Raw genomic sequence first — 266,941 nt, 5'->3', positions numbered from 1 at the left:
AGTGTTTTCTCTCTAGCCTTTAACATGTCTGTGTGTCTGTGTGTCTGTCTGTCCTCGGTCATTCTCATCTTTGAGAAATATACTACGTTGTCCTGTCCATCCAATATATGGCCACTGGGTTCACTTGGTCAAAAGTCAGAGGCTTGGGAAAGATACGAAGCTGTCGTCATCATCTTGTCCATCCTTTCTCTTCTGAGTTAAGACCCAAACCGAACCATCTAAGGAAATACTTCCAGTGAACCCTTTCCCCCTCCTCCCATCTCCTGGGTTTGACAATTCAAATTTCACCCTCCATTCCACAGCAACCCTTATCCTGCACCACCACCAACATGCCTTCTCCCCAACTCTTTGCACTGCCTCTTAATTTTCAATCTTTTTATGTAATTCTAGATAAAGGCAGTGACTCATCTTGGTGGGGACTGATGTAGACTTTTCACAATTCCCTATGCCACGAACATAGGTTTGTGGCCTCCTGGCACTAAAAGAAACTTCTAGCAATGTTTTGGTCCAACCATTTTGACTTCAGATAGTTCGTATCCAAAAAAAAACAAACCAAAAAAAAAACATGTTCGCTGTGTTATCTGTGAACTTCAGGACATCCAGGATCCATCTGTCAAGCTCAGCAGATGTCAGTTTATACACCATGGGCATCTATACACGTTGACTTGGACACGTTCTCATTCACATTTCAACAATACCTCCTTCCCTCACATCCATCTTACCATCTAGAGGCTTACCATAGAGGAAGGCACTCTTAGGACTCAAAAGAATTGCAATGAAATACGGTTTCTCTTCTTAGTCCATTAGCACATAACAGTATTTACAAAGCACTTTGAAATCTATGTTTTTGTGTGAATATCGCAACTGCACAATTGAGTGTCACCCACAGCCAAGGCCAGGATCAGAGAGTAAGAAAGCCAGCTTTTATTATCCTCACTTTGCAGTTAAAAAAATCAAAGGTAGGGCAGCCGGATGGCTCAGTTGGTTAGAGCCCAGTCTCTGGACAACAGGGTTGCCGGTTCGATTCCCACATGGGCCAGTAAGCTGTGCCCTCCACAACTAGATTGAAAGAACAACCAACAACTTGGAGCTGATGGGCCCCCGAGAAACACTGTTCCCCAATAAAATTAAAAAAAAAAAATCAAAGGTACCGACAGGCTAAGTGACTTTCCATAGGCCAGAGAATTAGTAGGAAGGGCAGACTCCTACCGAGCCCTGTGTCTTTGCCTCCCTGCCTGCCTGTCTCTAGTAAATCACCAAAGAATTCTAAACCAACAACGTTACTGCCTCTGGGTACAATGCGTCTCAGAAACTCTGAAAGTAGAAATGTACAGCGTAGTGAAGAGAGCCTTAGAGGATATTTGGAGACCTGGGTTCTAGTCTAATCTCTCCTATTTGAAAGTGAATTTCCTAAGCATTAATTAATTCCTTTATCTGTAAAATTAGTCCCTTCCATGTAGCTTGGGTTTTTTCATTCACTGATAGATATTCAGACCCATACAGGATTCCAAAGGCTGGAGGGAAATAATGGGCCATGGGCAATTAAATGGACAGGCAATAAGGATGGGAACAGGTTACAAACCCAGGAACAATTCATGCACAGTGGATCTCTGATGGGTAAAAGTTGGTTCTTGGACGTCAGCACCTGGAAAGATTCCTAGATTAGAGGTGGTAGCCACGAGCCAGGCAGAGGTGTGAAGGTCTGAGTGTCAGCGACAATTGAAACGGAAAGAAATGAACTTGGGAAGGAATCTTGGAACATCAGCCTAAAAATATCTAACCTTGTTTTCAGAGATTATGTTTGTAGGATCGGAGGAGATATGATATCAGGGCCCTAAAAGGAACATTTATTTGGTATTTACAGGTAGTTGTCTAGCCAGGATACAAAGAAAGGCAGATGTGAATCAAATATGTTCTAGGGGCCAGGCAGCAAGCTGAGAAGCCCATGCATTTAATCAGCTGTGGTCAAGTGAAGACAGCATTGACCTGAGAAGTGGGTAGACCCGGCTTCTGGGCCAACACTGCTACTAGCTACCTGTGTGACATTGCCTCTCTGTGGGCCCCAGTGTTCTCACATATGAAATGGGAATCATAATATGCACTTCAAATTATTATTCTGAGGATTAAATGAACTGAAATACAGAACTATTGAGTTGACAAATATAATGTAGAAGATGTTAAAATTCCATTGGGTTTCGAGTAGGAGTTGCCATATTCCAGAGTTTGTGCCCTCTCTCTAATACGGACCAGAGCAGGGATCCCCCCTGTACCCCCCAAAACTCCAGCCAGTGCTATGCCCTTTGTACCACAGTGGCCCTCACTTCCCTTGAATAAGCTAGTGAAGGACTCAGACCTTTAGAAGCTGTTGCCTCGCCCTCCATGGACACTGGGTGGCAGCATGATTAATCCCCCCATACCCCCTTCCCCTCCCACCATCAACACCTCAGTATCTTTTGTTATCTTAAACAAGAGGCTACTAAGTGATAAACTTCACTAACTTCCCCAGCTTCACAGGGTCTCAGGAGGCACACCCATCCAGAAGCTCTTCTACTGAAAGTTACCACGGAGACAGCCAGGGCTGGGGCTAGAAAAATGAAGTCCTTGCAGGTTCCACAAACGGAATCCTCTAATTAGCTCCCAAATGAGAGTTCCGGTTAATTTGGTCCACGCGGGGTTGAAGGGAGACTGGGGGTTTGCTGATTGTCTTCTGCGTTTCTGCTAATAAGGCCAGAGGGAAGGGATGCCCAGAAAAAAACTTGCTGTCTTTTGGGTCTTTAGTCAGAAAAGAACTAGACCTTAGAGAGGAGAGTGGAGGATGCCAATTAGTGATGTGTGGTTTCAATAGTGTCCTTCCCAAGACTCATTAGCAAACTTGTGAGTAGAGGGAAAATGTGTACAAAACAGGAATGCCTGGGCATGACTTAGCCTGCCGGAAAAGACTGGCCTCTCATTTCTTCACTTTTTGTCTGGTTTTTGGCATTCCATTCTTCCACCTTTCTTCACACCCCAGAAGTCTCCTGTTCTCCCACTCCTCATCCCATCACAGCCTGTGTTTTTGTTTTGTTTTGTTTTGTTTTGTCAATTCCACATTGAATAAATGCACCTGCTCCATAGTTTGTAATGACTGTATCGTTTTATAACTGCATCAGGATTTCCTTAATTAAACCCCCATCTGGACACTTTAGGTTGTTCCCAGTCTTTCACTCTTAACAGCAAAGCTTTACTAGGTCTTTGCTTAGCTATTTCCTTCAATGGACCATATGCATGTATACTATATTTTCAATTTTATGAATATTGACAAATGATCAGCTAGACAGATCGAACCATTTGACTTTTTTACCAATTCAATGTGAGAGGGCCACTTTCCTAACCCTAACCAAGCTTAGATAATATCATTTAAAAAAATTTTTGCAATGTGATAAGTGAATCACTATTTCCATGCTGTTTTAGTTTGTGTTTCTTCAGTTGTCAGGGAGACGGAGCTTTTCTTCTTTTATTAATACAAGTATTAACTCTTTTTCATATATACTGCAAATACTTCCATATTGATATTTGTCTCTCCTTAATACTAATGGTGTTTTTGACATACAGACTTTTATGTAGTCAAGTACGTAAATATTTTACTTTACGAATTGTCTTTGCTTCCACACTTTAACTGATTTTCTTCATCTCAAGTATATAAACATTCATCTATATTTTCTACTACTTACTTTGTAATTTCATTTTTTATTGTTTTACATTTTTTTACATCCAAAATTCATGTTAGTACCTGATACAGGGATACAACTTTATTTTTATAACCCTATATAGCTTGTGTGCCAAGACCATTCCAAGTAATTTGAAGTACCCCCTTTTGTCAAATAAGAAATGTTTTTATATACTCATGTCTGTTCTGAACTTTATATTCTATTACACTATTCTGTGTCAATTCCACAATGTTTCAACCACTGTAGCTTTAGAATACATATTCACATCTCATTCTGGAAATCTTACATCATCACATTTTCACATTCTCATTACTCGCTTTCCTCCCAAATGTACTTGGTTAGTGTCACATTTTCTCTTCCATTTTAACAATAGAATCATTTTTCTGATTGAGAATGCATTAAATTTTTTGATAATTTGTGGATAATTGACAGCTTTACAATATTGGATCTTTCCAGATAGGAACATGGTATAGTTAGTCCATTTATTCAAATGTTAATTCTAGGGAAGAATTTGAAGTCTTTTAAAAATGAGAGTTTTCACCTTTTTATTAAGTTTATTTCTAAATATGTAATAGTTTTTGTTTGTTTGTTTTTTACTATTACAAAGTGGATATTTTAATATGAGATATGAATATTTTGGGACTCTTAATACTGTTAAAAAACAAACAACACCCCAAGGCGGAGTCACTTGCCCCCAGGACAGCAAACTAAGATTTAATTGCAGTTTCAGCCCCTCCCAGGAATGTAACTTTAAACCAGTCAGTCTGGATGCTAGTAATCTGCTTGGTAGCTACCCTTCCCCCAAAGAAAGGTGACCTTGCCTGAAACAATCCTTTCTTTTCTTTTGCTAATAACTTTCTTGGCCTGCCCAGTTTCTGCCTATAAAAACCTTCTATTTCATAGAATTTCTCCGAGTACCTCTCTATTTCCTAGGGAGTCTGCTTGCGAGATGACAACTCATTCAGTAAAGCCAATTGGATCTTTAAATTTCCTGGGTTGAATCTTTATTCATTAACAATACATATTGCTAAACTATCGACTGTTAACAAAATTCCAGAAGTAATCTAAAGAGAGTTTTATTCATACATGATGTGAGGACAAAGCCCCAAAAAGCAGTTTCTAGGCTCTCGGCCTCACATAGAAAGGTGCTGGCTCAGGTAGTAAATGACCATCAGCTGTGATTGGATGGTCATCAGTTGTGGCTAGTTGGCCATCAGCTGTAACCAGTGAGCCATTGGCCACTAATATAACTGCTGTGGCTATGCTAGCAGGAAAATGGGGGCTAGCAAAAGTGGATTGCAGAGAGGCGGATGCCGCCGGCGAGAATACAGTGATATGACTCCCCTACTTATGGCTCCGTGGGTGTTTCTTTTTGGCCTCTCCATGTCCTGGTTCTTATGTGGGGAGCGGGGACCAGTGACCCTGCCTGCCATCCCGCACAACACATGATTTGCAAATCAGGGACATAGCCCTCCGTATGAACTGAAGACGTGTTCTGAGGTGTAGGGGGGATAGGGCAAGATTTTTAAAGGTAAAAGTTGCAAGGAACTGATGACCAACGAGATGGGTTGCTAGGAGAAACAAGACCATAAATTTACATCATTGGTGGGGGCAACTGGACTTTCAATGTCCTCTGACTTCGTGGTCAAACAAGTGGGGTTGTGAGATGAGAACAGTGGGTAACGTATGATTAAACATCTACCCACATTCTAGTTTGAGCCCAGGCACTTGGAGCAAAAGGGCTTTTTTGATCACACAATTACAATACAGAGAGTGATGTTTATGGAAATCGTGAGCAGGACGTGTCTGTCAAAGTAGCAGTCTCACACGTGTTTGTATCTTTCCACAATGTCAGACTTTATTAGAATAAAGCCGTGGATCTAGGCCTACTGACTAGTTTACCATGGGCATTAACCAAGTCTCCAACCAGAGGAGAGCCCCCAATAGTGGAGGTAGAGCAGTTTCACACAAGAGGGTCACACAGGTTTGCAAGCAATAAGGTTAGGAAAGGCAGAGTCTTACAAAAGAAGGATGAGAGAGAGAGTCCTTGTGGCGCTGGGTTGTAGTGTCAGGCATCAGGCCAGGCTGGTGAGACCGTCAGGAAGCAAGGTTTCAAGCGTTCCATCTGGGACTAGTGTAGATGCGGCTGGCAGCCATGAGCCATCAAAAAGCTCTGATCTTATGCTCAAGACCGTGTGTGATGCACCCATCTGCAGTCCAATAAATCCGTCCAGATGGTCACACTCCACCCTGAGTCTGGAGTTATCCGGTTAGGGCGTTCACTGGATACGCCTTTCACGGGATGTTCTGGCATGACTGTCACTTTGGGACTGACATAGCTATCAGAATATTAGAGTCCATTCTGTGTTCATAATTAATATTCTATACAATGGAGGACGCAAGGAGTACAATTTATCAAACAGTACAATCAGCACAGGGGGGCTGCTTGCTCTGCAAGTAGTGCTGGAGCCCCAAAGGGGCAAACTCATGCCCTCTAAGTCGCTTCCGAGTTCAAGCTGCAAAAATCCAAATGTTGGGCCACCAGTTACGATATTAGAATTCTTGTACATTCTCACTACCAATAAGAAAGTGGAATCTTAGTCTCCATTTAGGAATGAGCCATGTCCATTTCATCATATCATCACACATATTAATTATTTTTATCATTTCTAATTTGAGAGACAAACATATGATAATTTTACTTTGCTTTTTCTGCGTGCTAGTGAAACTGAATATTTTGTCCTGTCTGTTGACTATGTTTGCATTTTTCTCTTTTGTAAATTGCCTTTAATTTTCTTGGCTTATTTACCAACAAGATCTGTGTTTTCACTTCCCTTTTTTCCAGTTTGTTTTGTATATATTTATAATAGGTAATACATACAAGGTAAATGCATTAACCTTTTTATATTTTCTGCAAAATTTTCTCCAAGTTTGTTGTTTGTCTTTTAATTTGGGTAACTTTTTATATAAGTTTTTAAAAAACATTTATGTAATCAAATCTACTGAACTTTTCCTTTGTGCCTTCTTCCATTGTTTGTGTTTCTAGAACTTTTGCCATCATTGAGAGTTATAAATATTCACATATATGTTCCCTTGGTCTTTCTCAATTTTGAGTTTTGTGTTTAACTCTTAAATCTACCCTGTATTTGTTCTGACACATGGTGTCAAATAAACAATCAATTGCCTTAACACTATTTGTTGAATATTCCATTTCCTGCCCCACTGATTTGTAATGCTTAATTTATGCACATATTTAATTTTTTAAATCCAAAAATATGTTTATGATCTGTAAATGGCACATCCATCTGTGTCTTCCATTCCATCAATTGTCTATTTCTAAATAAGTTTCCGTATGTTTTTATTATTGTTAATAATACTAATAACCACCCCTAGTTATTCCCATTTATTTAGCAACTAGCCGGAGACTAGGCTCTACCTATATTATCTCATTTAATCCTTATAATAAAAGTCACAAATGTTAGAATTTTCATTTTACAGATGTAGAAATCCCCAGGGGGCGAAATTCTGACAGAAAATGCATTGCAATGTTGTCTTCATTTTTTTTTCAATTTGTTTAAGGGTAGGCACATCAGCTGGCTTCTTGCAATCTCAAATTATCTTGCTAAGTGCCCTAAAGACTACACACATTGCCTTTCTTGCCACACCTAAATTGGATCAGGGGCCAGGTCAGCCAAAGAGCTGCCCGAGATGCCAACGCGTAACAAATGCTAAAACCTCACTGCTACATTTCCACTCAGATTCCTCATGCAACTACTTCCCAACTGGAAAAATGCAAACTCACTGCCCATCCCTGCTGAAGTACACAGAGCCTTCCAATGCAGTTCCAGTGGAAACTTTTAAAACTCTCCTCACCACTGCTGACCTATCTTTGATTAATAGATTTGCAGTCAATAAGAATTTGACTTATTGACCAAAATAAGCTCAGTATACCCTACCCAATGATTCATTTTGGAGAATGCTGAACTTTTAATATGCTTCTTTTTGCTTTCATGTATTGTCATACATTATAGATAAAAAGAAATAGAAACCATGGCTCCTCTCTGCTGTCCCACTGCATGTTATGAGGAAAACTAAGACTTAAACTCAATAATTCAAGTTCTAGGTGAGGGAAATGGAATAAAGAGTTTGGAGAGAATATTCCAGGAGTTGTCTGCACCGTATTGGACATGCTAGTGTTCATTTGGTCAAAGCTTGCTCAGTGTCCATATTGCCCGTCTCCCTTTCTTAAATAATAGTATAATTTTCATTATGCCTCACCCACCCTAATGTAGCCCATATGCTTTGGCAGAAGATGAATCTAGCCCCACCCAGGCCCCTTGCTTCATGATTGGTTCAGGTAACCAGTCAGCACTTGAAACTGTCCCATCACCACTGGCAACCTACATAATCAAAGGAACAGGAGAGGTTCATGATTCTACTTTGGAAGGCAGCTATGTTCACCACTATACCACCAACGCTATGATTCTACTTTGTCTAAGGAATTTTTCTAATCTGAATCCATGATTTGAAATATATGTTCATGTTCTCCTTGTTTTTTTTTTTTTTATTCCTACTCAACACTATGTAGAAGATTATGCCATATCAGTACATACACAGCTTGATTTGGGGCTGCTTGACATTGCTTCTTCTTTTGGGACAATGAGACAAGTGTGATGCAAATGCGACAAATATGACCTCTCTGTATTGTCCCCTGAGTTGTTTATTTCTTCACTGCAGGCTGCGACCTGTTAGCTCAAAAGCCCACTGACATCAAACTCAGATTTTTACACATCAAATTATTTTTAAAACAAAGATTATTCCCTCCCTTGGGAGTTCCCTTGCCCCTTTACCCTCCTGAGTTCTGGTGCTGGTGCTGTAGACTCTGTCCAGTCTCCTGCAGTGAGGAATGGCCCTGCATGCCAGCCTGCCAAAACGTTGTCCATGAAAGTTGGTGTGTGCGACTGCCACCTCATGGTTGTATCTTTTTCCTTGATCAGTCCCCAGATCCCGCCAAGCTTACACATAACCGCACTCTGATTTCCCTTGGGTTTCCCATGGATTTCTAGTCCATGAGTCTTGGGTGAGACTGCATTCCAGCTCCAGATATGGCCAAACAATATCCTTATCCTCCAAGCTATAGGTTTAGGGAAGGGCATGTGACCCAAGTTGGTCCAGCCAGAGTGAATCCTAGACCTCATGCTGAACCACGTAGAGGGAAAGGTCCTTGCCTCCCAAAAGGCTTTATGGGAAGAGTTGCTGTAGCAGCCATTTTTCCATCATAAGGAGAAAGCCTCTCAGAGGTCCAGGTAATCAAAGTCTCTAGAACTCAGTTTCTATCTCTTAAAACTGCCTTTCTATGTTCTGGCCTCATCTTCAAATGGAGTGAAGAAAAAAAGGTTTTCTCATTCTTCACAAGGAGAGTGAAATATCCCCCAAAAGGCAGGCAAGGAAGGATGGAACCCAGAAGAAAGGTGGAGAGGTAGGTCTAAGGAACGAAGGAAGGAAGGAAAGAAGGAAAAAAGGAAGGAAGGAAAAAGGGGAGGAAGAGAGGGAGGGAGGGTGCCATAGTGTTGATGTTAATAGTGTCAATGAAAAGAACCTGAATCTTTGGAAATATTAGAAAAATTTTTATTTATGGGCCTTCCTGGGGACTATTAGCCTGAGAAGAGCTTCAAGAAGCCGTTAAACAGTGCTGTAACTTTGGAAACGGAGAGCAGATGCTTATATAGGCAGAAGAGTAAGCAAAAAGTACCTCTGGTTGTGTGTTAGAAGTTTCAAGTAGGGTACATACAGTTCAATGATGAACAGTTTTACACCAAATGGAAGGAATGTATAGAAAAGATAAGGTTGAGTTGCCATGCCGCCTGGCATCAGGCTATTTTAATTAGAGTCTGGAAATAATTAAATTACTTCAAAACACTTTGAGGTGATTTTTATCAGGATGTAGAAAAAACAGGTGTAACCGAGGGAAATTCTCCATGTCTCTGACTCCACCTTGTTCAAGCCTGCTTTGTTCCCATGGCCTTCAGCTAATAGCTCCTGCTTATACTCTTGCATAAAGACATGCTAATCATTAGAGGATTTCTGTTTTCGGCTTGAGTAGATAAGAGTGGTGTGTATTGTTTATCAAAAATTTGCAGGAACTTCGTGAGCTGGACTCACATTAACTACTACAGTCTTCCTCTGACCCTTACTGGTGCCCAGATGTCAATCACCTCTTGCCCCTTCCATTTCCCTTCCCTGCTGTAAAAGACGCCTGAACTCTGTACTTTCTTAGATGGGTTTGAGGAACCACTAGGTCTCGCGTCTTCTTGGTTGGTGGCTTCTCAATCAATAAACCTTTCCTTACTCTAAACTCGAGCATTTTGAGTTTCGGCCTTTGGAAGCAATTGGCACACAGACTTTGGGTCAGTTACATAGGCGCTATTATCTGTAATCATTGATCTATACTGTTGAAACTGTAGCAGACATATTTGACTACCCTCATGATTTGTGTCTTAGTAAGAAAATTTAGGAATGCTCATTGTTCTCTCCTGGTCACTGATGAAGTCAGAGAAGCTGAAGCCCCATTTCCTTTCTCAATAGGATGATATATTCAGCGGAAAGATATAGGTACAGGCAAAAAAAAAAAAACAAAAACAAAACATCAGAGGATTTCTTTCTCAGAAAACTAACACAGACAAGTACAATTTAATACATTCATTTGCCAATAGTTAGAGATCAACCAATTAAATAGTCCAGTCACATCTCTTGTTCCTCAAGCCTCACCCTGTTATAAAACTTCCAATCATCTTTTTGGGGGCTTCTCCCTTAAATAAAGAAGACAGCCAAAATCATGTGAGAGAGCAATAATAAGACAGAAAGTGAGAGCAAAAGTGTCTGTGTGGGGGGAGTGCAAAACAAACAAAAAGAAGTAATATAGGAGGGAGAAAAAAAAGAAAATTATGATGAGCATCCTTAGAAAAAACGAAGATTTTCTTTCTTTCTTTCTTTCTTTCTTTCTTTCTTTCTTTCTTTCTTTCTTTCTTTCTTTCTTTCTTTCTTTCTTTCTTTCTTTCTCTTTCTTTCTTATTAGTTTCAGGTGCACAAAACAAAGTAATACTTAGACGTTTGTCATTTATATCCCTCACACTGTGTCAACCCCCTTCCCCCCATCCACTACCCCTCTGACATCCCACACAGCCATTACATTTCCACTGTCTCGATTCCTGATGCTGTACTCTGCTTCTTGTGAATATATATATATACATATATATATATATATATATGTGTGTGTGTATATGTATACGTATACGTATATGTATACGTATACGTATATGTATATGTATATGTATATATAATTGTAGTTGACAGTCATTATTGTTCAGCTTCAGCTTCAGGTGTGCAGTGCAGTGATCAGGCATCTACATCATCCCTGAGGTGGTCTCCCTAATGAGACAAGTGTGCACCAGATACCCTACAAAATCTTTACAACATTACTGATTACATTCCCCAAATTAACTATTGTAACCCTGTGGCAATCTTGTGGTTACCGACTATGCTTTCTAATCCCCTCACCTTTCCCCTTATCCCCACCCTCCCTCCCATCTAGCAACCCTCAGTTTTTCCTCTTTGTCTCCGAAACTGTTTCTGATTAGTTTATTCACTTATTCTTTTCTTTGGATTCCACATATAGGTGAGATCATATGGTATTTGTCTTTCTCTGTCTGACTTATTTCACTTAACATAATGTTCTCTGGGTCCATCCATGTTGTTGCAAATGGTAAGATTTCTTTCTTCTTTATGGTTGCGTAATACTCCATTGTATAAATGTACCACAGTTTCTTAATTCAGTCATCTACTGATGGGCAAGAAGAAAAGGAGATTTTGAATCTACGAAATAAGTACAAGAGACCATAAAAAGAAACCATTAGATACCAGAAAAAAGCTCTTGACAATGTAAAATATGATCACAGCAATTTCTTTTAAATCAACAGAAGAATTGGAAGATAAAGGTGAGGAATTTTCCCAGAAAGTACATAGAGGAAAAATAAAAATTTATGGATAAGAAAAAAGAAAGAAATTTTAAAAGAGAACCAGAAATTTCAAATCTAAATAATAAAAGTTCCCTAGAGTGAAAACCAAGAAAATTGGGGAGGGGGGAAAAATAAAGGTAATAGTTTTAAAAATGTTCTGTAACTGAAAAAAAAAAGCCCAAATTCAAGCACAGTGGATAAAATTGGATCCACCCCAAGGCAATTATTGTGAAATTTCAAGTCACTGGGATCAAAGAGAATATAGTCTATAAGCTTTCAAAGTGAGGATGAGGCAGAAGGGAAGTGTCCGGTCACATGTAAAGAATAAAGATTGAAAAGGACTTCCACTTCTTATAATGTCAGGAGTGGTAATTTGGACTAAGGCTCCCTCTGAGGACAGTTATAAAAACTGAGCAAAATATTTGAAAATATGTTCTTGAAGGCATCACAGAGCCAATAAAAAAAGGGAAGAACTGCAAGGACAGGACCCGGAGGAAGATGGAATCCCAAGGGATGAGCCCATCCAGGCTGTTCCATGGAGCCCTTCATTGATTTCAGAGGGGCAGCACAGAGACTGAGAGGCTAAGAAGTCCAGGGTCACCCCAATTCAACTTTAGGAACTGAGATCATTTGGAGCTGTACTATGTAGTCCCTGTAAAGGCTTGTGTACTTTTAATTCACCATTTATGGTTAAAATACAGACAAATAGTCCTGTCATCTGTTGGTTAAATTTGCCTCCCCTAGAATGAGAGGTGTCCTATACTAGGGCAGTGTCACTTTGTGTACATAATGTGCATACAAAGAGTTTGGGGTTGTTATTTAAATCCTAAATCAGATTCTGGGGTGGGGCCTGAGATTCTGCATTTCTAAGAAGCTCCAGGTTAGGTATACTGCTGGTGTGTGGACCACAATTTGGGTAACACATCTAAACAGCATTTTTCCTTCTCACTGTAACTTGGCATTTCCCTGCCATGGGAATCTTCCAGTTCTCTTTAGTGACCAAAGTTCTACCCAAAGTTTCTCTTTCACTGGATGTCCAATTTTTTTTCTGTACCGATTAATATTTCCAACTACTGATAGAATAAAGACAATGAGAGAGAGAGACAGAGACGGAGAGAGAGAGAGAGAGAGAGAGAGAGAGAGAGAGAGAGAGAGAGAGAGAGAGAGAGAGAGAGACACACACCAGGACATATCCCCCAGAATGGCTAAAGTTAAAGACTGACAATACTGAATGGTGGCAAGGATGTGAAGCAGCAAGGATCTCTCACACGGATGGGAAGAGATGGTGGGAATGTACACTGTACAACATCTTTGGAAAACAGTTTATCAGTATCTAGTAAAGATGAAAATGTACGTACCCTATGACTCAGCAGTGTCACTCCTCAGTTTATGCCCAAGATATGTGCACTAAGGGCAAATACACAAGAATATTCTCAGAAGCATTATTCATAATAGCCCATTGAAAACCCAATGTCCATCATCAGTAGAATAGAAAAATATACTTTGGTATATTAATACAACAGAATGTTATACAGCAATAGATATGAATTAAAGCAACACCTGAATACTTGAAAAGAAACCTCAGAGCATAAAGAGAATATGTATATATATATATATATTATGTGAACTCCATATATATGTGACCCCTAGAATCGGGTGTTCGACTGGCCTGTCTTGGATACTGGGCCCACTCCTTAGCCAGGGGAGAAGCTGGCACTGGGATTCAGACCCATCAAAGGAAGAGAAGAAAATTCCTCAAAAGGAAACCAGGGTAGAGAATTAAGAGAGAATAAAGGTTAAGTAGGGGGAAAAGTGTCCACTATAGTCTTCTCCTTATCTTTTAATACATAATTTCTAATTCTTTTTTGCTTTTTGTTTTTCTGTAATCCTTCCTATACATCTTCTAGAACCTTGCTACTCCAAGTGTGGTCTGCAAACCGGCAACGTGTACATTATGTGAGTTTGTTGGAAATTCAGAATCACGTGCATTCCCCAGACCTACTGAATGAAAATCTGAGTTTAAATAAGATCTCCACATGATGTGCATGCATGGTAAAGTTGGAAAAGTTCTAAAAGTTGGTTTTAGAGTCTTATTCCATTTTCTACAGTGATAACCCTAATTTTTTGTTTTAAAAATTGAGGAGGTGATTTTTCCTAAGAAGTCTTTCTTGTTGAGCACCTTTCTTTGCAAACGACTCTTGGTTTCACAAGACAAGATCTTTCAGGATCTCATTGAGAATATGCCTTAGAACTTTTAAGCACTCTCCTGCGTCCTCCATTAAATCTGTTCCAATGAGAACCATTTATTCAGATTACTCAGCTTGGCTCTCCCTCCTGACTGTCTGCTAACCTTCTTTCATTTGTTGATCCTTGTCTGTAGGAGTCCAAACTTACAGCATAGTGAGAAAGCATGAGTTCCCCGTGCAGCTTCTGTGCAGCTTCAGGAGATCCCAGTTGGGGTGGGGTAGGCCGCACACACCTCCGACGAGCAATATGGGGAAGAATTCTGGGTTCTCAGGATTATCCTCAAGTTAGTATCTCAACTCCTGGCTGTGGGTTTTGCATGACCCAAGGGAGCAAACTATGGAGGATCCTCACAGTCTACTTTATTATTTATTTCTTTATGGTTTGGATATTTTCCAGTGAGAATATATTGTTTTTGTAATCAATACAAAATTTTGAAGAAATAAAGTCAAAGTTGTAATTATTAGGAAAACTTCTTATGAAAGGTGGGGTTTCTTTAAGGTATAAATTCATTTCAAGAAACATGAAAATGCATTCAAATCAAATCAATAGATATTTATTCGACATGCAGAAGATACAAGGTACTGAACTAGGCACTGTAGAGATTAGACAGCACCTGTCTTCAGACACTGGATTAGAAAATAAATAAACAAAGAAAGCATCAAATAATTTTAGCATCATAGGTATTACAGAGGAAAAACATCTATGTGGGAATCATAAATAGATTTAAATATTTCTGTCATTATTTATGTTACCTTAACCTACATATGGGCTACAATTTACTGTCTATAAATTAAATAATTCATGACAAAACTTTATGGTCCATTCCATATCATTTGATTTTAATTCAAAAGAGGAGTTCTGATCCAAAATATAGATATTATCAAAAGAAGAAACTTGTCATTAACTGACAAATGATTAGTGCAGTTAAAGAAAAAAGATAATTTTAGAATGTGATTATTAAATAGGAAAACCAATCAACTCGTGAAAATACTATTAAGAACTGAATAAATTAGCAAGAGGAGAAATGGTGATCTGGGAGAGTAAAAGTTACAAGAGCGTGCACATAATAAATTGAAAAATATTCTTCATGGAATGGATATGCTTGGCAGAAACAAAGTACTGAAGTGGCTGAGCAATTTGGATTTATTAGAGAATTAGAAACTACTGTACATTCTTTCAGTACAATAAATACTAAGGTTGAGAGATATTTATTCAACATTGAATAGTAATCATTGAGCGTCCACTACATGTCAAGCCTTGTGCTACATCCAAGATACAGTAATAAACCCAAAAGGCACAATGACCTGCTCATAGTGACATGTGGGAAAAATCCCCTTGGAAATGCTGTGAGGGCTGCATTAGCAGTGCCGAGCTTGGGTGCTACTAGACTTTCCAGAATACTACCGACTCATTGTCAATATTGCACCTACTGTTTGAAAATATGCTTCAATCTTCAAAGTCACTGTCCCCCCCAAAACTGAATTGTCCACTTTAAAAAGATTTTTCGCAAAGCTCCCCTTATGTCCTGATTCCTCAGGCTGTAGATGAAGGGGTTCAGCATGGGCGTCACCACAGTGTACATAACAGCCAGAGTCATCTCCTTAATGGTAGAATTATTAGTTGAAGGGCACAGGTAGAGGCCAATGATTGTCCCATAGAACAATGACACCACGGAGAGGTGGGAACCACAAGTGGAGAAGGCCTTGCGGATGCCCCTTGCAGAAGGGACCTTGAGGATGGAGGACACAATTCTTGCATAGGACAAAAAGATCAGCAGGGATGGAACAATAATGACAAGCCCTCCCAAGATAAATATTATCATTTCATTTATCTGAATGTCAGAACAGGCCAACTTTAGCAGAGCTGACATGTCACAGAAAAAGTGAGGAATCACATTATCATCACAGAAAGACAGCCGAGCAGTGAGCAGGGTGTGCAACAAAGAGATGAAAGTGGTCAGCACCCAGGACAGCGCCACCAGGGAGAAGCAGAGCTTGGGGCTCATGATGGTGGTGTAGTGCAGGGGGAAGCAGATGGCCACATAGCGGTCATAGGCCATGGCCACTAGGAGGAAGCTCTCTAGGTCTGCAAAAAACAGGAAGAAGTACATTTGGGTCAGACAGCCTGCGTAGGGGATGGACGGGACTTGGCTTTGCATGTTCTGCAGTAACTCGGGCATTGTGACAGAAGAGAAGCAGAGGTCAGAGAAGGACAAATTGCTGAGGAAGAAATACATGGGCGTGTGGAGGTGGGAGTCCAGGTGAATGAGCATGATGATGAGGAGGTTCCCCAGGACGGTGGTAAGATACATGGCCAGGAACAGGGCGTAGAACAGGTCTCGTTGATCTGGTTCAATGGGCAGGCCCAGGAGGAGAAATTCTGAGACAATACTTTGGTTTCCCATTTTCCTGTTGCTATTCTTTTGCCTTTTTAAAATGAAAAATAATTTGTATTAAATTTCTAGTCACAAAATAGTGACGAGGATGTGAAATAATATGGAAAACATAGTCAATAACATTGTAAAAACTCTATATAGTGTCAGATGGGTACTAGGCATTTTGGGGGATCACTTCATAAATTATATAAATGCCTAACCACTACTCTATACACCTGAAACTAATATAACATAATATTGAATATCAATTATAATTTAAAAATAGGTGTACAGTTAGGAATGTAAAGTACAATATAGGAAATATAATAATGGTATTATAACAGCTATGTACGGTATCAGATGGGTAGAAGCTATGGACAGTACCAAATAGGTAGCAGACTTGTTGGGGTTATCACTTTGTGAAGTGTGTAAATGTCTAAACACTATGTTGTTTTGTACATCTGACACTAATCATAAAAAATAATTAATTAATTTTAAATATTTAAAAAAGAATAATTTCCATTAAACTATGAACATATATATCTGCATACACACATATACAGATTGCAGAACTTTCACAAAGATATTTTTTAATAAAATACCCATAAGTTTAGAATTTTATTTGTTCTCTACCAAGTATAAAAATAAATATTTACATAAAGCAACATTCTGAAAGCATGTGAAATTACGCATCCAATTTAACCATCTTCCCGAATTCTATCAGAATGTTTTATAACTGCTTCATGAGGGGAGTCAATCAGCATGACCTGAAAGGAGGAAGTAGTCTAACACTTCTGTATGCCTCTGGATTAGAGATGTGTCAGAGAGAAGAAAAATCTATGCCTAGTTTCTACTAATAAACTAGAAAAAATGAAAATAAATGATGACAGTGTTAAGCTGAAAAGGATCGAAAAGAGTGGCAAATATTCGAACAAATAGAATTATGCAATTGATAAAGCAAAAGCATATATTAACAAATTGGAAAACATAAAAGTAGTAAAATTGATAAAATAATTTCAGAGCTTTAGTTTTCCAAAGATCAACAAAATAGACAAAACTGGCCAATCTAATTTTTAAAAGGACAAAAATAATTATAAGACATTAGGAATAAGAAAAAAGGTATAGGCACAAAAGCAAATTTTTAATTCTTCCTAAAATTTCTCAAATAAATGTAAAAATCTGAATAAGACATTTGTTAAGCAAAGTGCAAAAATTGGCTCAATAATATATATGGTATCTCAATACACTATTAAAATAAATATTAAAGAAGAGCAACAAATATGAAATAAACAGAAAAAAATACAACTATGTGCAATAAAAGTCCTTAGGCCAACAATAAGCATATGAAAAGACACTCGACATTATTATTCATCAGGGAAATGCAAATTAAAATCTGAAGATGCCACTACTAAGCCACTAGAATGGCTAAAATGAAAAAGATTGGGAATTGGGGGAGGGGGTTATCACTTTGTGAGAGGTGTAAATGTCTAACTTATATTGTTTTGTACAACTGACACTAATTTAAAAAAAGATTGAGAATAGCAAATGTCAGCATTGGGAACAATTAAGCACTCTCATACATCACTGGTAAGAAGGTAAAATAGGGCTGGCCCAGTGGCTCCGGTGATGGGAGAGCCATGTTCCCAGCACCGAGGTCACCGGTTCAGTTCCCACATGGGCTAGTGAGCTGTGCCCTTCACAGCTAAGAAAGTGAGCGATGGCTCTCCCTGGAGCAGGGCTGCCATGAGCGGCCGTGGGCTGCCGTGTGCTTCCATGAGTGGCCGGCGGCCAGCAAGAGCTGCTGTGAGCAGCTGACAGACAACTGGCGGCCGGCTGCCTCAGTTGGGGGAGCACAAGGCTCATAACACCAGCATGGGCCAGGGAGCTGTGTCCCATAGAACTAGACTGAGAAACAACGGTTTGAACTGGAGTGGGGGGATTGAGGGGATGGGGAGGCAGAAGAAAGTGGGGGGGGAAGGTAAAATAGTAAAACTACTTACAAACTGTAGTTTCTTAAAATTAACATTCACCTACACTGTGATTCAGAAATTTCACTACTGAAATACCCAAATAAATGAAAACAAATGTCCCCCAAAATTTGTTTAATTGAATTTCCCACAGAACCTTCAGTCATAACAGCTGATACCGAACAACCTAAACGTCCATCATCAGGAGAATGGATAAGCAAGTTCTGGCATATTCATTTCACTGACACACTACAGAGCAATGGAAATAATGAACTATAATGATCCGAACAACAACACGGCTAAAATCTCCAAAATATGAATGTTGAGTAAAAGAATCCAGTTCATGAGCTAGAAAATCTAACCTATGGTGACAGAAACCAGGATAGTGGTTACCTTAGACACTCGTGGATAGTGACTAGGAGAGGGCACGAGGGAGATTTCTGTGGTAATGTAAGTGCTCTGTATCTTGATCTGTGCAGGTGCTTACAGGGAAGTAAAACTCAGTGAGCTGAGCACTTACATTTCTGTGCCATGTGTAAATTATATTGCAATTTTTTAAAACCCTAGGGCCAGGAAGCTTTCTAGTTTTTCAAAGTTTCAAGGAACAAATAATCCCCATAAGGCATTCTAGAACCTAAAGTTCAATACAAAGCTACATAATTTACTGGAGAAAGAAACACAATCAAAGGTGGGGTGTCTCAGGCCCCACTCTCTGAGAATTTCCAAACACATAATAGAAGAACTATCTTATCAAGAGGAAATGGCATCAAATATATGGTAATAGGAGGAGAACTGACTCTGGGTGGTGAACACAATGTATGATATATAGATAATGTATTACAGAATTGTACACTTGAATCCTCAGTGATTTTACTAACCATTCTCACCCCTATATATTTTAATTTCAGAAAAAGAGTCAACATTACACACAGTGGTAAAAAAATTTAAATTATCAAAACTCTGGGGGCAATCAAAATGTAGCATATTGATTAATCTAAGGCATCGCTGTCCACTAGCTATAAAATGCAAGGCACAAATGTAAGCCATATATGTAAGTTTAAATTTTCTATAAACACATTTAATACGAAAAATAAACCAGGTACAATGAATCTTAATAACATTTTACAGAGCCAATATATCCAAGATATACAATCAAGATTGAAAAAATTAATATGTCATGCATCTATTTCCTTCAAATTCCAGTGTCTATTTTATACACACAACACATTTCAATTTGAACTAGGCACGGTCAAGTAATAATCAGCAGCCACATGTAGCTAATGGCTACCAAAATGGAAAGTAGTGAAATAAAGTACAGCTTCTCCATGATATATTCTGTGGCCAACTAAAATCAAATGTTAAAAAAATGCTCAGTGGTAGCAGAGCTGGGAAATGAAACATAGTGCCATTGGCATGCCAGGGTTTTGAGAACTTCTGGATCATATTAACTTCTGGATCAATGGGAATCAGATTGAAGAAAAGTTCAGAGTTACCGGCTCATACAAAGCACAGCAACAGAGAGGCCCACCTAGGAAATTAATGGTCCAATTTCTCCCAGAAGCTAGAAAACTCCCAAATTCAGAGAAATGAAATGAGTCTTGGGGCCACTGAAGGGTGGAAGGGAGTGAAACAGTCAACTCTAAGGAAGAGAGAAGAGTCCCAGGTGTGAAGCACCTGTTCACAGCCCAAACCTAGACATCATCCCTGGCATGACGGGTTAATTAGGTAAACAGGAGACTTGCCTGAGGCAGCATCTAATGAAGCCAGTGGGGCCACAAACAGAGGGCACCCAAACTCTGGTGAAGGTCTGGTCACAACAGTAAACACAGCAGTGACGTCCCCTAATCTGTCCCTCCCCGCAGTGCTTCCTCTTCCACTTGTATAGGTGCTGAGGCCCCTGTGAGTCCATCATTTGAGGCTCAAGAAGGTACAGGCCAGGGAGCGGTGAGCAGTGAGCTGATCCAATGGCTATGAAAATCCATTTTCTAGAGTGCAAAACCAAGTGTGGACAATGCCACCACACATCCACCCACTCCTGCACCCTGCTCGCTGCTCTGCTCCTGGCATTCCTACTCCACAGAAAGCCCATATTTGTCTACCCACTCAGCTTAACACACCCACTGATCCACCAAACTCAGAGGACATAGGGAAGGTGAGGATGAGCCCAAACTGATTGGAGCCCATGTTCCCTGCCTGCCTCCGCCTGCGGACAGTTCAGACCACAGGGGCTGCTCACACTCAGAAAGACATGACGGGCTGACTTGCTGAAGGCAGTGAAGTTCTCTCACCATCTACAGGCACTAAATTCCAGCCTTCCCACAGTTTTGGATCCACTTTGTGACACTGGAACTACTGGGAACATGGCTCTCCCACTTTGATTTCTTTGTTACATAGATTAGCAGTACCTCGACCCATGTAGAAGTCTTCTCTTTTTTCCCTTTGAAGACTATTGATCCAGGGGATATTAGTCAGGGAAGTAAGACTTAGAAGGGAATAGAACTGAGATGAACATTCTGGGAAATGCCAGGGGAGCAGCTGTGAATGGGTGAACCCAAGGTGGCATACACAGTATTTAAGAGCTAGGTCCCTGGAGCCAGTCCTCCTGGGATAAACTTACTGCATCGTACCAGCTTCATGACCTTGGCTGAGGAACTTAACCTCCCCTACAATGAATTCTCTTATCAGCCAAATAGAAATGAAAGTATCTAATTTATCGTGACAACGGAGGGAAGAAAATGGAACAATCTATGTAAAAAACTTGCTATACAGTGAGACAGTATGGCATTAGTAATATTTACTGTTATCATGATTAAGCTCTGTGATGAGGATGCAATATTTTCCCAAGGACACTTACCCTTATCCCCTCCCCTCTCAATGAGGACAGCACCTTGGGGCTGGTAGAGAAGGTATGGAGCATGTGGGAAGGGAGAATCTACTGGCCCAGAAACAACAGACTTGAACCAGAATAGTGAAGATTTCCTTTCACATTACACGTTGAATTTATCCCTAGGTAAAGTCATTATTAATATTAAGAGAGCTCTTGGAGGGAAGGGAAAACTGGCTTCTCAGAAAGGAGCTCTCAGGATGCTCTCGTAGACATTGTTTAACTTGCCCCCAAAGACAACATTCAGGAGCCCAGAGGAATCAGACTCCATTGTTTACTGGCCTGTGACCTTGGCAATAGCTGAACTTTTTTAACATTACACTCCACCATCACTGAATCTTCCATTCCTCACAAAATTGTAGGTTTGGAATGATTGATACTTGCAAAGAGTAAAATATAAAATTTATTGATTCCCAATAACAAGTCTGGCGATTCCCAATTACGTTTAGAGGTAGGAATCACTGTTGAGAGTGAAAACAGTGAGGAAGATGCTTTCTAAATCATCCTGCAGGAGTTGCACTACAGAATTATGGAATCCTAACATCTGTTAAAGGGAATTTTAGTATAACTACTTCTTCTGAACTCCCTCCCCACTCACCTTGCTTGTCTGAATGTGGCTCCAGAGCCAGCTTCCTGTTTGCTGCTTTCACCTCATGCATTTCCAGCTAGAGCCCCTGCCATTGTCCTCTGACTCCTCTCTTCTACAATACCCTGACCCCTGGGATCCCTGGGTCCCATAGAAACTCATTAGTAACAAACCTGGTGCTTGCCCCCACCCCACCTTACTCCTGCACATTTCTGAATAAATCATGTCCAGAGATAGTATTCTGGATTACCCTGTCTGACCTTGAAGGAACGTTTCCCTGACCACCGCAGACCACTCTAATATCACCCTTCTCCATCCTATGCAGTATCTGGCCTTCTACAAGTTAGTATAATCAAATACCGTCAGGTGATCACCACTGTTTTATGTTGTGCAGTGATTGCTCCCTTATATACCAACGATCTCTTCTTAGCTGAAGTTTAAGTTCCGTGATAGCAAGTAATGTGTTAATTGACTCAGCCAGGAAATACTTAGTCCATTATTTCATTAATGCATTCCTTCAAGAAATATTTACTGGTGCCTGATCACTGCACTGTACACCTTAAGCTGAACAATAATGAATGCCAACTATAATTTTATATATATATATACATATACATATACATATATATATGTATATATATATATATATATATATATGTATATACTTACAAGAAGCGAAGTACAGCATTAGGAATAGAGACAGTGAAAATGTAATGGTTCGGTGCAATGTCAGAGGGATAGTGGATGGGGGGTGGGGGTTCCACACAGTGTGAGGGATATAAATGATAGACGCTAAGTATTACTTTGTCTTGTGCACCTGAAACTAATAAAAAAAAAGTGATAAGAAAAAAAAGAAAAATATTTACTGGGAAATTACCATGTGCAAGACAGTGAGCCATGAGCTGTGGGAAAGACTGCGGCTAAGGTAGAAATGGTCCTGTCCTCAGACAGCTTACAGTAGCTGTCAGACACAACTAAATAAGCTACTACCAAGTATTATAAATGTTTCATAGGGGAAATACAGGGTGTGATAAGAGTACATATCAAAGACAACTAACATTATCCAGCAGTTCAGAGAAGACATCTGTTTTTTTAAATAAAGTTTAAAGAATCTAAGGAGTCTTCTAGGAAAAAAGAATGAAAATTGTCCAGAGAGAGAAAAGTACATGGCAAAGCCCAGAGGTGACAGAGCCTTGAGCTGTTTACACAGTAAAGGGGGTTCAGTGTGGACGAGGTGTATGTGGGTGCTGGGAGGAGGGCAGAGGATGGAGGTCTCTGGGAGGGAGGAAAGGTAAAAGATATAATATGGCAATTCTTCAAAAAGTTAAGCATAGAATTAGCATATGACCCAGCAGTTCCACTCCTCGGTGTATGTCTGAAAACACTAAGGTACTGAAACAAGAACTTCTACATGAATGCTCACAGCAGGGCTGCTCACAACAGCCCCAATTGCAAACAGCCATCAACTGATGACTGGAAAATAAATTGTGGTGAATCCACACAATGGAATATTATTCAGCAATAAAAATAAATGAAGTACTGATACAGTCTATGATATGGATGAATTTGAAAACATTACACTGTTGATAGAATTCAGTCACAGAGCCAAATATTATATGAATCTGTTTATATGAAATATCAAAATCAGCATATGCATGGAGACATGAAGTAGATTGGTGATTGCTAGGGGAAATGAGTAGTGATTATTAATGGGCATGGGATTTCTTTGAGGGTAATGAAAATGTTCTAAAGTTGATTATGGTGATGGTTGTGCAACTCTGTAAATATATAAAAATATTTAATTTATATTTTAAATGGTGAGTGGTATGGTATGGATATTATTGTTAACAAGCTCTCATAAAAAGCAAGTCTTTATCATTGGGGAAACTTATGTACAGATTATATATTAAATTTATGTGTGTTAATGGGAAATTTCTTCATTGTGATAATGATATAGTTATCTATAGAATGTTCTTGTTTCTAGAAGATTCTGAAGGCTGGATTTAGTGGCTAAGTGTCTTGATGTCTGAAAATTATCTCAAATGGCTCACCCATTTACAAAAAGAAGGAGAAGGAGAAGAAAGAGAAAGAATAAAAAAGACCGGAAGGAGGCAGTAAGGAAGGGAAAGAGATTGATATATGATGTAAACATGAATAAATGAAATGTGGAAAGATTTGAGCCCTTAATGGAGTGTAAGAAAGATAAACTAATTTGAAATCAAGCTTGGAACTTTTGTCTTGAATATCACAGGTTTAATGACATAAGTTCTATTTGTTTCAATCTATGAGACCAAGTACACATCTTGTCTTGGTACTGAATATTTATGGAATCACAATATTATAAACACTGTTTATTTCTAATTTATACAAGCTGAAGTTATCATTTTTGTGTAGACAAACTGTGGTGCATAAATTTCAAATCTGGTACAAAAATTATTGGTCTTACTAAAGTAGAGAAAAGAAAAAAAAAGGAACAATAATAATGTTCCAATATGTAATAGTAGAAAATTCTCTTGAAATGGAAAAAGATACAGATTTATAAATCAAAAGAGATTTGCTGCGTTATTTAAAAAATTGTAGCAAAAGTCAACTGATACAAAAAACAAAATCTGATGAAGTTATTAAACTTCATGTTTGGAAAATAATACTACAAGTTTCGGGGATAGTGGAGGCTTTTTAAGAAAGCCATAAGAAAGATGGCTTTCTAAGGGGTGGAGAGAAGAGGTAGTCACCCTTACCTCAGATTTTTCCACAGCTGTTTTGGAAAATGGGTTTTCAGTCTGAAAACAGATGTTCACAAAATTCTAAACCTAGCCAAGCTGTCCGTCAGAGGTTAACAAACATACAAATGGAAAATCTAATTTGTGAAAATTCAGTAAATATTGTATTCATATACCTTTTTCCCCCTTTTTTCCACCTCCATTCCTCCATTCTGGTTCAAGCCGTTGTTTCTCAGTCTAGTTGTGTAGGACACAGCTCCCTGGTTCCATGCTGGTATTGTGAGCCTTGTGCTTCCCCGTACTCGGTCGCTGGTCATCGGTAGGCCACTCACAACAGCTCACCGCAGCTCTCGCAGGCTGCCCTGTATTCATGCTGGCCACCTGCTGCTCCTGGCAGCACATGGTAGCCCACAGCAGCTCATGGCAGCCCAGGACAGTTCATACCGACATCCGGCTGCTCACGGTAGCCCAGCTGCAGGGAGAGCCATTGTTCACAAGCTGTGGTGCAGCTCACTGGCCCACGTGGGAATCAAACCAGCGGGGCTCCAACCGCCTGAGCCACCAGGCCAGCCCCCAATCTTAGTTTTAAAATGTCTAGAAGATATAACCCAACAAAGGAATTAATTAAAATAAAGAACTAAAAAGTAAAAACTCATTATAGGAAAATAATGGTGGGAAGAATTCTGTTTTACATAACTAAGAATAAAGTAGGAAAAATAATGATAATAAATACAAACACCATGCTTAATCATTTAATAGAAAGTTGAATTTTAGGCAAATAGCATTAAAGAAATGAAAATTCATTCCCATAATATAGGGTTAAAAATATCTCTTTAGGATCATGCTAGGTTAAAAAAGACACTACTGTATATGAATACATTAGGAAATTTGATGTGATAGAGATAGAATGATGTGAAATTTGAGTATAAATAGGTTGACTAGGAGCCACATAGGCCAATGGAACAGAATAGGGAATGCAGAAATACATGCACCCGTACATGGTCAATTCACTTTACACAAAGCTACCCAGGTAGGTCAGTGGGGAAAAGAATAGCATTTTCAATAATTAATCAACTGCAAAGGCTGGATACAACTCAAATCTCTATCAAAAGGTGAATGAATGAATAAGTTGTGCTATATTTGCACAATGGAATACCACTCATTGAAAACAGAAACAAACTACTGATAACACAGATCTATAGCTAAATCCACAAAACTGTTAGCTGTGCTAAAGACACCAGATACAGAAGAAAACATACTACATGATTCCATTTATATGAAATTCAAAATCAGGCAAATCTAACCTATAGTGATAGAAATCTGGTAGGTAGAAATAAGATCAGTGGTAGCAAATGGGAGATTGATTGCAAGGTTTCACAGTGAATAGTGAGGTGATGGAATTTTCTAGACGTGGATTGGGGTTGAGGTTACATGGATGCTTATAATTGTCAAGACTCATTGAGCTGTGCAGTTAAATGGGTGCATTTGTTTGTATGTAGATTATACTTCAAGGAAATTGACATGTACATCAGTGCTCTTGTTCTCACAACCCTGCTTTACCATAGAATACCATTTATTAATTTGTCTATTATGTACTCATTCACTTACCACTTCTTTTTTCAGCTGTTTATTTTTTTCTGGTTCACATTGAAGTTGAACATCTTTTCATGTTGTTTATTCTTTATGAATTTCCTGTTAATATTCTTTGTACATTTTTCTACTCAGCTGTTTGTTTATTCTTATATCATTTGTAGTTCTTTATGTATTCTGAATTTTAATTTTGTGTCTGTTAGACATGCTGTGGTCTGTCACTCTGTTTCAAATTTGTTTATGACATCTTTTGTCCTGGAAAATTTTCTTATTTTAATGTGGTAAAATATGTCAAATTTACATCACAAAGTAATTCCGTTGAGAAATTGATTTGGATTGCATGCATGTACTTGAGAACTGATGTTGTTAAAATACTGATGTTTCAAAGTTCATCAAAACACACAATTTTAAATGGATTGATTTTATTATGTAAAAATTACTCTTCGAGATGCTGTTTAAAGTGAGGCACCCTTTCCAGCGTCATTGTATTACGTTCACTTTTTTGTGGTATTGTTTTATGTATTTCGGCAAAGTTTTAATGTTATCTTCTTATAGTACTTGCTCCTAATTCAATTCATGGCTATTGAATAACAGATCTATTTTTATTGTTTTTTTAATTGGATTTTTCTAGTATAGAGGAAAGTGATTTACTTTAAACATTTTCCCACTGATATTTTTGTTGTATTATGCCAATGGGATTTCAGAATGTACCTATTATACCAACTAGTGTTACTGACTTATGGACAATAATAAAGTATTTCAGGAAATACAATATTAAATGAAAATGTATATTGCAAGATTATACAAACTATAAACTACTTTGTGAATATATGTACACATACAGAAGTGTTTGCTCGAGCAACTGGGTTGAAGATGACAGCACAAATCAAGAAATAGAAAAAGGACACAGAACAGACTCAGGGGAACATAAAGAGTTCAATGTTGTGTATGTTGAGACTGAGCTGCTCACCTCCTCAAGTGGAGATATCCATTGGGGAGATGAGAATAATAGCTGGGATCTCGGGAAAAATGTCTGGGCTTCATATAGAGATGGGGAGGTCACCAAAATATACAAAAGGATGAAAGTGGTGGGTTTGGATGCCATCTCTTAGAGGGGACAACTAAGTATACAAATGGACCAAGGTTGGAAACCTAATGCATGCCACAAATGCAGCTAAGAGTTTTGTTTGTTTATTTGTTAGTTTTTAATGACTGGTCAACTTCTTGTTGAAGTTAAAGACAGTAAGAAGAACCTGTAAAATTACATAGCCTGGATTCTTATATACACTCAATAATCGACACATTGTGTGACTTGGAATGTAAATGAACACCATATTTTTCAGTCTGTGAAATAGTAATATCTTCTATACTTTCTTAGAATTATCATGAGGCTAGAATAAAAACATTGCTATAAAGTTCTCTTCTGTACTCCAAACTATTATACTAAGAGAAGAGACACAACTTTCAACTATGAACTTCTATACATCCTTCAGATTCTTTCCCTGCTCCAAGAGAATTTAATATTAGGACCCCTGGGTATTTATTATTCTCAGATTAAGACAAAATACACACTTGTAGCAAAAGGGTTTGGGCAGTGAACACAATGCAAAATATAAATGATGTATTATACAACTGTATACTTTTAAACCTATTATGTGATTTATTAACCAATGTCACCCCAGTAAATTTAATGAAAAAAAGAAAAAAGAAGAATCAATTTCAGGTCAGGTCAAGTCAGGAAACACAAAGTAGACAAAAATTTAATCAGAGAAGAAAAGTGGTTAACAGATAAAGTACACGAAACGTGTGGGGAGAGGTAAGTAGGAGCCATTTACAGGAAGCCTGGGAGGTTGAGATATTTGGATCTTATTTAGTACTGACCTAAGGTAGAGAGAATCATTAAAAAGAATGATACTACAATCAAAGCAGAGTTCTGATTTAAAAGAAATATCATGTAATGAATTAGTTAAGAATATAAGGTATGGAGATAATTTAAAATAGTACTTTTTAAACTATGCTTTTCCAGTGTCTCCTGGGGAAGACAAAGAGGAAAGGCAAGTCAGAGGTCACAAAGACTTCTTTCCCTAGTTCAACTATGCAGTTCCAATTCATCCCTTTTACATGTTGAACAATTATATAGTATGTCATCTTAACTGATGTTTCCATGGTGAGGAAAATATCTGGATAATGTTCCCATATTATTAATAATATATCTACTGAATAAAGTAATGTGAAAACCTCAAGTGTTACCATCATATTAACAAAAAAATATTTTTCTACAAAAGACTCTTCCCAGGGCTCCCTTCATGTCTCTGTTCCTCAGGCTGTAGATGAAGGGGTTCAACATAGGCGTCACCACAGTGTACATCATGGACATGACAGTCTCCTTAACAGTAGAATTGTTAGCTGATGGGCATAAATAGAGAGCAATAATTATCCCATAGAATAGTGACACCACAGAGAGGTGGGAGCCACAGGTGGAGAAGGCTTTGCGAATACCCCCAGAGGAAGGAACCTTGAGGATGGAGGACAAAATTCGTGCATAAGACGTGATGATGAGTAGGAATGGGATGACAAGAATGAGGCTTCCCATGAAAAATATCACCAACTCATTAACTCGAGTGTCAGAGCATGACAGCTTCAGCAGAGCAGACATGTCACAGAAAAAGTGCGGAATCACGTTGTCTGCACAAAAACACAACCTGGCCATGAGCAGAGTGTGTAACAAGGCATGGAATGTGGTCAGCACCCAGGACAGCGCCACCAGGGAGAAGCAGAGCTTGGGGCTCATGATGGTGGTGTAGTGCAGGGGGAAGCAGATGGCCACATAGCGGTCATAGGCCATGGCCACTAGGAGGAAGCTCTCTAAGTCTCCAAAAAACAGGAAGAAGTACATTTGGGTCAGACAGCCTGCGTAGGGGATGGATGGGACTTGGCTTTGCATGTTCTGCAGCAACTTGGGCATTGTGACAGAAGAGAAGCAGAGGTCAGAGAAGGACAAATTGCTGAGGAAGAAATACATGGGCGTGTGGAGGTGGGAGTCCAGGTGAATGAGCATGATGATGAGGAGGTTCCCCAGGACGGTGGTAAGATACATGGCCAGGAACAGGGCATAGAACAGGTCTCGTTGATCTGGTTCAATGGGCAGGCCCAGGAGGAGGAATTCTGAGATGGTACTTTGGTTTCCCATTTTCATGTTGCTATTCTGTCACCTTTTTAAAATGAAAAACAACTTGCATTAAATTGCTAGTCACAAAATAGTGATGAGAATGTGAAACAATATGGGAAATATAGTCAATAATGTTGTCATATTTATACATAGTGTCAGATGCGTACTAGGATTTTGGGAGTTCACTTCATAAATCACATAAAAGCCTATTCACTACTCTGTACACTGAAAACTAATGTAGTATAATATTGAAAGCCAAGTATAATTTAAAAAATAGGTACACAATTACAATGTAAACACAAAATAGGGAATATAGTCAATGGTATTGTAACAACTATGTACGGTATCAGATGGGTAGGAAACTTGTTGGAGTGTGAAAATGTCTAATGACGATGTTGTTTTGTACAACTGAAACTAATAATAAAAATTAATTAATTAAAACTTTAAAAATTTTTAAAGGAATGATTTGTATAGAAGTATGAACCTACATATATGCGTACAAATATATACAAATTATAGAACTTTCAAAAGTTATTTTCTAATCAAGCACTCATAATTTCAGTATTTTATTTGTCATCCACCAAATATAAACATAAATATTTATATAAAGCAAACTCTGAAAGCATCTGAGGTTATGTATCAAATTCAACCACCTTTCTGAATTCTATAGAATGTTCCATAATTTCTTCATGAGTGGAGTCAATCACATGACCTGAAAAGAGGGAAGAAGTAGTCTAACACTTCTGTATGCCTCTGGCTTAGAGATGTGTCAGAGAGAAGAAAAATCTATGCCTAATTTCTACTAATAAAGTAGAAAAAATTAAAATAAATGATGACACTGTTAAGCTGAAAGGATTGAAAAAGGGTGGCAAATATTCAAATAAATAGAATTATGCAATTGATAAAGCAAAAACATATATTAACAAATTGGAAAACATAAAAGCAGTAAAATGCATCAAATAATATCAGCGCTTTTGTTTTCAAAGATCAACAAAATAAACAAAACAGGATAATCTAAGTTTTTTAAATTAAAGTTTACTGGGGTTAAACAATTAATACAGTTCCATTAAACAATAAAAAACACAGTAAAGTTGCTGGCCAATCTGATGTTTTAAAAAATATAAATAACTATAAGGCATTAGGAATAAGAAAAACGATATAGTCACAAAGGCAAATTTTAAATCTTCTTAAAATTTCTCAAATACATTTGAAAATCTGAATGAGACATTTTCTAGGCAAAGACAAATCAGAAAATTGGCTCAATAATATATAAGTCACCTAAATAGACCATTAAAATCAATATTAAAGAAGAGCAACAAATATGAAAGAAACAGAAAGAAAACAATATCCTGTAAAAGGCCTTAGGCCAACAGGAAGCATATGAAAATGCACCTGACATTATTATTCACATGGAAATGAAAATTAAAATCTGAAGATACTACTACATATCCACTAGAATGGCTAACATGAGAAACATTTACAATATCAGATGTCAGCCAGGATGTGGAGCAATTCACACTGTCATACATCACTGGTAAGAATGTAAAATAGTAAAACCATTTTACAAACTGTTTGTAGTTTCTTAAAGTTTAACATTCCCCTACACTATGATTAGAAATTTCACTCCTGAAATACCCAAAATAAATGACAGCAAATGTCCCCAAAGAGAAGTGTAATAGAATTTTCCACAGAGCCTTCAGTCATAAAAGCTGAAACCAAACAACCTAAACGTCCATCATCAGAATGGATAAGCAAGTTCTGGCATATTCATTTCACTGACACACTACAGAGCAATGGAAATAATGAACTATAATGATCGAAACAACACGGCTAAAATCTCCAAAATATGAATATTGAGTAAAAGAATCCAGTTCATGAGCTAGAAAATCTAACCTATGGTGACAGAAACCAGGATAGTGGCTACCTTAGACACTCGTGGATAGTGACTAGGAGAGGGCACGAGGGAGATTTCTGTGGTAAGTAAATGCTCTGTATCTTGATCTGTGCAGGTGCTTACAGGGAAGTAAAACGCAGTGAGCTGAGCACTTACATTTCGGTGCCATGTGGAAATTATATTGCAATTTTTTAAAACCCGTGGGCCAGGAAGCTTTCTAGATTTTTCAAACTTACAGAAGAACAAATAATCCCCAGCCTCTACATAAGGCATTCTAGAACCTAAAATTCAATACTAAACTACATAATTTACTCGAAAAGAAACAGAGTCATTAAGTGGGGTGTCTCACACACCGTTTAGGTCATCTTTCTGAGAATATTGAGAAATGCATCAGAGATTGATCTGTTTCATAAAGAGTCAACATTACACATATTGGTAAAGCATTTAAGCTATCAAAACTTTGGGGGCAATCAAAATAAAGCATATTGATTAATCTGAAACATCACTGTCCACTGGCAATAAGATGAAAGCCACATTGTGAGCCTAATATGTAATTTAAAATTTTCAATAACAGATTTAAAAATGCAAAAAGATCAGGTAAAATTAATCTTTTTTTTTAAATTAAATTTATTAGGGTGACAATTGTTAGTAAATTTACATAGATTTCAGGTGTACAATTCTGTATTACATCGTCTATAAATCCCATTGTGTGTTCACCACCCAGAGTCAGTTCTCCTTCCATCACCATATATTTGATCCCCTTTACCCTCATCACACACCCCCCACCCCCTTACCCTCTGGTAACCACTAAATTATTGTCTGTGTCTATGAGTTTTTGTTTCTCATTTGTTTGTCTTGTTCTTTTTGGTTTATATACCACATATCAGTGAAATCATAGGGTTCTCTGCTTTTTCTGTCTGACTTGTTTCACTTAGCATTATTCTCTCGAGATCCATCCATGTTGTCACAAATGGTCCTATTGCATCTTTTCTTACTGCTGAATAGTATTCCATTGTGTATATGTACCACAACTTCTTTATCCATTCGTCTATCGAAGGACATTTTGGTTGTTTCCATGTCTTGGCCACCGTAAACAAAGCTGCAATGAACATTGGCGTACACGTGTCTCTATAGAGAAATGCTTTTATATTTTTGGGGTAGATACCCAGGAGAGCGATTGCTGGGTCATATGGTAATTCTATTCGTAATTTCTTGAGGAACCTCCACACTGCCTTCCACAGCGGCTGCACCAGTCTGCATTCCCACCAACAGTGTATGAGAGTTCCTTTTTCTCCACAGCCTCTCCAACACTTGTTACTATTTGTTTTGTTGATGAAAGCCATTCTGACTGGGGTGAGGTGATATCTCATTGTGGTTTTCATTTGCATTTCTCTGATGATTAGCGATGTTGAGCATTTTTTCATATGTCTATTTGCCATTTGTATGTCCTCTTTGGAGAAATGTCTCTTCAGGTCCTCTGTCCATTTTTCAATTGGGTTGTTTGTTTTTTTGTTGTTGAGTTTCATGAATTTCTTGTATATTTTGGATATTAGCCCCTTATCAGAGGAACTGTTTGCGAAAATCTTCTCCCATTCAGTTGGTTGCCTCATTATTTTGTCAATAGTTTCTTTTGCTGTGCAGAAGCTTTTCAGTTTCATATAATCCCATTTGTTTATTTTAGTTTTTACTTCCATTGTCTTTGGAGTCAGATTCATAAAATGCTCTTTGAACCCAAGGTCCATAAGTTTAGTACCTATGTTTTCTTCAATGCAGTTTATTGTGTCAGGTCTTATGCTTAAGTCTTTGATCCATTTTGAATTAATTTTGGTACATGGTGACAGATAGCAGTCCAGTTTCATTCTTTTGCACGTAGCTATCCAATTCTGCCAGCACCATTTATTGAAGAGGCTGTCTTTCCTCCATTGTATGTTTTTAGCTTCTTTGTCAAAAATTATCTGTCCATATTTATGTGGTTTTATTTCTGGGTTCTCAATTCTATTCCATTGGTCTATGTGTCTGTTTTTCCGCCAATACCAAGCTGTTTTGATTATTGTAGCCCTGTAGTACAAGGAAAAATCAGGGAGTGTGATACCTCCAGTATTGTTCTTTTTTTTTAATATTGCTTTGGCTATTCGGGGTCTTTTTTGGTTCCAAACAAATCTGATGAAGGTAAAATTAATCTTAATAACATTTTACAGAGCCAATATATCCAAGATATCTTCATTTGAATATACAATCAATATTTTAAAAAAAATAATATGTCATGTATCTATTTTCTTCAAATTCCAAAGTCTATATTACATATACAGCATATGTCTTTTTGAACTAGTTACGCTGAAGTAATCAACAGCCACATGTAGCTAATGGCTACCAAATTAGACAGTACTGATTTAAATTATAGCTTCTGCATGATATATTCTGTGGCCAATGAAAATGAAATGGTAAAAGAAATGTTCAGCAGGGCTGGGAAATGAAACATAGTGCCATTGGCATGCCAGAGTTTTGAGAATTTCTGGATCAGATTAAACCAATGGGAATCAGATTGAGGAAAAGTTCAGAGTAACCAGCTCACAAGAAGCACAGCAACAGAGAGGCCCAACTAGGAAATTAATGGCCCATTTCTCCCAGAAGCTAGAAAACTCCCTAATTCAGAGAAATGAAATGGTCTTGGGGCTGCTGAAGGGTGGAAGGGAGTGAAACAATCAACTCTAAAAACTAGAGAAGAGTCCCAGGTGTGAAGCACCCGTTCACAGCCCAAACCTAGACATCATCCCAGGCATGACTGGTGTATTAGGTAAACAGGAGACTTGCCTGAGGCAGCTCCGAATGAAGCCAGTGGGGACACATACAGAGGGAACCCAGACTCTGGTGAGGGTCTGGTCATGACAGTAAACACAGCAGTGAAGTCCCCTATTCTCTCCCTCCGCGCAGTGCTTCGTTTCCCACTTGTATAGGTTCTGAGGCCCCTGTGAGTCCATCATTTGAGGCTGAAGAAGGTACAGGCCAGGGAGCGGTGAGCAGTGAGCTGATCCAATGGCCACCAGAATCCTTTTCTATTGTGCAAAACCAAATGCAGACTCTGCCACCGCACATCCATCCATTCCTGCACCCTTCTCTCTGCTCTTTCTACTCCATAGAAAGCCCATATTGTCCCCCCAGCCTGGGGACAGTTCAGACTACAGGGGCTGCTCAGACTCAGAAAGACATGACGGGCTGACTTGCTGAAGGCAGTGAAGTTCTCTTACCATCTACAGGCACTAACCCCTGTCCACCCATGCTTAGGATCCACTTTGTGACACTGGAACTACTGAGAACATGCTCTCCCACTTTGATTTCTCTGTTACCTAGATTAGCAGTATCTCCACCCACATACAAATCTTGTCTTGTTTCCCTTTGAAGACTTCACTGACCCAGGGGGGACCTTATGCAGGGAAGTAAGACTTAGAAGGGAATAGAACTGAGATGAACATTCTGGGGGATTCCAGGGGAGCAGCTGAGAATGGGTGAACACAGGGTGGCATACACAGTATTTAAGTGCTAGGTCCCTGGAGCCAGTCCTCCTGGGATTACCTTACTGCATCGTACCAGCTTCATGACCTTGGCTGAGGAACTTAACCTCCCCTACAATGAATTCTCTCATCAGCTTAATAGAAATGAAAGTATCTAATTTATCATGCCAAGGGTGGGGGAAAATATTGAACAATCCATGTGGAATGATTGCTATACAGTGAGAGAATGTGGCATTAGTAAGACTTACTATTATCACGATTAAGTTCTGTGATGAGGATGCAATAATTTCCCAAGGACACTTACCCTTATAGCCTCCCCTCCCAATGAGAACAGCACCTTGGAGCTGGTAGAGAAGGTATGGAGCATGTGGGAAGGAAGAAGCTACTGGCCCAAAAAAACAGACTGGGACCAGAATAGTGAGAATTTCTTATGACATTACGCATTGAATTTATCCCTAGGTAATGTCATTATTAATATTAAGACAGCTCAATGGAGGGTACGAAAATCTAGTTTCTCACAAAGGAGCTCTCAGGATGCTCTCTTACACATTGTTTAACTTGCCCCCAAACACAATATTTAGGAGCCCAGAGGAGTCAGACTCCATTGTTTACTGGCCTGTGACCTTGGCAAATAGCTGAACTTTTTCAACATCATACTCCACCATCACTGAATCTTCAATACCTCACAGAATTGTAGGTTTGGAATGATTGATATGAGCAAAGTATAAAATGTACAATTTATCAATTCCCAATAACAAGTCTGGTCATTCCCAGTTAATTTAGAAAGGGAATCACTGTTGAGAGTGGAAACAGTGAGGAAGATGCCTTCTAAATCATTCTGCAGGAGTTGTGCTACAGAATTATGGAATCCTAATATCTCTTTAAGGAGATTTAAGCATAACTACTTCTTCTGAACTCCCTCCCCACTCACCTAGCTTGTCTGAATGTGGCTCCGGAGCCAGCTTCCTGTTTGCTTCTTCCACCTCGTGCATTGCCAGCCAGAGTCCCTGCCATTGTCTTCTGACTCTTCTCTTCCAATGCCCTGACCCCTGGGATCCTTGGGTCCCATCGAAACTCATTAGTAACAAACCTGGAGCTTGCTCCCACCTGCCTTACTCCTTCACTTTTCTGAATAAAACATCTCCAGAGACAAAATTTAAGGTTCACCCAAAGTCTGGTCTTCGCATGGAACCTTTCCCTGCCCACTGCAGCCTATTCTAACATCACCCTTCTCCATCTTGTGCAGTATCTGGCCTTCTACAAAGTTACCATAATCAAATACCGTCAGGTGATCACCACTGTTTTATGTTGTGCAATGAGTGCTCCCATGTATACATACTAACGATCTTTTCTTAGCTGAAGTTTAAGGTCCATGATAGTAAGTAATGTGTTGACTGATTCACCCAGGAAATGCTTAGTCTATTAGTTCATTAATGCATTCCTTCAAGAAATATTTACTGGGAAACTACCATGTGAAGGCTCTGAGCCATGTGCTGTGGGAAAGACTGTGGCTGAGGTAGAAATGGTTCCTGCCCTCAGACAGCTTACAGTAGCTGTCAGACACAACTAAATAACTTACTACCAAATATTATAAATGTGTCATAGGAGAAATAAAAGATATGATCAGAGTATGTATCAAAGACACTTAGCCTTATCCAGCAGGTCAGAAAAGACATCTATTTTTTTTTCAATAAAGTTTAAAGAATCTAAGGTGTCTTCTAGGAAAAAGGAATGAAAATTGTCCAGAGAGAGAAAAGTACATGGCAAAGCCCAGAGGTGACAGAGCCTTGAGCTGTTTACACAGTAAAGGGGGTTCAGTGTGGCCGAGGTGTATGTGGGTGCTGGGCGGAGGGCAGAGGATGAGGGTCTTGGTAGAGAGGAAAGGTGAAGTATATATTTTGGCGATTCTTCAAAACGTTAAGCATAGAATTAGCACATGACCCAGCTATTCCACTCCTTGGTGTATGTCTGAAAACACTAAGGTACTGAAACAAGAACTTCTACATGAATGCTCACAGCAGGGCTGCTCACAACAGCCCTAACTGTAAACAGCCATCAACTGATGACTGGATAATAAGTTGTGGTGAATCCACACATGGAATATGATTCAGCAATAAAGATAAATGAAGTACTGACACAGGCTACAATAAGGATGAATTTTGAAAACATTACACCGTTGATAGAATCCAGTCACAGCCAAATAGTATATGAATCTGTTTATATGAAATATCAAAATCAGCAAATCCGTAGAGACATGAAGTAGATGGTGATTTCTAGGGAAATACATAGTGATTATTAATGGGCATCGGATTTCTTTGAGGGTAATGAAAATGTCTAAAGTTGATTATGGTGATGGTTGTGCAACTCTGTAAATATACAAAAATATTTAATTTATAATTTAAATGGGTGAGTGGTACGATATGTGAATTAAATGTTAACAAATCTCTCATAAAAAGCAGTCTTTATCATTGGGGAAATTTATGTATAGATTATATATTAAATATATGAGTATTAATGTGAAATCACTTGGTTATGATAATGGTAGAGTTATGTATGAGAATGTTCTTGTTTCTAGGAGATTCTGAAGGCTGGATATAGTGCCTAAGTGTCTTAATGTCTGAATTTTGTCACAAATGGCTCATCTATTTATAGAAAGAAGGACAAGGAGAAGTAAGAGAAAGAATAAACAAGGGCAGAAGAGAAGCAGTGAGGGAGAGAAAGAGGTTGATATACGATATAACATGAAAAAATGAAATGTGAAAAGATTTGAGTCCTTGATGGAGTATAAGACAGACAAACTAATTTGAAATCAAGCTTGTAACTTTTGTCTTGAATATCACAGGTTTAACGACATAATGTTCCATTTGTTTTAGTCTATGAGAACAAGTATACACCTTGTTTTGCCACTGAATGTTTATGAAACCACAGTATTTTAAATTTTGTTTTTCTTTCTAAATTGTACAAAATAAAGTTATCATTTTTGTGTAGGTAGATTGGAGTGCATAAATTTCATATCTGATACAAAAATTATTGGTCTTACTAAAGTAGAGAACAGAAAAAAATGGAACAATATTAATGTTCCAAGACATAATAGTAGATAACTCTTGAAATGGAAAAAGATACAGATTTATAAATCAAAAGGATTTGCTGTGTTATTAAAAAAATGTAACAAATGTCAGCTGATACCAAAAAAAATCTAATGAAGTTATTAAATTTCATGTTTGAAAAATAATACTACAAGTTTTGGGTGTAGCGGAGAGATGGTTATATAAGGGGTGGAGAGAAGAAGGAGCAGTCACCCTTACCTCAGAGTTTTCCACAGCTGTTTTGGAAAAGACACAAATAGACCAAGGTTGGAAACCTAGTGCATGCCACAAATGGAGCCAAGAGTTTCCTTTGTTTATTTGTTAGTTTTTTAATGGCTGGTCCACTTCTTGTTGAAGTAAAGAAAATAAGAAGAACCTGTAGAATCATATAGTCTGGAATCTTACATACACTCAACAATTCACACACTGTGTAACTTGGCAAGTAATTGAACACCATATGTTTCAGTCAGTAAAATAGTGATAATTTCTTCTATACTTCCTTAGAATTACCGTGAGGCTAGAATAAAAACATAGTTGTGAAGTTCTTTTCTGAAGTCCAAACTATTATACCAAGAAAAGTGAAGCATCGTTCAACTCTGAACTTGTATACCACCTTCTAGCTTCTTTCCCCGTTGCTGGAGAAATAAACTCCTGGGCTCCTGGATATTCATTATTCTCAGTTAAAGAAAAAATACACTCTTGTTTTAAAAGTGTTTGGGCGGTGAACACACAATGCAATATGTAAACGATGTATTATCAAATGGTACACTGGAAACCTATTGTATGACTTAATTACCAATGTCACCCCAATAAATTTAATGAAAAATATCAATTTCAGTCCCAGCCTAGTCAGAAAATACAAAGTAGATGCCAATTTGAATCAGAGAAGAAAAAATGGTTAACAGATAAAAAGAAGTGAATCTTGTGTAGGGAGAGGTAAGTAGGAACCAGTTATAGAAAGCCTGCGAGGTTGAGATGTTGTCTAGACTTTATTTAGTAGTGACCTAGGAGTACAGAGAATCATTTAAAAAATGATACTACAATCAAAGCAGAGTTCTGATTTAAAAAATAATATCCTGTAATGAATTAGTTAAAATGTAAGGTATGGAGATCATTTAAAATAGTACTTCTTCAACTATGCTTTCCAGGATCTACAGGGGAAACCAAACAGGAAAGCCAAGTCAGAGGTCACAAAGATTTCTTTCCCTAGTTCAGCTATGAGTTCCCAGTCATCCCTTTTACATATTGAACAATTATATCGTGTCTCATCTTCCTGAAATTTCTATGGTGAGGAAAAATATCTGGGTAATGTTCCAATATTATTAATAATATACCTACTGAATAAAGTTATGTGAAAACCTCAAGTGTTACCATCATATTAACAAAAAAATATTTTTCTACAAAAGACTCTTCCCAGGGCTCCCTTCATGTCTCTGTTCCTCAGGCTGTAGATGAAGGGATTCAACATGGGCGTCACCACAGTGTACATCATGGACATGACAGTCTCCTTAACAGTAGAATTGTTAGCTGATGGACATAAATAGACAGCAATAACTGTCCCATAGAATAGTGACACCACAGAGAGGTGGGAACCACAGGTGGAGAAGGCTTTGCGAATACCCCCAGTAGAAGGAACCTTGAGGATGGAGGACAAAATTCGCACATAAGACGTGATGATGAGTAAAAATGGGATGATTACAGTGAGCCCTCCCATGAAAAATATCACCAACTCATTAACTCGAGTGTCAGAGCATGACAGCTTCAGCAAAGCAGATATGTCACAGAAAAAGTGGCGGATCACGTTGTCTGAACAAAAACACAACCTGGCCATGAGCAGAGTGTGTAATAAGGAATAGAATGTGGTCAGCACCCAGGACAGCGCCACCAGGGAGAAGCAGAGCTTGGGGCTCATGATGGTGGTGTAGTGCAGGGGGAAGCAAATAGCCACATAGCGGTCATAGGCCATGGCCACTAGAAGGAAGCTCTCTAAGTCTCCAAAAAACAGGAAGAAGTACATTTGGGTCAGACAGCCTGTGTAGGGGATGGACGGGACTTGGCTTTGCATGTTCTGCAGTAACTCGGGCATTGTGACAGAGGAGAAGCAGAGGTCAGAGAACGATAAACTGCTAAGGAAGAAATACATGGGCGTGTGGAGGTGGGAGTCCAGGTGAATGAGCATGATGATGAGGAGGTTCCCCAGGACGGTCATAAGATACATGACCAGGAACAGGACGTAGAACAGGTCTCTTTGATCTGGTTCAATGGGCAGGCCCAGGAGGAGGAATTCTGAGACTATACTTTGGTTTCCCATTTTCATGTTGCTGTTCTGTCACCTTTTTAAAATGAAAAATAATTTGTATTAAATTGCTAGTCACAAAATAGTCATGAGGATGTGAAATACAGTTTGGGAAATATAGTCAATAATGTGTAATATTTGTATATAGTGTCAGATGGGTACTTGGGTTTTGGGGGAATCACTTCATAAATTATATGAATGCCTAATCACTACGCTGTACACTTGAAACTAATATAACATAATATTGATTGTCGATTATAACTTAAAAAATAGGTACACAGTTACAATGTAAATTACAATGTAGGGAATAGGATATGTAATTTGCATTGTCAATGGTATTGTAACAACAATGTACGGTATCAGATGGGTAGGAAATTTGGAGTGTGTAAATGTCTAATCACAATGTTGTTCTGTACACCTGAAAAAAAATAATAAGTTAATTAATTAATTAGTTAAATGTTTTTAAAGCATAATTGCTATTAAAGTATGAACCTATAGATATGCATTCACACATATAGAAACTGCAGAACTTTCAAAAAGATAGTTTCTAATCAAACACTCATAAGTTCAGTATTTTATTTGTCCTCTACCAAATACAAAAATAAGTATATACATACAGCAAAACTCTGAAGGCATCTGAGGTTATACATCCAATTCAAGCATCTTCCTGAATTCTATGAGAACGTTCCATAATTGCTTCATGAGTGGAGTCAATGGGCATGATCTGAAAGGAGGAAGGAAGTAGTCTAGTATTTCTGTATTCCTCTGCCTTATAGATGTGTTGGAGAGAAGAAAAAAATCCATGCCAAGTTTCCACTAATAAAGTAAAAAAACTGAAAATAAATGATGACAGTGTTAAGCTGGAAAGGATTGAAAAAGAGTGGCAAATATTCAAATAAATAGGATTGTGCAATTGATAAAACAAAAGCCTATATTAACAAATTGGAATACATAAAAGCAGTAAAATGGATCAAATAATATCAGTGCTTTTGTTTCCAAAGATCAACGAAATAGACAGAACTGGACAAACTAATTTTTTAATTAAAGTTTACTGGGGTTAAATAATTTAAAATTACATTAAATAATAAAAAAATACAATAAAGTTTCCGGCCAATCTGATATTTTAAAAGATATAAATAACAGTAAGACATTAGGAATAAGAAAAACGATATAGTCACAAAGGCAAATTTTAAATTATCCTAAAATTTCTCAAATATATTTGAAAATCTGAATGAGTTTTTTCTAAGTAAAGATAAATTGCAAAAATTGGCTCAATAATATATCAATATATCAATAATATATCACGTGTCTAAATAGATTATTAAAATATATAATAAAGAGAGCAACAAATATGAAATAAACAGAAAGAAAACAATATCCTATAAAAGTCCTTAGGGCAACAATGACCTATGAAAATGTCATCAGGGAAATGAAAATTAAAATCTGAAGATACTACTACATACCCACCCGAATGGCTAAAATGAGAAACATTTACAATATCAGATGTCAGCCAGGATGTGGAGCAATTCACACTCTCATACATCACTGATAAGAATGTAAAATAGTAAAACCGTTTTCCAAACTGTTTGTAGTTTCTTAAAGTTTAACATTCCCCTACACTATGATTAGAAATTTCACTCCTGAAATACCCAAAATAAATGAAAACAAATGTTTCCAAAGAGAAGTGTAATAGAATTACCAACAGTAGCTCAGTCATAACAGCTAAAACCAAACAACCTAAATGTCCATCATCTGGAAAATAGATAAGCAAGTTCTGGCATATTCATTTCACTGACACACTACAGAGCAATGAAAATAATGAACTTTAATGATTCAAACAACAACATAGATAAAATCTCCAAAATATGAATGTTGAGTAAAAGAATCCAGTTCATGCGCTGGCAAATCTAACCTGCAGTGACAGAAACCAGGATAGTGGTTACCTTAGACACTCATGGATATTGACTAGGAGAGGGCACGAGGGAGATTTCTGTGGTAATGTAAATGCTCTGTATCTTGATTTGTGCAGGTGCTTACAGGGAAATAAAACTCAGTGAGCTGAGCACTTACATTTCTGTGCCATGTGTAAATTATATTGCAATTTTTAAAACCCTTGGGCCAGGAGGCTTTCTAGATTTTTCAAACTTACAAGGAACAAATAATCCCCAGGCTCTGCATAAGGCATTCTAGAACCTAAAATTCAACACAAAGCTACATAATTTACTGGAGCAAAAGCACAATCATTAAGTGGTGTGTTTCACGCCCCATTTAGGTCAACTTTCTGAGAAATTTGTGAAATACATCAGCAAATGATCTGTCTTATCACGAGTTAAAATTACACATATTAGTAAAGCATTTAAACAATCAAAACATTGGGGGGCAATCAAAATGAAGTATACTGATTAAAACAACCACCAGCAATAAAATGCAAGCCCCAAATGTGAGTAATTTAAATTTTCAATAACACATTTAAAAACACAAAAGAAACAGGCAAAATTAATCCTAATAACATTTCTCAGAGCCAATATATCCAGGATATCTTCATTTCAGTACAATCAAGATTTCAAAAATTAAAATGCATCATGCATCTATTTTCATCAAATTTCAAAGTCTATTTTACTCATACGACACATGTCTTTTTGAACTGGCCACAGTCAAGTAAACAACAGCCAGAGGTAGTGAATGGTTACCAAATTGGACAGTACTAATCTAAAGAACAAATTCTCCATGACATATTCTATGACCACCTAAAAGGAAATGTTAAAAAAATGTTCAGTATGTAGCAGGGCTGGGAAATGAGAAATAGTGCCATTGGCATACCAAGATTTTGAGGATTTTTGGATTATATTAAGCCGATGGGAATCAGATTGAGGAAAAGTTCAGTGTAATCAGCTCACAAAAAGCACAGCAACAGAGAGGCCCACCTAGGAAATAAATGGCCCATTTCTCCAAGAAGCTAGAAAACTCCCTAATTCAGAGAAATGAAATGGGTCTTCGGGCCACTGAAGGGTGAAAGGGAGTGAAACAGTCAACTCTAAGGAAGAGAGAAGAGTCCCAGGTGTGAAGCACTAGACATCATCCCAGGCATGACTGGTTTGTTAGATAAACAGGAGACTTGCCTGAGGCAGCATCTAATGAAGCCAATGGGGACACATACAGAGGGCACCCAAACTCTGGTGAGGGTCTGGTCACGACAGTAAACACCTAATCTGATCCTCCCTCAGTGCTTCCTCCTCCACTTGTATAGGTGCTGAGGCCCCTGTGAGTCCACCATTTGAGGCTGAAGAAGGTACAGGCCAGGGAGAGGAGAGCCAATCCAATGGCCACCAGAATACTTTTGTAGTGTGCAAAACCAAGTGGGGACTCTGCAACCCCACATCCACCACTCACTCCTGCACCCTGCTCGCTGCTCCGCTCCTGGCATTGTACTCCACAGAAAGCCCATATTTGTCTACCAACCCAGCTAATTACACCCCCTCATCCACCCATTTCAGAAGATAAGAGGAAGGTGAGGATGAGCCCAAACTGATCGGAGACAATGTTCCCTGCCTGCCCAGCCTGGGGACAGTTCAGACCACAGGGGCTGCTCACACTCAGAAAGACATGACGGGCTGACTTGCTGAAGGCAGTGAAGTTCTCTCACCATCTACAGGCACTAAACCCCAGCCACCACAGCTTAGGATTCACTTTGTGACACTGGAACTACTGGGAACATGGCTCTCCCACTTTGATTTCTTTGTTACCTAGATTAGCAATACCTTGACTCATGTAGAAAATCTGTCTCCCTTTGAAGACTTCACTGACCCAGGGGGGACCTTATGCAGGGAGTAAAACTTAGAAGAGAATAGAACTAAGATGAACATTCTGGGGGATGCCAGGGGAGCAGCTGAGAATGGGTGAACCCACGGTGGCATACACAGTATTTAAGTGCTAGGTCCCTGGAGCCAGTTCTCCTGGGATTACCTTACTGCATAGTACCAGCTTCATGACCTTGGCTGACGAACTTAACTACCCTACAATGAATTCTCCCATCAGCTTAATAGACATGAAAGTATCTAATTTATCATGACAAGAGAGGGAAAAAATGGAACAATCTATGTAAAAAACTTGCTATACAATGAGACATTATGGCATTAGTAAGACTTACTATTATCATAATTAGGTTCTGTGATTAGGACGCAGTATTTTCCCAAGAACCCCTACCATTATTTTCTCCTCTCCCGAAGAGGACAGACACTTGGGTCTAGTAGAGAATGTATGGAGCATGTGGGAAGGAAGAAGCTATTGTCCAGAAACAATACACTGGAACCAGAATAGAGATGATTTCCTGTCACATTATGCGTTGAACTTATCCCTAGGTAAAGGAATTATTAATATGAAGAGCGCGCTTGGAGAGGAAAGAAAACTGGCTTCTCAGAAAGGAGCTCTCAGGATGCTCTCTTACATACTGTTTAACTTGCCCCCAAACACAATATTCTGGAGCCCAGAGGAGTCGAACTCCATTGTTTACTGGCCTGTGACCTTGGCAATAGCTGAACTTTTCCAGCATTACATTCCACCATCACTGAATCTTCCATACTTCACAGAATTGTAGGTTTGGAATGATTGATACTTGCAAAGTATAAAATATACAATTTGTTAATTCCCATTAACAAGTCTGGTGCTTCCCAGTTACACATAGAGATGGAATCACTGTTGAGAGTGGAAAACAGTGAGGAAAATTGCCTTCTAAATCATCCTGCAGGAGTTGTGCTACAGAATTATGGAATCCTAACATTTGTTAAAGGGGATTTTAGTATAACTACTTCTTCTGAACTCCCTCCCCACTCACCTAGCTTGTCTGAATGTGGCTCCAGAACCTGCTTCCTGTTTGCTGCTTCCACCTCGTGCATTGCCAGCCAGAGTCCCTGCCATTGTCTTCTGACTCCTCTCTTCTACAATGCCCTGACCCCTGGGATCCCTGGGTCCCATAGAAGCTCATTAGTAACAAACCTGGTGCTTGTCCCCTCCCCACCTTACTCCTGCACATTTCTGAATAAATCGTGTCCAGAAACAGAATTCTAGATTCACCCCAAGTCTAACCTTCTCATGGAAGCTTTCCCTGACCACCACTGACCACTCTAACATCACCCTTCTCCATCCTGTGCAGTATCTGGCCTTCTACAAAGTTAGCATAATCAAATACGGTCAGGTGATCACCACTGTTTTATGTTGTCAGTGAGTGCTTCCATGTACACCAACCTTCTCTCATCAGCTGGAGTTTAAGCTTCGTGATAGTAAGTAATGTGTTAACTGACTCACCCAGGAAATGCTTAGTGCATCAGTTCATTGATGCATTCCTTTAAGTAACATGGGAAACTACCATGTGCAAAACCGTAAGTCATGTTCTGTGGGAAAGGCTGGAGCCAAGGTACAGATGGTCCTTGCCTTCAGACAGCTTGCAGTTTAGTTGTCAGACACAACTAAATAAGCTACTATGAAGTATTACAAATGTTTCACAGGGAAAATACAAGATGTGATAAGAGTACGTATCAAAGACTTCTAACCTTATTCATGGAAGAAATCTATTTTTTTAAATAAAGTTTAAAGAATCTAAGGAGTTCTAGGAAAAGAGAATTAAAATTGTCCAGAGAGAGAAAAGTACATGGCAAAGCCCAGAAGTGACAGAGCCTTGAGCTGTTTACACAGTAAAGGGGGTTCAGTGTGGACGAGGTGTATGTGGGTGCTGGGCGGAGAGCAGAGGATGAGGGTCTTGGTAGAGAGGAAAGGTGAAGTATATATTTTGGCGATTCTTCAAAACGTTAAGCATAGAATTAGCACATGACCCAGCTATTCCACTCCTTGGTGTATGTCTGAAAACACTAAGGTACTGAAACAAGAACTTCTACATGAATGCTCACAGCAGGGCTGCTCACAACAGCCCCAACTGCAAACAGCCATCAACTGATGACTGGAAAGTAAATTGTGGTGAATCCACACAATGGAATATTATTCAGCAATAAAAATAAAGTACTGGTTCATGTATGAGACGGATGAATTTTGATAACATTATGCCAGTTGATAGGAGCCAGTAACAGAAGCCAAATATTATGTGATTCTATGTACATGAAATATCAAAATTGGCAAATCCACAGAGACATGAAATAGATTGGTGATTGTTAGGGGAAGTGCGTAGTGATTATTAATGGGCATGGGATTTCTTTGAGGGTAATGAAAATGTTCTAAAGTTGATTATCGTGATGGTTGTGCAACTCTGTAAATATACAAAAAATATTTAATTTATAACTTAAATGGAGAGTGATATGGTTTGTAAATTATATGTTAACGATCTCTCATAAAAAGCAAGTATTCATCATTGGGGAAATTTATGTATAGATTATATACTAAATATATGTGTATTAATGTGAAATCACTTGGTTGTGATAATGGTAGATTTATGTATGAGAATGTTCTTGTTTCTAGGATATTCTGAAGGCTGGATATACTGGCTAAATGTCTTGATGTCTGAAAATTATCTCAAATGGTTCATCCATTTACAAAAAGAAGGAGAAAAAGAGAAAGAATAAAAAAGAGCAGAAGTGAGGCAGTGAGGGAGGAAAAGAGGTTGATATAAGATAAAATCATAAACAAATAAAATCTGGAAAGATGTGAGCCCTTGATGGAGTGTAAGAAAGACAAACTAATTTGAAATCAAGCTTGTAACTTTTGTCTTGAATATTACAGGTTTAATAACATCAGGTTCCATTTGTTTCAATGTATGAGATCAAGTACACACCTTGTTTTGGCACTGAATATTTATGGAACCACAATATTGCAAATTCTATTTTTCTTTATAAGATGTGGAAAATAAAATTATCATTTTGTGTAGATAGACTGTAGTGCATAAATTTCAAATCTGGTACAAAAATTATTGGTCTTACTAAAGTAGAGAGCAGAAACAATGTAACAATAATAATGTTCCAAGATATAATACTAGATAACTCCCTTGAATTGGAAAAAGATACAGATTTTATAAATCAAAAAGGATTTGCTGTGTTATTTAAAAATTGTGACAAAAATCAGCTGGTACAAAAACAAAATCTGATGAAGCTATTAAACTTCATTTTTGGAAAATAGTACTACAAGTTCTGGGTTAGGGGAGAAGATGGCTTTATAAGGGGTGGAGAGAAGAAGGTATGGTCAGCCTTACCTCAGATTTTTCCACAGCTGTTTTGGAAAATGGGTTTTCAGTGTGAAAACAGATGTCCACAGAATTCTATACCTAGCCAAGCTGTCCTTCAGAGGTAAACAAACATACAAATGGAAAATCTAATTTGTAAAAATTCAATAATTATTGCATTCATGTACCATTCTTATTTTTTAAATGACTGGAAGGTATAACCCAACAAAGGAATTAACTAAAATAAAGAGCACTCAAACACACACACACACACACACACACACACACACACACACAAACTAATAATGGTAAATAATGGTGGGAAGAATTCTGTTTAACATAACTAATAATGAAGTAAGAAGAATATGATAATGAATGCAAACACCATGCTTAATTATTTAATAGAAAGTTGAATTTTAAGGCAAATAGCATTAAAAAAATAAAATTTTATTCCTAAAATAAAGGGCATAAAAATAGCCCTTTACGATCAGGTCGGGTTAGAAAAGACACTACAGCTATATGAATTCATGAGGAAAAATTGATGTGATACAGATATTTGATGTGAACATGTGAGTAGGGATAGGTGAAGTAGGAACCATATAGGTCAATGGAACAGAATAGGGAATGCAGAAATACATGCACCAATACATGGTCAACTGACTTTACACAAAGGTACCCAGGTAGGTCAGTGGGGATTGGATAATATTTTTCAACAATTCATAAACTTCAAAATCTGGATACAACTCAAATGTCTATCAAAAGTGAAGGAATAAACAGATTGTGCTATACTTGCACAATGGAATACTACTCATAATAAAAAGAAACAAACTACTGATAAACAGTTTTATAGCTAAATCCACAAAACTTTTTGTCGTGCTGAAGACACCAGATACAGAAGAAAACATACTAAATGATTCCATTTATATGAAATTCAAAATCAGGCAAATCTAAACTAAAATAACAGAAATATGGCCAATAGAAATTAGGTCAGTGGTAGGAAATGGGAGATTGATTGCAAGGGGTCACAGTGAACAGTGAGGTGATGGAATTTTTTAGATATTGATTGGGGTTGAGATTACTTGGATGCCTATAATTGTCCCACACTTAAAATGGATGCATTTTCTTGTATATAAATTATATTTCAAGATAATTGAAATGTACATCATTGTTCTTATTCCCATATCCTTGCTTTAGCATAGAATATCATTTATTCATTGGTCCATTATGGTCATTCATTTACTTCTTGTTTTATCATCTTGGTTAACATTGAAGTTGAACATCTTTTCTGTTAATATTATTTGTGCATTTTTCTATCAGTTGTTTGTTTATTCTTATATCATTTGTAGGAGTTCTTTGTAAATTCTGAATTTTAATTCTGTGTCTGTTAGACATGTTATAGTCTGTCTCTTCTCTTTCAAATTTGTTTATGTTATCTTTTGTCCTGGAAAAGTTTCTTATTTTTATATGGCATATTTGTCAAATTTACATCACAAAAATATTCCATTGAGTATTTGATTTGGATTGCATTGCATGTACTTGAGAAGTGATGTTGTTTAAATACTGATGTTTTAAAGTTCATCAAAGTGCACAGTTTTAAACGGATTGATTTTATCATATAAAACTGCTCTTCAATATACTGTTTAAAATGAGGAACGCTTTCTGGCATCATTGTATTATGTCAATTTATTGTGTTATTGTTTTACATATTTCAGTAAAGTTTTCATGTTTTCTTCTTGTAGTTCTTCCTCCAAATTTTCAATTTTACTGAAAATTCAATCTACTTTTCATTGGCTTTTAATTGGATTTTTTAGTACAGAGGAAAGTGATTTCATTTAAATATTTTTTTTCACTGATATCTCTGTTGTATTATGCCACGAGATTTCAGAATGTACCCATTACACAACCTACTGTTACCATCTCATTGAGAATAATAACGTATTTCAGGAAATACAGTATTAAATGAAAATGTGAAATGCAAGATTATATGAACTATAATCTACTTTTGTGAATATATATACATATACGGAGGTGGCTGCTTGGGCAACAAGATGGAAGATAACATCACAAATAAAGGTAGAGAATAAAGACAAAGAACAGACTTGTGGTCATAAGAGTTCAATGTTCTGTATGTTGAGATTGAACTGCTCATAGACCCTCAAGTGGAGATGTCCACTGGGCAGAGAACAACAGCTGGGAACTCGGGAGAAAGGCCTGGGCTTCAGATAGAGATGTGGAGGTCAGCAGAATATACAAAAGGATGAAAGTGGTGGGTTTGGATGCCATCATTTAGAGGAGACAACTTAGGATACAAATGGACCAAGGCTGGATACCTAGCCCTTGCCACAAATGGAGATAAAACTTTTGTTTGTTTGTTTTCTAATGGCTGTTCCCTTTCTTGTTGAAATTGAAGAACTATAGAAAAACGCCCTCCCAAAAAAATCACACAGTCTGGAATCTTACATAAACTCAAAAACTGACACACTTCGTGACTTGGCAAGTAATTGAACACCATATTTTTCAGTTAGTGAAATAGCAATAATATCTTCTATACTTTCTTAGAATTATCATGAGGCCAGAATAAAAACATACTTATAAAGTTCTTTTCTGAAGTCCAAACTCTTATACCAAGAGAAGAGAAGCATCCTTAAACTCTGAACTTGCATACCTGCTACAGATTCTTTTCCCACTCCTGGAGGAATAAATTTCAGGGTCCCTGGGCATTCATTATAGCCATATAAAGACAAAATGCACTCTTGTAGTAAAAGTGTTTGGGTGGTGAACACACAATACAATATATAAATGATGTATATAGAATTGTACACTTGAAACCTATTATATGATTTTATTAACCAATGTCACATCAACATATTTAATTTAAAAAATGAATTCCAGGTCACAGCGCATCAGGAAACACAAAGTTAACACAAATTTAAATCAGAGGTGAGGAAATGATTAACCGATAAAATATGTGAAACTTCTGTAGATATGTAGGAGGCATTTAGAGAGAGGCTGGGAGGTTGAATTGTGTGGATCTTAGTACTACCTAAGAGTACAGAGAATCATTTTTTTTAAAAGATAGCATAAACACAGCAGAGTTCTGATTGAAAAATAATTTCCTGTAATGAATTAGTTAAGAATGTAAGGATTGGAGATCATTTAAAATAGTTCTCCTTAAACCACGCTTTTCCAGAATCTCCAGGGAAAGACAGAGAAAGGCCAAGTCAGAGATCACAAAGACTTCTTTCCCTTGTTGAACCATGCAGTTCCAATTCATCCCTTTTACATATTGAACAATTATATAGTATGTCATCCTAACTGACGTTTCCATGGTGAGGAAATATATCTGGATACAAGTCTAATATTACTCATTAAACATCCACTGAATAAAAGTATGTGAAAACCACAAGTATTACCAACATATTAACAAAAAAATATCTTTTTACAAAAAACTCTTTCCAGGGCTCCCTTCATGTCTCTGTTCCTCAGGCTGTAGATGAAGGGGTTCAGCATGGGCGTCACCACAGTGTACATCATGGACATGACAGTCTCCTTAACAGTAGAATTGTTAGCTGATGGACATAAATAGACAGCAAAAACTGTCCCATAGAATAGTGACACCACAGAGAGGTGGGAACCACAGGTAGAGAAGGCCTTGCAAATACCCCCAGTAGAAGGAACCTTGAGGATGGAGAACAAAATTCGCACATAAGACGTGATGATGAGTAAAAATGGGATGACTCCAATGAGCCCTCCCATGAAAAATATCACCAACTCATTAACTCGAGTGTCAGAGCATGACAGCTTCAGCAGAGCAGATATGTCACAGAAAAAGTGGGGGATCACGTTGTCTGCACAAAAACACAACCTGGCCATGAGCAGAGTGTGTAACAAGGCATGGAATGTGGTCAGCACCCAGGACAGCGCCACCAGGGAGAAGCAGAGCTTGGGGCTCATGATGGTGGTGTAGTGCAGGGGGAAGCAGATGGCCACATAGCGGTCATAGGCCATGATCACTAGGAGGAAGCCCTCTAGGTCTGCAAAAACCAGGAAGAAGTACATTTGGGTCAGACAGCCTGCGTAGGGGATGGACGGGACTTGGCTCTGCATGTTCTGCAGTAACTCGGGCATTGTGACAGAGGAGAAGCAGAGGTCGGAGAAGGACAAATTGCTGAGGAAGAAATACATGGGCGTGTGGAGATGGGAGTCCAGGTGAATGAGCAGGATGATGAGGAGGTTCCCCAGGACGGTGGTAAGATACATGACCAGGAACAGGGCGTAGAACAGGTCTTGTTGATCTGGTTCAATGGGCAGGCCCAGGAGAACGAATTCTGAGATGATACTTTGGTTTCCCATTTTCATGTTGCTATTCTATCACCTTTTTAAAATGAAAAATAATTTGTATTAAATTGCTAGTCACAAAATAGTCACTAGAATGTGAAATACAGTATGGGAAATATAGTCAATGATGTGTAATACTTGTATATAGCGTCAGACGGGTACTAGGCTTTTGGGGGATCACTTCATAAATTATATAAATGCCTAATCACTACTGTGTAGAGCCGAAACTAATATAACATAATATTGAATGTCAACTATAATTTAAAACATAGGTACACCGTTACAATGTTAATTACAATGTAGGGAATAGTATATGTAATTTGCATTGTCAATGGTATTGTAACAGTCATGTACAGTATCAGATGGGTAGGAAATTTGTTGGAGTGTGTAAATGTCTAATCACCATGTTGTTCTGTACACCTGAAACTAATAATAAAAATTAATTGATCAATTATTTAGTTAAGAAAAATTTAAGGCATAATTTATATTAAAGTATGAGCCTATAGATATGCATAGACACGTATACAGATTGCAGAAGTTTCAAAAAGATATTATCTAATCAAACACTCATAAGTTCAGTATTTTATTTGTCCTCTACCAAATACAAAAATAAACATTTACATAAAGCAAAATTCTGAAAGCATCTAAGGTTGTGAAACCATTCAACCATCTTCCAGAATTCTGTCAGAATGTTCCATACTTGCTTCATGAGTGGAGTAAATCAACATGACCTGAAAGGAGGAAGGAATTAGTCTAACACTTCTGTATGCCTCTGGCTTAGAGACGTGTCAGAGAGAAGAAAAATCTATGCCTAATTTCTATTAATAAAGTAGGAAATATGAAAATAAGTCATGACACAATTAAGCCGACAAGGATAGAAAAAAAAGTGGCAAAAGTTCAAATAAGCAGAATTCTGCAATTGATGAATCTAAAAGCACATATAAAAAATTTTCGAAAAAATAAAAGCAGTAAAATTGATTAAATAATTTCAGAGCTTTTGTTTTGCAAAGATCAACAAATAGACAAACTGGTCAATCTAATTTTTTAAATTAAAGTTTATTGGGGTGAAATCTTTAACAAAGTTACATAGAAACAATAAAAGAATACAGTAAAGTTGCCGGGCAATCTAATGTTTTAAAAGATAAAATTAACTATAACACATTAGGAATATTAAAAACGATATAGTCAAAAAGGCAAATTTTTAAATCTTCCCATAATTTCTCAAATATATTTGAAAACCTGACTGAGACATTTTCTAAGCAAAGACAAATTGCAAAAATTGGCTGAATATTGTATAAGGTATCTAAATAGGCCATTAAAATAAATATTAAAGTATAGCAATAAATATGAAATAAACAGAAAGAAAACAATGTCCAGTAAAAGTCCTTAGGACAACAATAAGCATATGAAAATGCATCTAACATTATTATTCATCAGGGAAATGCAACTTATAATCTGAAGATACTACTACATATCCACCTGAATGGCTAAAATAAAAAACATTTACAATATCAGATATCGGCCAGCATGTGGAGCAAATAACTCTCATACATCACTGGTAAGAATGTAAAATAGTAAAACCACTTACAAACTGCAGTTTCTGAAAGTTTAACATTCACCTCTACAGGCATTCATAGATTTCACTCCTGAAATACCCGAAGTAAATGAACGCAAATGTCCCCCAAGATGTGTGTAATTGAATTTCCCACAGAAGCTTCAGTCATAACAGCTAAAACCAACCAACCCAAGGGTCCATCAGCAGGAGAATGGATAAGCAAGTTGTGGGATATTCTTTTCAATCATATATCATATATTACATAGCAATGAAAAGTAATGAACTATAACAATTCAAACAACAACATGGATTATTATACTAAGCGAAATAAGTCAGACAGAAAAAGTCGAAAACAATATGATTTCACTGATATGTGGTATATAAAACTGAAAACAACAAAAGAACGAGACAAACAAATGAAGAAACAAAAACTCATAGACACAAACAATAGTTTAGTGGTTACCAGAGGGTAAGGGGGCAATGAGGTGGGAGATGAGGGTAAAAAGGATCAAACATATGGTGATAAAAGGTGAACTGACTCTGGGTGGTGAACACACTATGTGATGTATAAGTGATGTATTACAGAATTGTACACCTGCAACCTGTGTAACTTTCCTAACCTTTGTCACCCTAATAAACTTTAATTTAAAAAAGGACATGGATAAAATCTGGAAAACATGTATGTTGAGTAAAAGAATCCAGTTCATGAGCTGGCAAAGCTAATCTATGGTGACAGAAACCTGGACACTGGTTATTGCAAGACACTTAGAATACTGACTAGGAGAGGGCACGAGGGAGATTTCTGTGGTAATGTAAATGCTCTGTATCTTAATCTGTGCAGTGCTTACATGGATGTAAAATCAGTGAGCTGTGCACTTAAATTTCTGTGCCATGTGTAAATTATATTCTAATTTTTTTTAAAAACCCTTGGGCCAGAAATCTTTCTAGATTTTTCAAACTTTCATAGAACAAATAATCCCAGACTCTACATAAGACATTCTAGAACCTGAAATTAAATAGAAAGCTACATAATTTACTGAAGAAGGAAATACAATCACTAAGTAGCATGCATCAGGCCCCATGTAGGGCATATTTCTGAGAATTTCTGAAATACACATAATAAAAAGAACTATCTTATCAAGGGTAAATGAGGTCAATTATATGGTGATGGAAAGAGAACTGACTCTGGGTGGTGAACACAATCTATGATATATAGATAATGTATTACAGAATTGTACACTTGAATCCTTAGTAATTTACTAACTATTCTCACCCCAATAAATTTTCATTTAAAAAAAGAGTTAACATAAAAAAAAAAAGAGTTAACATTACACACAGTGGTAAAAAAATTTAAACTATTGAAACTCTGGGGACAATCAAAATGTAGCATATTGATTAATCTAAGGCCTCGCTGTCCAGTAGCAATAAAATGGAAGGCACAAATGTAAGCCATATAAGTAAGTTTAAATTTTCTATAAACACATTTAAAAACGAAAAAAGAATCAGGAAAAAATAATCTTAATAAAATTTTACAGAGCCAATATATCCAAGATATCCTCATTTCAATATATAATCAATATTTTAAAAATGAATATGTCATGCATCTATTTCCTTCAAATTCCAGTGTCTATTTTATACACACAACACATTTCAATTTGAACTAGGCACGTTCAAGTAATCAACAGCCACATGTAGCTAATGGCCACCAAAATGGACAGTAGTGATCTAAAGTACAGCTTCTCCATGATATATTCTGTGGCCAACTAAAATCAAATGTTAAAAAAATGCTCAGTGGTAGCAGGGCTGGGAAATGAAAAATAGTGCCATTGGCATGCCAGAGCATTGAGAATTTCTGGTGCAGAGGAAGCTAATGGGCTTCACATTGAGGAATAAAATGGGTCTTGGGGCCACTCAAGGATGGGAATGAAACAGTCAACACTTAGAACTAGAGAAGAGTCCCAGGTGTGAAGCACCTGTTCACAGCCCAAACCTAGACATCATCCCTGGCATGACTGGTTTGTTAGGTAAAGAGGAGACTTGCCTGAGGCAGCTTGTAATGAAGCCAGTGGGGACACATACAGAGGGCACCCAGACTCTGGTGAAGGTCTGATCAGGACAGTAAACACAGCAGGGAAGTCCCCTAATCTGTCCCTCCCCGCAGTGCTTCCTCTTCCACTTGTATAGGTTCTGAGGCCTGCGTGAGTCCATCAATTGAGGCTGAAGAAGGTACAGGCCAGGGAACGGTGAGCAGTGAGCTGATCCAATGGCCACCAGAATCCTTTTCTATTGTGCAAAACCAAGTGTGGACTCTGCCACCACTCATCCGTTCACTCCTGCACCCTGCTCGCTGCTCTGCTCCTGGCATTCCTACTCCAAAGACAGAACAGACTGGAACCAGAACAGTGAGGATTTCCACTCAAGTTATGGGTTGAATTTATCCCTAGGTAAAGTTATTATTCATATTAGGACAGCTCAATGTAGGAGAAGGAAACCTGGCTCCACAGAAAGGAGCTCTCAGGATGGTCCCTTACACATTGTTTAACTTAACCCCAAGCAAAATATTCAGGAGCCCACAGGAGTCAGACTCCATTGTTTACTGGCCTGTGACCTTGGCAAATAGCTGATCTTTTCCAACACTAACTCCGCCCATCACTGAATCTTCCACACCTCACAGAATTATAGATTTGGCATGATCAATACTTGCAAAGTATAAAGTACTCCACAAATATACAATTTTTTGGTTCCCGTTAGCAGTTCTGGTGATGCCCAATTACATTTAGAGATAGGAATCACTGTTGAGAGTGGAAAACAGTGAGGAAGATGCCTTCTAAATCATCCTGCAGGAGTTGTGCCACAGAATTATGGAATCCTAATATCTGTTAAAGGGGATTTTAGTATAACTACTTCTTCTGAACTCCCTCCCCACTCACCTAGCTTGTCTGAATGTGGCTCCGGAGCCAGCTTCCTGTTTGCTGCTTCCACCTCTTGCATTGCCAGCCAGAATCCCTGCCGTTGTCTTCTGACTTCTCTCTTCTACAATGCCCTGACCCCTGGGATCCCTGGGTCCCATAGAAGCTCATTAGTAACAAACCTGGTGCTTGTCCCCTCCCCACCTTACTCCTGCACATTTCTGAATAAATCGTGTCCAGACACACAATTCTGGATTCACCCCAGGTCTGACCTTCTCAAGGAACCTTTCCCTACCACCACAGACCACTCTAATTAATATCACCCTTCTCCATCCTATGCAGTATCTGGCTTTCTATAAAGTTAGCATAATGAAATACTGTCAGGTGATCCTCACTGTTTTATGTTGTGCAGTGAGTGCTTCCATATATGCCAACCTTCTCTCATCAGCTGGAGTTTAAGCTCTGTGATAGTAAGTAATTTGTTAACTGACTCATCCAGGAAATACTTAATCCAATATTTCATTAATGAATTCCTTTAAGAAATATTTACTGAATAACTACAGTATCGAAAGCTCTGAGCCATGTGCTGTGAGAAAGACTGTGGCCGAGGTAGACATGGTCCTTGCCCTCAGACAACTTACAGTAGCTGTCAGACACAACTAAACAAGTCACTACCAAGTGTTATATATGTTTCATAGGGATAAATACAGGATGTGATGAGTATGTACAAAAGACAGCTAACCTTATCCAGCAGGTCATAGAAGACATCTGTTTTTTTTAATAAAGCTTAAAGAATCTTAGGAGTCTTGTAGGAAAAAAAGAATGAAAATTGTCCAGAGAGAGAAAAGTACATGGCAAAGCCGAGATGTGAGAGAGCCTTGAGCTGTTTACACATTAAAGGCGGTTCAGTGTGGGTGAAATGTATGTGTGCTGGGAGGAGGGCAGAGGATTAGGGTTTCTGGGAGACAGGAAAGGTGAAAGATATAATTTGGTGATTCTTCAAAAAGTTAAGCATAGAATTAGCACATGACACAGTAATTCAACTCCTCGGTGTATGTCTGAAAATACTAAGGTACTAAAACAAATACTTGTACTGAATGTTCACAGCAGCACTGCTCACATCAGCTTCAATCAGCAAACAACCATCAACTGATGACTGGAACATAAATCGTGGTGTATCCACACATTGCAATATTATTCTGCAATAAAAATAAATGAAGTACTGACACAGGCTACGATATGGATGAATTTTGAAAATATTACACTATTGATAGAAGCCAGTCACAGAAGCCCAATATTATATGATTCTATTTATATGAAATATCAAAATCGGCATATCCATAAAGACATGAATTATATTGGTGATTGCTATTGGTAAATAAGTAGTGATTGTCAATGGGCATGGGATTTCTTTGAGGATAATGAAACTGTTCTAAAGTTGAGTATGGTGATGGTTGTGCAACGCTGTAAATATGCAAAAAAATATTCAATTTATAGTTTAAATGGGTTAGTGGTATGATATGTGAATTATATGTTAATAATCTCTCATAGAAAGCAAGTCTTTCTCATTAGGGAAATTTACATATAGAGTATATATTAAATGTATGTCTATTAATGTGAAATCATTTGATTGTGATAATGGTAGAGTAATGTATGAGAATATTCTTGTTTTACAAGATTCTGAAGGTTGGATTTAATGGCTAAGTGTCTTGATGTCTGAAAATTATCTCAAATGGCTCATCCTTTTACAAAAAGAAGAAGAAGAAGAAAGAGAAAGAATAAAAAAGAGTTGGAGGGAGGCAGTGAGGGTGGAAAAGAGGTTGATATATGATATAAACATAAACAAATAAAATTGGAAAGATCTGAGACCTTGATGGAGTGTAAGAAAGACAAACTAATTTGAAATCAAACTTGTAACTTTTGTCTCAAATATCGCAGATTTAATGACATAAGGTTCCATTTGTTTCAATCTGTGAGATCAAGCATACATCTTGTTTTGGTACTCAATATTTATGGAATCAAAATATTATAAATTCTGTTTGTCTCTAATTGATAGGAACTGAAGTTATCATTTTTGTGTAGACTAATTGTGGCACAAAAATTGTTGGTCTTACTAAAGTAGAGAACAGAATAAAATGGAGCAATAATAATGTTCCAATATATAATAGTAGAAAATTATCTTCAAATGAAAAACATACAGATTTATAAATCAAAAGGGACTTCCTGTGTTATTTAAAAAATTGTAACAAGAGTCATCTGATACAAAATCAAAATCTGATACAAAATCAAAACATGAAGTTATTAAAGTATTGGAAAAATAATACTACAAAGCTCAGATATAGGGGAGAATATGGCTAAATAAAGTGTGGAGAGAAGTAGGAGTAGTCAGACTTACCTCAGATTTTTCCACAGCTTTTTGGAAAATGGGTTTTCAGTGTGAAAACAGATGTCCACAGAATTCTATACCTAGCCAAGCTGTCCTTCAGAGGTTAACAAACATACAAGTGGAAAATCTAATATGTGAAAATTCAATAAATATTGTATTCATGTATGAATCCTATTTTTTAAATGACTGGTAGATACAACTCAACAAAGGAATTAATTAAAATAAAGAACTAAAAAGTAAAAACTCATTATGGGGAAATAATGGTGGGAAGAATTCTCTTTAACGTAACTAAGAATGAAATTGGAAAAATATGATAATAAATGCAAACACCATGCTTAATCATTTAATAGAGAGCTGAATTTTAGGCAAATAGCATTTTAAAAATGAAAATTCATTGCTTTAATAAGGGGATAGAAATATCCCTTTAGGATCAGGTCAGGTTAAAAAAAGACACTACGGATACATAAATACATTAGGAAAAGTTGACCTGATAGAGATAGAATGATGTGAAATTTGAGTAGAAATAGGTCAGGTAGGAAACATATAGGCCAATGGAACAGAATAGGGAATGCAGAAATAGATGCACCCATACATGGTCAATTCACTTTACACAAAGGTACCCAGGTAGGTCAGTGGGGGAAAGGATAATATTTTCAATAATTAATCAACTGCAAAGGCTGGATACAATTCAAATCTCTATCAAAAGGTGAATGAATGAATAAGTTGTGCTATATTTGCACAATGGAATACCACTCATTGATAAACAGAAACAAACTACTGATAACACAGATCTATAGCTAAATCCACAAAACTATTTGCTGAGCTAAAGACACCAGATACAGAAGAAAACATACTACATGATTCCATTTATATGAAATTCAAAATCAGGCAAATCTAACCTATAGTGATAGAAATCTGGTAGGTAGAAATCAGATCAGTGGTAGCAAATGGGAGATTGATTGCAAGGTGTCACGGTAAATAGTGGGGTGATGGAATTTTCTAGATATGGATTGGGGTTGAGGTTATATGGATGCTTATAATTGTCAAAACTCATTGAGCTGTGCAGTTAAATGGGTGCATTTGCTCGTATGTAGATTATACTTCAAGGAAATGGAAATGTACATCAGTTTTCTTATTCCCACATCCTTGCTTTACGTAGAATATCATTTATTCATTTTTCTATTATGTGTTGTCATTCATTTACCACTCCTTGTTTTTTCAGCTTTATTTTTTCTGGTTCACACTGAAGTTGTACATCTTTTCATATTGTTTATTCTTTATGAATTTCCTGTTAATATTCTTTGTACATTTTCCTAGTCAGCTGTTTGTTTGTTCTTATATCATTTGTAGTTCTCTGTATATTCTGAATATTAATTTTGTAACTGTTAGACCTGCAATAGTCTGTCACTTTCCATCAAATTTCTTTTTTTTTAAAAGTTTATTGGGGTGACAATTGTTAGTGAAATTACATAGATTTCAGGTGTACAATTCTGTATTACATCATCTATAAATCCCATTGTGTGTTCACCACCCAGAGTCAGTTCTACTTCCATCACCGTATATTTGATCTCCTTTACCCTCATCTCCCTGCCCCGTCCCCTCTTACCCTCTGACAACCACTAGACTATTGTCTGTGGCTATGAGGTTTTGTTTCTCATTTGCTTGTCTTCTTCTTTTGCTGTTTTTGGTTTACACATCACATATCAGTGAAATCGTATGGTTCTCTGCTTTTTCTGTCTGACTTATTTTGCTTAGCATTATAATCTCAAGATCCATCCATGTTGTCACAAATGGTCCTATTTCATCTTTTCTTACCACCGAATAGTATTCCATTGTGTATATATACCACAACTTCTTTATCTGTTCATCTATCGAAGGACATTTTGGTTGTTTCCATGTCTTGGCCACCGTAAACAAGGCTTCAATGAACATTGGAGCCCACATGTCATTATGGAGAAATGTTTTCAGATTTTTTGGGTATATACCCAGGAGAGGGATTGCTGGGTCATATGGTAATTCTATTCATAATTTTTTGAGGAACCTCCACACTGCCTTCCATAGCAGCTGCACCAGTCTGCATTCCCACCAACAGTGTATGAGGGTTCCTTTTTCTCCACAGCCTCTCCAACACTTGTTACTATTTGTCTTGTGGATGGTACCCTTGTTGATGGGGTGAGATGATATCTCATTGTGGTTTTTATTTGCATTTCTTTGATGATTAGTGATGTTGAGCATTTTTCATATATTTTCAAATATTCATATATTTTCTCAAATATTCATATATTTGAGCATCTTTCATATATTTGCCATTTGTATGTCCTCTTTGGAGAAATGTCTCTTCAGGTCCTCTGTCCATTTTTCAATTGGGTTGTTTGTTTCTTTGTTGTTGAGTTTCATGAGTTCCTTGTTTACTTTGCATATTAGCCCTTTATCGGAGGCACTGTTTGCAAAAATCTTCTCCCATTCAGTTGGTTGCCTCTTTATTTTGTCGATGGTTTCTACTGCTGTGCAGAAGCATTTAAGTTTCATATAGTCCCATTCATTTATTTTTTATTTTTATTTATTAGTTTCAGGTGTACAAGACAAAGTAATACTTAGACGTTCATCATTTATATCCCTCACACTGTGAACCCCCCTACCCCCATCCACTATCCTTCCGACCTCGCACCAAGCCATCACATTATATATATAAAATTATAGTTGGCATTCATTTAATGTTTAGCTTCTGGTGTAAAGTGCCATGATCAGGCATCCACAGTATCCCTGAGGTGGTCTCCCAAATAGGACGCATGTCCATTGGATACCCAACAAAATCTTTACAACATTATTGAATATGTTCCCCAAAGTAATTTTCAAAAAACCCTGAGGCCATCTTGTGGTTACCAGCTGCTTCCTAATCCCTTCACCTTTCCCCTTATCCCCCCCCCCCCCCCGCCCATCTAACAACTCTCGTTTTTTTCTTTTTGTCCCCAAAACTGTTTCTGATTAGTTCATTCACTTATTCTTTTCTTTAGATTCCGCATATAAGTGAGATCATACGGTACTTGTCTTTCTCTTTCTGACTTATTTCACTTAACATAATGTTCTCTAGATCCATCCATGTTGTTGCAAATGATAAGATTTCTTTCTTCTTTATGGCTGCGTAATACTCCATTGTATAAATGTACCACAGCTTCTTAATCCAGTCATCTACCGATGGGTATTTTGGTGTTTCCATATCTTGGCTATTGTGTAAAGTGCTGCAGTAAACATAGGAGTGCATACAGATTTTTGAATTGGCGTTTTGGATTTCTCTGGGTAGATGCCTAGGAGTGGAATTACTGGATCATAGGGTAGTTCCATTTTCAGATTCCTGAGGTACCTCCATACTGTTTTCCATAGTGGCTGCACTAATGTGCAATCCCACCAACAGTGCACTAGCGTTCCCTTTTCTCCACATCCGCGCCAGCATTTGTTGTTTGTTGATTTGTTGATGATAGCCATTTTGACTGGAGTGAGGTGGTATCTCAAATGTCCATACTGCCTAAAGCAATATACATATTCAACGCAATTCCTATCAAACTACCAACGACATTTTTCACAGAAATAGAACATATAATCCTAAAATTTATATGGGACCATAAAAGACCCCGGATAGCCTCAGCAATCTTGAGAAATAAGAACAAAGTGGGAGGTATAACTATACCTGACTTCAAACTATACTACAAGGCTACAGTAATCAAAACAGCATGGTACTGGCATAAAAATAGACACATAGATCAATGGAACAGAATAGAGAGTCCAGAAATAAATCCATGCCTATATGGCCATTTAATCTATGACAATGGAAGCAAGAATGTATGGTGGGGTAAAGACAGTCTATTCAATAAATGGTGCTGGGAGACCTGGACAGACACATGCAAAAAAAATGAAGCTGGACCACCTCCTTACACCATATACAAAAATAAATTCAAAATAGCTTAAAGACTTTAATGTAAGATCTGAAACCATAAAATTCCTAGAAGAAAATATAGGAAGAAACTTCACAGACATTACCGGGAGTTAGATTTTTATTGATGTATCTCCTCGCGCAAGGGAAGTAAGAGAAAAAATAAACATGTGGGATTACATCAAACTAAAAAGCTTTTTCACAGCAAAGGAAACCATCAATAAAACATAAAGGGGCCCTACTGTGGTACATTTATACAATGGAGTATTACTCAGCCATAAAGAAGAAAGAAATCTTACCATTTGCAACAACATGGATGGACCTAGAGAACATTATGTTAAGTGAAATAAGTCAGACAGAGAAAGACAAATACCATATAATCTCACTTATATATGGAATCTAAAAAAAAGAACAAGTGTATGAACTAATCAGAAACAATTTTGGAGACATAGAGGAAAAACTGAGGGTTGCTAGATGGGAGAGGGGTGGGGATGAGAGGGAGGGTGAGGGGATTTGGAAACAGTCAATAACCACAAGATGGCCACGGGGTTCTGAAAATTAATTTGGGGAATGTAATCAATAATGTTGTAAAGATTTTGTAGGGTATCTGATGGACACTGTCTCATTAGGGAGACCACCTCAGGGATGATGTAGATGCCTGATCACTGCACTGTACACCTGAAGTTGAACAATAATGATTGTCAACTACAAATTTGTATGTATATGTATGTATATATATGTATATACTTACAAGAAGCAGAGTACTGCATTAGGAACAGAGACAGTGGAAATGTAATGGCTCTGTGTGATGTCAGAGGGATAGTGGATAGGGGGAGGGGGTTCACACAATATGAGGGATATAAATGATAAACGTCTAAGTATTACTTTGTCTTGTGCACCTGAAACTAATAAAAAAAATAGATAACTAACAAAATAAATAAATGATGCAACCATACAGCAAAACACTATGCAGGCGTTAAAAAGAATTAAATGGAAAAATTTTTTTTTAAAAATTACGTATAGAATTACCATATTACCCACAATCCCTCTCCGGGGTATCTACTTAAAAAACCTGAAAACATTTATCCATAAAGACACGTGTGCTCCAATGTTCATTGCAGCTTTATTTACAGTGGCCAAGACATGGAAACAACCAAAATGTCCTTCAATAGATGAATGGATAAAGAAGTTGTGGTATATATACACAATGGAATACTATTCGGCGGTAAGAAAAGATGATATAGGAACATTTGTGACAACATGGATGGATCTTCAGAGTATAATGCTAAGCGAAATAAGTCAGACAGAAAAAGCAGGGAACCATATGATTTCACTGATATGTGGTATATAAACCAAAAACCACAAAAGAACAAGACAAACAAATGAGAAACAAAAACTCATAGACAGAACAATAGTTTAGTGATTACCAGAGGGTAAGGGGGAGGTGGGGGGGTGGAAGATGAGGATAAGGGGGATCAAATATATGGTGATGGAAGTAGAACTGACTCTGGGTGGTGAACACACAATGGGATTTATAGATGATGCAATACAGAATTGTACACCTGAAATCTATGTAACTTTACTAACAATTCTCACCCCAAAAAACTTTAATTAAAAAAAAACACAGAAGAATATGTACGTACTTACAAGAAGCAGAGTACAGCATTAGGAACAAGACAGTGGAAATGTAATGGCTCTGTGTGATGTCAGAGAGATAGTGGACAGGGAGAGGGGGTTCACACAATGTGAGGGATATAAAAGATAAACGTCTAAGTATTACTTTGTCTTGTACACCTGAAACTAATAAAAAGAAAAAAAAGAAAAAAATCTAAAAAAAAAAAAAAGAAGAAGAAGAAGAAAAAAAAAAATTAAAATAGTTCTTCTTAAACTACACCTTTCCAGGATCTCCAGGGAAAGACACAGAGGAAGGCCAAGTCAGAGATCACAAATACTTCTTTCCCTTGTTCAACTATGCAGTTCCAATTCATCCCTTTTACATATTGAACAATTATATAGTATGTCTTCTTAACTGATGTTTCCATGGTGAGGAAAAATATTTAGATAATAGTCTAATATTACTCATGACACATCTACTAAATAAAACTATGTGCAAAGCTCAAGTGTTATCATCATGTTAACCAAAAACTGTCTTTTTATAAAACACTCTTCCCAGGGCTCCCTTCATGTCTCTGTTCCTCAGGCTGTAGATGAAGGGGTTCAACATGGGCGTCACCACAGTGTACATCATGGACATGACAGTCTCCTTAACAGTAGAATTGTTAGCTGATGGGCATAAATAGAGAACAATAACTGTCCCATAGAATAGTGACACCACAGAGAGGTGGGAACCACAGGTGGAGAAAGCCTTGCGGATACCCCCAGAGGAAGGAACCTTAAGGATAGAGGACAAAATTCGTGCATAAGACGTGATGATGAGTAGAAATGGGATGACAAGATTGAGCCCTCCCATTAAATATATCACCAACTCATTAACTCGAGTGTCAGAGCATGACAGTTTCAGCAGAGCAGACATGTCACAGAAAAAGTGGGCGATCACGTTGTCTGCACAAAAACACAACCTGGCCATGAGCAGAGTGTGTAACAAGGCGTTAAACGTGGTCTGCACCCAGGACAGCGCCACCAGGGAGAAGCAGAGCTTGGGGCTCATGATGGTGGTGTAGTGCAGGGGGAAGCAGATGGCTACATAGCGGTCATAGGCCATGTTTACAAGGAGTAAGCTCTCTAGGTCTGCAAAAAACAGGAAGAAGTACATTTGGGTCAGACAGCCTGCATAGGGGATGGACGGGACTTGGCTTTGCATGTTCTGCAGTAACTCGGGCATTGTGACAGAGGAGAAGCAGAGGTCGGAGAAGGACAAATTGCTGAGGAAGAAATACATGGGCGTGTGGAGGTGGGAGTCCAGGTGAATGAGCAGGATGATGAGGAGGTTCCCCAGGACGGTGGTAAGATACATGGCCAGGAACAGGACGTAGAACAGGTCTCGTTGATCTGGTTCAATGGGCAGGCCCAGGAGGAGGAAGTCTGAGACGACGCTTTGGTTTTCCATTTTCATGTTGCTATTCTTTTACCTTTTTAAAATGAAAAATAATTTGTATTAAATTGCTAGTCACAAAAAGTCATGAGGATGTGAAATACAGTATGGGAAGTATAGTCAATAATGTTATAGTATTTATACATAGTGTCAGATGGGTACTAGGCTTTTTGGGGAATCACTTCATAAATTATTTAAAAGCCTAATCACTACTCTGTACACCTGAAACTAAAGTAACATAATATTAAAAGTCAACTTTAATTTAAAAAATGGATACAATCAAAAAACTAAACCCAACCATATGCTGTCTCCAAGAGACACATCTCAGATACAAGGAGATACAAGGACAAGCATAGACTCAAAGTGAAAGGGTGGAAATTGACAATCCAAGCAAATGGTACCTAGAGAAAATCAGGTGTAGCCATAATGATATCAGATGAAACAGACTTCAGGGTGAAAACGATAACAAGAGACAAAGATGGACATTTCATAATGGTAAAGGGGACTATACAACAAGAAGACATAATCGTCATCAATATTTATGCCCCCAATCAGGGAGCACCGAAATACACCAAGCAACTACTAACAGAACTAAAGGGAGAAATTGACCAAAACACAATTATACTAGTGGACTTAAATACATCATTGACAGCTATAGATAGACCATCCAAACAGAAAATAAATAACGAAATAGCAGCCCTAAGTGACACATTAGATGGAATGGACATAATTGACATATACAGAGCACTGCATCCTAAAACATCACACTATACATTCTTTTCTAGGGTACATGAAACATTCTCAAGGAGAGACCATATATTGGGACATAGAATCAGCCTCAGCAAATTTAAGAAGATTGAAATCATACCAAGCATATTCTCTGATCACAAGGCTTTGAAATTGGATATCAACTGCAAAAAGAAAGCAGGAAAAAACACAAATACATAGAGATTAAACAACATACTTTTAAAGAACGACTGGGTCAAAGAAGAAATTAGAGGAGAGATCAAAAGATACATAGAAACAAATGACAATGAAAATACATCCTACCAAAATTTTTGGGATGCAGCAAAAGCAGTTTTAAAAGGGAAATTTATATCATTACAGGCCTATCTCAAGAAACAAGAAAAATCCCAAATAAATAACCTCATGTTACACCTTAAAAAACTAGAAAAAGAAGAACAAGCGAAACCCCAGGTCAGCAGAAGAAAGGAAATAACAAAAATCAGAGCAGAACTAAATGAAATAGAGAACAAAAAGACAATAGAAAAAATTAATGTGACAAAAAGCTGGTTCTTTGAAAAGATTGACAAAATTGACAAACGCTTGACTAGACTCACTAAGATCAAAAGAGAGAAGACACTAATTAACAAAATCAGAAATGAAAAAGGGGAAGTTATCACCGACACCACAGAAATACAAAAGATCATGCAAGAATACTATGAAGGACTATATGCCCCCAAATTCAATAACCTAGGAGAAATGGACAAGTCCTTAGAACCATATAGCCTTCCAAGGCTGAACCATGAAGAACTGGAAAACCTAAACAGACTCATCACCAGCAAGGAAATTGAATCAGTCATCCAAAACCTTCCCAAAAGCAAAAGTCCGGGACCAGATGGCTTCACTAGTGAATTCTACCAAACCTTCAAAGAGGGTCTAATACCAATCCTGCTCAAACTCTTCCAAAAAACTGAAGAAGAGACAATACTCTCTCACTCATTTTATGAGGCCAACATTATTCTGACACCAAAACCTGGTAAGGACAACACAAAAAAAAAAACTACAGACCATTATCTCTGATGAATACAGATGCAAAAATCCTAAACAAAATTTTAGCAAATCGAATACAACAATGCATTAAAAAGATTATTCACCACGACCAAGTGGGGTTCATTCCCGGGGCACAAGGATGGTTCAACATCCACAAATCCATCAATGTGATACATCACATAAACAAAATAAAGGACAAAAATCATATGATTATATCAATTGATGCAGAAAAGGCATTTGACAAGACACAACATCCATTTATGATTAAAACACTTAATAAAATAGGTATAGAATGAAAATACCTTAACATAATAAAGACCATATATGACAAGCCCTCAGCTAAACTCATAATTAATGGAGAAAAACTGAAGTCCTTTGCTCTATGTTCAGGAACACAACAGGGCTGTCCCCTATCACCTCTGCTTTTCAACATAGTGTTGGAAGTCTTTGACAGAGCAATCAGGCAAGAGAAAGAAATAAAAGGCATCCAAATTGGGAATGAAGAAGTTAAATTATCACTCTTTGCAGATGACATGATGCTATATATAGAAAACCCTAAAGACTCCACCAAAAAGCTGTTAGAAACAATCAACGAATATAGTAAAGTTGCTGGCTACAAAATCAACATACAAAAGTCCATTGCATTCCTATATACTAACAATGAAATCTCAGAAAAAGAAATACAGAAAACAATTCCCTTTGCAATTGCAGCAAAAAGAATAAAATACCTAGGAATAAACTTAACCAAGGATTTGAAGAACCTATGTGCTGAAAACTATAAGACATTTTTGAAAGAAATTGAAGAAGACACAAAGAAATGGAAAGACATTCCGTTCTCATGGATTGGAAGAAACAACATAGTTAAAATGGCCATATTACCCAAAGCAATATACAGATTTAATGCATTCCCCATCAAAATCCCAATGGCATTTTTTAAAAAAATAGAACAAAAAATCATCAGATTTGTTTGGAACTACAAAAGACCTTGAATAGCCAAAGCAATCTTAAGAAAAAAGAACAATACGGGAGGTATCACACCCTCTGACTTTAGCTTGTACTACAGGGCTACAATAATCAAAACAGCATGGTATTGGCAGAAAAACAGACACACAGACCAATGGAATAGAATTGAGAACCCAGAAATAAAACCACATAAATATGGACAGATAATTTTTGACAAAGAATTTAAAAGCATACCATTGAGGAAAGACAGCCTCTTCTTTAAATGGTGCTGGGAGAATTGGATAGCCACGTGCAAAAGAATGAAACTGGACTGCTATCTATCACCATGTACCAAAATTAATTCAAAATGGATCAAAGACTTAAGCATAAGACCTGAAACAATAAACTGCATAAAAGAAAACATAGGTACTAAACTTATGGACCTTGGGTTCAAAGAGCATTTTATGAATTTGACTCCAAAGGCAATGGAAGTAAAAGCTAAAATAAACAAATGGGACTATATGAAACTTAAAAACTTCTGAACAGTAAAAGAAACCATCAACAAAATAAAGAGGCAACCAACTGAATGGGAGAAGATTTTTGCAAACAGTGCCTCCGATAAGGGGCTAATATCCAAAATATACAAGGAACTCATGAAACTCAACAACAACAAAACAAACAACCCAATTGAAAAATGGGCAGAGGACCTGAAGAGACATTTCTCCAAAGAGGACATATAAATGGCAAATAGACATATGAAAAAATGCTCAACATCACTAATCATCAGATAAATGCAAATAAAAACCACAATGAGATATCACCTCACCCCAGTCAGAATGGCTATCATCCACAAGACAAATAGTAACAACTGTTGGAGAGGCTGTGGAGAACAAGGAACCCTCATACACTGTTGGTGGGAATGCAGACTGGTGCAGCCGTTATGGAAGGCAGCATGGAGGTTCCTCAAAAATCACAAATTGAATTACCATATGACCCAGCAATTCCTCTCCTGGGTATATACCCAAAAAATTTGAAAATATTTTTACATAAAAACACGTGTGCTCCAATGTTCATTGCATCTTTGTTTACGGTGGCCAAGACATGGAAACAACCAAAATGTCCTTCAATAGATGAATGGATAAAGAAGTTGTGGTATATATACACCATGGAATACTATTCGGCAGTAAGAAAAGATGATATAGGAACATTTGTGACAACATGGATGGATCTGAGATTATAATGCTAAGCAAAATAAGTTAGACAGAAAAAGCAGAGAACCATATGATTTCACTGACATGTGGTATATAAACCAAAAACAGCAAAAGAACAAGACAAACAAATGAGAAACAAAAACTCATAGACACAGACAATAGTTTAGTGGTTACCAGAGGGTAAGGGGTTTGGGGGGTGCGAGATGAGGGTAAGGGGGATCAAATATATGGTGATGGAAGGAGAACTGACTCTGGGTGGTGAACACACAATGGGATTTATAGATGATGTAATACAGAATTGTACACCTGAAATCTATGTAATTTCACTAACAATTGTCACCCCAATAAATTTTTAAAAATTAAAAACTAAAAAATTAAAAAATTAAAGCAGAACAACTCCCAGAAGAGGGAGAAAGTATGGAATGGTGGTGAGCAGGTTAGGGGGTCCAAATCCTTACACATCAAGAGATATTATAGAGTTGATGGAATAAAAATATAGCTTTAAGTATGTATATTTTAAAAAATGGATACATAGTTGCAATGTAAAAAAAACAGGAAATATAGTCAATGGTATTGTAACAGCTATGTATGGTGTCAGATGGGTAGGAAACTTGGAGTGTGCAGATATCTAATCACTATGTTGTTCTGTATACCTGAAATTAATAATACAAAATTAATTAATTAATGACTTTTAAAAGTTTTAAAGGAATAATTTGTATTAAAGTAAGAGGTGTGGGGGGTGGGAGATGAGGGTTAAGGGGGATCAAATATATGGTGATGGAAGGAGAACGGACTCTGGGTGGTGAACACACAATGGGATTTATAGATGATGTAATGCAGAATTGTACACCTAAAATCTATGTAATTTCACTAACAATTGTCACCCCAATAAATTTTTAAAAAGACCACAAAAAAAGTATGAACTTATATATATGTAAATACACATATACGAATTGCAAAACTTTCAAAAAGTTATTTTCTAATCAAGCACTCATAAGTTCAGTATTGTATTTGACTTCTACCAATTATAAACATAAATATTTACATAAAGCAAAACTCTGAAGACATCTAAGGTTATGCATCCAATTCAACCATCTTCCCGAATTCTATAAGAATGTTCCATAATTTCTTCATAAGTGGAGTCAATTACATGACATGAAAAGAGGAAGAAAGTAGTCTAACACTTCTGTATGCCTCTGGCTTAGAGATGTGTCAGAGAAGAGAAATCTATACCTAGAGTTCTACTAATAAACTAGAAAAAATGAAAATAAATGATGACAGTCTTAAGCTGAAAAGGATTGAAAAAGAGTGGCAAATATTCAAATAAATAGGATTATGCAACTAATAAAGCAAAAGCCTATATTAACAAATTGGAAAACATAAAAGCAGTAAAATGGACCAAATAATATCAGCGCTTTTGTTTTCCAAAGATCAACAAAATAAACATAACTGGACAATCTAATTTTCTTTAATTAAAGTTTAGTGGGGTTAAATAATTAATGAAATTACAATAAACAATAAAAGAAATACAGTAAAGTTGCTGGCCAATCTGATGTTTTTAAAGATATAAATTACTGTAAGACAATAGGAATAAGGATATTGATATAGACACAAAGACAAATCTTAAGTCTTCCTAAAATTTCACAAATATGTTTGAAAATTTGAATGAGACAAATTCTAAACAAAGACAAATTGCAAAAATTGGCTCAATAACATAATGTATCTAAATAGACCATTAAAATAAATATTAAAGAAAAGCAAAAATATGAGATTAACAGAAAGAAAACAATGTCCAGTAAAACTCCTTAGGACAACAAGAAGCATATGAAAATGCACCTAACCTTATTATTCATCAGGTAAATGAAAATTAAAATCTGTAGATACTACTACATATCCACTAGAATAGCTAAAATGAAAAATATTTACAATATCAGATGTCAGCCAGGATGTGGAGCAATTCACACTCTCATACATCACTGGTAAGAATGTAAAATAGTAAAACCACTTTGCAAACGGTTTGTAGTTTCTTAAAGTTTAACATTCACCTACACTATGATTAGAAATTTCACTCTTGAAATACCCAAAATAAATGAAAACAAATGTCCCCAAAAACATGTGTAATAGAATTTCCAACAGTAGCTTCAGTCGTAACAGCTAAAACCAAAAAAACATCCATTGGCAAGAGAATGGATAAGCAAGTTCTGGCATATTCATTTCACTGACACACTACAGAGCAATGAAAATAACGAACTATAATGATCCGAACAACAACACGGCTAAAATCTCCAAAATATGAATGTTGAGTAAAAGAATCCAGTTCATGAGCTAGAAAATCTAACCTTCGGGGACAGAAACCAGGATAGTGGTTACCTTAGACACTTGTGGATATTGACTAGGAGAGGGCACGAGGGAGATTTCTGTGGTAAATAAATGCTCTGTATCTTGATCTGTGCAGGTGCTTACAGGGAAGTAAAACTCAGTGAGCTGAGCACTTACATTTCTGTGCCATGTGTAAATTATATTGCAATTTTTAAAAACCTTGGGCCAGGAAGCTTTCCAGATTTTTCAAACTTACAAGGAACAAATAATCCCCAGGCTCTGCATTAGGCATTCTAGAACCTAAAATTCAATACAAAGCTACATAATTTACTGGAGAAACACAATCATTAAGTGGGGTGTCTCACGCCCCATTTAGGTCATCTTTCTGAGAATTTTGAGAAATACATCAGAGAATGATATGTCTTATCAAGAGTCAGCATTGCACATATTGGTAAATCATTTAAACTATCAAAACTATGGGGGCAATCGAAATAAAGCACATTAATCTAAAACATCACTGTCCACTAGCAATAAAATGCAAGCCACATTGTGCGCCTAATGCATAATTTTAAATTATTAATAACATATTTAATACAAAAATAAACAGGTATTAATTAATCTTAATAATCTTTTACAGAGCTAATATTCCAAGATATCTTCATTTCAATACAATCAATATTTTAAAAATTATTGTCATGCATCTATTTTCTTCAAATTCCAAAGTCTATATTACACATACAGCACATGTCTTTTTGAACCAGCCACTTTGAAGTAATCAACAGCCACATGTAGCTAATGGCTACCAAATTAGACAGTACTGATTTAAAGTATAGCTTCTGCATGATATATTCTGTGGCCAACGAAAATGAAATGGTGAAAAAAATGTTCAGCAGGGCTGGGAAATGGAAAATAATGCAATTGACATGCCAGGGTTTTGAGAACTTCTGGATCATATTAAGCCAATGGGAATCACATTGAGGAAAAGTTCAGAGTAACGGGCTCTCACAAAGCACAGCAACAGAGAGGCCCACTTAGGAATTAAATGGCCCATTTCTTCCAGAAGCTGGAAAACTCCCAAATTCAGAGAAATGAAATGGGTCTTGGGGCCACTGAAGGGTGGAAGGGAGTGAAACAGTCAACTCTGAGGACTAGAGAACAGTCCCAGGTGTGAAGCACGTGTTCACAGCCCAAACCTAGACATCATCCCAGGCATGACAGTCTATTAGGTAAACAGGAGACTTGCCTGAGGAAGCTTCTAATGAAGCCAGTGGGGCCACATACAGAGGGCACCCGAACTCTGGTGAGGGTCTGGTCATGACAGTAAACACAGCAGTGAAGTCCCCTAATCTGATCCTCCCTCAGTGCTTCCTCTCCCACTTGTATAGGTGCTGAGGTCCCTGTGAGTCCATCCTTTGAGGCTGAAGAAGGTACAGGCCAGGGAGCGGTGCAGAGCGAGCCGATCCAATGGCCACGAAAATCCTATTTGTACAGTGCAAAACCAAGTGTGGACTCTGCAAACATATATCCATCCACTGCTGCACCCTTCTCTCTGCTCTGCTCCTGTCATTCCTACTCCAAAGAAAGCCCATATTTGTCTACCCACTCAGCTTATTACACCCCCTCATCCACCAATCTCAGAGGATAAGGGGAAGGTGTGGAGGAGCCCAAACTGATCAGAGCCAATGTTCCCTGCCCACCCAGCCTGGGGACAGTTCAGACCACAGGGGCTGCTCAGACTCAGAAAGACATGACGGGCTGACTTGCTGAAGGCAGTAAAGTTCTCTCACCATCTACAGGCACTAAATTCCAGCCTTCCCACAGTTTTGGTTCCACTTTGTGACACTGGAACTACTGGGAAGATGGCTCTCCCACTTTGAATTTTTGGTACCTAGATTAGCAGTATCTCCACCCACATAGAAATTTGTCATGTTTCCTTTTGAAGACTTCATTGACCCAGGGGACCTAAGTCAGGGAAGTAAGACTTAGAAGGGAATAGAACTGAGATGAACATTCTGGGGGATGCCAGGGAAGCAGCTGAGAATGGGTGAACCCAGGGTGGCATACACAGTATTTAAGTCCCTGGAGCCAGTCCTCCTGGGATTACCTTACTGCATCGTACCAGCTTCATGACCTTGGCTGAGGATGTTAACCTCACCTACAATGAATTCTCCCATCAGCTTAATAGAAATGAAAGTATATAATTTATCATGCCAATGTTGGGGGAAAAATGGAACAATCCATGTGGAAAACTTGCTATACAGTGAGACAGTATGGCATTAGCAAGACTTACTGTTATCATGATTAAGCTCTGTGATAAGGATACAATAATTTCCCAAATACCTCTACACTTATTCCCTTCCCTCCCAATGAGAACAGCACCTTGGGGCTGATAGAGAAGGTATGGAGCATTTGGGAAGGAAGAAGCTACTGGCCCAGAAACAATAGACTGGAACCAGAATAGTGAGTATTTCCTATCACATTATGCATTGAATTAATGCTAGGTAAAGTCATTATTAATATTAAGACAGCTCACTGGAGGGGAGGGAAAACTGGCTTCTCAGAAAGGAGCTCTCAGGATGCTCTCTTATACGTTGTTTGACTTGCCCCAAACACAATATTCAGGAGCCCAGAGAAGTGAGACTCCATTGTTTTCTGGCCTGTGACCTTGGCAATAGCTGAACTTTTACAGCATTACATCCACTATCACTGAATCTTCCATACCTCACAGAATTGTACGTTTGCAATGATTGACATTTGCAAAGTATAAAATATACAATTTATCAATTCCCAATAACATGTCTGGCGATTCCCAATTACATTTAGAAAGGGAATCACTGTTGAGAGCGGAAACAGTGAGGAAGATGCCTTCTAAATCATCCTGCAGGAGTTGTGTCACAGAATTATGGAATCCTAATATCTGTTTAAGGGGATTTTAGTATAACTACTTCTTCTGAACTCCCTCCCCACTCACCTCGCTTGTCTGAATGTGGCTCCGGAGCCAGCTTCCTGTTTGCTGCTTCCACCTCGTGCATTGCCAGCCAGAGGCCCTGCCATTGTCTTCTGACTCGTCTCTTCTACTATGCTCTGACCCCTGGGATCCCTGGGTCCCATAGAAACTCATTAGTAACAAACCTGGTGCTTGTCCACCCTCCCACATTACTCCTGCACATTTCTGAATCATGTCCAGACACACAATTCTGGATTCACCCCAAGTCTGACCTTCTAATGGAAACTTTCCCTGACCACCACTGACCACTCTAATATCACCCTTCTCCATCTTGTGCAGTATCTGGCCTTTTACAAAGTTAGCATAATCAAATACCGTCAGGTGATCTCCACTGTTTTATGTTGTGCAATAATTCTTCATATATACCAACCTTCCCTCATCAGATGGAGTTTAATTTACGTGATAGCAAGTAATGTGTTAATTTACTCACCCAGGAAATACTTAGTGCATTAGTTCATTAATGCATTCCTTCAAGAAATATATACTGGGATATAAATGGTGAACGTCTAAGTATTACCTTGTCTTGTGCACCTGAAACTAATAATAAAAAAAAAAGAAATATATACTGGGAAACTGCTATGTGCAAGACAATGAGCCATGTGTTGTGGGAAAGACTGCACCGAGGTAGAAATGGTTCTTGCCCTCAGACAGCTAACAGTAGCTGTCAGACACAACTAAATAAGCTACTACCAAGTATTATAAATGTTTCATAGGGGAAATACAGGATGTGATAAGAGTACATATCAAAGACATATAGCCTTATCCAGTAGGTCAGAGAAGACATCTATGTTTTAGTAAAGTTTAAAGAATCTAAGGAGTCTTCTAGGAAAAGAGAATGAAAACTGTCCAGAGAGAGAAAAGTACATGGCAAAGCCCAGAGATGACAGAGCCTTGAGTTGTTTACACAGTAAAGGGGGTTCAGTGTGGCCGAGGTGTATGTGGGTGCTGGGCAGAGGGCAGAGGATGGGGGTCTCTGGGAGGGACGAAAGATGAACAATATAATTTGGTGATTCTTCAAAAAGTTAAGCATAGAATTAGCACATGAGCCAGCAGTTCCACTCCTCAGTGTATGTCTGAAAACACTAAGGTACTGAAACAAGAACTTCTACATGAATGTTCACAGCAGCGCTGCTCACAACAGCCCCAATTGCAAACAGCCATCAACTGATGACTGGAAAATAAATTGTGGTGAATCCACACATGGAATATTATTCAGCAATAAAAATAAATGAAGTACTGACTGTTTTCTCTTTGTCCCCAGAACTGTTTCTGATTAGTTCATTCACTTATTCTTTTCTTTAGATTCCACATATAAGTGAGATCATATGGTACTTGTCTTTCTCTTTCTGACTTATTTCGCTTAACCATAAAATGGCCTCAGGGTTTTTGAAAAATAATTTGGGGAACGTAATCAATAATGTTGTAAAGGTTTTGTAGGGTATCCGATGGACACGTGTCCGATTTGGGAGACCACCTCAGGGAAGATGTAGATGCTTGATCAATGTACTGTACACCTGAAGCTGAACAATAATAAATGCCAACTATAATTTTATATATATAATGTGATGGCTCTGTGCGATGTCGGAGGGATAGTGGAAGGGGGGATGGGAGGAGGGGTGTCCACAGTATGAGGGATATAAATGATGAATGTCTAAGTAAAAAAAATAAGTAAATAAATAAAAATAATAAATGAAGTACTGATTCATGCTACGAGATAGATGAATTTTAAAACATTATGCCAGGTGATAGAAACCAATCACAGAAGCCAAATATTATATGATTCCATTTATATGAAATATAAAAATTGGCAAATCCATAGAGACATGAAGAGATTGGTGATTGGTAGGGAAATGTGTAGCGATTATTAATGGGCATGGGATTTTTTTGAGGGTTATGAAAATGTTCTAAAGATGATTATGGTGATGGTTGTGCAACTCTGTAAATATACAAAAAAATGTTTAATTTATAATTTAAATGGGTGAATGGTATGGTATGTGAATTTTATGTTAATAATCTCTCATAAAAAGCAAGTCTTTCTCATTGTTAAAGAAATTTCTGTATAGATTATTTATTAAATATATGTGTATTAACGTGAAAGCACTTGGTTGTGATAATGGTGTAGTTATGTATGAGAATGCTTTTGTTTCTAGATTCTGAAGGCTGAATTTATTGGCTAAGTGTCTTGATATATGAAAATTATCTCAAATGGTTCATCCATTTATAAAAAGAAGGAGAAGGAGAAGAAAAAAAGAATAAAAAAGAGTGGGAGGAAGGCAATGAGGGAGGAGAAGAGGTTGATATATGATATAAAAATGAACAAATGAAATGTGGAAAGATTTGAGCACTTGATGGAGTATAAGGAAGACAAAATAATTTGAAATCCAGTTTGTAACTTTTGTCTTGAATATCATAGGTTTAATGACATAAGGCTTCATTTGTTTCGATCTATGAGATCAAGTACACATCTTATTTTGGCACTGAGTATTTATGGAACCACAATATTATAAATTCCGTTTTTATTTCGAAGTTGTAGAAAATAAAGTCATCATTTTTGAGTAGGTAGATTGGAGTGCATAAATTTCATATCTGGTACAAAAATTATTGGTCTTACTAAAGTAGAGAACAGAAAATATGGAACAATAATAATGTTCCAAGATATAATAGTAGATAACTCTCTTGAAATTGAAAAAGATACAGATTTATAAATCAAAAAGGATTTGCTGTGTTATTTAAAAATTGTAACAAAAATCAGTTGATACAAAAACAAAATCTGATGAAGTTATTAAACTTCATGTATGAAAAATAATACTACAAATTTCAGGGGTAGCAGAGAAGATTGTTATGTAAGGGGTGGAGAGAAGAAGGAAGAGTCACCCTTACCTCAGATTTTTCCACAGCTGTTTTGGAAAAGATACAAATAGATCAAGGTTGGAAACAGACTGATTGCACAAATGGAGCCAAGAGTTTCCTTTGTTTATTTGTTAGTTTTTCAATGGCTGGTCCAGTTTTTGTTGAAGTTAAAGAAATAAGAACCTGTAAAATCATATAGTCTGGAATCTTACATACACTCAACAATTGACACACTGTGTGACTTGGCAAGTAACTGAACACCATAATTTTCAGTTAGTTAAATAGTGATAATTTCTTCAATACTTCCTTAGAATTATCATAAGGCTAGAATAAAAACATAGTTGTGAAGTTCTTTTCTGAAGTCCAAACTATTATACCAATAGGAGAGAAGCATCTTCAACTCTGAACTTGTATACCACCTCCTAGCTTCTTTCCCCATTGCTGGAGAAACAAATTTTAGCATCCCTGGGTATTCATTATTCTCAGATAAAGACAAAGTACACTCTTGTAGTAAAAGTGCTTAGGTGGTGAACAGATAATGCAATATATAAATGATGTATTATCAAACTGTACAGTTGAAACCTATTATATGATTTTATTACCAATGTCACCCCAATAAATTTAATTTTAAAAAAATCAATTTCAGGTCCAGCCAAGTCAACAAACACAAAGTAGATGCCAACTTAAATCAGAGAAGAAAAAATGATTAACAGATAAAAAGAGGTGAAACTTGTGTAGGGACAGTTAAGTAGGAAACATTTATAGGAAGCCTGGGAGGTTGAGATGTTTTTTGGATTTTATTCAGTTCTGACCTCATAGTACAGAATATCATTTAAAAAATGATACTACAATCAAAGCTAAGTTCTGATTTAAAAAACTTAGTGTCCTGTAATGAATCAGTTAAGAATGTAAGGTATGGAGATCATTTAAAATAGTACTTCTTCAACTACGCTTTCCACGATCTCCAGGGGAAACCAAAGAGGAAAGCCAAGTCAGAGATCACAGACTTGTTTCCCTAGTTCAGCTATGAGTGCCCAGCCATCCCTTTTACCTATTGAACAATTATATCGTGTCTCATCTTTACTGAAGTTCCATGGTGATGGAAAATATCTGGAGAATGTTCCAATATTATTAATAATATATCCATTGAATTAAGTTATATAAAAACCTCAAGTATTCCCATCCTGTTAACCAAAAAACATCTTTTTACAAAAGACTCTTTCCAGGGCTCCCTTCATGTCTCTGTTCCTCAGGCTGTAGATGAAGGGGTTCAGCATGGGCGTCACCACAGTGTACATCATGGACATGACAGTCTCCTTAACAGTAGAATTGTTAGCTGATGGGCATAAGTAGAGAGCAATAAATGTCCCATAGAATAGTGACACCACAGAGAGGTGGGAGCCACAGGTGGAGAAGGCCTTGCGGATACCCCCGGAGGAAGGAACCTTGAGGATGGAGGACAAAATTCGTGCATAAGACGTGATGATGAGTAGGAATGGGATGACTCCAATGAGCCCTCCCATTGAGAATTTGATTTGGGTTGTATTGCATGTACTTGAGAACTGTTGTTGTTAAAATACTGAGGTTTCAAAGTTCATCAAAGTGCACAATTTTAAATGGATTGATTTTATCACATAAAAATTGCTCTTCAAAATGCTGTTTAAAATGAGGCACCCTTTCCAGCATCATTGTATTATGTCAATTTATTGTGATATTCTTTTATGTATTTCAGTAAGGTTTTCATGTTTTCTTCTTGTAGTTCTTCCTCCTAATTTTCAATTTTATTGAAAACCCAATCTATTTTCATTGGCTTTTAATTGGATTTTTCTAGTATTGAGGAAAGTGATTTCATTTAAATATTTTTTCCACTGATATTTCTGTTGTATTATACCAATGAGATTTCAGAATGTACCCCTTACACCACCTAGTGTTACCATCTCATGGAGAATATAAAATACTTCAGGAAATACAGTATTAAATGAAAATGTGTAATGCAAGATTATATGAAGTATAGTCTACTTTTGTGAATATATGTACATATACAGAAGTGGCTGCTTGGGTAACAGGATGGAAGATAACATCACAAATAAAGGTAGAGAATAAAGACAAAGAACAGACTTGCGGTCATAAGAGTTCAATGCTCTGCATGTTGAGATTGAACTGCTCATAGACCCTCAAGTGGAGATGTCCACTGGGCAGAGGAGAACAACAGCTGGGAACTCGGGAGAAAGGCCTGGGCTTCAGATAGAGATGTGGAGGTCAGCAGAATATACAAAAGGATGAAAGTGGTGGGTTTGGATGCCATCATTTAGAGGGGACAACTAAGGATACAAATGGACCAAGGCTGGATACCTAGTCTATGCCACAAATGGAGCTAAAACTTTTGTTTGTTTTTTTGTTTGTTTTCTAATGGCTGTTCCCTTTCTTGTTGAAGTTGAAGAAAGTCATAAAAACCCATAAAATCACACCGTCTGGAATCTTACATAGACTCAATAATTGACACACTGTGTGACTTGACAAGTAATTGAACAGCATATTTTTCAGTCTGTGAAATAGTGATGATATCTTCTATACTTTCTTAGAATTATCATGAGGCTAGAATAAAAACATAGTTATAAAGTTCTTTTCTGCAGTCCAAACTATTATATCAAGAGAAGAGAAGTGTCCTTCAACTCTGAACTTGTATATCACCTTCTAGCTTCTTTCCTCATTGCTGGAGAAATAAATTTTAGGACCCTCGGTATTCATTATACTCATATAAAGACAAATACAATCCTGTAGTAAAAGGGTTTTGGAGGTGAACACACAAAGCAATATACAGATAATGTATTGTAGAATTGTATACTTGTACCTATTATGTGATTGTATTAACCAAAGTGACCCAAATAAATTTAATGTAAAAAAAATTAATTCCAGGTAATAGCCCATCAGGAAATACAAAGTTAACACAAATATAAATCAGAGGGGGGAAATGATTAAGAGATAAAATATGTGAAACTTCTGTACATAGAAGTCATTTAGAGAGAGCTGGGATGATGAAATGTGTGGATCTTATGTAGTACTGACCTAAGAGTACAGAGAATATTTAAATAAAAAAAAAAAGATAGCACAATCACAGCAGAGTTCTGATTGAAAAAATAATATCCTGTAATGAATTAGTTAAGAATGTAAGGTATGGAAATTTAAATAATACTTCTTAATCTATGCTTTTCCAGGATCTCCAGGGAAAGACATAGAGGAAGGCCAAGTCAGAGGTCACAAAGACTTGTTTCCCTAGTTCAACTATGCAGTTCCAATTCATCCCTTTTACATATTGAACAATTATATAGTGTGTCATCTTGAGTGACTTTCCACGGTGAAGAAGAATATCTAGATAATGTTCCAATATTGTTCATAACATATCTACAGAATAAACTATAGGCAAATCTCAAGTGTTGCCATCATACTAACAAAAAAATATCTTTTTACAAAAGACTCTTCCCAGGGCTCCCTTCATGTCTCTGTTCCTCAGGCTGTAGATGAAGGGGTTCAGCATGGGCGTCACCACAGTGTACATCATGGACATGACAGTCTCCTTAACAGTAGAATTGTTAGCTGATGGGCATAAATAGAGAGCAATAACTGTCCCATAGAATAGTGACACCACAGAGAGGTGGGAACCACAGGTGGAGAAGGCTTTGCGGATACACCCAGAGGAAGGAACCTTGAGGATGGAAGACAAAATTCGTGCATAAGACGTGATGATAAGTAGGAATGGGATGACAAGAATGAGCCCTCCCATGAAAAATATCACCAACTCATTAACTCGAGTGTCAGAGCACGACAGCTTCAGCAGAGCAGACATGTCACAGAAAAAGTGGGGGATCACGTTGTCTGCACAAAAACACAACCCAGCCATGAGCAGAGTGTGTAACAAGGCATGGAATGTGGTCAGCACCCAGGACAGCGCCACCAGGGAGAAGCAGAGCTTGGGGCTCATGATGGTGGTGTAGTGCAGGGGGAAGCAGATGGCCACATAGCGGTCATAGGCCATGGCCACTAGGAGGAAGCTCTCTAGGTCTGCAAAAAACAGGAAGAAGTACATTTGGGTCAGACAGCCTGCGTAGGGGATGGACGGGACTTGGCTTTGCATGTTCTGCAGTAACTCGGGCATTGTGACAGAAGAGAAGCAGAGGTCAGAGAAGGACAAATTGCTGAGGAAGAAATACATGGGCGTGTGGAGGTGGGAGTCCAGGTGAATGAGCAGGATGATGAGGAGGTTCCCCAGGACGGTGGTAAGATACATGGCCAGGAACAGGGCGTAGAACAGGTCTCGTTGATCTGGTTCAATAGGCAGGCCCAGGAGGAGGAATTCTGAGATGATACTTTGGTTCCCCATTTTCATGTTGCTATTCTTTATCTTTTTGAAATGAAAAGTAATTTGTATTAAATTGCTAGTCACAAAATAGTCACTAGGATGTGAAATACAGTATGGGAAATATAGTCAATAATGTGTAATATTTATATATAGCGTCAGATGTGTATTAGGCTTTTGGGGGATCACTTCATAAATCATGTAAAATAACCTAATCACAGCTCTGTACACCTGAAATTAAAGTAATATAATATTGAAAGTCAATTGTAATTTTAAAAAATAGGTACACAGTTACAATGTAAATACAATATAGGAAATATAGTCAATGGATTGTAACAACTATGTACGGCATCAGATGGGTAGGAAACTTGTAGGAGTGTGTACATGTCTAATCACTATGTTGTTCTGTACACCTGAAACTGATAATAAAAAATTAATGACTTTTAAAATTTTTAAATGAATAATTTGTATTAAATTATGAACCTATATATATGTGTACACACATATACGAATTGCAGAACTTTGAAATATTTTTTTAATCATGCACTCATAAGTTCAGTATTTTATTTTTACTCTACCAAATATAAACATAAACATTTTCATAAAGCAAAACTGAAGGCATCTGAGGCTATATATCCAATTCAACCGCCTTCCTGAATTCTATCAGAATGTTCCATAATTGCTTCATGAGTGGAGTCAATGGGCATGATCTGAAAGGAGGAAGGAAGTAGTCTAGTATTTCTGTATGCCTCTGCCTTATAGATGTGTTGGAGAGAAGAAAAAAATCCATGCCAAGTTTCTTCTAATAAAGCAAAAAAACTGAAAATAAATGATGACAGTGTTAAGCTGAAAAGGATTGAAAAAGAGTGGCAAATATTCAAATAAGTAGGATTACGCAATTGATAAAGCAAAAGCCTATATTAACAAATTGGAAAACATAAAAGCAGTAAAATGGATCAAATAATATCAGTGCTTTTGTTTCCAAAGATCAACAAAATAGACAGAACTGGACAAACTAATTTTTTAATTAAAGTTTACTGGGATTAAATAATTTAAAATTACATTAAATAATAAAAAAATACAGTAAAGTTTCCGGCCAATATGATGTTTTAAAAGATATAAATAACAGTAAGACATTAGGAATAAGAAAAACGATATAGTCACAAAGGCAAATTTTAAATCTTCCTAAAATTTCTCAAATATATTTGAAAATCTGAATGAGACATTTTCTAGGCAAAGATAAATTGCAAAAATTGGCTCAATAATATATCACGTGTCTAAATAGGCTATTAAAATAAATAATAAAGAAGAGAAACAAATATGAAATAAACAGAAAGAAAACAATGTCCAGTAAAAGTCCTTAGGCCAACAAGAAGCATATGAAAATGCACCTAACATTATTATTCATCAAGGAAATGAAAATTAAAATCTGAAGATACTACTACATATCCACTAGAAAGGCTAAAATGAAAAACATTTACAATATCAAATGTCAGCCAGGATGTGGAGCAATTCACACTCTCATACATCACTGCTAAGAATGTAAAATAGTAAAACCATTTTACAAACTGTTTGTAGTTTCTTAAAGTTTAACATTCATCTACACTATGATTAAAAATTTCACTCTTGAAATACCCAAAATAAGTGAAAACAAATGTCCCCAAAAACATGTGTAATAGAATTTCCAACAGTAGCTTCAGTCATAACAGCTAAAACCAAAAAAACATCCATTGGCAAGAGAATGGATAAGCAAGTTCTGGCATATTCATTTCACTGACACACTACAGAGCAATGAAAATAATGAACTATAATGATCCAAACAACAACATAGATAAAATCTCAGAAAGATGAATGTTCAGTAAAAGAATCCAGTTCATGAGCTGGCAAATCTAACCTTCGGGGACAGAAACCAGGATAGTGGTTACCTTAGACACTGGTGGATAGTAAGTAGGAGAGGGCACGAGGGAGATTTCTGTGGTAATGTAAATGCTCTGTATCTTGATCTGTGCAGGTGCTTACAGGGAAGTAAAACTCAGTGAGCTGAGCACTTACATTTCTGTGCCATGTGGAAATTATATTGCAATTTTTAAAACCCTTGGGCCAGGAGGCTTTCTAGATTTTTCAAACTTACAAGGAACAAATAATCCCCAGGCTCTGCATAAAGCATTCTAGAACCTAAAATTCAATACAAATCTACATAATTTACTGGGGAAAAAACACAATCATTAAGTGGGGTGTCTCGGGCCCCATTTAGATCATCTTTCTGAGAATCTCGAGAAATACATCAGAGAATGATCTGTCTTATCAAGAGTCAAAATTACACATATTGGTAAAGCATTTAAACTATCAAAATTTGGGGGGGGGCAATCAAAATGAAGTATATTGATTAAAACATCCACTAGCAATAAAAGGCAAGCACCAAATGTGAGCCAAATATGTAATTTAAAATTTCAATAACACATTTAAAAACACAAAAAGAAGCAGGCAAAATTAATCCTGATAACATTTCTCAGAGCCAGTATATCCAAGATATCTTCATTTCAGTACAATTGAAATTAATGAAATTAACACAAATTAATTTCAAAAAAAAATACGTCCTGCATCTATTTTCTTCAAATGCCAAAGTCTATTTCACTCATACAACACATGTCTTTTTGAACTGGCCACAGTCAAGTAAACAACAGCCAGAGGTAGCTAATGGCTACCAAACTGGACAGTACTAATCTAAAGTACAAATTCTCCATGACATATTCTATGGCCAACTAAAAGGAAATGTTAAAGAAATGTTCAGTAAGTAGCAGCACTGGGAAATGGAAAATAGTGCCATTGGTATACCAGGATTTTGAGAATTTCTGGATTATATTAAGCCAGTGGGAATCATATTGAGGAAAAGTTCAGCGTAACCTCTTGACAAAAGCAGAGCAACAGAGAGGCCCACCTAGGAAATAAATGGTCCGTTTCTCCCAGAATCTAGAAAACTCCCAAATTCAGAGAAATGAAATGGGTCTTGGGGCCACTGAAGGGTAGAAGGAAGTGAAACAATCAACTCTAAGGAAGAGAGAAGAGTCCCAGGTGTGAAGCACCTGTTCACAGCCCAAACATAGACATCATCCCAGGCATGACGGGTTTATTAGGTAAACAGGAGACTTGCCTGAGGAAGCTTCTAATGAAGCCAGTGGGGCCACATACAGAGGGCACCCAGACTCTGGTGAGGGTCTGGTCACGACAGTAAACACAGCAGTGAAGTCCCCTAATCTGATCCTGCACGCAGTACTTCCTCCTCCACTTGTATAGGTGCTGAGGCCCCTGTGAGTCCATAATTTGAGGCTGAAGAAGGTACAGGCCAGGGAGCGGTGAGCAGTGAGCTGATCCAATGGCCACCAGAATCCTTTCTAGTGTGCAAAACCAAGTGGGTATTCTGCCACCACTCATCCATCCACTCCTGCACCCTTCTCTCTGCTCTGCTCCTGGCATTCCTACTCCACAGAAAGCCCATATTTGTCTACCTACCCTGCTTATCACACCCCCTCATCCAGCCATCTCAGAGGATAAGGGGAAGGTGAGGAAGAGCCCAAACTAATCCGAGCCCATGTTCCCTGCCTGCCCAGCCTGGGGACATTTTAGACCCACAGGGGCTGCTCAGACTCAGAAAGACATGACGGGCTGACTTGCTGAAGGCAGTAAAGTTCTCTCACCATCTACAGGCACTAACCCCTGTCCACCCATGCTTAGGATCCACTTTGTGACACGGGAACTACTGGGAACATGGCTCTCCCTCTTTGATTTCTTTGTTACCTAGGTTAGCACAACCTCCACCCACATAGAAGTCTTCTCTCTCTTTTCCCTTTGAAGACTTCACTGACCCAGGGGACCTTATGCAGGCAAGTAAGACTTAGATGGGAATAGAACTGAGATGAACATTCTGGGGCATGTCAGGGGAGCAGCTGAGAATGGGTGAACCCAGGGTGACATACACAGTATTTAAGTGCTAGGTCCCTGGAGCCAGTCCTCCTGGGATTACCTTACTGCATCGTACCAGCTTCATGACCTTGGCTGAGAAACTTAACCTCCTCTACAATGAATTCTCTCACCAGCTTACTAGAAATGAAAGTATCTAATTTATCATGACAAGGGAGGGGAAAAATGGAAAAATCTATGTAAAAAACTTGCTATACAGTGAGACAGTGTGGCATTAGCAAGACTTACTGTTATCATGATTAAGCTATGTGATGAGGATGCAACATTTTCCCAAGGACCCCTACCCTTATCTCCTTCCCTCCCAATGAGGACAATGTTGGGATGGTAGAGAAGGTATGGAGCATGTGGGAAGGTAGAAGCTACTGGCCAGAAACAATACACTGGAACCACAATAGTGAGGATTTCCTGTCACATTATGCCTTGAATTTATTCCTATGTAAAGTCATTATTAATATTAAGAGAGCTCGATGGAGGGGAAAGAACACTGGTTTCTCATAGAGGAGCACTCAGGATGGTCCCTTACACATTGTTTAACTTGCCTCCAAACACAATATTCAGGAGCCCATAGGAGTCAGACTCCATTGTTTACTGGCCTGTGACCTTGGCAATAGCTGAACATACACAACATTACATCCACCATCACTGAATCTTCCATACCTCACAGAATTGTAGGTTTGGAATGATTGATACTTGCAGAGTATAAAATATACAATTTATTAGTTCCCACGAACAAGTCTGGTGATTCCCAGTTACATTTAGAGATGGAATCACTGTTGAGAGTGGAAAACAGCAAGGAAGATGCCTTCTAAATCATCCTGCAGGTGTTATGTTACAGAATTATGGAATATTAATATCTGTTTAAGGGAATTTTAGTATAACTACTTCTTCTGAACTCCCTCCCCACTCACCTAGCTTGTCTGAATGTGGCTCCAGAACCTGCTTCCTGTTTGCTGCTTCCACCTCATGCATTGCCAGCCAGAGTCCCTGCCATTGTCTTCTGACTCCTCTCTTCTACAATGCCCTGACCCCTGGGATCCCTGGGTCCCATAGAAGCTCATTAGTAACAAACCTGGTGTTTGTCCCCTCCCGCCCTACTCCTGCACATTTCTGAATAAATCGTGTCCAGACACAGAATTCTGGATTCACCCCAAATAGGACCTTCTCAAGGAACCTTTTCCTACCACCGTAGCACACTCTAGTATCACCCTTCTCCATCTTCTGCAGTATCTGGCCTTCTACAAAGTTAGCATAATCAAATACTGTCAGGCGATCACCACTGTTTTATGTTGTGCAGTGATTGCTCCCTTATATACCAACGATCACTTCTTAGCTGAAGTCTAAGCTCCGTGATAGCAAGTAATGTGTTAATTTACTCACCAAGGAAATACTTAGTCCATTAGTTCATTAATGCATTCCTTCAAGAAATATTTACTGGGAAATTACCATGTGCAAGGCTTTGAGCCATGTGCTGTGGGAAAGACTGCGGTTGAGGTAGAAATGGTTCTTGCCCTCAGACAGCTTACAGTAGCTGTCAGACACAACTAAATAAGCTACTATCAAGTATTATATAGGTTTCATAGGGGAAATACAGGATGTGATAAGGGTACATACAAAAGACAGTTAACCTTATCCAGAAAGTCATGGAAGAAATCTATTTTTTTAAATAAAGTTTAAAGAATCTAAGGAGTTTTCTAGGAAAAGAGAATGAAAATTGTCCAGAGAGAGAAAAGTACATGGCAAAGCCCAGAGGTGACAGAGACTTGAGCTGTTTACACAGTAATGGGGTTCACTGTGGCCAAGGTGTATGTGGGTGATGGGCAGAGGGCAGAGGATGTGGGTCTCTGGGAGAGAGGAAAGGTAAAAGATATAATATGGCAATTCTTCAAAAAGTTAAGCATAGAATTAGCACATGACCCAGCAGTTCCACTCCTGGGTGTATGTCTGAAAACACTAAGGTACTGAAACAAGAACTTCTATATGAGTGCTCACAGCAGCGCTGCTCACAACAGCCCTAACTGCAAACAGCCATCAACTGATGACTGGAAAATAAATTGTGGTGAATCCACACATGGAATATTATTCTGCAATAAAAATAAATGAAATACTGATTCATGTAAGAGATGGATGAATTTTGAAAACGTTATGCCTGTTGATAGAAGCCATTCACAGAAGCCAAATATTGTTTGATTCTCTGTATATGAAACATCCAAATTGGCAAATCCATAGAGACATGAAATATATTGGTGATTGTTAGGGGAAATGCATAGTGATTATTAATGGGCATGGGATTTCTTTGAGGGTAATGAAACTATTCTAAAGTTGATTATGGTGATGGTTGTGCAACTCTGTAAATATACAAAAAATATTTAATTTATAATTGAAATGGTGAGTGATATGGTATGTGAATTGTATGTTAACAATCTCATAAAAAGCAAATCTTTATCATTGGGGAAATTTATGTATAGATTATATATTAAATATATGTGTATTAATGTAAAATCACTTGGTTGTGATAATGGTAGAGTTATGTATGAGAATGTTCTTGTTTCTAAGATATTCTGAAGGCTGGATATACTGGATAAGTGTCCTAAGGTCTGAAAATTATCTCAAATGGCTCATCTATTTACAGAAAGGAGAAGAAAGTGAAAGAATAAACAAGAGCAGAAGAGAGGCAGTGAGGGAGGGAAAGAGGTTGATATAAGATATAAACATAAACAAATAAAATGTGAAAAGATTTGAGCCCTGATGGAGTGTAAGAAATACAAACTAATTTGAAATCAAGCTTGTTACTTTTGTTTAGAATATCACAGGTTTAATGACATAAGCTTCTATTTGTGTCAAATCTATGAGATCAAGTACACACCTTGTTTTGGCATTGAATATTTATGGAACAACAATATTATAAATTCTGTCTTTTATCTAAGTTGTAGAAAATAAAATTATCATTTTGTGTAGATAGATTGTAGTGCATAAATTTCATATCTGGTACTAAAATTATTTGTCTTACAAAAGTAGAGAACAGAAAAAAATGGAATAATAAAAATGTTCCAAGATATAATACTAGATAACACTCTTGAAATGGAAAAAGATACAGATTTACAAATCAAAAGAGATTTGCTGTGTTATTTAAAAATTGTAACAAAAATCAGCCGATACAAAAACAAAATCTGATGAAGTTATTAAACTTCATGTTGGAAAATAATACTACAAGTTTCGGGGTTAGGGTAGAAGATGGCTTTACCCATCGTGGAGAGAAGAAGGAGTAGTCAGTCTTACCTCAGATTTTTCCACAGCTGTTTTGGAAAATGGGTTTTCAGTGTGAAAACAGATGTCCACAAAATTCAATACCTAGCCAAGCTGTCCTTCACAGGTAAACAAACATACAAATGGAAAATCTAATTTATGAAAATTCAACAATTATTGCATTCATGTACCATTCTTATTTTTAAAATGACTGGAAGAGATAACCCAAAAAAGGAATTAACTAAAATAGAGAACACATACACACACAAAACTCATAATGGTAAATTAATGGTGGGAAGAAGTCTCTTTAACGTAACTAATAATAAAATAAGAAAATATGATAATGAATGCTTATACCTTGCTTAATCATTTAATAGAAAATTGAATTTAAAACAAATAGCATTAAAAAATTAAAATTTCATTCATATAATAAAGGGATAAAAATATTCCTTTAGGATCAAGTCGGGTTAGAAAAGACACTACAGCTATATGAATTCTTGAGGAAAAATTGATATGATACAGATATTTGATGTGAACATGTGAGTAGGAATAGGTTAAGTAGGAACCACATAGGTCAATGGAACAGAATAGAGAATGCAGAAATACATGCACCCACACATGGTCAACTGACTTTACACAAAGGTACCTACCCAGGTAGGTCAGTGGGGATTGGATAATATTTTTCAACAATTCATAAACTTCGAAAGCTGGATACAACCCAAATGTCTATCTAAAGGTGAATGAATGAACCAATTGTGCTGTATATGCACAATGGAATACTGCTCATAATAAAAAGAAACAATCTACTGATAAACAGTTTTATAGCTAAATCCACAAAACGTTTTGCTGTGCTGAAGACACCAGATACAGAAGAAAACAAACTCAATCATTCCATTTATATAAATTTCAAAATCAGGCAAATCTAACCTATAGTGATAGAAACCTGGCCAATAAAAATCAGGTCAGTGGTAGGAAATGGGAGATTGATTGCAAGGGGTCACAGTGAATAGTGAGGTTGAGACTTGTGAGGTTGAGAATAGTGAGGTTGAGATTGACTTGGGTTGAGATTACTTGGATGCATATAATTGTCAAGACTCATTGAACTGTGCACTTAAAATGGATGCATTTTCTTGTATGTAAATTATATTTCAAGATAATTGAATGTACATCAGTGCTCTTATTCACACATCCTTGCTTTACCATAAAACTTCATTTATTAATTGGTCCATTATGTAGTCGTTCATTTACCACTTCTTGTTTTTCCAGTTTGGTGTTTTTTTCCTGGTTAACACTGAAGTTGAACATCTTTTCTGTTAATATTCTTTGTACATTTTTGTATCAGTTGTTTGTTTAATTCTTACATCATTTGTAGGAGTTCTTTGTAAATTCTGAATTTTAATTTGGGTCTGTTAGACATGCTATAGTCTGTCTCTTCTCTTTCAAATTTGTTTATGTTATCTTTTGTCCTGGAAAGTTTCTTATTTTTATATGGTATATAAGTCAAGTTTACATCACAAAAATATTCCATTGAGAATTTGGTTTGGATTGCATTGCATGTACTTGAGAACTGATGTTGTTAAAATACTGAGGTTTCAAAGTTCATCAAAGTGCACGATTTTAAATGGATTGATTTTATCATATAAAAATTGCTCTTCAAAATGCTGTTTAAAATGAGGCACCCTTTCCAGCATCATTGTATTATGTCAATTTATTGTGATATTCTTTTATGTATTTCAGTAAGGTTTTCATGTTTTCTTCTTGTAGTTCTTCCTCCTAATTTTCAATTCTATTGAAAAATCCGATCTATTTTTCATTGGTTTTTAATTGGATTTTTCTAGTATAGAGGAAAGTGATTTCATTTAAATATTTTTTCCACTGATATTTCTGTTGTATTATGCCAATCAGATTTCAGAATGTACCCATTATACAACCTAGTGTTACCATCTCATGGAGAATAATAAAATATTTCAGGAAATACAGTATTAAATGAAAATGTGTAATGCAAGATTATGTGAACTATAATCTACTTTTGTGAATATATGTACATATACAGAGGTGGCTGCTTGGGTAACAGGATGGAAGATAACATCACAAATAAAGGTAGAGAATAAAGACAAAGAACAGACTTGCGGTCATAAGAGTTCGATGCTCTGTATGTTGAGATTGAACTGCTCATTGATCCTCAAGTGGAGATGTCCACTGGGCAGAGGAGAACAACAGCTGGGAACTTGGGAGAAAGGCCTGGGCTTCAGATAGAGATGTGGAGGTCAGCAGAATAGACAAAAGGATGAAATTGGTGGGTTTAGATGCCATCATTTAGAGGAGACAACTTAGGATACAAATGGACGAAGGCTGAATACCTAGTTCATGCCACAAATGGAGGTAAAACTTTTGTTTGCTTGTTTGTTTGTTTGTTTGTTTTCTAATGGCTGTTCCCTTTCTTGTTGAAGTTGAAGAAAGCGAGAAAAACCCAAAAAAATCACACCGTCTGGAATCTTACATAAACTCAACAGTTGACACACTGTGTGACTTGGCAAGTAATTGAACACCATGTTTTTCAGTCTGTGAAATAGTGATGATATCTTCTATACTTCCTTAGAATTATCATGACGCCAGAATAAAAACATAGTTATAAAGTTCTTTTCTGCAGTCCAAACTATTATACCAAGAGAAGAAAAGAATCCTTCAACTCTGAAGTTGTATACCTGCTTCAGATTCTCTCCCCACGCCTAGAGAAATAAATTTTAGTGTCCATGGGTATTCATTATACCCATATAAAGACAAATACACTCTTCTAGTAAAAGTGCTTGGGTGGTGAACACACAATACAATATATAGATGACGTATATAGAATTGTACACTTGGAACCTATTATATGATTTTATTAAACAATGTCACCCCAACAAATTTAATTAAAAAAAATAAATTCCAGGCCAGGTCATAACACATCAGGAAATACAAAGTTAACATAAATTTAAATCAGAGGGGGGAAATGATTAACAGATAAAATATGTGAAACTTCTGTAGGTATGTAGGAGGCATTTCGAGAGAGGCTGGGAGGTTGAAATGTGTGAATCTCATTTAGTACTGACCTAAGAGTACAGAGAATCAGTATTTTTTAAAAAGATAGCACAATCAAAGCAGAGTACTGATTGAAAAAATAATACCCTGTAATGAACTAGTTAAGAATGCAAGGTATGAAGATAATGTTAAATAGTTCTCCTTAAACTACGTTTTTCCAGGATCTCCAGGGGAAGACATAGAGAAAAGCCAAGTCAGAGGTCACAAAGACTTCTTTCCCTTGTTGAACTATGCAGTTCCAATTCATCCCTTTTACATGTTGAACAATTATGTAGTATGCCATCCTAACTGACGTTTCCATGGTGAGGAAAAATATCTGGATAATATTCTAATATTACTCATAATACATCTACTGAATAAAAGTATGTGAAAAGCTCATTGTTACCAACATATTAACAAAAAAATATCTTTTTACAAAAGACTCTTCCCAGGGCTCCCTTCATGTCTCTGTTCCTCAGGCTGTAGATGAAGGGGTTCAACATGGGCGTCACCACAGTATACATCATGGACATGACAGTCTCCTTAACAGTAGAATTGTTAGCTGATGGGCATAAATAGACAGTAATAGCTGTCCCATAGAATAGTGACACCACAGAGAGGTGGGAACCACAGGTGGAGAAGGCCTTGCAAATAACCCCAGAGGAAGGAACCTTGAAAATGGAAGACAAAATTCGTGCATAAGACGTGATGATGAGTAGGAATGGGATGACTCCAGTGAGCCCTCCAATGGTAAATATCACCAACTCATTAACTCGAGTGTCAGAGCATGACAGCTTCAGCAGAGCAGATATGTCACAGAAAAAGTGGGGGATCACGTTATCTGCACAAAAACACAACCTGGCCATGAGCAGAGTGTGTAACAAGGCATGAAATGTGGTCAGCACCCAGGACAGCGCCACCAGGGAGAAGCAGAGCTTGGGGCTCATGATGGTGGTGTAGTGCAGGGGGAAGCAGATGGCCACATAGCGGTCATAGGCCATGGCCACTAGGAGGAAGCTCTCTAGGTCTGCAAAAAACAGGAAGAAGTACATTTGGGTCAGACAGCTTGCGTAGGGGATAGACGGGACTTGGCTCTGCATGTTCTGCAGTAACTCGGGCATTGTGACAGAGGAGAAGCAGAGGTCAGAGAAGGACAAATTGCTGAGGAAGAAATACATGGGCGTGTGGAGGTGGGAGTCGAAGTGAATGAGCAGGATGATGAGGAGGTTCCCCAGGACGGTGGTAAGATACATGGCCAGGAACAGGGAGTAGAACAGGTTTTCCTGCTCTGACTCAATGGGCAGTCCCAGCAGAAGGAACTCTGAGATGACAGTCTGATTCCTTCGTTCCATATCTCTCTCCAGTATCATAGGAAGAAATAATAGTATCCATTAAAACCTGAATTTAAAAATGAACAGATTTCTGTGATACACTGCCTTTTAGGCACTCTACAATTACAACCTCTATTCTCCAAATTTCTGTGATCGAAAATAATGTATTATCTTCACTTCTCTTTAAAACATAAAAATGATTCACCTTTTCTAAAAACACTCTCATCCATCAGCTCCTGGGGCACAAAATATGTTGATTTTCCTCATACCTGCCTGGCCAGACAATCTCGGTGACTGTAACTGGCTCCTGCTGTCAGTGTCTTATGTAATGATGCTCCCTGGGGCATTTTCCTAAACACTGTTGTCTTATAATTCTACATATCCCAACCAAGAAAAACTCATCTCCTCCAAAGGCTTCAATTACCACTTACATTCAGACGTCGCTGACTCTCTAACCTATAAAAGAGGATACTCAGTTGTTTAATGAATATCTTCCCTTGGTTGTGTCATGCATTTTAAGCTCAACAAATCCCAAAAGAAAACCACAATCTCACCCTGCTCCTCCCCTAATCTCCTCCTCTAATTTCCCATATCTCAGTAAAAGATCCACGTTCTGCATATACCTGCGAGTTTTCTTTCATTTCCCCCCTTTTCTCTCATCCATGTCCAATCTGTCAACAAGTCCAACAGACACTGCCACTGAATTCTCTTTCGCATTCATGCATTCTTTATCTCCATTTTCACTACCCTGTCTCAATTGACATCATATGTTGTCTACACTATTGAAATAGCCTCTTGATTCATCTCTCTCCTTCCATGCTGGAACCCTATGCCTTTCAACATCTTTCCGTCTCACTGTGGCATTCTAAGATGAAAGTCTCATCATCATTCTCCCTAAAGGCTCCATGGATTCTCAATGTTCTGAAGAGAAAGGCAAAGTTCCTTTCAAAAAGTGCTTCACCTTTTTCACCCATCCAGTGAAGGGGAATATAGCCAGGAATATCATAAGTTTGCGCAGTCAGAGATGAATACTAGACTTGGTGTGGTGACCACATGGTAAAGGATGTAAATGTCAGATCAGTATATTGTACACCTGAAACTAACATAATGTTGTAAACCAACTGTACTTCAATTTTAAAAAGTGCTTCATGACCTGACACTGACCTACAACCACAACTTCATCTAGCTCCACAATTGCATTTAAATTCCTTACCCAGCAATCCTGGACTTCAAAGTCACAACTTCTTGCCTCCAGCTTTTTGCACTTGACGTTCCTCTTGCCCAGCGTCTTCCTCCCTCAGATCCCTCTTGAGCTGGCTTGCCCCTACTTACCCTGCAGGTATATTACACGTCACTTACTCAGCTATAAGCTTCCCCGTCTCCCCAGACCAGGTGAAGACTGCTGCTGTTTCACAGCATCCAGTGCTTGTCCCCACAGCAATCGGTGCCATTGGCATTATTTGCTAATAGCTGTCTTCCCTACTGGATTGTAAACTCCGAGCAGGAAAGGTCATGTCTGTTCATGACTGCAGCCGTGCCAGCACCTGGCAAAGGGCCTGGATGTAGCTGATGTCTCGTAAATATTTATTGGTTGTGCTTCAGGCTGAGACGTGCATTCCTCCAACTTTAAAGGCAGCAAAAGTCCTTTCAAGTTAGAGTCACTACTCTTACAAAATTTTCCCAGAGCAAGAACTCACTAACCTGAACTATTTAGTGCTAAATTTGACACTTTGTTACTAAAAATGTTAAGGCACTTCAGATACACTACTTTTGTCACAATACAGATGATAATAGATATATAGCTATGTATATAGATAGATATAATCTCCTATTGGTTCCACTTCTCTGGAGAACCCTAAGACACCCAGTGTGCCTCAAAGCTGACAAAAATGCAGAGAATCACTGAGAGATGTGGGAAGCTCCTTCAATAAAGACAAAACTGAGTCCGGTTGCTGGGAGCTTCCCCCCTAGATGTGTTTGATCCAGCCACATTAACTATTTATATACTGGGGCATTACGTAGTGGCCTCACAGTGGAAAAAAGATCCAGGGAAAATCATACACCTTGTTTCTCAGACTGTTGTTCACCTGGTAAATGAGTCGGACCCGACTTTTGTGTCAATAGTATGAGTGGAGATGACAGACCAGAGACAGCACCTGCAGATGACCCCACCGATAATGCAGCAAGCTTCTCCTCTTCTTCACCCATTAAGTCAGTAATTCTCAGCCCGGATTGCACATAAGAATCACTGAGGCTGGTGCTTCTAAAATTAATGTCCAGGCAAATCCCCCAGGAGTTCTAGTAAAACACTGATTCTGTGTCAGTAGACAAGCCTCTCCTTTTTAAATTAGCACCGAGTTAATGCCAGTGCTGTTGTCCATGGAGTACACAATGAGTTGCTAGGACATGTGATGCTTTTAAAAAAAGATTCCTGGTCTCCCTCAGATAAATGTAATTACAATCTCTGAGAAGAGGGAGGCAAAGGTTTCTAAAGCTCAAGATGATTCTAAAATAAAGCAACGTCTCAGAACTAGTGTATTAAAGCCTACCTCGAGAGTTGTCATTATGTTAAAATTATACTATATTATGGGAATACATTCCAGAGGAAGTAATACTTACAGATTCTATTATTAATAAGAGGCTTATAACTAATAGTAATAAAAATATTTCTAGATGTTGAGAAGTCTCGGGAGGCAGAGAAGTGGAAGAGGGTCATCGTACCTGAAAAACTCCCCTGCAGGGCGTCACATAACCTGGGAAATTAGGACCCTCAGGTTGGAAGGACCCTACGAGTCCAGCTCTTTCATCCTCTGCCCACCTTAACCAGTGTGTCTGAGGGTGATTCCAGGACTCTGACCTGAGATCCTTCTCCCCTTTATTCACTATGGCATGTGAAGTAACAGCCTCTGTGGTTGTCGCCTGTTTCTGAAACATACTGTCTCACTTCTCCCATTCTACATATCCCTGTGCCAAGTGTTCTGGACCCTGGAGGACTCTAGGTCCTGCAGGAACTCATTAAAAATAGAGTAATTACCCAGGACTTCTCAGAACAAATGCTCTGAGTCATGAAGCAGTGACTGGTTATAGTCATTGGGCACACCTAACTATACTTCAGGGGAAAGAGGAGACGAACAGAAGCTCATGTACTGGTGCTTAAACACTGCCTGTTTGATGTACAGGAGACCTATGGGGCTGGAGCCTACATTTTGGGAGGTGAAATAAGATGGCTGGAGAAGCCATAGAAATAAGCAGGGACCAGATTGAATATCCTAAAATATAGTATCTTCAAGTGTACGAGTTTAGCCTTTATCCTCTGGGCAAGAAGAAGCCATCGGGGTCTTTGAGTAGAGTACCACCATGGAAGACACAAATTTTGGAAAGATTACCAGGGGGCAGAATTTCTCACTACAACCCAATTCCCCATAAACACACCCGAGGAGAGAGATAAACCTACAGCTAACAAGGACTCGACTTCTATAACCCAATCATATGCAGATATATGGAAAGGACAAGAATAAAAGATAAACTCTCCCAGATCATGTTCAATTCTTTGTCAGGCCAAGACAGAAAAGAAACCCAGCTTGGCATCCCACTGAGGTCCATCTAGCTTCTTACCTTTCTAGGAAAACCTTAACACCACCCACCATCACCATTATCTCTACTACGCTCCGAATGTCAGACTACCTCCTGTTTCCGGCTCCTCCTTACCTTGAAATTGATCACAAGGCCATAGCTAACATTATAACCTTCTTCCTTACCTATTCCATGTTCCTGTCACCACTTCAGCTGGATGGGGTTATTTACATGCGACCTTTTCTTTGGGAGTCTGAATCCTCAGTGTTCTGTGAACTTTTAATAAGTGGCACCTCAAAAAACCTCCTGGATATCCGGCATGGTCTTTTCTTTCCTCATTATGTAGAGAAACCCAATTTTCTATTGTTAATTTGGATTGAATTACACCAGACAGTATGGTAACTCCTTTGCCTGCTGGTTCACTGACCTAAAATGGCCCGGTGGCCATTTCAGCTTCCAGTAGAAGAGAACCATTGCAGGAGTCCTGGTAGCATTTCTCCCTTGGGAAAGGTATCAGACACTTCTTGTTCACAACTTCAGAGGTTCTCACACATAATTTTTTATTCCAGCCACAGCTGCAGTAACCGGTTCTGCACAAACTTCAACCAGCTTCTTCACATAGATACAATCTGACAGTATTACTACGGGCCTGCTCTACCTGGGCCTGCTCTACCTGCTTCTCGTGTCCTGCCACGTGGTGTCTCTGATTCCCTGGAGTGAAATACCATGGGAAGCCAGCTTAACACTCACACACACAATCTGATGAATATATGCTTCCCTGTTTTCACTAAGGTGGACGGTCCTGTGATGCATTTCATCAAGCCTTATTCACTCCCAGTGGCAGCCAACTTAATAAGCCACCCCAGTATTGGCTCTCCCATCTTCCTTATCCACCCTCTCTCTCCATTACTTCTCCCTATAACTTTCCCAAATAAGCTACTAGCAAATAAGACTTTCTCTCAGTCTCTGTTTTTTGGACCACTCAGGTTATGACAGAAAGTAAGATCTCTAAACCAGCAGAGCACAAAATTGAGAATGGGAAGCAAAAATTCTGCAAATACATTTGGTCTAATAACAACAGAAGTCAGTCCTGCTACCAGCCCTTGACTTCCAGACTCATAAGTCATGGTTATGTGGGAAATAGCACCATATATAGGTTCCTGGTTCAAAGTATACTGTATTCCGTAAGAGTTTACACCAATCTTTCTGCATGTGATGTCCCGACTGGCACAACTGAATCTTTGCTACAGGCAGTAACTGTAAAGCTAGAGAACTTATCATCATCCTCTGCATGCTCCTTTCATGTACTTTCCACGACATTCCTCCACCTTGTTTTTGAAGTTGGGGGCTATAATCCCACCCCCACCCCTCTCTTCTTGCTTGATTCATAGAATGGTGAGCAAAAGAAATCTAAAGAATGGGGACAGGAAGAGGATGTAGAGAGGAAAGGCCAGAGTGTAATGTGTTTCAAAAAGACAGGTCTGAGGAAATAGAGAATTAAATGGGCATTTTGTGTGTGTGTGTGTGTGTGTGTACACATATATATTGAGAAATAATAGAACATAATATGTGCAAGATTTTTATGAACAAATTTATAAAACTTTACTAAAAGACATAAATGATCTAAATAAACAGACATATTCCTTAACAGGAAGATTTACTGTTAGAAATATGTCCACTCTCCTCAGAGTAATTTATAAATTTGATGCAATGCTAATCAAAACTCCAACAGGATTTAAAATTTTTAAAAAGACAGATTTTGAGGAGATATCTATAAGAATACTTAAGAAATCAATCAAAAAGTTTTAAAAAGAACTCATGCTTCCTTTATTTTATAATAAACATGGTATTTCAGATCAATAGGAAAATGATGTTATTATTCAAGAGATGGTGCTGGAATAATCAGCCATCTATTTGGGAAATAAAAATAAAGTTAAATCCCTTTGCCTTGCAACTTACACAAAATAGTAACTCCCAAATTGATGAAAAAGCTAAATATATAAAGTAGGACTACAAAATTTAAAAAAAGAAACATTAAAATCTTTAGCATAAACCTCTAAGCTTTTTTCTAGATGCTTCCCAGTGGTCCCAATACCACTTATTGAATGATCTCTCTTCCCCAGATTTTAGGTGCTATCTTTAAGTTCTCTATATACTTGAGACTATTTCTATACTTTAAATTCTGTTGTACTGGCCTGTCTATTCATGATCCAGCACAGTATTTTGCATGGATAAATATGTCTTTATAATATGTGCTAGTTTTAAAATATGTCGGCCATTCCTTTCCTTCAAATGGTGGAGCCTAATTCCCCTCTTCCTAAATGTGGTCCACCTTAGTGATTCACTTCTAACAAACAAAATGCATAAGGGGTGTTATATGACTTCCAAGGTGAGGTCATAAAAAGGACAGCTGCCACCTGGATAACTATTAGATTGCTCACTCCAGGGGAAGCCGGCTACTCTGTCCTGAGAACACTCAAGCAGCTCTTTGGAAAGACCCACATAGTAAGAAACCGAGGCCTCCTGCCAACAGGAGGCACCCACTAGGCAGTATGTACATGAGCCACCTGGAAGTGGGTCTTCCTAAGGGACTGCATGCCAGAACTGTCCAGCCAAGCTACTCCTGAAAAGCTGGCCCACTGAAATGTGAGATAATGTTTATTGTGGTAAGCCACTAATTTGGGGAGGGGGCTAACTGGCTATGCCGCAATACATAATATATTTAAGGCTTTATAATATCCAATAAAACTATCCTCTATCATTCTTTTGATCTTGTTTTGCAGTTTTCCTGACTATTCTCATTTATTTTTTTATGTGTAACGTTTGGTATCAGCTTGGTGTGTGTGTGTGTGTACACACAGGGAGCAATTACGTTACAAATTAATTTGAGAAAAATCAACATCTTTGTTTTCCTATCCAACAAAATTATTTTCCATTTGTCCAAGTCTTCTTCTCTATTTCATTAGTATTTTGAAGTTTTGTTCATATACTTTTCATATTTATCATTTAGTCTTGATTAGTCTTGGATATTTTTTCTATCTTAAATGGCATTTTTATCCATTTTACACTCTAATGGTTGTGAGTCATATAAGTACCATCTACTGATGATTTCTGCATATTATTCTAGTGCCTTACAAATTATCTTATTTTTGCAGTACTTTCTCAGTCGATTTTCTTAGGTTTTTCACATATATGATTATATTAAATCCCAATAGCAATAATTCTTACACCTCAATTTTTCTCTTTTATCTAACGTATTTTCTGGGTCCAGAAATATAAACTCCGTAAGTGCAGAGATTTTTGTTACTTCATTAAGTGCTTTAATGAAGCATGTGAAACACTGGTTGGCACAGAGTATGTGCTCACTAAATATTTGAAGGAATTAAATAAACTCCATTTAGAGACTAGCAGCGCCAGTATAATACTTAGTAACAGTGCCAATAGTGGACACCCTTGTCTTTTTTTTTCCTTAAAATATTTTTTTAATTTTTCAATTAGAGTTGACATACAATATTAAATTAGTTTCAGGTGTACAACATAGTGATTAGACATTTCTCTAACTTGCAAAGTGATCACCCCAATAAGTCAACTACCCGTCTGACACTATACATGGTTATGAAAATATTAGTGACTATGTTCCCTTTGCTGTACTTTATATCCCCATGACTGCTTTGTAACAACCAATTTGTACATCTTAATCCCTACCCCCTTCACCCACCCCCACCCCCCGCAAACCCGCTCCCATCTGGCAACAATCTATGTGTTTGTTTCCATTTTGTTTGTTCATTTATTGTTCTTTAGATCCCACATACATGAAGGTGAGACAATTAAGTTCACAAACTTTCCACTGAGCACTTACATGCACCCTTGTCTTCTTGTTCATGACCTTAGTGGGAATGTGTCTATATTTCCCCATTAAGCTTCATGTTGGCTTTTGGGCTGCCTCAAATGTATTATTATGTCATGTTAAATAAGTATCTATTCCTATTGAGCATTTTTATCTGAAATGGCTGTTGAATTTTAGAAAATATACCATTTTTATAAAAACAGTAAAATTATTTTTCAAAAACTCTTTAAACATTGAAAAGGATTCAAATATTTTAATTCAACAAATAAAGTACAGAAAAGCTGTGGCTATAAAACCATGCATATTGTAATTTAAACAATAACAGAAAAATGCTATTTAATAAATGCTATTATACTATTTAAACTTCTTTTATCACTTTAAATTTCATTCATTACATTAGTATAATACCGCATCTCAGTATCTGCAATTTTAACAAATGCTTGAAAACTTTTTTGTTCAGAAACAGACGCTGGTCTGACAGAAACACATTTGAAAATATTATTTTTCTGGTCATAGTTTCCAACACACCTATGAACTCGGCCTCTAATCAGTCTTGGAAGTTCACGATCCTGTTATTTAAAAAATAAATATCAATAAAGTCATTTATTACTTCACCTAAATTTAAACTTTTTGAAACTAATAATATGATCGACTAAATATGAATCACCCCAAAATGCTCGAACTCCCTCACCTGATTTAGGGCCCCACAGCTAACAAGACCATGATAGCTAGGTATATATGGGTGCCCTGTCAGAGGAAAGACCTTCACTTGGGTCAGGCTTCTTACAAGCTAGCAAGCTGCTGCTCCTTAAAAGATTGATCAATTCTCAATGTAATGGCACATGAACTATTCTTCCCTTAGATTGTGAGAGTTCCACTTTCAGTAGAATTGCAGAGAAATGAGATAACACTAAACATCTACTAGAATAGCTAAAATAAAAAAAGACTGACAGTATTAAGCGTTGATAAGCATGCAAAGAAACTACAACTCACCTACACTGATTGTGAGTGTGTAAACTGCTACAACCCTTTGGAAACTTCTTTAGCAATAACTACTGTATTAGAACATACACATGCACTCTGGTGCAGCAATTTTACTTTTAGGTATATACCCAACAAAAACGCACGCATATGCACAGGAGACATATACAAGAATGTTCACAGAGCATTATTCGTAACAGCAAAAAATCTGGAAATAACCCACATGCCCAATAGTAAGACAGAAAATTAACTGTGGTATATTCAGACAACAGAATATTGTATGTAGAAGTATAAATAAATGAACTATAGTTACATGCAACAACATAGATAAATCTTACAAACACTGTGTTGAGTGAAAGAAACCAGACACAGAAGAAGTACCATATCATACTACTTATATAAAGTTCAAAAAGAGGCAGAATTTGACATTGAAAGTCAGGCTAGTGGTTACTTTTAGGCAGGAGACAGGAGGTAGTGAATGGGAGGAGGCACGAGGATGATAGGGTGACAGCACTCCCCTATTTCTTATCCTTGGTATTGTTCACTTTGTGATACTTCATAGAATTGTACAGTTATGATTTGTGCACTTTTCTGTATATGATATACTTTAATAAAAGTGTTTTTAAAAACTTATCAGACGAGAGAAAATAAACATTCAAGGTATTTTAGAAATTACTAACATGACAACTACTATTTCTTGATCATTTACTATGTGTCAGGTGCTATACATCCATGTTTTATCACCTAATCTCCAAAACAATCTCTCAAAATAAGTTAGTCTTCTCATTTTACAGATTAAAAAAAACTGAAGTTCAGAAAGTTTAAGCAGCTTAGTTAAGGTCATAAAGCTAGTAAATGGTGGAGTAAAAACTAGAATCCACATCTGATTTCAGAATTGCAGCCAATTTCAGAATTAATGCCAAACTTTTACAAAATATGTAAGTCTTATAAGGGCTCCAGACAACCTTGTGATCTCCAGCCTTCTTTGTCACCCCCAGCCTTTTCTCTCACCAAGCCTCTTTTTCCCTATATCTCAGTCCACTCTTTGCCTTCCCCTAACTTCAGAACCACTACCCTTGCCCCCACCACTTACTAATGCTACACTCTGGTAATTATACACTACTTGCAGTTTCCTATACAACCCAGGCTCTCTCTTAGCTTCATGTCTTTGAATATGCTGCTCTCTCAATTTAAAACTGTATTCCCCCTTACCTCTTTCCTTCCCCCTAACACACTTTGGCTTAATTTACTAGTCCTTAAATATCTAAAATACAGTAAGTTACTACAGTCTTCGAAAATGTTTCCCTGATCTTCCTATCTACTTCTATAGCACCTGCACATACCTCTCTCATGCCATTTATACCACAGTGTAACATTTATGTAACTGTCTTTCTACCTGAGATTATGAGCTCTTTGAGAGAAAGAGCCATTTACCACTTACATCCCAATTTGTATCCATTGCGTCTAGCATAGCACTTGGCACATAGTAGGCTCTCCATATTAGTTGAACAAATAAACAATTTTATTATCAGAACTAAAACCAAACAAAATGGTGAAAGTACTACTAAAGCGTTAACAGAATTTCTACTGCAATGTAATTACAGCCTGCATTTGTACGTTTGTTGATATATGTTTTGCAAAGAATACTTAGACAAATACTCACTATTTCATAAAATACACACGGCAGAGTATTTTTCCCATCTCTCATAAGAAAAGTCTTGGAATAATGTGGTCCATGTGTAACAGCTGAATCGAGAACAGCTAAGCAACATTGAAACAAGGAGGAAAAAAATCAATGCTGGTAAAATGCAAATAAAATTTAACAAATAGAAGTTGATATTTAAATAACTATGTCCACACCAACCTTTCTCAGTTTTATTTATACAATAATAAAGAAAATATTTAAAGAGGAAAAGATTTTTCTGAAACTGTTTTATACTAAGAGAAACAAAATTTCTGGCCCTCTTCAATTTACGAATAGGCTATATGCTAAAGTTCATACAACTGACAACAGTTGGCCATCTGAAGCTTTCTCCTTAGAATGTATTCTATAGAGTGGTTAAATCCCCAGACTAGTCTACTACATTATAATAATAAAATACACACACATGACAAATAAGCATCATGGTTTAATGAAAAAAACAAAACATTAAATTAGAATCAGAAGGAATGCATTTGAGTCCCAATTCTTCAATATACTAAATTGAGCAAATTATTTAACCTCTTTCAAATCTGTCTCATCTATAAAATGCAAATAAATCATGTTTATCTCAAGAAATTATCAATTAAGCGCAGTATTTATTCCTTTAGTAACCATCTACTGAGTACTAATAGTAATAACATTTGTTATTATTTTGAGGTCAGCCTCTATTTTCTATACCCAGATTTTCCTTTAGGAAACCTCTCCTATGCCATATGATTTGAACGGGATTTGTTCCCATGCACGGAAGCAGGAGTGATCTGAGACTGACTTAAATCAATCAGTGTATCCTATTCCCCAGCTACAGAGTTCAGTGTTTAGGTGATGGGCTTGTTACCCGTCAGAAATGATGATATGCGAGGGGTCATTTGCTAGTTTCTGGGAAAGAGCAACCAGAAGAAACTACTGAAGAACGTGACAGTGTGGTACAAGGATGGGTGGTACAGAGAACTTTGATAATCATCTTAATACCACAAGGAAAGAAGCAGAAGCTGCTAGAGACTACACGTGAGCTTCAGGATGAAGACAATACTGTGACAGAATAGAAAATAGCTAAATCTTAAAAACATTATTGCTGGATGAAGATGGAAGGAGAACTGACTCTGGGTGAACACACAATGTGATATATAGATGATGTTTTACAGAATGGTACACCTGAACTCTATTAACTTTACTAACAATTGTCACCCCAATAAACTTTAATTAAAAAAATGTAAGCTGCATATTTTAAAACACATAAAGCAATAAAAAGTATATATATAAATTTATGAAATCAGATGGACACAGTAAAATTATAAAAGCATGGACAGGAAAGATACCACAGTGATTAGCTCTAAAGAAGAAAAATAGATAGGGGTTTCAAATATATCTGTAACATGGATATGTGGATATTATATTCTCTATATGTTTAGAATGTTTCATAATTTAAATTAAATATTTATATTACTTAAACTATTGAAAGAAATATGTTTTGAATCTTTACGTGTTTATCTCTTCATTCTAGGTAAAATCAAATTACAGAAATATTCTACAAAACTCTCCTCCACTTAAATATTAATTTCGAAAACAGATTAATTGTAGGGTGTCTATTCATATCAGTAAAAGATTCTTTACAAATCAGAGTATTTAAAATATGATTCAATTTATATACAAAATTACTACTGGATTTAGTGTAATATAGGAGAAAGAACTACATTGGTAACACGGAGACTTGGATTCTAGATCCATTTTTGCTGCTACATAGTTTTGTGATTTTAATCAAGTCTATCTTAATTATTTGCCCCATTTCCTCACCTACATCAAGAGTTAAGTTGGATTACTTTAAGAATCCAGTTTTAACATTACGAATCAAAAGAATACTACCATAAATAACCAAGTACATCTTAAGTCACACAAATTAATGACAGACCCAGGTGCTGAACAAAATCCTAATAAACTATAATGTCCTTTTGCAAAATTTTTTCTTTAAGATCACCTATGTATTCCTATTGACATTCAAAACTATTGTCCAAATAGTATTACTGAAGTATTTTTGTTTTTTTGTTTCTTCCTGAGACTTATTTTTTTTTTATTAGTTTCAGGTGTACAAGACAAGGTAATACTTAGACGTTCATCATTTATATCCCTCACACTGTGGGCCCCCCTCCCCCATCCACTATTTTTTGAAGTATTATACTTACCCAATATTTCAAAAAGAAGTACAGTTTTTTGTGCATGGTCACGCCAGTACTTCATGCTTTCAATAACTGCAGATATAATTCTTAAAGAATTATCTTTTTCCTTAAACTTTAACGGATACAATGAGGCATCCTTCTGAAAAAAATAAAATCATAGCATTAGAAAAACCTTTCCTTTTTTTCATTATACTTTTTCACTTCCTTTGTAAAGATTCTATGTCCTTATAATAGGCAAATGGGTAAAATATTTTTAAAAGACTATCAAACATTTTAGTACAGTTACTCCCCTAAATTAATGGCATCATTAGCATTTTATAGGAGAAACTAGGATGTACTTGGAGACAATTAATCAAGAAGAGAATGATTTACATGGGCATTCATTCTTTATTCATTTGTTCATTTGTCAATATTTTTAATGTATCATGTGCCATTCCTCTGATAAACACAGGTGAACAAAATACAATTCCTAATGTGCTCACTCTAGGATAGAAGTCAGACACATTCATTCATTCATTAATTCCAAAAGTACTTATTGGCATCTACTAAGTGCCAAACATAGCTAATGAAGAAATAATAGTGAACAAACAACATAAATCTACCCTCACAGATTTTGTTGTCCAATGGGGAATTCAGAAAATAAACAATATATAATATCAGAAACTGATATATCCTATGCATTGAAAAAAAGCAGGGTAAAAGGTTAAAAAGAGGCAGGGATTATTAAATAAATGACTATTTATTATTAAGTAGTCATATTTCCAGCAAAACAAACAAACAAACCAGAATTTACTCTAGATGGTTCATTGAAAAGACTTCTTACAGGCATACAGGCAGAACCAATACGAGGTACATAAGCACTCAAAGGACTAACAACAATAAGAAACTTCTACCATTCCTAAACTAAAAGGACAAGAGTAAGAAGTAAAATTACCAAACCTGTGAAGACTGGACTCATCGAGTGGCTATATCATGCAAGGACATAGCTATGAGTATTGCCTCTGACACAACATTTAAGCAGGGAGGGAATAGGAAAACCCAACCTCTCTCCCAACCCTTTGATGTCTGGCCAGTGAATCGCACTGGCTGAACAGTAACAGAAGTCAGCTAATGGATCCCAGGTCATAGTTAGTCTGGTCTTATTTTGCCTTTCTAGCCTCATATTCTATATTCCACTAATTCACCAATGCACTTGGCCATTTCAGACTCTTCCCAATTCTCTAAACATGATATACACTCTGCTTTCTGTTTTTGTTAACTTTTATTGGAACATGCCACACTCATCCATTTATGTATTGTCTATGGCTGCTTTTAAGCTACAATGGCAGAGTGGAGTAATATAATTGAGTAGTTACAAGGAAGACAATATGGCCCATAAAGCCAAAAATATTTACTATTTCGCCCTTTACAGAAAGTATGCTGACCCTTGTTACAAAAACTTAGACTGACATATGAAGGGGTTGAAGAATGTCTGTAACCACTGGATAAACTTACATAATCTCAATAATTAGTAAACAGTGAAATTAAGAACCCAGGAGGATACTCTAAAGCAACTATGAAAAGGAGCAGCCATTCACAATCTCTTAGAAAATATTTTGGAAACCAACATTCACTCACTCCAATGGAAATGGATATTTATGCTAATCAAGTAATGCATGCCATGAGATTCATTTCAAATACTCTTATCTCTATAATTTTCTAAATATTTATTTATTTCATATTTTTAAAATGTAAATATAAAAATGTAAATAATTCATATTTAAAAGTTTACCTTAAGAGTGTTTTCTTCTGGAATATCATTCGACATTTTTTTCTTAAATTGATTTTGTTGGAAATTGGGCTTAAATCCCTGTAATGCACTGTTTTTGTCTAGACTTCTCATTGTGGAGCCAGATATTTTTGATGAACGTGTTTGTCTGAGCACTTCAGTTTCTCTTTGGCGAGATAAGTTAGGAGGTTCAGATATTCTTAATTGTTTCTGTTGTTGAGCTCCCAAACTCATACTTGGACAAGAATTTATTCCATCATTTGCTACCAGGTTTGTTCTTTTGCATTGAGGCCTAAATTCATTTCTATCCCAAGTTTTCAAGCTGGTATTTTTGTTTCTATCTCCATAGCTGTAATAGGTTTTATGAAAATGAGTATTAGTTTTTGTTTCTTTATACTTTGTCTTAATTAAAAGGAAATGAAAATTTGCATTTATATAGTACTTTGTGGTTTATAAACTACTTTGTAACTACTAGCAAGTTAGAAATTCTAAATACATCATCACAACAACCCTACAACATATCATATCTCTTTTCAGGTGAGGAAACTAAGACTTAGGAAGAAAGTAACTTGTCCAAAGTCATATAGCAACCCAGAACCTAGAGAACCTTAGTCTCCCAACTCAGAGTCCAATGATATTAAAGTATATTTTTAAACTATACAGCCCTTCATACACATATAACAGTGGTTGTCTCTGAGTGGTAAGATTTTGAGGACTTTTGCTTATTTCTTTACACATTTACGTTTAAATTTTCTATAAAGTAAAATTTTAAGAAGTTAAACTAATGGCTTGCCAGTGATTTTAAATCAAAATAATAAACAGACAGCAATTTTATTTTCAATAGAAACAATTTTGTCTTTTCTCTGTCATGGCTGTAGAAATTACTTCCATTATACATAGTTTAGAAAAGTTTCTTTCAGCCTCACAGCTCCTTATTGGTAACAGCACATCTGCAACTTCCACCAACATTTTTGCTCAGGAGGTGCTCCTAGCCTGGATGAGCCCTGGGAGAACTATGGCGCTTTGACCTCACTGGGCATGCCCACACACAGTGCTGCTTCAGCAGCCAATCCAGCTCAGCCAGGTCTGCAACATCCCAAGCAGACCATGAGGCCTAAGTTGTAGTGGCTCCTCGCAGGGCAAGGAGCAGTGTGTCCCTCAGATCCTTTTCCTTGGGAACAAAGATAGGGTCCAGATTTCACTTAATTCCCCAGGAACAGGCTTTTGTTGGGGGCAGACAGATGTGAAGGTAAAGGCTAGATTCTGAACCTAAGCAGAGAACCAGTCAAAAGATCTTCAGCAGATTACTAATTGCCTACTTGGGTTTTCAATGTTTTCTGTTCCTGGACTTCCTGTTGTTATAGTCCAACTGTCTGATGAATCATCTATTATTTCAAATTAGAATACTGGGTGCCTCTCTAGATTACAATCTGTTTCCTAATTCTCTGATGCCTGTCAGAAGGGACTTTCTTCTTAGCACCTGCAACTGGAACTATGCCTCCCGGGACCATCTCAAATCAAGGATAAGTCTAGTTTTAAGCCCGGAAGAAAATAACTTGACTGATCCTAAAGAAACTAGCATGAGTAATAAAACCAAAACTCAGTTTTTAAAAATAAAAATATTGTTATTAACCACTTTATTAAAAGTTCCCCCCTTTAAAAACAATACAGTATCTTAAATAAAAGTGAAGATAATGTTAACTTCACAGGGTTATTGTAAGGATTAGTAAAATAACATATATGGAAGCACTAAACAGTGACTGATATATGATATCTGTTTGGCACTGTTTTTCCAATACCTTTTTCTCCAAATTATTTCCTTTAGTAGTTGCCACTTATCCAAGAATACTAAAATCCAACCTAAAATATAATCCATGTCATTTTTCCATTCATTGTTTCATAATATTTAGGCATTAAACTTAGATTCTTATGGCAATGACTCAGAAGTACCCTCACCATCTTCCCTGATGGTCCTCTTCAGATGTATACACATTTCAGTCTCCACCTTTCTTTCTTATTCTGTTTTATTTACCTTGAAGCAACCTGTCTTACTAGGGTAAAATTGAGCATTCTATTTGGTTTCCAATTTCTAAATATACCCAACATTAAGAAACAGCTATTCCTGATTCTGTACATATTGTCAATTAGACCATTAACGATCCATAGCAAAATCTTAAATTCATGTGATAAATATTGGCAGAAATTTCATTATAACATGAAGAATTGTTTGGAAACATAATCACTACCAAAATTTACCTATTTTTAAAGTTTTCTTCACTACTTTCATAAAATGTAGCTAATACTGCTATAGTCATTAAGTATAGATAAGTTTCCTAAATGTAATTCTAAGAAAGGGAGAAGAGATGGGGAGAAGAAAAAGGAGGAGAGGAAGAGAGGGGAAGGGGAAGAAGGAATAGAAGAAGAAAGAGAAATCTTAAGTAGACTCACCTCCAACCACTCTTGCTTCTTTCAGTATCTGATTGAATAGACTTAGACACAGAATCTTGACTTCTCAGGGGATGAGAAACTGAATGTGGTATTTGCCTTTTGAAGAAACATATCTTTTTATTAAATATTAAAAATTTATTTCCAAACTGAGAAATGTAAAATATACATAGAAGGATAACATCTAGCAGTAACATACATGCATTCATTGATGTATATTTTTCTACATACCCTGTGTTCATTGTTTTCGTTAAAGGAGGCAACTCTGGATTCATCGCTTCCCAAGCAGAATCTCAAAAGTAGTAAGTAACGGAAAAAAAAGTAAAATAGGTAATGTTTTTCAAAAAATAATTATTTCAAACTTATTGAATCTGGGGGTTGAAAGCTTGAAGACGAACTTAAAGATATGGACTTGTTCTTCAATGGCACTTTATTGGAATTTCTCACAGCCTGCCTTATTAATTCTCATAGATGGCTTTCTTCCCCATTGTATTTTAAGCAAAGGTAATAGTATCTTTTTCCACAATCAATCCTAGTATAGTACCTTGTACTCTGTAACATGAATTCAGTGTAATCAATGATTCTTAAACTTTTTTGATCCCAACCCACTGCAAGAAATACATCATAACCCAGAACATATATAGGTGTGGTGTGCATGTGTGTGGATGTGTGTGTGAGAGAGGAAAAAGAACATAACAAAATTTCACCATCATTTCTTATCCTTACTATGTGTGATACCCTCTGATATTTTCTATTCTACTCTATTCTCTTTTAGTTCTTTTTTTAAAATATTGGTCATTCCAAACCTAATGGATCAAGACAAAATTTTGAAAAACACTTATCTAGTCCTATCTCTTACCTAATATAAGGATCTTACTATATCTCTGGCAGATACTAATCCTAGTTAGAGCTTGTAGAGTTCAGAGTACTTTAGGAGGATAGATGTGCATTTCCCTATGGAGCAGCTCAAATTGTTGTCATTTTTCAAGGTCAGCATTCAAGCTATTTATAAAAATATTTTAAATGGTGGAGAATTTTTAAATGGCGAAGGATGACCAGATAAACATCCAGTTATGCATATCCATATGAATTTTTTATCCATAAAAAATGGGAATGATATAAAATTCTTACTTCAAATTCTTCAAATATGGAAGAAAACAAAATAATTATAGATTTAGAAGTAGATTAAGGTCTATGGTTACACACTGGATGAAATTAACAATACAAGTATTGAGACAGAGAGAGAGAGACAGAGATTTAAAATTCTAGTTGTGTAAGATCCTATTGAAGATTTTTTAAGTGTGCCCCCCCCAAAATGTAAAAGTATATAATCAGCATGTACCAAATATATTTCAGAATGTGTGCCTGTCTGTCCATACCTTCTTCTGGAGAGAAGCAAAAAGTCAGAAAACATTAAGACCTCCCAGCACCCACTACCACAGCTAATTGTTTTAGAGATGAGAGGCCTAAACATAAAACTAAACCAATATTTTAGTGACCTCACTTAAAAATATGAGCCAAACTAGAGGCTCTCTGTCTCTAAAGTTTGAATAAAGAAATATAGAGGACAGTCAATGATGGGCTCTGAGGACTAGAACTAAAAGGTTATGTTAACTCCCCAGCAAGTGCAATTTAGTTCATGTGTTAGTTGAAACTATAAGAAAACCAAGTGGATGAAAGAGTAAAGAGTCAACAAATGAAGAAAGGCAAAAATGTTATAAGAAAAGAAAAAAAGACTACAGCCAAGCACTAGAAATCCTTGAGCTTCTACCCTTGCTAATTTCTTTTTTTTTCTCCATTTTTCCTGTGTTCCCATGCACATTTATCCTTATTCCAAGGCAAACTGAGTTTCTCCATTCTTTAACACCAAATGTCTAAATATCCTTATGTGTTTTGAAAAGAAAATTCTTTGCAATGCAGGTTACTAGTTCATTAGAACAAAGGCTCCAGATCTAAGATACTCCATTTAAATGCTAAGCCATCCTTGTAGACAAGGAAACTCAAACTACTGCACTGGAATGTTCAGAAAGAGCCAAGTAACCCCTATATTTGGATAGTGGAAAGAAGAAAAATATAAACTTTATATTTCCATTATAATAGAATAAAAATGGTAATTTTCTATAATCCTATTTCTTATTTTCTGAAAGTTTTCACCTTATTTTCTTACCTGTTGGTAGAGGAGAGAAATCATAACTGTCAGAAGCAGTACTTATACCTGGATCATTTTTAAGTGGATTGGATGTTAATGGTTGTCTATTCCTCTTTTTCTGATTGAACAATGGTACAGGCAAACAGCCTAAATTTAATATACCAATAAATTAGTACATAATAGGAAAATAGATCTAGTTATAGAATAATTACTAGGACATAATAATGCACAATTTGAATTTGTCTACTTCTATTTGTTAATTTTATATTTATTATAAATACATTTCTACATCTTTGGAATGATTTTGACATTCTTTATAAGATCCTAAATAGCCTCATTTGTTTCTCTAAAAATTCCTTTCTTGTTCTACATTAACACTGCCTTAATTTTTCTTGTTTGGAAGTAATTCTCATCTCCTTCCTCATCCCTCAACCCTTTGAAAATCCACTTTTTGTTTTCCTTATCTCTTCCCTGTGCTTGCCTATCATCACATTAACTCGAGGGGATCCTTCAAATACAAAAGTGGTGAGAGAGAACCAGATTTTGACCCATGCTTTCCAAACCGTAACCATTCTTTGGACTTTGGTAGCACACCCTTTAGAGCCATGGTTCTCAAACTTTACTTTGACTAAGATTTATCTGGAATCATGCTTAACATGCTAGTTCTTAGACCCCACTTTCATGGATTTTATTTTAATAGATTTGATTTGTAAGCCAAAATCTTGTAATTTTAATAAGTACTCCAGGTGTCTGTAATGCATATTTTTTGTGGAACATTTTGAAAATGTCTCAGAACGACAATATCCAATCCAAATGAGAATAAATACTACCTCTAAACCCTTCAGATAAGAGACCTGGGATCTCAAGTCAAGCCAAAAGTCAGAATTTATAAGTAGTAAACCTAGAAGGTATCTCAGAGGGAAAAGAGGTCCTAAAAGCTTGTATATTGCCACAGTGGAAGGACCTAGATAGGACACAAGCTTCCTGTTTCTCCGTTCAGATATCTTGCCATTATACTAGATCAGGGGTGTCCAAACTTTTTTCAACGTTTTTCACCAAGGGCCATATGCGGTAAAATACACAAACAGCCGGACCACTCACTCGAGGTGAAGTACATATTGCCTCACCTGGTTTATTTAAATAAACTAAATGTATTTTTGGAATTTGCTGCAGGCCAATTAACAATGGATTGCAGGCCGCAGTTGGCCCGCGGGCCACAGTTTTGACACCCCTGCTCTAGATGGTCCACCAAAACTTGTACTACCAGAGAATATAGACTTTGTAATAACTATCTCATAGGAAAGGCTGGGAAAATGACGTGGATTCTGGAGTCAGATCTCCTGGGTTTGAATTACAACTTCAAAGTAGGTTTGAATTATGTACGAATCGAAGTATAAACTTGGACAGTCTCCTTAAAGTCTTTGTGCTAATATGACATATACTGAAAGGCAGGATAATAAAGTGATTAAGAGCATGGACTCTAGAGCCAGATTCCTGTGTTCAAATCCTGGTTCTGCCACTTCCCAAGTTACTTATTTAACAACCTCTTTGTACCTTAATTTCTCATCTGGAAAAGAAGGATGATGATAATAATGCCTAGCTCAGAGGGTTGGTGTAATCATTAAATAAACCACTACATATAATTGAACATCTAGAATACAGTACACCCACCCTAAATAGTTATTACTATCTTCCTTGTGCATTATCACCATTACCCTGGTTCTCTTCATGCTTGCCCTCTAACTAATAAATTGAGGAAGCAGAAATGGTAGGGGAAGCTGGTAGGGAGACAGAAGTTCTTCTGGAAATACTTTCAATAAGTCACAAATACAAACGAAAAACAAACCTATTTCTTTGTCTTCAGCCTAAAAGCACAGAAGACTCAAGCACATGGGGTGTGTAGACCGAACACTATAGTAAATCCAGAAAAGTTTGATTTTACTCCTACCTCTGCCACTAACTGTTTTCCCTTGAGTAAGTTATTTTATTTCCTTGGACCTAAAAAGTAAAGAGGCTATACCACATGTTCAATCTTTGTTCAAGTTCCTTTCAAAATGCCCCATCTAGACATTATATGAGCTTTATTGTGACATATACAAAATACAGAAAATTTAGAAAATTTAAAAATAAAAGTTGTTCAATACCGGCTGTACTTCGAGTTGAATTTTCGTTTAAGTTTCTCTTCATTTTCTTCGATACCAAAGTCTGTAACCTTTTTCCTTAGCACTGCAAATTTATAACATGAAGTTATTTGACTAAACCTTCAAAGAACGAAATGCGTAACTCCTACTGTACCAGCAACAACATCAAACTTTTAACCTAGTAGTTACCGAAACTGAGGTTTAAAACTATGGCTTCAGACCCGATCGTGTAAACACCGTACTGAGTCTTTTGCGCCCTGAGGAACAATGAACATAAACCGTTTTTCCAAGTCGGTTTGAAATGTCAGGACTGGGGCGGTTATAACCTGGCTTCCTAAACGGACGCAGGATTCCACACAGTCGACGCGATTGGTTTCAGAACCAATGATGCCCAGGAGAATAATCCTGAACCGGATTTATAAAGAGGCAGCTGGACTCTACCCGACAAACCTACACGGTTCCGAGGCCAGAGAAGAAACACGGACAGTGCAACGCACCACGTGAGCACACGCCGCGTCTCACGGGAAAACACGGTGCGGATCATTTGTTTGGGCCGTTAGTTTGCGATCGCGGGATTAGGGGACACTTAGGGCCCCACTTAGTATCCAGAAGAACTGAAGTCAGTTTCCACTCAGTTTCTACAACTTCAGTGAATGAAACAATTTTTTATTTTTTTTTTACAGAATGTCTGCTGTATTTTTTTCCATTTTTTTCCATAAGATGATTTCCATCCCAATGTACACGTACAACAAACACTCACCTACGGTGTGAAAAGGCCAGATACAAACCTAAGTGAAGACGATGTCTGCTCCCGGGGTCCCGACCCAAGGAGACGGGCGGCCGCGCGCACAACTAAGGAATAACGCGCATCACAGCGAGGCAAGGGGCGATTTCCAAACGCTGTTTATAGAAACGACACTCGGGAAACCTGAGAGCGGTAAATGCCTCTGCTTCCTGCAGGCCGCGCGTGAGGCCGGGCCGCGCGTGGGGCCGGGCCGCGGAGGTCCCTTAGGAAACACTCCTCACGCCGTCCTGGGAGCCACCCCAGCGGTGACTTTTTCTCGGCGCAGAAACTCCCGCACGACCCATATCCTACCCGCGGACGGGACTTACACGGGCTGTGACGTTTCTGAGTATCGGGCAAACCACATCAACGAACAAACGGGTGCCCCTCTCCCTCCGGCCCACGGACCCTGCGGCAGGGACTGCGTGGCACCCGCCGCCCCGACCCAGCTTCCCGTTGGGCCCACAGGGCATTCGTGCGGTGGGCGGACCGAGGCCCGAGGGCCTATTTCGGGCCCTCGTTGGGGGAGAGGGGCGTCCCTGTCAGGGTCACGCTCTCTTCCAACCTTCTCCTCACGCACGGAATGGAGGCAGTTTAGTACCTATTGAAAACACAGTCTTTCCCTTCTTGGCCTTCCTACCAACACGACACGCCACTCCTGCCCCGAGGTTCCTTCCGCTTTCCTCACCTCAACGGCCGCGGTGACCGCCCAGTCAACTATCACACGCCTCCCGCCTCGAGACAGCGCGAGCCGTGCGCAAGCGCACCGAGAGCCCGCGCAGGCGCGCCTCCCCCTGAACCCACCGCTCCGCCCCCACCCCGCGCAGGCGCAGAGGCCCCCGCCTTGGGGCACGTGCGCAATGGTGTCGTCCTCTCTGATCACGAGGAAAAGACACGTGCCCCGTCTCCCAGAAACGACGATGTTAACACTGGGAGATACGAGGCGCACCGATGGCTCTCCCCTCTTTAGAATTTTGCCCAAAGAAGAAAGAGCTTGGTCTAGTCACTGATGAGGCGGTCGGTGGCAGATCTGCCCCGCGGTGTCTGCCCCAGCTTTGTCGGAGAAGTGTGCCCAAGGCGGGTCGCCCAACCCTCTGCCCCGCGGTCATTTCATCAGTCTGTAAGGTCAGGCCGGCAGGGCCGGAGCTGTGCGAGTTCCGGGGGGGAAGGGCACATGCTCCTCGGCGGCCTGGGACCCGGAGGGGACACGCAACGGAGCAGTGACTCCGAGCGCTGGCCTTCTGGCCACTAGGTCGCTGCTTCTTAGCCCTTTGATCTTGGCAAGTTAGTCATCCCGTCTAGACCTACATTTCCCTCCTCAGTAAAAGAGATACGCTATTTATTTAATTGTACTAAAAGTAGTAAAAGGAAAAATGAATCGTACTGGCACACAGTAAATGCTCAATAAATGTTAGCCCTCATGTAATAACACTAGCTGCCATGTATTGAGTACTTACTGCAAGGCCAGGGTTAGTAATTCTAGTTCTGTCTGGGTTCAAAGACCACACTTGGGTGTTACCGTGCTCTCTGACCATCGGAAGACGGGGCTAGGTGAAGGGAAGACGTGCAGAGGGTGCAGAGAGGTAGGCGAAGTTGTTAGGAAAGGCTTTCTAGGACTATGTAACCATGACACGTAAGAGTAGTTTCTTGGAAGATTAAGTCAAATAAAGGAGAGTATTAGGAGACAGGATTAGAGGTAGACTGAGACAAGCTAACATGGGACCTTGAATGCCAAATTTAGGAATAAGCTTAAAGAAATAGGGTCTTCATTTAATTTGGGAAAGAGAAGACTTTAGACAAAATGCCTGAAAAGATTTGTTATTCATCATGGTTCCAGAGAAAAGACTTAAAAAATTAATGAGTAGAGAAGCTTCAGGGAAGCCACTGTTGACCTAATAAATATATATATATATATATATATATATATATATATATATATATATATATGTATATATATATATACATGTATACATACATATACTTACATACACAGATACATACATAGACAACACCCCCAAAAAATAGATTCCTCATTAAAAAGGGAACAATAAACATACTATGAACAACATCCTGTGCTGCATCTGTGAGGAATTCCCATATGAGGAATGTGGAATCTTTGCTAGCAGTTTATAAACTTATCAGTTCTATCCCTATCTTGTTCTGGTTATTGTTTATTTATTTCCACCTAGAAAGTTGGTCAGGATGATGACAGCAATAGGGTGAAGGGGAAGAAGAAAATTAAAATAGTGAGAATAGTTTGATTACATGACTGTTGGACCACATATTATGTATGAGACACCTTATATATAATAGAGGGAAGACTCTCCTTATCTTCCAATCATACTATTTTGGAAACAATCCCGCCTTAAATTTGTCTCCCACAAAATTTCTGGCGTTGGACAGCCATGACTATGAACATTTTACTCTCCCTTTTTAAAAACTACACTACATTATTTTACCAATAAATCAGGCACTACTATGCCCACAAAACATTTGCAGTGGGGGAAGTTATTAGCCTTATTCTTTTAAGTACTTCAGAACATTAAACATTCAACCTAATAGTGAAGTTGTGACAACTAAAAAGGATTTGCTTTGTGTACTATTAGTTCTTTGAACTTTCAAAAAATAACTACACTGTTAGGTTGGTGCGAAAGTAATTGCGGTTTAAAAGGTTAAAAATAACTGCAAAAACTGGAATTACTTTTGCACCAACCTAATAATAAAAAAAAAGTGTCGTTTTTGTGGGGCTCAAAAATTTAGTGTGCATTGGGAAACAGGGAGTTAAAAATCTTTTGGAAGTTAACTTGGTATAAGAGTACGAAAAGCCGCTGTGGCTCTAGTTCTAAAGAAATGCTCTCCTTTTTTCTAATAAAGCTTCCACAGAAGACAATCTCTGTGCACAATAAACAAGGTAAGTATGGGAGAGAATTACTAGAATTCAAAACTCTAAAAAAACTTGTTCATTTTGCATGTAAGGGAAACTGTACTTATGAATGTTAAAAGTGCTTCAAAGTGCTGATCTGTTAAAATTCCATAAAACAAGCTTCAAAATACGAGTCATTGGTGCCAGCTATGAGTAAATAACTGAAGCAGCATTTCCAGAAAGACTGGGGCAAAGGACAGAATTAACCACAAATCAGCAGAAAAACAAAACGAAACCATGATCAAGAGTTAATAATTCACCATAATTACTGCTCTTAAAACCAAAGTAACTAAACAATAACTATCATCTGTTTGCATTTATGCTTGTTTTCACCATCTCTACATTGTGTTCAGTGTACATTGATGTGGGTAGATAATCAAAGGCTACGTGGGACTTTTTCTTAGAACAGTCATTATAATGTGTAAATGTAGATTTTATTATTTTGCTTTCTCTATTTCTGCATTATAATCCTTTAAAGGAAGAACAGAGGAATTGGTTTATTAAACGTTTTGTAGTATTCACATTTTGTATTTCCATCATGTATTTTGTTTGTGTGCTTGTTTTTTCCTGAGCACACTGTAGTGACTGTTTATGAGAATTCCAAATGAGCAAATTAGAACTTTGGGGAAGGCCAAAAATAACAGGCAGCACCCTATTGTTCTGTGAAAAACACTGGTATTAATATTAAAATCAGGCAACCTGGGTCCACGGCCTACTATTCTCTTGGTAGCAGAGGAAACTTCACGTACATTAAACTATCTTTCCTTTACCCCTGCAATGGGGATGTCAACATCTAAACCATCCTATCTTATAAAGTGAATATATGAATGAACTCAGATAACATACGCAGAAAAACATTATAGATTACACTACTCTGCAGTTGCAATGAAGTACTTACTCTTCTTGTACCTCTCAAATAAACTGGCATTACTAGTGTATAGTGTTTCCAGTATGTAAACATATTTGACTTTCTAGATGATTGAGCATGAAATAAAATTGGATTTGGTTCAGAATCATTTCTCCAAAGGAATATAATCACTTTAGTATTCTGGATAATTTCTCCTAACAAGACCCTCTTTTGAGTAACACATTCCAGTGGAGAGTCTCTGCTGCCAGTAAATGAGGCTTACTGTGTATAACTTATGTGTATAAACTCATATAATCTGGTTAGTATATGTAGCATGCCCTATGGCATTTTCAGGCATTACAAAACTTGAAAATTACTAACAGTTTCTTTCTTTTTAGTATCAAGGCAAAAAAGTGAGAAAGATGCCTAAGGAAGTTGATACAGAATTACAAAAACTTAATGAGAAAGAAATTGAAGCATATTTCAAAGAACTTTCTAAGTCCCAGTGATCATTCATTTGGTTCTTGTGTCTCTGATAACAAAAACAAAACAAAACAGCGTTCTGAAAGAAAGGATGCCATTCCAGAGGAGGTCTCTGAGGCTCTGCCTTTGGCTGTTTATAGAGATGAAATTCAAATGCCCTAAGATGGTGAAAAGTACCTGAACTTATTTCAGAGAAGAAATGTTTTTCTTCTCTGGAAATATAAATATTGAATAACATGCATATTATGAGCCACTTTGTTTTTTATTTTTGAGGATTAAAAAAGTATAAACTGTTTTTTATTGCTACAAATAGTCATGAAAGCACCATTAGATGACATCCAGCTGAAGAGAAAACAATTTTTATATTAGTATGAGCTGCTAATTTATTATTGCATTTAGATCTACCAACCATTTGAGGGAGTTAGAAGTTAAGTAAACAGCTGTAACTCTAGTTGATCTCTGCATATTTTAATCCAAATATGGTAAAGGGCAGGGCTAAAGAAGGGAGTGCTCCTATAATAAACAGGGCTCAGAACTTGTAAGAGAAAATTAAAATATACTCCACTCAAAAGAACTCTGCACTTTGTACTTTGGTTAAAGTTTCATTTACACTTAAATTTCTAAATTTTTCTTAAGAAATTAAGCTTTCTTCAGTCTCCTCTCTTCTGAATTGCAGTCTTCAGATAAAACTACTAGATAAAATGACTTCTTGTCACGTTTTTGAAGATCCTATAAAAAAGGTTGCTATCTTTGGAGGAACTCATGGCAATGAGCTAACAGGAGTATTTCTAGTTAAGCACTGGCTAGAGAACGGCGCTGAGATTCAGAGAACAGGGATTGAGGTGAAACCATTTATCACCAACCCAAGAGCAGTGAAGAACTGTACCAGATATATTGACTGTGACCTGAATCGAGTTTTTGACCCTGAAAATCTTGGGTAAGACTATATTTTGTGGTGTGTGTGTGTGTGTGTGTGTGTGTGTGTGTGTGTGTAAAGTAGTATGTGTGGGAGAGAACATGTATATGTAAATGTACATGTTATTTATGTCCATGCATATAGTCGCTGTTGTGAATGAGATCACTTTCATTTTTAATCACATTCCATTATGAATCACTCAGTTCTCTAATTTGGGCATTCATGTGCTCTTTTATAAACCTTTTTAAGCATCGAACTATTCTTAACTGATTTTCTTCTTAAATGTATTCTATACAGACTGAGACAATAAATAACAAAGGTTTTTATTTTTAATCATATCTCTAAAGAAATAAATTTAACAGTCTTTTGCATTAGTGTTTGGCCACTGTACTTGGGTACATTTTTTTTAGCTTTCTGGGTGATTCACTACTATGTTTTTATGCAACAATGTTTATGGTAGGGCATAAAGTTCTAGTTAAGGAAAGTGTAATGTTTTGATTAATATTCATTTAATGAAAGTATGCAACCATAACACTCTAAGTATGTTCTTATGAATTATTTTTGTCTCTGTTTACATCATTATAGTTACTACTATTGGTATATAGGCCTCTAAGTATTTTCTTTATACCAGTTCTTTCTTTCATTTACCTAAAAATATTGTTAAACACCTGTTCTTCATGAGGCACTGTGGGAGTACAACGCTATGTACAAAAAAGATTGCTACCCTCAAGGAGTTGGCAGACTAGTAGCTAAGATTTAAGACGGGGACAGGAACAACTAACAGCACTGTTTTATGTACTCATTTTCTAATAAACTCTAATTTGAGTTTAGAAAGTTACTTAAATTTAAGCTCACCACAGATCAAAAGATGGCTACTACTTTTAGTACAAATATGCCTCACTTGATGGAATAGATTTTTTTCCAGGGCTTTTATACACATTGTATATCAAATCATAGTTTTGCTAGCATACATTTTAATTGCAGAAATGCTTTATCTTCATGACTGAGGTATGTCAACACAATTAAAGTTTGTCTATTCACCTCAAATGGCAATTAACTCATATTACAAGTAAGAACTTGTTGAAGAAAAACTCTTTTCATTGACATGTTAACGTCCAAACAACTCTGAAATGGATTAGGATGAGTTTTCCTATTATGACCACTCAATAGTATGCATTTTAATGACAGCAGTCTTTTAAATTAAATTCATGTTCTATTTCTTACATTTAACACTATTCAGAGGCTAAACAGTTCTCTCTCAGGGTGGTTAATGGAAACTTATAAGATTAATTACCTTCTCCTGTCACTGTCCCAAATTAGCTCCTTTTCCTGTATTCCCCTCTCATTGATAGCACTGTTACCGACCAAATCTCCTATGAAAATCATCTTAGAACCTTCCTTGTTCCTCATGTCCCACGTCTAGTGGGTCACTAGTCTTCCCAAGTATTCAAGTATTGAACAATTGCAAGTATTTTGCAAATTCAATCTTCCTCTCCATTTTCACTACCTAAGTTTGTTTCTTCTGTGAACAGTTGGAGTAGCCCCCTAAAGAATATTTCTGCCTCCAGCCTTACTCCAATCATTCCTGCCATCGATTCTCTGTATGGTAGCAACTATAGGGATCATCCTAACATGGAAATCTTACCGTGTATCTCCCCTGCTGAAAATTCTGCAAAAATCGCCTATCGGGAATAGACTTAAGTAACTTAGTATTGTTGATGTGCCCTTTAGGATCTTGCCCCTGACTATTTTTTCAGCTTCACTCTTGGGACTCTTTTTTGGGATCTGGACTCCAGGCATGCGAACTCAAAGCGTCCATTATCATTTAAGACTGCAAGCATTGACTCTGAGCAACTGGGTGTCTAGTGGTTTCCTCACATGAGGGAGAATTAGAAGCAAATCAGATGGGGATGGGAGGACCTCATGGAGTTGTTTCATGAATTAACTTTTAAAAGACATATGGATCAATTAGGAACTATGATTGCATATAATAGAAACTGAAAACAGTGGCTTAAACAAATAAGGGTTTCTTTTTCACAAAGAGTAGGTTCAATAATGTCATCAATGCCACAGATTCCTTCTCTCTCCCCACTGCACCATCCTTAGCATGCAGCTTATGTCCTCATAGTTTTTGCTTCCTAGTCAAAAAGATGGCTGCTCCACCTTCTTGATTGCATTCCTGGCAGAAATTACCCAGGTGCAAACTGTAGGTCCTTTGAAGATACTAGCAAAAATAGTCAGGAAATAGAAATACATAGATGGAATTATAGAGGTGTAATGATAAAAAATAAATTTAAAGCATCATCATGTATAGAAAAAAATGCATCCTAACCATTGTTGGAGTGGGGAAGGGGACAGGTAGAGGCTTGTTTGAGAATTCAATAAAAATTATTAACCCTTATCCAGAAAAAAAAAATATATATATATATGTATGTATGTGTGTGTGTGTATATATATATATATGTATATATATATATATATATATATATATATATATATGCATATACCTGAAAAAAAATTTCTCTTTTCTCTGGGTTTACAGACTTGTCTGTAAAACTTGTCCCTGGACCACTGGAACACTAGTGGTTCCTGGAATCTCAGTTAAGAATCCCTAATTGGATAAGTGAGCATTATCTAAGTTTGACTATTTTATGCACTAGCATTAGCTAGAGGGCAAAAAAAAAAATTGGTTCATTTGACTGTCTAGCCCCATAATAGCCTAGTGCACATACCTACTAAGAAACTGTTGATTAAACTAATGGATTAGTTTTGTTCGAGGTTGAAGTCAAATGGTAAATTCTGTTTGAAATGTCCTTCCTTTAGCCAGTCACATAAATGAACTGTCATTTGCAAGCACACCAATGTAACATCACATAGAATCAAGTGGAGGAAAAGAAATGTAATTTTTAATTTGTAAAGTTTTCAAATAAGTTTCCACTTCACTCACAGATTTTTCATATTAAAGGTTTGGCAACTGGTTCCTTCTGTACTGTGTTCTTACTGTATGTTTATGTAATCTTACCCACAGATGTTGTTAATCTTTTTCTTTCTGCTAATAACAGCAAAAAAATGTCAGAGGATTTGCCATATGAAGTGAGAAGGGCTCAAGAAATAAATCATTTATTTGGCCCAAAAGATAGTGAAGATTCCTGTGACATTATTTTTGACCTTCACAACACTACTTCTAATATGGGGTGTACTCTTATTCTTGAAGATTCCAGGAATGACTTTTTAATTCAGATGTTTCATTATATTCAGGTAATGTCAATGTTATTAATTTATAAGTTAGCATAAGACCTGTACTTTTAAGTCAATTATAGATGTAAAACAACCAGAAAAGGGTCAGGAGGGAGGGTCCAAGAGAGATGGGGAAGTGAGAAGAGCACCAGAAAAGAGGCAGTGGTGACAGGTAGGAGAAAACGGAGAAGAAATGAGTAAATTAATACCAAAATTTAAAATGGTGGGGTTGAAGTAGTTCAATTACAGTTTTAGGAAGCCTAAGAAATAGTCATTTAATGTTTACTAAAGAACAATGATGAAAAGATTGGCTCTCTTTAGTCCTGCCCTTCTCTCCATTCGATTCAGACATCCCAATAGACAGCTGATTTTTCAGTACTTCATAGAACTAATCATTTTAAGGCCAGAAATCTACAAGATGAAAAATTCAGCAATCCAGTGCCTATAGCTAGAGAAAAATTTGCCAGAAAATAACAACCAAGCAAAAACACAAATGATGATCTGTATGCTTATTTCTGTATAATGGATATTGTTCCTTCTAGAGAGCTAAGATCATTCAGTGGAAAGAGTTTCACCCATGTAACTAGGAGAACCTGGGTTCAAATCCTGACTTTCTCATTCACTAACTGTGGACAAGATACTCAACTCCCCAAACCTTGCTTTCCTCGTTTTTCAAAATTGACATAATAGCATTTACCCCACATGGCTTTTCAAAGCCTTAAATGAGGTAAAGTATTTAAAGCATTTAGCCTGATACCTAGCAGATGGTAAAGATTAACTATTATTTTTGTTTCCTTTGAGTTTTTAACAATAAAACAAAAGTTTTGTTTTAACAACAAAAAAAGTAGTTCTGGCAGGAAATCATATTCTTTGTTACACCTTGAAGGAGAGCTGAATGCTTTAGTTGCCAGGCATGGACGCAGCATGGCTAACAATTATTAAAACTGAGAGGCCTGTCTTGAATTCTCATTCAAATAAGTGGAGGTAGGGGGAGTTACCCAGCCTCTGCAGAGACCTGGACCATGGGGGTAGAAACAGAATTCTTTAAGAGAGCAATACTAAGCTAAATAGTAAGTGTAACCAGTGATGAAAACAAAAATAACCAAATCCATTCAGGAGGAAAATTTATTTCATATTCTTTGACCATGATGCTGGAGAATTTTAATGTGCATTTTACCCAGAAAGCTATGTATAATTCAATTTCGTATGTAATTCATTTACATGTTTTTAAAAGCTATAATAACAACATTGGATTTTAGGGTATGTTTCATAAAGCTGTCTTACTAATCTTAATTAATGTAGTAAAACATATTGAAAGCATTATTGACTCCCTAGCAGCAAAAAGAACAAAGCATATGGTCTTGACATAATAAGAAAGATGTTTCTAATTTTTTTCAGACTTCTTTAGCTCCATTACCCTGCTATGTTTATCTTATTGAGCATCCTTCACTCAAATATGCAACCACTCGTTCTATAGCCAAGTATCCTGTTGGTAAGTCATATTTCTCCTTGTCACAACTCAACAAAATATGTCCTAAATAAAACTCTGAGAAAATGATTTTTTAAGGAGTATTTATAGCTACCTTACTTATCACTGTGACTTATAATTGTCAAGTAATAAGCAAACTAACTCCAGGCAGGCTCGAACTATATCAAATTTCCTGTTTCATTGAGCAGCCTTCTGCATTCCAGGAGAGAAACAATGGGCTGAGGGAACTTGAATTTTTTATCGTGCACAATAAACATGCCTGCTCCAAGGAAGACGTCATCCTTATCTTCCAATACTGTTCACTATACAAACATTCTTCAAAAGTAATTTGGAACCAAGGCAATCAGTGTCTTTCTGAAAAGATGTGCAGAAACAAAAAGACCCGTGGAAAATCTTCTCCCAACATCTCACTCAGACCTACCTTGCAGTAGCCTCCCCGAAACTGTTTGTTATCCATTCACCTGTTTGCCCTGTCAGTTACTGGACTGTGAACTCATCTTTACCTTCTGATAATCTCCAACATGCAAGCTTGCACTCTCACACACCCTCTCAGACGGAAAGTCTCTTTTTTCTATATCCCATTCTCTTTCCTGAGTGACCTATTAGCATACTTGTTTGCAGAGTACATTATAATCATTAAAACTGCTGTCACAACTTAAAATCTTTTAAGTTCGATCTCAGACAATTTCACCAAGAACAATTTAACTTAAAAATGAGTTGTCAAACAACGTAAGCAAATTTAAAGTTATCTTGATTATTCAATTATTGATACTTTTGGTGTGTAATCAAGAGATCAGTTGGAGCAAGCTAAATATACAAGTTTAGGTAATTATTTGAAACAAACCAAATGTTGAATAATAAGGGATAGAGATCCTGTTTCTCTGTGACACCAAGTAAAGCATAAAATGTCCAAACCTTGAAAGGGCAATCTTGGTCTATGTTGTTTGTTGGGCAATGCTGCTGTTAGCTAGAATACTTAAGTATCTACTAATTTGTTTGGCAACTTTTTATTTTGCAGTATATATTTGCCTACTCTTTTACTATATTATGATTTTAAATGTTTTGACAATATTGAAGGAAATTAAAAGGAAAAAATGACCCCAAGATCTTGCAACTGTAAGACAACTCTGATTTTTTTCCATGTTCTTTCCCAGTCTGTATTCATTATGCATATAACTTGTACATGTAAACGTTCTGCTTTATTTTTTTGCCTAACATTATGTCTCAAATATTTTCCATGATGTTAAATGGTCTAACTTTTTACCAATTTTTAATGATAGGATTCTAGATCTTAATATATGAACAAGCTCAATTTTAGGATACATTCTAATACTTATGTATATGTGACTATCTCCCACTCTGTATCTAGGTATAGAAGTTGGTCCCCAGCCTCAAGGGATTCTGAGAGCTGATATTTTGAATCAAATGAGAAAAATAATTAAACATGCTCTTGATTTTATATATAATTTCAATAAAGGTAAGTAGTAGGTGGAGTTGTTACCTTAATTGTTAATGTGTGGCGTGTGTGTGTGTAAATATATCAGAAAAGGGAGATGTGATGAGCACACAAAGTGACTTAACCAGTAAACATTGAAATAACAATTGTAACCTAGGTCAAATTTGCCATGCTCATAACATGAAGTGCTTTTAAAAATTTTCATTCACTTCAGCCGTTCCTCAATGACCAGAATAGACATATTCAAGAAAAGCAGATACCAATTAAAGCTCCCCAAATAAAGTCCTTATTTTCCTATTAATTTCCATTTTAAAATACAAAGAAATACTAAGATACAAATATCCAATTAACATATGAAAAGATGTCCAACATCGTTAGTAAACAGTGAAATGCAAATTAAAATGAGAAACCATTTTCTCTTATTAGAGTAGAAAAATATTAAAATCTGATAATATTAAGTGTTGGTAAGGGTATAGGAAAAGAGGATGATAAAGACATGCTAGAGAATAATTTTATAGTATCCACTTTTGAAAATGCACAAATCCTGTGACCTAGCAATTCCACATCTCAAAGAAACACAAGCACACGCACACCAAATGTGTTATATACAAGGGTGGTTATCACAGCATTGTTTGTGACAACAAAACAATAGAAACAGCCTGAATATCCATAAGTTGGTAAACAGTTAAACTAACATGGAAAGATCTTCAAAACACATTGTTAATTAAAGAAAGCAAGTTGCAGACCAAAACATACAATATACCAATTTCCTTCAAAATAATAATAATTATTATTATAACAATAAATACTTGCTAGAATACATATACATATATATGTTAATGTACAGAAAAAGTTCTAGTAGAAAACACACCAATCCAATAACAGCAATTACTGGGGAAGAAAGGGAAAAACCAGATTAATTTTGTTTTGATTATTTTCAAGAAAAATGATATAGTCATGTATTATTTGTTAATTATGAAATAATTTAATGTGGTAGATATATGAAACTCTATGTACTATCTGCTCGTTTATTTGGTAAATCTAAAACTGCAACAAAAAAATAAAGTTTATTAATTATAAAAAAAGTTTAGTTAAAAATATTTTAAGTTATAATTAAAATAAAATCAAAGAGACATCTTATGTAAATAATTATTCCAAAAGGCTGAATTCAAATTGTTGTTGAGGAATGGGTCATTATAGTGACAAAGCCGGTGAACAGTTCAGTGTCCATGGGAAATAGAACTCCTTAACCTTAAACTATGAACCATACTGCGATCTCAGGAATGTTTTCTGTGCTTGGGAATCTTTTGATTACAAAGGAAAATTGAAAATCAAGTTTTCACCATCTTTATCTGAGGACCGGTTCTATACTGTCTAATGGGCCTGGTATTGGGAAAGTCATACTTATTCACAAGAAACCCGTCAGAGAGTATGAAAGGGACTACAATACGTTAAGACATGGAGCACCCAGTAGAAGACCACAAAACTGAGTGGGAAAACATGGTTTTCAAATCACAGTCCACAGATTCCTGCCATAGGCGTGGGGAATCTAGTCATGGTCCAGTAGCTCCAGGATAGCACCCACACCTTGCTTTAACCAGGCCAGTTCTTCTGTCTGTTTTATTGCTCTTCCATGTTACATTTCATTTAAGCAAAGGATTCTGTAATTCAAAATGTTTAAACCACTATTAATTTAGACTATCCAGCTTGGTGGATTTTTAACTCACATGAAAAGGGCACCATTAACCAAAGAATGCTGATCGTAACCACCTCAAGAAAAGTCTCTAGAAATGCATGGAAGAGTTCCATCCGTGGCTCTGTGCTACTCAAAGTTATTATTAGTAACTTGGATAAGGACATAAGTGACATGCTTTTATATAAGTGATAGGTAGCGGGAAGCCTGCAGGAAAATATCTGGTTCAGAAGGTGGATTCAAAAAGTCCTGACAATCTTAAACAATTGTCTAAACCAAATGTTTTAGGTTAAATACATCGGGAACACAGTTTTGCTTTTACGTTAAAAAAAAAAAAAAATCCCAGAAAGAGGGATGTTATGGTTTCTTTTCTGCCTTAGATAAACAACACTTGAAAAACTGTGAATAAATTCTAAGTTCATATTTCAGAAGGAACATTTATTAAGTAGAGATTAGCCAAGGTGAGAATTGAGAATTTTGAAGAGTTTGGAAGATATAAGAACAATCCCTAAGATGCACACAGAACTTCGGTTTTAAAAGTACCTTCATATATACCCTCATGGATGTGACCACATACGAGTAGTGACTGACGGAACTAAGAATACTTAGAATGGCAAAAAGAAGGCTTAGGGCAATTTTATTTTAGATTTTCAGAAGTGTTATATTGGAAAACAATTAGACATTTTCTGTGACTCAGAGGGCAGAATAGAATCAATAAGACAAAGTTACCTGGAGACAGAAATTTCTAGTAAATAAAGATGATCAACAATGGAATGGACCACACTATGTGTGGCTATTCAAGCTTGAGTAAGATGACCATTCGGCCAGAAAGAGATGGAGAATACTCAAGCATCAAGGAAGTTAGGCATTTGAGGCTCCTTCCAACGCTGAGATTCTAAGTAGCAAAAATATACTCTTATGTTCTACACTTTTTGCTTTCTTCCCAATGGACCTTCTGGTTTAAAGAGATGACATCTGATAAGTTTCCATCTTTACCTTGAAAGGTATAGTAGATTACACAAATACTACAAATTCTTCCCTTCCTTGAATTCATGTCCTTGCAATGTGATGTTTTAGATCCCTCTATCATGATATGGAGTCTATTTCCCCACTCCCTGAATCTGGCTTGGACACGTGACTTGTTTTGTGCCACAGAAGAGGCTTGAAAACGACTTGCACATCAGGGCTTGGTCTCTTGCTGTCCTGGGAACCCTGTACTTCCATTATGTGAATCAACCCTCCCTATCTTGCTTGAGAATGTGAAGCTATGAGGTGGAGAACTCCAACACCCTAGCCAATAGTCCTGCAGCAACAGCTGACAGTCAAATGCCAGACATGAGAGTAAGGCCATCTTAGATCATCCAGCCTCCAGCTGACCTGCCAGCTCACCACAAATGCATGAGCAAGCCAATCAGAAATCACCCAAGTCAACCTAAACCTGAGAAACTGCCCAACAAACCCACAGAATCATGAGCTAAATTAAACGGTCATTGTTCTACACTCCTAAATGCTGGGGTAGTATGTTAGGCAGCAAAAGGTAACTGATACAGACGTGATCGCAATTGTCCACATTCCAACCCTGGCTGCATTTTCTACTCTAAGGGCCAAAGAAGATTTTCCTTTGAGTTGCAAACATAGCACACGATGGGCCCTTCACTGCATGAAAGTTCATCCTGTTTGCTCAGAGATTGCCTGGTATACATGTAAACTACTCCTTTTCCAAGTTTCTGAGCATTTGGGTGTTTAATATAGCTGCATCTCTGGAAGTTAGACTCCACTGTTAGCAAACTGCCTGCATCCCAAGACTCACAGCTCAGCAGCTGTCCAAGTGTTTTATGTACTTAGTTAAGAGAAGGAGCACAATGCTGAAGTCTCCTAACTTGCTGGAAGTCCTCCTGAAGATATGTGCTCATAGAACATCAGAGCTGGAAGGGCCTTCCAGGATAAGCTGATTCAAAACCTTCGTTTGACAGGTAAAGAAAGTGAACCTCGAGAAGTTAAACCTCTTGCTCAAAATTACACAGCTAGGAGATTCAAGCCCAAGTGTCCTGATTCTCAGTCCTAGTGTCTTTTTCTCTCACACCGGCTTTTTAAGTTCTGTTTTCTTCCTGTGTCCTTCAGTGTAGTTGGGGGCAGTGTGTTGATAACAATCACTTGAGAACATCTTCTTTAGTGTTGTTTATGAACATCCTTAACTGAAATAGTGTGTTTGTTCTTTATTGTCTGTCTTCCCTTTTTTTTTTTTCAATTCTAATTGACATTCGATATGTAATTTTCTATCTTCACTTTTTGTTGTTGTTCTTCCCTTAAAGTATGAACTTCCTTTCTTTCAGTTGCTATTTATACATATTGTTTTTGTCATAGGAAAAGAATTTCCTCCTTGTACTATTGAAGTCTATAAAATAATGGAAAAAGTTGATTATCCCAGGAATGAAAATGGAGAAATTGTGGCTATTATCCACCCTGATCTGCAGGTAATATTTGCTGTTTCTTTAAAATATTCAAAATAATGAGGCCCCACTTTTAAGTAGAATTTTACAGTTCATGAAGCATTTTACATACGCATTTGTTGTATTCCCAAGCATACTGCAGTGTAGGTAAGTTGCGCAGAACTTCAGTCAATAAATTTTTATTGTGCTGGCTCTGGATGGTCTATATTCTTGTGGAATTTGTAGTCTAGACATAATGTCATACTAATGTCTAAAGTATGATTTAGAAATGAAGATAACCAGATGCTATAACAGAATAATGAGGTGGGGAGGGGTTGTCAGACTAGGCCTCTTAGAGAAGGTGAAATCCCTGCCCAAGTGCAGTGGATAGGAATTATTATATTTATTTTAACATAAGAAAGCAGGCTCAGAAGTTAAATTCTTCCCATAGCCACATAGAAATCAATGGCAGTTCCAGAGCTAATGTTCCTTGCAGTTGACCACATTGCTGCCATCTCCCTGTGACCACCACTGAATAAGAGCAAAAATGTCAAAATCTCTTTCTTTGGAATCTTTTTTGCTTCCATTCCCTGATTTTTCTCAGAACCCTGATATCTACTCCAGTCTTGTTTGGAGAAGGAAGAAAGTACTCTTGGAGAGTGTAGGAGGTTTGAATCAGGGAAATGCAAAGTTAAAAGCAGGAGGAGCAAAGATTCCAAAAAGCTAAAATATCTATTTCCATTACAAGTACCGTGAGACCTCAGAAGTAGAAGAGACCTGGTGAATTATTTAGTCTGGGGCTACAAATTGCCTAGAGAGCCTTTTGAAAAGGCATTGTCACCTTTTGAAAAGGAATGACGCCAGGACCCCTCTCTGAGATAATCTGACCTTTTGGACTGGGTAATCAGGATGGAAAACTACTGATCCAGTTCAAACTCCTATTTAATGACCCTAATAATAGTCATCCAGACTTACAAGTTAATAAAGTAGCCTGGCCTCAAACGCACACTAGTGGAGCAAATCCTTCTTTGTACTTTAGTGGGATCCAGGTGGAAACATAAAGAAGGAGCCTTAGGCAGTGTTTGAAAGGAAAGAAAGATAAAGATTGGGGGAGAGAAAAGAGGAAAGCACTATACGTAACAAAAATAGCAAGTACAAGGCACAGAGGCCAAGACAATGATATCATAACTGGCAACAACACAGGATTTTTTAAGTTTTATATTCCTCAAGGTGAGGTAAACAAAAATCATCCTGGGGAGGCAGAGAAGTGAGATTAATAAGATCAGTAACAAACAGGGTTAGTGGTAGGTCTTAAAAATCAGAAAGGATAGTTTTTGATAGATAATAAGGAAAGGCTCAGTACTCTACAGGAAAGATTGATTGGTTAATTATTTTCATAAATATCTCTGAGTGACTCCTAAGCCTGTTCTGGGCCCTGAGAATCAAGATAGACAAAGCCCCTCATGGAGCTTCCATACTAACAGAAGGAGAAGAGGTCATGAATAAGTAAACAATACATAAACCATTGGGTTTTGGTCAAGATGGCAGAGTAGGTAAATGCTGTGCTTACCTTCTCTCACAACCACATCAAAATTACAACTAAACTACAAAACAACGATCATAGAGAATCACCTGAAGTCTTGCTGAACAGAAGCCCTACAACTAAGGACATACAGAAGAAGCCACTTTGAGACTGATAGGAGGGACAGAAACATGGAACGTGCTGGTCCCACACCCACGTGTGACCATTAAAAATTGGGAGGGATATCTCAGCTGCAGAGGCCAACCCAGAGAAGCAGTGAGTGCCAGCCCCACACTAGGCTTCCCAGCCCAGGGTTCTTGGGGGAAAAATTCCCAAAATCTGGCTGTGAAAACTAGCAGAGATTGTGGCTGGGTGGGACAGAGGGTTGCTGCAGTCCCAGGCACTCCTCTTGAAGGACCTGCACTCGGACTTACTCACTGACGGTCTCACCTGCTCTGAGCTCCAGCACTAGGGCAGCAGCTCAAAAGGCACCAGGGACATACGGGGAGGAACTGAGTTGCCTGGCTTCAGAATGAGGGATGGAGAGGCAGCTTCTCCCCAGACCGAGGAACTAGCAGAAGCCATTGGTTCTTTGTTGAGCCCTCCCCCTTCCCGGCATGCAGATGCAGGCAGCCACTGTATCTGAATCTCCTTCAGATTGGCTATCACTTTTCATCTGCCTTGCCCTGGTAATTTCTGGAGACCCCACCCTACCCCAACTTTCAGGAATACCTAAGCTACTTCCAGTGACTTTTTCATACAAACTGCCTGCCTTGGGTCATGCTGCGGAGTTTCCTAAAGTCTCTCAAAAGTTCACAAAAGCCAAACAAGCAGCATCTGGCTTCAGCATTTCCCATACCTCTGGTTGAGCAGCCCTAAGCCCAGCACTAGCAGCAACTGACCTTGGTTTGCTGCTTGGCCTCTTAAGGCACCTCAAGCACAGCGTGGGTGGCAGCCATCTGTGGATTGCTTTGTGGTTCATGCCAGGTGGCCACAAGCAGGGCACTGGCTGCAGCTGAACTTGGCCTGCAGTGGGTCCCCTCCCAGGTGGCCCTGGGGCTGGCATGCCCCGTGGCCAGCTTTGAACTTAGCTGGAGCATCACCTGGCTGCCACCAAGGACAACACCCCCAGAGGGCAGACAGGGCAGGCACCAGAGCCCTGCTAAAGTGAATCCTGCTCCATAGGGTCAGCCCCTGCACAGTAGTTCCTCCACTGTAGTCAGGGCCAGTGCTCACAACCAATGAGCCTGAGGGTCAGTCCCTTCCATTGATATGCAAATAGCAACCAAGGCTCAACAGCAGGACACACGCAATCCACACAAGGGACACACCTGCAGCACCCAGCTCTGGTGACTGGGAGACAGTGCCACTGGGCCCCACAGGACACCTACTACATAAGGCCACTCTACTAAGACCAAGAGACATAGCAATTGTACCTAATATGTAGAAACAAACACATGGAGGCAGCCAAAATAGGGATACATCTCCCGAACAAAGCTCCAGAAAAAGAACCAAACAAAATGGAGACAAGCAATCTACCAGATGCGAAGTTCAAAATACTGGTTATAAGAATGCTCAGTGATCTCAGGGAGAACTTCAACAAAGAGACAGGAAACATAAAAATGAAGATAGAAAACATAAAAAAGAACCACTCAGAAATAAAGAATACAATAACGGAAATGAAAAATACATTAGAGAAAATCAACAGTAGATTAGATGAAGCAGAGGATCAAATCAGTTATTTAGAAGATAAGGTAGCAGAAAACATCCAATTGGAACAACAAAAAGAAAACAGAATCCAAGAAAATGAGGACAGTTTAAGGGGTCTCTGGGACAACATCAGTCATACCAACATTCACATCATAGGGGCGCCAGAAGAAGAAGAGAGAGAACAAGGAATCAAAAACCTATTTGAAGAAATAATGATGAAAAACTTCCCTAACCTGGCAAAGGAAATGTATATTCAAGCCCAGGAAGCACAGAGAGTCTCAAAAAAGACGAATCCAAACAGGCCCACAACAAGACATAATTAAAATGTCAAAGGTTAAAGACAAAGAGAGAATCTTAAAAGCATCAAGAGAAAAGCAGTTAGTTACCTACAAGGGAGACTTTCAGCTGATTTCTCAACAGAAACTTTGCAGGCCAGAAGGGACTGGCAAGAAAGCAAGGACCTACAACCAATATTACTCAACCTAGCAAAGCTATCATTTAGAATGGAAGGACAGATAAAGAACTTCCCAGACAAGAAAAAGCTAAAGAAGTTCATCACCACCAAACCAGTATTACAAGGAATCTTAGAGGGACTTCTTTAAGACCAAAAAAAAAAAAAAAAAAAGAAGAAGAAGAAGAAGAAGAAGAAGGAGAAGAAGATATAAAATATGGCAATAACTACGTTATCTGTCAACAATTACTTAAAATGTAAATGGATTAAATGCTCCAATTGAGTGGCTGAATTGATAACAAAACAAGACCCGTACATATGCTGCCTACCAGAGACTCACTTCAGATCAAATGACACACACAAACTGAAAGTAAAGGGATGGAAAAAGTTATTGAAACTGTGGTAATGCAATGCTTGTCAAACTTTATTGTTGAGCATGTGAATCTCTGGGGATCTGTTAACATGAAGATCTTGATTTAGTAGGTCTGCAGTGGAGAGTGAAATTCTGCTTTTCTAACAGACTCCCAGGGCTGCTGCTGCTGGGAAATGTTAGTAATGCAGACTCTGAGGCCTCCACCCCAGACTCATAGAATCAGAATCTGCATTTTAACAAAATCCCTACATGATTTTCAATCACATCAAAGTTTGAGGAAAACTGCTGTAGGTTTCCTATGGATTTACAACATGGCGGTTGAGGGCTCAAAGGTCCAAATTCCTGGTATGGGACTTTTCAGATCACTCAGTTGTTATCATAATGTGGGACACATGTGAAATACATCCACTTCATCTTAGACTCTTCCCTGGCCACCCCACCTTCTCTCACCAATCCCCATCAGAATTGGTCTCCTCATATGCAGGCACAATGTTATTCATTTTTATGTTCCCAAAGTATAACTGTCTTGCACACAGAAGGCTCTTAATGGATAGCTCCTAAATCTCTGAACAGAATTGAACTTCAGCTAGCAAGAGGTGGAATGAACATAAAATAAAGGAGACATATATTTTGTTTTGCCTTTTAATATTACAAATCTCTTTGGCAACATTCAAGGCATACTCAGTATTGAAGCGAACTCTAATTACATGTTATAAAATTGAAAGGGGAGCTCTTAAAACTGCTGCCAAAATTAACTACTCAATCTTGGTTTAGTCAGATCACTCATGTGCTTCTCAATGTATCCTTTTCAAGTCTCTCTTTTAAAAGAATCCAATACTATAGTTTGTTAGTTGTCTAGATAGAGCCTGACATAAAAATTTTAAAGTAGGAGAAAATCAGAATGTAATTTATGTTTTTAATTGCTTCCTAAAAGGATCAAGACTGGAAACCATTGCACCCTGGGGATCCCGTGTTTATAACTCTTGATGGAGAGACCATTCCATTAGGTGGAGACTGGACCGTGTACCCGGTGTTTGTAAATGAGGCCGCATATTATGAAAAGAAAGAAGCTTTTGCAAAGACAACTAAACTAACACTCACTGCAAAAAGGCTTCGCTCCTCTTTACATTAGAAAACACTTCCAGGTCACTTGTTATACGGTATCTTGAAAAACTACCAGTTTGTAAGCCCCCAAAGGGCGGGACAGTGCCTTCTTCAGTGTACGCCTTGTTCAGATCCATACTCCCTGGTCCAGTGCCTTGCGCATAGTAGGCATTCAGGCAAATTCTTTGAATGAATTAACAAATTAATGAGTATATTTTAAAGGTATCATAATGTGTATATAGCTTATTCCAAGACGTGCATCTCTTATTTCTAGATAGCTTTTTTATACATTATACTTTGATAGCTTAACATTCTTAATTAACAGCCTTTAAATGCAAATTTTTTAATTGAAGTAGATACCATATACAAAAAGTGATTAACTTGAGCAGAATTCAATGTATGTTTTCAAGTAATGTATAATGCTCCTAGAAACCAATGGGGTAGACTGGCGACTTTTAAATTTTTCTTATGTGACCGAATGATAATGGATTAAGTATCCAGCCTCTAAACTTTAGCAAGAGTTGTGATATCCATAGGAGGTTTTTAAATGCTCCTTTGAAGATGAAATGTGAACAAGAAATGAGGGCTGATTGTAAAGGTAACATTGCAAATGAATCAAAACCTCTGAATGGTCCTTTGCCCACAGACAGATAGTAACCCACACAAAGCATCGCTGCTCTGGCATGTCACTTGTTCTGCGCCGACCTCAGGAAACTGGGAGCGTCCTCCAGACGTCTCATGTGCTCCTGGAGAAGCTAACGTTCCTTCCCAACTTGGGAAAGTTGGAAGGGGCATAGTCCTCATAGTTGTCACTTCTCCTTTTGAAAGAACACACTTGTCCTCATTCCCAACCAACATGTGAGAAAGTCTTTAGGCCCTCAGCAAAGGTGCTAAGGACAGAAGAAGCAGAGAGCAGTGGACAGCAGTGGAAATGTGACCTAGACCCACGTCTCTGCAAATGCAAATGCATTCTTTCCAGAACTTGTCCATGTCCAATGCCCACATCCCTCAGCTCCCATGATTCTTCTCCTCAAAAGGCCTTAGGCTGAAGTTCTGCCTCCACCCCTTTCTAGCCCCTACAGGAGCCTCCCCGCTCTCCTCCTTTAGGTCACTGTGGTCAAGTAAAGAGCATTTTTGTCACGTGATTTGGGACCCACGTTTATGGTTTCAAATGTCTTTACCAAAATCATAATAACATTATCTGAAATACATATATATGTGTTAATTCTTCCATTAAGTTATATTCAATGTTCTATAAAGCACTAATTTTTTCAGCACTTATTTTTGTACTTTAACAAAATTATTTTCATTGAAATAAACTCTTTTTCTTTTGAATTCTGTGGTAAAAATGCAATTTGTCAATCAGTTTTTGTACCTAAGCTTGACCAAGTTTCCTTCTCCCACTGTGAATGTTCCTTTGTGTTTTATGTCCAAGTCCAATTTTTCTGGGTCAGTTTTTCCCAGGTGTAAATTTTGTCAAGAATACCTTATTCTTCCTTCAAATTTTAGTTACTTACAAAATTTATAATGTGCAATTTAAGCTGCTGTTTTTTCAGATTTCATAGTATTTTGATCAAGTCTAATTTTCTCTGACTCAATACTTAATAGTCTTCAGAATATCTAATTAGACGGATTTTTAAAAATAATCTATAACATATTGCTGTGTGGCTCTAGCCACTTTTAGTTTTATTCTATTTTGGTTATTTCTAACAGTTTACAGACTTGGTTTTCTCATTTATAAAATGGGGCTGATCATAATAAAGTGCCCCTCTCATGAGATCATTGTGAAGAATAAGTAGGCTAATGCATATAATCACTTAGCACAGTGCCTAGCACAGAATAATAAATTATTCAAGTTCAAATTCCTAACACAAAAGGCCCTTTATGATGTACCCCTCCCTCCCCCATCATCTCTCCACACTCATCTCCCTCAGGTTCTCTCTGCTCCAGTCTACATTGTGTTGCTTTATTCCTATATGCCTTACACAGACTGGTCCTTCCACCTAGATTTTCTCCCTTATTCCTCCATCCCTCCCCCACTCAGATTTCGCTCCAGCTAATTCCTATTTTTCCTTCAAAATGTAACTCAGCTCTCATTTCCTCTACAAAGCCTTCTTGGGTTGTTGTCTTGCCCCTCCCCGCTTCCATCCCATCCTGAAGACGTTGCCAATGTCTTTTTTGCAATCTAATAAATGCCCAGTAAAGTTTAGCTGAATAAATAAGTGTGCGCAAACATTCCTTCTCTACTGAAAAGTCTTCATAGTATACCAATGTCCCTGCCTTTTTATTGCCTTCTTTCCCAGTCATTTCCTGAGTATTCCTATCTCCCAAGTGAAATTCATTCCATTCCATACTCTTCAGGCTGTTACTATGTCCCAAAGAATGGAGGTGGGGGGAGAAAATATACCCTTTTAAGACCACAAGCCCATACAAAAACAGAGAAATGTTCACATTCAGTAATCACTCTGCAAAAAACCTTTTAGTCTTCCCCTAACCCAACCCTTGATATGAAATCTCAAAGCATTACCATAGCAGGACAAGTCCTATGTGCCCTGGCCTTCGCCCATCTCTCCAGCCCTGTTTCATGTCACTTGCACCCTTGCTCTCAGCAATTTGACCACACAGACTTCTCCATCCTCAGCTAACCAAGCTCCCTGACTACCTTGGAATCTTTGCCCACATTGTCCCCTCTTCTGGAAATCATATCCCAACCTCCTGGGATGACACTTATTCTTAAATGTGATGACACTTATTTTTAAATGTGACTCGGGCTAGGCTAGACCATTCTGTTATACAAGCCCACTGATTCTACTAGACTAGGACTTACTGGTAAACTTCAGAGAACCTAGATCTTTAGCCCAGGAAAAAGCGTTGTGACCTTTACCTGTCATTTCATCTCTCTCCAAGTCTTAATTTTCCCACTTATTAAATAGTAATACTCATCAAACCTACGAAACTGTGTTATGAAGATAACCAATATGAATGAAAGAGCTTTATAAATGCGAATCATACAATCTCAAAGGCTGAAAAAATTGCAAAATACCTTTTCGAAGGTAATTTTTCACAATATCAAGAGCCATCAAACTGTTCATACTCATTGATCCAGGCATGCCACACCCGGAATTTATTCTGTAAGAGTGGTTTCCACCCTTTTCCTATCAATCTATCCAGAATGCTCCCACGGATGACACATTCCATTCCTAGATTATAGGCTGAAGCCTATTTGAGCTAGGATGTGGATTATGTACAATTCCCATTTCTTGCCACTCAAGAAGCCACATGCCAGTGAAAAATGTTATTCTGAGAATCATTTGAATTAAGCAAATAATTCAACAACTGGAACATATCACTTATTGATAAGTTGTTTGCAAGTTCTGCAACCCATCAAGGCACAGCAGTGTCTTGGCATTTAAGTTGAGAACTGTCATTCTTATGAAATAACTCAAAAGAGTGGAAAAATGCATATACATATGAGTTGGACAATAATGATGGTAATAATATCAGCTCTTTCATATCCATTCCCTCATTGCCTCCTCACAAAGGTCCTGTATGGTAGATGAAGGGATTTACACTTCTGGTCTCCAGGTGGAGCCACGGTTTTATACCCATGCAAAATAATTTGAGCTCCAGTAGACAGAGCACTGCTTGTGGGTCATACATCCTGAATCACTAATATTTTCTGATTGTGATTCCTTGGGCATGTCATTCAATTCCCTGAGGCTCCATTTACTCAAACTGCATCCAGGGTTGTTCAGTAGTTCCATTGGGGTACTAGCTGTGAATGCACTTTGAGATGTAAACATCATGCAAAAATGACATGTCTCAGTGTGCTGGCTCTGTCCCTGAGCCAGGACCAATTAATAACATTTCAGGTCCAAATAGTGGCCTTCCCTTTATCCACTCATGTTAAGTAACATTCTAGGATTTCTAGTAGGCCTTTATATTGGCATACCTAAGACAAGGATAAAACACGATCGTAACATGGCAAAATAAATATTTATTAACAATTATAAAAGCATTTCTTCAATGGCACTAAAACGTTCTTACTCTATTTATGACTTCTTTCATGAACATAAAGTTTCACATACATACAACACTAACAACAAGTATGCAAATTAGAATTTACAAGGATCAGGCACATTCGATAAGAACAAGGTGACAACTCTGTGTTTGGGACCGAGATCACAGTAAAAACATGTAAATCAATGCAGAAATCAAGGATGGCTTATAGGCCGGCATTACAGGCCATCTGCCTGGGCCCCGCTCAGAGCAACAGGACACAGCTGACCAGGCCTTGAGGAAGAAAAGGACCGTCAGTAACACTGGGCTCTATCAGGCAGGGGCCTTCTAAGAGCTTAATGATTTCACAGTACAACCTCAGACACCTTCTCCCACATCTCAGGGAGGAAGGTAAGCACCATTTTTGTTCCAAACAGATACATCACATAATGTCTAGAAAAATGGATTCTTCCAGAGGCAGAGTTTAGCTAAAGGAAAATTTCCAGCCAAAACCATTACCTGAGCATGGGAGAGTCCATCCCTGGAAAAAGCCTTCCCCTTAAATTACTGAAATGTAAATCATGGACTCCTGGTATGCCCATGGATTCAATGTGGCCTGGTGTGTGTGTGGTTTTGTGTACATCTGTGTGCACACTTGAGTTTTAAACCTATCATAGAGACCATAGGGACAATATAGACTGCGGACATGAATCATCTGAACAAAAAAGCCCCAGCCCCTTGACATATGCCAACCACAAAGGCAGACTCAAATGTACTGAATAACTGTGCTAAAAGATATATATCATATATGACACATATATGATATATATGATATATACATATGACATATACATGCCAGAATTCAGGAATTAGAACACTCTAGCTTCAACATCTCTAATATGACTTCCTGCATGACTTTGAATAAGTCCACTTTCCTTTTTGAGCTTCAGTCACTAGGTGTAAAATAAGGGAACTGGTCCTTTTAAACCGACGCTCTTTGACTCATTGCTTCCCTTTGCCTTCATAGACCTACCTAAGTCAGACCATCTAGGCTAAAAGCCTCTGGGGGATGAATATCCAGTACAGAAAATGGTCCTGCCAACAAATTCCATCCAGAGGCACAGAATGCAGCTCTCCACACATGTGATAAGACAAAGATCCCGTTGTTGACTTCTGTTTGCCTAACCTCCCAGCTTTTGTTCAAGCAGAAAATGGAAATGGCTTTATCCCCCCATAGCTGACTCAAAGCAAATCTGGAATTCCCAGCTCTGTAGTGTAGCGCATCGTGCCATAGATCCAAATGGCTGCCCTTCAAACCAGGACATGTATTCTGGATAGATGTGAGCAGGTAACTCCGGATACAGGAAGCTGATCTCCAGACTTAAAGAACCTTAAAGTGTATCGGACTGAAATCTTAAACACTATCTCTAATAAGTGCTTAACGTGCTTCTGTTTAACCATCTGAAATATCTGGAGCAATTGCTGGACTGAATTAAACCAAAATCTTTCTCCCTGAAATTTCCGATCTTTGGCACTAGTTCTGCATATCTGGAACACATCTGCTCCGCCATGACAATACTGCCCCCACCAAAAAACCTTCCCTTTTCCAGAGGACATGCATGGTCCCTATACCCCTGCTCATACCTCAGCTTGGTCAAACCACTGCCGCTTAAAGCACTGGTTGGCTCCTGAATCAGCTGAGAGTGCAGGGGCTGCTACGGAGTGTGCAGTTCTCAGGCTGCGTCCTTGACCCATCCCGTCTCTCCCTGACCCAGCCCATCAAGGGCATGAAGGCCAAGTTTCTACCCACCCAGGTAAGCTGGTCCACAGAACAGCGCAAAGCAGAGAAACGGGCGCAGCATGACTGCTTGGCCGGCACATTTCATTTTGCCTCAAGTCAAATTAAGTAGCCAATTGCCAAGTGTCTAAAGGCCAAATTTATTTTTGTGCTATTTAAAATTGAAATTCATGGTTAACATCTTCATGATTCCACCTTTAAAAATCCCATATGAATCCTTTTACCAGATAACTGAGGCAGAGTGGCTTTTCTGGTTGTTTAGGCTCCAGTAATCTGGGACATTTCTTCCATCTCCACTTCACCTCTGCCCCTAGAACTGACTGTAAAATTTCAGGGGGAGAAAAATCAGAGGATGAGGATCTAAACATAAGCCCCACGTTTTGGCAAGTGTTCCTTTCTCATACACCTTGTCCTCTGCTTCCAAATTCACAGTTAACAAAAATATTTAATACCAGAGCATTCCAGGTATTTTGTTCAATTCCTGAAATGAGAAATACTGACATAGAATAGTAACCTCTGAGACTTAAGACCATATAAATAGAGCAGCTGCTATTTCTGTTTCAGATGAAGCTGCAGTCCTGGCTTGCAGACATGTACGATTGCAGGGCAAGTATAAGGAAAAGGGCCAAGCTCTTTCACCCAGATTACAGCGATTTACACAGGCCCAGCTTGGCACGCCCCATGTGGACTTTTGTGTGTAAAGAAAAGCTTTTTGTCTTTGCTTTGGCCACCCTGAGGCCACGTTCATACTATTAACATCCAGTCTCAAATCCTAAAATCTGTTTTTCAAGTTTTAAAATCATATATTTCATCTGAAGTAATTTTCATTTAAAACTGAAATGTCTTTTCTCTATTGAAAATAAAACCCCGTGTTAATGACACTACTAAACACGTCTCTCACTTTGAGACAATTTGAGCCTTGGGTTGCCAAGGAACACTCATTCCAAGGGTAGTTTCCTATTCCCTGAAGGTTCCGGAAGGGCATTTCTAGAACTCACTTTTCTCTTCCCCCAGGATATCGGACTTAGCCCAGTCCCCAGTATGTGCTGGGATGGGATCAAGAGTGCCTTAAATTCAGGAAATCCAGTCACAGTAAAGGAGACAGTAGAATGTGTGGGCTGGGGCTGAAGGTTATCAAGGAAGCGTTGGCAGGAAGGAAGTCTGCTCCTCGGGCCCTGGCCCCTTCCCTACCACTCCTCTCCCAGCCAAGCTGAGCTGCAGTGGGTAAATCCAGGGACTTCACCCAGGACTTCCTGGATCCCAGGCTCAGGACTGCTGGCCATAGGTATATACAACCTCTTCGCCGGGGTGTTTCACACTCAGACAAAATAACAACTGCTTCTCCATTCAGCCACTGCTCAGCATGAGGATGCTTTCTGCTTCAAGACAGGCAGAGCCAGGCTCCACCAATCTGCAAAGCCTTCTGTACCAAGTCCAGGACCTGTCCTGAAGCTTTAGGTGGCCCATGCTCACACCAGCTCTGGATTCTGCTTCTACACCGAAGTTTCCGGAAATTCATCTATTTCTTCAAATGCATTGAGGGTGGTTTTGCTGTTGCTCCTGGAAGAATCTTGGACTTTGTTGAAATCTACTTTTCAAAAAAAAAAAACACACACTGTTTTAAAAATACGGCATTCTGCACAGTATGCTTCCCTATCTTGGTGCACCACCTGTTTTGTTTTTTGGGTTTTTGGGGTTTTTTTTACCACCTGATTTTTAGAAGTTATTCCAATGAGGATTATAGAACGTTAGAGATGGAAGGGACCTGAGAACCAATTTAATTCAATCCTCCTAATTTACAGATGGGGAAAATCAGGGCCCTCAAATTTGGTTTGCCCAAAGTCACATAGTCAGACAGAAGTGGTCATCATACTTCCTAACAGCAATAGTACCTGTCCGTCTCACGGGCCCCGGATCTTCATTGAGGAAGGAGACGTGAGTTTTCCATTCCGTCCATTTCACCTCGTTGATCCTGCAAGTGTGATAATCATTCTGTTTCGCAACTCCACCTCAGTAAATGCAAACAAATAGCACAGTGTTTGGGGTGACCTAGACAGCTCCCCTCCTGTCTGTCCCAGGAATCAGGAGCACTCCTGCCCCACAAAGTTACATCAGCATTGTTAGGGTTTCAAACCTGCCCAAGTCCGCATTTTCCCAGGCCTCCAGGGATCAGTGTCGTCCCAATATGTGGGACCCAGGAACTCAGAGAGGTATAAAGGGCACAACTTCAGATAGCAGCAGGGGGCCTGACTGGTGAGAGGCAGTCCTTGTGGAAGGGGAGAGAGGAGGAGGAAAGAAGGGCCCCAGCTGAGAAGATGTAAGGGCATGAGGTTTAAATTCATAGACGGTTAACTAGGGTTAAGGTTGCACTAAAAGGTGGTTAAACTTCAAACCCCAAAAGAGTAGGCAGTGTCTATCGAATTGGATTGCAACTGAATATGATGGTTTGGCTAAAGTTCACATTCAGAGAACATTTCTAGAGTGAGGGTGTCAACATTAGAGATATTTGTTAGAATAATAATGATAGTCGGAAGTGATGGTTCCTGGGACAGCATGGGAATTTCAGAGAAGTAGGTTTAGGTACAGTTATATTCAGGTACCTAAAGAAAGTAGCTTGTAGGATTAGGCAGTCAGATGGGGGTAGGAAGAGGTAGGTTCATCAGAAAAGATGGTCATGGCATGTGCAAGTACTTTTTTAAAATCAAAAACTTGATATCTGTCAAAAGTAGCTGCCATTCTCCACTTGCCAGTGACAAAATGTGCCTTGGGTCCCCTGGTGTCACAAGAACCCATACATGGTAGACAAAAGGACAAAGAATTCCAGGCTGAAAAATATTTTCTAAACCAGACGCTGGAGAGGGAGAGGCTGTGAGGCCCCTCTAAAATGACATATAGGGGACCTGCTGCTGGCATAGTCTCCTTTCCTCTCCCTTCCAAACTCAGGAAGCTTCATCCCAGAGCCAGTGACGCCAAAAGAGCAAAATCCACCTTCCAAGGAGTCTAGAATAGACCATGGCTGTGCAAGTGGCAGTACTGTTTCTCTAACATTCACCGACTCGACTCTCTTGGCCCACCCAAAGGCTTCCGCCAAAGGGCCCTGTCTCCCTTTCTTACCGCAGACACAGCCGGAAATCTTCCTCTGCTACTTTACACAGCTCTCCCATCCGGAATCTGCTCCTCAGCCATTCTGGCAACATTTTCTCAAACTCCAAGATTGTCCTGGCTCTCTGAGGACAGAAACGAGCCTAAGCACATCGCTGAGGGGCCAGCCCAGGAGCACAGTTGCGTACGAGTGTGCACACACCTACACACACAGACACACACACATACACACACAAGTGCATACACATATGCACACAAGTGTACCAGCGCACACCACCAAACAGCCCACTCCACCCCTCCTGGATGCTTAACGCATAGATCCTGGGGGTTCAGCTAATCCACAGATTTCAAAAATGAAAAACCAGAAAGTTTAGGAAAGGCGTTCAAATTGCTTTACACATGGCATGAACAATGCTTCTGGAAATCCAGGTGCTTCCTAACTGAAAATTTTAGGATCCTGGGACCCGACGGTACAGGGAAACTCAGACATCAGGTAGTCCTGCCTCCATCCCAGGCTTGGAATGCCCTCGGCAGTTTTAATGGCAATAATTTGTCCAATCACTCCTAAATATTGTCAACAGCCAATTAACAAGGCCCTAATAATTAGAAACTTTCTTGTGTCAAATCAAAGCTTTTCTCCTGTCGTTGCCCCATCTACCTCAGTTCTGCCTCTTGGGGCCACAGAAGGAATTTGCTCCCTCGGTCACAAGTAGCTCTGCAGATAATCTGAAAACAATACCACCTTCTTCAACCCCAGTTCCAACACCATTTCTGGAAAGGCATGGTTTCCCAAGGCAAAGTCCTCTCCCAAGTCTGGTCACCACCTCTGGACATTCCTGTGGATTGGTGTCCTCAGCATGTGAGGCCCACAGTATGTGAGGATAGTCGAGGCCAAGATGGAGGAGAGCAGAATTGTCACGTCCATTGTGCTACACCCTATCCTCCTCGTAATGTGACCTAAGGTCACACTTCAACAGCCATGTATCACACCACTGACTCTGAGAAGAGCACCCCCGTAAGCCTGAGTGCCTCTCACACTCAAGGAACCTAGTCTCACACGTCCTCAAACCTGGCCAAGCACAGGGGTCTTATGCACATTCCCAGGCCCCAGCCCAGACCCACCGGCACTTATAGCTGTGAATACCGTGTGCTGAACTGAGTCCCCATGAAGGCCTCCATATCAAGGGCTCCACCAGGCTCACCTGTAGGCGCCAGATGCGCTCACTCTCCTTGGAGATCTTCTCCACGGTCTCTCCCATGAGCGCAATGAGCATGTTGAGGAGGAGGACGAAGGTGAGGATGACGTAGGTGATGAGCAGGAACAGAAAGAGGATGGGGTACTTGGAGTTCTGCTGGATGTTCAGGTCGCCCAGGCCTATGGTGAGTTTGAAGAGTTCCAGTACGGCATCACTGAAGCTGCCATAGGAGCTGCAGTCCTTGTTGTCATTGGAACACTTCTCAATCAGCGAGGCCAGGGCTGGGAGGACAAAACAGGGTGTTCTCCTTAGCCTCTCTGCCTGGGTAAAGACCCAACAAGCTTGTGCATACTTGCACATACACACATGCCCCCCACACACTGCAGGTCTGCTGCCTCCTTCCCTCTGGTTAGTTAAGTTCCAGCTCCAGGCCCAGCACTTCCGGAAGCTTCATCAAGCTGCTTCTCTTCCTTGAACTCCTACAGAAAGCCTTTCCTGCCTTACAAAGCCCGTACTCTTCTCTCCCTCTTCTACCCCACCATTCGCCTGTCAATCACTCGCAGCCTTGCAGAGTTGCCAATTATAATCTATGTGTGTCTCTGGCTCTCCAGCTAGACTTTGAGCTCCTGACTTCCTGTAGTCTGAGTCATCTCCCCAACACTGTGATGTCCTGAGTGTCCTCCTAATGCTCTCGAGTGTGATCCCTGGTCAAGGCCAAGGTCCTTTCTACTATTCTTTCCAGTTCACTATAGCAGTGGCTCATTGCCGGATGGATGGATGGATGGATGGATGGATGGATGGATGGATGGATGGATGGATTTACTTACTCAGGTTAATGAGTAAGTAAATGAATGGATGAATAAAGCAAGAGAAGGATCAAATAAATAAGCAAATTATGACACAGGAAAAGTACTGGGCAGATGGGAACATCTGCCTAATTTCAAATGCCAATGATCACTGGGGTAAAAAAACTGTCATGGGGGAAAAAAAGAAAAAAACAAAGGAAATGTGTCTCCCATGCAGAAGGTAGAAGTAAAATCAGGTTGTGTAGTTCCCTCTGTTGTAAATGGAGAGGTTTTAAGAGGGGGCTCCCTATCCCTGGTCCCCAGAAGACCAGAGGCTCTCACAGATCTATCGGAGACAAATTGTGAGAGAAACATAATGTGGAGAGCCAAAGAAAGTTACCTCGATGCATTAATTTACTTACAGTTTTCAAAAACCATCAATCAAATTTCTGCGAACTTTAGTTTTCCCATCTGTTGCATGGGGCCAAAAACACACCTGGCCAGCCTGTCTCAGCTGATGAGAGTCACACGGATGGATGTGAAAGGGGGAAGCCTGTCCCACAGTGGGGAAGGATAAGAGTGACAGGCTTGGTTCAAATCCAGGGTTCTAAGCCTCAGTTACATTATGAGCAGGTATGATGTTTCCCACTTGATTGAGATATTGAGAAAAGTAAAAAGATAATGCTTGGAAAATGCTAAGCTCAGCAAAGACTCTGCTGGTAGCTTATATAATTGTTGCTGAGGCTGCCACGTGCTTTGTCATTTTTACATGTGTAGACTCATAACGTACTTTACAAATATGGAAGTTACTAGTATTTATAAATCAATTACCTACTCCGAATCCAAGTAAGAAGACGATATATACAAACAAGAACTTCAGAACATCATGCAAAATGACCTACAAAGAAAGAAGCATCATTGGAGGGTAAGGTCTTTGTACACATTCACGGTATACTGATTTCAGTGCTTCCCACGCTCTCCCAGGCTCCCACCCGAACCATGCCCTCCCACCTCCCTCCACACACTCTGTCTCTGTCCCTTGTCCATGAGCACCGTTCTTCATAGAGTCTCACATCTGGAATTCTCACACTTCCCAGGGGCAGTGATGTGCTAGAGCCAGCTCAAACCAGCTCACGAGAGCTGATTATTGCACGTTCATGAATTTTGTGAACTGGTTGTTAAACACAGCCATTATGAAAAATTAAATATAAACTTAGAAGTCAATAAATTATATTAAAACAGAGATAATAAATATTTAAAACCCATCACTTCTTAGTTATTTTACAATTATCTATGCTCTTAAGGTTATGTATATCTATGGTAGCCATATGGTAGAAATACTATTAATAATGTTACTGTCCATCTCTTCCCAGCTCCGTGTTCAGTGACGTCATATCGGTAGCTTGAAATCAGTTAGAGTGGCGTATTTACACCAGCGATGGAGAAAATGTTAAAGCAGATTAAACTTAAAAATGTGTCATATCTGTAGCTGCTACATTGCGAATAGCATAATAATATTAATGAAATAATCTTCTAATATTTAAAACCTATTATCCAATTCAGCAAACATGTGGCTCACATCATAGACAAACAACTGAAGTTTCAACATAAGTCTTCATTGTCTCACCTTCATCTAACTCCTTAAAAGAAAGAAGAATATCAACGAACATTTATGTCGGAGTAACACTCATTTGTCAGTTGCAACCATAGGTTGGCAACAGATATAAGAGTTCAACAAAAATCAACATTAGTTGATTATTATAATTATAATTATTCTGCAAGACTCAACTAGCTATGTGGAATTTACAATAAAGAGTATTGTATATTTTTTGTTGTAAATTATATGCTACACATCTTTTACATAGTACATTTTATAAAAAACGTGTATGTGTGTGTGTGTGTGTGTGTGTGTGTGTTTCCCAGAGAGCTGGCTGTTAAATACTTAGCAGCACACCACTGCTTGGGGTGAGACTATCCTTTCACAAAGTATGTCCCTCCCCAAATGCCCAACAAGCCCAGACATTTCAAGGTCTGGACACTTAAAGCTGACCAAAGGCAAATGGAGACAGTGGCATTCAGGAGAAAGAGCAGTGGCCTGTCCCTTGGGCAAATTGCTTTTACTCTCCAGACCTGTTTCCCTTTCTGGAAAATGGACATTGTCTGAGGGCCCTCTCGGCCAGCGTGTCTCTGATGCTCAGAGGCCCCCCAACACACCTTCTGGATCATGACGCTGTACATGCCCATGGACTGGAACCCCCGTGTGTAGTAGAGCATGTTCGCCCAGCCCAGGGCCATGGCCAGCACGAGGCAGGCGAGGTACTCTTTGTAGGCAAACAAGTACAAGAAGACAGAGAGTATCACAAGCACAGCTTGGACAAAACTGTTCAGGAGACACAGGAGACAAGGGCCTTACTTACTTCTCAGCATCAGGGCAGGTATTCAAACTCCCAACCTCCCTTAATCCCTGAACCATCACCCTGGTGGAGCTGACTCTGTCCCAGCTGATGCTGGAGAGACAGAGAAGGCTGCCCCAGCCGCACTCGACTACGTCTGAAATACAAATCCCAACGCCAGACGTAAGTTGGGACCAGCAGCAGGCTGGTTGCCGCAGACTTTTTAAAAACACAGATCGCCAGGGCCCCAGGAGATTCTGGTTGACAAGATCTGGAGTATGGCCCAGGAGATTGTGTATTTTTTTAAACCCCCCACATGCTTGCTGATTCTCACATAGATTGTGGAACCGCTGGGGTAGACAGAGAATGCAGTGAATGATTGCATTTTTAACCAAAATGATACTTACAGACCAGACCAATCATATCAAAAGTCCCCAACACCTACTTTTTTACCTTTTAAAAAAAGCATGATACATGCTAAGTGAAATAAGCTAGTCACAAAAAGACAAATACTGCATGACTCCTCTTACACAAGTACGAGATCCTTAGAGTGGTCACATTCATAGAGACAGAAAGTGGAATGGTGTCACCAGGGGTTGGGGGGGAAAGGAATAGGGAGCATTATTTAATGAGGACAGAGTTTCGGTTTTGCCGGATGAAAAGAATTCTAGAGATTGGTTGCATCACAACGTGAATATTCTTAACAGTACTGAACTAACCGTACGCTTCAAAATGGTTAAGATGGTAACTTTTATGTTTTGGATATTTTCCCACAATTGAAAAAATTTTGAGTACAATATATACCAAACACACAAGATCAAAATCTACTCTTAAACAGTATGTACCCCATCAGTTATGCAGACGTCTAGATCCAAACTCTCTCTGGCTTATAACAGCAGGTAGCCCCCACCATTACAAAATATGTAGCTAAAAAAAAAGAATATGTAGCTAGTTAGTGAGGACACAGGCAACCTTGTTGTCTCATGCAGTGAAAAGCAAATGTTGGGGTGCAATTGGGACTAAAGGGAGGAAGCACATCTACACTTTCTTCTACACTAACACAACAACTAAGACGCAGAGGAGCAGGGCAATGCATTGGTGGCTACATAAATAGGTTTTTCTCTGGCATCGTCATACTTTCGCAAAGGTGGCATACTCCCATGTAGTTCGCATCATGGGCAGGGCTGTACCTGGCCTATCCATTCAGTGCAGTCTCTGGTGCCCCACTCACTCACAGGATGAAGAACTCATGCCTCTGGAAGGCAGGTACATACTTAATAAAACACCTAGGTATTTGGAAACATCAGGCCAACATTCAAGATCCTATATACACAGCTTCCCAAATACTCAGAAGAGGGACTTCAGTGGCATCTACAGAGCTATGGAGCCGACATTCTTCAACCGGGGCTGCAGACTCTTCCATTCACATGGCAGCAAAGCTGAATCCGCCTCTGCTCATTTAGAAACAGGTCACGCAGCCTCTGATGTCCAGCGTACATGACCTCACTCAGACAGGACTGAGCTGGGCTTTCTGGCTAGGGCCCTATGGTAACTAAGCCTGCACTGGCGTGGGGAGCAAAAGACTGGGAGGCCGAGTCTGGCTTTGACACCACTGACGCTCCGAGTGACTCATTTCTCTGGTCTGGGCCTCAGTTTTCATGCCTTCAGATGAGACTCAACGGTTTCTCTAGTACCTCCCAGCCCTGATCTGCCAGGGTCCAAGATGGCAACTTCTAGCCCCCATGTAACTTGGAGGAATTGGGCTGGAACCCTTCATAAAAAAAGTAAACAGAACCGTTAAACCTCTTCATGCTGTCTGCCACCCGGGGCTCTGTGGCAGGGGGAAGTCAGCCATCACTGCAGCTAGATGGTGGGTCTTAGGGTTTACTGGACCTCTCCAAGGGCATCTATGTATCTCTCTTAGCAGAAGTTAGAGGGAAGGTCCCTGGCCATGCGACTATGGCGGAATGACTGGGGCACGGTGACAGCTGTTGCAGAAGGACACAGCAGCCACCATACAGGACTTTAGCCCTGCCTGCGAGGTGGTGACCAAGGGGACAGATGTACTTACAATACAAAGTGAAACCAGGCATCTGAGAGTATGGACTGCAGATCTGAGGGTCTCAGCAGGAAGATCGCGATGCCCTGAGGCCAGAAAGGAAGGAAAAGCTGCACCCTCTTTGTGCCCCTCACTGGGAGATCTGACGAAGCAGGTGTTTCCTCAGGACCAAGACTCAGCGTGTGAAGGCCCAACCAGAGCCCAGGTGAGGGGCATAGAGGGGCACCTGTGCCTGGGGGACACAGGAGAAGCCAGAGAAAGAGTGCATGCTCCCCCAAGTCTTCTTATATTTCCCACTCTCACTCTCATCCTCACCCCAGAACCTGCAAAGCAGCACAACCATATAGCTACCTGCCATTCCTCAAATATGGCCGCCTCATTTTCCAGCCTCAGAGCCTTCGTTCATGCTGTTCCCCACACCTGCCCTGTAATGACCTCATGCCCTCCCGTCCTACCAGAGTAACTACCATCTCTGACTTCAAGCCTTCCCTCCCTCCCTATCCCCAGATAAGTCATCTCTCTTCCTCTGAACCCAATGTGGGTTTTCATAGGCTGTCCCAAAGTCTAGATGTTTGTGTCCCTCTGAAATCCCCTACCAGACTGTGAGCTCAAAGAGGACAAACCCTCTACCTCCTTATCACCTCTCCCAGGGCTCCACATATAGAAAGTGTTCAGAATATACCTGTTGATTCATTGATTGAATAGATGGATGGATGGATGGATCGATCGATCAAGTGGTTGACTGATAAACAGATGGAAAGATGAAAGGATGGAAGAATAGTGGGTAAGGATGAGTGGGCATTTGATTGGGTGAATGAGTGGCTGGGTCGATGAGAGAGGGCAGGTGATTGGATGAATAGATGGAGGGGAGAGGCAGACGGGTGACTGTGTGGCTGAGAGGATAGATAAATGGCAGATAGATAGACAGATGGAGGGGTGCATAGATGAAGTAGGTAAGATAGGTCAGCTTATTTATTTATTCCCATTTTGTAACTAAGAAACCTAAAGCTTAGAAAGAAAATGGCTGTCCAGATCCCCCGAGCAGTGATGGCAGAGCAGGGCAGGAGGGAAGCCAGGCTTGCTGTCACCTGCCTGCATCGCACACCAGTCTGGAAGGGTTTAGTGGCCCCCTCACCTCTTTCACAGAAATGCACGTGGCCCAGATGAGTACGAACATCCTTCCTAAGAGCTGCAGCCACCCCATCTTGTGTGTCAGGGCCAAGGGGTGTGGGAGAGCCTGGGAAAAAGAAAAGGGAATGGGTAGTGCTGGATGGGGAGTGAGGAGACCAGGGGTAGTGCCAGCTCTGGAGGAAACATGCACGTACACCTGCCGAACCCTCATGCCAAGCCAGGAGCCAGCAGGAAGCCCCATCTCTGTACAGGGTGGCAGAAGGAATGGCAGCCCCCTACTTTTGCCTTCCCCATCCTTGGTGGAAACCCGGAACTCTACAGTGAGGAACCTGAACCAGTCCACACACTAACAACCCTCACACCTCATGGCATTTGTCTGTTCTAGAACCCATCCAATTCCAGACACTCACAGGGCGTCATGGCACAGTTAATTAAAGCTGAAACTCTGTGCCCCGGTTAATAGATGGGAAACTGAGGCCCAGAGTGCTGTGAAAGCATGTCCAAGTGACCTCCTCCTCCTCCCATTTCCTGTGGTCCTCACAACAGAAACATCCAATCAGCTCCAGATTTAGACATAGCCTGGGTAGGGCCTGGGTTTCCTTACCCTCCAGCTCTCTGCCCAACATGGGCCACCGTGGGACTGAGCACCTAGGGCTTAGCTCAGCTAAGCACTGAGACATGTTTAGTTCCCTAGAAACAGTGAAGGACAACAATTGGGGAAACCCAAGCAGGGCTCTTGGCCTCTCTGTGCCTCAGTTTCCCCATCTGCACATGGGGTGTCTCCAAGCTCCTGCAGCTCTGACTACCCCATACCTCCCATCAAGGGGCCCACATACCTCCTCTTCCCGGGGTCGGTAGTAAGAGACGAGAGTCAGGGTGATGTTGTAGAAGAAATAGAAGCAGAAAGACAGGAAGAACATGTACTTGGCAAACTTCTTCCATTTCTCACGCAACAGCGTGTGAAGGGGCTCCAGGGTGAGCATCTCGTGCCGGTTCTGAGGGTAGATCACCACAGTCACCATGGAGATGAGGGGAGGGCAGACCATCGTCAAAGGCCCTCATTTCAAAGGGAGCCCTGAGTCAACACTGCCCCCGGCAGAGGGGCCACTCATTATGTCCAATGGACTGGTTTGGCTGGAAAGATCAGAAGGGTAATTTCCCGTGGCTCCTTGCCAGTGGGCCCAGATGGCAGCCAAATGCCACAGGAACTGAGCTTCCAGCAGGAGGACCTGATGCTCAGTGAGAAGCGAGGGTAGAGGGGGCAGGGAGTGTGACAGGGGTTCTGGCCTCAACTTCGGCCCACTTCGCTATGTAACCTTAGGAAAGCCCCTGACCCTCTCTGAGCCTCGGTCTCCGACCTATCCAATTGATGTCAATCAAACTGCTCTACCTACCAGGCTGTTATGAGGGTCCACAGAGACCGTGGACAAAGTAGCCTCTGGGAAGCACGACTTGGTAAAATGTGAAGGATGGAGATCCAGTCTGCTGCCTCACTTCCCGCCAAGAGCCAAAAACTTCTCACTGTTGATCCTTTCTTTCCCCCTCCAGTTTCACTAACCTCTACCTCTTGCCTCCTCCAGGAAAACCTCCCTGATTGCTCCAGCTGTGCCTCATTTGGGGCCAGGTTTAGGGGACAAGAGAATTCTGAGCCTGGCTATATAGAACCAGTTAGGTGAGTGGGAGAGACACAAGATGGAGAAGTCAATACCAACGACCCATCCCCACACTGTCCAGGATTCTGGGGCCAGGAGACAGCACTCAAGGACAGCTGGGAACATGTAAGCCCAGCAGAGGTCCCACCCATTCTGTGCTGACTCCACCCACTGAGCCAAAGGAATGGGGGATTGCAGATATGCACGGTTAGTGGCATGGGGTCTTCCCAGGGCCCCTGGAATCCTTAGCCTAAGGCCCAACCCCTGTCCCTTGCCCTTCCCCAGCCCACCCTGGAGACCCACATCAATGTTGGTGTTGTAGACAATGATTTCGAGCACTGAGTTGTCTGTCATGGTGTCCACATTGGTGAGGTCGTAGAGGGAGGATGACACAGGCCCATATGCCCAGTCGGTGAACTTCCTGGACAGGCTCCGGAGTGGTTTCTCCTTTATCTCGCGACTGAGGATGTACTTCAGGATCTGGGGACAAGAAGAGGAACAACCATTAGCCACAGAAAGGGGCTGGAAGCCAACAGGGCCTGGAAGATGCTCCCACCAAGGATGGATTGAGTCTGGCCTCTGTGTCTGATGCCATGACCCCTGGGCCCGGCTTCATCTGGGGAATAGGCTAGAAGCCTGCTGTTCTGCCCATCTCACTGGGGATTATGAATACCAGAGACAAAAGGTGCAAAGGCCCTTTGCACACTGCAGAAAGCTGCACAATCAGTTCATAAAACCCCGTATAGTGAAGAATCCAGAAATCGACAATTCTGAGAAATAATTTCTGTTTGGCCTGGATTTGAGAAGAAGCTACAAGTTTCTCCAGCTTCCCCATCACACCTTCCGTCAACACCCTGCCAGTTGAGGCTCACTGCTCTAGCCAGACATAGGATGATGCAGGACACCAGCCTTACAGAGAAGCCAGGGGACCCACTCTCTAAGTCAGTGATCCTCAAACTGCTGTGCATTGGGTCCCTGGGAACGTTAAAAAATCCCACACCACCAACTAATCCAATCCAACTCTCTGGAAGGGGCCCAGGCATTTGTATCTTGTAAAGCTTCCTACTGGTTCTAAAGTGCAGGCAAGACTGAGAGTCACGGCTGTCCAACTCACTACTCCCTGAAAGCTGAGCCCTGGGGTCTCCTAGGATGGGGACCAGGGCACTAATTCCAGGCCTAAGGAAGGGCCTATTGGGGAGAGCAATGTTAGAGCCCTGATCTCACTTGAACCAGTGGCATTTCCATCTCATCTCACATGGGAGGCTTGTTTCCACAGCCCAGGCAGAGAGCTCCTAGGTCTCCACAGGTCTCCCACCGACAGGGTCTGTGTCTTAAGAACAGAGGTGGGGGGTTGGGAGATGGGGTTGGGGGTGGGGGAGAAATACAATTCCTCATCTGTCAAAGCCGTTCTCCATCCCCTCCTCCCCCGACAAGTGAATGAAAAGGTCCTTTGTGGGTCCCACTGGGACAGGACCTAACCACTGGGACAGGACCCAGTGCCCTAAGGGCACCCGCTCCCCACCCCCACCTTGATCTCAGACCAAGGGTGGTTCCAGCCACCAGTAGAGATTCGAGCTCACTCCAGCACAAGTCTCCACCAAGGCTCCCGGTTGAGCCTTGAGTCAGACACATCACACAGCGCACAAGGGGCCATAAGCAGCCACATGCTCTGCTGAGAACTTGGCTCCGAGTTTCAACCTGATACACAGGCTGGAGGCTCTCCAGAGTTGGGGAGCAGCAGCCCATCGGCTCTGGAGCCAGAGCAGCCATTCTGGGACCCCTGTCCTCATGAGAGGCTGAAGCCCTCGAGGGTCAAACACTCAGCCTCCGCTCAGTGCCTTGCCATACAAGAATCCGCAGCCAGGAGGCATTTGAGATATTATGTCATTATAGCCTGAAGGCTCCCCCATTCTGCCCCCAGTGAGGAGGGTCGCAGGGCAGGAGATGGAAACAGGGAGTGCCAGGGACTGAAATCCACTGGGTGGGCCCACACGCTGCCTCTCAGTGCCTCTGTGTGATCACTCAGAGCAAACCCATCTCAGGCCACCACTGCGCTTCCGAAGCTAAGGCTGAGACCTTCCCCGGGCTGAGATGTGACCTGTGGGGCCCCGGGGCTGGCAGATGGCAGAGTGCCTCCCGCCCTCCCACCGGCCCCCAAGCCCCACCTCAGCCTTGCCCATCTTGGCAGCCAGCTGCAAAGGCGTGAGGCCGTCGTTGTTGCGCATGGTCTCCAGCTCCCAGTTGCCACTCCTCAACAGGATCCTGTCATACATGCGCTTCACGAAGTCATTCTGCTTCTTGAAGTCCTCGGCCACCGTCACCAGCGCGTGTAGGATGTTGTTGCCCCGTGAATCCTGCGAGGTGATGTCTGTCTGCTCATTCTCCATCAGCAGCTGCACAATCTCTGGCTGGTTGGTGCATGCTGCCAGCGCCAGGGGTGTCTCGCCTGGGAGAGGGGGAGCAGGGGGTTCAGCTCACTTGTGGACCAGAGTCCCAGGAGGGAAGGCCATCCCGTGACCATGTCAGCAGAACTGACCCCTGAGATTCCCTGTTCCTTTCCCAGCTCCCCCTTGTGCGGGAAGAGACTGAAACTTGATCATTGCAATAACCCTCCAACTGCCCTCCAACACTCTATCCTCAGCACAGCTGCCAGACTGATCCTTTTAACACATAAGGCTCAATTTACCCAGAATGAAAGCTCAAGAGCTCAAGTTTCAACAAGAGCCTACAAGGCTCTACATCTTCCAACGTTATCTCTTCCTCTCTCCCTCATTCCCTTCCAGCCACAAGGGCATTCTTCCTTTTCCTCAAACACACCAGGAATTTTCCTGCCTCAGGACCTTTGCACTGGCTATGCTCTCTGCTTGCAGTGCTGTTCCTCAGATATCTGCGTCACTCAGCCCCTCACCTCCTTCAAGCCTCTGTTCAAACATCCCATTTTCAATGAGTCACCTTCCTGCCGTATTTAAAATTGAAATCCACCTCTTTCCTGCCCTAGAACTCTTGTTTCCACTTCCCCTGCTTTACTTTTTATTTTTGCAATAGCACTTGTCCTTTTCTAACATATTACATAATGTTAAAATTATTGTTTATTGTGGATGTTCTCTTTCCCATCTAGAATGTTAGTTCCATGAGGGCTTTGTTTTGTTTCCTGATATATTTCAAACACTTAGAACAGTGCCTGATATATATAGTAAGTGCTCAAATATTTGTTAAGAAAAGAGAAGGTAGGTGACTCACACAAGGTCACACAGCAAACCTGAGGCAGAACCAGGATTGGACAGCAGGTCTCTTGCTGCTTCCCTCTCAAATTCTCTCCTGTGCCGTCTCTTCATCCCACCCAACAAATGTTTCCCTACACTGGCTCCAATCAGGTCCGATGCTGGGCAATGGACTGGATAAGACCCTGTCCTCAAGGCCACCCAGACCTATTTAGTCTCACTGATTAAAAAACCACCTGGGGGCCGACCCGGTGTCTCAGGCGGTTGGAGCTCCGTGTTCCTAACTCCGAAGACTGCCAGTTCGATTCCCACATGGGCCAGTGGGCTCTCAACCACAAGGTTGCCAGTTCAATTCCTCGAGTCCCGCAAGGGATGGTGGGTTCCACCCCCTGCAACTAAGATTGAACACGGCACCTTGAGCTGAGCTGCCGCTGAGCTCCGGGATGGCTCAGTTGGTTGGAGCGCATCCTCTCAACCACAAGGTTGCCAGTTCGACTCCCGCAAGGGATGGTAGGCTGTGCCCCCTGCAACTAGCAATGGCAACTGGACCTGGAGCTGAGCTGTGCCCTCCACAACTAAGACTGGAAGGACAACAACTTGAGTTGGAAAAAAAGGCCTGGAAGTACACACTGTTCCCCAATAAAGTCCTGTTCCCCTTACCACACACACACACACACACACACACACACACACAAACACCTGGAAGAGAAAACAGGTCAGGGGTTGTCGGTCACGAAGAGGGGTTGGCTACAAAGTTGTACCAGGAAACTTTCTGGTGTGATGGAGCTGTTGGTTCCCTGTCCTGACCACGATGGTATGCATGTGTGGAAAGGAACAGAACTAGAACTGTACGTTACAATGGGTGAATTTCACTGCATCGAAATTCCACATTAAAAATTTTTTTTCACCTAGAGCAATGTAACCCCAATTGCTTTTGGACTCCCTAAGGTGTCAGTCAGGGAATTTTCACACTCTCATTTTGACTCCTTGTCTGCAGTCCTGAGAAACACTGAGCACTGGGAACAGAGGCCAGAGGTGACAGCCAGGAAGCCTACATCAGCTCCTTACTACACTGGCGCAAGTCCTCTCCCTTCTCAGAACCTCTCACCTCACCTGTGAACTAGGGCTCGCTCTCTCAGGTTTCCGTCCCCTGCAGAGGGCTGCTCAGGTGAAGGCTTGCGTGCCCTCTAAGACCACCAGGTGACACTTCTGGACTGCAGGTTCCAGCTCCCTCGCCACGCCCCAGCCCCTCCCTCTCCCGTACGCCCTGGCGGTCCAGTTCAGATGGACAAGAGCCCTCCCTAGTCCGGGCTCTGTCCTCCCGGACACGGCAGAAATTCTCAGTGGAGTCGCCAGCCACCAGCCCGCCAGCCCTGCGTCTCGTGGGGCGAAGGCCACCGGCTGGAGCGGGGTGGGGCGGCCCCTCCCTCGGCCCACCGCCCGGACCCGGCCCCCGACCCCATGCCGGGCTGGCGACACCCACCGAAGTAGAAGCCTTCGTGCTGGTACTTGGGGTTGAAGAAGACCCCCTTGGCGTGGGCGTTGACGTCGGCGCCAGCTGCGATGAGCAGCGCGGTGATGTCGCCCTGCCGCCGCTCGATGGCGATGTTCAGTGCCGTCTGCCCTGCGGACAGGGTGGCGTGAGTGCGGGGGCAGCGTGGAGGGTGGGGGACTCAACGGCTGGGACACTGGGTGACAGACCCTATCTGGCTTTTTCCCCTTTCTGGCCTCCATACCCTCCACGGAATCCTAGGGAAATAACAGCTGCCTGTCTGGTGTGTGTCGCCAGCTACCAAGAGTCCCAACTCCCTCCTTTGCTTCATTCATTCTTGCATGGAAGCAAGGAATATTTATGGAGTGTCTGCTCTGCTCCGGAGGTGGGATACACTGCACACAGGATGCAGTTTTGACTGGTCCTGAAGAAGCACACAGTCTCACTGAGAATTAGGTGCTGCCATACAGGAAGGTGGACCCCCAGAGCAGGGGGTCAGCGGTCTTCCCAGAAGTGACCTCTAAGCTGCCACCCGGTAAGTTTAACGGGACTGGATGGGGCTAGCTCATGGCCTCACAAGCCAGGTTAAGAGGGTTAGAACTTCATCCTAAAGACTGTGAGAGGTCGGCCACAAGGCATTGAAGCAGGAAAGTAACATGGCCAGAGTTTAGGTTTATGTGCATGTGCATTTTCAGATCATTCTGGCTGCAAAATTGGAAGATGTCTTAGAAGGAGCCCAGACTTATGCAGAACTGTGGTTCCAGTTGAGAGATAATGAAGCCCCAAGACCCTTAGAGAAAGTGTCCTCAGGATGGACTGTGGGGCTTGGGGGAGAAAAGGTATCTCTGGGAAGGTCCTGGTGTCTGGACTCGGAGCTGGGTGGCTGGTGCCTGTGACCGGGGAACAGAACAGGGGACAAGCAGTGGGAAAGGGGAGGAGGGACATTAACTCTGTTAGTGAAGCCTGCAGAACCTCCAGACAGAGGGGAGCAAAAGGCTGGGGCGATAGTCTCAGAATGTCCCACTAGAAACAGCATTTTCCAAAGAGCTGCCATCATACCATAAATAAAAATAAAGTCCTGGTGGATTAAAGAACTAAGCAGTTTTAAAATTGGAAAATTTAGGCGGGCCGGTTGGCTCAGTTGGTTAGAGCACAGTGCTCATTCTGTGTTCCCCCAAAAATAAGACCTAGCCAGACAATCAGCTCTAATGTGTCTTTTGGAGCAAAAATTAATAGAAGACCTGGTTATAGTATAGTATAGTATAGTATAGTATAGTATAGTATAGTATAGTATAAGACCCAGTCTTATATTATAGTAAAATAAGACCAGGTCTTATATTAATTTTTGCTCCAAAAGATGCATTAGAGCTGACTGTCCTGCTAGGTCTTATTTTGGGGGAAACAAGGTAACACCACGGTCACCAGTTCGATTACCACATGGGCCAGTGAGCTGCGCCCTCCACAACTAGATTGCTGACAACGAGCTGCAGCTGAGCTGCCTGGAGGGGCAGCTGGATGACTCAGTTGATTAGAGAGCAAGTTCTCAACAACAAGATTGCCGGTTCAATTCCTGCATGGGATGGTGGGCTGTGCCCCCTGCAACTAAAGATTGAAAACGGACTTGGAGCTGAGCTGCGCCCTCCACAACTAGATTGAAGGATAACTACTTGGAGCTGATGGGCACTGGAGAAACACACTGTCCCCCAATATTCCCCAATAAAATTTATTTTAAAAAAAAAGAAAGAAAGAAAGAAAGAAAAAGAAAACAACAACTTGACTTGGAGCTGAGCTGCGCCCTCCACAACTGCATTGAAAACAACAACTGGACTTGGAGCTGATGGGTCCTGGGAAAATACACTGTTCCCCAATAATTCCCCAAAAAAAATTTTTTTAAAGATTTTTTCATTGGAAAATTTTTTTAATACTACCCTTTCAGTAAGGAAAACCTTCTTAAGCAAGATCCAAAATGCAAAAACTATAAAGAAAAATTTGATGTTTCCTTATATAAAAATTAAAGATATCTTTATTTCAAAAGACAGCTTAAAGAAAGTTAAAAGGCATTGGATAGGCTGGGGAAAATATTTGCGACATGTAAAAAGACAATATGTTTTTAAAAATCCGTAATATGTTAAGAGCCCTACAAATCAATAGAAAGACAATCTGAAAGGAAACTGAGAAAAGAGTATTAAGTACCTCACAGAGAAGCAATTACACATAGCCAATAAAGAAAGTGGAAGAGGTTCGAATCACTGGTAATCAGGAAAATGACTTATTATTTTTCATCCACCAGATGGGCAAAGACCAAAAAAAAAAAGAAAAAAGAAGGTGGAGAAGGAGGAAGAGGAGGAGAAGAAGAAGAAGAAGAATTAGTGAATGGTGGGGGAAGAGTAAAGTAGTAGCCTTTGGAGACAAATTTGGCAATAACCATTATAATTTTAAATGTGCATGCCCTTGAAAACCCAGAAATTCCATAGTACTTTCCTAAAATATGTGTACATTGTGCACAGGGTCATAGATAAGAATGTGCACTGTGATATTGTCATAATGAAAAATTGGAAACCACCTGGATGTCTGTCAACAGAATGGTGAAATTAGCCACAGTACAGCTGTACTCAGACGAAACAGGGAAAAAGGAAGCAGACTTTAACCTCCTGGCATGAGAAGGTGTCTAAGACATATAGTCAATCCAAAAACAAGCAACTTGTAGAACAATGTAAATAGTATAATACTATTCTATATTAAATAAATAGGTAAACAAATAAGGCTATCTATTTCTATGTGCACATACACATATACGTCAAGAGTCTAGGGAAGTCCTCAAAGCATACACACCTCTGGAGAGGAAAGTGGGCAACAGGTGAAGGTGTTTTTTTTTTACTTCGTTAAAATATTTGAATGTTTTATTAAGAAATTCTATTCATATGTCCTTTATGTAATTAAAACTGAATTATGTTAACTTTCAATGATGGATCTCTAGAGGTTCATTATGCTAATGTCTCAAATATATGTTTAAAATTTTTAATAAATTTTTAGTTGAATATATTATTTTTTTGAATATATTATTTTTAAATAAGTAAGTCTCTGAAAGCCTCTGATAAAATGCTAAAAATAATAATATATTTAAAGTTATCGTTAGATACGCTTAGCAGTATAAGAAGGAAATATTAGCCTCTGCCAAATGGGGAAACTGAGGCTCAGAAAGGCAAGGTGACTTGCCCAAAGTAGGAAAAATGCTACTCTGACGGTTTCAGATGGCAAGGAGTATCTAGAACATGGAAGAGAAGGTATCAGCAGGTACCATCAGCGGGGAGAATGGGAGGCTGGTGTTTGGGAAGACAGGAAAAAATGGCTCCTTCCACCATGCAGAGAGAGAAAGGGTGCTCACAGCCCCCGCTAACCCCACTAGCAAGAGGCAGATTTATGAAAGAAGGAAGAGTCAAGGAGGCGCTGAGAAAGGAGAGAGGTAAGGATTTGCAGCCAGGACAGCAAAGCCTTAATAGAGACACTAATCTTCATTTATTCACTGATTCAAAAAGGATTTATTAAGAACCTCTTATGTTTGACCCCAAGGGCACCAGGGAATCCACAATGGGGAAGACAGGCTCCGTCCCTACCCTCAAGGAAAACATGCTGATAGGAGTCTATAAGTCCCTGTAATACTGACAAGAAGAAAGGAGGAGACCGAAGGGGAGATGAGTCAGGACAGAGAAGCTTGAGGCACTGGCCTAAACCTCCCCGGCTACAGGACTAGTGTCAACTTCCTAGTGACAGGCTGAGCACATTATATAGCTCATCCAGTTTCTTTCTTTGCTTTGATTACCAGGGAGCTCAGTGTGCAGTTCAGCCCTCAGTTGTAGCCCTCTTCCCTGGGTTTCCCCTCCTTCACTCCATAGTTGCTAGTTTTTCACCATCCTTGACTTTTTCTTATATATAACAAAAAACGTTTGAAAGTCTGCAGAGCTTAAATAAATAAATAAAAATAAGGCTACCTTCTCCCATGAGAAAATTTAAGGGCCCAAGCTAAATTCTCATTTGCAAAAAGCTGAGTTGTTTAGTGCTCCCTGGCATATCAGCAAAGTGGCATCCAATTATTCTTGAGCCCATCATTTTTGCCACAAGCATCTTATAATATATTAACAGGAGGTTTCCTGACTCCAAAAACCCAAAAGAGGATACACCTTACTGATTATTCACAATGGATTTCCTGGGCAGGAAAACACTATCCCAAATTTGGTCTCCCTGCACACTCTCTGGCCCACCTACGAGAAAAGCCACAGAATTGAGACCCAAATGAGGGGTTAATAATAAGGATGATGGCAATACTAACAGTTGCCATGTGTTGGCCCCGCAGAGCTCTCTAACCTCATCTCCGGCCTTCTTTCTATCACTCAAATGTGCCACATCCATTCGCATCTCAGGCTATTGCCCTTGCCGTGCTCTGGATCCTTCCCATCATACAGGTCTCAGGTTAAAGGTCGCCTCTCTGACCATCCTTCCTAAAGTTGCCCATCCCCAGTTACTTTGGGTCGCATTACCTTCTTTTATTTTCAAAGCATTTCCCATCTAAAATTACCTTATTTAGAGCAGTGGCTTTTATCTGTCTTGATCACCACTGCATCCCGGTGTCAAAAAACAATGCCTGGCATGTGGTCAGTGCTCACAGTTATTTGCAGAATGAAGGAAGGAGGAGAGGAGTGTCTGCGATGTGGCACGCTGTGTTCTTTGGGCTGTCAGTGACAGCAGTTCCTGTGCATGGCCTGACCCCCACCGCCGTCGGCACAGCCGTCCCTTAGGCAGGTACCTTCGTAGGCCTCCTCTGTGTACTCGGCGTTGATAAACCTGTCCAGGATGTCATTCTCCTCCGCGAAGGCGAGCAGGATCCGCACAATCGCCTTGGTGTTGGGGTTGATGTTTAACAAGGCCTTCATCAGACAAGTCTTCCCAGTGTCCGAGGCCGTCAGCTTGTGCATAAGGAAGTCTGCAGGCAGAGTCACAGGGTGAAGCCACAGGAAGGCCCCTTCGCCCTCCCAGCCCCAAGGAGGGGAGGCCAGGGTGTGGGAGCTGCAGCCTCAGACCCTGAGACCCTGCTCCATGCCTACTGCTGGTCTCCCTGAGTCTGCAACGCCCCCCCCCCATCCCTCCTTGCCACCCCCTTCCTCTCCTTTGCTGTCTCCTTCTCCAAGGCCCATGAGAGCCTTATCAGAGGGCTTTCACTCTTCAGCTTCTTCCCCCTCTCCCAGGTAGGAAGTAGTCTCACCCACTGCATGGCTTCTCACTGTCACCTCAGTGCTAACACCCTGACATCTGCAGCCTGCCCCCTCCTGGTAGTCTATAAATAGAACTCATCGCCTCCTCCTAACCTGTGCTCCCCTCGTCCCCAAGACAGCTCAGGCTCCAACATCACCAAGTCTCCCATGGCACCACCTGATTCCTTCCTCTCTCTCACTGCCCTCATCCTCGAGTCCTGCCAGTGCCACTGCCTGAAGTGCTGTGCCCCCTCCCCCAGCCCTGCTGCTGGGGTCCCAACTCTGCCTGGACAATGGCCTTCTCCAGTTTCACCCCCATCCTCCACACAGTAGCCAGACCATGACCTTCACCTGTCTAAGCCCCTCCATGGCTCCCCATTGCCCTCAGCATCAGGTTCAAAGTCCCTAGTCCAGCATTCAAGGCTCCTTACACACCAGCCCCACGAGTTGGTGGGAGGGAAGGTGGACAGTAGGAGCCAAGCAGGGCCCCTAGCCCTGCACCCTGCGCCAGGGCCAGCCACTGACCAGGCACGTCCAGGCCTCGGCGCCGCTTGCAAAGCTCCTGCAGCTCCACTAGCAGATCCAGCAGCTCCTGCACACAGCCTTCCGACACCGCCGCAAAGATGCATTTCTTCAGCCGCTTCTTTTTTCGCCTCTGTTCTTCTTTGGCCAGGTTTGCACTGAGGCCAGGAAATTTGTCCAACACACCGCACAAGCACCACCACCCCACGCTCTGCCCACTTCCCCTGCAGAGCCAGTGTGCCTATAGGGCACTGTACCAGCCTCCAACATCTCTGCGTGCCTGTCACATGCCTAAAATCCCCTCCATTAGTGCCCCAGGCCCCTGGAGCAGCCTCCCCTTCTAACCCAAATGCAATCACATTCCATCAAAATATATATTTGGATACACATAGTAATGATCAGGAAGGATATGTACCTGTTAATAGTGATTACCTTGAAAGTATGGAATTAGGGGAAGGAAAATTTCATTTTCGTATTTTGTGTTGCTTGAATTTTTTTCATCTACCTTTCCCTGCCCTCACTCCAAACAGGCAACCATGATAAGGCACTGATGTGTATCCTTTGTTTGTGTGTGTTCTTACAAAATACACATTGATGTTTGATGGCTTATATACAGGTATTTCTTTTACGAATATGGTATTGCATTAAGTTCTCATTCTGCTGCCTACTGTAATGAATGGATATTTTGCAGTTTGTAAAAGATAATACTCCTTTCCCCCCGAAGTTTCCTACACACAATAGCCATCGTCCAGACATGTGTCCCAGCCCAGAGGAATGGTGGCTTCTTTCTCTTTCCTGCAGGGTCCCTGTGCCTGTCCCTCTGGCAACTGCCTGGTGGGCACTGTGGGAGGAGAGGAAGGGCCAGGCTCACCTGGGACTGTTCGGATTGGATGGAGTCTCTGCCATGTCATCCTGAGGAGATTGTGGGGAGTCCATATCATCACAGTTGCCAGAGAGGCTAGCGGGAATGGGGAAGGGAAGAAAGAGGGACAAGCTTCAAAATGGACAATGGTAGCATGCCACAGCCAGGCCTGGCCATGTGGCCCAGGGCCAGTCACTGCTCACCCACTGGAGCTGAGGGCAGGCCAGGACAGGGGCAGGGGACTGGGGGGCAGGTTGTACTCACCACTGCCGGATATTGGAGTCCATGGGCTTGGAGAAGATGGGGGGAGAGGTCTTGGCGACAGTGGGGTTGGGCTCAAACCCTTCTATCTCCAAGAAGAAGTATGCACTGGGGGGACATCCAAGCCAGGCCGTTAGAGCTGGGGCAAGGCCTGTCCACCTGTGTGTCCAGCAGCCCTGCTGTCAAGGATGCCGACCTACAGCTCCGTGTTGTACTCCATGCCCACCTGCCCTTGCTTAACCTTCACAGCAGCCCTGTGGGGAGGGTGCCATCCTTATCACCCGCATTTCACAGGTGCTCTGAGGTCAAGCAACTTGCCTGAGGTCACACAGAAGTAGGTGGTAGAGTCTGGCATCAAAACTGGGTCTGGGTGACTCATCACTAGAAATATTGGGTAGGTGAACTCAGTGGTCTCTCTTGGGCTGGCCTCCCAGCTGAGGGGGTTTTCCTGTCTGCAGCTGCCTCCAGGTGCAAAGGACTCACCACAGAACTAATTCCTCCATCATCTGCCCCCCCAACAGCCCCTCCTCCCTCAGGTCTGAAGCACAGAACTTCCGGAGAGGTCCCTAGACCCTGAGATCTGCAAGGGCCTTTCGTGGCTTTTGAGGGAGAGGGGAAGGGCTGGAGTTACACTGGCGGCTCAGGTGCACTTCCCACCCCCACCTTCAACCCCCTTCCATCACCACTCCTGCTGGAAATCCCTGTCAGGAAGGGAACCTCAGGAAAGCCCTTTGGACAGCAGAGGTGAGAAGTGGAGGGGCAAGTGAAGGGTCCGCTTTCCCCAGGGACGGGGAGAAGAGAGACGTGGGCCCAGGGCCTGTGACCTGGCTAAGCCTCAGGGAAGAAGAGACACTCACTGTCCCATGAGAGGCAAGACACACACCCAAGATGTGACTCCCCAGGCAGACACAACCCCAGCCAGCCTCAGACACCCACAAATGCGGGCACACATGCTCTCAGAACCCACAATCACACACTCAGAGACACACCTTCTCGTGACAACCAGGGTGGTGAGGATCAGGCTGAGGGTGACCTTGGTTGCAGCAACATCCCCACCCCACAGCTGCTGCAGCACAACTGCTGGCTCTGCGAACTGGCTCTGCGAACTGGCCCGGGCACTGGCCTCCTGACCAGCAGGCCTCTCTCTCCTAAGCACCTTGGCTGCCAGCCGCCTTCCCAGGCCCAGAAGGATCAACGAGTCCCTCCCTTCCTCACAAGACCACAGGAGGGCTCCCAAGTTCAGTCCCAACCATATCAAGTTCAGAAGGGAAGGCAGCAGGAGAGGAATCGTGATCCCATTCTACATATGGGGAAACTAAGGCCTAGTATGAAGAAGCAGCTCGTCCACAGTCACCCCCAAGTTAGTCAGAGAAACTGACTCCTGATGTCCAGGCTCGCAGCTCACACCGCTCTCTGAGCTGCTCTGCTCTCCCCTCAGCCCTCTGGATCTGCTTCCAGCAAACCAGCTCCACAGAGAGAGGCCACTTAACACAGCCACCTCCTGAGGGCAGGCGGACAGTAGGCAGCCGCAGGCCTTGCCAGGGGAATCCCTCTCCTCTCTTCCAGGCACAGACAAGCCTGAAAGGCTCCGCCAATCCAGAAATGGGCCTAAGTGGGGTGGGAGGCAGTGCTGGCTGACACATCGGCCCCCACCTTCCTGCCGCCTGGCCTTCAAGAGGAATTTTCTTACCTGACCTAAAATCAAATCCTTCTCCCAAAAGAGAAGACAAAGGAATAAACTCCTGTCTGGGAGCCTGAGGCCTGAGTTCTAGTCTGCCTCTGCCTCCTGTGTGGCTCCAGGTGGTCACTTGCCATCTCCGGGTCAAATGTCCTCACCTGGATGGAGAATGGCTGGGCCAGATGATCCCTAAGGCCTGGACTCTGGAGCAGGGCAGGCCTGGGATCATGCACTTATGGACCGGCCAGCTGGAAGGGGCATCCGGGGGCATGCAGTCTGATCACCCCTCCCCTGCAACAGTCACCCAGAGCTCCCCTGTCTGGGCTCCTTAGTAGTACATTTACTCAACAAATATTTATTGAGTACCTATAACGTGCCAGACACTGTTCTAGGGGCTGGAGATAGAGTGGTGAACAAGTGGGCAAACTCTATCCTCTCACAGAGCTACTGTTCTAGTGGGTTGGTCAGAACTGGCCCCAAGGATTAGACCACGGCATAGCACAGTGAGGCCATTGCTTTTCTCACTCTAGATAACACTCTACTTCAGCTATACTTATAAGTTCTAGATAACACTCTACTTCAGCTATATTTGTAAGTTCCTCAACGGCAAAAACTACAATTGCATCGTCCTTGATTCACCAGAACACAACACTGGTCCTGACATTCAGAAGACCTAACTAAATGGCTGAGCAGAGGGATGGATAGGTGATGAGTGGAAGGTAAATGAGTGAAAAGAATAATGGCTGGTGGTGTAGATGGATAGATGAGTGGATAGATGAATAGATGGATAGACAATGAATGGAAGGATGGAAGGATGGATGGATGGATGGATGGATGGATGGATGGGCGCAAGGAAGGAAGGAAGGAAGGAAGGAAGGAAGGAAGGAAGGAAGGAAGGAAGGAAGGAGGGAAGGAGGGAGGGAGGGAGGGAGGGAGGGAGGGAGGGAGGGAGGGAGGGAGGGAAGGATGAAAGGAAGGAAGGAATAGGAAAAGGAAGGGAAGGAAAGGAAGAGTGGCTGAGGAATTAGTAGTTGGGTGAGTAAATAGGGGACTAGATGGAAAGACAGGTGGTCTAGACCAATAGGCAAACAGACCAATACAACCTTACACTGTAAATGTTGTTGGGAGGTTGTATCCCTCAAGTGACTCCCACTGGGCTCTCAGTTGCCCAAAGCCCTCACTTCTCACTCCCAGTCTTGCACAAGAAGCTGAGGAGGGGTCCTCTGACTCTCTGCCACAGCCCCTCCTTCTCAGGGCCTCCTGCCAGAGCCCATGGGAGTCTCAAGAATAGTCCTGGAGGGGCGGCAGGATGGCTCAGTTGGTTAGAGCGTGAGCTCTGAACAACAGGGTTGCTGGTTCGATTCCCACATGAGCCGGTGAGCTGCGCCCTCCAAAACTAGATTAAAGACAACGAGCTGCTGCTCAGCTTCCGAAGGGGTGGCTGGATGGCTCAGTTAGTTAGAGTGTAAGCTCTTAACAACAAGGTTGCCAGTTCAATTCCCACAAGGGATGGTGGGCTGCGCCCCCTGCAACTAAAGACTGAAAACAGCAACTGGACTTGGAGCTGAGCTGTGCCCTCCACAACTAGATTGAAGGACAACAACTTGGAACTGATGGGCACTGGAGAAACACACTGTCCCCCAATATTCCCCAATAAAATTTTTTTTAAAAAGATGAATGATTCAGGAAACCAAATGATGAGAGCATCTGTCCACTCTGGGCCTGGAGACTGGAGACTGAGGGCCCGAGGGAGGAGAAGAAGCATGCCCTTATCTCATCGTGAAGTGTCCTCACTCGTGCTGAGGGACTGCTGAGCCACAGGGCTGCTTACTCATCAACTCACCCACTCCTTCTCTCTCTGTCTTGCCTGCTCTCTCACTGACTCACCCACTTACTCAAAAACTACGAATACTCCTATGCTATACTCACATGCTCTGTGTAGGAAATGTGGCGACAAGAAGGGAAGAGATGACCTTTCCAGAGACCCTGTCCTCAGAGATTTCAACCAGAGCTAAGACATCATCCTAATAACTACGCTACCTTTTCAGAGAGGCTATAGGGGCTCAACGAAGGAGACGGTCCTTCCAGCCGAGGAGAGGGGTCAGGCAAGGCTCTGTGCTCTGTCAGGGTGGGATTTGATCTGGGTCTTAAAATGGACCTGCGGTTTGGGAAAAGCCTGGAAGCAGAGAGAGCAACACGAGAGAAGCCTCCCTGGCAGGAAGGTGAGGGCTGTGGCTGAGGAAGGAAGTCTTTGGGAGCTGCGAAGGAGAGTGGTGAGAGCCAGGCCAGAGAAGACCCGACTGTGGGCCAGGACCTAACTCCTGGTGCGAGAGCTGCTGGACCATGAGGGCCTGTCCCATGTCTGCCCTACTTGCAACTGTACATGTCACCTCTTACCTGCCATCAACAGCAGGTGGCAAGCAAGGTCTTGTGACATCCTGGCTCCTGACCTGCCATACATGCTGTTTGTTTAGCCTTACCTTTGGCCCAGACCAAAGGACACCATCTGGGTGTTGTTAACTCAGGTAAACAGACAGGTGTGCACGTTTCTCCTGCATTTCCATCTCTTTGAAGGCAAAGAACTATCCCTGAGCAGCTCCAGGGCTAGGGAGGAGCCTATCTCACCTGCTTTGTCCCAAGAAATGCCCAAGGACTCTTCCACAGCTCTCATGGGGGGCAGGGGGCGTCTCTGTCCCAGGGCATCACCTTTCCTAGGGCCCAATAAGAGGGTCACAGTGACACCTACGCATGGGGAGTTGTATGATAGTTCAGGAAAAATCTCTCCCCAAGATTTCTTGGTGCCTTCAATTCTATCTATTTCTTTAGTGGTCAGAATTGCCTTCCTTATTTACACATAATTTTTTCTTCACTTTTCTTTTCCTTTCTAGACCTGAGTCCTATACTCAGTTCCAAGGGAGATTCCCAAACCTTCAGGGTATTGGGAGGAGTAGGCACATGAAGGCCTTCAAAGAGCCCTTGGGAAGGAGAAGGAGCCACCACTTCCTGAGACAAAAGCCACACCTTACACCAGATCCTTGACTGGTCAAGGTCATAGGCACAGTGAAGCCTGGGGCTAAGTTCATGAACAGGGATAGGCTCAAAAAAGACAACTTGACTGCAGGAAGAACCTGGGATTTTCCTGAAACGTGTCCTCAGTCTTTCCCTGACGTCCAAACTTCCCCTGGTGACATGAGAGGGAGGGAAAGGGGAAGAGAATCAGGAGGACTGTGTTTGGTGGCTTCGCTCAAGCATCTCTCTGCTCATACCCAGACAAGCTCACCCAGAGCCAGGTTGCCCCATGGCCCCACTGAGACCTGTCTGATCTCCGTGTCCAATGAGTTTTCTCTCCTATGCTCCAGGATGGAGCTTCTACCTGGATGTTCCACAGGTACCTCTCAGCCAACATTTCACACCTGAACTTGGCTTGTTTCTCCTGGCTCCTTCTCTGATGTGCCCATGTCGGAGATGGCCCCATTATGATATCAGCCTCTGCTTAGATGCCCTTTCTCTTCCTCTCCACCTGCCATGATCCATTGTAATACCACCTCCTCCAGGAAGTGCCCCGAGATACCCCTGGATCGGAATGACCTGCTTCTCCTCAGACCCTGCCCTCTGCCAAGTGCACCCTCACCGGGGCAATTTTCACATTCTCTATGGTGCCCTTCTCACCAACCAGACTATGAGTAGGGGTGGGAATTCTTTGTCTCTGTGTCTCAGTCTCCCCAGCCTGGACCCAGCCCCAGGCCTGGTGCACAGAAGACCTCAGTGATCATTACTCAGACCAACAGGAGGGAAAGCAACAAGCTCACCTCTGGCCCAAGAGTGGGTCTGGGATGGGGGCAGAAGAAGCAGGGCAAGTGGGCTAACCTAGACCAGGGGGGCCACTCCAGGGCCAAGGGAAGCACAGCTGGCATGGAGGAAGGGCATTCCATCTTGAGGAACACAGAAGAAGCTGAGGGGGTGGAGGGACAGCAGTGGAGGCAGCTCAGGGGCCAGGTGTGACGCTGTAGAAGTACTTTCCCTGCTCCCTCCTCCTCCATGTCCCCAAGTGGGAAATGGTCATAACCATCCCAACGCTGTCCAGTCCCCAGGGATCCTATGGAGTGATGATGACAATGAAGGTGAAGTTCAAGACAACAAAAACACAACCAACGTCAGCGTGGGCTGGGCACTGACTGCAGGCCAGGCCCCATGCTGAGCACTTTGATGGCAGCTCCCATCAACCACCATCCTACGAGCTGGTGCCATCGCTGGTGTCCCCATTACACAGGGGGTGTTAGAGAGGGTGAATAACCTGGCTGGGCACATAGTGGAGGTGTGTGAAAAATGTACCCAGTGCGGGGTCCAGGCCACCTGGAACTTCCGCCCGCCTTTTGCTCCTTATCTCAAGGATGGCTCCAGCAATCCCTTGCCTCCCCCAGGAGCCTCCCTGAATGTTCCTGCCTCAGTGTTTCCTGACCCCTCCAGGGAGCCTCGCTGATGCTGTTATACTGACCTCCCCAGCTCTGAGTTGGCAGTGTTGTTTCCCCACCCATCCCCAGTTATAGGCCGTTGGGCAGACACCAGGCCACCACAGATGAGACGGAGACTCTCAGGTCCACCCAGGCAGGGGCTCCCTGAGGGTGGGCAGCAGGACTCCTCCCGTGCCCCTCACCGTACGGCTCCCAGGCCTGAGCCTGCTCATCCTACCTCTTCTTAGTGGGGGTAATCTCCGCTGGCCTCTTCTCCTGCAGAATGGCAGCGTTCCCACTGGGGACGGTGGCTTTTCTGCCCATGAGGGGCACCATCTCCTTGGGGCGGTCGTTCATGGCTAGAACATAATCACAGCACAGGCATTCAGGTTGAGGGGGCATGGAGATGGTTCAGGGGATTCAGACCCCCTTGTCGCACCACGTGGCCCCTATTCACACCCCCTAGGATGGGGAGCTCACTGTATCTTTCCAGGCCGCCAACCCTTCTCAGGAATAGGGAGACTGTCTCTGCAGTTTCCCCATCTCCCTGCTCCAGCAGCCCTGCTCCTGTGGGTCTTAGGAGAGCCCAGCGGAACTTCCAGGTAGAGACCACCATGCCCTTAGCCTATCTCACAACATCATCTCCAGCCCCACCAATCTCTGGGTGAACACCTGAGAATAAGCTCTGCTTTCTGTGTTCCTCTCAGATTGTGCGCTCAGAACTCTCCCCGACAGAACAGGACTTGCTACCTCCTTTGCACTAGACACTGCTCCTAATAGTACAGCTTCAGCCCTCCGGTTTTTTTATTTCTCAGCTCCCTGGTGGTCTCTGCAGCTAACACAAGGATCCTCTGTCTCTCTTACCCACACAAAGCTGAGTGTACCCAGCCTCGTGTCTGTCTGTCCACCAGGAAGGAGCAGGTGAGCCCACTCCCCCAGAGGCAGAGGAGGCAGCCTCTCGGTCCAGACCTGCTTTATTGATGCTCAGTATGGCTGAATCCCCTGCTGGGACGGAGATGTTGGAAAGAGGGTCTGATGCATCTTCCAAGGAGACTGTGTGGGGAAGGGCAATCCAGGCAGAGGGAACAGCCTGAACAAAGACCAGAGGTCAAGAAAGTTGAACAAGTAGCAAGGAGCTAGTGTGGCTGGAGAGCCAGGGGTGTTCGTGGGCACCATGGCAGTGAGAGGTTCAGGAGCAGGTTGGGCCAAGTTGTGAGGACCTGGAGCACCAGTCAGGAGCCGTGGCAGACCCCCAAGTAATGTGACCTGGGAGGGCTTCAGGTCACATAGGAGACAGCCACCTTAGAGAGAGCAGGCTGTGTGTGGGATGGGGGACACCGGAGGCTAGGGGACCAGGAGAAGACTGCTACGGGGGTCATCAGGATGGGAAAGGGTGGGCTGGCCATACAGGATGAGATGGTCAGGGGAAGGGGTTGTGTGGGCAGGAGGCGACTCTGCAGTCAATGGGGGTCATTCTGAGCTTGAGCAGTCCTCAGTCATGGAGGTGGGGGTGGGGGGGGTATTTCTGTAAGAAGAGCCCCGTTGGGTGGGGTGGAGCTGGGGCCACTCGTGATCCTGCCCCAAATCAGAAAGTTTCCTGGAGGAAGTATCTGGAGCAGGTTGTCATCAGACTGAAGAGAGGTTTAGAAATGGGACAGCCCCCATCACACACACACACACACACACACACACACACACACACACACAGAGTGAGCAGCCTTGGGAGAGGAGGCGCCATTCAGTGGAGGCCTTTGCCCCTGGAGTACCAGCACAGTGAGGCAGGGAGCTCTGAGGACAGGCCTCAAGGCCAGGCGGGTGGAGCAGCCCATTAAGAGAGAATCATAAGCAGCCGGATACACAGAAGTGAAGGCCAAGAGTGAAGGAAAGGGATGAAAGGGATGGCTGCCACCCCTCTCTGGGCCTCTGTTTCCCCTTCTAAGAAACAGGCTGAATTGTCCCCAAGGATCCCTCACCATGACAGCTGGCTGCTCCATCCTCTCTGCCCTGGCCTGTGAGTATGAAGCAGTCCTGGGCAGCTGAGGCAGGAGAGGGTCAGGAAAACTCCGGACTGGGGTTGTGGCAGCTGTAATTAGCTCCCTGAGTCACGCGGTATGCCCCACGTTCTCACCTGTGTTCTCCCTTGCTGCCCCAGCATCTCTCTCTCTCTGTCTCTCTCTGTCTCTCTCTGTCTCTCTCTCTGTCTCTCTCTCTCTCTCTCTCTCTCTCTCTCTCTCTCTCTCTCTCTCTCTCTCTCTCGATCAGGCTTCCTCACCTGGGAAGTGGGAGGTTTTTCTCCCAAGCCCTAACACTGACTGGAATGGCCTTTCCTGGGAGATGGACCAGGCCCACAGCCACAGGGAGCCCCCACGCCTGCTGGCCCAGCACCTGTGGGATGCCTGGGCTGTGTTCCTCTCAAGTTCTGGAGCCACCTCACCCATCCTGAAGTCTTATCACACTCCTGCCCCAGAGAGCCACATCCCTGGACCTTCCCATCCCTGGGAAGACAGAAGCCTCTCCTCTGGCCCCAGGTAGCTGTAAGAGTTGCCCCCAACCCCAGATCCCAAACCTCAGGGAAAGGTTCCTGGGTCCATCAGAACCTGTGCTCTCACATACTCTTTGTGGCCAAGAGCTCATGTATAGCTTTTGTTCCCCTGCTAGAGGCCCACACTCCCTCCCAAGTCCTATCAACAAGGGGCAGACATGGCCTAGAAGATCTCTCAGGCCTCTCGCCGGGCTCACCTGGAGCCTTGAAAGGCACTGGCTACCTGTATGGAGACCCACCTGGTGAGATCTGGGTGGTGGTATCTGCCCTGGCTCTGAGATCACCGCATGTCCTGGGCCCAAGGCCCCCCAGAGGGACTGTGGCTGAGGCGGCAGGAGGCTCTCATCGCAGGCAAAGGGATGGCTGGAATGAGGCTTCAGAGGCAGAACTGGATGGGCCACCTGCCCTCAGCGCCAGGCAGGCCACACCCACCAGCCACAGCTACAGTGCCCGCCCGCCCACGTGCCCTGCCTGAGTCACCCCCACGCCCACAGGTGGACTCGCCCTGAACCTGGAGAACCTGGAGAGGCAGCAGATGCCAAGGCCGAAGTTCTGGTCCTAACTCTTCCCTCTCTGGTATAAGATGCTTCCTATCATGGGCCTCAGTTTCCCCAACTGGGGAATGGAAATCATAATGCCTACTTCCCAAGGCTGCTGTGAGGAATCAAAGAGATCCTGTTGGGGTGGGGAGGCGGGGAGGGAGGGCTAATGAACGGCCAAGTATTCTGCTCTGACCCCTGGGAGGCAAGGCCACAGCCAAGGACTGGCCTGGGTGACCCCAAGACTTGGTATCCATCTCCTTCTAAGGGGATCATGTCCCTTCAGAGACAGAGGTCCCCATTCAGTACTCCCACCAGAAATTACGCACACGGGCCTTGATGTCAGACAGCGTCACCCATTTCTGGTTGCATGACCCTGAGCAAGTCATTCTCCTCAGCCTCAGTTTCTTCATCTATGAGAGGTGCTTTATAAACCCACCTTGCCAAGTTAGCAAGTTCCTGTGGGGATTAAATGGGAGAACACATAGAAAGGGCTAGAACGAGGCCAAGAGGGCAGAAAGAATTCGATCAATGGTGACAGCTATTAGTTATTATTGTTTTTGTCATAACAATTCATTCTCTCAGCAACAGCCCTGGCCACCTGCCTCCAAGGCCAGGGCCTCAGGGAAGACTCTGTGCCCTCCCTCCAGCTCAAGCCACAACTGTGAAGGGGGCGGAGCAAGGCTGGGGTGGCCCTGCCTGTCTCTACGTCACTCAGGAATTGCACACCTGTTCCCGCAGGCAAGATGGGACTGGGATGGAGCAAGAAGTCTCTGCTGACAGGGAAGTCACTGGTGACTGATACGGCAGGGACTGCCCCAGTGGCCGTGGGGCTAGCCCCTTGACCCCTTCTCACCACAACCTGCCAGGCCTGGAGAGAAGTAGGAGGCAGGGGCAGGCTTCTGACCATGGGACAGCAGACCCTGTGACCAGGAAGGGACAGAAAACCTGGCTTCGGGGCCAACAGGCCTCAGGTGTGGGAGATGTAAGGGGCCGCTTTTGCTATTTAAGTCAAGGGGGTCCCAAAACCCCACATTAAAACCCAATCGTGTCTCTTTTTCATGGTGCCTCAGAGACGGTCGGCTGCTTCAGGATGAAACTGAACATCTCTTTCCCAGCCACGGGCCGCCAGAAACTCATTGACATGGACGATGAAAGCAAACTTCATACCTTTTATGAGAAGGATGTGGCCACAGACATTGCTGCTGACACCCTGGATGAAGAATAGAAAGGTTATGTGGTTCCGATCAGTGGTGGGAACGACAAACAAGGGTTCCCTATGAAGCAGGGTATGTCGATCCACGGCTGTGTCCACCTGCTGCTGAGTAGGGGCCACTCCTGTGACAAACCAAGGAGGCCTGGAGAATGAAAGTGCAGATCTGCTCGGGGTTGCCTTGTGGATGCCAGTCTGAGTGTTTGCAAATTGGTCATTGTACAAAAAGGGGAGAAAGATATCCCTGGTCTCGCTGACACTACCCTGCCTCATCACCTTGGGCCCAAAAGAGCGAGCAAAACCCACAAATTTTTCAATCTCTCGAAAGACGATGTCTGCAAATATGTTGTGAGAAAGCCCTAAACAAAGAAGGTCAGAAACTGAGGACCAAAGCACCCAAGATTCAGTATCTTGTTACTCTGCATGTCCTCCAACCCAAACGTGATTGTATTGCTCTAAAGAAACAGCGTACTAAGAAAAATAAGGAAGAGGCCGCACAATATGCTCAACTTTTGACTAAGAGAATGAGGTCGCCAAAGAAAAATGCCAGGAACAGATCACCACGAGATGTGGGCTGTCCTCTCCAAGAGCTCTACCTGTAAGCCTGAGTCCAGTCAAAAAGGAGATTTTCTAAGAGCAACAAATTAATAAGATCAGACATCAAAAAATAATTTAATTAATAAAGCCTAATCTTGGATCAAGCATAATCCTCCCTATTACTCAGTTAATTGCCCCTCCTGACTGAGCCCTTCACCCCTCTTAGCTTGCTTCTGATTCCCTGAGAACCCTGGGGGCAAGGGTGTCCCCAAGTGTTGACATTTTGCCTCGTGTTAGCACATTTTCTCAAAGGCCAGGCTGCAGCAGCTTAAAAAGGCCCCAACTCCCACCCTAAAGTAGATACTGTGACCAGCAAGGAGTAAGAGGGGACCCCTCTGCTGTGCTTGGGAGCGGGGCTACGTCGTCAGGTAGAATCAGAGCCACGGCCCCCCACTCACACCAGATACACATGGAAACAGCAGTTCCAGCTCCACGAACTGTGCGACCCTATCCCCACCAGGCAGGTTGTAAAGACAAAAAGGGTTCAGACTATCAAGGAGGGAGGAAGTCCTTCTACTGGGGGAGAGGGGTGAAGGGAATGGGTTCAGGGAAGACAGAGTGTTTGGGTTGGACTTGGAAGGAGGGAGGAGAGTCTCCACAGGAACAGCGGCAGGAGCAGGGGCTTGGAGGCTGGAGACCACTGATGGTCAAGGAGTGCCCTCACCCATGCGTAACAACTAAAGAGTGACCAGAGGCTCCTAGCCATACGGGGTACTCCACAGGCACACACACAGAACACATACATACACATGTGCACGCATATACACACGCTCACACAACCGCACAGAGCCAATTCGCGACACCCAATGACTGGCACCAAGTTCACACTTGATATAATATATATATACACATATTTATACATTTATGTTATATATGTATATATGTATATATACCCATGTAGATATGTATGTGTATGTATACATTACATATATATGCTTATTTATTTCATGGATGACAGGATGGATGGAGGTGGATGTATGTGCCACAGCTGGGGGGCAGGTCTATGTTCACTACAAATGGAAGATCATTGAAAGATTCTTACCACATGGCTTTGGGACATGGTTCTATACTTTATTTGAAGAGCAATAGAGTTAACATTTTTGGAACTGTGATGTATCATGGTAGGATGAGTCACTCTGAGAAAACCTGATTCTGGCAGAGCTGGGAACGGGACCAGCTTCCCCCAACTTCTCTGAGGCGTAAGTGATATCACCCCCAGACTGCTCTGGACAGGGGAGATAGTAAGTACAATACAGAGAGGGCTCTTGGCATTTTACATCAAAAGAAGCATTGTGTTCTAAGAGGTGTTTTCCTGGGCTTCATTTACATTTACTCCCAGTAACATAAAATTGAAGAAGACAGGGGCATCACATATGTCAAAGAGATTTATCACTCATAGTGTGTAATAAAACCTTGAAAGCAAGATCCTTTCCTGTTGGCAGATCCACTCGGGGACAGTAAGAGTTGGATGAGTATCTCTTCCCACGCACCCAGCAGTGCTTCCCACAGCTTGCCCAGTGCAGTCTGGGCAGGCGCAGCCTGAGCCAGGCTGCTGAGAGAGCACGGGTGTTCCCTACACAGACCCCAGGGACAGTGTGCTTTCCTAAGGCCCACGGTGTCGAGAGCCCCCTGTGGGGTCCCTCATTTCCGCCCGAAAGCAGCAGGATCCTTGAAGACCTCAGCATCTTCTGGCTTGAGGGACCCTGCAAAGTGCTTTAGATGAACTTCCTCAGGCTCGGCAGGATGCCTTTCTCGAGTACTTGCTTCTCTTAAAAGGGGGACCAGGGCAAAGTTCTTCCAGTTTCTCCCTGAAACTGAAGGGTAACACATCATTACTGCCTTGAATGCAGCAAAACAATAATAAACATTGATTTGTTGGACTTCCCAATCTCCAGATAAAAGGAGACCAGGCATGTCAGTGCTTCCAGAGGCACCCACATCAGTTCCATTTCCTCTTCCCTCAGCTGCTCAAGGAGCCTCATCCACTCTGGCAGCTCCTTAAATTCTCTTCCTTCGCCCACCCTGACTTGCTTGTGGCCTCATGAGGGTCCATTGCTGGCCTGTCTTGCCTCCATTTCCTCCGTGGGAGGAAGAACTGGTCTCCACAGAGCAACACTGGGGCCTGCCTCATGAGTGGCTCCACACCAGGTCAGGTGTAGGGTGATGAACCAGCCAAAGAATTAGGATTTGGGGTCCAGGTTCCACCAGAACATAACATATAGGGAACCATGCCGAGGGAACCATGGTGACACTAAGCCTCTAATGGGGACCTCACGTGTGGCCTGTAATTCCAGGAAGCTCCTGAGGTGGATCCAGCTGTCATCCTCATAGCTACCTCCAGCCCCCAGCCACCTCAGAGAAATGACAGGCAGGAGGCAAAGCTGTGTGTCTCTCCTTCCATTTGTCAGAGCCTTGGTCAGTTAAGCCCTCTGGTTGGTCACACCTCCATCCACCCTCAGGTCACAGTTCATGCCCCTCTGCTGGTGTCCACACTGGCCAAATCTTAGGGGTTGGGCTGACCATGACCATTCCAGCTGAATTCTCCAGATCCTAGTATTTACCTCAGGCCCACAGGCTGACACTGGCATGGCCCCCAACCCCAGTCTGACACTAAGCACCAATTGCTGAAGGAGGATCCCTCAGGGAACCCAGGCATAGAAGCAGGAGAGTGCCATTGGGAGACAGGCCAGGTGCTCACTGAGACACTATCTTCTGGCTGGATGAGTGGTGGGGATACCCAGCCTCAGGGATTGCTTGGCCCAGCTCCAGCTCCAGAGTTCTCAAAGGAAGTATGGGGTTCCCAGTGCCCACTTCCCACAGTCCTGATGCAAAGACCCCCTCATGTGCTCTCCCTAGTTCAGCTTCTGACCGCTTTTCTTTCCTGGCCTTTCTTGCATTCCCTCACCCTTTCCCAATTACACATACCATGTGGATGGGGAGAGGTCCTTGTTATCTGAATTATCTGACTATTCATACTGGAGTTTCCACTGTTACAAAGTTGTATAGGAAAGTAAAATCCTCAGGAAATATTTGTTAAGTAAGTATAAGTATGAAATCAGGGAACCTCTCACCATCCCCCATCCCTACCCCAATGAACATGAATGCGTCTATCCCTGCCACCCGGTCAAGGTCTTTGTTAATATCACAGTGAATGTACAATGTCATAAACAGCCAATAATGTCATGCAAACATAATGCAAATAGACTTCAAGGTGAAACAGCATATCTTGTAAAAGATGTGGGATTTCATGAAATCAATAAGAGTAATGTTGGAAAACTGCTCAAATCACATGCAAAGCCATCTTCAAATGTCTCTGTGACAAAGTAGACCAGTTAACAATTGGAGAAGAAATCATCAACAAGTATTATAAAATGACACAGGGAGTGCTTCCAGAGAGACAGTGGGGAAATTAGAGGATTGCCAAAGGCTCTTGGGAAAACTGATGAGGCCCTTGACTAGTTTTCCAAAAGTAAACCTCTTGATAAAAATAGATTTCCACTTCCAGTTCTGATGGAGCTGGGCTAGCCATTCTGCTGTAAACAACCAGAAAATTGGACAAAATACATGCAGCAGATATATGCAAGCCCTATGTTTCCAGGCATAGGGCAACAGGCAGTGAAAACTGCAATTGCTGAAAGAAGTGAAATTCACAAGGTGAGTCCCATGATCATCTTGATGTTTTGTTTAGGGACAGTTCTCTGACTATGGTGCACTGAGCTGGAGTCCAAGAAGAGCGTGCCAGTGCCTCTGAGTTAAGGAAGAAGAGATCAGAGTTCTAGGCAGCTGAAGCAGTTAGAATCTGTAGAATAGGGCACAAAGAAGAGGAAGAAGGGAGCTGGAAGGGGTGGTGGTTCAGAAGTCTTTGGGGTAGTTTTCCCCCAAGTTCTTGGCTGAAAGCTGAGCTGTGATTGTACAGGGTAAGACTGCGTGAGGTTTACCAGAGAGTGGCTGCTATGGGTTTGGAAGTGGGACAGAGATGCTAGAAACTGAGCAGTACTAAGGGATATTGGAGATCCAGTCCAGCCAGAGCAGAGAGACCTTCTTAACACTCTTTCTCTAGTCTGAGGATAAACCTAAAATACCAGAAATGCCCTACTTACTTTACACGCCCTAGAGTAGGATCTACTCAAAACCTACCCAACAAAGCCTAAAACCAAGCCCTGACAAGATCCTCAGTGGAAAGTTTGGAGGCTGAGTCCCACAAGTTTGATGGGATTGGCACATACTTGGACTGTCCACAAAGCTAACATAATAAGGCTTAAAACTAAGACTACACAAGTTCAAGGTGCTTCATCAGTAATGGAACCATCAAGTAGAACAAAAATCCAATCAAATGTCTCTACAATATATTTTCCATAATGCCCAGTATACAATTAAAAGTTACTAAATATGCAAAGAAACAGGGAAATGTGACACACAATCAGAAAAAAAAAATCAATAGAAACTGACCCCAAGATGGCCCAGATGTTGGATTTAGCAGATTTAGCAGACAATTTAAAGCAGCTATTATTAATATGTTCAAAGAACTAGAGGAAAATATGGTCTTAATGAGGGAACACCTAAGGAATCTCAGAAGAGAAATGGAAACTATAAAAAAGAACCAAATAGAAGTTCTAAAACCAAATAGCATAATACTTGAAATGTAATCATCACTGCATGGGCTTAATAGCAGTTTAGAAAAGGTCAATGAACTTGAACACAGATCAATAGAAATAATCAACTTTGAGAAACAGAAAAAAAATGAACAAAACCTCAAACACCTATGGGACAATATCAAATGGTCTAACATACATGTAATTGGAGTCCCAAAAGGAGAAGATGGGGAGACTAAAGCAAAATATATATAGTTCCCCAGTTTGATGAAACATATTGATATGCACATCCAAGAGAGATTCTAAGCAGATTCTAAACCCGAAGCAGGATAAGACCAAAGAAAACTATACTTATGCACATCTTAATCAAACTGCTAAAAAACAAAAATAAAAAGAATATTTTGAAAGCAACCAGAGAAAAAGAGACACAGTACAGACTAGAAAACAACAATGCAAACAATGGGTGATTTTTCATCAGAAACCATGGTGGAAGACAGTATAGAAACATAGTTTAATATTTAAGTGTTCTAATTTTAAAAAGGAAAAAAAAAAACACCTGTTAATCCAGAATTCTATATCCAGTGAAAATATCCTTTAAACATGACTATAAAATTGACATTTTCAGGTTAAAAAAAGCTGATATAAAACTATTCTGTACTCTTAAGTCCTCACTTAACTTCCTGTCAATGGGTTCTGTGAGTTTAAGTGAAACGACGTATAATGAAACCAATTTTACCAAAGGCTAATTGATATAAACAAGAGTTAAGTTCCCATGACATTGGATTTGGCAATGATTTCTTGGCTAAGTCATCAAAAGAACAGGCAACAAAAGAAAAAGATAAATTGGGCTTCATCAAAATTTAAAACTTTCATACATCAAAAGACTCTATTAAGAAAGTAAAAAGACAACTCACGGAATAGGAGAAAATATTTGCAAATCATGTATCTGATAAAAGATTAATATTCTGAATAGATAAAGAATTCCTATAACTCAACAACAACAGAAAACAAATTCTAAAATGGACAAAGGGCTTGAATAGGCATTTCTCCAAAGAATATCTATGAATGGCAAATAAGAACATGAAAAGATGTTCAAAACCATTAGTCATCAGGGAAATGCAAATCAAAATTGCAATGAGATACTACTTCACACCCATTAGGATGGCTACAATAAAAAAAAGAAAGAAAAGAACAAATGTTGGTGAGGACCTAGAACCCTCATGCATTGCTGGTGGAAATGTAAAATGTAGTTGCTTTGGAAAATAGTTTGGCAGTTCCTCAAAAAGGTAAACAGAATTATCATATAATCCAGCAATTCCATTCCTACCCAAAAGAATTGAAAGCAGAGATCCGAACAAAAACTTATACACCAATATTTATAGCATTATTCACAATAGCCAAAAAGGTAGAAACAATCCTAATGTCAATCAACAGATGAATGGATGCATAAAATATGGTGTACCGTATACATACAATGGAGTATTATTCAGCCAGACACAAATGGACAAATATTGTATGATTCCATTTATATGAGGTACCTAGACTAGGCAAATTCACAGAGACAGAAAGTAGAAGAGAGATTACCATGGGTGGGGGGCAGGGCATGTAAATGGGAAGTAATATTTAATGGGTACAGAGTTTCTGTTTGGAGTAATGAAAAAGTTTTGGAAAGAGATAGTGCTGGGCCAGCCCAGTGGCTCAGGTGGTTGGAGCGCCCTGCTCCTAACGCCAAGGTCGCCGGTTCTATTCTCACATGCGCCAGTGAGCTGCACCCTCTACAGCTAAGATTGTGAACAACAGCTCTCCCTGGAGCTGGGCTGCTGTGAGCAGCCAGAGGTCGGCGTGGGCTACCCTGGGCTACCATGTGCTGCCATGAGCTGCTGGTGGCCAGCGTGAGTGGTCGGCAGCCAGTGTGAGTGGCCAACAGCCAACGAGAGCCACTAGGAGCGGCCGACTGACAAATGGCAACCAACTGCTTCAGCCGAGAGGAGCGGGGGGAACCGCAAAGCTCATAACACCAGCATGGGCCAGGCACTGCATCCTACACAACTAGCTCATAACACCAGCATGAGCCAGGCACTGCATCCTACACAACTAGACTGAGAAACAACGGCTTGAACGAGAGTGGGGTGGGGCGGATGAAAGAAAGGGAAAAAAGAAAGAAATAGTGCTGATGGTTGCACAACATTGTGGATATAACTAATAACACTTAATTGTACACTTTAAAAAATAGTTAAAACAGCAAATTTTATGTCGTATATATTTTACCAGTCTTTTAAAAATGAAAAACAAAGAATTCGTGTGGGGTTGTGATCATAACTCAAAATGTGTTCCATATAAGCTAGTTAGCTTCGTTTTTAAGTAAATATCTTCAGTTAGACCTTTAATTTAATGTCTGCTGTTACATGTTTACCATTAACTGGTAAAGTTGTTTTTCTGGTAGTGATTTTCTTCAGGGCTTTTCTGCTCAAGGCGTACCCTTTACTCTTCCCATTCTTCCCTTCTCTGCCTGCCTGGATGACTCCCTGTTTGTGTCCCTAAGCCTCACAGTGCTCAGTGCAGACACTCGGTGTGGGGAATGAGACAGAGAACATAGGACAGCTCACAATAAGGCCAGCGGTCCAGGTGGCTGGATGGAGGCTGAGCTGCTTCCTCTGGGCACTGAGAACAAGTGCCTGGGCCAGGGGTGCTGGCAGAGCCAGCACGCATGGGCACGTGGAGCAGCTAGCTGTGCGGGCGTGCATAAGAGCACACAAGGGTGCCCGTGAGTGAGTGTGTACAGGTGTTGACACTTGGGGCTATTCCATCACCCGGGCTGTGGCGTGAAGAGGGCTTGCAAGGAGTGGGGGACCCCAAGGCTTCCCCTGCCCAGCATGCCACAGCACCCTTCCTCTTACACCTCACCTCGGGCTGACCGCAGGGAGAAGCTCAGGGTGCGCTTGATGCCCTCGCAGTTGCCCGGGTCTTCATTGATGATGCCCACATTGGTGTTCCAGGTGGTCCAGTTCACTTCGTCTACCCTGCAGGGCGAGGACACGGGGGAGCAGGAAGCTGATGGCCCAAGAGCTATGCCCCAACGAGCCCGTAGACCAGGATAGGGAGACACAGCTGGTAGAGGAAGGGCCGAGAGGGGCCTGCTCTTTGGACACCACCCATGAAGATGTGTTCTCTGACCACACCATGGAGCTTCACATACTGGATTCCTGCTTCTGATCCTGATCACCAGGTGATCCTTCTGGACACCTTCTTTTCCAGTATTTAATGTCTGGATCTCACCAGCTAAGATCTAAGGTGGGTCTGCTATGCCCACAGCTGAGCGCCGGGGTAGCCCCTGGCCTTGGGAGAGTCCCCATATCATGACTGGCCCCAAGAGGCCCTGAGGCAGGCTTCTGTATGCACAGCTAGCTCTAGGTGGGTCCCCCATGCTCACACTAAACCCTAGAATGGCCCCTGTACCCACAGCTAGCTCTGGGTGAGTCCCTGTACACACAGGTGAGCCCTGAGGCAGCCTCTGTACCCATAGCGGGTTCTGAGTGGGTCTCCGAACTCCACAGCTGAGCCCCTGAGCTCCCCAGGCTTGTCCATTACCTGAAACACCACCTGTAGTCGTCCTTGCCATCAGGTGTGTACCCCACCTGCAACAGCTTGCCTGAGCGGAAGGCCTTCCTCATACACTTAAGGAAGCTCTTCTCTGTATCCAGGATGGTGATGGCTCTCTGTGGGCAACAGAAAGGACAAAGGGGCAGAGCACCACCCTGGCTGCCGGTGCTGGCTGCCAAGGTCAGCCTCTCCAGAGTCTCTCCCAGGCCCAGCGCCTCCAAGCAGGACCACCAGTGCCCGCTATACCAGGCTTGTTTCTGCAGCCTGGTGGGTGCACACTACATGAAAGGAGCTCAGCCCACCCAGCCCCTGACCTGCCCAGGCACTGCTGGTGAGCGGTGAGCGCCATGCGTGATGTGGAGGGTACCAGCCCCGGACTCTTCCCTCAGGAGCTCATGAAGGGGTAACATAGTGGTTAAGAGCAGAGCCTCGGGCATGAGACTGTTTGGGCTGACTCCTGGCTGGGCTACTTACTAGTTGTCTTGGACGTGAATACCTGATTGCTCTATGCCTCAGTGCCTTCATCCCAAAATGGGGCTAGTGATAATATGACAGCATTGTTGTAAGGATTACATAAAACCATGTAAGAAAGACACTCAGAATAGTGCCTGGCACAGAGTCAGTGCTACTTAATAAGAATGGTACTTTTCTTATTAGTTGGGAAGACAGACGTGGACCAGGTGGCTCAAAAATGCCGCTGTCGTGTCCTGCCCCATATTTGCTGCTTCCCTGAATTTGGTTTCTGGTGCTCACCATAGACCAAGTTCCTCTGTGAAGGGCATGGATGGGGATGGGCCCTCCATCTCCTTCCCTCGGGAGCCACCTAGCCCACAGTAAACACAGTGAGCATGAACACCAGCTGATGACAGTGGGCAGGGAAACCTTGCAGGAGTAGCCAGACGGGTGTTGACAGAGTTAGATGCATGGTCCCCCCAGGCCTGGCTAAGCTTTCTGCCCCCTCCTCAAACCCTGAAGGGGTCCATGCAGCAGCTGTGTTAAGCAACAGACAGAGCAGCCACCACCGTCCTGCTGCGCACACCCCACCCATCGACCCACCTGCAGCTTCCAGATGTTCTTGCTCTCCTGTGCGATCTTGTTGACGGTCTCACCCATGAGGGCGATTAGCATGTTGAGCAGGAGGATGTAGGTGAGAATGACGTAGGCCAGCAGCAGGATGATGAAGACAGCCTTAAAGTCATAGTTCTCGGTGAACTCCAGGTCGCCCATACCGATGGTGAACTTGAACAGTTCCAGACACGTGGAGTACAGGCTGTTATAGGAGCTGTCGAGTGGCCGGCACCCAGGCACCCGACACCTGTGCGATGAGGGCTCGACAGACGCCGAATTGTTCTTTCCATCCTCGATCAGTGTCACCACAGCTATAAAGCATGGGGGAAAAGGGGTACAGCTGGATGGAAGCCAAGACCTTGGGTCCCCCTGACATACACACCCACTACCCCAGATGTGTCTGCAGCAGGAACAGTGATGGCCTATGCAACACTTTTGTGTGAAGTTTTTTTAAGCACCCCGTTCTTCAAAACTATCAGAAAATTGTCATAATACACTGCTTTGTTACAGTAAGAACTTGATCATCTGCTAGGAAAAAAATGTTAAATCTACAAATCTATATGCACAATGTAAATACAGCCAGCTTTGTGCACTACACAACCTGCCTAACCTTACACGGATCCTCATCCATGTTCTCAGTCACACCCTGTCTGCCTTTGCCCCTTAGAGGGTGGCCCAGAGCCAGCCCATTCCAGAACCACGGGGGCTAAGCAGCTCAGAGCAGAATGGCCTCTTGTCGCATTCTGCACTCTTCTGTGGGAAATGTAATCTGGAGCCTAAGAGCTCTGTAGCAGCTGTGCCCGTGGTTATTGCACACCCAGTATCCACTAACCTACTCGGCCTAATCCCTTCCTGTGGCTACTGATCAGCAGGCCTTCAGACCAGGGGCCAGAGCCCACTATGATCAGTCAGTCAAAGCTCCTAGACAAAGTGGCCCATGACTTCCCGACAGAGATGCCACAATAGGCTGTAGGGCAGGGACAGGGAAGACATGCCACGTGGACCATGTTACTGCAGGACTCAGATGAGGATCGAAGCAGAGCCAGGTGCTCAAACAATTATGTGGATGAGTCAAAAGGGCACAGGAGCCAGCTTGAAGGGACTGCCAATGATGACTACTCGGACAATTTGAGCATCAAAATAGAGGATGACAGTAAGGAGTTATGACCCATTTAACAAAGTGAGAATCCAGGAAAAAACAAAAAGGAATCTAGGAGACTATATTTATGTAAATAAACAAATGAGGGAGAATGGAAAGCTCTTCTTTACAACAGAATGCCCGCAAATAAATACAGAAGGAATGATGGAGTTAGAAAATCACCATGTGACCACCATTAGGATTGGGTGATTCAGGAGCAAATAATCAATCAGTGGATGCTAAAATGATTGGGAGACATTTTGATGAGAAATCGGATGTTTACATAGCCTCACAGCATTTCCTCACAAATTATGTATCCATCAGAAAGGGAGAGATAATGACTTGACAGTGGGAAAATCTGGCAGACCCACAGTGGGGACAGAGCCCCAGAGAGCAGTTTCCAGGCTCTCGGCCTCACGTGGGGGGGGGGCTGACTCGGGGAGTCGATGGCCATCGGTTGTGGCTAGTTGGCCGTCAGCTGTAGCCAGTTAGACAATTGGCCCCTGAAATAGCTGCCGCGGCTGTGCTGGTTGGTGAGTCGTGGAGAGTCAAGGAGAGTCGTCGGTCAGTTTGCAGAAAAGCGGACAGCAGGTCACACGTCGTGTGAATCCAGCCTCCCGTGAGACTATAGTGTTATGACTCCCCTACCTATGGCTCCGTGGGTGTTCCTTTTTGGCCTAGCCATGTCCTGCGTTCTTATGTGAGGAGCGAGAGCAGAGACCACACAGGTCACCCCAAGTGACACCCACCAAAACCAAATAATCAAAGTTAACATCTCCAGAAACGAGACAAACAGACATCGTGGAACTCCTGATATAATGCATTGAGGAAGACACACATCACTTCCTCGATATTCTGACCAAAAAGGCATACCTGAAACTAATTGTGAGGAAACATCACACAGACCCAGATTAAGAGACTGTAAAAACTGGCCTTTACTCACTAAAAATGCTGGGGGTCACAAAAAACAATGAAAGATTGTTCCAGATGGAAGAGGCTAAGGAGGCGTGACAACTGAATATAATGCATGATGGGGATTTTCATTTCTATAACAGACATTATTAGGGCAATTGGTGAAATTTTAATAAGGTGGGTACTGTATTGATGTTAGTTTCCCAATTTTGATCATTATACTGTGTTTATGTCCATCTTTTTCAGGAAATACACACTGAAATATTTAGTGGTAAAAGGTTGATCATGTCTGATCATAAAAAACTTATTCTCAGTTTTTTTAAAAGTGTGTGTGTGTGTGTGTGTGTGTGCGCGCGCTCATGTGTTTTGTGTGTAGCAGAGAAAGAAAGTAATAAAAATGTGGTAAAATTTGGGGAACCTAGGCCAAAGAGTGTAGACAGTCATTTGTACTATTCTTGCAACTTTTCTATAAGTCTAAAATAATGTCAAAAAAGTTTTCTTTAAAAAACTTAGCCAAAATGCAGCTATCCTACAGGTGAGCAGCACTTCTTACCCCGAAATTATTTAAAGTACTTTATAAATAACATTTCCAGGTTCTCCTGCTCATTCTGCTGTGCTCTGTGTCCATCCACTGCCATCTGCAGACACACACCCCACTGGGCCCCTTCCCACCCCGCCCCTGCAGAGTCCTCAGGCAGCTGAGGTGAGCAGGTGCCCTTCCCCCCACCAGCCCTGACCAAGCCCATTACCTGTGGAAAACCCGAACAAGAAAACAAGGTAGACAAACATAAAGCGACACAGGTCCCTCAAGATCATCTGCAGGAGAGAGCAGGCTTGTCAGAACCAAGTCCAGGCCCCGGGCAGGGCTGAGGGAAGGGCCAAGGCTTTGTCAGCCTAGGAGTTAAGGTTGAGCCCCAGTGAAATCGGAGAACATGCAGGAAGATTTGATTTGGTGGTTTGCAGCTCAGGTGTTATGAGGGAATCATCCACAGCTCCCCCTATGACCTTTGTTCAGGGGGGCCTGATATGTCGGCGGACTCCAGTTTTAGGGGAGCCCCCAAACTTGAGTCAAGTTCAGATTGCCTGATTCTTGGGGAATTAGCGGGAAAAGTGGGTCTTGAGCTAAACTAGCACTTCCCAAGACAGTACAGAGTGGATAGAGAGTTTGTGGGACAGGGTCCCCCACACCCATGAGGTAAACGGGCTCTGTGGAGGATCCACTCAGGCCCTGGCACCCACCTTCTCGATCATGACAGCATAAATGCCCATCTGCTGGAAGCCGCGGGTATAGTAGAGCATGTTGGTCCAGCCCATGGCCAGGGAGAACACCATGGAAGCCACGTACTCCTTGCGTTGGCAGAAATACAGCACCACGGTCCCCAGCATGAACAGTGACTGCACAAAGCTGAGGGTGGGGGGACAGGAAGCTCTGTCTAAGATCACCTGGGAGGCCTGCACCCCCACAGACAGGAAGACCCCAGCTGCCTGAGCCTCTCAGAGGCAGAGACAGCAGGCCAAGGGGGGAGCTAGGGCTGGCTGCCCTGTCTCCTTTATTCCATGATTCTCAGTGGGAGCAATATTTCCCCCAACGGGGCAAATACTGCTTCTGAGAGGGGGATGCAAAATCTTATTCTCTATATACATAAAGCACAGATATAAATACAGTCCGTAAACAGCTGTACAGTATATTTGTGGTATTAAAATTCATGGGACGGGCAATTGGAAAGAATTGTCTAAAAGGCAATAATGAAAACAAGGCTGAGAAACACTGCCTTAACCCCAACAATCTTCATGCCCAGTCCCCATGAAAACAGCCTCATGGACAACAGAGAATCTAGGAGGGCTTAAGCGTGTGAGAAGGGATAGGTCATGCTCTCCTGGGAAACCACAGGAAGAGTCTGCTGGTCACACCCTCAAATTCAGCAGGAGAGCAAAAAAAATGTCCTTCAGTTCCTTAGTCCAGTGAGGCTGTCCAAGTCGGAGCCCTAGACAGAATGGAGGACATCTGGACGATCCTATAAGAGGATCTGTTCAGTGGTCCTTTCTTCACCTATTTGTTCTAGCGAGACCTCCTTGTTCAGCATGACTCCCTTCTGAGAGTCCCCCCAGCTTCATTAACACAGCAGACCACACTGACCACTTCACCTCCCATTTGCATGAGAGAACCCAGCAAAAATCTGCCACTATGCTGATGTGAGTCCATTAAAAACTGATGTCAATAAACTGGCTCATCAACTGGAGTTCTGCTGCAAAGAAAAACCTCTGCATTTGCAGGACCTTGGCCAAAATAAGAACTGATGGCAGTTGAAATAGGTAAAGGGTTGCCTTGGGTGGGAAATGGAGTACCTACATATGAATTTTGGAAGGTGGGAAGCAGTGGAGAAATGGAAACTGACTTAGCAGATCTAAGAAAACCAAATCTGAATTGCAGAGGGGAAAGGTGAGAACCAACTCTTTTAATCAAGGAGCCTCAAATGGCTCCTCTGGAGGAGAGGTGAAGAGAGACCAAAAATAAGGAAGAGTGGAGATTTTGTCTCTGAAGAGGATAAAACATAAGGTCCAAAAACAGGAGATTATGTGATTTTCATACAATATAGATTACAGAAAGCCCTCTTCTCCACTAGGCTCTCAGAAAGCCAGCAGGCAGACTTCTTCCCTCCAGATAGAAGATTGAAAAGATGCAAAAGACTGAATTTGGATATTCTCCAATAACTGGTTTATCTAGACTAGCCTATAATGAAGCTCAAAATTGATAAGCTCCTGTCAGAGGGGTAGTGGGTGGGGGGAGGGGGGTTGACACAGTGTGAGGAATATAAATGATAAATGTACAACTATTACATTGTTTTGTGCACCTGAAACTTATAAAAAAAATAAAATAAAAAATTGATAAGCCCCATTCACACATTAAGAGCTTCCAACCAGTTTTTCGGTCCTCTACTCTTACTCATGAGCAGACATCAAAGATTTTCAGATAGCCTAAGGATAGCCTCTAGTGTGAAAAAGAGAACAAAACAAGCAAATGAGAAACACCTTGAAGAAAACAAAAACTATGCCAAAGAAGAAAAATTTACCAAAAACTATCTTAATAGTCTTAGAGAGACAAAAGCAGATAGTGCATCCATGAAACAAGAATAGAATGCTATAAATAAGGAACAGACAGAATTTTTTTTAAAAGAGCACTTAGAAATAAAAATATGGTATCAGAAATAATAAACTCAATAGAAGGGTTGGAAATTAAAGTTGATTTGAACCTCCTAGAAAGAAGAGCTAAAGATAAAGAGATATAGCACAAGTGAGAAAATGTAAGAACTAGGTCAGGACTAGGTCAGGAGACCTATACAAATCATAGGAGTTCCAAAAGAGAGATCAAGAAATAATTCAAGAAAATATACCAAAAATAAAGGACATAAATTTCCAGATTGAAGGAGCCCACTAAGTGCCCAGAACATTGGATAAAAACAAACCTAAATCAAGACACAAGTTTCAGAACACTGGGGAGAGGGGAGATGATACTATAGATTTACAAAGGGTAAAACCAAAACAGGTCTCAAAATAAGATCCAGAATTAAAGTGGTTTTAATATATTATACTGAAAGCAAGGAAAAATGGAGAAATATCTTCAAATTTTAGAAATAATTTTATACCCAACCAAACTATATCAATCAAATGTGAAGGTACAGTAGAAATCTTTTCAGATGACCAGATTTATATGAAATTTTACTTCTCCCTTTCCCATTGTGTGGCTTTTTTCTTTGGTTGAGATGTCCTTCCCCCCAAAAAAAGGAAATAAGTCAGGAAAGAAGAATACACAATGTTCAGAAAATAAGAAATACAACTCAGCAGAAAAACAAAAAGGGTGTTCAAAGTTCTAGTAAAGAAGGAATGACACCTTGGAAGAACATATGTGAGCAATGTAACTCAAGAATCAGGCCTGGTAAAAGCTGTCATCACTGTGTCCGCTACTATTAATATTACACCATCTTTTGCACCAGAGTAAAATACTGAAGGATGTACTCAAATAAAACAATGGGGAACATCAAGAAAGAGACAGATCCTCTAACCTGGGAGGAAAGCAATGAAAGGTTGGCAGCAAAAAGAAGTCCCAGGATAAAAGCTAAGCAGCAGACCCAAAGAACAACCAGCCCGGTTAGAAAAAGAGGACAGTGCTCCAGGAGACATCCCTCAAAAAAACAAAAAAATTGGGGGATCTGATCATATAATTTATGTCATTGATTTTGTTGTCGTTCTGGCCTTTTCTTTATTGGGAGGTTTCTTTATATGGAGCTCTTTTTATTTGTTTAATTAATTTTTTTTAGTTACAGTTGATATTCAATATTTTATATTAATTTCAAGTGTACAGCATAAAGAAAGAAAAACACCACATGATCTCGCTTATATGTGGAATCTAAGGAAAAAATAAATAAACAAAACAGAAACAGACTCATAGATACAGAGAACAAACAGATGGTTGCCAGAGGGAAGTAGGGTTGGGGAGCTGGGTGAAAAAAGGTGAAGGCAATAAGAAATACAAATTGGTAGTTCCAAAATAGTCACGGAGATGTAAAGTACAGCATAGAGAATGTAGTCAATAATGTTGCAATAACTATATATAACGCCAGGTGGGTACTAGACTAATCGGGAAGATCACTGCCTAAATTATGTGATTGATTTTTGAGGAAAATTGTACTGAGAGGCTTCAAGATGTGTGGGAAGAATTAACAATGAGTATGAAGAAAACTCAGCAAGAGAAAACAACATAATAATTAACTTTAAGAGAAACGGAAAGAAAAATAATATAGTATATTGTGAAGCTCAACTGCAAATAGTATTTACAGAGACACAAAAATGTAAATACTGAATATTGATGAAAACAAAAATTATTACAAACCATATTGTAAAGCTAGAGGAGGGGAAGCAGAGCGGAAGGCAGTATAAGGATGCGAAATCCTCATCTACCAGATGAATAAATGTTAGAAAAAAGAGCTGCAAGAATGGAAAGTGATTGTCCCTGGGAAGGAGGATTGCAAGGAATGAGAGGAGTAGGGACAGGGAACTCCTACATTGGCTATAAGCTTTTCAGTACTCTTTAAATTTTTACCTATGTGCATGGGTAGCTTTGAGAAATTAAATTTAAAAATTTGTAACATACCGACAATGGGTCGTCCTAGGAATAAAATCAAGTTTATTGGCATAATGCTATGTAGGAAAACACTGCCTCTCTTAATAAAGCAAATCAGCATTGTGCTAATCCTATACACCCCACCCTTGAATTTGCCCTTGGGGGCTAAAGTGTAAGTATCTCAAGATTATGGTAAAAAAAAGATGGGGTTTCTGAGCCCTAAGGACAAGTTAGCTGCAATGGGGTGAGAAATCAACTCCTTGCACTTGCCAGGAATAAAGAGAGAGGCCCCAGGAATGAGGGAAACCTGGGGATCAGGGTAGAGGTCATGAGTTGAGATCCCAGGAGAAGTACCCTTCCCCTTCTGAAAGCCCCTTCTGTATCCTGGGCCCTCCAAGGGAACCTCATAAAGTTCTGGTTTATTTTATGCAAGAAGAGATTTCCTATGACATCCACATTGTTTTTATAACTATGTTTTTATTAATCGTTCTCCCCCTAAAGCAATGATTTTCAATTGGGTGATTTTGTACACTTCCCAAGTGGGGGACATTTGGCAACATCTGGAGACATTTTTTATTGTCAAGACTAGGGGATAGAGAGAGTGCTACTGGCATCCAGTGAGTAGGCCAGGAATACTGCTAAACATTCTACAATGCTCAGGACAGCCCTCCACAACAAAGAATGCACAGGACAGCCCCCCAAATTGTCCATAGTGCCACAGTTGAGAAACTCTGCCCTAAAGATTGGAAATTCTTTAAAGGCAGGAACCATGTCTGTTTTATCTTGGTATTCCAGAGCCAACTCAGTGAATGCCAGACAGATAGACAAAAGGATGGAAAAAGTGAACAAGGATATGTCTAACTTAGACTATAAACCACAAGAGCCCGTAAAACAGGGCTGGCATTCCCTAGTACTTGGTTCATACCTGGCACAGAGTGGACCCTCATTTACCCACCAAACATTTATTGAGTCCCTTCCATCATTTATTCAACATGTTTGTGAGGTCCTACTACATTCCAGACCTGGTGTATGCAAGAGAATGAGAGCTGATTGCTGTAACCTCAGAACTAAGGCAAAAGATGCTGTCTGTTACAGAGGCAGAATAGTCAAAGGGTCACTTACAAAAGCATCTCACTGTAGCTGTCCACAAACAAAGTCTTCAGTGATGGCCGCCTCTGCAGGAAATACTGAATCTGCAGGTAAATAGACAGAGTAAGATCCCAGGAAAGGTTAGATGTGGCTAAGTGGTGAGCGCCTGGATGGACGACAGGAGTGTGACAAAGCAAGATAATGAAGAGAGTAGAACAGCATGGGTCAGGCTAATGGGGTAATGTTATGTGAATTAGGAGAGATTTTTAAAAATAGAAAGTGCAATGACAACTATACCTGGAAGTAAAGACAGGAAAAAAAATCAAATGTTATCACTTGCTGGGCTTGAATGATGGGATTGAGCAATTTTTTTCTTCTTTCTAATTTGTGCTTTTTTTCATAATTTTCTGTAAGTATGCATTACAGTAAAAATTCTTTAATCAGTTGAACTAACTCACCAGATTAACCAGATTAACCAGTGCTCTCCACTCCCTAAAAACATTCTGACTGATGCCCACGGCCCTGCAAAACACTGGCAGCTAGGAGATCCTCTCCAGGCCACCCACACACTCTGCCAACCTCCCATCTGTTAATCCTGTGTGTTGCCAAGAATGCTTTTTGCCCTTAGTACTTTATTATCACATAAACTATGTACTTTATTATAACATAAACTATGAGTGCAAAAAAAAAGACAGTTGTTTCTGTAAAGATACAGGGCAATGATTTGGAAAGACTCCTTAAAATTAAATTACTGAAAAAAAAAATTGGGTGTAGCTGAGATCAAAAAGATTAAGGGAAAATAATCACAATAATCTTAAATTATTTGTGCATGTAACAGTGGTCCCACAGTCAAAGAAAAGACTGCTCATATATTAGAAAATGGCCAAGGATTGTGTATCTGTGAGTTTTCAGTTAAAATAAAATGGTTCCAGTATACAGGTAGATTTCTTTCATTATTCTGAGCTTTAATGGACTGTTTCAGTTAATTAAACAATTACCAGTCATAAGCCTATCTCTTAAGAGGCTTCCCCTCTACTTCTGTAGTTAAATATTGCAGTTAGTAGAGAGCCCTGACTGCATGTCTTCAGAAGACATGAGTGCCTGAGGGACCCTCTGGGTGGACCCTCACTCCCCAAAAGTGAATGCCTGGAGGGTTCTTGTCTTCCCCTGGGCATCTCTCAGCTCCTCAAGCAGGGCCATTACCTGTCCTACCTGAGCAATGAATTAAAAAGTGAGTGAGCACTGAGTGAGCCTACTGGCTTTTTGTTTTGGTGGTAGTAGGAACTCTCATAGTGTAGGAAAGAATGCTCACCCCTCGGAAAAAGAAGTAGATTCCCCCTGATACAGAAAGAATCTCTCCAGTAACTCGGAAATAGTCGCCGACGGTGTATTTCAGCTTAAAGGGAGGCTGCAAGGTACGGAAATTAATAATCACTCATTCATTCATTTGTCACACATTTACCAGGTGCCAATACCTGTGATTAAGACCCAGATTCTGCCCGAGAGGTTCAGCCACCATCAGAAGAGAAAGAGAGAGAGAGAGATGCAAATAAAGACAATGTACTATTATGGGGACACCCGCACGGAGGCCCCTCTGTGGGACCTGATTCCCAAGAGGACCGTCCTCACAGTGTTGTGCTATCTCCTGAACTATGTCCCAGCAAAGAGTCCACTGGGAGGAGAGTGATGGCATAGACGGAAGCACTTTTACAGACCCAATGCCACATGCTTCCTGCTTCTCCGACAGCTATGGTGAACCCTGGTCTCCCCAAACTGTAAAAGTTTCCACGGATAGTGGAGGGAGAGAGGTCCCACACACGTGTGTGTCGTCCTTGTGTTTCAGCCACCATTTCCTGAAGTGGGTTTCCTTTTAGCCTACCACCAATGTGTCATAAGCACTCGTTCACTAGCCTGTCTTACTAGCATGTTCCTCTATTAAAATGCAGTCATTAAATGGCCTTAATAGGTGGATAGAGATTAGGTTTCATCTAACTAAAACATTGTGTTTTAAAATCAAATTTATAAGCAAGGCACTCTGAAAATAAAAGCAGCAGATTAAGTGTTTAGGTATTGTATGGAAAGGACTTAATTCTGAAACTCAAGGGAGTCCATGGCTGGGAGAGGACGTCTGTTCTTAAGATGCTTTTGAGGATGGCCCAGGGCATGGCAAAGAAGAAGTACACAAAAGCATATGTCTAGGGGTAAATAACGAGCCAGTGAGTGAACATAAATGGGCAGGCAAGCAGGATAGCAACAGGCTTGGGGCTTATGCCTTCCCGTGACCCTGCCGACACCCAGCCCAGGGGAGAGCTGCTTCTGAGCCCTAATTCTGCATCCTTTCTAACCTACTGCTCCCCTCAGCCTCACAGAACCAGGATGCTAAAGGAGGGGCTGAGAACAGGAGAAGGGGTGCGTCTCCAGGACACCCTGAGAGGCAGGACTGAGCACAAGAGTATAAGGGTCCTCAGGTGATCCTTCCATTTCCCCAGTGGGCTGGGAAGGAGTCCAGGGCCCAGCCTGGGTCTGAGGTCTTGGCCGTCCTGGACAATGCCCGTCCCCTCTCTCCCATCCCTGAAGCAAGGCCTAAGCCTTGGGCCGCACCAAGCCGTCCACAGGCCTGTAGTAAGCCGCCGTGGTGAAGATGATCATATACAAGCAGTAGACAAAGAAATTGAAGTAGAAGATGCGCTTGACGAATCTGTCCCACTTGTCCTGCAGGAGTCGGTTCAGTGGCTCCACCAAGAGCATGTCATGGCGATTCTAAGGGGAGCAAAGAGAAGTGAGGCTCACTCTCCTGCCAGGAACCGCCTCACCCCCACATCAGCCTAAGGCACTCCCCACATCCTGGTCTCTGCACGCCACCAGAAATGGCCACGCCCTCAGCCCTCGGAGCAGCTGGGGGGGTCATAGATCTGCACCAATGGGCCCTCTCTCTGGGCCTCAGTGCCCCTTGTGTGTACAGTGAACAAGAGGTAAAACTGGACAAGTGACCCTAAGTGCCCTGACACCTAAAAACTCACAAGTGTTGCCCGACGTTCTATGCCCATTATCTCTAATACATAACTTACTCCTGAGTGCCTGCGTCCTTATTATTCCCACAATAGCGGAAAGGAGCTGGCACAGGCAGAGTCTGACATGAGGCCGCTCAGGGAGGGGTTGAAGGCAGGTAAGAAGGGGCCTCTGGATTCCTTATTTCTCACATGTCCAGGCCTGGGTCAGTCAGGCTATCCAGGCAAGAGTGGCAGTTATTGATGCATGAGACTGAAGGGAACTAGAAAGGCTTTCCTGCAGTGGGTGGGCCAGTGCCTGGGATATCATCATTACAAGTACGCTTTGGGGCAAAATTCTGGTATCCAGGAGATCTCTGTTAAAGTTCAGGTATCCCTAGGATGGATGAACCAAAATCAGGTCATCCTAGCCTTTTCAGGCCATCAAGCCCTGCCTCCAGCCCAAGCTTGAGCTTCCCCAATGAGGTCCTTGTTCAGTATCTGCTTCAATACTTCTGGGGATGGGAAGCTCCCTGATGCCTCAAGAAGCCTGTGGAGAAACACTAACTGTTGGGAAGATCCATTCCCTGGAATAAAGTTGGTCCTCTCTGCTTTCCACCAGCGGTCCCAGCTCTGTACTCAGGCGTGCCAGTACTCCATTCCTAGCCCCTGCGAGTCTCCAGAGACATGAAGATGGCAGCCATGGCCCCAGAGCACTCTCTTCTCTAGTTCAAACTTCCCCTTCCTCCTGAGGCCATTTCCTCCCAGGGCCAGTCCTCCGGGAACATTTGTATCCAGGATTCTGAGTCAGAGGCCAGGACTCCGCATAGCAGCCTTGATAGGGACTGACAAGGCAGAGCAGAGTAGGCCGGGCATCTCTCCCTCCCCTGGACTCTGTCCCTGTAAATGCAGCCTCTGCCCTGTGAGACAGGTGGCAGCCCCTCCTCACCAACAGATTCCAGCCCCTGAGTTCATCCTGGGATTCAGAGTGTCACCTTCGAAAGAGCTAATAAAGAAGGTGGCCTTTCAAAGCAGTGGTAGCAGGGTGGGTTTTTCATTAAGTGAAGTTGGGATACTTTTGGAAACCAAATAAGTAAGATGCCCACCTCACACCTACACAAACATAAATTCTAGATAAATTAAGGAGCCAAACATAAAATACCTACAAAGGAGCTATAAGAAAGTGTTGAAAGATATGTGTGTAATCTTGAAGTGGGAAAAGGCCTCCGAAGGAAAACACAAGTCACAGAAGCTATAAGAGAAAAAGTCTCACCAATTTGACTCTATCAAAATTACAGCCTTTTATAAGCACATGATGCCATAAATAAAGTTAAGAGACAGACGAATGGATAAAGAAAATTGGTATATATATATATATATATATATATACAATGGAATATTATTCGGCCATAAAAAAGATGGTAATCTTGCCATTTGCAACAACATGGATGGACCTAGAGGATATTATGCTAAGTAAAACAAGTCAGACAGAGAGAGACAAATAATATGATCTCACTTATATGCCGAATCTAAAAAAAAAAAAAAAAAAACAGAACAAGGTCATAGATATACAGAGGCAGGGCATAGGGGGTAGGCAAAATGGGTGAAGGTCAAAAGGTACCAGCTTCCAGTTATAAAATAAGTCACGGGAATATAAGGTACAGTATGGCAACTATAGTTAATAATACTGTACTGTATACTTGAAAGTTGCTAAGAGAATAGATCTTAAAAGTTCTCAAAAAAAATGTATAACTGCAGTGACAGATGTTAACTAGACTTATTGTTGTGATCGTTTTGCAATATATATAAATATCGAATTATGTTGTATACCTGAAACTAACATAATGTTATACGTCAATGATATCTTAATATAAATAAATAAATAAATAAATAAATAAATAAATATTTTTAAGACAAAAGACAGACTGGGAGAAAATAAAACATTTGCAACAGATGCAATAGAGAGAGGATCATTCATTCTACAAAAAGAACATCTGCAAATCAAACGGGTGAGACAAACAGTCCACTAGAAAAGATGGCAAAGCACAATGAACAGGAAATCTACTGAAGAAATACAAACAGTTGATAAACATGAAAAAAATGCTAGACCTCTAGTAATCAAGAAAACTAAATTTAAGACATCAGTGAGATAGCATGTTTGACTCCATGGACTTATAATGAGTTTTTTAAAAACTAGTTTAAAAAAAAAAAACTAGTTTAAAAAAACTAGTTAGGGGGAGGCCGGTTGGCTCAGTTGGTTAGAGCGCGGTGCTCTTAACAACAAGGTTGCCGGTTCGATCCCCACATGGGCCACTGTGAGCTGTGCCCTCCACAACTAGACTGAAACAACTAGTTGATTTGGAGCTGATGGGTTCTGAAAAAAACAACACTTAAATATAAATAAATAAATAAATAAATAAATGAATGAATGAATGAATGAATGAATGAATAAATAAAACTAGTTTAAAAAAAAGATTGATAATACCCAAGTTGGCAAGGCCATGGGTAGCTGTGTACCCACGGGTCATGGGCAAGGGCAGATAGTCTTTCTGGAGGACAATTTGGCAGGAGCTATTAAGATGTACACACTTTTTGACTTGGCAATTCCAATTCCAGGTATCCTTCATAGAAAAATGCTCAAGCCCATGCCCAGTGGCCTTCAGCATTGTAATAGCAAAAACCTGCAAATAACCTGAATGATCTTCTATGGACGTTTGTTTTCTCCCCATCTCTACTATGGGATACTACGCAGCTGTTTTTTTTAATGAAGAAGACCCTTATGTACAGATACAAAATTATCTACTAGACACACCATTAAGTGGAAGGACCAGTGGTTCTACATTATGTATCGTGCGATCCTATTTATTAAACAGAATGAAGTTACATGTTTTCACATGGATAAAAGGAGGATTCTTTTTGTCTATGTACTTCTGAAATATGTATGTTTTTATGGGACTGTCTTTGTATATTGTTTGTATGTAGAAGGAAAACATTCAACAGGAAGGAAATGGCTGATGAGACTGCAGGGCGTAGGTCCGGGGCAACAGGTTTTCCTCGAGGGGAAGATGGCGGAGCCGGACCAGGGGTGGGGGTAGGGTGGGGGTGGGGGTGGGGTGGAGTGGAGGCTGAGGGGCAGTGAGACCCGAAGCCCTCCCTCGGTCCCTGCCCAGGCCCACTCACAGGGGTCTCACTGCTGCTGTAGGCAATCACCTCCAGCACCGAGTTCTTCTCACAAGTGTCAATGCAGGACAGGTCATAGAGCGAGGAGTGCACAGGCCCGTAGGCCCACTCGGTGAACTTCCGGGACAGGTGCCTGCACTCGGGCTCGTGGATCTCCCTCTGGAGAATATAGGCCAAGACCTACCACGGGGATACGAGTGCTCATTAGAGACCAGCCTGGAGCCCTGCCACAGGCTAGGTCCCCACTGGGCCACCACCTCTGCTCTAAGAATCATTCTGCTTCCCAGCCCAGTTGGAGATCCCACCCAACACCAGGAGAGCCCCAGCGTCCATCCAGCGGCCACTATCAAGATCAATCTGCCCGCTGCCTCAGACTCCAACTGCAGCCACATCAGAGCTACGTATCACCTGATCCCACCGGCCTGATCACATCTATGTCACCCTCAGCACAACCCTCCCCCTTCCCCAGGCCCCAGCACCCCAGCCCCTCCTCGTGTCTTACTGGCGATGCGCAGAGTCATTGTAGAAATCAGAAACGGCCACATGTGCGATGTCTCAGCTCTCACAGCTCCTCTGGCTTATTCTCACAGCTTCCTACCCCCACCCCTACAGGCTGCAGTGACAGCATCAGGGCTCCCACGGTGGCAATGCCAGGCACACACAGTGAGGCGGGCTGTCCCCTCCCATAGAACCCACAGCTCAGCGTGAAACCCCCTCCCTACCCCAATCTTCCCACTACTCGCGGCCAGGGCCAGGGGCGTCAGCCCTTTCTTGTTGGTGAGCTCCTCCAGCTTCAGGGTAGGGTGGAGCCTGGCCCCCAGGATCAGAATCTCATTGTACATGCTCGTCACAAACTTGGTGTTGTCAACTGTGTTGTCAGCCACCTCCACCAGAGCGTGCAGCACCGTGTTGCCCACCGAGTCCCGGGCGCTGATGTCTGCTTGCTGCCAGGAGTTCTGCAGCAGGAACTTCACAATGCCCAGCTGGTTGGTGCATGCAGCCAGGGAGAGGGGCAGCTCACCTGTGGCCAACACAGATACATGGTGGGCCTCAGGAACAGACAGCTTGGGGCTTGGACTACCAATCTCTAACTTCCTCTATCTCTGCCCCAAATTGCCCTTCAGCAATTGTCAAAAAGACAAGTGTCTACCCCAGGGTCTCCCTACCAAAGTAGAAACCAGGCCGTCCTTCGATTTTCTTAAAGAAGTCTCCATTGGCTGCAGCCTGGACGTCTGCACCGTTCTCCACCAGGAGAGTCACCAGTGTCATGTTCCGCCTCTCAATGGCAATGTGCAGGGCTGTCTGGCCTGTGGAGGGTACATGCTGTTGGTATTGTGCCCACAGTCCTGCAGGGGTGTCCACACAGGTGGGGAAGGGCCTGGGCAGAAAGTACCGGATGACCCCACCACTGGAGGAGGCCAGGCCAGAAACCCCAAAGGGAGCCTGAGGCAGGAGTAGAGACCCCCAGGGCCTGGAAGCTAGAGGTGTCAAAATTGCCTGAGGGCACAGAGGGGAGGACGGGACCCTCAGCACGAGGAGAAACCAAGCCAGCAAGTGTGGGAGGCAGGGACCTTAGGACCAAGAGATGCCTGCTCGGTGTCTGGGACAGGGAGTAAGTTGTTCAGAGGCTTGCCCAACCGTGCCAGTGCCCTTCCGGCTCCAGGTATGCTTGTGGCTAAGTCATGCTGACCCCATCGGCCCTCACCCTTGTAGTAGCTGTCTGTGTAGCTGGCATTGACAAGCTCCTTCAGGCTGTCCGTCTGCCGGGCAATCTCCAGGAGCAGCGGGATGGTGTCGTTCTGCCCATCATGCAGATTGAGCATTGCTTTCAGCAGACAGGTCTTCCCTGTCTCTGGGTCTGCAAGACAAAATGAGGGTCAGAGAAGGGCGTGGCTCTGGAGCATCCTAGGAGCCCGGCCCTGAGCGCGGCCACCTTTGAACTCGCTGTCCATGAGGTGCTTCTTTCTCTTCTGCAGGAAGAGCAGCAGGCTCTCCAGCTCCTTGCAGTCATTCTGAGCGACAGCTTCGAAGATCTTCCTGCGGTCGTAGAGCTTGAGGCTCTTCTCAGCACCGGCAGGGACAGAGTCCTGGGACAGCTGCCTGTAGGCCAGAAAACACCTTTGTTTCATACTCTGGTCTCCCCTCGGGCCCAAGGCCTTCAGAGCTTGTCAGGGAGCATGATGAAACTCCAAGGCAAATCAAAAGGGGGAAAAACAGGATAAAAACCCACTCCTCTGTCTAGGTGACCATCCAGGAAACTGATGCAACAGGAGACTAGGGGGGTGCACATGTCCCCCTTCTGTCCCCACCCTGTCTGCAGGCGCCATTTAAAAGTCTTTGACACAACCACTTCCACCAACACCCAAGCCACTCACTTCTGGGCCGACTGCGGAGCTGGGGCTCTGGAGGCCGTAGCCTAAAGGGGGCTGGAAGCAGGGTTTGGTCTCGGCCTCTCGGTCTAAAACCAGCCTTCCCTTGAGCTTTTTGACTGGAAATCTAAGTGTTTGGGGCTGGTGAGCCTTCTAGATCTGAACACCTAGAGATCAGCCAGCAGCTAGGATCAGCATATATGCCAGCATCCCTGGGTGACCATGTGTCCTGAAGGTCCTATGACTGCAGACGCTGGACCAGATGGCCTCTGATGGCTCCCCAGCTCCTCAGGTCTATGAGCTTCAGCCCACAGGTCAGAGTAGCATGGTATCTCCATGGCGGGGGCCTCAGCCAGCTGAGCCTGTTGGGCTCCTGGTGGGGAGGGGGCGGGGCTACAGACGCAGCTTACCTGGCACAGAGGGGGCCATCCCCAGTCTTCTGGACAATAAAAACAGGGCTGACTGTGATGGCGGGGCAGGAAGCTGGCTGGCCTTCCTCATAAGAGCAGTCCATAGAAGTCTCCTCCGAGTCACATTTCCCGAACAGCCGGCTGCGGCTCTTGGCCGTGGGGAAGATGTGAGGCTTGGTTGGAGCTGGCCTGGAGTTAGGGTCTCCATCCAGGGGGTCTGAGCATGAGTTGTATTGTGGCAGATCCTCAGACTCCCCTGAGTCTGAATTCCCCCATTTCTTCATCCTTGCCCAAGAGGCAGCCTGCAGGCAGCCACCAAGATCGGGTTTGCCCCCAGCTCGAGGACTGTACAACACTAGCCCCAACCTACCCTCCTTGCAAAGGCACCTATGAAGCAGAACATCCCAGAGGTCCAACACTGATGCTTCCAGCCCCCCAGAAGGGTATTATACATCCTACCCCAGAGACCCCGGTAGCAGCCCCATGGGCATCAGCCTCTGGGGGTAGGTGCGCCCCCAGCTTGGAGCCAGTAGGCTCTGAGAGACTTGGGTGAACCACTCCTCTTCTCTGGGCCTCACTGCCTTATCTGCAGCCCGGGGATGGTACCACTGCTCTGCCTCCCTGCACGAGCAGAATAAGGGTAACAGTTGGCATGGCTGTGTCTGGCTATGCATTCAGGAACAGCTCAGCGATGAGGACAGCTCAGCCCCAAAGAGCCAAGCAGTCTGCATGGCCGTGAATGCAGGGGCTGGCAGAGACCGACACACTCACACTGCACTGCACAGGCCACGTGTCCCTGTCATCGGTATGCACTCGCCTGTCTTTGCTCCTCTACCTGGCTGCTGCAACCCCTGAGTTTGTAGGGGAATTTTTGTTGTGCTTTTTGTTTATCATTTTGGTAAAATTAGTATTTGTCAAGCATCCTGGCCCTGAACTTTTCTATTTTAAGTGATTCGGGGCTGGTGGGCTTTCAGGCGTGCACAGCTGGAGTTAAGCTGGCCACGAGTGCCAGCACATAGGGCAGTGAACTTGTGTAGATGCTGTTTTCCCACTCCCTGACCTCACCTCCTGCTCTTCCCCTCCATCCAGCTGGGCATCATCACGCCCTGGTACCCATTGCTGTCCCACATCTCAATGGCCTTTGCTCCTGCACACCTCCACTGGGGGTGCTTTCTCCTCCTTTTTTTGCCCAAATCTTACCACCTCCCCTCGGGGTCCAGCACTCATGCCACCTCCTCCATACTCCCTAATCCCTGCACTGGTCATGCTCCCTCCCCCTTCAGAGTGGCCCAGCTCGTTGCCACCCATCCCTCATGGCCCCTTGGCATGGTCCACTCTGCAGTCCAGCAAGTTCCATCTGTCATTGCTTTATGTCTCCCCTGTCCTGTGACCTCCTCCTGGGCAGGAAGCTTGCCTGATCCGTCTCTTTATGAAAAACAAGCTGTGCAGGTCACCATGGGGGAAGTGAGAGAGATCAGATACAGACCCTTCCAGTTCCCATTTCTACGGGAAGTTAGGGAGAGTCATGTTCCAGCAGTGGCTGGATTCCAGAAAACAGCCACCGAAGGAACGGGAGTGTTCGCAAGACCTATATTTTCAAGTGAAAGTTCAGGCAGTGAAAATTCAGAGTACATGGCTGGGCCACAGCAATAAATCAGGTAGGACCATGGGGGGAAAATGAGGCAGCCTCACCACTCTGCATCCTGTGAAAAAGACAGACAGCTGACTGCGGGCCCACTTCCTCTCCTGCCTGCTGTTCTGCTTTCAGGAGAGTCTGAGTCCTTCTCTGGTTCATGCATCTGGTGGAAACAGCATGCAGCGGGAAGTGTTCCTGGCCACGGAAAGTCCCATTTCTGACCACTCACCCATTTGTTCATCCATCGCTCAACACCCAGCTACGGAGTCCTACTGAGTGTCGGACCCTGTGCTGGGGGCACAGAGAGACTAAGACCCCATGTGAGACAGGAACCAGGTGCTGGCTGGGGCATGGGGGTGGCAAGAGGGACCAGGGTGCTGAAGAAAGCTTTATGGAGGAGGTGACGATGAGCTGGGCCAGGAAGGGGCGGGGGTTAGGCTGGGACTGGGGGAGAGGGTGGGGATCCCAGAGTAGATGATGAAGAGGAAGCTGGTGGGATAGGCAGTGGGGTCAGAACCAGATGGCTGTCAGCTTTGAATGCCAAGGAACAGGCTGCGGGCATTACTGTGTGGATGGTAGGAAGCCACGAGAAGCATCAGAAGCCTGTGCTTCCAGAAGATAACTTCTTGTCAAGCACGGTTCATAGTACGGAGAGCCTGTCACCATTTAAAAGGCACAAGAGGCTTGTGAGAATGTAAATAATTGACGTGTTTGAGCACGTGCTGTGCGAAGGCAAGCACTGTTCCAACGCTTTCCGTGCATTCACTTGCTTCATTCTCACAACATCTCTAAGAGGTAAATATTTTATGGATAAGGAAACTGAGGTACAGAATGGTGACGTTCCTTGCCTGAGGTCACACCGTTAGTAAAAGGCAGAACCTGGATTGAATCCCAGGCAGCCTGGCTCCAGAGCGTCTCCAGCTCTCTACCACCTCTCTGGAAGGCTCGGGGCTCTTTCTTGGCCATGAAACTTGGCCCCAGACTTCACACCAGGACCTGGGGCCAATCAGACCAGGCTATCCCAGCCCTGGGTCCATGCAGGTGGGGACAATGCCCTTCAACTCAGAAGCCCCAAACCTGTAGCACCTTCCTGCTTAAAGAAGCATTGAAGGAAACTCAAAACCCAAAACAAAGTATGAATGAGACCCAGACCATATGCCATTACATTCTCCCATGAATGCCTCCCCTGAGATAAGGCTGGATAAAAAACAAAGAATAAATCTGCTACCTGCCTAGCAGCTCTTAGCCCAACGGGAGGGCACCTATTATAGCAGGAGCCTCCACCAACCTCTCAGTGATGTTCTTTCTTAACAGCTTCACCTCTTGCTCTAACCAATCCAGATATAACCGACCCAGTAAATCTGAAGCAGCCCACAGAGTACCATCATTCAGTCAGTCAACAAACCCCAAATCTGTACTATAGGCCCTGTACCTGATTCCCTACTGGAAACCAAGCTTCTCTCAGAGCAGACAGGGCAGGACAGGGACTGAGAGGCCATTTGCTCTGCGCTGGGAGGGTAGACAGGGACAGAATAGTCTGTCACTACCAGGCCTGGGTGTGTCCAGCACATGAGCCCCACGGCAACGCACCTGTCATAACTGAACACTCTATATGTGATGGGGGAATTCCAACAATGATTTGGGATGTCTGACGGAGATGGTGGTTCTAGCTTACACAAGGTTCAAAAACTCACCAATCTGAACTAAAGGACAGTCCCAAGCAAATGACCCTGTCCAGCAAAGACCTGGTTCAGCCTCTGAGTCGTACTCAACTCCAGAGCCAGAAAGGACTCTGTTCACCCCCTGGAGAAGCCTCCCTTCTTCTCTCCCCAATCCAAGTGACACGTCCTGGGGTGTGGCTTTCCCGCTCCCCTCTCTGCCCAAAGCACCCATCTGCCTCCAGCCTCCCTGCAGGTTCTTGGGAGCTGATCCAGGACCCAGCCCTGATCATTCTCATCCCCTCAGCCTACCTGAGCATCTCCTAAAGAGGGACAGAGAGCGGGGGGCTTCCCAACCCATGGATGAAGAACCAGAGGAACTCTGCCAAATACAGAGAGAGAGACAGAGAGAGAGAGAGACAGAGAGACAGAGAGAGAGAGACAGAGAGAGAGAGAGAGACAGAGAGAGAGAGAGAGAGAGAGAGACAGAGACGAGAGAGAGAGAGAGAAAGAGAGACAGAGACAGAGAGACAGAGAGAGAGAGAGAGAGAGAGAGAGAGAGAGAGAGAGAGAGAGAATGGAGCCTGGACAAGAACCCAAGGATCCTGCTTCCCGGCCCAGCCCTTCTTCACTCCAGAGAGGGCAACACACTGAAACCTCCAGCCACAAACCACTGGCCTCAGCAGCAGCCACAGGTTCTTCACCCCAGGACGACTCTGGTGCGAATAATACACATGGACAACAGCCACCTCCACTAGCACTTACCTCGTGCTTGCGATCAGCCGATCAGCCGGGTGCAGCGCCCCGCAGCTGCAGCCTTACTTACACCTCCCCACGGCCGCCGAGGCAGCCACCGTTATTATTCCCAGTCGTCAGATGGAGCACCCCTCTTTAGGACATGCTCAGGTAGGCTGAGGTGCTGAGAGGTTAGCTGAACTGCCCACAGACTCACAGCTGGAAAGTGGAAGGGCCCAGCTTGGACCGCTCACGACGTCACTCAACGCTAACACCTGGGTTGGCCATAAAACAACAAAAGGGACTCACCAGCAGGACGCAGGCACAGCCCAGACCCAGCGGGTACCGGTGAGCTCTCGAAGGCTGTTGCTATTCGAAGGGAGAGTTGGGCTGGTGTGGGGAGAAGAGTGGCCTCCCCTGCCTCTGGGAGGAGGCTCGGCCCTTCCCCGGGCCACGGCTGCTCTGCACTGGCAGGGATGGGCTGTGGGCACGCTATGGCACTCAAGGAAACGTTTCCAGCAATGGCAGCAGCTGCTGTTGCCGCGGATCTGATTCCCAGAGGATCCCAAAGCCTTTCCCATCATTTTTGCCCTTTTTTTCAGAAACCACTTAGCCGCTGCCCCTCCTCCAACCATGCCAGGGCTGCAGTGCACTTAGCAACACACAGCCCAGAACCAGCCAGAGCTGTGACCTCAGGTCTCAGGGCAGGGGGGCTCTGCTCAGGCCTCCCAAACCCACCACTCTTGCACACAGGGAGGTCTGGGGTCCGGGGAAACAGCTTAACAAATGCAGTTTCACAACCAGAAGGTAAAACCCAGCAACCTGGATCGGCTCCATTTGCAAAATGCAAAAAGAACGAGAATGCTCGTAGCACCCATCGTGCAGTCCTGGCCTGGCATTTAGGGACTTGGTTTGGGCACTGACTTTGCACCAACTTTGTGTGACCTTGAACCAGTCCCTGCCTTTCGCGGGCCTCTGTTTCCCTGTGTGCCCAAACCTAGAATGGGGATTGAGGTGGGGAGCTTCCGTGTCAGCCAGGTCCCAGCCTTTCTCAACCAGAGTTCCTCAAGGAACCACAGAACGAAAAAAATTGTGTCCATTTTCTCACTTCTTCTAGTACAATCAGAAATGCAAAGTTAATTCGTCACATATAATAGGGCTTTATTCCCTCCTGGAACCTGGCTGAGAAAAGCTGCAAAGTTTTTCTGGGTGTTCACACAAACTGCAGCCCCAAACTCCCAGAAGCTGCCTGTAGGAACCCCACAGGACTCTAGTAAGCCATGGGTCAGACACAGCCTTCAATGCGCAGCCAACACGCCAGAAAGGCCCATTGTAGCCCTGCCTGGAGTCGCCCACAAGCTCTGCTCCTTAAGTCAGGCAGTCAAGCGCAGACATCACATGATTCTACAGGACAGTTTACAGTTTACAAAGAATTTTCACAAAGCCTCTCTCCGAGGCCACACAACAACCCTGGGCAGTGGGAGGGCAGAGACTGCTGTACCCATTTGATGATTAGATGATCGTCAACCCATTAGGTGATTCGCCCAGGTCACACTGCTGGTCTGGGCATGGAAGATGGGCCCGTCCCACCATGCCATATCATGACATGCTTGGACACCTTTTTATGTATTTATGTGCCATTTTAACACAGTTCAATAGCATTAAGTAAGTGCAGTCACAATACTGTGCCACCATCACCACCATCCAACTCCAGAACTCTTTTCATCTTATAAAACTGAAACTCTGTACCCATGACACACTAAGTCCCCATTCCTCCCCTCCTCCAACCCCTAGAAACCACCATTCTCCTTTCTGTCTCTATGAATCTGACTGCTCTAAGGACATCGTGTAAGCGGAATTATTCAGCTTTTGTCCTTTTGTGAGTGGCTTATTTCACTGAGCATAATGTCCTTGAGGCTCATCCATGTTGTAGCATGAGTCAGAATTTCCTTCTTTCTTAAGGCTAAATGATATTCCATTGTATGTATACACCACATTTTGTTTATCCACTCATCTGCCCGTGGATATTCCGGTTGTTACCACCTTTTGGCTGTCATCAGTAATGCTGCTGTGAACACGAGTGTGTGAATATCTCTTTGAGACCCTGCTTTCAATTCTTTTGGGTATATACCCAGAAATGGGATTACTGGATCATGGAACTTATTCTTTTTTTTTCAACTGGGGACTATTGGGCAACAGTGTGTTTTTCCAGGCCCCATCAGCTCCATGTCAAGTCATTGTCTTCAATCTAGTTGTGGGGGGGCGCAGCTCACTGGCCCATGTGGGAATCAAACCTGCAACCTTGGTGTTGTGAGCACTGCGCTCCAACCACTGAACCACCCAGCCACCCAGGAATTTACCCTTAATCACTACATAACAATCTGTTATGTATATGAAAGACTCACCAACAGTGACCCCCTCGACATACAAGTCCTCTGGGGTCACTGTTCCTTTTAAACTCGAGGGCCAGAAGTGCCACGAGGAACACCTCAGTATAGAGACTGTGACATGCTGTCACTGTGTCAGGTACAGCCCCTGGCTCACACACGGCCTGCGCCAAGCCCAGGTCTCAGCTATGGACAGCCCTCAGGCATGGGTGGGAGACATCTGAGAGGGGTGCTGAGAACCAGCCAGCCCAGGAGCAATGTCCAGGAAAGGGGAGTGTCATACTTTTCCACCAGAACCATTCCCTTAGCCTCCAAGGGGATCTCTGTGTCCAGTGAAGACAACACACATCATTAAATACGTCTGCTTTGCCAATAGAGCCAGTGGGTGCTGAGAACATGTCCCAGGGTCTACTTAGTACCATGTGTGCTCCAAGAGCTGTAGGGGAGATTCTGGCCCTTCTCCTCCTTCCCTGACAGCTCCTTCCTGGTCTCCTTGGCCTCCTCTCCTCACCATGCCCCTCCACTACACACACAAGTGTTCCCCAGGACTCTTATCTCCTCCTACCCCTCTCTGAGACCCTCAACGCTCCAGGGACCTATCTAACATTCCCAAGCCAGTGATCCTTCATCCAGGTGTCCAGCCCAGCCCTCTCCCCTGAGCTCCATCCCTGTCTCCCAGAATCTCCAGGTGAAGACCACAAATCCCTTCCCCTCAGCACATCCCAAGATGGACTCCTCTTCTCTCCACGTTCCCTCCCCTCAATGCTCCTGCCTGTAAAGACACCAACTTTCTTCTGGTCACCAAGACCAACATACTTTGTCATCTCCACTGTCTTGCTGTCTGGAATACATTTCTGTGGCTCACATCCACCCCTCTCTGCAGCTGGCAGCCACTTCTTCCCAACCTGAGGCACCCAGAGGAGCTTCCCTTCCCCAGGCCATCACCCCCCATCTGCCACCTCCCAATCCATAGTCCTAGAACATCATCCTGATCTCACCCCCTCACCAAATGAGGCTCCACCCCTCAGCCTGGCACCCCGAGCCCACAGCCCCAGCTTTCTATCCCACTGTAGCCCACCCCCTCCTGTCACCTAGACACATCGGCTCCGCAGCCACACTAACTGTGCCCACCTCCACGCTTTTGCCCTGCCCTCTTTCTGCCCAACATGCTTGCACTATCCATCCCACTAAACCCATCTCTTAGGCCAGGTGGCAGGTGAGACCTCCAGATGCTGAGAGTCAATCATTCAAATCCCACCTCCTCCAAAAAGCCTGCCCCCTCAAGGACACAGCCTGAAATGCTGCAGAAATCTCAACCTATGTCTTCTCAACTCCCGAGGATATCTCAGCCTGTGCCTCCCTGTGGTCACTGGTACATATGATCATAATGACAATAATAATCGCAGTGAATACTTACTGAGCACCCACAGTGTGCCAGGTTCTGGGATAAGCACTTTATACAAGTTCACTATCTCATCGGGCCCTCACAAAGTTTCATGACTTGAGTACGATTTTGTCCCCATTTTAAGATAAGGAAATGAAGTGTCAACAGGGTACGTAACCTGCCCAAGGACAGTGGCAAACGTACTAGTCTCGGGTGAAGTTTCCTAAAGCTCGTATTGAGCTTTAACCTCCCTGATGCCTGTTTCTTGCTTTGCAGATTTTAATGGCTCCAGGGTGAGACAGGGCTCTCGTGCCCTCCATTTCCCTTCTCTAAGCCTCGCTCTGTGCTCTGCCCAAAGGGGCATGCTGACTGACTTTATCCGAACAGCACCTGCACTGAGTGGCTCTACTAAAACTCACGCAATGGTGGCAGGGGCAAGACCTCAGGGCTGGGCCTCGCCACCATCCGTACGGTTTTCTGGGTCAGAATTTGAACAGAGTGTTCTAGACTCTACGTAACGATGTACCCATTAGAGCTCCTTGTAAGTAGATCATGTTTTAATGATGACTTCTAGAAGGGAGCACTTCTCCAAGCTCGGGTCTGATGGCGACAAGACGCAGCGCAAGTGGGTGGGCCGAGTCTGCTGTGACCCACATGAAACCCGGAAGTCGCTCAACGGCCACCGTTGTCTCTCTTAGTGTCACCAGCAGGGGGCACGTGGATTGCAACGGAGTCCTTGATGCTGGTAATAGAAGCCGAATTTGTTCTCCATCCACCTGGGTTCCTCAAGGATTTGAAGCCAGACTTTCTGGCACAGCTAGAAACCAGCAAACTCCTATGTACAAAAAAAGCCTGATGACCAAAGCTGGGAACTATGAGCCTGGCACCTGTAGGAGGACCCGGGTAGGAATCGGGCAGTTCTAGTCTCTGCCCCAGGGAGAGTGGCGAAGTCACCACTGCAGATACCTGTGACCCATCCAAGGACAGTGACAACACAACTAACCGTGTCTTAAGTTTGCTAAATCTCGTACTGACAGTTAACTTCCCTGATTTGTGTGTCTTGCCTCCCAGATTTTAAATGGCTTCAGGGGTCCCAAGTTCAGATGACAAACTGCAAACCTGGAAGAAAACTACTTTCTTCATTCGGTCTGTGCGTGTCACCAGGTACCCACGAGTCTGAAAGACCAGCTCCCGTGGAGGGCAGGGGTCTGTGAGAGGGGTCAGCATGCTGCAGAAGTGGATGGAGCTGGCCAGCTGAACTGGGGACGGATCAGCCATCCACTCAGCACCCAACGGCTAAGCCCTCCTCTGCAGAGCTGGGACCCAGGGCAGGGACTGGAACAAAAGGGAGAAGCAGTTGGAGGGTCGGGGGTGTGGGCAGAGAATGGAGGCAGGGGAAAAGAGGCCTGGCTGTGCCAGATACTTAAGTGGTAGCTGAAGGTCTGGGCTTGCTTCTTCACCCACAAAACCGGCCAGAGCACCTGCCCCTCCTGCTTTGCACGGCTCTCCTGGGGATTAATAAGGATACTGGGTGTGAATGGGCGCTGTGAGCTGGTAGAGCTTCAGGCAACCATGAGGGGTTATTGTTCTCATCCTCATTATTTCAACATGAGAACCACATCTGCAGACTGCTGAGCTGTATCCGGCCATTAGCTCGAGGTTGTGACTAATTGTTTTTTAATGAAAAAAAACAAGATTTGCTTAATGTTTTATGAGTCACGCAAGTGAGCATCTCAATACCGAGAATATCTCACTTTCAAAGATAGTGGCTGAGAAGAGGTCAGGTATAACCCAACCTCCTTCCTGAGGGGCTGCTATGTACGTTTCGAACCCACAGCAGTGAGTGGGGTGAGTAAGAGGGTCTCTGCCCTCAAGGAGGCCAGGATAACAAGGAGGAAGACCCGTGAGGCTCTCTGTGATGATGACAGGGTGAGGCTCCCTGAAACAGGCACAAGCCAGGGGCCAACAGGCCCCAACAGTGAACACTGAGCAGGGCCCCGGAAGCCAGCTGCAATTGTAACCCAGTGGCAAATGCGCTGCCAAGGAGACTGCAGCAGGCAGATGGCACTGAGCTGAACCTTGGACAGGTATAGGCTTCTGCCTGTGAGGACATACCACCTATGGCCACAGGGGGAGGCTAGGGAAGAGAACACCTAATAGGGACCCTGCCCTCAAGGAGCTTTCAGTCCACTTGAGAAGAAAAGGAAAATGGAGAACATGAAAGCCACATAAACATTATGTGGATATAGTCAAGGGCCAAAGGAAGGGGGACAAGGGACTGAGCTGGAAGGCTGGCGCTTACTCCTCTGGCCCCACGCTGGTTCATGCCCCACTATCTCTCACAGGCTATTTTCTAGGTTCCTCCAATTGGGTCCCTACACCCATCCTCCAATCCGGAGTCCATACCACCAGCATTTATACTTCTGAAGCCCATGAGCCCCAGTCCTCCACTCTGCTGCCTGTAGGAGAAAGTCCGAACCCCCCAGTCTGGCATCAAAGACCCTCCACGGTGGGGCCAACATTTCCAGCCACAACTCCTACAATACCCTTTCATTTGGCCAAGTTACAGCACACAATTCATCCTATCCTGGACATGCCAATCACTTTAACATAAATACTTTTGCCTAGCTTGACCCCTCTGCCTCGAATGCTAGAGAGAATGGATTCTGGGCTTTGACTCCAGTTGGATCTTAGGTAAGTTACTTAACTTTTTTGTGTCTCGGTTTCTTCATCTGAGAAATGAGGGTAAGATCATTGTGCAGGTCAAACAAGTTCAAACAAGTAGAGGTCCAATGAGCTCTGATTAGAGGAATACATAGTCATACTCAAAAAATATTGTTACTAGTGTCAATGGATTGAAACACTCCACGGTTTAGATCAACGTCACTTGCATAAAAATGAATTGCTCCTCCTGCGCACGTGGGTAAATCTGTCATAGTGACATTCCCTAGTAATGGAAATTGAACAGTACATCACAGAACCTGACAGAATACCCAGTTCCTAGTAGATGCTCAATAAATAAGACTCACCTGGGTGTGTGCTGGGTGCAGTGAAGACTCCTCAGGCACAGTCTCTCTTGTGGCTGTAACGGTCAGGATGAATTCAGTTATGCTGTGACAACCCCCAAATCTCAGTGGCTTCGAACCTCAGAGCTTTATGTCTCAGTCACACTGCATGCCCCTCACTGGTGGATGAGTGCTCTACGCTACGTTGCCCTCACACAGGACCAAGGCTGACCAAGCCTCCACTCGCTGGGACACCTCCAATCAGTGTGGCCAAGGGAAGGGAGTGTGGCGAATGACACCCTGGCTTCTAAAGGCTTCTGCCCCCAAGTGACACACTTCTTTTTTTGTGTTTTCAATTGAAGTTTATTGGGGTGACAATTGTTAGTAAAGTGACACACTTCTAAAGTTCACATTTTACTGGCTGAAGCAAATCAGGTGGGAAATCAGGAGCGAGGCTACCATTTGCTTCCAAGATCGGGATGTTGCCGCAGCCATATTTGTAAACACCCAGTTCCTCATCTGAGGACCATGCTGGTCTCAAACACTCCCTGGTACCGCCCGGGAATGAAAGCAGAAGCAGTAGTGGTTTCTGACTTCAGGCTGGAAAAACGAGGCCCTGGCAGCTGTTCTCAACTCCTCTGCAGAGGCTCCAGGCCACATGCAATAGAACCGGCAGCAGCACTGTTAGCTGACAAGCTCAGAATGTGCAAGGCTCAGTCCTCAGAGGCAGAGTGGACTCAGGGAAAGGGGCTGCACACGCTGAGCACTGGGCTGGGCTGCCTGGGCTTGTCAGACACCCATCTAGTTCCTAATTTTATAATTACAGATTCCATCCACACACCCTGAGAATGCAAGTCAGAGGGCCAGTTCCTCCTGACAGACACGGCTGTTATCCTTTGACCTTTCCCTTGGTGCCTTCTCTCTCAGAAGCCTTCTTCAGGGGCTCAAAACGGATGGCGTCTTAACTCATTCTGGCTGAGAGAAAAATTACACGGCTTTCCTGAGTGATCTGCAGCCACTCGTCCTGGTAGAACTGTGGTGCAGACAGGTTCTTTCTACAGGAGAACATACAAATGATTCCTCAGGGCTATCAGGTCCAACCTCCCGCACCCAGCTCGACGGCTCTGGGAAGTTCCAGTCTTCCCAAACCAGACAAGTGTCTTTTATTAAAGGAAAAAAACTCTGAAAGAATGAGCTTTAGGGTATGAAATTCAATCGGCACAGCCAGGCAGATTCATCTAAGACCTTCAGACAATCATAGAATTCATAAAGTGATGCTTACAAAGAGACGACATGACTGTTTCCCAAACACAAAGTTGCCTGGGTGCCTCAGAGTCTGCCTGAGGCTGGGATCGCCCTTGGGAGTCTGGAAGTAGATGCGGCAGTGGTGGCCCTGTCCTGGAAGCCATTCCAGTCATCCTCCTGACCACGGAGGGATCCCTGCAGGGGTTCCTGCAGGCTTGCTGCCTCAGTGGGATGTCCTGCATGACAGAAACACATGGTGGGCCAGCAAGGCCACACCAAAAGAAAGAAGAGCTAGGTCCTCGCTCATTAAACTGACCACCCCTCTGGCAGGAGAATGTCCAGATGCATCCCTCACCTTGGAAAGATTCCAGGGTTGTTCAGGGGCAAAACCCACTGTTGCAGAGACCCAACCCTGGAAAAGGGTCCTGCTCGTGCCTCGTTAGACTCTTGGGAACAATGTGCCCGAGTGGTGGGGGCCATGCAGCACCCATCCCCCTTGCCGGTCATGCCATCCATCTTTCCTTCCCTGTTCCATGTCTTCAAGCCAGTTGTGTTGTGAGGATCTGGGGCACAGGCTGTCCTTAAGGGGAAGGACGTGGTGAGAAGGCCAGTACAGACTCCTGTATCTTCATCTCAGCCAGCCTGCCTCACTGTCCTTGGGCTTCCCCCTGCCCCAGCTAACCAGCTGTGTCCAGGGGAGAATGAGATTGGGAAGGGCTTGTGTGGTACAATCCACTAGGGAAGTAATTTTCCAACAGCACACATGACCCAACTCTGGGCTTCACGTCCCTAAAAACAATCAATCCAAAAGCTGGAGGCAGGGTGCGGGGTGGGAAGGGTCTTCTTTTCTTACATGGAGCCCACTTTTCTTACTTGCAGCTACCAGATTTTTGGTGCCTGAAGTCCACATTTATTTTCTCTTTGTCTGAAGGTGAATCACAGGTGAGCCTGCTACCAGGATGCTGAGCTACTGTTCCTTTTCCCTCTTTCTTGTTTCCACATTTACATTTGCAACCAGCTCTCAGGAGAGTCTCTTTCAGAAGGCACTGATTTGGGATCTGGTTGTTGACTCCTGGCTATATTATTAGAGTGTGCCCTGAAGGAAGGTTCTTGGTCAAGATGGTGCCTGAGAAGAAGCATTGTTTAAAAACTGCCCACCGAGCTGTCCAGAAAAAGGATGACCCCAAGATCTCGTCAGGAATGTTAATCAGATAAAATCTGCAACAGTACTTTGGCCATAGAGTGTGCTGACTAAGGCTCCTTCTGGTTGAGGTTTCTCTGGAACATGACCAGCGCTGCCCCCAGAGCTGCGTCCACATCCTGCCCGAAGGACACTGGGAAAGGGAAAGCCCTCTGCACTTCCTGCTTCAGCACCTCGTTCCTGGACAGCGCACTCCCACTGCCCACCACGCGTTCCACGCCCCACTCCTTGAGCTGCTGAAATGGAAGCATGGAATGCAGGTTCTGAACGATGCCGCGGCACAGGGCCCGGGTCACATGCCCCAGGGAGAGGTCAGAGGAGGAGATTCTGGTCACTGAGGCCAGCTGATCTGGCAGGTGCCTCTCGCCCAGCACTGTTGGAGTGATGGTTAGGCAGGTGTCTCTCTGCTGTGCAGCCGCCTGGATCATGCGTGAGTACACAGTGGACTCTTCAGTCTCCAGGCCTGCCAGGAACAGAGAAGACCTGTGAGAACTCATGCCCGCCTTGCTGCAGGGTGAAACAATATAGAATTCCCAGGGGGCTGGGGGAGCTCTACTCCCTGCTTCCCACTGCAGCTGGCTGCTTCCGTCTCAGGGACTCACACAGTCTGGCTAGCTATGCCCTGCCCCAGATCTCAGCCAGCTCTGTCACTGCAGACCCCAGCCCTAACCATCCCACAACTATGAGACCCTTGGTCCCAAGGGGCCATAATGTATGCACTAGTCAGTGAGTATCGTCACGGATGCTACTAGACTTACTAGCATTGTCAGAAATCCCAGGATCACAGGGCTGACCACGCTCTACACTATCCCTCAGCACAAGCTGAGAACCACCAGTCTAGACCAGTGCTTCTCACATTTGAATGTGCATAGGAATCACTTTGGGATCTTATTCAAATGCAGCTTCTGACTCCCGTGCCTGAGGTGGGTCCTGAGATTCTGTATTTGTTATCAGCTCCTAGAGGAAACCAGGACTGCTTGCCCGAGGACCACACTTTTTGAGTAGAAGGTTCTAGACCGGTGCTTACCAACACTTGAGGGCAGCAGAATCAGCTGAGGAACCTTTATAAAATGCTATGCTCAGGCCCCACCCACTCCCAAGACCAAATAATCAACATTTCTGCAGGTGGCACTAGAACATCCACATTGTTTTAAAAACTCCACAAGTATTTCTAGTGTGTAGCCAGTGCCAAGAACCAACAACGTACAGTCACCATGGAGTCTCATCATCAGCACATTTAATTTATAGAAACTCAACTATACATGCTCAGGAACTACAGAGAGAGAGAGAGAGAGAGAGAGAGAGAGAGAGAGAGAGAGAGAGAGAGAGAGAGAGAGAGAGAGAATTTAAATATCATAGTCAAAATTTGATCAGTATGACTTTGATTAAACATGACAGAATGGATAAAAGTATCTTTCCTCTCCTTCTAGAAATCCTACTAAAATAGCAGAAAAAATCATGTGTTTGGTGGGTCACCTAGCACATGTGTACAAGGACATAAATCTGTAGGACTGAGTCCTTGAAGAGGAACTGCTGGATCAAAAGATAGTCACATAACATTTCCTCCTTACGAGTTGTACCAATTTACACCACACAGCAGCATGTAACAGTGACTGTCGCTCCATATCCTAGGAAACACAGTGTGTTGGAAACTTCTAAAAGAATCGGTATAAACATAAAACCACCAAACTAATGGGTAAAAGGGAAAGGAGATAAAAAAGGAAAAAACAGATCGATCAAATAGAAGACAGAGACACTAAGGAGGTGTGATGACTAAATGTAACACGGTATCCTGGATGGAATCCTAGAACAGAAAAAGACATTAGTGGAAAAACTGTTGAGATCCAAATAAACTCTACAGTTTAAAAATAATAATAATAATGTGTTTATGTTTGCCTAATCAAAATTCAAAATATTTTTTAAGGAACTGTGGAAAGAAAGTGTTCTTTCTCACTGGGGACCACTTGGGCCACAGCCCAGACTTAATGGGGCACCTGAAGGAAGGTGGATACCAGCTGGAGGCCTGAGAGACCTGGCTCCCAGCCCTGTGTCTGCGTCCCTTGGCTCAGCACCTCCTCAGAATCCATTGGTGGGGTTACGAGTAGCCAAATGTCCACGCCATGGGCTTAGAACCACAGAACATCAGAGTTGGAAACACACAAAAGGGAAGGGAGTTACCCAGGTCACATAATGACTTGGGGACAGAGCTGGGAACTGAGGCCTCTCTCCTCGGTTGCACCCAGCACACTATGCTTATTTCACAAGCGTGATATGGCACTTCCTATGGGCCAGACACCGTGCTAAGTGCTTCGCAACATTAACCCACTTTATCCTCACAGTGCTTTGAGGGAGGCACTAGAATGACCCCCCTTTTCAGATACACAAAGCAAAGCATACAGGAGTTAAATGACCTGCCCAAAGGCACACACAAGTCGCAGAGCTGGGATTCAAACTCAGGCCTCCCTGTTTCAGAGTCTCTGCTCTAAATTACCACCTGCGGAAGGAACCCCTTGTTCCAGCCTCTGGAATATAATGCAAATATAGGATGGTATTCTGAATAGAGCAAGTTTCATTTTGTATTTTATGCTTTAACATGGCCATTTCTGGTTTAAAAAGTATGTCTTTTATCTAAGTACATTTTATTATATTTGCAATTATGTTTTTTCAATCAAATGACATAACTGAAAATTTCATAAAAGGTTAAGGTACATAAGATACTAACCTTCAAAACACAGTTTCCTCAAAATAAGAACCATGAAAATGCAAAAAGACTTTTGTTCTTTAAAAGTCTTACAGAGAAATTAAATATTACCACGTCTTTCAGGGGTAAGAAAAACAGTCACTTCTGTATAAAGAAAAACACCAGCCGACTCAGTAAACAACATCTAGGTTCTGATAACTGGTGTTGCATCTTGAAAACTTTTTCTGATGCAAGACAAAACGAAATCAAAGTTCGATTATTTAAATGAAGCATTCCAGAGGAGACCCCAGCCAAAGGGGCAGAATGGACACACACACACACACACACACACACACACACAGCAATCCTGACCTCCCTGGCCAGCCTGAACAGACCCGCATGCGTCAGCAACACTTGTCTACATGACTGACCCTCAGAGCATCCCTTGGCTTCCTCACTGTGTAGGGGGTTTCCTGGAATTACATGCCTTTGAGTTCCTACAGGTAACCAATGCATTAGATAGAGGAACATGATTTCCCTACACCTGGACAGCTGACCAGAATTTTCATGTCTATTTGAAGTGCTTGGAAAGGGAACCTCTCCGCAGGAGGGAGATTTCATGTTTCCCTATAAATGTAGAGCAGAGAAAGGCCTGATCGACTCTACCCTGAAAATGAAAGAAGAGAGCAGGAGGGTATCCATACCCAGGAGGGAGCTCGCTCAGAAAGGGAGTCAGGAAGTACTCGCCAAGATTAAAAGCTATGAAGATTTCATAAGATTGTATGGAGTCTTTTCCCTCATTCGTATTTGATCCTCTTATTTTCATCTGTCTGTAGTCATCAGAAGTAAAACCTCAAATGCAAGGAACCCAGGAGCTTACTGGCAGAGAAAATGAGACCTTGGGGCAGGGAAGAGCTGGGAGACTCTTAGGACACTCCACAGTCAAGGTTAGAGGAGAACGTGCCCTCTGAAAAAAGAGAGTAGGTGACGGCAGCTCAGAAGATGAGAGGGAAGAAGGCTACAAGCTCAGATCCCTAAAGAAGGAAAGGATGGCTGGGTCTGAGACATGGATCTAGAACGTGTTTCCACGGCACATGCAGCACCAAGACACTGCCACGTGGACAAGACAGCACACCGCTGTGGGGGCCACACATTACCTAGATCCGCCATCCACTGAACCAGCATGTGAACGAACGTGGCGAGCACATTGCCCCCATTGAGTGACGCTGCCACTGCCAGGTAGGTCCTGTCAAAGTATGGGAAGTAGGCAACTGGGGCCGCAGGGTCTGGAGTCTGTGCCAGCTGGAATCCTGAAGGCATGGCGGCCACCAGCTGAACCGAAGTACTCATGTTGAGAACTGGGGTGCAAGGAAAGCGGAGGTTAGGCCTGTCGGGCACACTCAGAAGTCACAAGTCACAACAGGGCAGGGGGAGAGCGTGCTGGTTTTAGGAACATGTCCACAAATTCTTTGACACTGCTCCTGTCAGGAGACCCTAGTTCCCCTCCCCCGAAGTGTGGGCCGGACTCAATGACTTGCTTCTAATGAAGGGAATAAAGCAGAAGTAACAGCGTGTGACTTTGCCGATGAGGTCATAAAAAGACGCCGCAGCCTCTCTCTTGGCTCACGTGCTCTGGGAGAAGGCAGGTACTGTGTTGTGAGCAGCACCATGGCAAGGCCAACGTGGCAATGAGCTGAGGCCGCCTGCCAACAGCCACATGAGGGAACTGAGAAGTGGACCCTCCAGGCCTGGGCAAGCCTTCAGATGAGGGCAGTGCCAGCCCTCTGACAGCTTGACAGCAGTCTCCTGAGGGGCCTTGAGCCAGACCTTCCAGCTACACCCAGATTCCTGACTCGCAGAAACTGTGTCATCTATTTTAAACACAGACATTTACAAAACGAATTTCAAACCCAGGCACAGACACAAAAAGAGAAACTGGGTGAGCTAACAACTGTTGGCTGTTTTAGGCAACTACGTATGGAGTGATCTGTTACAGAGCAATAGACAACTATTTACGCAGAGTAAGACCTCAGCCCAAATGTTTTATTCTCTTCAGAGGTCTCATTCATTTCTGGGAAATTCCACCTCCTCTCATTTTCTTAATGAGACCCAGCACAGAGGGAACGATTTTCTCCTTTAGATTGAGGCCGGAGCCTGCAGATCTAAGAGTCTCTTTTCCAGGAGTCTCCTTTCCGTTTCTCACAAGACCTGACCAAAAACCCTGCTCTCCATCTGTTGGGGGCCAAACTTATACAGGTCAGCATTCGACTTTCCCACCTACTGGGGGCTTAGAAGCAAGGACAGCAAAAACAAATCTCAGGAAGCCAATAACATCTACTTTCTGCCCCATCAAGCCTTTCCCCATAACTATAAACCAAAAGCAATGTGCCCACACCTGTCCCCTCAGATGGGGGTGTCAATGATGGGGGCCCGTGGGGATCCATGGACGCAGCACAGCTGAGCACCGGCTACTAGCCCCCATCTGGAACCAGAGACTACAACCGGCTCAGTGAAGAGGGAGCCTAAATCTCACCTGCTTCCCATTTGACAAACCCCTCAATCACCATACAGAGAGCACATTTACATCCAGGCACAGGACAGCCCTTTGTAGGCTAAGGGCCTACAAAGGTCTAAGATTTGAAAACCACCAGGTAGGAGGAAAGAACCAGGCCTTTACAGGCAGCAGTACCCCAGTGCACCCCTACAACTACCTCATGAGAAGACATCATCACCCTCGCTGTGGATGATGACGAGGGTTCAGGAAGAAAAGTCGCCTGCCCAAGGTCATGCCAGATGGAAGAGAGGGGCTGAAATTCCAACCCAGGCCTGAGGGCTGAACTCCAAAGCCCACGTGAGTTCCGTGACATTTATGCTTTGAGATGAAGGTTTATGTAAGGAAAGAGATGGTGTACTAGGAAAACTAAAACAGAATCAATTTAGCCTCTTTTCCTGGGGCACTGATTTTAATTGAAAATTTGGGAGAAAAAGTTTTGAACAGTTTTGACCTTAAACGATTTTATCACATACGTGTGCAAACAAAACTGGCAGATTTTCACCTTTCCCTCTCAGCTAATCTTGAATTAACAGGAATCACTACCAAAAACAAAACAAAGCCAGTCACTTGAAATGTTATTTCTTAATAATGGAATGAAATAGGAAAAAACTACTACACAGAGGACAGAGGATAGAGTGCAGGTCAGAATTGTTAAACTCGGGGGTGAATTGTAATCCTTCTAACTGATGGAGGAAAACCGGATGTGATGTTAAAGAGAACCGAGGTAAGACGAATGAATTCTCTGATCACCTTGATAACAAGGGACTTCCAAATCAGACTCGTTCAGCCAGACTGCTGTGAATATCAAATGAAACACATATCCTGCAACCATCCTGCTTGGGCAGGCAGGCCCAAATTCTACCCTAGCCCAGGGATGGGCAAATGACGACTCGTAGACCATATCCAGCCCATCCCTTTTGGTATGGCCCAGGAGCTAAGAACAGCTTTCACTTTGTGTGTGTGTGTGTGTGTACTAATAGCTGTATTGAGATGTAATTCATATAAATTCACTATAAAATATACCCCTTTAAAGTACACAATTAGGGGTTTTTTAGGATATTCACAGAGTTGTACAACCACCACCACAATCTAATTTTAGAATATTTTCATCACTCCAAAGAATCCCCGTACCTGTTAGCAATCACCCTCTCCCCTTCCAACCCCTGGCAACCATTAATCTACTTTCTGTCTCTGCGGATTTGTCTATTGTGGACATTTCATAGGAATGGAATCATACAATAGTATATGGCCTTCTGTGATGAGCTAAATTCATTCCTTTCACTTTCACTCACATTTTAGCTGTGTGGGTACACCACATTTTTTTAATCGGTTTATCAGTTGATGGGCATTGTTTCTACTTTTGGCCTATTATGAATAATGCTGCTAGGAACATTTGTGTGTGAGTCAGTGTGTGGATATGTGTTTTCAGTTCTGTTGGGTCACATGGTAGCTCCACGTTTAACTTTTGAAGAACTGCCAGACTGTTTTCCAAAGGGGCTGCACTAGTTTACAATCCCAGTAGATGTTCTTCCATTTTCACATGGTTGAAAAGAAATCAAAAGGAGAATATTTCATGACACATGAAAATTATATGAAATTCACATTTCAGTATCTATAAATAGTTGTATTGGTGGAACTAGCTGGGCCCATTCACTCATATATTGGCTATGGCTGCTTTCACATTCCAACAGCAGAGTTACGTAGTTATGACAGAAACCACGAAGCCTAAACTACGTATTATCTGGTCCTTTACAGAAAAAGTTTGTCAACCCCTGACCTAGACTGATGCCTCCACCTCACAGTAACTCTCTTACACTAAAATACAGAAAAGACTCTGCACTTCTAATCAGATGGGATGAAACTTTCATTGACAAACACAAAATAAGAAACCTTAATATACTAATATATTTTCTTGGTCATGGCGTTACATAGAAACCAGCCAACTAGATAGAGAGAGTCACTTCCCTCCTCTAGCCCTAGAGAGGAAAGGCACAGACTGTGCTCAGGGGTGGAACTGGCCCTGCTGGATGATAACGTCCCCGAGCAGGGGCTTCACATGTAGGGATGGGGGTGACTTTCACGTTTCCAGAATAACTGACAGGACGCTGAGGCTGCCAGGTATGTATGCCCCTCGGACCCTCACACAGAGTAGAAGTCTGAGGAGACTTACCTGCATCTGTCCTTTGGGCCATACAGGAATAGACAGAGGCCTGTAAATCACCCAAGGCCACGCCCACCTGTGTCCCCCTTGGGATTTCAAACCATGCCTGGGAAGTCCTGCCTGCCACGCTGGCAGGCTGGGCAACGTCCGGGAGCAGGTGGACAGGAAAGCCCGAGGCCCTCAATCTGCAAACCGAAAGTAGACAGTGTGTTTACCTAGTGCTTGGTTTTCTGGGTTTTATGGTTTCCAGGAACTTCAGCAAAGGAAAGTGCTATAGGATACAAATAGGAGAAGGGAGGGTACATGCCAGTGTTTTCACAGGGACCTCTTTGGTTTTTCTAAAACCAGGAGAAATAGGTTTTTAAAAGAGTAAACACTGGGTTTCAACAGCTTGGGATTGGCCTCGAAGGGAAGAAAACAAGCAGTGTAAGCAGGGATGATCAGGAAGAATTAGGTAAGAGCCAGCTAACCCCGGGCATCCAGCCCCCTGCGTTTGAAGGGAACAAGAAGACTCTGCTGCAAAGGGAGGCAGCCAGAGTTTCAGTGTAAAGTCAAAGTTGGTTAGCACAGGCCAAACCAAAGTGAAACCCATTGGTCATCTCCTGAATACCAAATGCATTCCTCACTCGGGGTTAGTGAACATGGGGCTGCCAATTTTACAAAACATGCTAGAAAGTCCTTTACCTGAACTACCAGGTGCTTTTTGTTTTATTACAGAGCTCAGAATTGGGGCCCTGAAAGAAGTGAACTTATTGGACACTGGACTTCTGGACCTGAAAATGCAAATGATTGTTTAAACAGAACTCAGAAGGCATCTCTCGTGCCTACCACTTTCATTTCTTCACCTTCTTTTAAAACATATTAAAGAGTAAAAATTGTTTATTGAAATCTACAGGCTAGACCTGGGTCACAAAGAACTGGGGAGCCCAACCTAGGTCTGGGTGACTTTGGAGGAGCCTCTCCAAGGGCTTCACTTGCCGCCAGGCCCACCCATGCCCAGTGACTGTAACAGGCTCAGGGGTCGGGTGGCGTTGGCACCCTGGCCTCTTGGAATCCCCCACTATTCCCAAACGGGAAAGCCCCCATGAAGCTCTCGCTCTAGAGATTCAGCCCTTCCGCTGGAACAAGCATGCAAGGTTATACTCACATCTCCACGTTCCAGGTTTGGCTCTGGGTATTGAAATATCCCCAGCTAGCGGCATTCTGGTCGGACATCAGGGGTCTGGGCAAGCCACACAGCATGGCAACCACGTAGTCGTGGATGGTGCCAGCTGCATCGTACGACTTCAGGAACTCTGGGCTGTTGTACACACCAGAAAAAATTCAGCACGGTCTGACAGTGACCTGCCAGCACGTGCGCCACTTAGCTGTGGGCAGTGTGGACTAGACGTGGCATAGCTGGGGGGCAGCCAGAACCCCACAGGCTCCCCCAGATGGACCTCCTGCGCTGAGGCCCTCCCAGTGACGCCAAGCAAAGCTGTCATTAGGGGAGGGCAGTCCCGACAGGATACACTCTACCTGGGAAAGCAGAACATCCGTCCTTCTCAGCAGCCCTGCCCCCACCATGAGCTCCCCACATGACCCTCGGCACCCCTTGTCCTTTCTGGCCTCCTTTTCCACCTCGGGGTTAGAACAGGATAACAAATAGAGAGCCCTCTGGGAAATGCAGCAGTTCTAGACCAAGGCTCGGTCTGTGAACTCACCCTGTGGCAGGCCACACTCATTGAGGGATTCTCCAGAACACGAGGTGACATTGATGGGCTACAGTGCAGCCCCCTGGCCAGTCTCCTTCCCCTGGAAATGCAGCACCCAATTCAAACAGTGGTCTGTACCTATTTTTCAAAAGCCAGAAGATGGTTGCACAGCCAAATCCCGTGGCCACACTGAGATGGGACTCTGGCTGGGGCAGAGAAGCCAGGAACTCGCTGCTACACCGGCCATCCTGCCATGTGACCAGTTGGCTCACAGCTCCGGGCTGGAATACATGGGCGGCCGCTCCCTCTGTCCATTCACAGCCTGGAACAAAGGAGATTATCCAAATCAGAGAAAAGAGCCACTGACCAGCACCAGCATAGTCATGAGACTACTCTGCTAGTTACGTTCTAGCACGGACCATATGACTCATGACAATGCTTCACCCACTTCACTCTCATATGGATTCTGTTATCAGAGCGCCTGGGTTTTAGCACCGGCTCCACCACCAATGGTTATGTGACCCTAGATAAGCTGCTTACTCCCTCCGTTTGTCCCACTTTTTCTATGTTCCTTTTTTGTCATTTTTTAAAGTTGATATTATACCTCCTCCCGTCACCCAGCTAAGAACCATGGCACGCTCTCCAATCCCCTAAGCTCTGTCCTTCCAACCCCCATCATGCTGATATTATCTAGCCTTGATTCTGGATGATCAAGGTCATATTTTCTCTTTTCCTTTGGTCTTAGCTAATTGATTTTTAGACTTCAAACTACTAAGGAATCTGGCCATCTTTACTTCATCTATCTCTTGAAACAGCTTCTGGATTTTTCTCTGCTCTTATTAAAAATTTCATCCAAAACTGTTTCCAGTGTAGGTCTTTCTTGGCAAAGTGTCTGAAGGCCTCTTACCTCAGAATGCCTTTTCATATCCTCCTATTTGAGTGACAGTTTGACCAGCTACAATAGTCTAGGTTCTAAGTTCCTTTTCTTCTATACTTAAGAACATTATTTGGGGCCGGCCCGGTGGCTCAGGCAGTGGGAGTTCCATGCTCCTAACTCCGAAGGCTGCTGATTCGGGAATCGAACATTCCCTCATGGACCAGTGGGCTCTCAACCACATGGTTGCGAGTTTGACTCGAGTCCTGCAAGGGATGGTGGGCTCCGCCCGCTGCAACTAAGATTGAACACGGCACCTTGAGCTGAGCTGCCTCCCAAATGGCTCAGTTGGTTGGAGGGCATCCTCTCAACCACAAGGTTGCCGGTTCCACTCCCACAAGGGATGGTGGGCTGCGCCCCCTGCAACTAGCAACGGCAACTGGACCTGGAGCTGAGCTGCGCCCTCCACAGCTAAGACTGAAAGTCCAACTTGAAGCTGAACAGCACCCTCCAAAGAATTTTAAATTCTTTGTCCATTCTAGTAGTTCTGCTTCCGATAGAATCTCCATCAAATAACCCAGTATGATGTTTTCCTTGTGAAACCATTGCGCTCTTCAAAAGTCTTCTTATCCCAACTTGTGAAATCATTTTGCTCTAGGAGTACTGGCTACTCCATCAGGCAATGTGTGAATGGACCAGACCTCAGTCCCTTTCAGCCCTGAGGGGTTAGGGAGGATGGCTTAGTGCTGGCCTGGATCCATAGCTAAGCTACCCCACCCTGTAAAATATCTCCTCAGGTCAGGATTTCTCCTCTGCCCTCCAGAAAGAAACAATGTTAATAGGACACTTAGATTATAGGTCACTATCCTTGGGGTTTGGCCAGGGACACCTGTTTTTCTCCACTACCTCGATTTTATTCCTGGAGACACCTGAGTTCCTATAGGTGTGGGGAAAGGTGCTGCTTGTCCCAAAGCTATGGCAAGCCAGGGAAATGAGTGGTTCTGCCTCCTAGTCTATCCTTCCACAGGCCAAGTTGACTACCTCTCGTCCCAGACCCAAACCACCAAGCCACACATACCTGCCCCATCACAGCAGGCTTTCTCACAGTGCTCTCCCCTTTCCCTGGTGTTTTTCTCTTATAATTCCTCTGAAACCCATCTTGGGGAAAAGAACCAGCAGTCAAGCTAGTTCAGCGTCCTGGTGGCAACTGCATCTGGAAGTCCAGAGGTAGAAGCCACTTATAACTCTCTTTCCTGGATCCTGGGGGCCCTTTCTGCCTGTGTGTTGACTTGACTCTCTCAGACTAGTAGCAAAGGGAACGGTTAGAGTTAGAGCTAGGGTTGTGTGCTGTGTGCATTGAGTGTGTAGGGTTGTATGTATTAAATGAGTTAACACATGTAAAGCACTTAGAACAATACCAGACACGCCGTAAGTACCCAATGAATGTCAGTGACGATGATAAGGGTGATAATGACAATGAACTTTGACCTTCTAAACTCTCTCCAGGGTCTCAGACTTTTCCAGCAGCCTTCGAGAAAGAGAATATGCCCCATTATATATCTTTTGTTCTTCTTCTCATACAAGGGATATTTCCCACACTGCCATGCAATATAAATACAACCACTGCAGCTGAACGGGAAAAGGATGTTGACAGTCAAGAAAAGTTATCAGTAATCAAGAAAACTCCAAATTTAATGGGTGGAGATGAAACTCTGGCTTCCACTGCAGAACAATGCTGCCATGAAGCAAAACAAGGCAATGCCCCACATAAAGCTGTTTCATGGCTGTGTTTGATCTCGGACCCCAGATTTGGGAGCCACGACCATTATACGTTTTCTTACAAATGTGCTCCTTAGGAACCAAAGAAAGAGATTTAACTGCCCCTCAGGCCATGAAACATCGCTTCATTTATTAATTCATTCATTCATACGTATATGCATGATTGAATGATATATTTATTGAGCATCTAATATGTATTAGGCACTTGTTCTAGTCCCTGAGATGACAGTGGTGAACAAGGAAAAGTCACTGCTTTCAGGAAACTTATGTGGAAGGGATACCGACTACAAACAAGCAAATACATGATATGAGGTACTTTTAGTTGCTATGAAGAAATATATGGCAGGGTAAGGGAATAGAGTGATAGATTGTTAGTGGGTGATCAAGGAAGTCCTCTCTGAGGTGACGTGTGAGGAGGGACCTGAACAGAATAAGGGCGTGAGCCGTAAGAATATCTGGGGATACATGTTGCAGATAGATGGGCGAAGGTTCTGAGGGATTCTGTCAATCTCTATTTAGCATCACTGGCCATTACCCAGAAGACCAGGGAGGCAGGTTACAGACGTACACATCTGAAGCATGTCATGTACCACTCGGGGGTGGGGATGGTTCTCCCGGGAGTAGTCTACCCTCATTTCGACCTAAACGTAAAGCTGAGATTCTTACTTAGCCCAGTCCTAAAGCTGGATCACTACAGCTTTTCTTCAACTCCTTTATCTGCATCCAAAACTCTTTTGATTCTTTTTTTCTCACTTTTTAGACTATCATTTTTATTTTGTTTGTGATATAAAACAAATATGGAGCTCTTACATGTACCAAGTAGTGTTCAAAACACTTTAAAAATATTAATTCATTTAATCTACATAATAGTCTTATAGATGTGACAATTACCCCCATTTTACACATAAGAAAAATAAAGAAAAGAGAAGTTAAAAAAATTTTACCAAAGGTCACCTAGCTACTAAGTGGTAGAATGAGGATTTAATTCAAGCAGCCTGTTTCAGAATCTGGCCTGACAAATATTTCTCTCTCTCTCTCTCTCTCTCTCTCTCTCTCTCTCTCTCTCTCTGGTAAAGAACTGATATATTTTTATTTTTTAATTACACAGGTGATAAATGAATGCATTCTCAACATAAAATGTTCAAATATTAGAGATAAAGCAAAAGGCCAGCTCGACCATCTCCACCTGAGTCCCAGGCTCCTTCCTGTCTCTGTCAGCACTTGTGGGGTAACCATCCAAAATTTTTACACGGCCACGTCATTTGTTTGGTTTGGTTGATTTGGGTTGGGTTTTGTTTATTTTTGCAAAACAAATAACACTACACTGCATTTATTTTTCTAGGAGTTGTTTTCATCATCTGACATGTTCTAGAGTTCCTTTTATGTCAGCATACATCAATGTACCTTATTCTTTTTTTGTTTGTTTGTTTAAAGATTTTATTGGGGAAGGGGAACAGGGCTTTATTGAGGAACAGTGTGTACTTCCAGGGCTTTTTTCCAAGTCAAGTTGTTGTCCTTTCAGTCTTAGTTGTGGAGGGCGCAGCTCAGCTCCAGGTCCAACTAGCCGTTGCTAGTTGCAGGGGGCACAGCCCACCATCCCTTGCGGGAGTCGAGGAATCGAACTGGCAACCTTGTGGTTGAGAGGACGCTCTCCAACCAACTGAGCCATCTGGGAGCTCAGTGGCAGCTCTGCCCACCATCCCTTACGGGACTCAAGGAATTGAACTTGCAACCTTGTGGTTGAGAGCCCACTGGCCCCTGTGGGAACCGAACTGGCAGCCTTGGAGCTCTAACCACCGGAGCCACCGGGCCGGCTCCTACCTTTTTCTTTTTAACTACTGTCTATCATTCTACAGCGTGGGCATATCGACACTTTTTTAATCATTGGCTTATAATTAAATGTCACAGTTTTCACTACTATAAAAACGGTGAACGACCATGATTATGCCTTCTTACACACATACATGTTAAAGCCCTTTTGCTGAACAGATTCCAAGTAGCAGCGCTATTGAGACATGTCGACGTCAGAAACGTCTAAACCTGTGGAGACATCCAATGAGTTCATGGGATGAATGAGTTCATGGGATGAGTTCATGGGATGAGTTCTGATGACAACTGTCGGGGAGCAAAATCTCAATGGATTAAGAAAATGCTCTGGAAAATGGCAGTTTTGTAGCTTATTTTATACATTAGAATCAAAGGAGGAGACGTAAGGAGGGTTCCTTGAAATCCATTGGGGGTAGATTAAGGGGTGACAGAAAGCAAAGCGGGGAAATCTCTGGGATTAGATAACAAGTAAAATGGAGACACACACACTTTTTTTACATCGGTGGGTACAGGGTAGTTAACAATTCACAAGTACAGCTCATAGAGATGGTGTCAAGATAACAATGAGGGGTTCTGTGGTCTCCTGCTCTGGGGCAGTGGGTTGTGCCCTGGGGGGGATACGGAAAAAGGGATTCCTCTGATATTCCAAGTGTATGTTATCTTAGATGTAAAAAGACAACAGACAGGCTCACCTAAGGTAAAGACTGACCTTTGTCAAGGAAGTTACAGGCCAAGGATGTGACTACGGGCCATGATCTGCTCTTAGGAATTTTTGTTCAGACCATCCTCTGAGGGCCGCCATGCTGGCCTCCCCTGAGCTTCTCAGGTTTAGTATGTAGCCCCTTTTTTGCCTACAGTCATAGGAGCTATCTTATTTTTTTTTTCTTTTGGTAGCAGCTACCTTATGCATCAAATGGCCCTCCAAAATGGCTATGCTGACTGACACTGCCAACAGCGGTACTTGAAAGACCAATTTTCCACCCCCTTTGCCAACTTCTGACATTATCAAACTTTGATTTCTTACAGTCCATTGGGTGGCAAATGGTTTCTCGTTGCTGTTTTCGTCTGGGCTTCCTAATAACTAATGACCTTGAGCATCTTTTCATATGCCTCTTAGTCATTTATATTTCCTGCTCTAGGAACTGCCTGTCCTTCTCCTTTGCCCATTTTCCCACAGGGCCACCTGTCCTTTCCTTGTTAGTAGTTCTTTATATGTACCCATATTCATTCTTTTTCTATTATAGACTAGCAAACATTTCCTCCCCATCTGCTGCTTGCCTTTTAGCTTGGTTTTATGATCCCCACTTCTCTTCTGCTATTACTGAGCCTGAAAATGGAGTCTGGAAACAGGCATAACCACAGCTGTCTCAGAAGACACTGGTCATTCCCTCTCCTCTCCTTCAGCTGGCTCGCTTGTACCCGCATGGAAGCATTTAGCTCTCTGCTCAGGTTGACTGCCTTGGATGTGCCCTGCAAAGTGAGGGCTTCAACCACTCCTTTCTATGTCTCCCCCGGGGCCCAGCACACAGCCTTACATGTTGTAGGTACTGAACCCAAACTGAATTATGGCCGCCGTTAAAAGCAGAACAACTTGATCCCAAATATGATTTCACCTAACTCTGCTAAGCAGGTATCATCATCGTCAAACAGTGGCTTTCCTTCTTCCCAGAAACAGAAAACAAAACAAGAAGGCATGCGGGCTGGCTCAATGAAATATTAAGCAGCTGTCTCCAGCGAGGTGAGCCATGGTTTGTGTGGTTGTTACAGAGTCCAGGAGATGGGCAGAAAGGACGGCATATGACCAGACCACAATCGTTAGAACTCTGCTGTCCTCTTTGGGATGGGTTTTAGTATTAAAAGGACATTTATACTCGTTAATGCAAAATTAAGGAGTTTAAAAAGCTTTTACTACCTAGACTCCCTCTGAGAGGTCAGGTCTAACACCCTAATTGGCCTTCTGCTCCTACTATTGATTGGAGCCAAGCAGGTCCTGTGGACCCAGCTGGCCTGACAACAGGCAGATGAGAAGGAAGGGGAAAGGAGGGAGGCTGCACTGGCTTCTACCGGTACCCAGCGCATCCCAGGAACTGGTCACAGGATGCAGCACTAGACATCAGTCATGCTGCTGAGAGGCAAGTCACCACTCACATGGCCCAGAGGAATCAGAATCGCTGACCCTCCAGACAGGAAGGGGTGAATCCAATGTTCAAATCCCCTCAACTACAGCCCCCCCAAAGTAGCCATCCATCCTCTGCTTAAAACACCTGCAGTAAAATACTGGTATTTTGGAAGCTGCGTGATAGGTATGTGTCGGTTCATTATACTACTCTCCCGACTTTTATGTCAATATAAATTTTTTTATAATAAAAAAATATGTTTGCAACACTTGCCATAACAAGAAGCATACAACTTCCTACAGAAGCCTAACCCTTCCTTGGCCATTCTGTTGGGAAGCTCCTCCCTTCCTTGAGCTATTGTGCCCTCCTATAGATCTGGTGCCCCCAGAGGCCTTTCAAAGCGCAGCGTCTGAAGTCAGACAGACCTAGGTTCAAAACCTGGAGTCGCCACTTGCTGCCATATGACCCCGAGCACACTCTTTTAACCTCTCGGAATCTCAACTTCTCATCTGCACAGTGAGAACAGTCCTGTAAGCTATGTCATAAGGGTGTTGGGAAAGTTTGACGCGATCATGCAGGTAACATCTTTAGCCCAGCACTTGGCATGTAAAGTGCTCATTGATATTTAACTGGCTTAACTCTCCTCCTGGAACAAGTCACCCATGTCTGCACTGTGGCAGATCTGATATGAGATGACCAACTACATAATGCTTAGCTAGCAACTGAGCCCGTCAAAGGACACACCCTGGAATTTGAAAATCGCAAATACCTGTGATTCTGTTAAACAACAGAAACTACACCCAAATTCAGAAGTGTTTCCTCTGTGCTTTGGTATCTTCTACAGCTACACGAACCTCTTAGATGTTGGCGGTGACACTCGGAGACACTCACACGGATAAAGAAGAAGCTGTGGGAAATCCACTCCATGGAATCCCACAGGGAATCAGAGGCAACTCATCTTTGCCCCTCTCCCTATTCCTGGCTAGTGAGCAGATGATGTGTGAGTGGACAGTGCACTTATTCATGACACGTTTGTCCCGGACAGGACGTACACACACGAAAAGAGGCAGCATGTGCCATGTCATCCCCACAGCAGGGTAACCTGACCCTTCAGACAGCCCTGGGCAGCACTTTCCTCGTCCATAGGGATTGGTAACACGTGATTATCCCCAGAGCCCAGCATACCTTGGCCTGTTTTCCAAAACATGACTCCATGCATCTGTCCTGACACTCCGATGCCACAGACTTTCCGGAGCGCCTGCTGGGGAAGGGCAGCAAGGCATTCGTTTAGGGCTTGGATGATTCTACTCACATCCTGCTCCCGCGCCTGCAAACAGAACAGGATACGTTGAGCAGGGGCATACAGACAGGCAGGCAGCGGCCTCCAGGGATTCCCTGGGTGGTGGCTGCCCTGATAATTCCGCTGGGATCACGTGCTGACCAGTGTCAGGGAAGAGATGTGAGACTAAGAGTTCTCCACCACGTCCAGCAGCGCTTGGAGTTGGAATGCGGTGCCCGAGGTTCCACTCCCTCCCTTCGCAGATTGAGGCACTGCTGCAGATTAGGTTCGACAAATGGCCCAGGCTCTCTCCTCCACTGTGACTGTCAGCTGAGAAAAGCACTGTCCCTGCCCTACAGGAAGTTACATCTAGCAGGAAAGACAGGCAAACACAAGACAGACCAGGATGTAAGGAGAAATGAGGTAAGGGTCTTTCGCAAGGCACATAGAGGAAGGGATAAGAGACGATGGAACACAGCAGGGAGGAACCTGGCAGGAATGGTATAGACAAGAAAGGCTTCAAGGACGAAAGCACTTTAGGATGAGCCCTACCTCCTGGGCTTTAGTTCATCCATCTGGCAAGCATGTCCTGAATGACCTGAGGGTCAGGCCCTGGACTTGGAAACAAAAACCCACCTAGGGAAAGCAGGCACGGAGGAAGACCAGGGAACACCTGGGCACAGCACCAGCAGGATGGGCTGGGGGGGCGGGAGATGAGGCTGGGAAAAGGGGGAGGCTGGGGCCCAATCAGCGAGCCTCAAGCCCCAGGGCAAGGGGCTTCCTCAAGGAAATGGGGACCTCCTGGGGCTTTCTGAATGGAAGAGCATCATCATCAGAGCTATGTTTTCAGAAGATGAATTGGGCAATGGCAGAAGCTACATAGAGAGAGACTGATAGTGTAAAGAGATTTGGCGTGGGGGGGGGGGCGGGGGGCGGGGGTGGAAAAGAAATTCAAGAAAGTCAGGACCATCTTTTCCTGATTTGCCTTTTCTTCCGGCTTGCTGCCTCCTTGAAAACTTCTCTAGGTAGAATAATCTTGAGAGATAAAGTCACAAGAGATAAGCAGAATGTAACCAAAGAGCACCTTAATAAGAGTCGAATGGTCCTAAGAGACAAGAATATGAAAAGAAATCAGGATTTGGAAAAGTCTTTGGAGTCAGATGGGAAAAAGCATTGCGGTATCTCAGAGCTAAAGAAATATTAAATTCAATCCAGCAGTACATCCAAATGGGTGGGAGGTGCAGACTAACTTCCAAAGTAGGCAACAATGTGACTCAAACCTAAGAAATCTGGTTTTCATGACTACCTCTTCCTTTAAATTATGAAGTCCTTGTTAGAGACTAGGAATAGGACTCCAGGGTCCCACCCCATCCCAGCGGATGCCTCTAATCAGAAAGAAGTCTCAATAAGCGAAGCAGGCCACCACAAAATATACACCTGGGAAAGCAACCCAAGTGATATCATTGTTTTCTCGGTGAATAAGTACATTTCAAAATGGAATGATCAATTAAACATGAGTGTTTAAAAGAATCATTCCTATGTGATTCACATTGTGCTTAAGGAATCTTTGGGTATTTGGTATTTTAAGTAAATATACATGTTTAAGAGAATTTGGCCTAGATTACTTTTGTTAACTCCAATTTTAAAATGTGAAATTGAAAAAACAAAAAGGAAAAGAAAAAGAAAGATAAAAAATAAAATGTGAAACTGAGTAACTGGTCTAGATTTGTGATTATAAGTTCAAATCTCACCATATGTATCAAAGGATTTGAAACATTTAAGAACATTTGAGGTTTGCAAAGTTGTATATTTAATTTATTAAATTTATAAGAACTATTCTGAAAAGACCGTGTTTCCCCGAAAATAAGACCTAGCTGTACAATCAGCTCTAGCATCTTTAGCAAAAGTTAATATAAGACCTGGTCTTCACCTCAGAGATAATGTGGATGCCTGATCACGGCATTGTACACCAGAAGCTAAACATTAATGAATGCCAACTATAATTTTATATATATAATGTGATGGCTGGATGTGAGGTCGGAGGGATAGTGGATGGGGGCAGGGGGGTTCACAGCGTGAGGGATATAAATGATGAACGTCTAAGTATTACCTGGTCTTGTACACCTGAAACTAAAAAAAAAAAAAGAGACCTGGTCTTATTTTAATATAAGATCTGGTCTTATACAATGTAATATAATTATAATATAATGTAATGTAATGTAATATAATATAATTCTGGGTCTTATATTAATTTTTGCTCCAAAAGACACATTAAAGGGGCCAGCCTGGTGGCTCAGGGGGTTAGAGCTCCGTGCTCCTAACGCCAAAGGCTGCCGGTTCGATTCCCACATGGGCCAGTGGGCTCTCAACCACAAGGTTGCCGGTTCGACTCCTGATTCCTGCAAGGGATGGTGGGCTACGCCCCCTACAACTAACAACGGCAACTGGACCTGGAGCTGAACGGCACCCTCCACAACTAAGATTGAAAGGACAACAACTTGACTTGGAAAAAATCCTGGAAGTACACACTGCTCCCCAATAAAGTCCTGTTTCCCTTCCCCAATAAAATCTTAAAAAAAAAAAAAAAAAAAAAAAAAAAAAAAAAAACCACACATTAGAGTTGATTGTCCAGCTAGGTCTTATTTTCAGGGAATCAGGGGATTTAGATCAGACAACTGCAATGCCTACAAAATATGTTAAATGTATAACTACAGTTTAAAACAGCTAAGATATTTAACTACGATGGGATTAAGTATTATTCAAAGGCCCTCAGAAATGATGGTTCATGTTAGACTCATAAATGGAATAAGCTTTATAAGGTACATTAAAAGCTTAAATAAGAACTAGGGTTCTGAATTATTTTGATTTCAACCAAAGTAAAATGTTTCTGCCACATAGAAATCACCTCCAGGCACAAAATAAATTTACATTTATATAACACCTAGAAGAATCCATGGAAAAGTCAAAAGAGGAAAACAGAATGTGGCTGAGCCCTTAATAAATTTAATCTGTTCCTTGGGGAACTGAAAAAGCTGAGGGTCTTGGAAAAGCATTTGACAACTGAGCCCTCAGGCCCCTTGCTTCCCTCCAGGGGGATTGCAGCCCTCCCCTTCTTGGAGCAAACCTCTCACTTGCCCCTTCAGCCTGCTGGCCTTAGGCAGGGGCAATTCTTTGCTCATAAGCATGAACAAAGGAGCAGAAAGAGAGGTGAAGAGGGGTAGAACCGGGGAAGAAGGAATAGAGAGGGAGCACAACTCATTTTCCTGAGGAGGCATCTCCAAATCCTAAGAAGACTCTTCATATATAGGAGAGACTACAGCAGAACTGACTTGGCAGGGAAGACGGGTAAAGAGACGGGGCATGACCGTGCACGATTCCCCAAGGAGGGAAGAAAGAAGACAGTGGGGGAAGAAAGAAGTAAGCAGGAAAAAGACATTTGTTTAGACCTGCAGTCATTAGCTACATGTGGCTAACCTGAATTGAGAGGTGCTGTAAGTATAAAACACAGACCAGATTTCAGATATAGTATGGGGGGGTGGGGGAAAGAATGTACAATATGTCATTAATAATTTTATATAAATTATTACATATTACAATGTTACTATGTTGGAAATACTGGGTTAAATAAAATATGTAATTAGAATTCATTTTACCTGTTACTTTTTACTTTTTTTTAATATGGCTACTAGAAAATTGAGCATAACTGGGGTGCCTCACATTTGTGGCTCGAATTTTTATTGGACATTTCTGGTTTAAAAAATTCCCATGTGGCCATCAGATGGTGCATCAACCCAGGACAGAGGAGCTGCTGTTTAAAATGGGCCCAGCGTAGGTGAGTTGTGTGGGTGGGGATAGTGAGGAGGGAAACAGGCCATATGGGAGTGAAGTCAAGGAGACAGTCTGTGTTCAGCAGTTCGCTCAAGTTTTAGCAGTGAGTGTGATGGAAGACAGACAATGGGTATACCCACCATGCAACAGGAAAAGCGCTGCCCCCATGCCTTGGTTCAGAACATCAATGGGCCTACATCCGGATCAAATCCTAGGACTTAGATTTGAAAGGAGAACTTACAGTCTCTCAGGACCTCACTTCCCAGATGACCAAGAAAAAAAGGACCAATGGTCATGCCAAAAAGGGCCGAGCCATGTGCAGCCTAGGCGAGGCACCAGCTTCACCCGATGCGTGTCCAGGGACAAGGCCATTAAGAAGTTCGTCATTGGAACTTGTCTCATTAGGGAGACCCCCTCAGGGATGATGTCGATGCCTGATCCCTGCACTGTACACCTGAAGCTGAACAATAATGAATGCCAACTACAAGTTTATATATATATATTATATATATATTATATATATATATATATATATATAATATATATATATTTACAAGAAGCGGAGTACAGGAGTAGAGACAGTGGAGATGTAATGGCTCTGTGCGATGTCAGAAGGGTAGAGGATGGGGGGAGAGGGGTTGTCACTATGTGAGGGACATAAATGATAAATGTCTAACTATTACATTGTGAATAATGTAACAAAATAAATATTTTAATACATTTATTTAAAAACTAATAAATAAATGAAACTAATAAATGAAACTAATAAAATAAATATAAATAAATAAGAAGTTCATCACAGGAAACATAGTAGAGGCCGCAGCCATTAGGGACATTTCCGAGGCGAGTGTCTTGGAGCCTATCTGCGTTTCCCAAGTTGTATGTGTAACTAACTACATTACTGTGTGAGTTGTTCCATTCACAGCAAGGTAATCGGGAATCGCTCTCCTGAAGCCTGAAGGGACAGAACACCCCCACCCAGATTTAGACCTGCGGGCGCTGCCACACCACCTCCGCCAAAGCCCATGCAAGGAGCTAAGTCCTTAAGGACTAAAGAAGTCGTCTCTGGAAAAAAAATAATAAAGTGGTATACTTTAAAAAAAAAAAGAAAAATGAACTTAGAATCTCATTCAACCCTCCTCCGTGACACCCCTTTTTACAACTGAGGCCCAGAGAGGAAAAATTAATAACTCAAGAAAGAGTCAGAGAGCTTCCGTCAAAAACCCTGGTGGCAAATACCTAAAAGCCCGACCTTCCGCATGCTGCCAAGCTTGACCACCATGGTATACACAGTACTTCTAAAGAGTGAGAAGTATGGTCCCGAGGAAAGGCCAGAGCCATCAGCTATTTCTATAGACCATGGTTCTCCCCCCAGAGGTGATTTTTGTCCCCTAGAGGACATTTGGCAATATGAAAACATTTGTGGATGTCACAGCTGGGGAGGAGGGTTCTGGCATATAGTGGGTAGAGGCCAGGGTTGCTGCTAAACATCCTACAAGGCACCAGACAGCCCAAGGCACAACAAAGAACCTTCCAACTCAAAAAAATCAACAGTGTCAAGGTTGAGAAATCCCACTGTAGATGAAATTACAGGAATGCTGTTTGTCCAAGAGCACAACACACATGCCGGGGATACAAAGGGGGCTATTACTGGCTCCCCAGCAAACCCTTCATTAGGCAGGTGTGGTGCACTGGTTATGCCTGTGAACACAGAACAGCCTGTTGAATGCTGGGGGAAGTGGGGAGAGTAGTGTTCAAGAAGTGGCCCTATTTCAAGAGGAAAGGGCACGGCCTAAGCCCACTCCCTGTAATCCTGGCTCTTCTGCTCACCTCCACAGGGTCAGAGCTGACTTTGCCTCCATCTCATAGTCCAGGAAGTGAAATAATCATTCTAAAACGCATGTCCCGACCAAACTAATTTTGAAAGCCTCCATGAAAATGCAATGTGCTCCTGAAACCTTTATCCTCTGAAATGTTTCTGAGCAAGATGGACTCTGAACCCTGAAGAACTGACTCCAGATATGTGGCAAGAGCTTGAGAAAAACAAAGCTCTTGGGAGTGGGGCTTGGCTCAGAAAATCGAGGTTTGTGGCTAGCAGGTGCCATAGAAGCCACCTATTTCAACTAGGAGAAGAAAAAGCTGAGACACAGAAAAAAGTCATGAGGTTACTCAGAAAGTTCTTTGATATTAATTTCTATTGTCAATCAACTGAACATAGAGCTACCTTTTTGGGGGAATATCAGCTCTGAGGATTGACATCCTTTCTGAACGCACATTTTACAACAGAGCCCACTACAGTGACAGTCTCCATTTCTATCATGTATTTTTCACAAGATACTAGTTGTGATGTATTATAGTTTTATAAGATAACAGTTGTAGTGTATAATTATCAATCCAATCTTTTTCTAATCGAGGTATCTCTCAATGTCTTTCTGTCTTTCCTCCAAGATCTTTCTGTCTTTCTGTCTGTCTGTGTTTCCTCCAAGATGTCTCATCCTTTGGGGACTTGCTGCCGGCGGGCGGGGGTGGGGTGGGGGGGTAGGGGGGGGAATTTTTGTTGACCAGGTGTCTGAGTTTCTCAGTCCACATTCCTCTAGGGTTAGGCCTGATTCTGCATCTGACTTCCAGAGGAAAACCCAAACTTTCCCCTGGGGAACAAGCTGAACTTGAGGACACAGGCAGGCGTGAGCAAAGAGCAGCTAGAATGACAAGGAGGCCTGAGGCCCGTCATTCCACTTTACACAAGGAGAGGAATTCCCCAGCGGGTCAGGGTACAGAAAGTGGAGGGCAGAGAGCAAGGGGATACAGCGCCATGGACAAGGCCCCTAGAGGAGGCCAGAGTGGGAGATTGGTGTCAGCAGCTAGGAAACCTCCTGGGACCAGGCCTAACGGATCAGGGGAGCTGTAGCAGGCAGGCGGAGATCAGGCAGCCTGGCGCAGTCAGGGAGACTTCGCGGAGAACGGGGGTGTCGGGAAGGCCTCCTTGAGAAGGAAGAGGGTTGTCAGGAGGCTCCTGGAGGCGGCGCGGCTCCAGGGCGCTGCCTCACCTGGGGCGCAGTCGCCGCGCTCTGGGCCGCCGCCTCGGCCCGCGTAGCCCGGACACAGCTGGCCAGTACCACGAACCCCGATGGGTGGCCGGGCGCCGCCTCCACCACCGCCGCCTTCACCGATGTGGTGCCCAGGTCGATGCCAAGAGTGACGGACGGTGTAGTCAGGGCCATAGGGAACCGCGTAGGTCTCGTCGCCTCGGAGGCGCCCCCTCCCTCTCACTTCCCCCGGGACCTAGGCGCCGAGGCGGGGCCCCGCCTGCCAATGCTCCAGCCACACTCCACGTGAAGCTGCTCGTCTTCCCATTGGCCGAGGAAAGCGGAGCCCCGCGCACCCCTTGCAGCGCAGCCCAACCACAGACAGAGAGGCGGCGGAAGGCGGGACCTAAAGGTTCCACGACAGTGGCGGCGAGTCCCTCGCCAGGACAGTCCCTGCTTTACTCTCCAAAGCAGTGCAAAGTTCGCCGACAGGCGCTCCGGGCTCCGAGAACCTCTGTGTCCCTAAAAGTGACTTAATCCTTCCTGAGAACCGAGCTCCCAAACCTGACAAAGTGCATGCGCCCCTCCGGTCCTCCCCAAACCTGCCCAATTGTCTCGCTAAGACTCGTGAAAACTACAGCTCCCACAGTGCATCGCGCCGAGATATTTACTCAGGTGATGCGGGTCACGTGACTTCAGGCCACCCCCCCCCCCCCCCCTCATATCGTCAAGCCCGCCCCGGGAAGCGAGTACAGTCAGAAGCGTATCCTTCGTCCAGTGTGGTCGGTCCCCGGAACCTCAGAGGATCGCAGGTGAGAGCCATTGCCCCGACAGCCTCCCTCCATTCCCCACGTGGACCCGCTGAGGCACAGCGACTGGTGCAGCAAGTCGGTAGGTCAGCCTGCCGTAAATCCAGCCCTCAGCCTCGCCACGGTTCCATCCCCTGCCACCAATCTCGGCCTTGCGACACCGGACATTCCCCAGGCTCGGGGGCCCAGGTGGTGATGAGCAGAGGCAGAGTTCACCCGGCTGCCGGGGTGCTATGAGTGGCACTGCCCCAGTGCAGGTCCGCCTTCTGCTTCGTTGCCGCCGGAATCTGAGTCGCGGAGTTTGCAGATTGCTTTGGAGAGGGGAGACGCGGTGAGGACCATTCCAGGACGCTCATTTGGCGTACTGAGCTCCAAGCTGAGCTCTGGGTGTGGGCAGGATGAGACCCCCACCCTTCCCTCTGGCTGAAGGAAGGGTAGACCACTGGGCCCTGCCTTTTTCCACCCTGTTGAGGAAAATAACAACACTTAGGCTCTTAGGACAGAGACTGAAATTAATCTCCTTAAGGTTTATAGGTTCACAAAGTCAAATATCTGACCACAGGTTTAATAACTGGGAAAAAAGAACCCTTAGCCCATAAAACTGCATTCTTCCTTTCTGTTAACTAGGTTGCAAGAAGCAGTTAAAGAGAGAAAAATTAAGTGTTTGCCCACTTCCTCAGAGTGGGATCTTACACAACCCACATAGTCTCTCTGAGCCCATTTCTTCATATATCAAAGAAAGATAAGTCCTCCCTGCGGTCCTCCTCTCCAAGCTGGTGATGCAAAGCCCATGAGGTCACAGGTGTAAGTGAAAGTCCTTTATGAACTGTCCACGCCATGGTTCCAGGTGGCATATTGTCCACTTGCTACTGAGATCCAACTTTAACCTGAACTTCTCTTGTTATTTGTTTTTCTCCCTAGTTCTTTGATATCGAGGAACATGATAAAGAGTTGGCTGATTATTTTTATCCTTTTTCCCCTGAAGCTCATAGAGAAATGTGGTAAGTTTAGAAATGGGTCATCAACTTTGCAAAGAAGGGAATGGTGCTATAGTGTAAGTAACCTGATCTGTTTGTAGCCAAGGGTTTAGAACTGTCCAGATTAGGAGTACTTGCCTGCCCCTTGGTCAAACAGCCACTGGGTGGTGGAGCAGACCCAAGTCTAGGGTCTAGGAGTTTTACAGGGAGCCAGATGGTTCCATAAATAATTGGCCTTCTGCCCTGGAATCCCTATTACCTTGTCTGTATCACCACAATCAAACTAGAGTTCCAACAATCTGGGATAATATCTGTAAAGAAGGGCTTTTGTCCCTGCCCTGTGGACCTCACAGAGGGAGTTACGGATCCTGGGAGATGCTGCAGAAGCAGGTGCTGTGGCCACTTTGTTGTGCCTGGCTCTGCTAGGCCACAGACACCTAGCGTCTGCCCAGAGTACCCTTGTAAGATGAGAAAACCTTTCCTTTGGAGAGGGACTGAGGGACAGAGCTAGGGGCTTTACAGAACGCTGGCTGGTGGTCAAAAACAAAAAACAAACAAACATGTTGGGTTTGTACATCCTTGTAAGGTTTGACTTTCAGAGCAGGGCCCTGAGAGGCCTGCATCATATTATCAGTTCTCTCATTGTCCAAAGCATTGCTGAAATTCCTTCCACAAAAGGAATTTGTGTTGAGCCTTCCTAGGTCCCCAGGGCCATTATTTTGGCTGTTATCAAAAATTCGATACATCTTAAAATCCCTGACTAAAGATTTCAAATGAACCTTGTACAAACAATACAAATCCTGTGGAAGTTTCCCAAGAGCCAGGCACATTACAGTTATCTGGCCTCTTAAATGTCTGAGGAAACAGTCATCTGATGAGCTCTTCCAGGTTTGTTAGATAAGCTGTCATGGTACTTTGCAGTCACACCTTGTGGATAAGCAATTTCCAGGAAAGGAAAGATCGGACCACGAAGCCTGGCATTTCTCAGTACAGATGCCAGAGCCCCACTCCAGACCTACTGGGTCATATTCTCTGGGATCCAGTAGGTGTATGCACACATGCATTGGCAGGCTTTAAGTAAAGCTCCATTAGCAATGCCAATGCATTGCTCTGGGGAAGAAAAGCAAACCCACTTCAATTATACAGAGGGAAACTTTAGGCCCAGAGAGGGTAGAAGTCTTCCCCAAAGTCACAGAACTAGAAAGTAACAAAGATGGGACGTGTGTAGGGTCCCTGCTCCATTTTATCACTTTACCTGCTTTCCTGAATGTCATTCTCAAGAAGAGTGGAAGCCACCATAAAAATCAAGTAACTGGAATTGGCTTTCTGACCTCATTCTGCCGGGTCTGTCTTCTTTTTGCTTTGGAAAGTGATCATCCACTTTCCAAAAAGGGACTGTAGGTAAGATGGTTGCCCTTCAGAGTATTTTGCCTCTGACTTGCTTGGGTGGAATCGTGAGGCCCTGCAACCTAGTGGCAGGAACCTGGGCCTTAGACCAGACAGGCCTAGATTTGAATCCTGCTGCCATCTTTTCTGAGCTGTGTGGGCAAGACACTTTCCCTCTTGGAATTCTCAGGGTTTTTTAATATCTGAAATAGGAATCATAATTCCCACCTCTCACTGTTGTAATAATTAAAGAATGGGAGTTAACAGCGTCGCTGAGTGGCTGGTATGGGGTGAGGAGCACATTACGAGATGCCAATAAGTATTAGATTTTAAAAAAAAAAACAGACTCTCCTGAGGAAAAACCTGGGGTGGTCTCATTAAACTCATGTCGTAATTCTGATGTGGTATCCAGAGACTTGTGCCCCATGGCAAACTTTAAAATGTGCTTTCCCAGGATACGATGCCAGCTTCCTAACTGCCTTCCATCTTGAACTAAAACAAACAAACAAAAACACAGTACTGCCTTGTTTACATGATGATAAGAATAGTCACCAACAGTTACTTAACACTCGGGCCATGTGGAATGTCACAAATAACACCACTTTATCTTCACGATGCTTTGTAAGATGGGTAGTACTATTCTCCCCATTTTACATGTGAGGAAACAGGCTCAGAGAGGTTAAGTACCTTGCCCATGGTCACACAGCGAGGAAGTGACAAAGCCAGGATGGATCTGTTTGACTTCAGAGCCCACTCTCTCAGCTGCTGAGAACTATTGTCTTCGGTGGCCCTCTGTAGAGAGAAGTAAACATTCCTTGATCTGGTTGTTTAAGAGTTCACAGCCTCGGTAAAAGAGCAGAGGCCGTGGAGATCTCCCACTCTTGCTGACCACAGCCACAGCAGAGCCCAGAGACCCAGAGGTGTTGGTGGCTACCTGGCATCACTTTCAGTATCTCTGTCTTGGGCTCTGTCTTGTCAGGGTCTTGCTCATCTGGTGTGGTGCAGGGACCTTAAATCCTACCACCCCAGCTGTGCAAGCCCAGAGCAGTGAGTGTGAAAAAGAGGCAGACTTGCCAAAGCTGCCTCGAAGCCCCGAGGCTACATGTAGGGGACAGACCATCCTACTCTGCTCTGAGCAGCTTCACCTCTGCAAGGGCTAGGGTTGGACATGCCACTCTGAGGGACCCTGGTAGGGGACTGCAGACCAGGACTGGGAGAGTCAGCTTGGAGACTTGCAGACGAGGGACAGCGCCTGCATCTGCATTCATGTTAGGATTCATGTAGGGTTATTCATATAGAGTTAGCGTGGAAAAGGGGGCTCCGATAGGGTCTGAGAGGTCCCAGGGAGCAGAGCGAGGCTCCGGAGTGCCAATTCCAGACTGGCCCATTCCCTTGGAGGAGGTGGAGTTACTTTCTCTCAACGTGTCCAGGCAGAGAAAGAGAAACTGCCAGGAAGGAGTATTGAGAAAGGGGATCAGAGCGTGGAGGTTGAATCAGGAAACTTTTAAGTTCTCTTCCAAGCTGAGCACCTAAAATTTCAGTTCTTCATCTTCTGCCTTTGATGGGTCTGAGGAGAGGGAGCCCTGGGCCCTGCCTGCAGCCACAAGCCCCACAAGGACCATCTTCATCAAGTTCAGTGCCTGCTTTCGCCTTGGGGGCCCCATTCCAGCCCCAGTCTAGATTCATGGTCACACCGTAGGCCGTGCATAACCTAGGGTAAAGGAGGTGAGCTGGACAGGTGCCTTGAGCTTTGAGCACACTTGGGAGTAGGGGTGGGGTGGGGTGGGGACTGTCCGAAAGACATAAGAAGAGGTCAGAGAGAGGCAGACTCACTCATGTTAGGGGGGCCTCCCACACCTGCTTCCTCTCTCACCCCAGAGGCCTATTATTTGTCTACCTTATCCTGAGTTAACACCTAACTGCCTGCGAGTGAAACAGTGTCTTGTTCACCCGAGTCTTCTCCCAGCAGAGTCAGCCCCAGGGAGGGGATGAGTGAATGGGTTGAGCCGGGTTAGTATGGGGGCCCAAAAGGGGTTCTTCAGGAACTGGTTAGCTGGACGCCATGTGTCTCTGAGTATAAGAAGGGGCTGGACCAGTTCTGCAGGGTCGTTTTATGACAGCTCCACAAACAGGACACTTCAGATTTCAGTCTGAAGAAGTGATTCAAGTCCACGTTTTCCAATCCCAGATTGTGACTTGAATTCCTGTGTGACAGCTTTGGGGCTCTGTGGTTCTAAAACTATCTCTTGGTAACTCAACTGCACACCCTCAGAGCCTGTCCTGTTGGGGTGGAGGAAACTACAGCGTCTCCTGCTCAGGCCTGTGTCTCCTTCTGTCTGTCTCTGGCAGCAGGAGGCGAAAGAATATCATGAGGCCTTGGGTTTCCAGTCTCACCGCTCAGCCTCTCAGAAGCACCTCGTCTTTCCCTAGAAGACAGGGGTTGTCATGAGTCAGAGCTCACAAGTTCAGATGACAGGAACCCTTGTCCCAGTGTCTCCTCATGGGCCTACGTTGTCTGACCTAATGACGCATGTCATTGATTTGGGTCCTTCCAGAGTCGGTGAACAACCTCATTGTTCCTCCCACCGTGAAGCTGGAAAATGGAAGCTCAGAGAACATCAGCATCTCCCTTCAGTAAGTTCCCAGGCCCAGTGCTGTCCTTAGCCCAGCTCGTTCACCCCCCAGCTGGGTCAAGGCTGACCCCTGGCTCAGTCCTTTCATGTTTCAAGAGTGATGCTCTTCTCTTCACTTTAAAACCCGCCAGAGAAAGAGAGGTGCTACCCCTGGGCTGCAGGTCGAGGTCCCAGAGTCTCTCCCCCCAGCTGCTGAATCCTGGTTTCTGGTGGGAGGAGCAGGAAGGGGGCTTCTTGCCAGAGACGTGAGCCTTTTCCCCAGCTGAGAAGAGTCCTTGAGTGACCAGCAGTTGATTTCAGACCTCAGAGTGGTCCTTTCTGAGGTTCTAAATATTTGAGGAGAGCCCTGAAGGTCAGGAGTAAGGAACTGAGTACTTCGGAGACCGTTTCCAAAAGCAGAAGTGGACTCACTGGGTGGAGCGCATTCATGGGACTCTCATGCTTAGCCTTGTCTGAGGGGTTTTCTTGCTGACCTCCGCTGGTTCAGACATGAGGGTGCCAAAGTAGTCCAGACTGCCAGAGAGCCTGCCTTTTCTTTTGTATCCTTCACTGCTTTGCCCTACTCCTGCCTCCTAGCCACAAAGATTCCTAAAGACGAAGGTCTGGAACCCTGTCCTTTTCTCTTGACCCTTCTCCCTTTTCCTCACCTCTCCTACAGAGTCTGTTGTCAAACCAAGGCCTTGGTACCACAGCTCCCTAACAGCCCTGCATTCCATTCCCAGCCCCTGCCACTTCTGCACATCGACACCTTGTAAATCTGACACATCAACCCCTCACCACAACTCTCCCCTCTCCAGAATCCTTGAGTGGCTTTCCATTGCCTTCCAAATTAACCCAGGCCTCGAGAGCCAGGCTTGAGGCCCCCACGGACTGCTCCCTGCTCACACCTGAGTCCTCTCAGAAGCCTTTCCCACCACAGCAGACACCGTGGTCATGTCAGACTCTGGACACCTTATTTAGCATTCACAGCCAGTTTCTCACGTTCTCACCCGGCCCCAGTGGGACGTCTTATCTCCTGATAAAGAGAAAACTCCTAAGGAGCAGGGAGCCCCCCTCTCTACCCTTCAGGCCAAGTCGTAGCACTTCCTCACCCTAATTGCTTGAGAAATGACAGGTCCGATATGAAATACAGAGGTTGGTTGAGATCTCACAGTGTCCAACTTCCCAGCAGTAATCATACTCTTGTCCTCCACAGGCACCCATTAAATGCAACCTTGGTGATCACTTTTGAAATCACATTTCGTTCAAAAAATATCACTATCCTTGAGCTCCCTGAGGAAGTAAGTAATGAATCTTAACTGATGGGTATTCAACTGCTGGGTAACAAAACACATTTTAATTAAGTGCTTTTGGAAATAGGCTACCTTGCTTTTTACCATAGGCTGCCCCTGTCCCTTTATTCTAGAAACCTCTGATTTTAGTTTTGTTGATCTCTTTGAGGATTGATATTTTATGCCATATAGATGGGATTAGGAAGCTGATTGTAAGCAATCTGAGGCAAAAAATGTTTCTGAGAATGTAGAAGAAATTCTTAAGGTGGTTTTCTAACACCTTGCTACTCAAAGGGTGTGCATGGACCAGCAGCATTGTCCCTGCTTGAAAACTTCTTAGAAATGCATCCCCATCCCAGATCTACAGATTCAAAATCTTTATATGAGTAAGATCCTTGGATGATTTGGGTCCACATTCAAGTTTGCAAAGCACTGTTCTAAAACGCCATGGGTCGAGTGTTGTTTCCAAAATGCAGTGTCAGCGTCTGTCTGGTATCACAGCGGTAACTATTCATAGCCCTTATACATTTATCTGTGAATATATATCCTGCTTCTACCTTACCGAGGATTTGAGCCACTTACCAATAAACTAGATTTAAAAATGTCAAGAGGGGAGGCAGTGATGTGGAGAGTAAATGAGGGTTAAAAACAGACAAGATGAATGCAGGGATGAAATTGATAACCGTGAGGCATGTCATGAGGCCCTGTGTGGTTATAGAAATGGGCTGCAAACCTGCTCTGAGCCCCCTAGCAAACAGATAGTATTGAAACGTGGTCAGATGAAGGGTGTCTACCTGAAAGGACCTTGTGTGAGAAGGGAGTCTCATCTCATCCCATGGCGAACGTCATACATCATTAAACAGGGCCCTTTCTCACAACTTCTGCGCCAGGGTCTGAGGCCTGCTGCAGGGTAAGAAAAACTGTTGGTTCTAACCGCAGATCTGGCACTCATCTCTCTGAGGTCTGGCTTGATCTACAGGTCACATGGCTAGTGACAAAGAGAACCATCCCATCTTCTGTGAGAGATAAGCCAGGGGAAGGCCTGAGAGCAGAACTATTTTTCTGCTCAGTGAGTCTTAACACACAGGTGTATGGGGGGTTCCAGTTGGCTGGCTGGCCCATGGTTTTCTCCCTTTGGTTAGGAAGCTCCTGGAAGGAAGCTCCTTGTGTGATCTGTCCTCCATTTCCGAGTGCATAGCCTGAGCTAGACACTCCGTGAGGGCCCCGTAAATAATACATAAATACATGGCACTGGATCAAACTCAGTTTTCCTTACAGGTTGTGGTGCCTCCCAGAGTGACAAATTCCTCTTTTCAAGTGACATCTCAAAATGTGGGACAAATTACTGTTTTTCTGCATGGAAATCATTCCAACCAAACTGGGTAAGCTGGGCCTCAAATGATGCAAAGGGAGGTAGTGCTGGGCACAAAGGAGGGTTCTTCAGAAGCCCAGCCTCAGCTCAGACTGGTCCCCAAATTCTTTCTAGCCCAAGGATACGCTTCCTGGTGATCCACAGCAGTGTCATTAGCATCATAAACCAGGTGACTGGCTGGATCTACTTCGCAGCCTGGTCCATCTCCTTCTACCCTCAGGTGATTAAGAACTGGAAGCGGAAAAGGTAACTTGCTGCGCTGTATGTACGGGTTCATTTGGGGGCAGTATGACGGGCATTCCAGAGAGCCTGTAGGCAGCATGGGTTCAGACTTTTCCCCCTCTGCTCTTCTCTCTTCCCGCCCTTTCTAGAATGTTGTCAATGTGAAAGCTCTAAGAGCTGTGGTAGCTCTTGCACTGCTGGGCATTTGGTGTCTTGCCCGATTCAGCTACTCCCTGTGAAAGCACTGAAATGGGGCTTCTCAGTGAAGTGGAGAGTGGGCTGGACGGTAGGGAAGTCCACCCAAATATGCTCTCCTCCTGGTCCATCCAGTTCTGGGGGAGTTAGGGTGAAGTCGTGCTCCAATGCCCGAGTTGGATCCTTCAGCCTTGTTGATGAAGCCTTCCCACCTTGATTTTACAAACAGCTCTAGCTGCCGTCTTGCGTCCCCTCCTGTGTGCGTTTATTCTCAGCTGGTCTGCCCAAGACCCACTGAGCGCCAGCTCTAGTCCCCTGCACGGCCCCGTTTCCTCTCCAAGATGAAAGAAACTATCATGAACCAGGAGAAACTTGCCAAACTGCAGGCACTGGTGCGCGCTGGTGGGAGAGGAGCTGCTGGCAGAAAAAAGGTGGTTCACAGAACAGCTACAGCAGATGATAAAAAAAAGACTCCAGTTCTCCTTAAAGAAGTTAGGGGTAAACACTGTCTTTGGTACTGAGGAGGTGACTGTGTTCCCAAACCAAGGAACAGGGACCCACTCTAACAATCATGACGTTCAGGGCTCTGTGGCAGCGAATACTCTCACCATCACAGACCACGCTGAGGCCAAGCGGCTGACAGAAACGCTACCTGGCATCTTAAACCAGCTCAGTGCAGACAGTCTCACTAGTTCAAGGAGACTGGCCGAAGTTCTGCCCACACCATCTGGGGATGGAAAAGCACCACTTTGCTACCGGAGAGGAGGAGGATGATGAAGTTGCAGATCTTGTGGAGAAGGTTGAGGCTTCCAAGAATGAAGCAAACTGAATTGAGTCAACTGAAGAAGAGGAATCTTGAAGAAGTTACTGGGAGCTGCTATTTTATATTATGACTGCTTTTTAAAATTTTGTTCATGGAGCTGATCAAATCTTGATCTCGTATTTTTAAGCCCAAACCCTTTGGACATTGCAGCTCTTCTCAGTTTTTGCTTATACAGAGATCATTCTTTGCAGCTAATTAAGGTGAAGAAGCTTGGGAATAAAGTTTGAAAAAAAGGTTAATCTTTGCCTAGTAAATAAAATAAAATAAAAAGCAAAGTGAGAAGAGAGGGCAAGATAGAGGCTCAGGCAGACCCTGAACTCATCTCCTCCCACTGACACACCAAATACACACCTACATATAGAGCATTTCCTCCTGAAGAAGAACTGGGGGCCGATTGAACAGCTTCTGCACAACCAAGGACAGAGAGACCACATAGAGAAGGGTAGGAGAGACGGAGACACGATGACAAAGGGAATCCCATCCCTGATGCAGAGACTTGCACCAGGGAAGGACTCGCCCACTCGGAACACAGCCAAAAAACAGTGGTTGAAAGGGCACCTCGCTTATATGAAGATGAAATGCATTTATGTTGCATTGCTATACACTAAGAGAAATTAAGAAACCAAGCCCATTTACAATTGACCAAAAAATTAAAATACCTAGGAATAAATTTAACCAAGGAGGTGAAAGACCTGTATTCTGAAAACCAGAAGACATTGATAAAAGAAACTGACGAAGATACAAATAAATGGAAACCTATACCGCGCTCATGGTTGGAAGAATTCAAATTGTTAAAATGTCCATACTTACCCAAAGCAATTGACAGATTCAGTACAGTCCCCATCAAGTTACCAATGGCATTTTTCGTAGAACTAGAATAACTGTCAGAACAGATATCATCAAAAAGAAAAAAAATTAACTTTGGCAAGGATGTGGAGAAAAGGGAACCTTCGTACACTGTTGGGGGGAATTTAAAATGATGCAGCCACTATGGAAAACAGTGTGAATGTTCCTCAGAAAATTAAAAATAGAACTATATACCCAGCAATTTCACTTCTGGGTATCTATCCAAAGAAGAAAACACTGATTTGAAGAGCTATATGCACCCCTATGTTCATTGCAGCGTTATTTACAATAGCCAAGATACGGAAGCAACCTAAGTGTCTATCCATAGACAACTGGACAAAGAAGATGTGATACACACACACACACACACACACACACACACAGACTATTACTCAGCCATAAAAAAGAACAAAATCTAGCCATTTGCAACAACATGGATGGATCTAGAGGGTATTATGCTAAGTGAAATAAGTCAGACAATAAAAAGAAATACTGTAGGGGCAGCCCGATGGCTCAGGTGGTTAGAGCGCCAGCTCTCAGCAACAAGGTTGCTGGTTCAATTCCTGCATGGGATGGTGGGCTGTGCCCCCTGCAACTAAAGATTGAAAATGGCAACTGGACTTGGAGCTGATGGGCCCTGGAGAAGCACACTGTACCCCAATATTCCCCAATTTAAAAAAAAGAAATAGTGTATGATTTCACTTACAGTGTGAAATCTAAAAACAGGAACAAAACAGAAGCAGACTCATAGATACAGTAAACCAACTGGTGGTTACCAGAGAGAGGAGGGGTTGGGTGGGTGAGTAGGTGAAGAGGGTTAAGAAATAGAAACTTCTAGTTGTAAATTAAGTTACAGGGGTGTGATATACGACATAGGGAACATAGTCAATAACAGTGTAATAACTTTGTATGGTGACAGGTGGTAAGTAGACTTAGCGGGATCATTTTGTGATGTATGCCTGAAATGACGAGGATATCATATGTCAATTATACGTCAAATGCTTAGCTACATACATACAAAGTGGGCCTGGGGTTGCCTCTTCCTGCAGCAAGGACGCTTGCTCCCCTGCCATCACCCGAGCCATGTGGGCCTCTTAGGGGGCTGCGGAGCTGGGAGCCCAGGAGAGAGATGCCTCCTTTCTGCAAGAGGCCTCCAGCCTTCCCTCTGGGGCCAGGACTTGAGGCACAGAGGAAACTGGTTCCCAAGAGGGTGGGATGGGGTGGCATCGATTGTGGCATGGAGAGGGACGCAAGGACAGTGCTCTGCTTGGAGGAGCCAAGCCCTCCTTCCTGTGTGCTGGGAGCTCTGTCCTCCTGGGCCCCTGGCGGCGCCTCTCACCCACTGCCCTACTTTGTGTCTCCACCTCCCCGCCCCACAGTGTTGTTGGTCTGAGCTTTGACTTTGTCACCCTGAACCTGACGGGCTTCGTGGCCTACAGCGTGTTTAACGTCGGCCTCTTCTGGATGCCCCACATTGAGGTATGACACTGCCCGCCCACCCCAAGCTGTGCAGTGGCCTGGCCACCCCTCACCCCTCAGCTTCTCTCCACCCCCCTCCCCCCAGGAGCAGTTTTTCCTCAAATACCCGAATGGAGTGAACCCTGTGGAGAGTAATGACGTCTTCTTCAGCCTGCACGCGGTCGCCCTCACCCTGGTTGTCCTGGTGCAGTGCTTCCTGTATGAGGTGAGAGGTGAACTTGGCACCTGCCCTGCCCTGCACCCCCCGTGAGCTGCCAGACCAATACCCACCATCCATTCTTACTGTTTTATGGAAGACACACACGTGTTTGTTAACTCAGCACCGGCTTACTGGGGCCAAGATAATAAGCCAGGCCCTGCGCTGGGCACAGGGACCGCCCCATAAGCCCAAGCCCTTGGGCCCCCCTCAGTCTGGGGTGAGGGCCACAGAGAAGCAGGATGACCCAGCAGGCTGAGAGCTGAGGGGGAGGGGAGAGCACAGGAAGCACAGGAGGCCTGACCCAGCCAGGGAGGAGGGGGAGGAGGGCATCAAGGAAATGGTGCTTAGTGTGGTTCAAGGGATGAGTGAAGTTCCCCTGGCTAAGGCGGGGGGGGGGGGGGGGGGGGGTAGAAGGGGGGCACCGCCCAGCACGGAGACAACTGTGAAGGCCAAGGGACTTCACATGGGGGTAGCTGGGGTTCAGGATGCCAGTGCGGCGAGCAGGCTCATGAGGGTCCCGAGAGGTCCTGAGTGGTCTGGAGTGCCAGGCTGAGGAGCCTGGACTCAGCCATGTTACCAAAGGGTCATCTGGTGCTCCAGCTGGGAAGGGTATCCTTAGGCTGTGTTTCTGGGGGTGGCTGACATGCACGTTTTCTTCCACTTCCCTGTGGGTGCACCACTTCTCAGCGAGTTCCCTTCGCACACACAGTGCCAGCTGGGAGATGCTTGGGCCCCACCCTCACAAACCTTCTAGGGTTTCTTCCTCTTTGCTGTGAATGAAGCTTGAATGAAGGAGGCCTACTTTGGGGAGAGGTAGGGGGCGGGGACAGATTTCAGAGATGATCAGGTTCCCTCTGGGTTGTGGAACAAGCCTGAGCGGGGATGAGGTGCCAGGCCTCCAGTGTGTGGGGGTTCTGTCCCCAACACTCTGCTCTGTGGGCTCTGAGAGGCCCCTGGTTCTGCACTGTGGAAACAAGAAGCGAATGGTTCTGGAAAATCCAAGAAGGACCGACAGAGAGCCTGATAGTGACGAGGCCATGCTGGTGTTGGGCTCTCCGTGTCCCCACCTCCCTCCACGTACCTCCCCTCCCTGCCCCCCTCAGCGAGGCAACCAGCGTGTGTCCTGGCCTACCATCGGCTTCCTGGTGCTCTCCTGGATCTTCGCGCTCATCATCATGGTGATGGCCGCAGTCGGGATAATCACATGGCTGCAGTTTCTCTTCTGCTTCTCCTACATCAAGCTCGCGGTGACACTGGTCAAGTACTTTCCACAGGTACCTTCAGGGCCTTCCTTTTCACATGGCTATTAGAGTGAGGGGGGTGATACAGACCCCAGGCGCTGCTCCTGGGGGGCAGCTTCTGACTAGGGTAAAGAGACAGGGATGGAAAGCCGCAGGGGAAGCCATGAGCCCAGCAGGAGCGGGGCAGGACACAAAGCTGTCTGTTACCGCCACCTGCTCCTCCCTGGAGCTGGGAATCTCACGAGGAAGTCAGTGACTTCTCTGAGCTCAGGCTCAGCTCTGAGTCGGGTTGTGCAGGTCCCTCCCGGCTGTCCATCCCAGCTTTCCTAAGGACTTCAGTTCTGCCCCGCATTCCCAAGCTGGTGTCCCTGACGAGCAGCAGCAGGATACTTGGGAAAGATTAGGGGGGAGAAGAGAGCCCACCACTGACCTCCACCTCCCGTCCAGAGATGGGTCCTCCTCGTGGGCCCTCAGCCGCCTCCCTTAGTCCTCAGTGCTATTCAGATCCGGGGACTTAGAGTCAAACACGTCTTCCCCCATAGCTGGAATGGCCCGGGACAGGGTCACATATGAAACAAATGCCAAATGCAGACTCCACTTTGGAATCTAGGGCCTCCTCTCACTCACCCATTCTCAATGGAGAAGCTTCCTTTCCAGCTTCCCCAGCACAGGGAACCTTGTGTTCCACGCGCTCAGGAAGGAGAGCGTTTTGGCCAGAGTCAAGGCCGGGCTCCTGGAAGGGCATGGAAACAGAGCCAGACCCTTAAGGATGGAGCAAGACTTAATTCTGTGGACACGAGGAGGGCAGGCTAGGGGCAGGTTACTCAACAGCACAGGCAGAAAGCATGGGAGGCAGTGAAGCTAGAAAGGAGGGGCCAGGTCCCAGGGGGCTTGGGGTGAAGGCTTCAGAGTGGGGGAAGATCTTGCGGGAAGTGGGACCTCAGTCCCTGAGTGTAAAAGCCTTCGGGCTGGGAAACCTGGGAGGCAGGAGCCCCAGTTGGAGACATTTGGAACTGTCCAAGACTGGTGAGGTGACGGCAAGTATGGAGAGGGTGGGAGAGGACGAAAAAGGGGACTGGCTGGTGGCTGAGTAGGAGAAGACCACCACCAAGGCCAAGCCCGCCCTCCCAGGTGGTAGGAAGGGAGGTCACACCACTCAGAGAAACCCAGAGGGTGCTGGTGTGGGAAGAAGGAGGTGGGACACTGGCAGGAGAAAGAGGGGGCGGTGTCCGAGTGGACTCGCCCACTAAACCTGGGAAGTCTGAGACAGAGGCCCCAGAACCCAGCCAGGGCTGAGATGGGAGTTAAGTCCATGCTACGGATGGGGAAACCAAGGCTAGGAGAACTCAAGTAACTCTCCCAAGCTAACGAAGCTCCAATATTGAGCTGGGATTCCAAACCAGACAATCAGGCCCCCAGCCCAAGTTCACAGGCACAACATGAAGTCCAGGCTGAGTTTGGGGAGAATCTTCATTGGGGGTGAGGAGAAAACTCAAGAGTTGCTGGAAAACCAGGACAGGGCTCAGGGTCCCAGAACAGGGAGGGATGATGAAGATGGAGAAGCAGCATTTCAGCCTCCCTCCACTGGAGCTGGGGGTGCAGGAATGGGAGGAGGAGGCAGCTCTGTTTGTTGTGCATGCAGATGAGACCGCAGGACCCATCCAGACTCCGCCAGGGCTGTCAGCGCCCAAAGGTCACTGTGTTCCTTGGAGCAGAGGCCAGAGCACATGAGTGGGAGGAATTAGAGCTGCTCTTGTTGAGAGCCGCAGTCACAAGGTGCACGAGGCAGCCACCCAGCCCCCTCACGCCCCTTCATCTCTGTCTGCCAGGCCTACATGAACTTTCACTACAAAAGCACTGAGGGCTGGAGCATTGGTAATGTGCTTCTGGACTTCACTGGGGGCTGCTTCAGCCTCCTCCAGATGTTCCTCCAGTCCTACAACAACGGTGAGTCAACCAGCGGTGGGCTGCAGGCACAAGCTGGGGGCTGGCTGCCCCCCAACCCCCAGCCCTGCAGCTTGGGCATCCAAGCAACCCCAGCCCCTAGATCACCTGGGGCATTTGCAGCTGGAGGGTTTGTGGCTTTCTGGGCAGGTGAGGACCTCCCCACACACACACCCACCATGTAGCCCCACATGCTCCAGCTGCTTCAGGAGCTGCCATGCTAAAACCGGCTTCTGTCCCCTCTGGCTGTTCACAGACCAGTGGACATTGATCTTTGGAGACCCCACCAAGTTTGGACTCGGCATCTTCTCCATCTTCTTCGATATTGTCTTCTTCATCCAGCATTTCTGCTTATACAGAAAGAAACCAGGGTATGAGCAGGTGAACTAGCACCGAGGGCCCCAGTGTAAACGGCCTGGGCCCTGTGCCCCCCAGGAAGGCTGGAGAAGTGGTCTGGCGTGCAGGGCTGGCTCCGTGTGCTGACAGTGGAGAAGCGCTCTCTTCCTCAGGGCCAAACGCCTTAAATCCTAACCAGCCCGCCTTCGTCCAGGACTCTCCAGGGCCAGGGAGAAACCTCCCTCTGGCACAGACACCTGACCCTGCTCCGAGATTAAAAGCCAGCTGCTGGCGGCCCCTCGCAGCCTCCCCAGAAGACTTAGCCCCTCCCCGGCCTTACTCGCCAGGAATCTGGCCTCCTACAACTTGATGCTGCCGTCTCTATTTTCTTTAAGGCTTCAGGCAGCACATACAGGCTCTGACAGCCATCCCAAGCAGGATTGGGCACTGAGCTTGGAGCCGAAGACCTTGCCCCAAGCAACCAGTGTTTCTGGGAGCAGCTTGAAGGACTGACCTCACAACTGGGAGAGCCGAGGGTGCTTTGCTGCCACTGCTGTGTTCCCAGAGACCAAACAGCCAGTGGACTCCGAGGTGCTATTGCTGGTGGCAGAGCGGCTAGGACTTTGGGGTTGGGCTTTGGGGTCCCTTCTCTGAAGGCCACATTCTCTGACCATTTATCTTCTTGACACTCAACTCGCACGACTGCACTTACACAGGTGGCCCGGGCCAGGGCCTCCTAAAGCAGTATTTCTGGGCCTTGAGATGCCAACAGATTGGCCCTGAACTGGTCTCATGCTCAACCCTCTCTGGATCTTTATCACACTAACCCCTTTTTGGATTTCCTGGAGGGATGTTTTAGAAGTGAGTGGCTTACTTTCCTCTGCCTTCTGCCTGCCTCCACTTTCCCAGAGTCAGGGGCCCCATGTGAGCCCCTCCCACCGTTCTTTACCCTGCATCTGGTGTGCAGGAGACACACACACACTCACACACGCCTTAGAGGCCTCTTAGACCTGCCAAATGGTGAGTAGCTCCCATGGAGGGGAGGGCAGGCCCCCCTTCCCTCCCTTCCCCACCCCCTACCTGAGACTCACCAATTTTGTCGCTGTTCAGGAGCCCCAGATAAGGACTTGTGACCACCTCACACAATCCTCATGGGCCCAACCCTGATCTCTTCCCTCCCGACCCAAGCAGTTGCCCTTCCTGTGGCAGGAAGGGAGGGTCCCAGGAAGTGCCTTGTACATGCCTTGAGTTTGTCAATCCACTCCGACTTTTTTACTACAGATCGATGTGAGGGGCCTGTATTCTGAATTAAAACCTGATTGTTTCTGTTTGCAAACTGAGCATTTGCCAGATGCAGGAGGCAGGTGTGTTGGCTTCAGAACCAAGTCCATAGGGCTTAGGGAGACGGCCTTACTCCATGTAAGGAAACGCATGAGGTTGTGAAGTTCACCAATCCCAAGGTGCCTGCGTGCCAGCCCAGCATTTCATCAGTGGAACCCTCTTGGATAATGCAAGACGCCTGCCTGCTCTGGGCCAGGTAGGTCCCACAGATACCACGTCTCTGCATTACCAAGGGCACGCTGCTCAAGCTGTGATTGTGAACAGGGGTTGGATGAGGTCTTTACGGGCACGCCACCACTGGGAATGGGGGGATGTCTGATTTTTCCAGATTCTTCCTCTATCCAGTTGTAACAAAATATCAAAGAATTTAGGACCTTGTTTTCCCAAAGCAGAGACTGCAGCCTAACCAACACGCACACCCGTTTTATGTGGGCCACCAGTGTTTTTACCAAGTGCCACACTTTAAAAATGGGAGATTTCAAAAATCTGATTTGAAAACTTGAAAATCTGATTTGGGGCGACCGGATGGCTCAGCTGGTTAGAGCGTGAGTTCTCAACAATAAGGTTGCCAGTTTGATTTCCGCATGGGATGGTGGACTGTGCCCCCTGCAACTAAGATTGAAAATGACAACTGGACTTGGAGCTGAGCTGCGCCCTCCACTAGATTGAAGGACGACTTGGAGCTGATCGCCCTGGAGAAACACACTGTTCCCCAATATTCCCCAATAAAAAAAAAATCTGATTTGGCAGTAGGTCCACGAGTGGCAACAATTCCCAGAGCTGGTAATGCAGCCAATAGTGGGCCAGGCAGAGGCCGCCGAGCTCTCCAGCTCACCCCATCTTTCCGGATAGCAGTCCCTGAAAACATTTGGGGTTGTAGCCCTGGCTGATGGTCTGAGTGCTCTTAAGAGTGAGAGGGCGGGTGTTTTTCCCATGAACCCCTTGGTGTCCATGCGGCCCCTCCTGGGTGGGAGCTGAGACCAGGTTTGCACTGTAAGTTGGGGGGCTCCCTGTCATGCTTCCAGTGAAGGTGCTCCCACACATTCCCATAGACGTGGCCTGGGAATAGTGGGGCTTCATCCCAGAGCATCTGGGGCAGGTCAGCAGCCTTAGAACCAAAGCCACCCCCAAATACCCCAACCCCAGGCCTCAACAAAGACCCCCTGTGAATTTCTGCACTGTTTATTGGGCACAAGATGTTGGGTGTGGGGCAGCTTGATACTGCCCCATTTCTTCAGTGACCAAAGTAAGTTGCTAAGAGTTGTTCCCAGATATCAATTAATAAGCTAAATTCAAAAGTAGAATTGGCATCTCCAAATAGTAAGATAAAAACGCTTTGTATCAAAGTTGTGATTAAAAAAATACAAAAGTTAAACCCACAGGCATAGAGGAAAATGGCAATCCTGAGAACTGCCCTAAAATGTCAGCCTTGAACCTGTCTGAATCCTGTAAGCAGGTGAACCCTCGCCAGCACCCCTCGGGGGAGTAGGGGTGCAATGGGTGAGCTGTGAGCCTGCCTGGCTTCCATCCTGGCGAACTTTCATAGTGCCACTGGCAGCGTGTCGAGTCCCCACTGGGCAACACAGAAAAGCTTGGGACACAGGCACTTCGGAGCTGAGACGAGGGCAGGGCCGAGCCCTCAGTCAGGGCAGTGGGAAAGGCTGGCCCCACCTGGCATTTTCCAGCTTTGTGGTGGCTCTCAGGAAGGGGGCCCACCGCGTGCCTGGGAGCTGCTGAGGCCAGGCAGCAGGGCCTGGGGGCTGAGCCTGTGGTCATTACAGACTGACTCCTGGGCTCCAGGGTGCTGTTTCCAGTCCTCTGTCCAAGGGAGAGCTGGTCCCAGAGACTCGGGCCACCGGTGGGAGAGGAGAAGGCCAGTCAGGCCTCTGGGACCAGCTCTTGCCCTTCTGAGCAGGGCCCAGCACTCAGCCAGGATGAGGAGCAGACAGCGCAGAAGTAGTGTCACTGTACAGAGGTGGGCAGGCACACGGCAGGACCCGGCAGGCTGCTAGGACAGCATGGACTGCTGCACGGCCTTCTGCAGCGACTGCCGCGTCACCAGCAGGCGCACCACCTCCTCCGAACGCTTGGTCAGACGCTTCCGGGCCTGGTCGTGTGTGACCATGGTCATGTCCCAGCCATTCACCTGGCCCAGGGAGAGAATACAGCCACCTCAGCTCCCTGCCCTCTGCGATCTGGAAGCAGGATGGGCTTTGGGGGTCCTGGGTCACCCAAGCAGGCTCCCAAGCGGATGTCCCTGGGCTGGGGGACCCCAAGCACCACATTTGATGCACACACAGGAGAGAACCAGCTTCTTCTGGGGGCAACACCAGCGTGAGCTCCAAAATGGCTTTGGTGAGTTTCCCAGGTGCCCTGGGAGGTAAGGGCAGCCCTACCTCCGCCCAAGTGCTTCAGACCCTCTGACCCAAGCCTTGTTTTCCTCTTTTGGGACCTCTGTTACCTGCATGATTTTGTCTCCAATCTGCAGCCCAGCAATTTCAGCAGGGCCTCCTTCGGATACCCGTGTGACGTAAATACCCTGGAAAGAGACAGCCCAGGTCAAGCCCTGGGTTCACTGGGTTGGCCCCTTATCCACAGAACGAAGCCCAGCATAGCAGACTCCCTGCACCGAGTGTCCCCTAGCACGGGTGTGCCAAGACCACCACGGAGACAGCCCCACAGACGCTCAGTCCCTGCTGCCCCTGCGCTCTATCTGACCAGGCCTTCCTAGAGCTGGGACGCCCATCCTCACCCCCACCCCTACTTATTCCCACCAGATCATTCCGTGGACCTTCTTAGAGAGGACTGTTTGAAAGAGGTGAGGTCTGCTCCTTCCACAAAGGCCCAGGAAGCAGAGACCCACCATCTCAGGCCTCTGTGCCCCATGGAGAGGCCCCAGGACCCTGGCCCCCCTCACCTTGTCCGTCTTATCTTCCGAGAAAGGATTCTGGGAGGGATCCTGGTCAATTCCACCTCCAATGCTGAAACCCAGGATTAAGTTCTCACCTTGACGCAGCTTGTGAATTTCCACTCTTTGCTGACAAAGAAAAAAATGAGTTGGGGGTGGGTGGGTATGTGGAGAACAAATCTGGTCTTTGTCTCCCACAGCAGTCTCAGGCTGCTGGGACAGCTCAGCTGTGCCAAGAGGGTCGGGCTCAGGGCCCTCTGAAGAAATCCAGCTGGTCACCAGCCTGGAAGCTCGGGAGTTGAGACTCGGAACTCAGCCACATCAACCCACTCACACAACCCCGTCCCAGCCTCTCCCCCCTTCTCTGTGTCAGGCACCAGCCTTAGTCAGTATGTGCTCCAAGTCCCTCCTAGCCCAAGAGCCAGGCTGCTGTGGCTGCTATGGATGGGGGGGTCTCTCCCAGGAGAGGGAACACACGAAGCAGGAGGTGTCAGGCCCTGGGGGGGAAAAAAACGTAGGCATCTTGCTGAGGCAGTTCAAGGGCAAGACAGGAGACGCTCAGGAAAAGCAGAGAAGATCAAACCCAGAGGAAGGACATGAAGGGCTGTCCTCGTCAAGGGAACAGGAGCAGAGGCTTAAAGGTGTTGTGGGTATTTGTCTGTGAGACCAGAGTATACAGCGCAGGACCATCACTGGGAGGTGAGATGAGGCTGAAAGTATGAGGCTGGGGCCAGATCAGGAAGGCCATGAAATACAAGCCCAGGAGACTGGCCCCAAGGGACGGGGCTTCTCCCTAAGCCCCAGGTCCTGCTCGTGTGCAGTGCAGGAGGCAGAAGAGAGTCCCAGGGTTCTCCAACCATGCTCTGGGACTGTGGTCCCCAACTGTACCAGGTTCCGTTCAAAACCCTCAGCAGGCATGTTTCAGTCACCAGATAACTGGGAACCAGACCAGATCACCCACCCCAAAAGTTGAGCGTTTTAACGAGAAGAAAAAAAGCAAAAAGTGACTTGATCTGGACCTGAGGGGCTTCACAAAGAAAAGATCATTTACACCAGGCCGTGAGGAGGTGACCAGGAGTTTGGACACCAGACCTTGGCTCTGGACCCACTGGAGCTCTCAGGAGTTGGGGAGCGGGGCTGGTTATGGTCAGGTTTGACGTTAGAACAACCACTCCAGCAGTCAGTAGGGGAGCGGACCTCTCTCAGAGATGGCATGCAGAGACGAGGACATGAGCTATTCGAAAAGGGACATCAACAGACTTGGGGACTGCTCATGGCAGAGGAGTCAATGGCAGCATTTGGCCACCTGTCCTGGCTGAACACAACCATCTCTCCGATGGAGACCCTGGAGAAGGCCATGTTGAGTTTGAGTGCCAGGAGCCATCCAGGCAGGTATCCAGAGGCAGACGGGCCCCTGGAGCCAGAGTTCAGAGGCCAAAATGGTAAAACATTCTCAAGGTGTTAACTACACGGGAGAGGGCGGGGGCCAGGGAGTAAGGCTTCTCCACCTCCTCCCCAGTCCCAGACACAAGGGAGAGGCCAGACTCACGGCCCACGTTCAGACATGTGTTGGGAGGTCATGGTCCCACAGCTTAGAGGAAGGCCCAGGGACCAGCCGTAACAAGAGGGGGGGCAGGATGCATGGCCCGAGGCCCACTGGACCTAGGTCTTCCAGCCCAAACATTGAGCTCCTCCAGGCCTGCTCCACCTCTTCCAACACATAGCTTTGCACACTTTTGACCCGCCTTTAAGTTCAGAAAGAGTTTGGGCCCTTGGGCTGGGAGACAAGGCCCTGTCACTGACCTGTTGGGTGAGGTCAGGCAGGTTACGGCCCCCGTCTGGCTCCTCACCTGTACCCCTTTTTATCCAGCTAAGGAGCAAACCTGGCCCCTTCTCTCTGGGGCAGTTAGGGCTGTGGAAATGCGAGGCTGGTGCGGCCAGGGGGACACTTAGGACCTGTCAGCAAGTCCAGCAATGTTTCCGCCTAGCCCAGGCCTGACCTAGGGTGCTGAGCTCACCCTCACATGCCGGCCTTATCAGTGGCGTCACACCCCACCAGCTGATTGCTGGCACTCCCAGCACACCCATCTGAGATGACGCGGCCAGTCCCATGACTCCTCCGCTGGGACGCCCACCTGATCCACTGCCGGCCCAGCAGGCATTTCTTAGAGATGTGGGTTCTTCCCGAGGGCCTCTTTACACGGCTGGCCATGACCACATCTCTCTGGGACTCACTTTCCCCACCGCCCGCAGCGGCGCTGGCCTCCAGGCCCCATTCAGCTGTGGCACTGGCGTCTGGGTCTCCTGTCTCGGCTTCCTCTCCTCGCTTTGATTATTCTAATAGCACCTGACACCCAAGACAAGCCAGGGGCGGGGCGGGGAGGGCTGGGGTCCCAAAGGGTCACCTCGGGCCCCAAATGCCAGGCAGGGGACCTGGACTTCACCCCAAGGGCTAGGGATACAGGGAAAGTTCCGAGCAGGACTGAGCCACCTTCGGGAGCCTTCTTCCCTCTGGCCCGGGCGAGGAGTGAGTCCGAGGAAGGAAGGCTGGACGGGGGGCGGGGGAGGGGCTGCTGCCACTCCGGCGCCGGCCACCTCCTCAAATCTCCCTCCGGGCGGCGGCGCCGACGGCAGTAGAGGAAGCACTTCCTCATTCCACAGGCTGCAACTCACGGATGTCCTGGCCGGCGCCCGCCCCCCGCGGCTGCCCAGCTGGGACCCCAGGCCCAGGAAAGCCCCGGGCGCTTCCCCAGACTCCTACAACCGGGCCTTTCTCCTCGGTGTTCCCCGCCCCGACGGGCTGAAAGGAGGCCCGCGCGGCAGTGCACGGAGTCTGGCCTCGGTCCAGGGTCTCAGGACGCCCTTGGTCCCAGCCTTGTGTTGCATGGCTGGGGAGACCGCGGTAGCACCGGGGACTGGAGCCCTGGCCGCGGGGTCTGCAGAAGACCCCGCTTCGACGCTTTGTCAACGTGTTTGGGGTGTCAGTTTACCGCTCTGCAAAGTGGGAGCAAGCCAAGACGAGGAGGAGCCCGCGCGAGCGTACTCACCACCACGGCAGTGACGGGCTGGCCCGGGATGTAGGACATCTCGACCCCAATCTGGCAACCGAATCCCGCTCAGCGAAGCCCTCAGCGAAAATCCCGGCGGCCGCGCCCGCTGGTTAACAAAGGCCGCCCGGCTCGACCCGCCCCCTCATGAATAGTTAACAAGCCCCCAGCCAATCAACCGCTGGAGCGCTGCTCGGCTTTCGGAAGTCCCTGTGCGTGCGTAGTAAAGCGGGCGGAGGGGTGGAGCGTGCTTGAGGCTCCAGCGGCGCCTGCGCTAGAGGGCGGAAGCGCGGTCTTGGCGCCTGCGCAGCCTGGGCCCTCCCAGCAGCCTCCAGAGCAAGATGGCGCCGCGGGAATCTCTATCCCTGTGTGTCTGAAGGAACGCCAAGTGACTGTGTCCATCGCTGTGTTCCAGGTAACCGGGCGAGCCCGGGCGGGGAATGCAGGCGTGCTGCCGCTCCCACCCACCCGGGGCTTGCGCGAGCCCTCGGCTCTCTCCTCAGCGTCTTTTGAAGGTCGGAGACCCAGGAGTGGTGCGAGGATTTGGAAGCCCCAGGGGGAGAGGGGCGGCGTGAACCTAACTCTCCGGGCTGCGGGCACCACTTGTAACTTAGTTTTCTCCGCAGCTGCGCGAGCACGGAGAAGCCGAGCCCCGGCGGGTGCGATGGCCGCTGTGGTGGCCAAGCGGGAAGGGCCGCCGTTCATCAGCGAGGCCGCCGTGCGGGGCAACGCGGCGGTGCTGGATTACTGCCGGACCTCGGTGTCGGCGCTGTCGGGGGCCACGGCCGGCATCCTCGGCCTCACCGGCCTCTACGGCTTCGTCTTCTACCTGCTCGCCTCCGTCCTGCTCTCCCTGCTCTTAATTCTCAAAGCGGGAAGGAGGTGGAACAAGTATTTTAAGTCGCGACGTCCGCTCTTTACCGGGGGTCTCGTCGGCGGCCTCTTCACCTACGTCCTGTTCTGGACATTCCTCTACGGCATGGTGCACGTCTACTGACGGGGGCGGGGCAGGGGTGACTTAAAAAAAAAAAAAAAAAAAAAAAAAAACGCCGGACTGGGAAGACGGTGGCCAGAAATCCGCGACGTGCCGACCGCCCGAGTCTTTAAGTTGTTGGGCCCGCTGCTCGCTCTGTAACGCTGTCCGTCACTGATATCCGACGACGAGGCGCCTGTGATGTGCTTCAGATTAAACGGGGCGTGAGACGCTTGGCGGAGTGGCTTCCTACCTTAGCGCGGCCCCGCCTGGCGGGGTGCCCGGTCGCCACGTGCGGGCTCGCGGGGAGCGGGGCCGGGCCTGGCCACCTCCTGGCGTCCGCACGAGGGCCTGAATACGGGGGGCGGGCGTTAACAGCCTCCGGACTGGTCGGCACCCTTCGTGCTTGTTCTGCGGGCCCTGCCGGCCCGGCGTGGCGCCTGTGCCTTTGACACCCAGGGACTCGTTGGGTCCAGCAACAGCGTCACGGGACGGCATCCGGGCGATTCCTGGCCCCGCGGATGAACGGGCTGCAGGGCCGGGCTCCCACCCGGCCTCCGGGATGCCTGGGCCGTCCGGCCTGGCCGAGGCGCCCCGGCAGAGTCCCGCCTGCCCCCTGTTCAGCACCGCTTCCTGGTAGGGACGCTGGCATTCCTGTTCCGTTTCACCTCGGCACAGCCAGCTGCCATCCCATCAAAACATAAGTACATTCGAGCTCTTTTCTAGAATGTCTACATGAAGATTAGACAGGCTGGGCTTGCTACGCGAAACTTCGGGCCGGTTGATTGAGTAACTGCCTGTCTCTGTGCTCATCAGCGATCCCTTCTTGTCAGGAGCGTTCTCTGTCAATAAAATGCACATTTCAATCGAGAGATGCATCCTGCATCCGTGATAGTGATGAACACGTGCCTCGTGAAATGTATAGGCTGACCGGGAAGACCATGCCCTGAGTTCGTAAATATTTAAATAACGGTAAGTGCCATGAAGGGAGCACAGAGGAACCCCACACGGAACCCGGGTTGGGAGGTGGGGGTCAAGAAAGGCTTCCCTGAGGAAATAACACTAGAGACCCAGAGGTTGAATAACAGCCAAGCGTGGAGGGAGGTACTCGCGAGGAATCTCATGCGAGGAATCACGTGCGAGGGCCTTTGGGCAGAAAGGACTTCGGCCTGTTTCTGGAGCATTAGAGGCCGTGAGGTCGACCTGGACCGGCTGGATCATGGGAGCCCCACGGTGGGGACTTCGGCCCTGACTCTAAGAGCCACGGGGGAAGCCTTAGAAAACTACGGAGGCCTTGGAAGTCTTGGGCAGGAGTTACGTGACCAGATTAGGATTTTTTTTTTTAAAGAATCAGTTTTAGATCAGAAGGGGACCTGACAGCTTGAATCCAAGTCCGTTTTGACAGATAGTAGGTGGCCCACGGCTAAATGAGGGAAGTGGATTGGGGACCCACGCCTCCTAAATCCCATTTTGGCTTCTCGACTATGTACTTGCACACAAAGCCCACAGCTTTGCCTCCCTCTTCCAGTGACTTCCGAACCCTGTCTCTGACCACCACTGAAGACGCTCATTCCTGGTTCACGGCGCCTCTGCCAACCTCCCCCGCCCTTTCCCAGGGTCTTCCCTGAGTGGGAAAGCAGGGCTCACCGCTGATGTGGACTGAAGGGGAAGAAACAGTGGGTCCTCCTTGGCTGTGGGAAGATAAATGAGCTGCTTTACTTACCCATTCCTCTTGTTAGGCAGTAAGGTTGATTGAAACGTTCACTATTATAAAAAATATTGCAATGAGTGTCTTCACATCTATATTGTTCTAAGGGAATTTAATAAGCCAGAGCAGAACATTAAAAACTTAATTCCAAATGCTTTTCAGAGTTTTATCAGATTATTCATTGACTGAAAAGTGCCAGTTTTATCCGTGCCTTCCTAGTCTTTTAATGTTTGCTCATTTAAAGAGTTTCCTTATTTTCATTAGAATTTCTTTGCAAGATAATCAGGAATGTAATATATTGCTCACTGATTGTTTCTGTGTCTGCCTCTTTTGGTCTCACTTTCTCCTTACATTTTCCTCTAAAACGGGTGACCATGAAGACATGAAGGGGAAAAAAATCATGACACATTTAAAGTTAATACTTTTATTGCTTTATAACCAAATAAAAATATCAAAGAATACATATATTGGGCAGGTCCCAGAAAATGTTTGCCATCCTACCCCCCTCTAATTCTGTGTCTTGGCCTAAGGGGAAACAAACCGCTGGAAGAAAGGTGTGTCTTTTGGAAAGAGCATTCTCGTGTCCACTGAACAGTATGTTCTGAAGAAAGTTGCATCACTTGGGTAGAGGGGGGTGGGTTGGAACCAAGTGGAGCCCTCTTTCCAGATATGCAAGATGCCATTCCAAGTGGGGTGATTTAGGGACTGCAGGGTACTTTAGTCCTTAGCTGGGTGTTCAGAGACACCTAGAGGAAGTCACATTCGTCCCTCACAACTGGTCCCCCACTGGGGCAGTCAGCCACTGAGAAAAATTGATGGGGTGGCAGGGGCAAAAAGGCAGCTGTGACTGGCAGTCCTGATGACCCCTGCATCAGGAGTAGAGGGCAGTTGGCTCTTTAGTGGCTGGTCCCCATGATGTCATATTGATATCACCCAATTTACAAATTTACCTTTGATCAGCGTCATATTCCCAAGGCATGGAATAACTCATTCGTAAGGTAAATACTAGGTAGATGGCTTTAGGCCAGGGCCTGAACATAAACATAGACAATTCATGGGATCTTGGACTTTTTACTTAAAAGTTAAGTCGATGAAAAGAAAGCCTCACAAAACCAGCTCCAATCACACTGTCTTCGTCCAGTTCCTCGGTTGCTCCTCATGTCAAGGCGTTACTTTTACAGTTTTGGTTCCCTTACCTGGAATGGTTCCTCCATCGCCTACCGTTTCCCCGAAAATAAGACCTAGCTAGACAATCAGCTCAAATGCATCTTTTGGAGCAAAAATTAATATGATAGACCTGATTGTCTTGCTAGGTCTTATTTTCG

The 266,941-nt window shown here is 43.2% G+C and overlaps 15 protein-coding genes and 2 pseudogenes across 28 annotated transcripts; 5 read left to right on the top strand and 12 right to left on the bottom strand.

Annotated features, from left to right (window-relative positions):
• Positions 1–15,428: 15,428 nt before the first annotated feature.
• On the bottom strand, positions 15,429–16,373 carry LOC308489296 (olfactory receptor-like protein DTMT; the record flags this gene model as incomplete). Its single annotated transcript, XM_081030171.1, has 1 exon — positions 15,429–16,373. One exon carries the CDS (start codon positions 16,371–16,373, stop codon positions 15,429–15,431), a length of 945 nt encoding a protein of 314 aa, XP_080886297.1.
• Positions 16,374–28,347: 11,974 nt separating this feature from the next.
• Positions 28,348–29,286, bottom strand: LOC308488866 (olfactory receptor-like protein DTMT; the record flags this gene model as incomplete). Its single annotated transcript, XM_081029096.1, has 1 exon — positions 28,348–29,286. The coding sequence occupies one exon, from the start codon at positions 29,284–29,286 to the stop codon at positions 28,348–28,350; it is 939 nt and encodes a 312-aa protein (XP_080885222.1).
• A 9,840-nt stretch (positions 29,287–39,126) lies between these two features.
• Positions 39,127–40,065, bottom strand: LOC308488867 (olfactory receptor-like protein DTMT; the record flags this gene model as incomplete). Its single annotated transcript, XM_081029097.1, has 1 exon — positions 39,127–40,065. The coding sequence occupies one exon, from the start codon at positions 40,063–40,065 to the stop codon at positions 39,127–39,129; it is 939 nt and encodes a 312-aa protein (XP_080885223.1).
• Positions 40,066–50,623: 10,558 nt separating this feature from the next.
• Positions 50,624–51,562, bottom strand: LOC308488863 (olfactory receptor-like protein DTMT; the record flags this gene model as incomplete). Its single annotated transcript, XM_081029093.1, has 1 exon — positions 50,624–51,562. The coding sequence occupies one exon, from the start codon at positions 51,560–51,562 to the stop codon at positions 50,624–50,626; it is 939 nt and encodes a 312-aa protein (XP_080885219.1).
• Positions 51,563–64,453: 12,891 nt separating this feature from the next.
• Positions 64,454–65,392, bottom strand: LOC308489295 (olfactory receptor-like protein DTMT; the record flags this gene model as incomplete). The annotated part of the gene is made up of 1 exon (XM_081030170.1): positions 64,454–65,392. One exon carries the CDS (start codon positions 65,390–65,392, stop codon positions 64,454–64,456), a length of 939 nt encoding a protein of 312 aa, XP_080886296.1.
• Positions 65,393–80,918: 15,526 nt separating this feature from the next.
• Positions 80,919–81,857, bottom strand: LOC308488865 (olfactory receptor-like protein DTMT; the record flags this gene model as incomplete). The annotated part of the gene is made up of 1 exon (XM_081029095.1): positions 80,919–81,857. The coding sequence occupies one exon, from the start codon at positions 81,855–81,857 to the stop codon at positions 80,919–80,921; it is 939 nt and encodes a 312-aa protein (XP_080885221.1).
• Positions 81,858–92,521: 10,664 nt separating this feature from the next.
• On the bottom strand, positions 92,522–93,460 carry LOC308488864 (olfactory receptor-like protein DTMT; the record flags this gene model as incomplete). The annotated part of the gene is made up of 1 exon (XM_081029094.1): positions 92,522–93,460. One exon carries the CDS (start codon positions 93,458–93,460, stop codon positions 92,522–92,524), a length of 939 nt encoding a protein of 312 aa, XP_080885220.1.
• Positions 93,461–101,088: 7,628 nt separating this feature from the next.
• Positions 101,089–115,738, bottom strand: SPATA22 (spermatogenesis associated 22). Of its 2 annotated transcripts, none has more exons than XM_081028747.1 (9): positions 115,689–115,738; positions 114,220–114,301; positions 112,094–112,222; positions 110,158–110,218; positions 109,930–110,025; positions 107,485–107,830; positions 105,720–105,852; positions 103,504–103,601; positions 101,089–101,428 (listed from the first exon to the last, which is right to left on the bottom strand). In XM_081028747.1, exons 2-9 carry the CDS (start codon positions 114,260–114,262, stop codon positions 101,237–101,239), a joined length of 1,098 nt encoding a protein of 365 aa, XP_080884873.1. In that variant the 5' UTR covers positions 114,263–114,301; positions 115,689–115,738; the 3' UTR covers positions 101,089–101,236. The 2 variants fall into 2 exon arrangements, with proteins under 2 accessions (XP_080884873.1, XP_080884874.1); XM_081028748.1 differs by having other exon boundaries at positions 115,602–115,703.
• A 4,041-nt stretch (positions 115,739–119,779) lies between these two features.
• On the top strand, positions 119,780–136,977 carry ASPA (aspartoacylase). The gene is made up of 6 exons (XM_081028730.1): positions 119,780–120,190; positions 123,232–123,427; positions 124,805–124,898; positions 126,265–126,372; positions 130,409–130,518; positions 135,464–136,977. The coding sequence occupies exons 1-6, from the start codon at positions 119,955–119,957 to the stop codon at positions 135,659–135,661; spliced, it is 942 nt and encodes a 313-aa protein (XP_080884856.1). The 5' UTR covers positions 119,780–119,954; the 3' UTR covers positions 135,662–136,977.
• A 5,773-nt stretch (positions 136,978–142,750) lies between these two features.
• TRPV3 (transient receptor potential cation channel subfamily V member 3) lies at positions 142,751–171,838 on the bottom strand (the record flags this gene model as incomplete). Of its 2 annotated transcripts, none has more annotated exons than XM_081028503.1 (17): positions 142,751–143,021; positions 143,323–143,402; positions 144,545–144,657; positions 145,735–146,009; positions 147,345–147,411; positions 148,728–148,893; positions 150,978–151,051; positions 152,101–152,202; positions 152,933–153,091; positions 154,052–154,228; positions 155,914–156,194; positions 158,453–158,593; positions 163,263–163,439; positions 164,233–164,387; positions 165,101–165,187; positions 165,356–165,460; positions 171,720–171,838. In XM_081028503.1, 17 exons carry the CDS (start codon positions 171,836–171,838, stop codon positions 142,924–142,926), a joined length of 2,376 nt encoding a protein of 791 aa, XP_080884629.1. In that variant the 3' UTR covers positions 142,751–142,923. The 2 variants fall into 2 exon arrangements, with proteins under 2 accessions (XP_080884629.1, XP_080884628.1); XM_081028502.1 differs by having other exon boundaries at positions 142,751–143,018.
• Positions 171,839–177,425: 5,587 nt separating this feature from the next.
• On the bottom strand, positions 177,426–213,712 carry TRPV1 (transient receptor potential cation channel subfamily V member 1). Its single transcript, XM_081028276.1, has 16 exons — positions 213,666–213,712; positions 202,837–203,138; positions 201,991–202,157; positions 201,763–201,915; positions 201,224–201,364; positions 200,780–201,078; positions 200,058–200,237; positions 196,492–196,650; positions 195,203–195,298; positions 193,924–193,994; positions 188,922–189,087; positions 188,432–188,498; positions 185,621–185,943; positions 184,553–184,680; positions 183,869–183,984; positions 177,426–178,186 (listed from the first exon to the last, which is right to left on the bottom strand). The coding sequence occupies exons 2-16, from the start codon at positions 203,118–203,120 to the stop codon at positions 178,014–178,016; spliced, it is 2,523 nt and encodes an 840-aa protein (XP_080884402.1). The 5' UTR covers positions 203,121–203,138; positions 213,666–213,712; the 3' UTR covers positions 177,426–178,013.
• A 275-nt stretch (positions 213,713–213,987) lies between these two features.
• Positions 213,988–240,210, bottom strand: SHPK (sedoheptulokinase). 5 transcript variants are annotated; one of them, XM_081028799.1, is made up of 7 exons: positions 239,928–240,210; positions 232,959–233,100; positions 225,315–225,498; positions 224,630–224,782; positions 223,492–223,667; positions 219,925–220,125; positions 213,988–216,550 (listed from the first exon to the last, which is right to left on the bottom strand). In XM_081028799.1, the coding sequence occupies exons 1-7, from the start codon at positions 240,099–240,101 to the stop codon at positions 216,138–216,140; spliced, it is 1,443 nt and encodes a 480-aa protein (XP_080884925.1). In that variant the 5' UTR covers positions 240,102–240,210; the 3' UTR covers positions 213,988–216,137. The 5 variants fall into 5 exon arrangements, with proteins under 5 accessions (XP_080884925.1, XP_080884928.1, XP_080884926.1 ...); XM_081028800.1 differs by having other exon boundaries at positions 213,995–216,550; positions 232,959–233,034; positions 239,928–240,137; XM_081028803.1 differs by lacking the exon at positions 239,928–240,210 and adding an exon at positions 233,215–233,402 and having other exon boundaries at positions 213,995–216,550.
• LOC308489245 (small ribosomal subunit protein eS26-like) lies at positions 237,147–238,749 on the top strand (annotated as a pseudogene). Its single transcript has 3 exons — positions 237,147–237,275; positions 237,683–237,907; positions 238,719–238,749. The product of its transcript is annotated as a small ribosomal subunit protein eS26-like (transcript).
• Positions 240,211–240,586: 376 nt separating the features above from the next.
• CTNS (cystinosin, lysosomal cystine transporter) lies at positions 240,587–257,730 on the top strand. Of its 3 annotated transcripts, XR_013991916.1 has the most exons (13): positions 240,587–240,718; positions 241,637–241,716; positions 245,634–245,712; positions 246,907–246,991; positions 248,261–248,364; positions 248,469–248,600; positions 251,820–251,919; positions 252,005–252,124; positions 253,222–253,392; positions 255,189–255,306; positions 255,560–255,674; positions 256,035–257,176; positions 257,545–257,704. XR_013991916.1 is itself a non-coding variant. In XM_081028623.1 (12 exons), the coding sequence occupies exons 2-12, from the start codon at positions 241,656–241,658 to the stop codon at positions 256,150–256,152; spliced, it is 1,203 nt and encodes a 400-aa protein (XP_080884749.1). In that variant the 5' UTR covers positions 240,587–240,718; positions 241,637–241,655; the 3' UTR covers positions 256,153–257,730. The 3 variants fall into 3 exon arrangements, 2 of the variants coding, with proteins under 2 accessions (XP_080884749.1, XP_080884748.1); XM_081028623.1 differs by having other exon boundaries at positions 256,035–257,730; XM_081028622.1 differs by having other exon boundaries at positions 240,658–241,046; positions 256,035–257,730.
• Positions 249,113–249,600, top strand: LOC308488660 (transcription factor BTF3-like; annotated as a pseudogene). The gene has a single exon. The product of its transcript is annotated as a transcription factor BTF3-like (transcript).
• A 416-nt stretch (positions 257,731–258,146) lies between the features above and the next one.
• On the bottom strand, positions 258,147–263,084 carry TAX1BP3 (Tax1 binding protein 3). 3 transcript variants are annotated; one of them, XR_013991917.1, is made up of 5 exons: positions 262,936–263,084; positions 259,898–260,017; positions 259,442–259,519; positions 258,894–259,126; positions 258,147–258,813 (listed from the first exon to the last, which is right to left on the bottom strand). XR_013991917.1 is itself a non-coding variant. In XM_081028625.1 (5 exons), the coding sequence occupies exons 1-5, from the start codon at positions 262,972–262,974 to the stop codon at positions 258,756–258,758; spliced, it is 354 nt and encodes a 117-aa protein (XP_080884751.1). In that variant the 5' UTR covers positions 262,975–263,070; the 3' UTR covers positions 258,147–258,755. The 3 variants fall into 3 exon arrangements, 2 of the variants coding, with proteins under 2 accessions (XP_080884751.1, XP_080884750.1); XM_081028625.1 differs by having other exon boundaries at positions 259,068–259,126; positions 262,936–263,070; XM_081028624.1 differs by lacking the exon at positions 258,147–258,813 and having other exon boundaries at positions 258,853–259,126; positions 262,936–263,070.
• A 171-nt stretch (positions 263,085–263,255) lies between these two features.
• EMC6 (ER membrane protein complex subunit 6) lies at positions 263,256–266,056 on the top strand. 2 transcript variants are annotated; one of them, XR_013991897.1, is made up of 3 exons: positions 263,256–263,350; positions 263,562–264,880; positions 265,437–266,056. XR_013991897.1 is itself a non-coding variant. In XM_081028109.1 (2 exons), exon 2 carries the CDS (start codon positions 263,600–263,602, stop codon positions 263,930–263,932), a length of 333 nt encoding a protein of 110 aa, XP_080884235.1. In that variant the 5' UTR covers positions 263,256–263,350; positions 263,562–263,599; the 3' UTR covers positions 263,933–266,056. The 2 variants fall into 2 exon arrangements, 1 of the variants encoding a protein (XP_080884235.1); XM_081028109.1 differs by having other exon boundaries at positions 263,562–266,056.
• The last annotated feature ends 885 nt before the right edge of the window (positions 266,057–266,941 follow it).

Source organism: Rhinolophus hipposideros, assembly GCF_964194185.1.
Source record: "Rhinolophus hipposideros genome assembly, chromosome: 20".
NCBI lineage: Eukaryota > Metazoa > Chordata > Mammalia > Chiroptera > Rhinolophidae > Rhinolophus > Rhinolophus hipposideros.
Note: the sequence above shows the minus strand (reverse complement) of the source record. Positions and strands in the feature narration are given on the sequence as shown.

What these genes read in the sequence shown, in the direction of transcription:
- CTNS (XM_081028622.1), top strand. Translation starts at nt 240,949, where the DNA reads ATGAGTGGCACTGCCCCAGTGCAGGTCCGCCTTCTGCTTCGTTGCCGC. An exon ending in TCTGGATGCCCCACATTGAG is followed by an intron (nt 251,920 to 252,004) that starts GTATGACACTGC and finishes CCCTCCCCCCAG; the next exon opens with GAGCAGTTTTTCCTCAAATA. An exon ending in TGCAGTGCTTCCTGTATGAG is followed by an intron (nt 252,125 to 253,221) that starts GTGAGAGGTGAA and finishes TGCCCCCCTCAG; the next exon opens with CGAGGCAACCAGCGTGTGTC.
- ASPA (XM_081028730.1), top strand. Translation starts at nt 119,955, where the DNA reads ATGACTTCTTGTCACGTTTTTGAAGATCCTATAAAAAAGGTTGCTATC. An exon ending in TTTGACCCTGAAAATCTTGG is followed by an intron (nt 120,191 to 123,231) that starts GTAAGACTATAT and finishes TGCTAATAACAG; the next exon opens with CAAAAAAATGTCAGAGGATT. An exon ending in TATATATAATTTCAATAAAG is followed by an intron (nt 126,373 to 130,408) that starts GTAAGTAGTAGG and finishes TTTTTGTCATAG; the next exon opens with GAAAAGAATTTCCTCCTTGT.
- SPATA22 (XM_081028747.1), bottom strand. Translation starts at nt 114,262, where the DNA reads ATGAAGAGAAACTTAAACGAAAATTCAACTCGAAGTACAGCCG. An exon ending in TTTCTCTCCTCTACCAACAG is followed by an intron (nt 110,219 to 112,093) that starts GTAAGAAAATAA and finishes ACTACTTTTGAG; the next exon opens with ATTCTGCTTGGGAAGCGATG. An exon ending in ACGAAAACAATGAACACAGG is followed by an intron (nt 110,026 to 110,157) that starts GTATGTAGAAAA and finishes TTTCTTCAAAAG; the next exon opens with GCAAATACCACATTCAGTTT.
- SHPK (XM_081028799.1), bottom strand. Translation starts at nt 240,101, where the DNA reads ATGGCCCTGACTACACCGTCCGTCACTCTTGGCATCGACCTGGGCACC. An exon ending in GCGCGGCGACTGCGCCCCAG is followed by an intron (nt 233,101 to 239,927) that starts GTGAGGCAGCGC and finishes TTCTGTTTGCAG; the next exon opens with GCGCGGGAGCAGGATGTGAG. An exon ending in TCAGTGGATGGCGGATCTAG is followed by an intron (nt 216,551 to 219,924) that starts GTAATGTGTGGC and finishes TGTTCCTGGCAG; the next exon opens with GCCTGGAGACTGAAGAGTCC.
- TAX1BP3 (XM_081028624.1), bottom strand. Translation starts at nt 262,974, where the DNA reads ATGTCCTACATCCCGGGCCAGCCCGTCACTGCCGTGGTG. An exon ending in CGGAAGATAAGACGGACAAG is followed by an intron (nt 259,520 to 259,897) that starts GTGAGGGGGGCC and finishes GTCTCTTTCCAG; the next exon opens with GGTATTTACGTCACACGGGT. An exon ending in TTGGAGACAAAATCATGCAG is followed by an intron (nt 259,127 to 259,441) that starts GTAACAGAGGTC and finishes TCCCTGGGCCAG; the next exon opens with GTGAATGGCTGGGACATGAC.
- TRPV1 (XM_081028276.1), bottom strand. Translation starts at nt 203,120, where the DNA reads ATGAAGAAATGGGGGAATTCAGACTCAGGGGAGTCTGAGGATCTGCCA. An exon ending in GATGGCCCCCTCTGTGCCAG is followed by an intron (nt 202,158 to 202,836) that starts GTAAGCTGCGTC and finishes TCTGGCCTACAG; the next exon opens with GCAGCTGTCCCAGGACTCTG. An exon ending in CGAGTAGTGGGAAGATTGGG is followed by an intron (nt 200,238 to 200,779) that starts GTAGGGAGGGGG and finishes TCCCCGTGGTAG; the next exon opens with GTCTTGGCCTATATTCTCCA.
- EMC6 (XM_081028109.1), top strand. Translation starts at nt 263,600, where the DNA reads ATGGCCGCTGTGGTGGCCAAGCGGGAAGGGCCGCCGTTCATCAGCGAG.